This window comes from Clarias gariepinus, chromosome 23, assembly GCF_024256425.1.
Source record: "Clarias gariepinus isolate MV-2021 ecotype Netherlands chromosome 23, CGAR_prim_01v2, whole genome shotgun sequence".
NCBI lineage: Eukaryota > Metazoa > Chordata > Actinopteri > Siluriformes > Clariidae > Clarias > Clarias gariepinus.
Genome location: NC_071122.1, coordinates 3059978 through 3348335, shown reverse-complemented (window position 1 = coordinate 3348335; position 288358 = coordinate 3059978). Strand labels below are relative to the sequence as shown.

At 39.7% G+C, this 288358-nt stretch overlaps 10 protein-coding genes across 22 annotated transcripts in view; 7 read left to right on the top strand and 3 right to left on the bottom strand.

Annotated features, from left to right (window-relative positions):
• The window catches only part of LOC128511712 (arf-GAP with GTPase, ANK repeat and PH domain-containing protein 1-like), a 21531-nt gene extending 3228 nt beyond the window's left edge, over positions 1-18303 (top strand). The window contains exons 2-20 of one of the 2 annotated variants that reach the window (XM_053484693.1): positions 4269-4315; positions 4699-4786; positions 6390-6475; positions 6793-6934; positions 8193-8327; positions 8512-8633; positions 8804-8926; positions 9760-9843; positions 9979-10083; positions 10219-10378; positions 10535-10630; positions 10889-11017; positions 11238-11297; positions 12289-12440; positions 12531-12621; positions 13230-13452; positions 13718-14012; positions 15938-16188; positions 16864-18303. In XM_053484693.1, coding sequence (XP_053340668.1) covers positions 4269-4315; positions 4699-4786; positions 6390-6475; positions 6793-6934; positions 8193-8327; positions 8512-8633; positions 8804-8926; positions 9760-9843; positions 9979-10083; positions 10219-10378; positions 10535-10630; positions 10889-11017; positions 11238-11297; positions 12289-12440; positions 12531-12621; positions 13230-13452; positions 13718-14012; positions 15938-16177 — 2378 coding nt within the window. In that variant the 3' untranslated portion in view covers positions 16178-16188; positions 16864-18303. Of the gene's footprint in view, positions 1-4268; positions 4316-4698; positions 4787-6389; positions 6476-6792; positions 6935-8192; positions 8328-8511; positions 8634-8803; positions 8927-9759; positions 9844-9978; positions 10084-10218; positions 10379-10534; positions 10631-10888; positions 11018-11237; positions 11298-12288; positions 12441-12530; positions 12622-13229; positions 13453-13717; positions 14013-15937; positions 16199-16863 lie in introns of both variants that reach the window. The other variant, XM_053484694.1, reaches the window with a different exon arrangement.
• Positions 18304-29006: 10703 nt separating this feature from the next.
• Positions 29007-34239, bottom strand: LOC128511000 (translocon-associated protein subunit alpha-like). 2 transcript variants are annotated; one of them, XM_053483598.1, is made up of 9 exons: positions 34101-34239; positions 32828-32946; positions 31975-32065; positions 31690-31817; positions 31480-31614; positions 31111-31187; positions 30337-30415; positions 30152-30245; positions 29007-29754 (listed from the first exon to the last, which is right to left on the bottom strand). In XM_053483598.1, exons 1-9 carry the CDS (start codon positions 34168-34170, stop codon positions 29687-29689), a joined length of 861 nt encoding a protein of 286 aa, XP_053339573.1. In that variant the 5' UTR covers positions 34171-34239; the 3' UTR covers positions 29007-29686. The 2 variants fall into 2 exon arrangements, with proteins under 2 accessions (XP_053339573.1, XP_053339574.1); XM_053483599.1 differs by having other exon boundaries at positions 30152-30242.
• A 1165-nt stretch (positions 34240-35404) lies between these two features.
• On the top strand, positions 35405-48291 carry LOC128511255 (signaling threshold-regulating transmembrane adapter 1-like). Of its 2 annotated transcripts, none has more exons than XM_053484033.1 (6): positions 35405-35656; positions 35875-35991; positions 37242-37278; positions 44872-44933; positions 45052-45083; positions 47784-48291. In XM_053484033.1, exons 1-6 carry the CDS (start codon positions 35635-35637, stop codon positions 48033-48035), a joined length of 522 nt encoding a protein of 173 aa, XP_053340008.1. In that variant the 5' UTR covers positions 35405-35634; the 3' UTR covers positions 48036-48291. The 2 variants fall into 2 exon arrangements, with proteins under 2 accessions (XP_053340008.1, XP_053340007.1); XM_053484032.1 differs by having other exon boundaries at positions 47781-48287.
• A 9424-nt stretch (positions 48292-57715) lies between these two features.
• ctdsp2 (CTD (carboxy-terminal domain, RNA polymerase II, polypeptide A) small phosphatase 2) lies at positions 57716-64675 on the top strand. The gene is made up of 7 exons (XM_053484030.1): positions 57716-58083; positions 60336-60487; positions 60834-60935; positions 61061-61117; positions 61662-61754; positions 61854-62039; positions 64030-64675. The coding sequence occupies exons 1-7, from the start codon at positions 58023-58025 to the stop codon at positions 64153-64155; spliced, it is 777 nt and encodes a 258-aa protein (XP_053340005.1). The 5' UTR covers positions 57716-58022; the 3' UTR covers positions 64156-64675.
• Positions 64676-71769: 7094 nt separating this feature from the next.
• avil (advillin) lies at positions 71770-89632 on the top strand. Its single transcript, XM_053484002.1, has 20 exons — positions 71770-71859; positions 74065-74137; positions 74459-74533; positions 74611-74807; positions 75655-75763; positions 76028-76138; positions 79975-80180; positions 80667-80745; positions 81092-81190; positions 82020-82173; positions 83001-83101; positions 84077-84214; positions 84674-84832; positions 84921-85100; positions 85376-85524; positions 86196-86340; positions 86481-86669; positions 87113-87199; positions 87347-87514; positions 88937-89632. Exons 2-20 carry the CDS (start codon positions 74078-74080, stop codon positions 89048-89050), a joined length of 2520 nt encoding a protein of 839 aa, XP_053339977.1. The 5' UTR covers positions 71770-71859; positions 74065-74077; the 3' UTR covers positions 89051-89632.
• Positions 89633-98436: 8804 nt separating this feature from the next.
• tegt (testis enhanced gene transcript (BAX inhibitor 1)) lies at positions 98437-106929 on the top strand. The gene is made up of 9 exons (XM_053484695.1): positions 98437-98555; positions 101997-102078; positions 102209-102317; positions 102478-102598; positions 102794-102842; positions 104631-104728; positions 105860-105939; positions 106083-106183; positions 106761-106929. The coding sequence occupies exons 2-9, from the start codon at positions 102023-102025 to the stop codon at positions 106843-106845; spliced, it is 699 nt and encodes a 232-aa protein (XP_053340670.1). The 5' UTR covers positions 98437-98555; positions 101997-102022; the 3' UTR covers positions 106846-106929.
• Positions 106930-108477: 1548 nt separating this feature from the next.
• LOC128511600 (ly6/PLAUR domain-containing protein 1-like) lies at positions 108478-113663 on the bottom strand. Its single transcript, XM_053484530.1, has 3 exons — positions 113506-113663; positions 111561-111698; positions 108478-109162 (listed from the first exon to the last, which is right to left on the bottom strand). Exons 1-3 carry the CDS (start codon positions 113555-113557, stop codon positions 108918-108920), a joined length of 435 nt encoding a protein of 144 aa, XP_053340505.1. The 5' UTR covers positions 113558-113663; the 3' UTR covers positions 108478-108917.
• Positions 113664-116706: 3043 nt separating this feature from the next.
• Positions 116707-190150, bottom strand: LOC128511599 (nck-associated protein 5-like). Of its 4 annotated transcripts, XR_008356184.1 has the most exons (14): positions 190080-190150; positions 177518-177682; positions 173616-173684; positions 173273-173311; positions 170191-170310; positions 158166-158255; positions 149977-152717; positions 149445-149583; positions 145433-145511; positions 142741-142992; positions 133305-133423; positions 129829-129871; positions 117687-118052; positions 117067-117144 (listed from the first exon to the last, which is right to left on the bottom strand). XR_008356184.1 is itself a non-coding variant. In XM_053484529.1 (13 exons), exons 2-13 carry the CDS (start codon positions 177665-177667, stop codon positions 117134-117136), a joined length of 3852 nt encoding a protein of 1283 aa, XP_053340504.1. In that variant the 5' UTR covers positions 177668-177682; positions 190080-190150; the 3' UTR covers positions 117034-117133. The 4 variants fall into 4 exon arrangements, 3 of the variants coding, with proteins under 3 accessions (XP_053340502.1, XP_053340503.1, XP_053340504.1); XM_053484529.1 differs by lacking the exon at positions 117687-118052 and having other exon boundaries at positions 117034-117144; XM_053484527.1 differs by lacking the exons at positions 117687-118052; positions 129829-129871 and having other exon boundaries at positions 116707-117144.
• Positions 190151-262078: 71928 nt separating this feature from the next.
• arfgap1 (ADP-ribosylation factor GTPase activating protein 1) lies at positions 262079-271332 on the top strand. 5 transcript variants are annotated; one of them, XM_053483843.1, is made up of 13 exons: positions 262080-262385; positions 262804-262863; positions 264163-264272; positions 264369-264540; positions 265530-265630; positions 265783-265866; positions 266160-266268; positions 266396-266452; positions 267221-267253; positions 268502-268558; positions 268935-268994; positions 269535-269611; positions 270099-271332. In XM_053483843.1, the coding sequence occupies exons 2-13, from the start codon at positions 262804-262806 to the stop codon at positions 270418-270420; spliced, it is 1242 nt and encodes a 413-aa protein (XP_053339818.1). In that variant the 5' UTR covers positions 262080-262385; the 3' UTR covers positions 270421-271332. The 5 variants fall into 5 exon arrangements, with proteins under 5 accessions (XP_053339821.1, XP_053339818.1, XP_053339817.1 ...); XM_053483842.1 differs by having other exon boundaries at positions 262086-262385; positions 265780-265866; XM_053483846.1 differs by lacking the exons at positions 268502-268558; positions 268935-268994 and adding an exon at positions 267759-267788 and having other exon boundaries at positions 262079-262385; positions 269541-269611.
• A 3011-nt stretch (positions 271333-274343) lies between these two features.
• The window catches only part of elmo2 (engulfment and cell motility 2), a 16321-nt gene continuing 2306 nt past the window's right edge, over positions 274344-288358 (top strand). Inside the window, exons 1-18 of one of the 3 annotated variants that reach the window (XM_053483840.1) lie at positions 274344-274490; positions 277861-277939; positions 278058-278098; positions 279136-279208; positions 279286-279336; positions 279554-279723; positions 279916-280015; positions 280861-281006; positions 281368-281446; positions 281848-281898; positions 282372-282494; positions 284294-284413; positions 284546-284650; positions 284790-284898; positions 285046-285182; positions 285949-286112; positions 286456-286568; positions 287444-287551. In XM_053483840.1, coding sequence (XP_053339815.1) covers positions 277862-277939; positions 278058-278098; positions 279136-279208; positions 279286-279336; positions 279554-279723; positions 279916-280015; positions 280861-281006; positions 281368-281446; positions 281848-281898; positions 282372-282494; positions 284294-284413; positions 284546-284650; positions 284790-284898; positions 285046-285182; positions 285949-286112; positions 286456-286568; positions 287444-287551 — 1768 coding nt within the window. In that variant the 5' untranslated portion in view covers positions 274344-274490; position 277861. Of the gene's footprint in view, positions 274491-277860; positions 277940-278057; positions 278099-279135; positions 279209-279285; positions 279337-279553; positions 279724-279915; positions 280016-280860; positions 281013-281367; positions 281447-281601; positions 281625-281847; positions 281899-282371; positions 282495-284293; positions 284414-284545; positions 284651-284789; positions 284899-285045; positions 285183-285948; positions 286113-286455; positions 286569-287443; positions 287552-288358 lie in introns of those variants that run through there. The other 2 variants (XM_053483838.1, XM_053483841.1) reach the window with 2 other exon arrangements.

Here is a 288358-nt window from a genome sequence, read left to right as displayed (position 1 = left end):
AAATAAAAACTAATCCATGCTATAATCATCACAAAAACAGATTTGTGACTTGCCATGGAAACTTTAACCTCATCATCATCATCATCATTATTATTATGACATGTCTCGCTCAGAACATCTTCATCCCTTTATTCTGTGTAAAGTATTGTGTGTGGTTGCGTCACTCGTTTTGCTCCTGCACCGGGGTCGTGATGGACAGAATGACGTTTCTGAGTCTTTTAAAGTTGACAGTTGCTCTGCAGCTCACCACAGCCTCTCAATAACAAATCTCAAGATCATACTTCTCATACTTGACTGGATGAAAATCTCTGAGTTCTCCATGTTTCCCTGTGTCCTCTGGTTTTCTCCAGTTTTTTTGGTTTCCTCCAGCATTTTCTGGTTTCTTCTGGCTTATGAACTTTTTCCTTGTTCTTTATCTTCCACCGAGCATACACTTTACTCTGGCTGCTTTTGGGCTTTTCGGTTTCACCTAAATCCTTTCCTTAGCACACAGGCTAGCACTCTGTAGAAGGTCTTTAAAACTCAATATTCCTTTAGAGGTCTTTAGATCTTCTTTAACAAAATTGATGATATGCATTACTCCACCATCTAGTATGTGGGCTTTAGTATCTGATTAATTAAGATGTCTGGGATATTCAGTTTTATAGCCTTTGGTCCTGAAGACGTCCTGCAGTGTCCTGTGGTTTTTGCTGGCATCTTTGTTTCTTTGGGTTGCTTTTCTGGTTTCCAGACCTATTTCCTAGGGATTCTATGTATGATTTCTGCTGGGTTCTCTGTTTTTTTTTTTTGTGTGTCTTCCTCTGTGTTGTCTTTTCCCATTTCATCTGGGTTCTTTCCTTTTTTCTGGCTTTTCTGGTTTCCTTGGGGTTCTCAAGCTTTTTCTGTGACCTTCTTTTGGCTTCCTTCAGCTTTTTAAATTTCTTCTGGTTCTTCAGTTTCTCCGGTGTCCTCCCACCCAAAAACAAGCCAGTAGGTCGGATTAGTAATACAAACTTATCCACAAATCCTGGCATCCAATGCAGGATGTATTTCTGCTTCTCATACCCAGTATTCCCAAGGTGGACTCCAGAGTGTCACATTCCATGATGCTAAACTGAAGGCTACATGTCAGAGGTGAGGTGTAAATTTGGTTGATATGGGTTTTAACTGTCCGTATGTTAGCAGGTGTTAGCTGAGTATGTAATTCTAAAAGTGGAGTGAGATGTACACACTATTACACATTTTCATGTTTGTTGTATTTTTTATTTCACTCCATTTCTGCACAGTGTTGCCGTGTATAACCAGAGTGGTGTGTAGTATTTGAACCAGGAATTTCACCATCTGTTGACGATTATGTGTAATTGCATGATTTGCCTTCCCTCTGTGAAATGCTCAAACATGTAGCAGGTGTTTGAAATGGAAAGTGGAGTTGGATTCAGACAGCGACGAACCTACAGTACTATGAGACACTGTGTGGGACACATTTTGTTTATGATCCTTTCAGACTGTTTTAATGTCAAAATCTTATTGACACACACACACAATAATAGCATGTATCATTACAATTACTTGCAGGAAATGAGACAAAGAATGATGCTAAGTAATAATGACATTGGGCTGATTAAAAATGTTTATACTTTTAAGCATGTAAACATATATCACAATTTAATAGAATACTTTTGCACCTTTTACACACACACTCACACACTCACACACACAGTGTTTAACATGCATGCAGCACAGAGGCCGTTTCAGGAGGAGGGGTTGCCATGGTAACAGGAAGCAGGCAGAGATGCATGGCTGGTGGTGTAGCAATAGAGAACAATAAAGCAAGAGAAAGATGAAGTGCTTCTGGAAGAATCTCCACGACACGAGTCGCTGTTTATCAATCAAATAAAAACACCAAATAAAATTTGTAATACGTTGTACATTATATTTATATATATATATATATATATATATATATATATATATATATATATAGTGTGTGTGTGTGGTTGTATACATTTTTACTAAAAAAAAGAAATAAGCGTATAGATGTAATACACACTAAATCATCATTTATTCCACACTGTCTGATTTCTCCGGCTTTATCACGACTCTTCTTCATCCTCACACCCTCTTACACCTTACATAGTCCTGGGCTGCATCCCAACCCACACACTCTACACTGCACTAGTGAGTGTGAGTGACTGCAGTGTGCACTATCAGGGTCAGTAGGCTGTCATGTGAGCACGAGCCTTTACAGGACGCTGTGTTCCTGTAATAACCAGCAGAGAGAAGAGTCAGTGTATCATGTAGCGTATCACATCAGTAGTGTATCACATCAGTAGTGTATCACATCAGTGTGTCGGATAATGTGAGGTTTTAGGACACGACTTTCATTTATTCCTTAACACTTGTTCCATCACGCTTCATCACACTACTAATCCGTCTCACCTGTGCAGCTCTTGTGAAACACAAAAATGATGAAGTAGAGAGAATCCATTCCTTCTGTCCCTGGTGTAAAGTGTGTGAGAGCTGAACGTGTGTGTGATGAGTCACGTTGCCTTGACATTCCATTCTCACATTCTGGTCTTTATCCTCTTCAAGTCCTGCTTTTGTATGTGCCTTCCTGTGTGTGTGTGTGTGTGTGTGTGTGTGTTGTCTCAGGTATCAATCTCACAGAAGAGAATTAGCAGTGTTTATTTTATTAAGAACCCCAATTTACAGAAATAATATTAATGTGCAGTTTGTTATTAAAAACTGATGAAAACTATATAATAAAAAAAATGAGAATCACCTTGCAATAAAATTTAGCCAGGGTTTTTTTTTCTTTTTGGTCCACTTCAGTTTGGCTCCACCCCCAACTGCAGCAAGATGGGAGAAGATCCTTAAATTTATTCAAATAAACATAATTTACTCTAATGAGAGCTCTGAGAGAGTGAGTTCCATGTGCCTCGACGTCCTTGTCCTGTGTTGAGAATTGTTTGTCTCCGCTGAGGTCCAGTTTGTTACCATTGTGTTTACAATGATCCTTATGCCATCCTAATTCCTAAATCCGCTACGTCCCAGTCATGTCCCACTCTGTCCCAACTATGTCCTGCTAGTACTCCTATACTGCAGGTCAGGAATATTAGCTCACAGTATACAGGGTTACAGGGTTAAGTTTTTATCTACCTCATGTTTTAAGTTTTCTGTGATTCGCTGGACATGTTTTAGCCTCTTTGTCTTTTTTTTTTTTTTTTACATTTACATGTTTTAAATTGGTTTTGTCATGTCTGTACAAGCATTCTTGATGTTTTTTGCACTAGCAGAGATGCTAAGTGTGGAATAAAAAAAAAAAGGAAATGTATGTACATTAATTACATTTATTTATGTGTGTGTGATGTTTGGTGTCTCTTAAGTGAATTGCCCTATCTAGTTCCCCTGACATATGGGTTTCCTTTTAAGAACAGTGGACGGAGCTAAGCGGGCTCTTTTCCAGCTGGGGGGAGGAGCTCATATCCAGCTAACGTCAGATTCACTGCATGGGAAACTGATTTATATAGATGATTTTCAAAAACGATTCAAGAGCCAGTGATGCTTTTGAACCTGACAAACGGCCCCTTTAATGCTTGATGTCATGTATTCATTACCTGTTACCATGGAAACAGTCTCCTGGCTTTTGGCATCAGAGGAATTTACTTTAGTTCAGCATGGTTGATCTTTTTACATTTACACAATTTAAACAGAAACCATTTAATAAAATCATAGGATTAAAAATATATGATGTTTAGGCCACGCCCCCTGCGGGACAACATGAAAGCAATGTAAAGAAACATGAAGAACCCTGACCTAGTTCAAGGTTCTAGATCAGGGTGTGGTGGTACGCTCTGTGATGGAGTAACAGATGGTAACACATTGCACACCTTTCTAACGCATGCACACACACACACACACACACACACACACACAGTCGATTTCCCACAGAGTGTGTTACAGTTCATTTCCACCTCTCTCTCTCTCTCTCTCTCTCCTAGTTCACGACGCCCCGCCTGCCTAAATGACTTTCAAAGTTCCGCGGTCAAAACTAATTAAAGCTTAATAATGAAATCCCACTCTCTCTCTCTCTCTCTCTCCCTCTGCTTGTATGTGTGTGTGTGTGTGTGTGTGTGTGGCATAAAGACGGTATAGTCCTGTTTTCTCTCCTGTCTGTAGAAATTTCTCATTCTTCTCATCCCTCTGATTTCCCCCCTTCTTTACCGTCAGTCTCTCCTTATCCTGTTTAACCTGCCTCCCCTCATCTCTTTCTCTCTCTTTGTTTGCAGTGAGTCAGGAGTGGATGTTGAGTCGAGCGCTTCAGGATCTACATCTGGTAATAAAAACATTTTTCAACAAAAAAGTAAAAGTAAATCCATGATACCCATCATACAATCATATAAACATTTCTAAACTTTAGAGAAATGTGAGCATATTTGTTCAATTCTATATGGATGATTTAGGAGGATATTTTTTTTAACATATGGTTTGTTAAAAAATTTAAATATGAAACATGTTAATATTCTGATTCTAAATGGTGACATCACCAAGGTCGTGACCTTTACTGTGAAACTATGTGCTCTAGGTTTCATTTTGCATTAGTAATGTAGGAGATATTTCACTTTAAACAATAATTTATCTGTAGGCCATATGTACGACTGAAGTACGGTATCTATGCAGGTTATAAAGTGTGTGTGTTGTATATGATGTTATACTCAGGCAGTGTTGGGGAGTCTGCGCAGCGGGAAATCAGCGCTTGTGCATCGCTACATGACCGGTCGCTACCTCGCCCTCGAGACTCCTGAGGGTAAATAACACATTTTATATTTATTTAATTTTGACTATATATTATTATTATTATTATTATTATTATAATGCGGTAACAGTGCGGTAAAAAAGTATTTAGTCAGCCACCAATTGTGCAAATTCTTCCACTTAAAAAAAAGAGAGAGGCTGTAATTTTCATCATACAGTAGGTATACCTTAACTATGAGAGACAAAATAAGAAAAAATAAATCCAGAAAATCACATTTTAGGAAAATACGTATTTGATCAATAACAAAATTTCATTTCAATACTTTGTTATATACCCGTTGTTGGCAATGACAGAGGTCAAACATTTTCTGTAAGTCTTCACAAGGTTTTCACACACTGTTGCTGGTATTTTGTCCCGTTCCTCCATGCAGATCTCCTCTAGAGGAGTGATGGTTTGGGCTGTCGCTGGGCAACACGGACTTTCAAATCCCTCCAAAGATTTTCTATGAGGTTAAGATCTGGAGACTGGTTAGGCCACTCCAGGACCTTGAAATGCTTCTTACGAAGCCACTCCTTCGATGCCCAGGCGGTGTGTTTGGGATCATTGTCATGCTGAAAGATCCAGCCATGTTTCATCTTCAATGCCCTTGCTGATGGAAAGAGGTTTTCACTTAAAATCACACGATACATGGCTCCATTCATTCTTGCCTTTACACGGATCAGTCGTCCTGGTCCCTTTGCAGAAAAACAGCCCCAAAGCATGATGTTTCCACCCCCATGCTTCACAGTAGGTATGGTGTTCTTTGGATGCAACTCAGCATTCTTTCTCCTCCAAACACAAAGTTTATTTTGGTTTCATCTGACCATATGACATTCTCCCAATCCTCTTCTGGATCATCCAAACTTCAGACGGGCCTGGACATGTACTGGCTTCGGCAGGGGGACACGTCTGGCACTGCAGGATTGGAGTCCCTGTCGGCGCAGTGTGTTACTGATGGTAGCCTTTGTTACTTTGGTCCCAGCTCTCTGCAGGTCATTCACTAGGTCCCCCCGTGTGGTTCTGGGATTTTTGCTCGCAGTTATTGTGATTATTTTGACCAAACGGGGTGAGATCTCGCGTGGAGCCCCAGATCGAGGGAGATTATCAGTGGTCTTGTATGTCTTCCATTTTCTGATAATTGCTACACCAGTTGATGTCTTCCCAGCCTGGTGCAGGTCTACAATTTTGTCTTTACAACTTTGGTCTTGGCCATAGTGGTGTTTGGAGTGTGACTGTTTGAGGTTGTGGACAGGTGTCTTTTATACTGATAAGAGATGACATTATTAGAGGTAAGAGTGGAGGACAGAGGAGCCTCTTAAAGAAGAAGTTACGGGTCTGTGTGAGCCAGAAATCTTGCTTGTTTGTAGGTGACCAAATACTTATTTTACTGAGGAATTTACCAATAAATTTATTAAAAGTCCTACAATGTAATTTTCTTTTTTTTTTTTATTATTATTATTATTTTGTCTCTGAGGTATACCTATGATGAAAATTACAGGCCTCTCTCATCTTTTTAAGTGGGAGAACTTGCACATATGGTGGTTGACTAAAAACGTTTTTGCCCCACTGTATGTATGTGCAGTGTTTCTATCTGAGCTGGTGTTGTTGTGTTTAGTGTGTAGATTTGAGAAGGAAGTGCTGATTGATGGACAGAATCATAATTTACTGATCCGAGATGAGCCGGGACTCCCAGACACACAGGTCTGTCCTCTCTTCCCGTTCTATAATCACTAACTCTCTCACACTGTGATCTTAATGGATTTCTGTTGATCTGCTGCTGGGAAACGATTTATATTCGTGTTAATCATGCTTCTGTATAGGCATTAATTAATCTGCACTGTTTAAATAAAAAAATACTGTATCTATGAAAGAGAGTATTCCTCTCAGCTGGAGCAGTTTCACTTAAACGTTGAGGAACTCCACATTAGTACTGCAGTGTGTGCACTTGTGTGACGTTGCTGAGCGTCTCTCTCTCTCTCTCTCTCTCTCTCTCTCTCTCTCTCTCTGCTCATGTTCAGTTGTGCAGTTGGCTGGATGGAGTGATTCTGGTGTTCAGTCTGGAGAATGAGAGCAGCTTCCTGGAGGTTTATAACATTTACAGAGAGCTGTGTATGAACCGCAACGTTGCTGAAATCCCCTTCATCGTAGTCGGCACTCAGGGTGCGCAGGAATAACGCACATGCACACTCACACACACTCACACACACACACACACAAACTGTAGGTAAAATCAATGTAAAGGATTATAATTTAAAGTCTACATTAAGAATTAGATCTTTTGTTTCTCAACAGTGAATTCTGGATCATTAAAGGATGGGTCAAGGTCCAAATAAACGTCAAAACTGCCATAAAAACCCCACCCATGAATAACCCATAAAAATCAGACCTCCCCATAAAAAACCCACATATGAACAGCGCCACCTATAAAAAGCCCCACAAATAAACTGCCCACCCATAAACAGACCCACATATAAATTGTCCACCCATAAACAGCCCCACCCATAAAACAGCCCCACATAAAAACAGCACAAAACATAAACCCATAAACATCTGTACCTATAAAGTAGCCCCACAAATAAACATCTGAACATATAAACACCCCCACTCACAAAAAGCCCCCATATAAACAACCCTACCTACAAAACAGCCCCACCCATAAACAGCCCAACCAATAACACAGCCCCCATATATACAGCATTACCCATATAAAAGCAACATCCATCGTTAATACGCCCCCCACACACACATATGGGCAGCTCCACCTTTAAAACCAACCCACCCGCAAACAGCCCCACCCATAAACAGTCCCACGCAAAAATAGCCCCAAATATAAACAGTCCCCCATAAACAGACCCACATATAACAGTCCCACCCATAAAACAGCCCCACCCATAAACAGCCCCACTTAAAAACAGCATAAAATAAAAACAGTATTACTTATAAACTGGCTGTATACAGGTGGGACACTTAAAAAACAGCCCCACACATATACAGCCCCACAAATAAACAGCCCTACCTTCAAAACAGCCCCACCTAAAAAACAGCCCCACCCATAAACAGCCCCACCCATAAAGAGCCCCACCCATAAACAGCCCCACCTAAAAAACAGCCCCACCCATAAACAGCCCCACAAATAAACAGCCCCACCCATAAACAACATCACCCATAAACAACACCACCCATAAAACAGCCCTAATATATAAACAGCCCCACCCATAAACAACACCACGCATAAAACAGCCCCACCTATAAAACAGCCCCACCCATAAACAGCCCCACCCATAAACAACACCACCCATAAAACAGCCCTAATATATAAACAGCCCCACCCATAAAATAGACCCACCTACAAAAGTGACCCACCTATAAACAGCCCCACCCATAAACCTCCCTCTTCTGACTGTGCTTTTATCCTCAGATAAGATAACGAGCGCAAATCCCCGTGTGATTGATGACGTCCGGGCGAGACAGTTGTGTTCAGATGTCCATCGCTGTGTCTATTACGAAACCTGCGCCACCTATGGCCTAAACGTCAACCGTGTCTTTACTGATGGTGAGACACACACATGTGCACACATACGCACACACACTCACACACAGATCAGACACTATGCTCTGCATTACAGTAGACACCATACATTAAAGTGCATATGGCATCTCAAGCATACACACACACACACACACACACAAATACTGTGTTACTATTATGGATAAATAAAGGTTGTGATGTCTCACAGCTGCACAGAAGATTGTTTCGATGAAGAGACAGCTGGCTCTCTACACTTCCTGTAAGTCTTTACCCAATTCTCCCAGTCACTCGGGCAGATCCACACCCCTGTGTGCAGCTTTTACACCACAGGTAACACACACACACACACACACACACACACACACACACACACACACACACACACAAAAATATCTTACTCATGAGCTCAGAATTATCACTGGAGGGAGGAAGAATAAATTAAAGCCTTTTCCCAATTAATTAATCTGTGTTGTGTTGTTGTGTGTATGTGTTGTTTTTAGGCCAGTAATGGAGGCCAGAGCAGTGATTATTCCTCCTCTCTACCCTCCACTCCAGTCATCACTCACAAACACATCAGCATGGCGTCTGGAGGAGAAAAGCTCAGCCGAACGTCCCAGTTCACGGTCAGTCACCCCTAATCCCTAATCCCTATACCCAATCCGCAATCTTCAATTCCTCACTTAATCCCTAAACCATCCCTATTCCTTATAAAACTCTAACCTTAAATTCCTAAACCTTAATCCCAAGATCATACTCTTTAATTGATTAAACCTTACTCCTTTTCTCAATTCCTCGGCCCTAATCTCTAACCCATAAACATCCCTAATATACAATGCCTAAGCTTCCAATCCCTAAATCTCAATTTATGAACTCTAATCTCTTTTCTCTAAACTTTAATTCCTAAACCCAAATTTCTTATCCTCCTAAGTTTAATTAAACTAATTAAACCTAATTTTAATTTAAACTCTAAGGTTAAATCTCTAAACCCCAATCCCTAAACCTCAAGCCCTAAACACTTATCTCTATTCCTTAAACAATCCCTAAATCATACTTGGTAGTTCCTAAACCCTAATTCCTAAACCCTAATTCCTAAACCCTAATTCCTAAACCCTAATTCCTAACTCTGTAAACCTAGTTCCGAAAGCTCAATCTTTTATCCCTAATCTATAATCCATAAACATCAATGCCTAAACCTAAAACCCAATCCCTAAACCGTACGCTCTTTTTACCTAAACCTTAATCCCTTAACCAAAATTAAGTCTTTAATCCATAAAACCCCAGTTCCTAAAGATAAATCCCCCAAAATCCTTTATCTCTAAATCCCTAAACCATACGCCTAAAACCCTAATCCCTAAATCCTAACCCTAATTCCTAAACCCCACTCCAAACCGCCATTGTAAGATTTCTGTACACTTTATTTTATATGCTGTTGTTGATGTCGTTGTTTGTTGTGTAGTTACGCAGAGGAAGTGATTCAGATCGGAGGAGTGCAGATAGTAAAGCAGAGTTTGGAATCGGTCGCACAATACCTATTAAACAGGTGTGCATCGCATGTGTGTGTGTGTGTGTGTTTTCTTAAAGTTAGTATATGCATAAAAAATTTTTATCGTGTATTAAGCAAAGCTAAAGGCAGCCACTCAAGCTGTGTGTGTGTGTGTGTGTGTGTGCTCTACAGAGTGTGTTGCTGAAGCGAAGTGGAAGCTCTCTTAAACAGGAGTGGAAGAAAAAGTATGTGACGTTATCAGCTAATGGCACGCTGAGTTACCACGCTAACGTCAGTGTGAGTGTCGCCGCCTCGGCACACACAGAATGGTCCAGAGAAACATAGAGTCAGACACGTAATACAGTATTTAATAAAAGGAGTATTCATTACTGTGAATACTATGAGCTCTGTGTGTGTGTGTGTATGTTGCAGGACTACATGCAGAATGTTAATGGTAAAGAAATTGATCTGCTGCGGGTGACAGTTAAAGTTCCAGGGAAACGCCCCCCACGGGCTGTACCATCCTCTGCCCCCCCGCCTGGACTGAATGGGACATTTCAGGGTGAGCTAACAGCAGACGACACATGTTCAGGTGAGTGTCACCCCTACAGCCCACGGTACTCGTGTTTGTGTTCTATTACTCAGAACAAAATTCATATTAGAATCTGGTGAAGGTGTATATTAAGATCATTTGTATGCTTGTGTGTGTGTGTGTGTGTGTGTGTGTGTGTGTGTGTGTGTGATTCAGCCTCCATGTTGGCAAGTGCTCATTTATCAGTAGATGATGGAGCAGGAGTGTATGGACAGAGGACCCCGTTTACTCTCTCCTCTGTGCACAACATCGGTGTGTAACACTCATCACACACTCGTGAAGTAAGCAGTAACACACAGCAGGACATGCTGCTCCAGGAAATGAATTAGCTTCTGGCTGGAGTGATGAAGCAGAGTCACTGTTCTCAAACTGAAGCTGTCTGTTTTCCTCCAACAGCATGGCTCCAAGTGTCACACCACAGCTATAATAAACTGCGTTCATCACTGTAATAAAAACCAATTCGGGGAAATGAGTCACATGTGTTATATTCTTATGTTACATGCACATCAGATATCGAGGGTGTGTTGAGCCCGACATTAATGAAAGACCCGAGCACGTCTCCTACAGCAGACAGAAAGAAGCAGCGCAGAAAGAAGAACGTGACTCAGAGATCAGAGAGCACGCTGGGACACGCTGAAGGTCAGAACTGCTTCTCACGTTAATATTAATTCGGTTCCTGTGGTCTTTCCTGCTGCGCTGCTGACGCACCCTCGACCCTCGACCCCACCTGTCGTTCATCAGTCCCTTTTATCATTTAGATTCCGACTGTAATCACAGACGTGTACCGGTGCAGTACATACCCAGGCGAAATAATGTCTTCTGTTTTCTCCTGATTTCTTTCGCTTTCTGTGCCCTCCAGCCAAACGCAAAATGTGGAAATTAAAAAGCTTTGGCAGCCTGAAAAACATAAACAGGACAGGTAATAAAATGAGGGAATGATTTATCTTTTGCAGCTTTCATCTTCACTAATTCCACCAGTATTTCATTTCTATTCCACTTTCAGTGCCCGTCCTCATTACCCAGCACACTTGACTTATCACCAATTACTTATCAGTAATCCATAATGAATAATTACTCATCACTAATAAATACTCAATAATTACTTATTACTTATCATTCAACACTAATCACCTATCATCAATCATTCATCATCACTAATCACTCATCATTCAATGTTAATCAATAATTAGTCATCACTGGTCATTCGTTACTAATCACTAATCAATAATCACTAATCACTAACCCACTTCTACTCTTTATTTATTCTATATCATAGATGGTTTCCATTTACAGACATTCACATGTTTGTTTTATATAGTTGCCTATTTTTATTTTATATGTTTTATTGTGTGTGTGTGTGTGTGTGTGTGTGTGTGTGTGTGTAGTGGTGTATAACATCTCCCATCAGCCATGACTCATTACATGACCCTGAGTGCTGTCACCTGTGTGTGTCTGTGTCTGGCAGGGTGTCTTTGTGCTGAGGCAGAATGCGAGCACAGACAATTCCTTATCCAACATGAACATCAGAATATTAGAATAGAATGTTAGACTTAGGGAATAAACAGCAGTCTAGACTGAGCTATAACAGAAATAAAGTGAGTGTGTAACTCAAACACGAACCTGAGAAACATAGGAGATTAAAACCTGAACATAATCACGATTAAACATTAAAGCACTAAAACAGAAGTGAATAGAAACTTTTTTTTTCGATATATATTTTTTCAATTAATGAAACACTGGAAATGTTTCAGCAGGTAATGCTTTAAAATAATAATAAAAAATCTGTTGATACAATAATAAACATTCAGGAAGTCTAGAAATTAGCCTAAAAATCATACTATATAACAGTTTCATATAAATCAATATATTTTCCTCTGTGTGTGTTTGGTTGTGTGTGTGTGTGTGTGTAGATGATGAGAACTGCGAGTTCCTGATTGTCTCCAGTTCGGGGCAGACGTGGCACTTTGAGGCTCAGAGTGCAGAGGAACGAGACTCGTGGGTTCAGAACATCGAGAGTCAGATCCTTGCCAGTTTACAGAGCTGTGAGAGCAGCAGGCACAAGGTGGTCCAGGACCTCTAATCACCCCTCTGAGATGTCCCACAGGGTGTGAGCTGTGTAATGTGTGTGTGTGTGTGTGTGTGTGTGTTACAGGCGAGGAGGAACAGTCTGAGTGAAGCTGTGGCGATTCAGGCTGTACGGAACGCTAAAGGAAATGCGTTTTGTGTGGACTGTGACGCGCCCAGTGAGTGCTCATGTTCTGTATTAAAACTAAACGCACAGCAGAAGCCTTGTCCGCACAAATGATCTCGTTTAACGTAATACTTTGCACTGAATTTTTTATTCTTCTGCGTTATACGGTTATATGGCGTAACACCTCACTTTGTTTCTCTTTATTCCTGTGTGTCAGTGAACTGTTGAAATGAACGCACTGGTTTTATTTACAATAAATAATAGAATATAATATTTAGCATAACATTAGCTAGCATGTCTGAGCTTAGATTCTGATTTACAGTAATTACGCATAAATTGAACTTAAACAGATATACACAATTTGTTATGATAGAAACTCAGTTGGTTTTACCTTTAATCATTTATTCTACAAAATGTGAACTGAATCCCTATAAAAATTCTCCCAAGTGGTGAAACATAAAAGTGTTCATTCGATTGATCAGAAAGCTAAAAGAGCAGCATGCTATGTGGGAGGGAGGGGGGGGGGCATTCTCTCTCTCTCTCTCTCTCTCTCTCTCTCTCTCTTTCTCTGTTACTTCCCTGTCACTCACAGTAACACAAAATTTGTCATTTGGCAAAATTAGGAAAATCTAAAAAAACGCAAAGCATCTCTTCACACAGATCCCACGTGGGCCAGCCTGAACCTCGGGGCGCTGATCTGTATCGAGTGTTCGGGGATTCACAGGAACCTGGGCACTCACCTGTCCCGTGTCCGCTCTCTGGACCTGGATGACTGGCCGTACGAGCTCACGCTGGTCCTCATCGCCATAGGAAACCACATGACCAACAGCATCTGGGAGAAACGAACGAGGGGACGGCAGAAACCTCGACCTGATGCCACGCGGTGAGTGAAAATGTAAAGCGCCTTAAAAAAAAAACATTAACACAATGAAGCAATGTGAGATAAACACCTTAGACGCCACAATTTGGGTTTATTCATAAATAATTCACTTTTTTGGACATACATACAGCGGGGTGTTTCACCTTCGTTTCTTCACATCAGTATTTCAATAAGTAGTTATACAGTATGAAAATAATAAGAAATAAAATTTTGAGAAAATTAAAAGGTGTGTGTGTGTGTGTGTGTGTGTGTGTGTGTGCACACGCAGAGAGGAGCGTGAGGCATGGATTCGTGGGAAATATGAGCAGAAGTTGTTTTTAGCTCCACTCTCCTCTCTGACTGACGGATCGGATGCGCCTCTCTCAGCCCGCCTCCACGCCGCTGTGATTGACAGGGACCTTCCCAGACTCCTCCTCTTGTTAGCTTACAGTACGAAGGAGGAGATCAATGCTCCACCACCCTACATGATTCGCTACGGCAACGGAGGAGTGCACCAATCACAGCCAGCCCTGCATGCTGCGTGTCAGCTGGGAGACGTAGTCATGACGCAGCTGCTGATCTGGGTGAGGAAACTGCAGGTTATACAAGCACAGAAAACTCATCAATGATGATTAAACTGTTTTAAGTACAATCCTATGGGTTTACACTTTTTAAATTAAACCAAATTTATAGATAACTATAAACTGGCCCCTCATTCAAATAGCGTCTCATTCCACACCCGTATGGTTTCTGCGGTATGAGCATCTACACAGACAGTGTGTGAACTGAGCAACTCAGAAATGCACTCCACTGGGGAGGAATGAGAGGTACTTAGTGCGCTCACATTAATTACGGCTCTACAGCCAATCAGGGTTTAGAGACTCGATTTAATGGGGTAGTTTTTTTTTTTTTTTTTAGATAAAGCTGTTTGATGAAATATTTTTCATTTGGAGATCGACCCAAACATGAGTTTCCTTAATATTAACTGCTAATAATAAGAAGATAAAGATTTACTATGTTTAGTATTTATAATACAGGCGTTTTTACAGTATGTGCAAAAGTATACAGAGCTGAAATGAAAAGTCAAACAGTATTACCTTGTTTTTACCGGTGAGTTTATTTCTCCTGAAAGAAACTTACACACACGTTGATTTTCCACAGTATGTACCACCTCGCTGTAAATAGTGTTCATATCATTCATGCACATTCTCAAACCTATCCCAGAACAAAGGTTGCTGCAGACTCCTGCAAAAGGAGATGATCTGATTGCGTAATATTGACATAGTACACTACCAGAAGGGCAAAATTTAGTAACAATAGACAGCATAACTGTGTTACTGCATAACTTTTACTTGATGTCATCTTATTAAATATCTCTCTCAATCGTTCTGCCACCTTTTTCAAACTCCCAATTTACGACCACGTTCCTATCAGCGTAAATAATACTCATAATAATAATAATACTTATAAATATGAATACCTTTCCCTTATTAAATACATGAAAACTTTTTCCAACTGCACAACACAACTTCCTTTTCACTACCGGTAACACGTATGGCAGGAGCTATGCCATGTTGGCAAACGCAAATGCACACACGAACTAACGGAAACACTGCCTCATCAGGAAAATAATAAGAAACATCCCTGACACTCGAGCGCGCACACATGAACGGGTTCACTATTGATGTAAAAACAGAAAGTGTAAAGTGATGGAAGCGCATGCGTGATACATGTTACTCGGTACTCCTAAACCAAGACGCGTTTGTTTTTCAAGTCAAAATTTATTGAAAATTTTTACTTTTCTTGCGGAACACTTGCAAACCAGGTTACTCGCAATCCAAGGTTCCACTGTAGCAGGAATAAAATTAGGTGCTTTTTTTTTTACTCTTTAAGCATCTGAATAGCGATTTGAATCGTAGGATTGTTGACTTTTTGTTCAGTAATTATAGAGTGTGTTATCACTGCCAACTTTTCTGCATGAGTTTCACAGACAAAAAGTATCACTGTGTTTAACTAAAAAGAGGTATAAACACAGCTTTTAAAGGTAGTGCATTAAACACTAAATAAATTACACATTGATCAGTGTTATCTGAGTTACGTGTTTTACTTTACGCCAGCTTTTTGTAATTGTACTAGCTACATCCACTCACAAGACACATCAACGATCTCTGCTACTTCTTTTCAATATTTATTTTCTTTATAAAAGGTAACTGATCGATAGGGAACTGGTGACGTGTCCACCAGATACACCATACGACTGGTCCAAGCACACTTCTGTACTGTGCCAGAACTACTGTGCAGGGATTCATGAAAATTTCAGTTCAAATGTCAGTGAAGTTAAGTCTCCGTACAAGACATGCTAGGACACTAAACCCTAACCTGTCGCTTTGTTGAATAAGGGAATACCGTTTGTATAATGTGTCATTATAATGTCAAAGTTCCTTGAGCTCAGTATCAAGAAGTTCAATCACACGCCACATCTCTCTCTCTCTCTCTTTCCATGCCTCAGTATGGCAGTGATGTGAGAAGCGTGGACTCTCTGGGACAGACAGCTCTGACCCTGGCTCGGCGAGCATGCAGTCAGGTGTGTGTGGAAATCTTACTTCAGTACGGATGTCCCAGTGAGATCAGCCCCACTATGTCCTCTGCCTCGATCACGTCTCCGTCTGGAGCAGCCAGTCCCAGTCTCTCACGCAACAGCAGCTCCACCAGCCTGAGTCGTTGCAGCAACAAAAGACACCTCTCCTGAGGTTGAGGCAGGTGCGGTCAGGTGCGCACACGATGCTACAGCACAGGCAGGGTTCTCATGTTTAACACTCATTACATCCACTGGAACACCATGAAACTGAATCTGTCCAGACACATGTTGTATATTATTCATTACCAAAGACACAAGACAAGGGTTGGCATCTATTCCGCCCAAATTTTCCCTTTTAGCCATGTTCAGACATTCAGACACGACCAATAGTCTGCATGTACAAACAAAATAACACAAGAAAAAAGTTCCCTGCGCTTGTCCTTTTCCATGTGTGTATTAGCCATAGTTTAAACAAGCCAGGTATATTTCCTGCCCAATGTGACATCATATAAGAAAAACTTATGTTTAACCCCTGGGTTATCTCTCAGGTCTGTTGTTTTCTAGTAAGTGTGGCTCAGCAAGAGTTAATTTACATAAACACTGAAATGGCATGTATGGAGGAGGAGTAAAACAGCTGGAGATTGAGGTGTGAAAAAAATGGTATTTCACTAGGGGCAGTAAACACACACACACACACACACACACACATGCACATGTGATTGAATGTGATTTACTAAGACATGGCATGATTTATTCCACTGGTTAGTGAATGCAGTCTGAGCCTTTCTAAGCTCTATAAGGGATTTTGCTATGTACTGTACTTGTGGGTATTGTTTAATTAATCTTTTTCTTCCTAGGACCAACATGTCAAAAGAATCCCGATGACTTTGGTATGAACTCCTGATGTGCTGAAGAGGATTACGAGGATTAATTACTACTTAAATACTGTGATGTGAACACTCGCTCTGCAGAGACACAACGAGATCATAAAGCGCTTTAGAGACTAAAATTAACAAAAAAAAATCTGAAATAAATAGTTAATTTAAACACATGTACATATAGAGTAAGAATCGAGAACCTATGTACTTATGAGAGAGAGAAAGAGAGAGAGAGAGAGAGAGAGACTACAAGATGAAATGTATAGGAAAGAAAAACTAGAAATTAAATGATTCTTACTATTAGTTGCTGATTAACGTGTGGAAAAAAAGAGCAGTAGATATGAGGAGAATGAGTCGGATCCCCCTGACACACACACACACACACACACATATGCACACACATACACACACACATATACACACACACAGAGATTAGCCTGCATTAGCATGCTGTGAGATAAGCTAGTGTGTTAGCAAAACATAACTATTTAGCTAATAGTGCTATAGAATAAGAAAGTAATAAATACATTACTATACACTGCATTAGCTAAACATTAACATCTTAATATGTGAACATGTAAGAAATAAAAGAAATAAGTTCTACAGGTTGGCTATGTCAGGGGGAGCGGCTCATCCATCAGAGGCACTTTAGGCAAACTAAACTGAAAATTAAATATTATTTGAAACAAGTACAGTGCTAGTGTTTTTACACACTTGATCCCTTCCTCAAGGGGGCGTCATAAGCAGTATCTGACCACGGCCCTGAGATACGCTTTAGTTACATTTTTAATGAATCCGATGCTTCATTTTAACTGACTTTCCTTTTTCTTTAAGTCAAATCTGTAGTCAGATATAATATCATTCATTAGTAAAGGTTAAAAATAAGTGCTTTGGACCAGAACTTCCTGTTAGTGGCGCTCTCTACAGCGCATCAACCTGAGTTAATGCCTTGTGTTTCATTTGAATGTATTTCAGAATCTCATGTTCTTGATGCAGTGTTTCTAACTGAGCTGGTGTTGTGTGCGTGTGTGTGTGTGTGGTTGCCGATTGTGCCATTAATTAAAATCGTAAAATAGCACATTCCTTCCATCTCATGAAGCTGAATGCATTGTTGTGTAGTGTAGTCAGAGAACAGCACCGTGATCATGATGATGATGACGATGATGATGATGAAGCTCTGAGCCAGCTCCTGATGTAGTGTTGAACGTTTACAGATAGTATTTTGCAGGTTTTTCTTTTCTCTAGTGAACTACAGATGAAGTAACCATGCAATGTGTTTTAGTATGTTCATCTCTCCACTTCAGTGCTTCTGCTCTTCTCTGTGACTTCATTATTTTTCGCAATTTTGACCGAATGCATTTATTCATGTGCAATGTTAAAGATGTTTTTTTCTACTTTTAACTGCACTCAGAAAATACACAAGACACCAAAATAATAAATGTTTTCTACAGAGACGGGTTTCTGCGTGTTTACTGCTCGTCTGGTACACCAATGTCTCTCAGAACCATCTCAGTCTCATCTTGGTACAATTTAACTCAATTTAGCTCAAAACCTTTTTTGTTTTCATTTTTATGATTACAGCATATGAAAATCAAAAATCCAGTATCTCACAATATTAATAAATTTTTTATTTGTATGGCACTTTAAACAATTGTCATTCTCACAAAGCAGCTTTACGCAATCAACAGAAAATTATGGCAATTTGTATGAAACGTAAAAAATGTGAATGAATCAAAATGATTGGATAGTCCCTGATGAGCAAGCCGAGCACGCTGTCTGCATTAGCCGAGGCCAAGACCGTCTTCATGGTAAAATGGAACCGTCCCCAGTCACCACATGCATCCCAAGCAGATAACACAGGCCATCCAAGCGACGACATCTCTAACCAGAAACGGGGCACCAGGACCCTGCATCCCTTGATTGAAGTTGGCGTTGTGAATCGTAAGACACTAGCAGTTCACTCAGGTACTGTGGCACAAGAACATTAAATGCTTTATACGTCAAAAGGAGTACAGTGGAACCTTGGATTACAAGCATAATTCGTTCCGGTAGCGGGCTCGCATTCGTAAACTAAATCAAAATTTCCTATAAGAAAAATTATTACTTCCACAGCCCCAAGAAATAAATACATAAAAAAAATTAATACGAAATATATAGTAAAAATAAAACAAATTAACCTGCACTTTACCTTTAAAAAAAAAGGTAAAAAAAATAAATCCTGACAGATAATGTGTTTTCTGTTTGTGCACGCACAAATGTGTGTGTGTGAAGCTTAAGTAACTCAGTTAGTTCATCTTACACAGTTACCCTTCCTCCACTCTTTTCACACACACGCGTGTGTTTTTGTTTTATAAACAAAAAATCTCTCTAATGACACTCGATTGAACGACACACTAACGTAAAAATAAAACAAATTAACCTGCACTTTATTTTTGAAAAGAATCAGAGTGAGTGACAGCAGTGTTTCCATGTAGAGCAGCAAGAAAGAGTGTGTGTATGTGTGTGTCTGTGTCTGTGAAGGAGAAAATAGGAGGGGTCTGTGTGTGTGTGTGTGTGTGTGTGTGTGGCATGGTGTCCAATGGAAATGGATCTTTAGGCTCTCTACACCGCATTCCAAATTATTATGCAAATTGGATTTAAGTGTCATAAACATTAAATGTTTAGTTTTTAAATTAAACTCATAGATGGTGAATCTCAGACATGTGTGATAATTAGTTTGCCAGATAAGCCCAATTAGAGGAAAAGTACTGAAAAAGGTTGTTTCACATTATTAAGCAGGCCACAGGTTTTAAGCAATATGGGAAAGAAAAAGGATCTCTTTTCTCATGAAAACATTAGATATTTCATGAAAACTTGAGCGTGATCATCGTACTGTGAAGACATTTGTGGCTGATTCAGAGCACAGACAGGTTCGTGCAGATAGAGGCAGAATGAGGAAGGTTTCTGCAAGACAAATTCATCGGATTGAGAGAGCAGCTGCCGAAATGCTATTACAAAGCAGCAAACAGGTATTTGAAGCTGCTGGTGCCTCTGGAGTCCCGCGAACCTTAAGGTGTAGGATCCTTCAGAGGCTTGCAGTTGTGCATAAACCTACTATTCGACCACCCCTAATCAATGCTCACAAGCAGAAACAGTTGCAGTGGGCTCTGGCATACATGAAGACAAGTTTTTAAACAGTCTTGTTTACTGATGGGTGTCGTGCAACCCTGCATGGTCCAGATGGATGGATGATTGGTGGATGGCCACCATGTCCCAACAAGGCTGCGACGTCAACAAGGTGGTGCTGGAGTCATGTTTTGGGCCGGAATCATGGGGAGAGATAGGGTCGTTTAGGGTCCTTAAAGGTGTAAAAATGACCTCTGCAAAGTATATTGACTGACCACTTTCTTTCATGGTACAAAAAGAAGAACCGTGCCTTTTATAGCAAAATCATCTTCATGCTCGACAATGCACCATCTCATGCTGCAAAGAATACCTTTGTGTCATTGGCTGCTATGGGAATAAAAGATGAGAAACTCATGGTGTGGCCACCATCCTCCCCTGACCTCAACCCCATTGAAAAACCTTTGGAGCATCCTCAAGCAAAAGATCTATGAGGGTGGGAGGTGGTTCGCATCAAAACAGCAGCTCTGGGAGGCCATACTGACATCCCGCAAAGAAATTCAAGCAGAAACTGCCCAAAAACTCACAAGTTCAATGAATGCAAGAATTGTGAAGGTGATATCAAAGTAGGGGTCCTATGTTAAGATGTAACATGCCCTGTTAGGATGTTTTTGATTGAAATAGCTTTTGATTTCAGTAAATATGACCCCCTAAAGCTGCAAATTCAACGAAAGCCCATTTTCAGTTCTTTACAACCTATAAAATGTTTTAACTTGTGCATAATAATTTGGAACAGTGTGTTTTTTAGTTTTTTATTTTTAAAATAAATATTGTTATCATTAGGAGGTTTGTTCAATAAAATTCTATTTATACCCTAATGGTTAATGACTTGAAAATTATACTGACTGTCATTTGCAATGACTAATTATGAAAATCAGGGAAAGATATCATTTGCATAATAATTTGGAACACGGTGTAATGAGACTTGCTTTTGCTTTACTTGTGCGCTGTACACACACACATACAGATACAAAATAAAATATGTTTTACACACACACATGTGGTCACAGTGCTATAGTAAACAGTACATGCGTGCACGGATGTTGATTATTTCAGTAAGAGACGCGCACTAAGACCCAGCAGGGGAGACGATTACCCACAATTTCGCAGCGCAAGAGAGAGAAAAAACATTGGCTAAGTTGTAATCACGTGACGCTCTGCATCAAAACAAGAAGCACATGCGATGTGATGATTTTTCTGGCCCTCATTAATGATGTCCTCAAGGATTTCCGCAATGTTTTCGCCTTGGCTTACCTGGACGACATCTTGATATTCTCATGCTTGATAAAGGAACACAAACTCCACGTACGCCAGGTCCTACAATGACTGTTGGAAAATAAACTTTACATCAAGGCAGAAAAATGCGAGTTCCATTGTATTTTCACCTCCTTCTTGGGGTATTCCATCTCCCCTGCACGCATCCAGATGGGTCCTACCAAGGTCAAGGTGGTCACTGACTGGCCATTACTGTCATAAAGACGTGAACTCCAATGCTTCCTGAGGTTCGCCAACTTTTATTGTCACTTCATTAGAAGTTATAGCATGGTGGCGGCCCCACTTGTGACACTCAGATCATCCAAGACACCATTCCGATAGAACCCCTTGGAAGATAAAGACTAAAAGGAACTCAAGTGCAGTTTCACCGCAGCACCCATCCTCATCTTTTTTGACTCCTTCCTTCAGTTTGTCATTGAGGGGTCACAGCACCAGGTCATGCCCACCTATCAAACGAAGCCATTATTACCTGCAACTCTGTTCCACACTCCAGTTCACTGCTTTCGTTTTGCCCCCTCATTCACCAGCTCAAGCAACCCTTTTTTTCTCATTTCATTTCTCATTTCACTCTATTTAACTCACTCACAAACAACCACGCCTTGTCAGATTATTGTGTGCCATGATGCCCAATTTTCCAATGACTTCTCCTGTCTTGCTTCTCGGATCTCTATCTCAATCTCGACCCTGTTCCATCTCCTCCTACTCAGGCGCTGCTACCACTACCGGCACACATCACCCACCACGAACCATGCCTCCCTGCACCACCCACATATAACGACAACCCACTCACCTTCACCCGTTCATTTCTGTCTCCGTGCTCTCTAGTAGTCGAGCTCCAAGCCTCATCCTTTCCACCAAAACATTCAAAGGTAGCTTACATCATTACTCTTCTTTCTGGCAGAGCAAGGGATCGGGAAACCTCCCTATGGGACGCCCAAGGCCCTTGCTGCACCACTTTTGAGACGTTTATCAATGTAATGAGGCGGGTGTTCGATTGCTCATTTTCTGGGCGACAGACGACTACCCAAATTAGGCCAAGGGTCTCGTTTCGTTCACAAATATGCCATCAATTTCTGGACTGTGGCTCCCTCATGTGGCTGGGATCATCAAGCACTTTTCGATGCTTCGCCGATCCCATCAAAGATGAGCTAGCTGCTCGAGAGCTCTCTTCCACTCAGCTTGTGGATCTCAATACTCGCGTTGACGCACTTAAGCTTGATCATGGTGAAGCTGAAGATCATCAGCCACTCCATACTCAAATCTCCATTCCAGACTTCACCAGGCCTTTATTTAAAAACCCCACCCGAACCCATGCAAATTTGCTGCAAACGCCTCTCGTTAAAGGAATGGCAATGCTACTTTTATTGTGGTCAAGCAAGCCACGTGGTGCAATCCTGCCCATTAAAATCCCTGGCCTCCAGGTAATTGAAGGGCCCCACTCTCAACCCTCTCCCAGATTCATGACCACTGTTCCCAGTAACCTTAACCTACATTAATCAGTCCTATGTCATGAAAGCGATAGACTCTGGAGCCGACCAAAACCATCCACCATCAGCCGTCTTTAGATCCCATCCCACTTACTCAGCCAGCCATTTCATGTTCAGGCACTAGAGGGCAGCAAACTTCCACCACATACTGACCACTCACCATACAGCTCTCTGGTAACCATTCTGAAACTATCTCTCTCATACCTATCTGAAGCCCTCACGTGCCAGTAGTCACAATTACAATCAAGAACTGCTACCCACTTCCCCGCTTTTTAATTACTCCAAGTGAAATGGACATGCTACTTAGTCTTTTTCCTTCTGGTAACATTCCTCTCATTTTCAACCTCCCCTCAGACAAACTCCAATCATCTTTCCTCCCTCTCCTAAACTACTTTTCATTAACACTAATCAGTTCCTGCTGCTTTTAAGAAAGCAAGGGTTATTCTGTCTCCATCCTCCTGGACCTGTCAGCTGTATTTGACACAATGAACCACAAGATTCTATTTTCTATTCTTATAAGCCTTGAAATCTGTGGAACGGCATGGCAATGGTTTGCTTCTTACCTAGAATATAGGTCGTGTGAGGTGACATGAAGGGGATCCTTCCCCATGCAGACTCTCTACAGGGCTCAGTACTGGGTCCTCTTCTGTTCTCTTGGTAAAGTTACATTATCACATAGCTTTCATCCCATTGTTATGCAAATGAAACACAACTTATTTTTTCCTTTCCTCCCTTAGACACTGGCAGACATCTCATCCTGGATAGCAGCTTATCAGCTGAACCTCAGTAAAACAAATTGCTCTTTATCCCTGGTGATTTATCCCCCAGTCAAGACCTTGTAATCTAAATAAATGTGTTGTGCTTTACCAAAGGTAGCGTTTTAATCTAAAGGATGATACACGTGTGCACAGATATGATCAGATTTATCAATAAAAATGCAGACATAATCCCCAAGAAATTTAATTGCTACCATTAAACATTTTTATTTTTATTAATTTTATGTTAAATAAATTTTGGGTGGAGACATCTGCTTGGTCTTGTAAATTCGTTTTAAAAGCCCCCATTATTTGCCACCAGTGAAAACAATTTGATAACTTCACACCTATTGTGAATAAAAGGTGAGAAGAGATTCCCGAAGAATCCCCTGACATGAATCCCATTGAGGTGGTGTGGCATGCTCTGAAAGACTATATTCGAGAAGAAGCAATACCAACTACGAAGTCAGAATTAAATGCTGCCATTAATACATTCTGGTTTCAGAAACTAACAGAAATGGCATGCAATAAATACATAAATAGGTTCTTCCAGTTGTGATTAGGAATCAGGGTGGACACATTACAATATCCCAAATACTAAATGTTCAATAGCTTTACATAAATGTTCTTATATGCACAAAAGAATTTTTCCCCAAGGATAATTCTAATAGCATGAATCCACACTAAGTACAACAAAGAATTGTGTATAATACGGAGCCCCCCAAGGGTCATGTGGGGGTTGAGAGGTTGTGTGCAGATCACTGAGCTTCTATAGACTCTCAAATTGACATTTTTACATTGACATTTTTCAATCCCTGGAAGGGAACAGATGGATATTTTCCTTATCATAACATTTGATGTATTGTTTTCTTTAATCACTTTATACACAACCCATGAGCGGAGACGATTACCCACAATTCGCAAGAAAGAGAAAAACAGTTGGCTCAGTTGTGATCACATGACGCTCGGCGGCTCCATGCTTATCTTGCGAAACACTTGCAAATTGCGTTACTTGCAATCAGAGGTTTCACTGTATTAGTTTTCACTGTTATGCTGATGCCACACAGTTATATGTCTCAGCAAAAACAGATGAGAAAAACAAGCTCAATAAAGTTAAGCAATGTGTGAAGGACATAAAAGACGTTAACGTTAAAAATGTTAACTAACCTCCTTCTGCTTAATCCTGCCTTCTTCTTTGTCTTTCGGCTGTTCCCTTTCAGGGGTCGCCACAGCGAATCATTTGCCTCCATCTAACCCTATCCTCTGCATCCTCTTCTCTCACACCAACTAACTTCATGTCCTCTTTCACTGCATCCATAAATCTCCTCTTTGGTCTTCCCCTAGACCTCCTGCCTGGCAGTTCCAACCTCAGCATCCTTCTACCGATATATTCACAATCTCTCCTCTGAACATGTCCAAACCACCTCAATCTGGCCTCTCTGACTTTATCTCCAAAACATCTAACGTGGGTTGACCCTCTGATAAACTCATTCTTAATCCTATCCATCCTTGTCACTCCCAAAGAGAACCTCAACATCTTCAGCTCTGCTACCTCCAACTCTGCCTCCTGTCTTTTCTTCAGCGCCACTGTCTCTAAGCCGTAGAGCATCGCTGGTCTCACCACTGTCCTGTACACCTTTCCTTTCATTCTCGCTGATACTCTTTTATCGCACAACACACCTGACACTTTTCTCCACCCATTCCAACCTGCCTGTACCCGCCTCTTCACCTCCTTTGAACACTCTCCGTTGCTCTGGACCGTTGACCCTAAGTACTTAAAATCCTGCACCTTCTTTACCTCTGCTCCCTGTAGCCTCACCGATCCTCCTGGGTCCCTCTCATTTACACACATGTATTCCGTCTTGCTGCGGCTAACCTTCATTCCTCTGCTTTCCAGAGCATACCTCCACCTCTCCAAATTTTCCTCCACCTGTTCCCTGCTCTCGCTACAGAGCACGATGTCATCTGCAAACATCATAGTCCATGGGGACTCCTGTCTTACCTCATCTGTCATCCTGTCCATCACCAGAGCAAACAAAAAGGGGCTTAGAGCCGATCCTTGATGCAGACCCACCTCCACCTTGAACTCTTCTGTCACACCTACAGCACATCTTACCACTGTCTTACAGCTCTCATACATGTCCTGCACCACTCTAACATACTTCTCTGCCACTCCAGACTTCCTCATACAATACCACAGCTCCTCTCTTGGCACCCTGTCATACGCTTTCTCTAAATCTAAAAAGACACAATGCAACTCCCTGTTACCTTCTCTATACTTCTCCGCCAGCATCCTCAAAGCAAATACTGCATCTGATGTACTCTTTCTAGGCATAAAACCATATTGCTGCTCACAAATGCTCACCTCTACCCTTAACCTAGCTTCCACTACTCTTTCCCACAGCTTCATTGTCTGGCTCATTAGCTTTATACCTCTATAATTGCCACAGCTTTGCACATCTCCCTTGTTCTTAAAAATTGGCACCAATACACTTCTCCTCCATTCCTCTGGAATCCTCTCACTCTCCAAAATCTTGTTAAACAAACTTGTCAAAAACTCTACTGCCACCTCTCCTAAGCACTTCCATACCTCCACAGGTATGTCATCAGGACCAACAGCCTTTCCACTCTTCATTCTCTTCAACGCCCTTCTCACCTCACTTCTACCAATATTTGCTACTTCCTGTTCCACAACAGTCACCTCTTCTACTCTTTGTTCTCTTTCGTTTTCCTCATTCATCAACTTCTTAAAGTACTCCTTCCATCTTCCCATCACCCTCCTGGCGTCTGTCAGTACATTTCCATCTCTATCTTTAATCACTCTAACCTGCTGCACATCCTTCCCATCTCGATCTCTCTGCCTTGCCAACCTGTACAGATCCACCTCTCCCTCCTTACTGTCTAGCCTAGCATACAAGTCCTCATATGCTCTTTGTTTGGCCTTTGCCACCTCTACCTTCACCTTACTCTGCATCTCCCTGTACCCCTGTCTACTCTCTTCAGTCCTCTCAGTGTCCCACTTCTTCTTAGCTAGCCTCTTTTCCTGTATACACTCCTGGACTTCCTCATTCCACCACCAAGTCTCCTTGTCCACTTTCCCCTTACCTGATGATACACCAAGTACCCTCCTACCTGTCTCCCTGATCACATTGGCTGTAGTTGTCCAGTCAACTGAAAGCACCTCCTGACCACCCATAGCCTGTCTCAACTCCTCCCTAAAGACTTCACAACATTCTTCCTTTCTCAGCTTCCACCACTTTGTCCTCTGCTCTGCCTTTGTTCTCTTCGCCTTTCTCACCACCAGGGTTATTTTACACACCACCATTCTGTGTTGTCTGGCTACACTCTCCCCTACCAACACTTTGCAGTCCCTGATCTCTTTCAGGTTACAACGTCGACGGTAATCCTGCCTGTGGTCCTCATAGTCATAGGACCACAGGCAGCTAGAAGTAAGCTTTTTGACCATACTGTAACTTTAGATGGCCTTTCTGTTCCATCAAGTGCAACAGTAAAAGACCTCGGTGTGATAGATTCTAGTCTTTCATTTGATGCTCATGTGGAAAATATTGCCAGAATAGCATTCTTTGATATATTGTCACTAAACAATGCAGAAAAATTACTTCATGATTTTATTACCTCTATGTTACTATTGTAACGCCTTTATTACCTCTATGCTACTATTGTAACGCCTTACTATCTCATTGTTCAACTAGGTGCATAAGCAAGCTTCAGTCACAGTAGGTCAGAATGCAGCATCGAGAGTCCTTATTTGAATCAGAAGACAAAAGCACATCACCCCTATCTTATCCACACTGCATTGGCTATACATCACATCGATTTTAAAATACTATTTTTGAATTATAAAGCATTAAATAGTCTCATGCCGTAGTACCTAAATTAACTACTAGTTTCTCACTATCAGCAATGCCTACTTCGATCAAAGGAAGCAGGCTGCTTGTCAGTACCAAGTATTATGAAACAGAGGGCAGAGCTTCAACCTTCTAATTAATGTTTGGGACTCAGAGACAGTCTCACTGTTTAGGTCTAGGCTAAAAACCTATTTATTTATTTAGACAAGCATTTTCGTCAATAGATTTACCTTAGGTAAAGGAGCAGATCTGGGGACCCATAGACAAAGCGTATTATGGTGAATTGGTATGTTAAGATGCTGTCTTCCCCACTCTCACTCAGGTTTGTTGACTTTAAAGTGATTGGTTACTTCACATCCTAGAGAGCTCTCATATCTCTGTTTCTGTCTGGCTCTTCCTTTTACTTATGCTGACATAGTTAGTCCTGCTGGAGTCCCTGTTTGTACTTTAGATTAAATATACATTCACCTTATACATTATGTGACTGTGACCATACCCAACTGTTATCTCTCCCCCTCCCTGTCTCTCTCTCTGTCGAGCTACACATGTTGCTCCTGAGCTGGCAGTGATTTAGACCCCCTCTGCCCTCTGGACCTTTTAGAGTTGTCCTGGTGACCCGCTTCTGGTTGGAGATGTTGTCTGCTTGGGATGCGTGTCGTGACTGGGGACGGTTCCACAACACCATGAAGACAGTCCTCTGTTCTCTCAATACTTCAGGACTGGAGATTCCTATAGTCTGTCTGAGCCTTCAATAACAAACTGGATTCCGTATTAACTTAAAGACAACATCTATTATATTAAACTTCCAGACGCCATACACACAGTATGACCTAAGATCAATCCCTCTCAAGGTTTCCTTCTATTGCAATCTCAGGGAGTTTTTCCTTGCCACCATCGCCCTCGGCTTGCTCATTGGGGACTATCTAATCATTTTGATTTATACACATTTCATACAAATTCCCAGAATTTTTCTGATTTTGTAAAGCTGCTTTGTGACAATGGCAATTGTTAAATCCGCTATATAAATCAAATGTAATTGAATTGTTATTTCAAGGCTGGAGTACTGGAACTCACTCATGGCAGGTCTGACGCTGACCACCATTCGTCCTATGCATCTGATCCAGATTTCTGTAAATGCTTTTTTGATTGATCCTAGGAAATATTCCAATCATTCTGAGTATCTACACTGGAGAGCAGCACACAGCACTGAGTACGATAAACAGCTGTAATTAATCGTGAATTAGAACTGAGAAAATCTATGCAAATTAATTATGTCGTAAGAGAGTAACAAATCCAAATGAATTATTCCACAGACTGATGATAGGGCACACACTGCGCAACATCTTTTCAGTTCCTACAATTTCCTCCCTGCAATTATTTCCTTTTTCATTAACTCAAAAATGAAATAAAATATTATACCTGAGAACTAAGTGTATCCTGACACACAGAGACATCACACCCACACTATCCCACTTTATTACAGATAGAAATGTTACAAAAACCAGCGGCTCTGAGCTTTTTATTATGTACAGTTTCAGTACTAGTTTTATTTCACACTGTGACAGGGTTTGAAAATAAAAATTGATAATAATAATAATAATGAGAGGACTGTTCATTTAGAAATGTAATACATTTGTCTCCTGGGTCTGTAACATGAATTTGGTCCAATTTCTTTTGGTCGGTCCAAAATGAAAAGTCTAGTCATCTAGATTTGGAATAAAACATAATGTGGCTAACAAACACTGGAAGCTAACAGACAGCAGATGTAACATGTGATCCTGCTCATGTTCATCACAAACACTGATGTAAAAAGCACATTTCTGTTTATTCTTAAACTTAGTGTTTATTATAAATTAGTGTTTGTTATATTGAGTCCTCTCATTTTAAGAGTTGAACATCACAGGGAAGTGTTTCTCCTCCTGTGTGTGGTTTGATCATAAAGCAACACCACTGCTGATCTGCTCCATGGGCTGGGTCCCAGATGCAGCACTTCTACACTAACTTATTATATTTTAGAGCCTCACACTGTTCTGCAGTTTGAGACGGAGTCCATGACGTCATCTCCTGTTCCTATTTAGAAGATTGATCAGAACAGCAGACTTGCTGCTGTAACGCTTCTTCAGAAATTTTGGATATGTTGAAGCATTTTAACAATTGCTTAGTCCGTGAATGAAAAGTGTGAGAGTGCAGGGAACTTGTAGAAGGTAAAACTGCTGGAATGTGATGACGCTTTGGGTGTTAAAAGCTGTTGTTGTTACTGATCTGTAGCACCGGCTGTCCTCCTGGCACGCTTTCTCGGGGAAGCTCTAGGAGATGCTTTGTCTGAAAAACGAGAACGAGCGACTTAACTAGTTTATTAAAAACTGAAGTCTTAATGCTGTTTGCATAAAAAAAAAAAAAGATTTAAAAAACACCACTGATAAATGTACAGCACTGTCAATCAACATGCTTATTAAAATATTAAGCCATGCCCACTACCTATATAATATACACTTCATGTTTTTTATCCAGACCTTCCTAAAAGATTGAATGACACACCCAGATTTGGAATCATACACACCTGATAAGTGTGATCATATCTATTGTGGTAATCATCTAAGCCAATCAAAACACAGAACACTGGAGCATTGGGTCAAACTATGGAACCAGGTGGCACACTAGGACACAGGAGAGCATTCATTTTTCAAAGAAACTGATAAAAGCAGGTTATTAAACTCACTCATGACATTAAGAGTTTCCTGTGGAATCCAGCTAATGTCCACATTGTTCAGCCCTCCTGTGCCAGTTTCAACCTTCACCGGGACTCGCTTCTTCTGAAAGGTCAAAAGTCATGAATTAGGGCTAAAGACGCTTCTGATTACAGTTAGAATCCTCTGTGAGAATATTAAAGTAAAATACACTCACTTTGCGAGACTCCAAGACCTGATACATGGCGAATAGCATCAGGAAGACCAAACCGCCAAGGAAGATGTACATAAACATCCTGTTAATGATGAAAGTGTTTATGAGCCCGGAGAATGCACAGAATGCTCATTAAAACCTCTTTACTCATCTGCATGCACAGTGTAGAAATATTTCTCTGGTACATACATTTAATTTACTTCAATGTCAGTAATAAATTACTTACAATCATTTACACTCAACCCCTTACACTCAATCACTTACACTGAGCCATTTATACAAACTTGTTTACACTAAATAACTGAAACTGAATAACTGACAACGAATCACTTACGCAGAATCGTTTATACTAAATACATTATGCTGAATTCACTTACACTAAACAATTTGTACTGTTTAAATGAATCCTGGACAGAACCATTTACAGCAAATTACTGAGTCATTTATACTGAATCACTTATGCTGAATCACTTACACTGATACACTTACATCATCTTACTTATACTAAATTTATGCTAAATCATTTACATTTGAGTCAATCACTTACACTGAGTCATTTATACTAAATAACTTCCACTGAATCACTTACAATAAACCCTTTACACAGAAACATTTATACTGAGTCAGTGACAATGAGCCACATACACAGAATCATTTACACTGAATACATTATCATGCAGCCGAATTATTATATAAATAGCTGAATCATTTACACTGAATCACTTTCAGCTTGAGGTAAATCAATAATATTCATGCAAATAAAGTAAGTGTCCTTACGTTTCTCCATCCAGACCCTCGTCCAGTTCAGTGATGGTCACCGTCTGGTTAAAAACAGCACTCTGGAAAACATTTCCCTTTAAAAGACAAAGGAAAAAGAAAAACTTAAAATCACTCTTAAAGACAATAATAAATAACATTAATAAATCTTATTAATAATTATGAAAACATAAAAACAACAGCACTGTAAACACACACACACACACACACATACATACATTGCTATAACGATAAATCTTTTAAAAATCTACAACAATACCTGTATAATTAGTATTCAATTGCCATGTATCTGATTCTTAATGCCTTATTTTACAGTAAAATAGAATTAAATAAAGGTGTTATATGAAGTAAAGTGATGTGGTGGTGAACCTCAGAGTCGTGGTAGTTGAGCAGGATGACAAGGCCAAATGGACGACCGGCCATCGGCTGTGCGGGAATAAAAGAGTACTCGAATGATGCCTGTTTCTCCGGCTGCACCACGGCATCCAGCTGCAGAGCTGTGAACTACACAACACAAAATACTAATTATTATAATACAAATTATTTTTATTATTATTAATTGTCAAAGGGCAGGCTCACATTTTGGATGTAGAACTGGTAGTCCTGTGGGTAACGGAACGATGCCTCAAGAGAGCGAACTGTAAAATCCTGACTGCCTTTATTAGTAAAACCAACCAGAAACTTCACAATCTCATTTGCTGGAAACTCTACGAAAATAAAATTGATACATTTCCAACATTAGAGAGAATTTTTTTTTTATATACCAGGAACAATTAAAGAGAGAATATGATGTGCACTTTAATAGGTGCACTCAGACTGTTTGATATTAAACACAGGTCAGATCACTGAAACGCAGTCTCTGACCTTCTCCTGTAATGAAGATGATGGTGGTGTCTGCATCGGGGTGAGACGTCACATCTGCAGTTTGGGAATCTTCATCTAAATCATCAGCATCCTGCAGAAAGAAAGCACCGGTCTCGTGATAACACACTATCTTGTCATAAACACACTCAGGTGTGTATGTGTTTATGTCTAATCCTTGTCATTTAAATCCGATGATTAGATAAAGTCTCCCTTTGCCTCAGACGCAGAGGTGTGTTCAGATGCTGCACTGGAGCTACAAGCCTAACATCTGCATCCACATCATCAATTTTTTTCTTTTTCTTTTTTAATCATTAATGCTTTCATGCACAGTTTCCCCATTTCAGGTTATTTTATATTTTTTTATAAAATATAAGATGTTAATTATCTCCAAATTACACTGGAGGAAATTAACCTTAACTCATGAACATTTGTTTTTTGCAAACTTTATTTAAGCTGCACATAAACTAAATTAAATAAGAAAATAATTAAATTATTTAAAACGTTAATAATTAAATTATTTTACTTTTTAGGTATATATTTTCCTTCATTGTGTCATGCAAAAATCATAAACTGTGTAAAGTGTGAATGCACGGACATTAACACTTTTATTTTTTAGAGCTGAATGTTTTCAATTCTGCACACTATTATTTAAAAACATAATTATTATTATTTAATGCAGGCTATTTTAGCCTTTTTTTTTTTTTTACTTCTGGACCAATTTTTTTATTTCAGTGTTATTTATACAGAATCAAAATTCAAATCTAATGAAAAAAGATTGACCTGTATATTAATTATTTATTTTAAATATATATGAATTACGCATGAAATAATTTATCATTGGTGTTGCTCTCACCTCATCTCCTGTCTGAGGCTCCAGAACTTCCTCCTCATCTTCATCCTCCTCCTCTTCCTCCACTGCTGCATCTAGTACGTCATCTGTCACTTCAGCGTCAGGTTCTGCATACACTCGGCCTGCAAGAGCACGAATGTGTGTTCAATAACATGCAGTGTGTTCTGGCATTTTCATCATCATTTAATCAACCATTCGTTAATTCATTAACTTAACTCATGCTTTGGTAAATATTAATCAATTAATTTATTTAATTGCTATGGTATTCTAGGATCAGCCATGTGAAAGTGAACAGGTTAATTTATTTACAGTCTGTTTTTTTATTTATTTCAGATAATAAAGATTACATTCTATTCTTATCGACCACATGAATATTTGTCATCAATAATAATTGAAAGAATAACACTAAGAATAATCATGATGATTAAAATGATTATTGTTTTAGTCTAGGGTTCTTCAGATGCTTACGGGTTCTTCTGATCTAGATTCTGATGAAAGTCAACTGTTTCTCCTTCTTCAGGGGTCTAGACAGAACCTTTAAAAACAGATGTTTCCCTCTGAGAAAGAAAAGATGAAGAAGCCTTCACGAGGTGAGTTGTTTTGGGGTTCTCACAGCAAGCTCCCCAGTGTTGTATGACCACTGTACAGTGTGTGTGTGTGTGTGTGTGTGTGTGTGTGTGTGTGTGAAGATCCAGACTGTTGAACACACACTGCGGATTTCACTTCAGGTTCCTTAAAGAGTTCTGCTCAAAACCCTGTGCAGTTCTTTAAAGGTTCCTCCAGAGCACATTGTATAATCCCCCAGATTTTTTTTTTCTTTTCAGACTTTAGCGCGCGCCCGAGCGCGAGTGCGAGCGCGTGTGTGTTTAGGACACGTCATCTCATTAGGAGTGAACTGGGACAGGGACGCGCGCGCTTCACTACGGTTAATACTCTTATTACTGCACACTTTAAAGAGTTCTTAAAGTTTCCTCTTCATCAGTTTATTATTAGATTCTTCTCGTTTGGCATAAGTATGACGTCACAGGGCGAGTAGAACCGCATGCACGAACTTTATAAAAAAATTATAACAGAAAAGCGAGCTACATATTTAGCATACACATAAACCTGTGTGTATACCTGTGTGTGTGTGTGTGTGTGTGTGTTAGTGACAGAGGAATGAATGGAGCAGAACTGGAGTTTAGTGCCACGTCACACCACTCTGTGTGTGTGTGTGTGTGTGAGAGAGAGAGCGAGAGAGTGTGTGTGTGTGTAAAGTAAGTGTAAAGAGACTCACCGCCGGAGAGCAAAGCGGCCGGAAACAGCAGCAGATACACAAACAGCGACTTTAATCCGAGCAGCAACATTGTTTCATGAAGAAGTGAAGAGAGAGAAAAAGAGAGAGCTGACTGTAACTACTGACCAGAGAGAGAGGGAGGGGGTGGGGCTGTGGGCGTGGTTTTAGTTTTAGGAACGCCCACTTAGACTAACGGGCTCGCTTCTGTTTCGCATGTATTATATTCTTGCAATGTTCACTGCACACACACACACACACACACACACCACTTCCGTTCCTGTATAAGTGTATATGTGTGTTTGTTTGTGTGTGTGTGTAATGAGTCTCATGTCCTCACAGATTGTTATGCCATGTTTTGTGGATGACACACCGCTCACTCTCTCCTCTCCTCCCTCACTCATGTTTCTGCTCAGATCTCAGGTCTCCAGACATCTCATCCTGGATGGAAGCTCATCAACTGCAACTTCTTGGCAAAACCTGAAACTGCTGTTCATCCCTGCTGATCCATCCATCCATCCATCCATCCATCCATCCATCAGGATTGTATAAACTCCCTGGACACTATCTGAGATCCTACCTTCAGTTACTGTAGACAATTTCCTGTCATTTTCCTCTCAAACACTCATGTTCATGTCTCTTCACACTACTGGTCCTCACTCCTGGGAGGTCTCGGTGCACCATTTGTCCCCTGCAGCTGATCCAGAATGCAGCTGCATGACTTGTTTTCAACTAACTCAAGTTCTCTCACACCACCCTACTTCTCCACTCCCTCCATTGGCTTCTTGTAGCTGCCCGAATCGAATTCAAAAGCTAAAAAAAAGATCCTGTGCCCATGTACTTTTCAGCTCTGCACTCTACAGTCACACTCTGCACCGCACTACGTTCCCTCAGATCCTCCAGCACTGCTCAAATGATCCCACTGTCCCTCAGGGATCGAGGAAGTAAAGAATATAGACTCTTTTCTGTTCTGGTACCTAGGAATGAACTTCTATGTCTGTACAGCTGAGTCACTGGCAATCCTTAAGCGCCAATAACATACCTGTGTGTGACAGATGTACTGATGATCTGTATTTATTGACGTAAACCTCTATGTAATTCACTCTAGATAAGGGCATTTGCCAAACGCTGTAAATGTAAATCACACAAAATGGGACAGACGTCTGTTTTGACAAATTTAATGTTATTGAACTAGTTTATGCAACATTTTGCTTATTTATACTGTAAGTACTTCTATTCTATTGTATTCTATTGTATTCTATTCTATTCTATTTTTACCTTACAGCTCTCTACCCCAACATGGATTTCACTCATACACACGCATGCCATGCTGCAATACCGAAAACTCCTTGTGCAGCGTAGCAGGTTTCCTTCTAAATGTCAGATGTGGTTTTGTGCAGAATTTTTTGCTTTGCTGGTTTGTTGTCAAGCCGAGTGGAGGAGGTGTTTACATCCTGCTCAAACTTGTATCCTCGATTTATAACACACACCTTTAACTCACATTACAGCTCAGAGCACAGGCACCGTCATTACTGTCATGGTGAATAACTGCACACTGGGTGAGTAAGTCATTATTGAGACCATCAGGGTCGAAGTTGAAAGGTCTGAAAGCATCAGAGCATAGAGATCATCCTTAAATGGTAGAGCGAGCTTCACACTGAACTCTCTCTCTCTCTCTCTTGACACTGATGCTTTCGGGATAACTCGGCCCTGACCATCTGAGCTATATTAGAATGGTGTTGTGTTGAATTGGCGTGTGTAAATGTGTTCTCTGCAGGGTTCTGGGTGTTTTGGGGCTCCAGTCAGCTCTGGGGTGTGTTGGGGTCGATCATGACGCTCCTGCTGCTTTCATTCTCCTGCAATATTTTATGCTGTCTTCAAAAACGGCTAACAGGTGAGACAGCGCTAAACCGAATGTTTCCGTTACAAACTAGCTACGTTAGCATAGCGGCATGATGAGGAAACTTATATTAATCACTTGTACAGGAACGTCAGAGGTTTGCACAAACTCATTGTAAAGATGAATTTCATGACAATATTGTGTAATGTTGCAGCAGAATAAGCGTACACACACATTGTTAATAAAAACACAAGAGTTTGGAGCGCAAGATTTAATTTAGTTTGGGTTTTCTGAAATCACACCGTAAAAATAACACACACACACACACACTTAAATTATTAATTCAGTGTTGCTAAAAGTTCTGAAATGTGTTTTAACTAGCCCGTCCTAAGGTCTCTTAACTTCCTGTTAGTGATGATGATGGACTCCGGCTAGTAAGTTTTAAGTAGTTTAATGTAAAAGGTGTGTGTGTAACAGCACTCATTGGATTAATTAACACAGTACAATGGGAAATTCCAAGGAGCTCAGTGCAGATCTGAGAAACAGGTTGACTTGGATTCAGGTACATCCATCTCAAAGCCATTTTCAAACTACTGCAGATTTCAAGATCAGTGCTCACTACTGTATGTTACAACATGCTATTGGGGAATGGAGCTACTTTGTACTCCTCAGCCAAGAGGGGGAAAAAAAACAAGGAACCATTAAGGCCCAGGCCTGTCATGGACTGGAAGCAACAGGAACACTAGTGTCACTGTCTCCAGTCAAACCAGTTTTACATCACTATGGATTCAAAGAAAAAAGCCCTGGCTCCTAAATCCACAACCTCAAGCTCCACTACAGTTTGCAGCTGATCACATGGACAAGGAAAAAACCAGAGGTGTGCTTGGAGAAGTGACCCTGTGTTGAGTCACCATCTTTGTGTTTCAAATATTAGTGGGTTTTTATTAAAGGTGTGTGTGTAGAATCATTCTGATTCAGAAAAATGGCAGGTCAAGGGAACCTGCCCTGACCTTCACCTTTATTATCTGTGTGTGTGTGTGTGTGTGTGTGCAAACCTCTGACCACAACCGTAAATCACATCCGAACCGTGATAGATCACACATAAAATAAACACACATAGAGAGAAAGAGAGAGAGAGAGAGAGAGAACAGTTTGACATTAACTACTTCACTGCAATGCTTTGGGGAAACTGGGCCTAGGAGTTTTAATTTTTCTGTGTGTGTGTGTGTGTGTGTGAGAGAGAGTGAGAGAGAGAGAGAGACAGTTACAGTGTGCACTTTATGTCATCTATTTCTCATCCTCAGCTAAAGGGAAAAAGTTTCTCCCCCGATTCAGAAGAAGGTAACTCACACACAGACACACACACGCACACACACCCCTCTATTTATTATTATTATTATTATAACGTACACTTGCCTGAGTTCTCATTCTCATTAATATAAGCATTAATTACACTTTGAAGATTGACAAATTAAAGTTTTATTTATTAAATATGTTTAGGTTTAAATATGTTTCATATTTTGTTTGAGTTGTGAGAGCAGTGTGTTTATCTCTGCATATATTACGTCATTATTGCTGCAGCTGTGATTTATGCATAAGTGTTATTAACTACAGAGATCATTAAACACAGAGCCAGTACTGGCCTGTAGAGTTGTGAGGCCCTAGGCAAGGTCATGTAAGCTGGGCCCACTGGTGTAATTGTGTCTGTCATTCAGCATCTGCAATTAAGAATGTGTATAAAAAGTCAGTTTTTTGCTTGAATTAATTGTTAAAAGGAATCTGTTTTTCTTAACCTATTTATGTTTAATATTTAATTCTAAAAAGAATCTACATATTAAAATATCACACACCTATACACACACGCCATCTGTATGAGCAAAGTGTACCACAATAAAATTGTGACTGCAACATTGATGAGAAACAGATTATGCTTTGTTAAGCCATGGGCTCTCCGTCTCTGAATCTGATTTATATTTATGTAGACGTTTTTTTCCTTTATATGACGGACTAGTTGCAATCCTGAGCTGCTCGCTGTACAGTTAAATCTCCCTCCGCTGTCAGCTAGCAACCAGGTAACATAGCATAACAGGGAGATCTCACTCTCACGAGCGCGCATGCAAACACATGCACATTTAAATTTACTATTTAATTCAGCAACTGTACATACTGGTACCTTGCGCAGACATTAACTACACATTTAGCCTATATGCTTGCGCCGTGTAAAATCGGCAATAAGACAGATGACATTTTGAGAGGCAAAACACAAATTTAGTTAAATAATTTCGTATTACCATAAAATATTGGGAACTTTATTTTTGACAGCATCTTTTCTGTCATGCAACTGCCTAATAAGCAATTAAACACTGAACACTAAATGGTAAGGGCATCTCTAAAATAAGAAATTTTTTAATCAAACGTGAGCAATTTAAAGAGATATAGTGGAATCTATGTATACGAATACTATGATCATTACTATGATCATTATGGCCAGTTCTCCCAGTATTTGCACGCAGTATAATGCAAATTAATATAAGGTGCTTCTGTGTTTGTTGTGTGTTGTGTCTGTCTTTTATGCTTTTATTTATATATTGTTTTGTATTTATTATGTTTTTTAGCAATTTGTCATGTGTTAAGTATACAGAGCTATCCTTTTTATTTAATATAATGGGTAATTTTTTTCTCACTGTTGTTGTGAATTGTATCATGTTTACTGGGTCCATGTGTTGTGCGTACAACTATATTTATACATTAACGTTTTATTGTGATGAGAGAGAAATAATTTTAAGTACGTGCGCGGGGCCCTAGGCGACCGCCTGTATTACACAGAGATCATTGAAGACTGCGGTCATTAAACACAGGGTTCAATAAACATTTAGGTCATTAAGCAAAGAGGTCATTAAACACTGCAGTAATTAAACACTGCAGTCATTAAACACAGAGGTCATTAAGAGTGTTGGATTAGTTTTTTGATCTAATGCGTATTCTGACGCGTTAGGTCCGCCATTTAAGTTCTCAGTTATTTAGTTATATTTTTAAAAATGTAATCCGTTAGTCAGACAATTTATCTAATCCGTGAGCCAGACAGCAGTCATTCCCTTAGTGTGTGTGTGTGTGAAAGTCACCCTACAAGCCCCGCCCCCAATAAGCAGCCCCCTCCTCCCAACCGTTCCCCCCGCCCCCCGTTATTCCTGCTGTTATACCCCTATCTCACCTATGTGGTTTGACTCACGGTGAGAAGCGGTGTTTGGCACTATGAGCTTCCGCAAGTGACCGCCCGACATTCTGCGACGTTCTGCAAGGTTTGGCGAAACCACATAGGTGAGATAGGGGTATTAGTAGTTAACAAACTTCGCTGAGTGATGATGGTTAACTAATTATAAAGGACTTGACTAAAACAACATGTATCAGGAATCACAAAGGAGTTTTCATTTCTGCGATGGAAAAGTACTCGAACTAGTTACTTTTATCAGAAAGTAACACTGTAATGTAACTGATTACTTTTTAATGACAGTAATTTTGTAGTAATTAGTTACTTTAAAAAGTAACGTCCCCCAACACTGGTCATTAAACAAAGAGGTCATTAAATACTGCAATGATTAAACACTGAGGTCATTAAACAGGGCGGACATTAAACAGGGCGGTCATTAAACACATGTTATTAACACAGCAGTCATTAAACATGTGATAACTGCAAGTGAAAAAAAATTATATTTGCGTCTTCCTCTTTGTATTTTGGCTGCCGCCACAGCGCATCATCTGCCTCTATCTAACCCTATCCTCTGCATCCTCTTCTCTCACACCAGCTAACTGCATGTCCTCTCCCACTGCCTATATAAATCTCATCTTTGGTCTTCCTCTGGACCTCCTGCCTACCAGTTCCAACCTCAGGGTCCTTCTACTTATATGCTCACAATCTCTCATCTGAACATGTCCAAACCACTTTAATCTCCATTGTTATTTTCAAAACATCTAACGTGGGTTGTCCCTCTGATGGACTCATTCTTGATCCTATCCATCCTTGTCACTCCCAAAGAGAACCTCAACATCTTCATCTCTGATACCTCCAACTTTGCCTCCTGTCTTTAGTGCCACTGTCTCTAAGCCATAGAGCATCACTGGTCTCACCACTGTCTTGTACACCTTTCCTTTCATTCTCGCTGATACCCTTGTCTCATAACACACCTGACACTTTTCTCCACCCGTTCCAACTTGCCTGTACCCGCCTCTTCACCTCCTTTCCACACTCTCAGTTGCTCTGGACCGTTGATCCTAAGTTCTCCACCTACTTTACCTCTGCTCTCTGTAGCCTCACTGTTCCACTTGGGTGCTTCTCATTCAGACACATGTATTCTGTCTTGCTACAGCTAACCTTTCATCCTCTGCTTTCCAAAGCGTACCTCCCGAGTGTCTCATCCTTGATGCATACCTACCTCCACCTTGAACTCTTCTTCTTCTGAGCGGGCTGCAAGACGATCAAATTTTTAAATAAAATTTTAACTTAAAAAACAAGCAAGTCTTGGTTTACGAGTACAGAGTATCATGTGGCACATATGCGCTTCTTGTTACTTTACAGCAGTGATTCTGGTAACTTTTTTCAAAGGTAAAGTGCAGGTTAATTAGTTTTATTTTTACTTCATAATTTTGTAATAATTATTTTTATATATTATTTTTTTAAGGTTGTAGAACGAAATATCAGAATTTTTATTATTTCTTATAGGGACTTTGATTTATGAGTGTTTTAATATACAAGCACACTTTCAGAACGAATAATGCTCATAATCCAAGGTTCCATTGTATTATAATTATAATTATAATTATTAATATTATCTATGCTTTTTGCTTTTCTTTTTCATTACTTTTTAGACCTAGTGTCACGTTATGTTCCACTGCACAGTTTAATGCGTGTATATAATGTTTAATCTATTTATTTCAGTTTTTTATTTTGTCATTGATTTTAAGCTTTGGCAGTAGGAGTGTATGCTGGAGCTATCACAGGTACACATAATATTGCCTGTGTTTTGTAGGATTCTCTGTTAATCAAGTGTGTTATCCCTTGAATGTTTCCGTGAATATAAATAGTGATGCACTGTTTTGTGTTTGATTACACTCAATGCAGATATTGTAATTTTCGGTGTCCTGTTTGGTGTACGGTGTATGCGCATTGTGAGTGCCGCGTGCGTGTGCGCTCTACATTAAATACAAGGATTTTAGATACAGTACATACATTCTGCCGAATGCTGCCAAACCGATAAGGACTCCATAAATGGGCATATATATCAATAATGACCCAATAACAGCGCTACCAAGCCTTAATGAGGCGTTAATGTCGGGAGGGGGCTGCTGAAATTTTTTAACATGCTCCAATTTTTCTCCTGACAATAAAGACGCTGAGAACCACGTCAGAATTTATACAGAGCCCAAAAAAGGCTGTAAGCAGCTGTAACCGTTCTTTACCAAGGCTATCTAGTTAGTTGCATTGGTCTAGATTCGGGAGTTCAAGCTCATAGGAATGGGGGCGTTGGTAGTAAAATCATAAAAATTCTAAATTCCTAAAAATTAAGATACAGTGAAACCTTGGATTACGAGCATAGTTCGTTCCAGGAGCAGGCATCAATACTTGTAAACCAAATTTCACTTTTCCATAGGAAATAATGGAAACTCAAATTATTCGTTCTATACCCAGAAAAATAAATACATAAAAATAATTAACACACAAAAAAATAAAACAAATTAACCTACACTTTACCTTTTAAAACAAGTAGAAATAAATCCAGACAGATTAGTGTTTCTGTTTGTGCGTGCAGGCGCTGTGTGTGTGTGTGTGTCTGTGTATGAAGCCCCTCCCATTCTGAGAGAGAGGGTGTGAAATTACGCACGCGCACACATAAGAGAGGCTGAGGGAGAAAATGGATTTTTAACCTTCTAATGAGACTTTCTTACACAGTAAACCTTTTTTTATTTGAATTTCACATAACCACACATTAACGAAAAGACTGTTTTGTCAGAAAAATTAGCAAGCAACATTGCTAATGACACTTGTGTGAGCGCATACTAACGAACTAATTGCTGTAAAGTAAAACAAACAAACAAAGAACCTTACCTTTAAAAAAAAATTGCGACAGGGCAGTGTTTCTGCAGAGAGTGTGTGTGTGTTTACACACACACACTAAAGCCGAGAGAGTGTGCGATCCGGCACGGTGTCAAATTATGCGCGCACACATAACAGAAAGAGAGAAATTTGATTTTTTTAACCTTCTAATGAGACTTTCTTTTGCTTTACACGCGCGCACACACGTATGTTAAAAGAAACAGTACACACGCGCTGTACACACGGGCTTACAAACATAAAATAAAATATGTTTTACACACACACGTGCTCACATTGGTATAGTAAACATAACATGCGTGCACTAATGTTGATTATGCCAGTGAGAGACGCACACTAAGACCCAGGATGGGAGTCGATGAAGAATCTTGCCTCGTCTTGCGGAGCACTCGTAAACTGCGTTACTTGTAATTCGAGGTTTCACTGTACTGAAAGTTTACACACTTTTACACTTTGTATTTATTTCATTATTTTATTTTATTTTTTATGTTTCCCCAATTTTCTTCCTTATTTCAGTCGAGGGGCTGACGTTACCATGTGACGCCAGCTGACCACATCTTTTCAAACTCCTCTACCACGCACTATTGGGGGCGGCGGAACACACTCAGAGGACAGCACTATCTGTTCCTTCCGCTTGCGTGAGCTCACAGACGGCCCAATTGGCTGTAGACCCGTAATTAATGTGAAAGCACAAAGTACCTCTTATCCATCCCTTCTGAGAGATCTCAGCCAATCAGCTCTCTCGGCTGCGAGAGGTTACAGCATCACCCAGGAATCGTTGGATGAAAGTTTAATCAGAGTAAATTAGACTTGACTTTCTAAATGTAATATTAAAATTCTCTAAAATAGGAATCTATTCAGATTTTACCTTTATAGCTATAACCTGATTAACTAACTCCTCTCTGCGATAACACACTTTCTTTAAACAATTTAAATAACGATGTTCTCTCTTACATCGACTCACACAGGGATTATATACACTTACATAACAGTTGCCCACATCCAATTCTCTGTAAGTGCTGTATAAAGGTTATAAAGTTGTTGTTTTTTTTCTAGTATTGCTGTTAAACACTTGATACGCAGGTGTAGCACAAATACACACACTTATATTAACGCTGCTTTTATCCACAAAATTCATATAACACACATTTTTTTTTCTTACAGTGGTGTGAAAAACTATTTGCCCCCTTCCTGATTTCTTATTCTTTTGCATGTTTGTCACACTTAAATGTTTCTGATCATAAAACACATTTAACTATTAGTCAAAGATAACACAAGTAAACACAAAATGCAGTTTTTAAATGATGGTTTTTATTATTTAGGGAGAAAAAAAATCCAAACCTACATGGCCCTGTGTGAAAAAGTAATTGCCCCCTGAACCTAATAACTGGTTGGGCCACCCTTAGCAGCAATAACTGCAATCAAGTGTTTGCGATAACTTGCAACGAGTCTTTTACAGAGCTCTGGAGGAATTTTGGCCCACTCATCTTTGCAGAATTGTTGTAATTCAGCTTTATTTGAGAGTTTTCTAGCATGAACCGCCTTTTTAAGGTCATGCCACAACATCTCAATAGGATTCAGGTCAGGACTTGGACTGGGCCACTCCAAAGTCTTCATTTTGTTTTTCTTCAGCCATTCAGAGGTGGATTTGCTGGTGTGTTTTGGGTCATTGTCCTGCTGCAGCACCCAAGATCGCTTCAGCTTGAGTTGACGAACAGATGGCCGGACATTCTCCTTCAGGATTTTTTGGTAGACAGTAGAATTCATGGTTCCATCTATCACAGCAAGCCATCCAGGTCCTGAAGCAGCAAAACAACCCCAGACCATCACACTACCACCCCCATATTTTACTGTTGGTATGGTGTTCTTTTTCTGAAATGCTGTGTTACTTTTACGCCAGATGTAACGGGACACGCACCTTCCAAAAAGTTAAACTTTTGTCTCGTCGGTCCACAAGGTATTTTCCCAAAAGTCTTGGCAATCATTGAGATGTTTTTTAGCAAAATTGAGACAAGCCTTAATGTTCTTTTTGCTTAAGTGGTTTGCGCCTTGGAAATCTGCCATGCAGGCCGTTTTTGCCCAGTCTCTTTCTTTTGGTGGAGTCGTGAACACTGACCTTAATTGAGGCAAGTGAGGCCTGCAGTTCTTTAGTTGTTGTCCTGGGGTCTTTTGTGGCCTCTCGGATGAGTTGTCTCTGCACTCTTGGGGTAATTTTGGTCGGCTGGCCACTCCTGGGAAGGTTCACCACTGTTCCATGTTTTTGCCATTTGTGGATGATGGCTCTCACTGTGGTTCGCTGGAGTCCCAAGGCTTTGGAAATGGCTTTATAACCTTTACCAGCCTGAAAGATCTCAATTACTTTTGTTCTCATTTTTTTCTGAATTTCTTTGGATCTTGGCATAATGTCTAGCTTTTGAGGTGCTTTTGGTCTACTTCTCTGTGTCAGGTAGCTCCTATTTAAGTGATTTTTGGATTGAAACAGGTGTGGCAGTAATCAGGCCTGGGGGTGACTACAGAAATTGAACTTTTAACTGTGATAAACCACAGTTAAGTTATTTTTTAACAAGGGGGGGCAATTACTTTTTCACACAGGGCCATGTAGATTTGGAGTTTTTTTTCTCCCTTAATAACATAATCTTCATTTAAAAACTGCATTTTGTGTTCAATTATGTTATCTTTGACTAATAGTTAACGGTTTTTGATGAGCAGAAACATTTAAGTGTGACAAACATGCAAAAGAATAAGAAATCAGGAAGGGGGCAAATAGTTTTTCACACCACTGTATATTTTATTCTTGTTTATTGATTTTGTCTTTGTGTGTTTGTCAGTGTGAGTCTTAAAAACAGAGAGATGGAGGAGAACCCTATTTACGGTAACATCACCTACACAGGTAAGAGCGAGTGCGCGCACGCGAGAGAAATTGTGTGTATTAATATGAATCTCATAAAAATATGTAAGCAGATGTGTAATAGTGTGTGTGTCATGTTTTCTGTTGTATTTAACTACAGATGAGAAACAGGAAGTGAAAACTCCCGCTGAGGTAAATTTACATCCTAATTTAAATTATCCTCTGTCAGAATTAAAAACATTATTTCTGTTCTTTAATGTGAAAGTGTTTATTAAATGTTTAGTATAGTTTTATTTCTGAGCTGAAGCTTCAGTACACACTTTAGTGCACAGTAATGAGTACACTTCACCGCTAACTCCACTAATTCAGGACTAACTCAGGAAACTAAACACTTACTCACACAATAAACACCAGTACACCCACAAAATAACCAGATAGCACACACACGTCGCGGAGACGTCTACACGACGTCATCTTTTTCATCTGGCAGATGTCATGCAGAGGGCGTTTACTCATCTGGCAGATGTTGCCGAGACGTCCGTGCCAGATGTTAGAACGACGCTTAGCCTACGTATTTAAGACGTAAATGAATTAAAATGACCCTGATCCGCTCTTTAGACGATGTTAATCAGATGTTCATTCATCTGCCAAATGTGTCTGATTCATGTCGAATAGACGTCGTTTTATTAAAACACCCCCCTCCTATTATTATAATTAAATATAATTAACCATGGTCAACAGAATTTTGTGAAGAAAGGAAATTCAAATCAAATTCAAATTTTATTTGTCACATACACAAACATACACAGTACGAAATGTAGTGAAATGCATTATACGACTGCCATTGACCCTAAAAGAGAATTAAACTTTACAAATAAGAAATAAATATAAATAAAAAGAATACGATAGAAATTAAATAGAAAAATTAAATTAAACTAGGAAAAATAGAACTAAAAATAAAAATAGAAAGCATAAGACAAACTGGATTTTTTATTTTATATTTAATAAAAACCCTGTTTTACACCAGCAGCAACTTACAAATAAGGTCTCAATTTGAAAAGATGTACAAAACATAAAACACCACAAATAAGTATTAATCATAGAAAAAAATTTAAACACCAACAGAAACGTTTTTGTATGTTATGACTTTTAAATATGACCGTTAGAGACGGTTGGTCAGGAAACTCAGGAAAAGTCAGATGCAGACAGGACACTTTTCAGTCACAAACTGCTGTAAAAAAATATAGAGATAGATATTCAATTAAAAATCATGATACTTAATTTGGCAAATGAACAATATTTATACTTTCTTCCTCTCGCTTCACAACTCATGAGAACAGACCGAAACCAGAACTGAACCGCAGATTAAGCACGCGCATATTAAAAATAAAAAATACAAGAAATAACTTAAACCAAAATAACGTGACTAAACATCGCTAAACAGCAGGTGACATTTATGTTCAGTATTTTGTTTCTATTTAGAAAGATGGGAATTAATTCCTGCTTACCTTTTCCAAACGCCCGCCAAACGTTTGTCTTCTCAACACACTGTGTTCTCTTCTCGCGATGTTTGCTCTGATATTTCCGTATTTTCATAGTGACAAGATTTCTTTGGTTTATCTCAACATAATTGAATCTAATACATGTTAAGTTGTTGAATTTCAAGCAAATACAACATGATTTATTCATGTTTATCTTGGAAACATTAAATTATTATGTACAAAACACATATTACATTTTAGTACATGTAACAGGTAGCCAACTTCCTTTTTTGAGTGTATAAGAAAAAAAATGGGAAAAGTAACATGAATCTGCATTTACATCTACAAAGTAATGTAGTGATCGTCTTTAAATGTGCTATACGTTCTAGTAAAATATCTGGATTAAAAAAAAAAAAAAAAATTCACGTATTTCCCCTCTAAATCATTCAAGTCATAGCTGATGCTGCAGCTTCCCGTCCACATACCAGCAAATTTCGGATGATAAAGATACGTTGTATAGATGTAAAGACGATGCATCATTTAACAGCTCAAACAGGCGATCTACAGACGATCAAATGCTATCTGGGTACACACTGCTGTTTCTACTAAACACCCACTCACTTACTAAAAAATCGGAATATTGTGGAAAAGTTATCATTTTTCCTAATTTAATTAAAAAAGCAAAACTCTCATAAATAATATGTAAAGTGAAATATTTCACATCTTTTTAGTTTGTTGTAATTTCAATGTGTACGACTTATAGCTCATTAAGAAAAATCCAGCATCGCAAAATATTAGAATATTTACTAAAATCAATCACAAAAAGAGTTGCAATACAGAAATGTCAAAATTTTGAAACATTATGTTCATTTACACCTTTACTCAGGGCTCCTTTGGCACAAATTACTGCCTTAAATACATAAATACTTACTCATTTATATAATGTTAATTTGGTTAATTTGTTATATTTTTACTTCATATTTTGTATTGATTATATTATTATTTTATTATATAAATATTTGGGGAATGAATCATCAGAGTTTCCATCATTTCTTATGGGGAAATTTGCTCTAATATATAGTTGTTTAAATATAAAAGCACAATGTTTAACTGTATTAAGTACTTAATACGTAAGTTTATACTAAATAATTACTTGCTCAAAGCAAATACTATGTAAACACACTAAACACTATTCCTACCTCTAGAAGGTCATATGTGATTAGTGGTACAGCTCATGAATAATAGTAGTATGCATTAGGACGTATGTGTGTGTAGTGTAAGTGTGCATCAGTCATACAGGTGCGTGTTATTTACCTGTAATGATTGTTTCCGTGTTTTATAGTGATGGTGGTGTTTATGCATGTGCGTATGTGTGTGTGTGTGTGTGTGTGTGTGTGTGTGTTGTTAGCAGAACTTCTCTGCTCGAGACTGCTATGCTAACCTGAGCCTGAAAGCTCCTAAGCCTTCAGCGCCTGGCCGTGCGTCTCCTCTTAGTCAGATCCAGTATTCAGATGTTCTGATGATCTGTGAGGAACCAGAGGAGAAGAACTCAGAAGATAAGGACTCCTGCTCAGGTCTGTCGGATCTGTATGCCTCGGTCGATGCAGAACGTATTAAGAGCAAGAAGGAGCAGAGCAATGAGCCATACGCCAATCATGTGTGAGGAGCAAGGACACGCCCCTCTGCTGTCTTTTCATCAACTTCATTATTATCATCACCTCCATGATCATCATAATCACCACCATCACATACCCACCATCATCATCATCATTACCATCATCCTCATCATCATAAGCATCATCAGCTCCATGATCATCATCATCACCACCCCAGCATCATCATCATCATTACCATCATCCTCATCATAAGCATCATTATCACCTCCATGATCATCATCACCACACCCACCATCATCATCATTAACATTACCATCATCCTCATCATCATAAGCATCATCACCTCCATGATCATCATCATCACCATTACCATCATCCTTATCATCATCATCATAAGCATTATTATCACCTCCATGATCATCACCACACCCACCATCATCATTACCATCATAAGCATCATAAGCATCATTATTACCTCAATGATCATCATCATCTTCATCACCATCACCACCACCACCATCATCATCCTCACTTCCATCATCATCATAATCATTATCACCTATATCATCATCACCATCGCCATCATCATCATCATCATCATCACAACAGCTCTGTAAGACGTCTCTGGTGACGGACTAATCTGCCACAGCAACATCAGCAGACAATCAGAAACCTGGGTTCCTCAGAATGCTCTTATAAATATTTCGAATACAATCATTATAATCTCTTTTAGTGTGTGTGTGTGTGTGTGTGTGTGTTCGCATGTGTGCATGTGTGTGTCAGTGTGTAAGACACAAGCCTGAGAAATAAACAGAAACCTTGTTTACTCCAAGTGTTTAAGATTTTTTAAAGAATGAATGGATAAAATGAACTCATCACATCACCACAGCATGAACTACAGCAAAGTGTTTAGTGCAGAGAGAGAGAGAGAGAGAGAGACCTGTGACACCTAATCAGACATTATGAATCTAATCACCGCATCCTCTGTCTAACATCCTGACCACACCTAAGACCTAGGGTGTTAGAATTCCGGTCATTCTATCTTTTTTAAATAAATACCATTTTTAATTATTCAATGGTTATATATTATAATCATCTGTTCAAAAAAAAAAAAAAAAAAAAGGTAGAATTAATTCATTAATCTGGCAGTAAAACCTGTATAATAATGGAACCATATAATAAGACATATTATATTATAATTTATAATATAGACATATTAATTAATCCCAGACTCTTTTAATTAAACAGATCAAACTCGTGTTTAGGTCAGAGATCAGAGCCTGGTTTCCTGATAACGCACACTCTTAACGCGTTAAGAAGACTCTTAAGATATATCTTACGTAAGTTGTTAACTTTTCTAAGTGTGTTCCCCAGTAAAAAAAATACACTTTAGTGTATTAAAAATATATTGAAATCCTCGATAGTACATTGCAAATATACTAACAAAAAATTGTACCATCAGTTAATATATAAAAAGTTTACTAACATCATGCTTTTACCAAATTTTGGAATTATACTTTAAATATACTTCAAAACAATTGTATTATAGTGTACTTTCCAAAAATATATTATTGGAAAATATACTTCAAGTGAAAGTGTTTTTCAATGTATTTTTGGTATATTTTTTTTTTAAATATGCTCGAAATAATCATTGTACAAATGTACAAAAAGTACACATTATAATAATTTTTTTTTTATATACGGAAGTCTCGGTAAATTATCAGTTAAATTTAAATGTACTTATTCATATGTACTTATATTTAGTGCACTACTCTCGTGCGTGCATGTTTAGACTCGTTCTTGCACGCTGAAGCTCTCTCTCCCGCGCGTGCCCACAAACTCGTTTTTGCGCGCTGAAAATCACTTTTGCACTTTGAAGATAATTTCTGTGTTTAAACTTTCTTCTATGCGATCACTGTCATAAAGCGACACTTGCACGAACTGCAGCAGTGATATAGCTCTTCAACTATTCTAGCCAACAAGAGACTGGAATCAGCGCGACACCAGCCAATCAGAAGTGGGAGGCGGGCAGATTCGGACTGTCTGATTGGCTCATCAGGCCTCCGCTTCTAGTTAATTAACGGCTGGAAGGTGCATCGTTGCTTGCGTTCGTTGGTATCGTTATTATTTTATTTTCATCGAAATAAAGGAAATTTAATGGTTTTTGTTTGGTAGTTTAAAATTAAGTCCATACTTTAAACTATAGAATGTGTTGTCTAATGTGTTGTTGCTAAATCTTATGTACTGTGCTTGTGGTATAATGGCTCTGTAGCTCTCGGCTTGTTTTCAGTCTTTGTGTAACAGAATCAACACACCAGGTTTAAACTAATACTGTACGTGTATACTCCATTAACACCAGTTTAAAATTTTGTTTGTGTGTTTGTAAGACAACCTGATTTTTGTTGAACACAAATAAACTATAGTAGTGCTTTTTTGTAACCTTGTGCAAATTGAATCTGTTGAACTCATGAATAAAATCTGCCTCATAATTACTGATGTAATGTGTTTCAAAAACATGTTATAGTGTAGAAAATGCATTTAGCATTTGTAAATTATCCTAAACACTTTTAGTGTACCGGTAATACATTTGCAATACTGTAGTATAGAAGGTTTTATGTACTGTATGATACAATAAAATATATTTGTATTACCCACAAAGTGTACTTTTTTAGTATTTGTAATTGACCAGAAGTATAACAGCTCCTGTTGCAATAAGAATATACTCGTAGTATATTAATCATGTATTTGTAACACAGTAAAAAAAACTGTAATGTACTTATAATACATTATATATACTTAAATTGTATTAATTACTGTCAGGTATGTACGTTAGTACACACACAGGCATATACTTTAAGTGTACTAAGTATACTTAAAGTTGTTTCACCTTAGAACACTTAATACACTTAAAATTGTGCTTTTGTACAATTTAATTACAACTTAAATACACTTAGTACAAAATTAGTTGTTTCAAAATAGCAAACTTCAAGTATACTAGTCATTAGTCTGTACATTTAAGTACATTTACGTATGCTTCGGCATACATTTTTTTACTAGGGTTTCCCGAACTGTCCCTTAGAAGTCTTCTTAAGTTGCTGCCTCTTACGTCCGACGTTAAAAGTCGCTGTGAAGGTACTAAATTAGCCGACATTGGTTGCTCATGAATCGATTTTTCACTGCTTTTGCATGACAGCGTTAAGAAAGACAGCACTTTCTATGCAAATTAAACATTGCACAAAATTCTTCAAATAACATTTACTTCGACATTGGTTATCCTACCAATAGCATGCCATAATAGACAAATTAAATCACCAAACTGTCGCTAATATTTTTATGTAACCTGTAGTGGCGATGAAACAAATCGGGTATACAATCAGAGTTGATTGATAAACAGCTGACAACACTCTTCGCCAGCTTTAGAAACAATGTAAAGCATTGTTCGGGTTGTATACTGTAGCGCACTATGGAATGAATACGATGAGATGACAGATTTTGGTGGCGTGATTACGTTTCCATTTTACCACGCAAAAAAATTAAACATGTTTAACATGCGGAAGCTCGCGGACCTTCCAGATCTTCGCGGAACGTCAGGCGGTCACTTGAGGCGGCTGATGGTGCCTTATACCTCTATCGCACCTACACGGTTTGACTCACGGTGAGATGCGATGTTAGACAGCGTAAGCTGCCGCGATTGCCCATCGACGTTTCACGTGGTTCTGCATGATCCGCAAGCTTCAGTGAGGACCGGCTAAAATTTTTTTACATGTTTGAAAGATGGAAAGATGGAAACGTAATCACAGCGCAAAAATGGTGGGATACGTAGGGGTATAACACCGTATCTCACAGAGAGTCAAACCGCATGCGGAGTTTAAAACTCCCAAGTTTATATTCTCATTTAACTAAATCAAATTTCATCATAAAATAAATCGTGTCAAAAGAAAAGTCCATCCAGTCATAAATGATGTCTAATGATCAATGAAACACATTTTAAACAAAAATCAGCAAGCAGCTGGACATCAGGAGGTAGAGCTTAAGTACGACGCGTTGGCCTGGCAAGCGCAGGTCTGAGCAGGTCAAGAAGCTCATCTGTTGCCTTAAAAGGCGAAACCTTTTTTTTTTTTTCAATAGCCACCTCAGGCAAAATATAAAAAGGGTGAAGTTTTTCCTAAAGTTAAAAAATTTACATGAACCACACGGCTCCGTGGACGGCGCCGTCTTTGGTTTAGCACAACAACACGCTGTATCGCTGCCAAATTGTTTGCCACCTGTTTAATATTAAAAGTGAGGCCTACAGTATATTCATCATTAATACGACTTGCCATAATGTGCTTCCATACACCGCTGATTTATAAAGACTGCTGCTCAGTGGCGGCGACTAGCGTCTTGAGCTGAAACTACGCTAAGAGTGAGTTAAGGTTGGTCCAGACCAACCTTATGAATGTGTGACTTACCTAAGATATACTGTACTTAAAGTACGAAATTTCGGGAATCGCGCCATACCGTTAAGAGAGAAGTTAAGGTACAACTTAAGAACTACTTAGCGATAAGAAGCTTTCGGGAAACCGGGCCCAGACTGGTATACCATTCTGACTTTAGTACTGTACATGTCTTGTTTAATAGAAGTTTTATCATGACCAGTTAGAACCACACTAACCACATCAAGCTGTTTCCCTTAACATGGATCTAAAAACCTCAACCCTGCACTTATAGAAAGGTTCTGTGTGGGAGGTGAGGGTTGTTTGGTTCCAGGCAAAAACTCATTTGAATCCCAGAGTGCCTGGTGGCACGGTGGCTTATTGGTTATCACTGTCGCCCTGCACCTCCAGGGTTCCACTCCAGCCTCGGGGTCTGTGTGAATGGAGTTTGCATGTTCTCTCCATGCTTGATGGGCTTCTCACACAGTCCAAACACATGCAGATTAGGTTAATTGGTGTTCTCAAATAATTAGTGTGCCCGTGGAGGGGGTCAAAGAACGTGTGCGTGTGTGAGTGTGTGTATGTGTGTGTGTGAGCGGTGAACAGTCACCCTGTTTAGGGTGTACACCGCCCTGTGCCCTTGTATAGTCTCCTTGTATAGGCTCCAGTCCTCCCACGAGGTCTACAGAGTGGCGTGAGAATCCTCGGTGTGGAACCTTGAGCAGTTTCCACTGCAGGAAAAGAACTGAAGAACTTTTAAAGCGTGTACATGTGGGTGTGTAACATTAGCTATTTTTAAAGGATAGGATTTTAATTTGTTTCGTGTTTAATATTTAAATAGGGACTTTTATCAAATGAGACGCACTTCAGCTAAAAAAAGAAAAATGTTTTTGCTCCCCCTGCTGGCTGCAGAGTAAAATCAGCAGCAATTTTACCCAAATAAAGGTAATACATTTTACAGAAAAAGAGAATTATATCATTTTTAAATGAAACGGAAATCGAACTGTAAATCGAAATGTCTATATAAACAGACTTATATATATTTTTTAAGTAAAGCATCTGATGAAGCCTCTCGTTTACTCTACATTAATATTCACTTAAATTGTGATTTAAATATTACTTACACTTTCTGTCAGTCTGGATATATCTCATTTATCTAGAAATGTAAACCATCTAAACAGCTCATATAAACACTTTGGTATGTATTATACAATATTATACATTGATATATTTTAGAGGAATATTATCCCGTCGTCAATGATATTTGTAACATTTTAATTGTTGGACATTTTTTTTTTTTTATAATTTTCACATATCGCAAACAAATAAATATTTCATGAATTATAATAAAACATCCTTAGAATAAAAACAAGCGTATTATTAACAATTAAACAATAATGCATTGGTGGAAGAAAAGAAAAGCACATATAAACTCTACACCTCTAAACTAGTGTAATTCATTTAAAATATTTTAAGCCGCTTTCTAATTGTAATTTTATGTTTTTATGATTAAAAGTATTTTATTTGTGATTTTATTTTGTTATAATTCAGCTGGAATGCGCGGCTCCAAAATTCGCCGCCACAGGACGGTTTTAAGCCGCCCGCTGCGTAACCCATCAGCCTCCCGCGGAAAAAAATACAATACAATAAAATAAACTCTTTTAAAATTAGGTTTAAACAGTGTTTAGTGCTGCAGTGTTTCTGATCAGTGTGCAGGGTCCGTCCTGCTGTTCCCATGTGTCGTTTTATTTTAACCTAATTTGCTATTAGTTTAGACAAGCTAAGCAGGGTGAGCTAGCGTATTGTTTGAAGGATAATAATAATAATTTCCACAGATTAATATCAGAATCATTATTATTACAGTCGAATTTCCGAAAAATTGTTGACGAAAGTGAAATAAAACAAGTGGCTGTTATTTAATTGTAGACAGACCAGATTGTAGTGTTTAGCAGTTAGCTGTAACAACTAGCAGCTGTCAAAATGTGAGCGCGCGTCTATTATGAGGTTTACGGTAAAAAAAAAAAAAAAAAAAGACAACCAGGAACAAGTAGAGTGGATCAGTTTATTTATTTCAGCAAAAACAACTTTTTAATTCCAAAATTTCGGAATAAGGACTCGGCTCCTGTTCTCATACTAGAATTGATGTAAGCAAGTTTTTATTAAATTTATAAGAAAATTTTTATAATGTTATAAGAAAAAGAAAAGGTTAATTAATTATATCTGGGTCTTTAGTCTATGATTAGCACACTTCACCTCTGCCAAGGAAAAACAATTATACCAGCAAACTCAAAATTGACAAACTATAAGTACTTTGTAATTGTAGGCATAATTACAGTTGATAGACAAAGACAATGCAGGGACAAATAAAAAAACTAAGGAGATGAACTAATCAATTCTCTTTCCGGCTCAGACTGCATAGGTTAAGCTTATTGGGCTGTCACGTGATGAACGAATGACTCTGGAAACCTAAAGAATCGAAACAGATAACCTAAATCCTGTACAGAACCTGTGATATTCCACATGGGCGACTGGATGAATTATTCTTCACGAGTCACACAAAGTCACACAAATTGTTCATGAACGACCCATCACTATTTCTTGTACCTTGTTTGCATCAGCCAAATACACTCCCTGTTCAGTAATAGGTAAAGATGAGAAATGTAAAAATTAGATTGGATAAAGACAAATTTTTGTCTTAAAAACGACTCCAGTGCATTAAAATTCACTTACCACCTTAGCACTGTTATTTCAGCGGTTAAAATATTAATGCCTAAGTTTCACTAAAACGTAGACATCAAAATGTGTGTTTGAGTTTTTAGATATGTCAGGTGAATGAAAGTTTATTTTATTACATGTAAATTTTACCACCACCAGAATATGGCACCACAATGATATGACATCATAAAAATGTAGAACTCGTAGCATATTATTATTTTTTGATTATAGAAACAACGGAAACCAGCAATAAAACACATGATCGTGTGTATCTGTGCTATTTCTTTGCCTATGCAACCCGTTTTCTAATTTTTTGCTCAGTCATGTTTTTTATAGTTGGTTAAAATGAGCTAAAAATTTATTTTTAATCAATGATTTGATCACCACAAACTAATTGGATTTTATGTTGTTTAATGAAACTTGGTTACACGATAGCTGCAATGCAACAGTCCTAAATAAAACAGCCCCTCCTAACTTTACTTTCATGAGTGTCTGCAGGACTGTTAGGAGAGGTGAAGGTGTAGCTGTCTATCAATGCAAGCAAGTGTTATTTGGTCAGTACTTGTCTTTTGAATATCTAGGTATTTTGCTGAAAGGTGCCCCACGCATTCTGTTTCATTATTTACAAATCTCCAAAATATTCTTCAGGCTTTATTGAAGAGTTTACAGAACTGCTATCAATAATTTCCCTAGAGTTTGACTATTTTGCTATAGCAGGGGTCTTTAATATTCACATTGATAATGTAGAAATCAATATTACAAAAGAAATGATAAGTGTTTTAAATGATTATAACATACTAATAGCAAGACTGGAAAACTGGGTCGGGCTTTCGGGGATGGTACTCAAATGGTTCAGGTCATACTTAAAAGGGAGAGGTTATTATGTGAATATAGGACAGCACAAGTCAAAGTGGATGTCCATGACATGCGGATTCCCACAAGGCTCAATTCTTGCACCACTCCTGTTTCGCCTGTATATGCACCCACTAAGTCAGATAATGGAAAAGAACCAAAATGCCTTTCAAAGCTATGCTGATGACACCCAGCTTTACCTAGCCTTATCTCCAAATGATTATAGCCCCATAGACTCCCTCTGCCAATGCATTGATGAAATTAACAGTTGGATGTGCCAACATTTTCTTCAGTTAAACAAGAAGAAAACTAAAGTTATTGCATTTGGAAAAAAAGATGAAGCTCTGAAGGTGAATGCATACCTTTACTGTAGGGGTCAGATAACTAAAAATCAAGTCAAGAATCTTGGGGTGATTCTGGAGACAGACCTTAGTTTCAGTAGTCATGTCAAAGCAGTAACTAAGCAAACTATCATCTCAAAAACATTGCAAGAATTAGATGTTTTGTTTCCAATCAAGACTTGGAGAAACTTGTCCATGCCTCTATCACCAGCAGTGTGGATTATTGCAATGGTCTCCTCACCGGCCTTTCCTAGAAGACCATTAGACAGCTGCAGCTCATCCAGAACGCTGCTGCCAGGATTCTGACTAGAACCAGAAAATCTGAGCACATCACACCAGGCCTCAGGTCCTTACACTGGCTTCCTGTAACATTTAGGATAGATTTTAAAGTACTTTTACTTGTTTATAAATCACTTAATGGCATAGGACCCAAATATATTACAGATATGCTTATTAAATATAATAATAATAATAACAAATAATAAATGATTATAATAAGTTTATTTTATATAGCGCCTTACAAAAGACTCAAGGCCACTTTACAATTACAGAAATATTTATACATAGAAAGAGACATATGAAAAACAACAAAAACAAAATACAGATGAACATGAAACCCGTAGCATTTATCTAATCACAAATTCCAAGATTGGGAAAACAGAAAAGGAGAAAATACATGTTTTAAGGTGGGTTTTGAAATCCTGTAGTGAAGACAGATCACAGACGTGTTTGGGAATAGAGTTCCAGAGTGTAGGGGCAGAAATACTAAATGCACGTCCTCCAAATGATGCGAGTCTATGGCGAGGAATTAACAGTAGACCATCAAAAGACCTGCAAAAGATTCATTAAAATCTGTCCAGACAGTTTGGCGAGATGCTGTGATGTAATCTGATTGGACAGACATACAGACAGACAGAAGGCATATAGACTAGTTCTTTCTGAGAATGGTTTCTGGTTCTCCAATGTATTAACTGTATAATTAAAAAAACAAGTTCCTACCAATGCACAGACAAAACCGTTTCTTAAATTTATATAGAAGATTGATACTAGTTAGAAATTACAATAATAATAATAATAATAATAATAACAAGTTCCCAGTAGAGTGTTAGTGTGGGTAATGTAAATTATGAAGATTCATTAAACATTTAAAACCGTGATTTTACTGTAAAACTGCGAGCAGACGCGCAGCTGCTTTCGAATCCGGTTGATTCCGTCCACGTGATGATACCAAACTGCCCCTTTGTAATCGTCACGCGCACCTAACACCCCTCTCCGTGCTCCCGTGTGTGTATCAATCAACGCTATTAAACATTAAACACTGTGTGTTTACTTCCGTGTGTGCGGGCGCGTAAGAGTTTGCGCGCGTGCGTGCGCGGGAGGACAGATGGGGGGGCTTGAAACCGTCTCCCATTTCCTTTCCTCTGGGTTGTTTTGTTTTGTTTTTTTTCCCCCTTCCTCGCGCGGGTTCTCCATGTTGGACCCGGAGTGAGCGGGGTTCTGCTCTCACTCTTTGATCTTTAAGCTTCCTGCAAGTGACGCTGAGGATCTCACACGTTTGATGCGGAGGATCCGCGCCGTCTGGGAGTTTATCTCGGCAGGGGAAAAGGCGTGCGTGTGTGTGTGTGTGTGGGGCTGTTTGTCTCTGCGCTTTTAATGCTTTATATTCCTGTATGTTTAATGAAAGTGAGATTGAGAAACTGGATTTTATTAGATGGAAAGTTCTGTCATCACACAAGTGCAGAGAGAAGATCTTCAACTGCCTTCCAAATCAGGTGAGATCCTGACACACACACACACACAGGAAAACGCCAGTGCGGGCGCGCGCGTGTGTGTTAACTGTGTGTTATTAACTGATTAACTGAAGACACACACACACTCGCAGGTCTTTATAAATGTCCCTTCACTAATGATGAACTTAAATATTCTGATTATAATAAACTAATTGTGTGTGTGAAAGTTGTGTTAGTATAAATCACACCCTCGTTGCTGACCCTGTGTGTGTGTGTGTTTCCTCTGCTCTGATGTTCAGTGTTTATGTGATGTCTGATCTCATTTGATATTATCGCGATAATTCAGCGTCTGATTGTCTCAGTCCTGCCCCTCTGTTTACTTCTGTCTGAGAGAGAGAGAGAGAGAGAGAGAGAGAGAGTCTGTCCCAGATAAACAGAGGCCAGGGGGCGGGGTTAGTTGCTACTATTAAAGTGTGTAATGAAATCACACACTGATGACATCAGCTATACTGACAGCCTCTGACCAACACCAACATCTACCTGTTTTTTTTACTGTGACATTATTTATTTAACAAAAGCAAAAACATCTGTGCAATACTAAGTACGGCCTGATTGACATCCAGCTTTGGCAGCAATAACTTGAGATACAGTTATTCCCCTACATATGAACGAGTTCCGCTCTGACAGCTCGTTGGTAAGTCCAGCAAACACTTGTCTACGTACTAGGAGACGAACACAACAGGATAAAACGGACATGTTCCATGATCTTGTCCTTCTTCTTCTTCAGAATCGTGCTGATGGTTGATCGATTCATGTTAGCAGAACAAGTGACGTCTTTGATCTTTCCACCTCACTCCATTTTCTCAATCATGGCTTTTTTAGCAGTACCAGCTTTATCGCTGCTGCTTTTACGCTTCCGGACATCCTGGGATCCACGCTGCACGCACGTGACAATGTACTGTATAGCAGGCACATGATTTAACTTTCGAGTATGGGCGGACATGCTCACAAACGCATGTTCGTATCTCTAAAAGTTTGTATGTAGGGGACTTGCTGCAGTTGTTTCCTATATGACTTTATCAGTCCCTCACATCGCTTTGGCCCCTTCATCTTCACAACATTGCTTCAGTTTCTTAAGGTTTTTGAGCATTCACTTATGCACAGCAAATTTAAGGTCCCACCACAGCATTTCAGTTGGGGTAAGGTTTGAACTAAACCTTTCCAAAACCTTAATTCTCTCTTTTTTTTTTTTTTTTTTTTTTTTTTTTAACCATTCTGATTTTGATTTACTGGTGTGCTTCTGATCATTGTCCTGCTCCATGATTCAGTTTTGCCCAAGCTTTAGCTGTTGGACAGATGGCCTCACGTTTGCCTCTAGAATACTCTGGTATGTAGAGGAGTTCATGGTCGACTCAATGACATCAAGAGACCCAGGTCCTGTGCCTGCAAAAACAAGCTTAAAGCCTGGCATCCCTTCCAAACTGTATTTGCTCAGTCTTCTTCTAATTGTGCTATCATGGACTTGAACATATACAATGCTCAGTAAGTCCTGTAGGGACTGAAATGTAGCTTCTGGGGTTCTTTTTTATATCTCTAAGCATTGCACTGTCTGACCTTGGGGTAATGTGCTTGGAACGTACACTCCTGGGTGAATTGGCAACCGTCTTGATTGCTTTCCACTTCTGTTTAATCTTTCTCACTGCAGAATGTTAAACTCCAAACTGTTGGGAAAGGGTTTTATAACCCTTTCCAGATTGATGTGCATCCTCAGTTTCTTATCTAAGACCATTGCTTTTGTCTTTCCCTCTTGGTATTGTGTTAACGCACACCCGAATGCTCCAGACCAACAAACTGACAAAACATCTCCTTTAATAGAGATCTGCAAACCTGGTGATTAAGGGCTGATGATCAGCTGCACCTGGCAACAACTTCTCCTCTTAAATCCAGTGGAAACAGTTAGGGGGTACTTAGTATTGCGCACATGGTTTTCTTTCTTTTTGACTTCATTTTTGTTAAATAAATAATGGCAGCTAGACTTCATTGTGCACGGAATCATACAGCGTGTGGAAAGTTCAGGAGGTAAAAAAGTGCATCTGGAATGAGTTGTTGCATCTTGGTTATCGTATCGGCCCTTTAATGTACAGACTCGTCACTATGTGTTGCCTTATTATTGAGTTTTGCCTTGCTGTTTGTGTGTGTGTGTGATCCCATTTTTCGCTGTTGTGTTTCAGCTTGTTGTTCTTTCACTTTGTCCTTGTCATTAACGCTGTGTGTAATTTTGTCTCCCTCTTCAGGCCAGGGGAAAAAATCTTCTCCTAAAAAGCCCCGTGGCAGGAACATATTTAAAGCCCTATTCTGCTGCCTGCATGCACAAGATGCTGCTCAGACGCTGCCACCTCCCCATGATGCCTTGCTTCCCACCGAGGAGAATGGCTCCATCACCAAGGTGAAGACGCTCATGTCATTAATCCTGCAGGCTTTTACTCGCTCCTCATCATCTGCTGACCAACACGCAGGCTTTTATACAGTTAATGTAGAGATATTAATTATTTACAGCTTCACAGAGCGCTGCAGCTAATGCTAATGCTAATGAAGTAATATTATGGTGTGGGTCCTGATTGGCCCAATAGCAGTAGTAGTACATCGTGATTGGCTGAGCGCTCTAGTATGGTGGGTTCTGATTAACTCATTCCCCAAGAGCAGGTTGATTGGCCGAGAGCAATACAGTTTGTTCTGAAAAAGATTAGACATGAATGATGTGTGTGTGTGTGTTTTTATTTCTTTCTGTTCAGTTGTGCGAGTCTAGTCTCCTGCCGGATGTAACTCCTGAGGACGAGGGGAAGATCTGCGTGGTTATAGATCTGGATGAGACTCTGGTACACAGCTCGTTTAAGGTGCTTCCCCACACTCCACACTTTAATAAGATAATGTGTGTATGAGTTACACTCATGCTTCTATATGTGTATGTGTGTGTGTGTGTGTGTGTGTGTGTGTGTGTAATGTGATCTGATGCTTTTAGCCGATTAGTAACGCTGACTTCATCGTTCCGGTGGAGATTGAGGGAACCACACACCAGGTACAGAAAAACAAACACACACACACACACACACATGCATGCACACACACACGCCTCTTTTTATGACTGTTCAGGTTCTCACTGATTTGTATCTCAAGTTCATTTTTTTTCCAGTGTTTTTATAACAGTTAAGAACTTAAATGTTTTAGAAGCAGATTAAACTTTTTTTACACAACTTTGTAAGTTGTGCTGATTGTGTTATTAAAGCCGTCGCTCCGGGTGTGCACTGTTTGCTGGTGGAGTGTGTATGTGTGAGAGAGATGACTATACTCTGAGTAAATGGATATGTGTAAGTGTGTAAGATTCTCAATGTGTTTTGGCTTCAGCCGGGTTCAAGTAATCCAGGATAGGCTGGATGTCACACACACACTGCCTATGTTTGATTACTTGTTTCCGGAGGCGGCCGATCAGCGACAGTGTGTAAACCGTGACATCACCATGGAAGAGGCAATAGGAGCCTGGTTCATGGAGCAGCGTTAACATGTGCTTCCTGTGCGTGTGTGTGCTGAGATAATGTGTGTGTGTGTGTGTGTTGTATTTGAAGGTGTATGTCCTCAAGCGGCCACATGTCGATTTGTTCCTCCAGCGAATGGGAGAGATGTTTGAGTGTGTGCTGTTCACCGCCAGCCTCGCTAAAGTATGCCACTAAAATACACACTTCTGTTCACTGCTGCATAACAACACACTCTGCATTACTCATCCTATATTTCTGTGTGTGTGTGTGTGTGTGTGTCAGTATGCTGACCCAGTTACAGATTTACTAGATCAGTGTGGAGTTTTCCGAGCGAGACTCTTCCGCGAGTCGTGTGTTTTCCATCACGGCTGCTACGTTAAAGATCTGAGTCGACTCGGCCGGCAGCTCAACAAAACCCTCATTCTGGACAATTCTCCTGCATCCTACATTTTCCATCCCGAGAACGCTGTGAGTGTGCGCATGTTTGCGTGTCTGCGTGTCTGTAATTTAAATTTGTAAATCAGGTGTAGATGTCTCAGGTGTACTTCATTTAGGTACACATCGAATACCTGGACTTACTACAGATTTGTTGTTAATTCAAAAGAATTGTCCATAAAGTTAGAAGAACTTTCAACTTTTTTCGCCACTGAAGATCACCCCAAGACGTACACCACTACTGACCCTAAAACAAAAGAAAAGTCGGCTCCAATATACTAAAAACCATATAAAGAGGCACAGATATTTGGGAGTTATGTTGTATTGGGATGATGACACAAAACTTTTGCGGCCTATGAATCAGTGGGATGTTTGGAGAGGGAATGTAGAATATGCAGTAAATTGCACCCTGCCTAAAATGGAGCATGGCGGTGACTCTGGGGCTGCTTTGAAACCAGCAGTGTGTAAGAGGGCAAGATGTATTCAATCAGGTATTCAATCAATTCTTGGGGAGAACATCATGCCATCTGTGAGGAATCTGAAATTCGGGTTTCATCGGACCTTCCACCAGGAGGAGTTGAAGTCCTGGATGGGTTTGGATTGGCCATCGTACTCGTCTGACTTGAATTTAATATGAAAAAAATATAGAAAAATAAAAAACAAAGCAGTTGCAGCACACAACCCCAAGAACCATACTGAACTAGAGGGCATTTCCCATGAGGAACGGGCTAAGATCCCTCAGAAACAGTCTGACAGTACAGGGAGCTCCACTAAGAAGAGACTACTGAAGGTGTTTCTCATCAAGGGGTCTGCAGTCATCATTAAAAGGAGCATTTTGTGTTGACTTTGTAGAAACCACTTGTTATATTAGTTATGTTGAGGTTTTTAAATTGCTCTTGTTTTACTGATTTATTACACACAGCTGCAAGTTAGTAATTTGGGGGGGAACTAGTTTTTTAATTAGTTATTAGGTTAATATATGTATACATACAGTTTAATCATTTTGAATGCAACTAATAATAATAATAATAATTAGAAATTTATTAATCCCAGAGAAAAATTGCTTCTTCACATATCCCAGCGTAACTGGGGTCAGGGGTCAGAGCGCAGGGTCAGCCATGATACAGCGCCCCTGGAGCAGTTAGGGTTAAGGGCCTCGCTCAAGGGCCCAACAGTGGCAGCCTGGTGGAGCTGGGGATCGAACCGCCGATCTTCTGATCAGTAACTCAGAGCCTTAACCCTTTGAGCCACCACTGCCCCCAATTGTATGTGTATGTGCACGCGTGAGTGTGTGCAGAATAGTGGAGCACATTTTCGTTCATGATTAGTTACTTATGAATAAATAAGCTTAATACACTTTTCAGTTTTAATTGTCTTACTGTTTTTTTTCTAAATTTTGTAACAGTAAAATAGTTTTTTTTTTAAATAACTGTAATGTTCTTGCAGCAGATGGCGCTGTTGGAAACACAAATACCAAACCTAAAAGTACTGAAACGCCTGAGTGTAACGAAAATAATAATAATAACTAACGGATTACTTACAAATTAGCGATTGTCGATGCCTTGACAAAATTAAAAGTTTATAAATGTTTTTTTATTTTTTTATTTGATTTATTTATGTTTATAAAATGTAATCGGCATTTAATTCACCAACAGACAGTGCTTTAAAATTTACTAAAAGCCTTTTTTCTTAGAAAAAATCTGTAAATTTCTGCAAATAAAATGTTAATTTTCCAATTATTATTAGTGTATAAATATTGAGTTGTGGTTAACTCTAGTTGTGTTTAAAAAATGTGGTTAAATTAAAGCTTAACGTTAGTGTTTATTATAGTGATACTATATATAATTTAAAGTCTTTTAAAATAAATTATTTTAGTACGACATCAAACTTTGCGTTTATTGTTAAAAGATACTGTAGTAATATTATAGTGAAGAATAACAGCATGGTTAAGCTGAAGCGTACTGGAGCTGAAGGGTGTGGAAGGCGTCGGTGTCTTTTGGATAACGTGCCCCCTGTGTTTCAGGTCCCTGTGCTGTCATGGTTTGATGACGTGGACGACACGGAGCTGCTGAACCTCCTGCCCGTGTTCGAGGAGCTGAGCAGCGCCGACGACGTGTACGCCAAACTGCGTGAGCTCCGAGAGCCGTGACCTTCATCACCACGCCTCAGGCTTGATCGCTTAAACCTCACGACCTCGAAACGCCTTTAAAACCTCGCACATGCCTTAATCTGTCTAAGAGCACCGCACACACACACACACACACACACACATTCACACAAACACACATATATACATATACATACATACATTGTGTGTGTGTTTGTTTATATATATATATATATATATATATATATATATATAAATATACACACACACCGTACATCACTGAGTGTGTGTTGGTGTGTGTTAGTGTTGTCATCATCGCCGGGTTTCAGCCTGGTGTTACATGTTATGCTCAGGTGTTGAACCTTTTCTACAAGATTTATGTTTTATTCATACACACACAAATAGAAAAACAACAGCAGCAATGTAAATCAGAAATTTTATTGCAGGAACACACACACACAAACACACACACACACACTGAGAAATCTTCATCCTGCTTTGTGTCGTGTTTGAGAACACTAAAGAGAAATGAAAATTACGTCTTTACTGTAAATAAAATGATCCTCAAAACCTCAGCTTTAACATCACACACACACACACGTCTCAGGTTTTATCCAAAAATACAAAATGGATGCTTTTCCTTCTACACACACACATAAAAAAAAAAAATAAATAAATTAATCCATCTAAATGTACACTTTAATTTCAGTTTCAGACTGAGATTAAAAGAATTTAATTCATAAAATGTTTTTCAGTGCGCACACATACACACACACATATACACACACACACACACAGCCTGGAAATTCGACTTAAATCATTTAAAGCTTTATACGTTTATAAAGATAATTTCTCTCCCAGTTTCTTCTGATTCTTTGTCCATTATAAACCAGTTCACTCAGTCAGGTGGTCCAGGTGTGTGTGGTGTGTCGGTGTGTTTAAGCACATGCCCGTAGCATTACTCTTTTTACGAAGATGTTTCCTACTTTCATTTTGGACGAGAGCTCCAGTTAGAGTTTAATTCAACACTACGGCGCTTTGCCCAGGTGAGTGTGTGTTTAAAACATCTGCAGTAGCAGCACTGACCAAAGTCTGTGTGTGATTTCCGCTTTAACATTTTAATGAATTAAACCTGTTCAGTCACCTCAGCCGTGAAACACAACCTTTAAAGTGTTCATGTTCAGAGCGAACACCTGCTGAGACACTGATGTGGACCATGAGGAACGTTTCTGCTGGTCAGAGGAGCGTTTCTGCACCCAACCAAAAACACACACACAAATTACACAGCGAGGTGTGTGTGTGTGTGTCTTGTGTCTTGTTGCAGTTTTATAATCTGACACCTGATTTTTATCTTTTTTGTTTAATTTCTTTTTTAATCAGCATGAATGTTTTAAAAATATATATATTTTTATTGAAATCAGCTTCATGGAGATTCTTCATCATGTCTACTGAATGTGGGGAGAATATCGTTTAGCATTCATGCTAAACAGTTTGTTTTTACTCCAAGTAGCCCCAAAGCTATTGTTAGCTAAGAAGTAACTGAAGCGTTCGGCCTTCATGTTAGCCTAGCGCGCTAATCATCGCACACTAAAACACTCTGACTGGAGTTCAAGCTCTGTTAGTAAAGTTTTTGTACTTTTACCTGAAATCAGTGCCTCGGGTTTGGACCTAAATGTTTATTCTTTTATATTTACTTTTCTACAGTTTCCATCTTTTATTCCACAGTAAATGTGACACTTTTTCCGGTCTTGGTAAATTTTTTGTGATTAAAAATCAATGATCTCTCTCTCTCTCACACACACACACACACACACACACACATACACAGACAGGCAGATGTTGATTTCAGAAAGGGGTGTTTATAATCACAGTGTTCAGTGAGTTTTATGGAAATCTATTATAAACTACAGACTGAGATTATCGTCCTGTTACAGAAATGTCTCACATGTAAATGCAAATGACCTGCTCAGTGTTCCAATGCACACACACCTGCACACACACACACACACACACACACACACACACACACACACACACACAGTGTAACACCGTTTTCTTCGGGTCAGAGAGAATAACGTTGCCAGTTTCAGACTATGCAGATTTTAAAGTGAGACAAAAAACTTGATTCTGTTTACTGTTTTATACATTTTTACTGTTTTTAATAGAAAAAAAAACTGCTGGAGGTTACACACAATTCTGTTTTTACAAATATTGTTTTTGAAATTGGCAATAAAATGATTAATTACACTTTTCTCTGTGTGTGTGTTTAGTTCCTTTGTGTAGCTTTCGAAAATCTGTACATCAGTAATTTTTCCTAAGAAGTGCATTTCTCTACTGTTTTAGGAACTTTTTTTTTTTTTAAAAAAGATTATTATTATTATTATTTATTTCCTTTATTCTTTATTACTTTTTTTTAGTTAACGACTGTGAGCACCTGTAACCAAGAAGAAGCAATTTCCCTCTGGGATTAATAAAGTTATTTGAATCTTGAATCTTGAAAACAGCGCCACACGGTGGATGACCTGCACAGGCCTGTAACTTAGAGTGAAAAAAGGTTTAAAAGTAAATATTAATATCAGTGAACATTTCAGTTCCATCAGAATGACGCCATTGTGTTATAGTTTATAGACAGGACGGTCAGGCTGCTGACGCACTATAACACTGTAACTGTATAAAAGTCTAACAGTGTAAATGAGAGAGTATTATAGTGTAACGTAACAGTGGTCTGTAAGTGCTCTCTGATCAAAACAGGCTGAAAAATGTAGATTATCCTTTAGCAGCAAGTAATTGTTTCCTTATTACTATAAGTCTCTTATCCTGTTTTGGTGCATCCATCTTTACAACATTTCTTCAGTTATAATGTAGGTCTATTTAGTGCCTTAAATAGAAACTTAGCATTTATTGTAAAAACAAATACAATAAAAATTGTAACTTATATCATAATGGGTAAAAATCAGCGTATTTACTGGAGGCCCAGGAATTATCTCGCCTCTGTCTCCGGGGCAGCTGTGAACAACAAGACCTGGAGGAGGTCCTCTCCACAAGCGCCACGGTGAAATAGTCCACACTTTTCAGAATTATCCCGGGTTCCAGGTCCTCAGAAACTTGTGTCACCAAACAGGGACCACCTCTTTGCAAAGTCTCAGGAGTCTGAGGTGGTAACTCTGAAGTTAATTGCTCAAACTTTTTCACATTACTTCACAGTTGACTTCCCCCACTCACCATGTAACCTCAAAGGGCTCTTGCCACTTGGTGAGTAGTTTAGAATTCAATGTCAGTAATAATATGAGCACTTTATGGTGTGAATTCCCCTGTTAGATGACTGATGATCTTGTGCCTGGAACAAATTCTGTTGTGTTAGTTCTCCCAGTTTGTGGAGCTTTACACGCAGATCCGTAGTATATCGTAGTATAAAGATCCCTTTATGACATCATGGACAACAAGTGGTGTGCGCTAGTACGTACAGTAAAGATAAATAATAACAGGGATTTTGGTGGGTTTGTCGAGAACAAACTAACAAATCGGTCTGATTAAAGAATTCAACTATACCTTATGTCTGTAGATGGTCGAAGCAAATGGTAAAACATTCAGACCTTCAGGTTGCTGACCATCAATGGCTCTCACAACATGCCCAGTGGTCTTATGACACGATTAGTCCCAAGCAAACCTTAGAGGGGGAACAGAACCTTTCCCACCCGAACCCGTAATTGCCTCTCACTCGAGTGCTGCACCTCTCACCCACCATCCCTGATGTCTGGATCTGGAACAGCGCCACATCTGCCATCATCTGAAACACCAGCAGTTTACCCAGGTCGTTCCTCAATCACACTGGGTGAAAGGGAGACAGACACAGAGGGGTGAATGATGATTTCTACTCAATTCTCTTTGCTCCTTCATCTTTTCACAGACCAGGGCTCGAAGACATCTTCACCTCCAAACCCACTGTATTTATTTATTAATACAGTGGTGTGAAAAACTATTTGCCCCGTTCCTGATTTCTTATTCTTTTGCATGTTTGTCACACTTAAATGTTTTTGCTCATCAAAAAACGTTAACTATTAGTCAAAGATAACATAATTGAACACTAAATGCAGTTTTAAAATGAAGATTATGTTATTAAGGGAGAAAAAAAACTCCAAATCTACATGGCCCTGTGTGAAAAAGTGATTGCCTCCCTTGTTAAAAAATAACTTAACTGTGGTTTATCACACCTGAGTTCAATTTCTGTAGTCACCCCCAGGCCTGATTACTGCCACACCTGTTTCAATCAAGAAATCACTTAAATAGGAGCTACCTGACACAGAGAAGTAGACCAAAAGCACCTCAAAAGCTAGACATCATGCCAAGATCCAAAGAAATTCAGGAACAAATGAAAACAAAAGTAATTGAGATCTATCAGTCTGGTAAAGGTTATAAAGCCATTTCTAAAGCTTTGGGACTCCAGCGAACCACAGTGAGAGCCATTATCCACAAATGGCAAAAACATGGAACAGTGGTGAACCTTCCCAGGAGTGGCCGGTCGACCAAAATTACCCCAAAAGCGCAGAGACAACTCATCCGAGAGGCCACAAAAGACCCCAGGACAACATCTAAAGAACTGCAGGCCTCACTTGCCTCAATTAAGGTCAGTGTTCACGACTCCACCATAAGAAAGAGACTGGGCAAAAACGGTCTGCATGGCAGATTTCCAAGGTGCAAACCACTTTTAAGCAAAAAGAACATTAAGGCTCGTCTCAATTTTGCTAAAAAACATCTCAATGATTGCCAAGACTTTTGGGAAAATACCTTGTGGACCGACGAGACAAAAGTTGAACTTTTTGGAAGGTGCGTGTCCCGTTACATCTGGCGTAAAAGTAACACAGCATTTCAGAAAAAGAACATCATACCAACAGTAAAATATGGTGGTGGTAGTGTGATGGTCTGGGGTTGTTTTGCTGCTTCAGGACCTGGAAGGCTTGCTGTGATAGATGGAACCATGAATTCTACTGTCTACCAAAAAATCCTGAAGGAGAATGTCCGGCCATCTGTTCGTCAACTCAAGCTGAAGCGATCTTGGGTGCTGCAGCAGGACAATGACCCAAAACACACCAGCAAATCCACCTCTGAATGGCTGAAGAAAAACAAAATGAAGACTTTGGAGTGGCCCAGTCAAAGTCCTGACCTGAATCCTATTGAGATGTTGTGGCATGACCTTAAAAAGGCAGTTCATGCTAGAAAACCCTCAAATAAAGCTGAATTACAACAATTCTGCAAAGGTGAGTGGGCCAAAATTCCTCCAGAGCGCTGTAAAAGACTCGTTGCAAGTTATCGCAAACGCTTGATTGCAGTTATTGTTGCTAAGGGTGGCCCAATCAGTTATTAGGTTCAGGGGGCAATTACTTTTTCACACAGCGCCATGTAGGTTTGGATTTTTTTTCTCCCTAAACAATAAAAAACATCATTTAAAAACTGCATTTTGTGTTTACTTGTGTTATCTTTGACCAATAGTTAAATGTGTTTAATGATCAGAAACATTTTGTGTGACAAACATGCAAAAGAATAAGAAATCAGGAAGGGGGCAAATAGTTTTTCACACCACTGTATTATTATTATTGTTATTGTTGTTGTTATTGTTTAATGCAGCTTTGCTTTTGTAGAGAATTTTAGTGTTTTTAAAACAATTAAGTTTTAAGGCCTTCACAGGGGATTTTGCTGCATAGCTCATATACACTCGCACGTATACATGTCAAACTTGGTACACTTCTAGATCTCATTGAGCTGAACAGTTTTTACGATGCATGTCATGGGCTTAACTCAACATGAAGTCAGATATTTTTGATGATTTACAAAACACACACAATGGACCCACATTACATACACTACACATACACAGTACACCACCTACAAACACATACTGTACTACACACACATACTGTACATACTACACACACACTGTACACACACTATACACACACTATACACACAAATCCTTCACATACTACACATACATGCTACACACATACACATACTACACACACAAAGTACACACAAGCCTACTGCACACACATATTACACACACATACAGCTGTATACACACACATTACACACATACTACACACACACTACACGTGTGTAGTATGCACCTGCGTCATTGCCGCCCGGGCCATAACGATGCCTTAAACTTGTGCCATATTCAGTGACATCAGCGTCCGGGGCTTTTTAGAGGTCTTAACATGCTCAAAAGGCACACAGGTTGCTTCGGCCCGCTCAAACTATAATTTTCCCTTCTTTAGAGTTACTACTGAATATTCATAATATATATTCATATATTATAACGGTATGTTAATATGTACAGTATGTGCATGCACACACACACACACTTAACCACACACCTATTAAAGAGGCCCTACAGTGGTGTTATAGGAAGTTGGTGTTGGAGGAACTCAGCTCTAGTGGAGGATCGTTATAGCAGATAACTAAAGGTAATTAATCAATCAGTTATTTTGAGTAAAAGAAAAAGTGTATAAAGTAGAGTCTTTACTGTAAATATGGCTGAAATGGTGTAAAGTTGCTCTTCATTTGTGCAACATGCATCAAAGTAAAAATAGTTATTAATAAAAAGTGATGGCAGCACGGTGGCATTGTGGTTATCACAGTGACCTCGGACCTCCAGGTTTGATTCCTGCCTCGAGTCTGTGCACATATCATGCTTGGTGGATTTCCTCCAGGTGCTTAGTTATTTTTTTTTTTTTTACCAAATTGCCTATAGTGCGCAAGTGTGTATGGATTGACACCCTGTCCAGAGTGTAACCTGCCTCATGCCCCCTGGGATAGGCCTCTCCCCTCACCACTCTGTACAGGATCCGCTAAAGCTCTATAGAGAATGACTAAGTGAATAAAAAGCAACACATTTCCCTACTTTATGGGTATATGGATATGTTTTGATATTTTTCCTGCTTTTTAAATATAAATTTTTAATATTTTATTTTCAAGCCCTTCCTTTTTGTTTATGACTGTAAGATGTTTTATACCTCGACATTTTTCTATTAAAAATTTACAGTTATAATGTTTCAGTGCATCAGCATCATATCGTTTTATAAATGCTACATTAGCAGATATAATCTTTTAATTATTTATTTATTTATTTATTCACTTTTTTTTTTGTTGATCTTTAATAATGGAGGTCCATTAGTGCTGAATATTTTATTAGTGTGCTGCATTTCCTGTGATTGTGCTGGTGCTTTTTGTTTCTATCGATTTTTTATAATGCACCATAGTCAGCTCCGTCTCTCTCTCTGTTTCTGTCTGTCTGTCTGTCTCCCTCTCTCTTTCTCTCTCTTTCTCTCTCTCTCATTCTCTCTCTCTCTTTCTCTCTTTCTCTCTCTTTCTCTCTCTCTCTCTCTCTCTCTCTTTCTCCCTGTTTTGAATAAATTTCTCACTCATTTGCTTGTTCGACTTTGTATCTCTGCTTCTATCTGGCCATCTATGGGATGGAGTGCCAGCCGAGAACCCAGGCAGGCAAATCCTAACCAAATCCAGTGTATGTGTGTGTGTGTGTGTGTGTGTGTGTGTGTGTGTGTGTGTGTGTGTGTGTGTGTGTGTGTGTGTGTAGGTGTGACATTGGTGTTAGGAGGAAGGGGAAGATCAGGAAGAGTGCATTGTCGGGAGAACAACACACTTCCGAAGCGTGCTCCACGTACCTGAGCTGAAACACACACGTCCCTTACAGATCTGTCTATCATCAGGACTTTAAACCTTGGTCTGAAGGTAAGACTCACTAACTTTTTTTTAATTTAAAGTGTTTTTAAATACTCGCTTGCTGTGAAGTCAGCCTTCTGCTATTAAGAGGAGAGGAGAGTGATAGGAGTGATGGAGAAATAGAGGTGATATGATCAATGTGTAATCAGTGTGTGATTAGTGTGTGATGGCTGAGTAATAAACACAAGTGTGTGAGTGTAAGGCTTCAGACACAATCACATAGAAATAAACGACAGTGAAACAGGTGTGCGTGGTGATGTGACTTGCCAGGTAGCGATGATGAGTGTGAGGTTTATGAATGAGACACACAGCAGTTTATTGCGGTGGTTTGGATCAGACCTAACACAGAAACTGTTTGTTTTATGTAACCTGTGAGAGTCAATGAATGCCCTGGTATACCAGATGTGTGCATAACACCAGATGTTCATCATGAGTGGGAGAAATGACTCTGTGTATGTTTACAAACAAAACGACACTCATCTGCAGGAGGTTTTGTACCTGTTTTTTTTTTTTACCAAGTTAAATTGTGCTTTAATTGTGTTCCTTCTTGCTCTGTGTAGACAGTAATCTATATCTGATTCCATTTCAAGGTAAAAAAAAAAAAAAGGGTGTGGCTTAAAGGAGGTAAACATAAACACATCTTAAATTCCATATATGGTCTTTAAGTAGGAATAAGGAAGTTCATATGTACATGCATATTTTCCATGACCTCTAGCTAACACACACTAACCTGACAAAACTTTTATGGAATCCTCATCCTGTGCCGTTGCAATCTTTTCCTTATATGGGCTTAAAGGTGAATTCTCGTCTACAGCCTTTAAGCCACACCCAATCTAATTTCCATATATGGGCTTAAAGGTGAATTCTCATCTACAGCTTTTAAGCCACACCCACTCTGATTGCCATATATGGGCTTAAAGGTGCACTAACATGTGTTTGCATTATTATGGTATTTTTTTTTTTTTTTCCAACCACAGGACCCATTCATTAAGAGAGAGAATAAATCATAATGACAATACAGTGAGACAAAGAAGAGCGAGATTATTAATTATTTCTTATTATAGTCAGGTTACAACAACAACAAATACGACTATTACTACTACTACTAATAATAATAATATAATCATCATTATAATAGTGTTCACATTTTTTTCTTCAAAAACATTTCATTGTGTTTAATTGGTATTTGTGCTTAAGCTGATATCATAAGTGTGTGTGTTTGTGTGTGTGTGTGTGTGTGTGTGTGTGTGTTTGTATAAGTTTGTAGGTTTGGTGATCCAAAGGTACGAGTCCTGTAGTTAAAGCTCAGAGCATTTTATCCATTATTTATTTTGCTGTTTTTTTTAAATAAAGTAAACATATATAGGGCTTAGGATTGTGCAGTATATTGTGACATATTTTTTTATTTAGCACAAAATAGGCTGAATATGATCAAGTACATTTCTTTTTATTTTAACCAACTACCCAAAATGATTGTGCAAAAAAATAGATAGGCCACATAGGCAAAGAAATATCACAGATGCACATGATCACGTGTTTTTCTGGTTGTTTTTAGTTGTCTCTCATTTTGAGAGTTCTACACTTTTCTGACGTCATTCCTGTATCCTGGAAGTGATAAAACGAATAGTAAAACTAAAAGTAATGATAATTGACCTGTGCTGTGCTGTGTTGCCATTACAGATCTGTGCCACTTGAATTTTAAGGGGTCAGGGCCCTGGGTCTACTTTAGTTCCACATCCAACCATGTGTGCTGTAGGAGAACCTCTGAAGTGTTCTTAGGGCTCCTGTTCGATCCCTTCCTGTGTGCTGAAAACGTTTGTAGGTGACGCAACATTATTTGCATGGAATAGAAAAACACAGGCGCATGAATTGGTGTAAGTGATGTGTGTTAAAGAGTGAGCGCAGGGAATGTGACTCCTTTAGCTTGTATATGGCTCGAAGTTGAAACCACAACAAACCGTAAACACAAAAATGACCAATAAATGTGAAAACAGTTGAACATACAGTAACAGTCATTTTTCTTCCCAGATCTCTATCACTTAAATCTAAAACGTCTGACAGGAAAATAATTTGAAATTCAGAGCTTTCAGGGGAAGATAAACAAAAATAAATAAAAATAACAATATAAATCATACAAAATAAATGATAATAAAGGGTGTAGAGCAGCGAGAAACTGAAGTGTGTCCTGATTTCCCTGATTTTTTTTTCTTTCAGTGCTCAGTTTGAGATGGAGCAAGCGTTTAAAGCCGTCACACGCACTCCAGGCATCATCATCTGGAGAATCGAGGTCAAAACACACAGACACACACACACACACACACACACATGATATCTACACAATAAACACTGACAGTAAAACTATATTCAACATTACTTTTCTTTCATCACTTCCTCATCCTTATATGCTAATTTCCATAACCTCACCCCTTATTACAAGGTGAGAAGTTAAGACAAGGGGTTGGCATTAATTAAGATTTATTTACTATCTCGTTTATGGACATTAAATTAATTATAATAAGTTCTGTCACTGACATTCTTTAGAATTACTGTAAAGTTACAGTGACATTCAATTTGTTGTAAATTTTTGGTATTTGATTTGATTTTACAGAAAATGGAGCTTGTTGTCATCCCGGAGAAAACTCACGGCAATTTTTTCGAAGGCGACTGTTACATTTTGTTGTGTGTAAGTGTTTCACAAGACCCGCACCATGATTCGAACACAATGTGCAGTGTTTATAACCGCTGTGTTACTGTGAACAGACGAAGAAATCAGGCAGCGTGCTGCAGTACAACATCCACTACTGGATCGGAGAGGAGTCAAGTCAGGATGAACAGGGTGCTTCTGCTGTTTACGCGGTTCAGCTCGACGACTTTCTGGGCTCCAGTCCCATCCAGTACCGTGAGGTCCAACACAATGAGTCCAGCACCTTCATTGGATACTTTAAACAGGGAATCATGTAAGAACCGGAGCGCTCTTCTGGGACATCTGAAGCTACCACCCAGCTAAAACACCTCCATTTACAGATGAAAATAAAACTAAACTCCCATAGCCTCAGCCCAAGCGCTGAACTGTCATGGGACTCGAAATCAAAACCTTCTGCTCACTTACTGTCACGCTTACAGCACAATCAGTTTAACTTTCAGCTCAATCAAGTCCCCATTTTAAAGGTGCATTTTGTAAAGTTTCTAAAAAGATTCAAAAAGGTCAACACACATCAATGATTATTTTATTTTTGTTTGTTACACAAGACATTTTTACAGTTGTGTTCAATCTGGAATGACCGCATTAATTTCATACAGAAGTGACCACCTACTGACCAATTAGATTCAGGCATCTATCTGCACTGAAGGGTGTAATAATATATAGATATATTTAAAAATAATATTTTCAACTCGTAAAAATTAAGTTACTAACACCTACATGCAAAGACATAAGGTCAATCTCTAGAAGCTACACAAGGCCAGGATAATTTACTGAGCGTAAAGGATAGTGCTGAATGTTCGAATGTTTAACAATGATGTTTGAGGTAGAATTGATGAAAGCTTCTCAAGCTTTTTAATGTACATATCAAAAAAGGAACAGCTGACAAAAAAGTTCTGTTTTAAAAAAAATTTAACTTGAAAAATTACATTGTAGTTATGTAGTTTTGTGTGTGTGGTAATAAATCCATAATAAAAGATGTCATATGATGTCATGACATTAGATGTCAGAAGTCAGTGAGAATGAGGAAGGAGAAGTTTATTCTTCTTAATTCTATTTGTAACAATGTGTAATTATACGTCCTTATTGATCTGCTGCTACAGTTATAAAAAAGGTGGTGTGGATACCGGGATGAAGCATGTGGTGACGAATTCAAGTGACGTCCAGAGACTGCTGCAGGTGAAGGGACAGAGGAAAGTCTCCGCTAAAGAGGTGAAACTCCACATATCTGTGGAATAACCTAACCGGTCACATCATATTGTCTTACACTAATGGTAGTGTTCCAACAAACACACAGATTACCTATTATCCATATTTTATTTCATTTTTTATTATTATTAACATGGACACACACCTGATATAACCATGTGAATTAGGTAATTGAAAATCTGTAAATTTTGCCTGTTAAAATTCATCCAAATAAATAACCAAACATTTATAAATGATATATATAAAATAAAAATTCTAATGTTTTAGGTGGAAATGAGCTGGAAGAGTTTTAATCTTGGAGACGTTTTTCTGCTGGATATCGGAAAAACAATTATCTTGTGGAATGGGCCGAACAGCAACACACAGGAGCGACTGAAGGTCTGTTTCTGATTTAAAAAAAAAAAAATATATATATATATATATATATATATATATATATATATATATATATATATATGTTATTATTATTTTCCCTATAAATATGATCTTTAATTTTTTATTTTTGTACATAATTATGAAGAAATGATAAAACTTTAACCTAACATAATTGGTACAGCATATAATATGGTGCCTATATATACCATATTATGTTAGGTTAAAGTTTTATCATTTCTTCATAATTATGTACAGAATTATTGTACGCTCCTGGGATTTGCATAAATTAGAAAGGAGCGAGTGTGACAAAGTTACCTGAAGAATTCATATCCTCCAGCAAGCTCAGTAAAACCCAACAACTATTTTACTTATAGTACTGCGCAAAAGTGTTGGGTACATACGAAAATATGGCATAAACAAAAGATGCTTTTAAAAACATTTTTGCATAAAAGAAACTTCTATAAGGGGCAGTAGTCAATATTTAGAGGGAAAACTTATTGCTTAAAATCATGAGTTTTAGACAGATTTGTGCAGTTTTAAAAGAAAACATCTCAAGTTCAAGTTCAAGTCGGCTTTATTGTCACTTCAACCATATACGGTTAGTACACAGAGAAACGAAATAACGTTCCTCCAGGACCAAGGTGCTACATGCAACATAAACTTACAACATAAATTAACAGAGAAGCTAAACTAGCTAACTAAGAGGCCTAGTTAGCTGGCTAGCAGAGACAAGACAGATAGTCCTAACATAAATTACAACATAAACTAACAAAAACTAACTAACTAAGGAAGACTATCTACAGGTTTTACAGACAACATAAAGTGCACGTGCAACAACAACGACATAACAGAACATAAAATATGGTGTTGAGGTAGTAAACACAGCAGCAAGAATTGAGGAATTAGTGCAAAAAGTAATGAATATTGTGCAAAAGAGATAAACAGTGAAGCATTTACAGATTTGTGTGTACGATAGCGCAGGTTAGGTGTTTGGTTTTACTAAGCATGCTGGAGAATAAGAGTTCTTCTGGTAACTTTGTCATATGAGGTGCCATATAGGGCTTAAATTAAACTTGACTCGTGCACACACACATGAAACACATGCATGAAACAGTCACACTTACATATATACTGTACTACTAACTGCTTTAACAACTACATCTGAAATGCGCGCACACACACCTATGAGATGCGCATACTCTCACACAAACTCTCCGTGCACACACACTTATGAGATGCGCGCACACACACACACACACCTAGTGTGTCATAGTGCATGATACATGATTCTCAGTGTAAACGGAAGTCATTTTAGTGTAAAAGGAAGTAACTTCAGTGTAAAAGGGAAGTCATTTCAGTGCAGACGGACTTAACCGACTAGACGCCTCATTCTCCCTGAATAGTGGTTTTGTCGCTGCTGCTGTGGAAATTTTACGATACGGACATTAAATAGAGAATATTTATTGCAACAAAAACTGATACTATTATAAAACATATAACGTATTGAAACATTATAACTTATGAATAAATTATTCGATTAATTTACAAGATGTACGGAGAAGTATTTATTATTATTTTCTTTATAATTTTTTACAGATTACAAGCCTATATAATAATAAGGATTCAATTTATTGTGTCATATTTATATGACGTTCGTCCTCGCTAATAATCATAATAAATGCATAAATCATTTTTCGAGTTCATTTTTTGTTACGCTTCAGCGATACGTAATGACTGATTTTTCGTTCCCTTTTTCCGCTAAAGTAAAGATCCGTTGTTCACTCGTTCCCTACACCGCTACAGTTCCTTTTGTTTGTGCGCGTCTCATAGGTTTGACAATTGACATTGTCGCAAAGCATTTTTACCAATCAAAATAATTATTTACGTTATTTATTTAAAATGTGCGCGCATCTCTTAGGTTTGTGTGCACGAAGTGTTTGTGTTTATGTATGTGTGTGCGCGTCTCATAGGTGTGTGCGCGCATTTCATATGTAGTTGTTTAAGCAGTTAGTGTTATATATGTACAGTATGTGTGACTTTTTAAACCCTATACGCCGCCTCATATTCTCACACTCGCCCCTTTCTATTTTTATGCAAATCCCAGGAGCGTACATTAGGTTTTTTGTTTCCATCTAAAAACTGACCTGTCTTGTACTATATATTTTTTTCTGTACAGCCATGCATATATTCTTCTGTAATGTTATTTATTTATAACTTTATAAAGTTATATATGGAAATACTGAATGATTTTGTACATAATTATGCAGACGTGATAAACGATATATAACCAAATTGGTACAGCATATAATGTGGTGCCTAAGACTTTTGCACAGTACTGTATACACACATATATACAGAAGTGCAAACAGCAGCGCTTTCTCAATGCGGTGTATATTCAGACCAGCTATGTGAAGTCTTAGTGGATCTATGGAGGCAGAGCTGGTGGGCCATGGTACAGTAGAGGGCTTGCGGCAGGCTGCTTGCTTGGTGAAGTCTTTCACAAACTTACACAACCTGCAGGCATATGAGACACATGTAGGTTTCGAGCATGGATTCGTCTGATGTATATAGGCACTGGCTTTTGGCCTGCCATCACAGCACCCACCCCAGCATAGAGCTTGTACTGTACCTGACGATGGTGTGTAGTGCTGGGAGAGCCCATCTGCATTTCTCTGTTGAGCTCTGTCTATGTAAACAACAAAAAACAGTCCAGTAGTGATAAAAACTAACAAGTTATACGAGGGTTAGAGTTTTTGCCAGCCACTGTAGAGGAGCAGAGTCAGGACTGACTCTATGACAGGACCACTCCGAACTCGGAGGCGTCCGTGTGAAACAGGGCAGTCGAAGCTAGGGGGGCTGGTGAGGTAGGTTTTTAGCTGTGGAAAAGCTCTTTTTTCTCTCTCTGTCCATTGCACCTTCTCCGGAAGCCCCTTTTTTTAGGAGGTCTGAGAGGGGTGCTGCCATAGAGGAGAAACATGGAATGGTTAGCCAAGCCCAAGAAAGCCTGTTTCTTTGTTGCAGGTCAAGGGTAGGATTGAACAGTCTCTGCCTCCATTTTTTTTCCCTGGGATTTGCGAGGTACTTCACTTCGATCAACCCCAAGTCATGGTGTATGGTGTTGTGTGCCCCTAGATGGCCTCCGTGTGGGCTTGAGTGCACCAAGTGCGTTACTGTGGCACCATGAGAAGGTTGCACAGCATGCTGTGTGGGGTAGTACGGATGACTGTTGCACACTAGGAAATAGATGATGGGTCAGGGCTGTACAGGATGTTTTGGCTTCAGCCTCGATTTCTAGCACCTGTTCCCAGACAGTTGTCTAGCATGTGTAATTGTGCAAAGCTGCAGTCATGCTTTACCTGCTGGGACAGAGGGATCATTAGCCTCAACCTCAACCTCTGCCTTTTTGCCAGAAACAGGCCGGGCTAATCACGACCTGGAATTAGAGGTACAGGCTGATCAGGAATAATGCTGGGAGTCAGGTCGTATTTACCTATGTAGTAAATCAGGAATATATTTATATATATATATATATATATATATATATATATATATATATATATATATATATGTGAATTTTTTTGCTATGTTTTGTCATTATAAAAGGCACCGAGCAAAAACTATAAATTCCCTAAAATCTCCGAAATGTTTGTGTTAATGTGTTATTTTTTAATATATATGTTGGAAAAAGAATTATTTTCAGATTGTAGTATAATTTTCTTATTAATCAGACACAATAAATATTATTCAGCATTAGTTACACTCTGTTTTATTAAATATTCCTGCATTTATCTCCGAGTAAGACTGCTCCATGTGTAGTTGATGTGTTTGTATGTGTCAAGGCGATGATACTGGCGAAGGACATCCGTGATCGGGAGCGAGGAGGCCGTGCTGAAATCGGCGTGATTGATGGCGATGCAGAGAACAATTCTCAGGCATTAATGGAGGCTATGTGTAACATCATTGGACAACGGCCGGCGAGTCTCCCAAATGGAACTTCAGACGAACAAGCGGATCAGGAACAAATGTCTCAGGTCACGCTATACCAGTGAGTACTGACAGAATTCCACCATGTTGCACCACACCTACTTTCGCTTCTGAACAGTGAGGGTGGAGCTTACGAACGCGTCTGATTAGTCAATCACAATGCTCATGCTGAGAGGCGTGTTTAGGTAAGTTAATGCTTTGGACTGCATCAGGCTTAACTTGCAAGGATGAGGACGGTTGTCACACAGTCAATCACCTGACCGGGCGATCATGTTTTAGCTTAGCTCCACCCATTCTGTGTTCTTCTGTTGTTCACGTTGGTTGGTCTTTCGGCTGCTCCCGGCAAGGGGTCACCACACTAGTTCACAATAGTTCAAAACTAAATATTAAAACCAAATCAAATTTTCTTCACGAAATGAAATTTAAGATGACCACGTTCAAATGGGTATCATTTTCAGTTTTGCAAGAAATATAAAAAAAATGATGGACATTTGCATTCTACTTCCTCTTAAAAAATCTTTTTGTGTGTGTGTGTGTGTGTGTGCAGTGTGTCTGACGCTGATGGGGAAATGAAGGTGAGAGAAATCGCCAGCAGGCCTCTGGTGCAGGAATTATTAAGTCATGACGTGAGTATCACTGACATGTTGAATCTAATCGTTAATAATGTCATTAATTTAAATGAACAAAACAAATAAATAATTGCATTAGTCCGATTATGTTTCTTCTCCTTCTGGTCAACTCTGGAGCTAACTGAACCTCAGTAAACTCCTGTTCCACATCATCAGCTAGCCTTTCCATTTGAAGCCAGACTCCATTATGACTGTCTAACTGGTGTGTGTGCGTGTGTGTGTGTGTGTGTGTGTGTGTGTGTGTCTACAGCAGATGTGACCAAGCTGTAAATGAACTGGAATGTAAAGTGTAAGTGTGTAAGGTTGTGGATGTAAAGAGAAACATGTGATTTGTTTCTTTTAGGACTGTTACATCCTGGATCAGGGCGGAGTCAGACTGTTTGTCTGGAAAGGAAAAAAAGCGAATAAAGCTGAAAAACAAGCTGCCATGTCCCGAGCTGTGGTGAGATTTTTACTGATTTTTAATTGATTTTATTCTTTATTTTTAACTAGCAGTCTACAAGTAAAGCAGGGCTTTTAATAAACATCCTTAATTTCTCTATATAATCCCCTGCTACACTAATGCACTTATCTCAGTATTTCACTAGTTCTTAGTTACGATCGAGGTTGAACGTTTTCTTAGTTAGCTGGAGTCATGATTGGACTGTCCTCTACAACACTGGCCTCCCAGAAACTGCTTAAATGGCCCGAACATGTGGAAATGGCCTGGACTGAGGATCAATTTTCAGGAGTCAGGCGTTGTACTCGCTGGAAGTTAACGGGAATGACTGCAGTAGGCTCCGAGCCACCTCTGCCATGATCGTCATTCATGACTCAACAGGCTTCTTTAAAAAGTTTGCATTGTTCAAATGTTTTACTGCAGCTGAGTCTCGTCACCATACTGTGCCTTAGCGCTTTTAAGTCTTCTTTTATCTTTAAAAGATTTCACACAATCTGTCCCAGTTTGACTTGAACATCACAGGCCACTGTACAACATACAGTACATGTGTTACTGTGCTTGTTTTTAATTAAGGTCATTAAGCTCTCATCTCTATAAATAATATATGTTCATATTCTTTCATTCCTAACCTGGTGGATTAGGTGTACTAAACTTTATATAAATAAAATACTGTCTAGACATACCAGTGTATAAGGATCTTTACAAATCCAACAGAGAATTTTGTAAATAAAGCTAATTAAATAAGAATCCATTATTGTTAGCACACATATATCGCTAATAACGCTTTTTTATTTCTGTGTGTGTGTGTGTGTGTGTGTGTGTGTGTGTGTAGGAGTTTATTAAGCAGAAAGGTTATCCTCACAGCACAAGCGTGGAGGTGGTTCATGATGGAGCTGAGTCCGCACTTTTTAAGCAGCTGTTCCAGAGATGGATTGTTAAAGATCAGACTGTAGGGATGGGACGCACAAACAATGTGGGCCGAATCGGTATGTCTGTCTGTGTGTGTGTGTGTGTGTGTGTGTGTGTGGCTTTATGGTCAGTTTAACATGTACACTGTTCAATTCAATTCAGTTTTGTTTATGTAGCCCTTTACAATGATCATTGTCACAAAGCAGCTTTACAGAATAAAAAAAAGGGGAAATTAGTATAAATTCTGTAAGGAAATATGTATAAAATTAAATGATGTGATTATTCCTGACTGTTAAATTGATAAGCATTTACATCGCTTTTAATCAGCGTGGTCCTCATGGCGTTATACCTCACATCTTCTCCTGCATTACGCTGGAGAATGAACCTGTTTTAATACCCAGTCTCACAGGTATGACCCCAGAAGGCCCACATGTTCTTCCAGGTTTGCAGCATTCATTCCATCAAGGAGAGACATATAATAATGTGTTGGGTGTTTTAGACCTTTTACCTCCATGAGAAATAGAATTCCTCTGTTGGGTTGAGGTGAGATCATCCCATGTGGTGATCTTTCCTCTCTATTTCCCTCTCGCTCTCTCTCCTGGCCACTCTAGGTTCTAAGCTAAAATGGGATCAGATGTGGCTGGTCTTTTTTTTTTTTTTTTATATTCTTCCTATTTTTAGATGTGCATTATATTTCAGTATTATAAAGTGGAATATTACAGTGGAAATGTGTTGCAGGAAATGTTCTTGTTCGCTGTTGAAATCATTTTTACAATGGCGAAATAGCATGTTAACATGTACAAACCTGCTGAAGATACACAGTTTTAGTGAATGAGAAAAGAATGAATGCAAAAAAGCAGTAATGAAAACAGCAGTAAAACAGTTTTTATTTTCTATTAATCAGCCAAAGTGACGCAGGAGAAGTTTGATGCCACGACGTTGCATGTGATGCCGGAGGTGGCTGCGCAGGAGAGGATGGTGGATGACGGAAAGGGGCAAGTGCAGGTATTAAAGATTTAAACACTGCAAAGAAATAAAACCCTGTGCAGATGAAGGGAAATGAGACTGAGGAGGAGACAGTAGGTTCTTGAATCACTGTTCCTGTGTTACCGCCACTGCTCAAGATCATGGCTCAGGGTCAAGGCTCAAGGTTAGGGGTCAAGGTCAGTGCTTGTGGTCAAAATAGGGGTAGTAAATCAGGGCTTGTGATTAATCTTAGGGCTCATAATCAAAAGTGATCAGCTTGAGCAGCTCTAACATCATCAGAGAACACTGTGCTTAGTCTCTATCTCCTCCTACACCCACCTCTCCCTCACTCTCTCGCTCCCTCTTTTACTTTCCTATTCTTTTCTCTATTTTCCCCTCTCTCTCCCCCCTCTCCTTCCCTCTCCCTTTCTATCAATTAAATTTTATTTATATAGTGATCTTAATAATGGTTATAGTTGCAAAGCAGCTTTACAGAATCAACTAAATTATGGAAATAAGACCTCTCACTCTCTCTCCTTATACCTTTCTCTCCCTCTTGCTATTGCCCTCTGTCTCCCTCTCTCTCTCTCCTGCCCACTATAGGATCATAATTAAGGGCTTGTGATAAAACTTAGGAACCAAGGGCTCAGAGTTGGGGCTTAATGTCAAGGCTGGGAGAGGGCAGGGTTCAGGGTCAGGGCTCTGGCTCAGGGCTCGGAGTTAGCGACTGGGGTCAATTCTCACGCTCAGGGCTTGGAGCCCGTGCTTGGGGTCCGGACTCAATGTGTGATTGCGTGTGTTTCAGTGTGTTCTGTATACAGTATGTGTATACTTTTGTGTGTTTGTTTTCATGGGGATTTAAATACTCTTTATTATAAATATAGTTACATTACATTATTTAATAACATTTGCATGCGTATTTTCAGTATGTATAGTTCTCTCTGTGTTCTTGTGCATGTGTGTTTGTGTATATTTCTCCACATGCTGTCATCAATGATAAGTGTGTCTCCTCAGATGTGGAGGATCGAGAACATGGAGCTGGCAGAGGTCGACTCTCACCTGCATGGGTACTTCTATGGAGGCGACTGTTACCTCATATTATACACGTACGAAGTGAACAGCAGGAAGAATTACATCCTCTACATGTGGCTGGTACAGAATTTCATATCTATATAAACAGTATATCTACAACACATACCAGTACGTGTAAGTAGGTGTGTGTGTGTATTCATTAGGAAGTTTGAACAGATTTGGGTACTGTCTGTCCTGTTCTCCTTATATGGTCAATGTTTCCTGTTCTTCCTATGGTCAGTGTTTTGTGTTCTCCTTATATGGTCAATGTTTCCTGTTCTCCTTATATGGTCAGTGTTTCCTGTTCTCCTTATATGGTCAATGTTTCCTGTTCTCCTTATATGGTCAATGTTTCCTGTTCTCCTTATATGGTCAGTGTTTCCTGTTCTCCTTATATGGTCAGTGTTTCCTGTTCTCCTTATATGGTCAATGTTTCCTGTTCTCCTTATATGGTCAATGTTTCCTGTTCTCCTTATATGGTCAGTGTTTCCTGTTTTCCTTATATAGATGAATGTGAACATTTACATGTTTGTGTCCCAGGGTCGTCACGCATCTCAGGACGAGTTGGGGGCATGCGCATTCCATGCGGTGACGATGGACCAGAAGTACAACAACCAACCTGTTCAGGTTCGAGTGACGATGGGGAAAGAGCCGCGACACTTCATGGCCATGTTCAAGGGCAAGATGGTGGTGTTTGAGGTATTGATTACTCATACACACAGCCCGCAGTCTACATAGTGTACAACACAGTTATTGTTGTTGTTGTTAATAAACTCTTTGATTTCAGGGAGGGACTTCTAGGAAGTCTGCAGAAGTCGAGGAACCCCCGGTGCGCTTCTTCCAGATCTCAGGAACCGATTCGTTTAACACTAAAGCCATTGAGGTTCCAACTGTAGCAGCATCACTCAACACGAACGATGTGTTTCTGCTGAAGACTCAGAGAGCAGTCTACCTGTGGTACGGGAAGGTGAGACGCTCCTCTTCTCAGTGCTGGTGATCTCATGTTGAAAGAGTATGTGTATTACCCATAATGCACCTATTAAAAAAATTCTCACCAGCTGCTTTTTAGCATGAATTGTAAATAAGAAGTCTTTTGTCTAATGCTCGAATTTGGGACACAGCCACTCAATGCATGTGTGTGTGTGAGTGTGTCTTAGTGTGTGTGTGTGTGTGTGTGTGTGTGTGTGTGCTGTTCCCTTTTCTGTATTTTATATAGATTATTTCAATTATTTCGCTTTTTAGGGTTCAAGTGGAGATGAAAGAGCAATGGCTAAAGAGATGAGTGCTTTTCTCGGCAAAGGCCTTTCAGAGGAAATCATGGCTGAGGGACAGGAACCCATGGAATTCTGGCAGATTTTGGGAGGAAAAACTCCATATGCAAACGACAAAAGGTAAAATAATTAATAATAAATAAAAATTAAATGACATTTTTATCATTTCTAAAATTTATCCAACATGCTGATTTAGTGTTTACAGCTTTAAAAGCATATGAGCTCCCCGCCATGCCAAGTCGTGGAAGTGCATTTTTTAAATCTAATCAGTGTAAGAAAATGAATTTTCCCTGAAAGCAGTGCTCAGGGGTCGAGCCAGAGGAGGTGCTATGCAAAGAGTGACTTTTTTTTTTGTACCTAAAAAGACATCATATCAGGCAGAAAACTTGAACATCATGTTCAAGCATATTTAAGCACAAAAATCGAAAGGAGAGAAAGGTTTTATTTACATTTCAATTGCAAACTCAAATCGCAAACTCGCCTGTGAAAACCACATAAAAATTCATTCAGAAGTTGTTACGTGTAAAACAGGCAAACAGACAAAAATTCCAAAAACCATCTTGATGTGTTCTATTACTCATCTTACGTCCCTCACAAATAATTTTTTCATAAAAATCTTTAATGTACATACACACTAATTTTCCAGTTTTATTATATGTACTGTATATGTTCTGTCTCTACAAATACACACGTTTTACGTTTCAGATTTCTCCCCAATTTATCTCTTGAATGGAGATAATGAGAATAATTTGTCTGGTATTTAATAAAACAAAGTGTTTTTACACCCTCAGGCTGCAGCAGGCTGTGAACGATCATCAGCCGCGTCTGTTTGAGTGCTCGAATAAAACAGGAAAGTTCATCGTCACTGAAATCTCTAACTTCAGTCAAGACGACCTAAACGAGACTGACGTCATGTTGCTGGACACCTGGGATCAGGTATCAGGCATATCTCATGATTTTAGTACTTTACTATTTTTAAGAACTACAAATGTCATAAAAATATTTAGGACAAAAATAAGACAAAGAAAAAAGAGATTAAAGAACAAAAAAAGTAAATTCTAATAAATGTGTGTTAGGTGTTCTTATGGGTCGGACAGCAGTCGAATGAGACGGAGAAGAAGGAATCCATTACCACGTGTCAGGAATACTTGCGCACGCATCCCAGCATGCGAGATCCCGAGACTCCCATACTTCTCATTAAACAGGGCTTCGAACCCCCGACATTCACTGGCTGGTTCCTGGCCTGGGACCCGAGCAAGTGGAGTGTGAGATTAACATTCATTACTCTCTCATTAATATTCAAGTTACACAGAGTTTATAAAGTTGATATAGTTTATCTACAGTAGGAAATCTACTTACCCTGTTCTGGGTAAGCGATCTTAGCTTCACACTGGAACTCTATGTGGAACTGGGAAGCCTTGCTGTAGAGTTCTACACAGAACCAGAGAGATGACAGAGAAAGGCAGGCTGCGAGATAAAAAGATTGAGAGACATAGAGACAGAGAGAGAGAGACTGGTAGATGAATAGGCATACAGGGAGAACGAAATAGAGAGAGGGCAGACAGATAAACTTTAAAGCTGTACAGAGTAGCTTAGAATAAACTACAATACTACAATAAAGTTTATAGACGGAAATCAATCTAATGTTGGTAAGCATTTAATTTATTGAAAAAAATGTATTAAAATGTAAATGTGTGTTGTGTGTCAGGGCGGGAACACGTATGAGCAGCTGAGGGAGGAACTAGGCGTGGTCACAGATGTGGTTACCATCCCCAAAGCAGCACAAATGGCTAATGTATACCTCTATCCTTTATCCTCTCTTCTCTACACTCCTTCATCAATGCATTTCTGTATACATTCATAATAATGACATCACAATTACAGTAAAAGAGCAGCATAGGGTAAAGTATGTGTGTGTGTGTGTGTGTGTGTGCACGCTCAGGGGGTGGTAAGCAGTAATCAGAACAGCAGTAATCAAAGCAGCAGTAATCAGAGCTGCGCTGCAGCTGGCTCAATGCAGCCTGAAGTGTATCAGGTGTTTCCGCTTGAGGATCTCATCAAAAAATCATCTGAGGAGTTTCCAGAGGGAATCGACCACGCCCACAGAGAGGTGAGACAGACAATTAGATACATAAATAGACAGATAGAAAAATGGACAGGAGGATAGACAGATGGACATGCAGACAGACAGACATATGGAAAGACAGGAAGATAGACCGACATGCAGACAGTATATATATATATATATACTGAAATAGGTGCTTTTCCACCGGGAGGTCTAAAAAAGACAATCCGGAAATCATATTGTATAAATTTTTTTAACATTTTATTTGTGAATTACTGTGTCAAAAAAGTATTCGATCACTTGCTTATCAGCCAGATTTCTTACCCTCAAGGACGTGTTTTTTTGCTTTTAAATAGTCCAGCTACACTCTGCTCATGATTCTAAATTAGTAGCACCTGTTTGAGGTCGTTAGCTGTCATAAAGACACCTGTGCACCCCACAATCAGCCAAAGTGTAAGTAGATACGTGGGGTATCAATGATGCTAAGAATGGTGAAGAATCGGCCGAGAACTACATGGGAGGAGCTGGTCAATGCCGTGAAGAGAGCTGGGACTATCGTATTTAAGACTACTATCAGTAATACACTAAGACGTGATGGTTTAAAATCTTGCATCGCGCGGAAGGTTCCCCTGCTTAAGTCAGCCCATGTCCAGGCCCGTCTGAAGTTTGCCAGGGACCATCTGGATGATCCAGAGGAGTCATGGGAGAAAGTCCTGTGGTCAGATGAGATTAAAGTAAAACTTTTAGGTCTTAACTCCATTAGCCATTTTTGGAGGAAGAAGAATGATGAGTATCATCCCAATAATACCATACCTACAGTGAAGCATGGGGCTGGAAGCATCATGCTCTGGGGGTGTTTTTCTGCACAGGGGACAGGACAACTGCACTGCATTAAGGAGAGGATGAACGGGGCCATGTATTGTGACATATGAGGCATAAACCTCCTTCCCTCCATCAGAGCATTAAAGATGGGTCGTGGCTGGGTCTTCCAACATGACAATGACCAAAAGAACACAGCCAGGAAAACCAAGGAGTGGTTCCGTAAGAAGCATATGGACTATTTAAAAGCAAAATAACTGGTCTTTGAGGGTCAGAAATCTGGCTGATAAGCAAGTTATCGAATACTGTATTTGACACAGTAATTCACAAACAAGTTGTTAAATAATTATACAATGTGATTTTCAGATTTTTCTTTTTAGATTCTGTCTCTCACAGTGGAAATGCACCTATGCTGAAAATTGTACTGTAGACCCTTCATGATTTCTAAGTAAGAGAACTTGCAAAATCACAGGGTGATTAAATACTTATTGACCTCACTGTATATATAGTATAGACAGACAGAAATACAGGCATAGATAGATAGATAGATAGATAGATAGATAGATAGATAGATAGATAGATAGATAGATAGATCTAAATACTGAACTTTTAAATCTCTCTCTTACACCCCCTCCCTCTCTGGTACAGAAACATCTGTCAGATGAGGAATTCCAGTCCATATTCCAGATGCCGAAAGACCAGTTTAACTCTTTGCCGAACTGGAAACAGCTGGAGCTCAAGAAGAAAAACGGATTATTTTGAACTTGTGTGTGTATTTGTGTTTATTTTGTCAGAAATGTTGGACAGACACTGCTGTACAGAGTTAGCGTACATGCTAAGATGCTAGGCGTTATCAGCAATGTGACAATGAAGCACTAATCTGTAACCTATGCGTATGTGTGTGTGCTGATCCTGAATCACAAACCTTCTTAATATGATAAATTACATATTATATGTCTCTTAGAGACTGTCTTATTTACTGTCTCTCAGAGATTATGACAGATTACAAGACTCATGATGCTTTTAAATAGTATACACACATCAGAAGGGAGTATGTTTAACCATTAGTGATTGATGTACTGTAGACTAAAATTATGTTCTTCCTAATAAACAGGCACAAAAATGGAGAAGAGCAATAGTTTTATGTGGATACACCATGAGGCCTTTCCTGAAAAACATTTCATCTAGCATGCACACACACACACACATAAAAGCATGCTGTTTAGGAACGATGCACTAGATGTGCCCACAACGTTGTGTAGAATTTAATTGCATACTCATAAGCGCATTTAAAAACTGTACGCCATCTGTTGAATTTTGGAATGAACTAAAAATAAATTTCACATGTTACCATGAAGTGTGTGGAATAAAGATGAAATCATGTTTAGTAAGTAGATTTCAGTTGCACACTCATAAGTGTGTATTAACCCTCATGTGTATTTGGTTCACACTCATACTGCTCCCGGTCACTTTTGACCAGATAATTTTATTTCATTATAAATCCACAATAATACATATATTATCACCTAATATTGTATTAACAACAAAAATTTGTATTAACTTCAGTTCTTGTGATCGTTACACGTTTTGAACTTGTATGTCCTGTAGACCTAATTTACCTGAGCTCATACTGTACTTCTCATTGTTGTAGGGGTAAAAACATTATATAGATTTTATTTTGATTATAAGAAATACTAAGATGAAACCAATTGTACTATTTATCACAGAGTACTTTAACGAAATGTTTATCAAAGTCAATTTTGTTAAACACAAATTAACAACTTGTTTTGTTTCTGGTCAAAACTGACCAAAACATAGATTAGTTATTTAAAACAAAAGCCCAAATGTACACAGGAAAAACTTAGCTATATTACAAATATAATGCCTGACCCATACTCTGTATGAAAATATTTAACATTTTAAAGTAGCCCTGCTTTTATTTCGAGGATACCCTCCACTTGCCCTAATTTTTCTCTGCCGGTTTGTCTGTGTACACTTGCATGTTCCAGGCATTACATGTCTTTGCATCACATGCTGTCCATATCTTTATACCATACTTAGATGGTTAGTTTAACATAAACTGTCTGATCAGTGTTCGCATCCCATAAGCTGGATGCAGATTCGTTGCAGGATCTGTAGACAACACAGAAAAAATAACACACCCACCCTAGCCATAGGCTTTAATATTCACTGGGTCTACCTCCTTTTAGGTGTTTCATAAACCCTTCTCCCTTTTAGGTTTGTCATGTTCTTGGCAATGGTTACGATGGAGTCCATGGTGAAAAGTTGAGTCCATGACAAAAACAGGACTTGATGTCATCCACTCACGACATAAGGATACCATTTTGTGCTAATGAAGGTACAAACCATTCTCACTGGGGCAGTACCTTTTAGGGGCGCAGAATTGTACCTCAATATAAAGAAGCAAAACTTGCTGGTACATTATTGTACTTTAATCAAAGGTCAAATCTTGTCCTTGAAGGTACTACCCCAGTGACAAGCTGGTTTATACCTTAATAGTGTCTAATGTCTATAAAAAGTAATTTTCCTATTGAATAAGACACTCAATGAATTTATTATAAACATATATAAAATATACTTGAACAATGCCTTAAATTACAGTAAAATGATCTGTAAAAATACATCCTTTAGGCTCACAATAAACTAATATTTAAACTAAATAAATACTTAAATTAGCTAAACCTTTCACAAACTACAATCACATTAAAATTGTACAGTATATAAAATAAAATTTTCCATCTACACAATAACTTTTCACAAACTGTTCATGATACAATTTACATTTAAATACATTTTTACCCACTTTTTACAAAATACTATTGCATTTACCCAGCATTCTTTCAGATTAGAAATTAAATAAAAAGCATCAAAAACACTGCAACAATATGTGCACAAACCAGGCGACTATACATACCTGGAAAACTTAAACGACTGCAGCAACTTCGCAAATCACAGCTGTTGCTATCCCCAGCTAAAAGTTATCATAGGCAGTGGATAGTAAACATTACATGCACAATATACTAAGTATTATGGTCATTTATTGTTTTACATAAATTAAAATGTGTGCAAATGTGTTTCATTACTGGATGCAAAGCTAAATATGAAGTTCTGACATGTCCAGACATTTGTGTATTTTCAGTTAATTATAAACATATGAATGGCTAAAGTCTGATTTTAGCACAAACTGGGCTACAGTAATATGTACAATTATATATGTACAAGTTTATATTTTTGAGAAAATGGTAGTTATGCATGGTTATTGAAAACAACAAAAAAAGAAGTCACTGAGATAAAGCCACAACCCATATTCATAACATTTGTGGCTTAAAAATGATGTGATAACCATCTTGCTCACTCATTCACAAAAAACAATATTACATTTTCAATATCCCCAACACTTTAACATGCAGACATTTTGGCTATAGTTTCAGTAATAAAAATATTACAGTGCTGCTAAGGACATATTATGATAAACAGAATGAGCAGCTCACCTCTCATATCTTCTAGACCGAGTCGTTCGTTCTTTTGAATCTATTGCACTGCATAGCGTTTATGAGTCATAGAACGAACATAGTCAACGAATGACTAGGAGTAGATGACTCATTGAGAGGAATCGCTCTATTTTGTTTTCTGTGTACTGCATCGATGGGAGTCATGTGATAAAAAGAACAAATGATTCGGACCAAAGACTCAAAGGTAAAAAACTCAATTCTGTTTCCTGCACATAACCCATGGAGGTTATGCGATGCTTTGCGCATGCGCGCCAGTAGAAAATGAATTAATAACTCTCTAAGACTACTCGTTCTTCGAGTCACGTTAAAGGCTCGTTCCAAAAGAATGAATCGTTCATAAACGACCCAGAGACTTACTGTATCGTGTGTCCATCCACTTTAAAAATACAAGAGATCCATGCTGAATCCAGACCTCAGTTGTGGTCCAGGTTCCCATACAGGCAGGAATTGTCAGTCTGTGTTTTCCATGAAACAGGGCCGCCTATATATTGCCTGCTTGTGTGCATTTGCTTTCTATCAAACAGATGGCTGATCATTATAATTGTCACAACTGTTTAAAAAAAAGAGAAAAAAACAACATGAGCATGATGTAGGTTCAAATGTAGGTTATCATCATCATCATCATCAATGACATCAATGACATCAATGATTTCCAATGACAATGCTTAAAGACAACACAAGCTTTTGTAAAATTCATACAACAACTGATACTTTTTTTGTCTGAATATCATGAAAATCTGTAAGCTACATAACCCAGTATTTTAGCCACCTGGAGCTAAAGTTTTTGTGCTAAATAACAGTATAGATATCTATATTTGTAACATCTGAGCCACCTTAGTCTGGGGGAAAAAGATCTGGTTCTATATATACCACCCGAGCCCGTAGCCTCTTGTCCGTAGACTGTTGTGCACTATCTTGTTCATTAAGGTGTACACATTTGTAAAAGGTAAGCCATGTTGATCGATTAGGGAAACCTGAGTGTAATGTATAATAATATGGTGGTTGGAGTTAAAAAAATAAGTACAAATTTTATAATAAAAAAATAATTAGTAAATATACTGTATATAAGTCAGGATTGTGCAATATAGAGTGACATTTTTTCAGCACAATATATTCTTCAATATAAAGACCCAAATTTTTTGTAGCAGGCTAAGCTGTCTCATCATGTTGATTATATTTATGAGGGCACCTTATTTACAACCGGGAATGGTTTTCATTGAATCGAAATTGTAGGTTTTTCCTGATTAGGAGAGAAAACCCTTCCTATCGATTATCCGTTTTGTAGAGCGCATACTTTTTGCTGCACGCCCAACTTTCCGGGTTTTGTTTCAGTTTTCATCTAGACGATTGGGTTCCTTACTGGTGTCGGTAAGTGGCTCGTTCCCTGTACTTCCTGGTTGTACCGGGATTGCTAGGGGTTGTTCATTCAGCATCCGGGAACAGGTATGTACCTTTTATCAGTACATTTTATCGTTCTCCGTGGTATGTACATGTTCAATTGGTTTCATTTAAATTAGGAATTATAGATCGAAGTGGGTGCTTTGGACAAAGGCATGAACGCTGCTGCTTTTGCCTGAATGCTGATTTTGCCTGAATGCTGCTTTTGCCTGATTATTGATTTTTTTTGTTTCATTTTGTTTGCTTTACTGTCATTGGATAAATATATGCCATATACTTGCTTTACTTCTGTGTTGCATGACTGCTGCTTCATTGGCGGGGTGCTTTGCTATTTTACGGCGCTGTATGCATTCTTTGAGTTTATTTTTAAACTGTAAATTGTTTGTCCCTTTCCTGTCTTTCAATATGTCTTTCATATCAACTTATATGTCTCAATCTTGTAGAGCTGTGAGCTAAAGGTGGTGACAGTGCGACGTGTTGGGGTTTGTTTCCCTTCTTCGTGTGCGTGTTGGTCACTCCTGTGTCGATTGTCACAGTGAATTGTGTGTGGATGTGATTCTGGGGTGATTCTGGCTTGGATATTCATCCCTTCCTTGTCTTTCATAGTCTGCCATCCACTGGTAAGCTACCGGTAACTACCTATATACACATGACTAAGCAAAAATTTTAAAAAGGATCATAAAGGCAAGAAATAGAACAGATCTGTCAGATCATGTGTGACCATAATAATAATAATAATAATAATTATAATAATAATAATGCATACATTAACTATGCAGTCTAAAACAAAGTGACACGTGATGAAAACCCTCTCTGTCAGCAAACATACTCTAATGATTTTTTTATATCAAGGACATAATATATATCAATATGCGCATTTTGTGAGTTCTACATTTTTGCATATTCATTCCGGTAGTAGTAAAATGTACATTTTTTTAAAGTAATGATGAGTTTAATTCTATACGACATATCAAAAAAACCCAAATTCACAGTTTACAAGTACTGTATACTTTATGTGTGGGAAACACTGCTTTGGGGAAGCAAAAAATATGTAAGTCGCACACAGGACAAATATGACCTGTCGCTGAGATTTAAAGGTACAGTAATGTACCACATTTGAGGAGATTGAGAAAATGGCTAAAATCTCATTCAAGTCTCAAAGACGGCTCATTTCTCTCTAGGAGGCAAAGAAGAGATTAACATGAGTTCTCATCTTGGAGTTTCTTTGCTATGGGATAAAACACACAAACACACGTAAATATTTCACATTTATTTTATGTGCTTAAATGCCATGCCAACAGATAAAATTTAATGCACTTTTTTAGAGAGGAAACTTGTAAATTCGTCAGATTTGACCAGAACACAACATGATGGTTAAATAATGTACAGTGCCATCTGTTGAATTTTAAGATAATTTAATGATTCTTTTCAAGGTAATTTTTTAAATAATATACAGTAAGGGCTTGTTCAATTAAAATTTCAAATTAGCTATATGGCGATATATATTGGTTAGGACTTTGACCTTGCACCAGGGTCGATGGTTTGATTCCTGCCTCAGGATCTATTGCAAGGTTCTCCTCGTGCATGGTGTGTTTCCTCCGGGTACTCCGGTTTCCTCCCCCAGTTCAAAGACATACAGTAATTCAGGTAATCTGTGGTCGCAAATTGCCTGTAGTGTGTGAATGTGTGTGCCCTGCATTGGATTGGCACCCCATCCAGGGTCCACCATACCTCGTGCCCTAAGTCTCCTGGCCCCCAGGACCTTGTGTATATGGGATAAAGTGCTATAGAAGATGACTAAATGAGTGATTTGTATATATTGATTCCATCTATATGAATGTGAGTTAAATGATACTTGAGGTACTACAGTATATAATCGGTAACATAATCAGTACTATATAATCAGTAAATAAATGACCAGAAATGTCAGAAAGTAAACAGCAGTTAAGGGGCTTCACAGTGATGCTAAAAATACTGTACTGTTACCCAAATACCCATGTACTGTTTGTTATATATCTACAGCCATCCAACTTCAAGAGTCATTTTACATCTTGCTGCTAATTCCGTGGAGAACTGGGCAGGGGCATTAGCAGTGGCATTGCCAATGCACTGCCAATTATATCAACAGTCCTCTAAATCTCATCAAGAGCTAAAGTTACACCATGTTGTGGAAGTAGAGCTGTGATACATCTGTTCAGTTGGCCTAGCAACAGCCTCTCTCCATTACCAAACAGAACTTGCATCACTATAAAATGCTCAGGCTCTGGAGTTTGCCCCAGGGCTGGGACTATATAACCCCAGAAGCATGAGGGTACACGATTAGCAAGTAGCACATGGTAAGCATATTCGCCACAGATGAATAGCGTCCCATTGCACGCTCTCTCCCACACCTAAGGGTGTTTGACATGAAAGTATGTGTGTATATAAGTGAGTGTGTCACAATGTAAATAATAATAAGAACAATAACTCTGGCCTTTTCATGGAGCTTTAGGGCATGTGGTGGAATGGGCTCACTATTAGATGTCACTGGTTGGAAATGGAATGTAAGCCGGGTGATGTGAATCGTTATTGTTTAAACATTTTCAAGAGTCTATAAATGTCAACTAAACAAATAAAAGCAAAACTTTATAATACATCATACAAAACATGCTATGCTCTCCCAGTCATTGTGATAAATGCGATTGTTTGGTTAATAATCTAACACTAATATGAATCAAATGTAGATATGAAAGGTAGCTGTAGTGATATTTTAGTGTAGTAATATATATAAAATATAACTTAGATTAAGAACAAAACCTTTTTTACAGAATGAATTGTTCACATCCTGCTCTCACGTCTAACCTGAAATGCAAATACGCAGTGATGCAAAGTGAAACTAATTTATGCAAAAGATTGCTTCTAGGTTACATAAAAGCATATACTCATACACACACACACACACACACACACACACTAGTATGAAACAGTGCAGTGGCTCTGTGGCCACTTTTACTTTGCATACCCATAATACTAAAGGTTCTGTGTTCTATTTTGAAAGTAAGTATTTAACAAAGAAATACCGTGTACTTTTACTGTGTAAAAGTATTGTGTATTGTGACTGTAATACAGGATGATAAATTAAATAAATATAAACTATTTTAAAATAATTAATGAGCAGTTCTACTCTTCAAATGTGCAGAAAAAAAACAATTAAATGATTTCTACATTATTAGTGCACGAAATGTGACACATTAGGCTATCTACTGTAAAGCTTAAAAATGATGATCTATATGTGATGTAGTAATTTACTTTAGATAATATTATGTGACCATTTATAATAATGCCACTAGGGTGAACATAATGTAGGTATTGCATATGGACTACGGACTCAGTCACAACATGTCCACAACATCTCTGCTAATGCGCTTTGAATCCTATATCCTGTACACATGTAATGTTTCATACATTGACAGTTGTCAAGTTGTTTGTGTGTATAATTGTTGTTGGGGGCTGTAGACCAGGAGGTCCCTGGTTCAAGCAATTTGCTAATTATACAACCAGGCATCGAGCTGGAAACCAGACCCTGTAAATGAATGCCACAGAAATGGTGGATGTATATTTGTTGCCTGATGTCTGTACAGGCAATGATGTCGATGGAACCATCCATCTATTTATCCATAACTGTCAATGATTTATGGAATAAAACTTATAGGTAAGTACATCCATGATGCAAAGAAAATACTGTCTATACTGCATTGCTTCATTCAGTATGCATATTTGAACCATCCATAGCTTATTCTCATTGCACAACTCATATTTATTCTGTATATACTATATTGTATAGACACACATCATACAGTATATTTAAATAGGTATAAAATGTTGTTTAAGAATCTTATCTTTCAGAAATATCTATCTACTGCACAGTGTTTTTAGTTATACTGTATATTACTATATACACCCATCAAGAACTGCATACATCCAGCATGGAGAAAAGGGCTCAGAAAACCACGTTGTTCACCTCACATCCAAGTCACCTTCTCCTTGAACTTTTGCAAATTCCCTGTATGTGCAAACCCACCTCTTTTTCTTGGCAATAAAGCTTTATTCTGTCCCTTCAGCTTGGCAATAAAGTTCTTTCTGATTCTGATCTTAATTACCTACTGCACCTTTTGTACAGCGATCACTTTCACCCCGTACACATGAACCCATTGCTATTTATTGCAAATGCCCACTTATGCCCTTCTGGTTAGAATTTCACTGCATTTCATTGGCTCTGTATGTGTACTTCTCACAATGACATTGAAGTTGATTTTTTGATAATATAAAGTATTTACATTTTATACTTTGGAGGACCCAAAACCAGTCTCAGAACATTTTTTTGTCTGTATGTCACTTCAGCCAGTTTATGTATGCATGTATTTGCCTGAAGTTGAATCTGCACAATGAATGCAATCAAAATGTTGATTAGAGGTGAGTTTATGAGTAGTTTTGCAAGTTTTGACAGCATACTGCGCATGCATCAAACTTTAGGCACATCTTAAAACAACCGCTGGACAGAACTGAATAAAATTTTGCCATTAGTTAATATATTTATCACTTAATAACAGCGCTGAAGTGATTTTTAATACGCTAGAGTCATTTTAGGACAAAACTTAATCTTAATCTGATCTTATTTTTCGATATCTCATATATAATTTACTCTCTGATTACCGAACATGTATTTGGATGACTATAAAAGAACTTAGCGTGATCAAGACATAAGTTACTCAACCTTACAAATTTTAATTTCTTTTCATTAATAATTTAGGCAAAGAGTGCATACAGAAAGACATGCAAAAATGTCCATGGCCTTCAGCTTGTTTTTTTTTTTTTTTTTTAGCTTTAACCTTTTATCTAATTCTACTGTACAAACTCTTTCCCTGTTAAATAGGGGTAGGCTATTTCAATAAATTGTTGTTTGTACACAAACAATAAATCTCTGATACTAAAAAAAAAGTCTCTGTCTACGGCCTAGCAATTTATTGGAAAGTGCCCTAATAGGATAAATTTACATCATAATTCAGTTAAATTGTGCTTTTTCTTGGCCACTCCACTCAAAAATAACAACCGTGTAGCATGTATACCGCGCGTGTTCCTCGGGCCGCAGTGTGCTGATTGGTCACGTCATTGGGGATGTCATTACGTCACACTCAGGGAACTGACCCTGGCGTCCCGCCCCTTCCGCTTCGCACGAGCTCCGGATTCAGACGTAACAGTAGCAACTCACAGCTAATTCTTCGTCAGCTTCGAAAACAGTACGAGGCCGCTCAGATCGAAAGCTTACAGCGACCACTGCAAACAAACAATCCACTCAGGTAAACAATTTTACTTCACTTCTTGATTACCACTTGAGTTATTTTTATTAAACAGCCCGACAAAATCGCAGCTGTTTGTGAGGAAAATTCGAGAAGCGTCAGCGCTTTACAGTAATAACAAACCGTCACGGATTGACACCTGCTAGCTTAAAGTTGCTAACGCTAACCGGACTGACTACAGTTTAAAACGATGTAAAGGATTTAAATATGGTTTTGACGATAAACACGTATGTGTTTAGAACAGCGGTTTGCAGTTTTAATGTGTGTTTGTTGGCTCCGGCGGCACAAAGTAATCCGAAATTTAACCTGCCTGCTAATGCTAAAGCAGAAGTAAACGCCCACAGAGCAGAGTTTAAACCGAATCAAATCATTTAAAGTCTACACGCGCACAGTTACGAAAGAGTTTAGATTAATATACATTTTTCGTCGCACACGAGTCTGTCTATTAACACAGCTTTTACTTCTCAGCCCAGTGTGTTAATAATTGACCTGAACACCACGCCATGCACACTAAAGTTCAAACTGTTTAGTGTCTCTCTCTCTCTCTCTCTGTCTCTCTCTCACACACACACACACACACACTGAATGATCAAGGTAGTCTGAAATCTCACAGTGTTGATAAGTAAAGTAAAGATTTAGCACTATTTAAATGGTAAGAGCTAGGTGCAGTAAGAAAAGTGAAAGTGTTGATATGAAGAATGAGGAAAAGAAACGTTTCCATACTGACTCCTCACCATTACCATGGAAATGATTCAATGTGGAAAGAAATCAGTACAATGGTACCTTGGCATACAAACGATTCTATTTATTATTATTATTATTATTATTATTATTATTATTTTAATGTTTTGTACAAGATTGGGTGAATACATAGCACCATGGTTTCCATGAATGCTAGCAAGCACAGCAGCAAGAAGAAAAGAAAGCCACTTTTAGTTTCATTTTTAAAGTAGCTGGTAAACATAAGTGAGGTTTAATGTCTATACAGTGGAACCTTCGATTGCGAGCATAATTCGTTTCCGAAAGCGTGCTTGTATATCAAAACATTTGTAAATCAATAGTGAATTTATAACTAGGCCTATATAAAAATAATCAGTGGTGTCAAAAGTATTTACATTCATTACTTGAGTAGAGTATCGATACTATGGTTTAAACAGACTTCTTTAAAAGTTGAAGTATCAATTCAAGCTTTTTACTCAAGTAAAACTGTAAAAGTATATATCAAAACTACTTAAAACTACTTAAAGTATAAAAGTAAAAGTAACGTGAGGGGGGGAAAAAGCATTAAAGATAAAAGCTTAGGCTATGCCATGGGCCTATATACTGAACTAACACCTCATTTAAAAAAAAGAAAAATGTGTTGTTGTTTTTGTTTGTATTTTTTAACAGCCATAGTGGTTTGGGATACTGTATATGGCAATTGCCATATACAGTATATGGAATGCATTTTACTGTAGTACAATGCAAATACATTAAAGGAACCATACATGTGTACTACTGATCATTAACATGTTTGATGGAGAAGAAGATATGATAACTAGTTGCCTATAAGTATTTCAATGGTGCAAAAAGTCAAACTTCAGAGGCATGTCATCATGTCAGTCTTTATTGGAATGATCATTGACAGATAAGACTTTTTAATAGGCCAATTTTAAAATACCAAAAATATGGATATGTTTGGCCATTTTCTAAACATTTGGAATGTAGTGTACACGTGCCTTTATAAAGAAAAGTAAAAAATTTTACATTTTAGTGTTTTTGCACTTAAGTTAATAATACATAGCCTTAAAAAAGTCATCTGAGGCGACCGTAATATATCTCAAAATTAATATTTTTATGTATCATTAAGACTAGTTGAAATCATATCAGTAAGTAGATAAACTGATGAAGAAAGATAAACATTAGTGCCCTTTCATTTTATGAAAACCATTATTTCACAAGTTTATTATATAATATTAGAGTCTCCCTCATTATCCAGTTACAATACTGATTTTTACTTCAAAAGCAAAAAACTGAATTAGCATTTATACAGATATTACACATTTAACAATACCATACCACTGATTAATATTTGAGGCTAAACTGATGGATATTTGGTTATGAATTTAGTGTAATTATTGCCATTTGTTGGTTACCCCACATGACATATGGTCGCCCCAAATGATAAGAAAAACACAGGTATAAAAATTTCAGTTAAAATGTACACAAAGAGTTCAAGACAAAAGAAAATGTAACTTTTTTAATTCAAATAACATTCCAACATTTAAATATAACAAATCAGAAGGACATTAACATTTAAAATTATATAATTTTTATTGCAACACACATTAAATGCTTCAAGAACTTAAGAAGCTGAGTAAAGAATCTCTTTTTTGGAACCTTTTTGATTTATTGGACAGGGATTGAACACTACTTGCATCTAAATTAACCTTTCAACATTCAAATATCACAAATAATAAGTTTCTTTTTCTGGCCCTTTTCTTTTCTCATTGTAAGGGCCATATTTCATTCTTGTAATTTGTTGTTGTGTTTATTTTATTTCAATTTGTTAGTTAAGCATTATACATTAAGTCCATTGAGTTTATTAGTTTAAGCACTTATTATACTCGTAAGTTGTATTGTGACATCATTTGATGAATTGGCCTGTGACATCATCCCACAGTTGTGTAGCTGCATGTCTATCATGCACATTAGTTGTAAGTTGTTGTTAAGACACGGAAGGATACAGAAAGTTGTGGAGAACACAAGCTTTTGACCGTGATACTGTAAGCTAAAGGATACAGTAAAATAAGTTGTTGTAACACTGTGTAACAAGAAAGATACGCGTCAGAACTTGTGAATAAAGCATACAGTCTAAACTGTTTATTTGATCTACCCTGGTCTCCTACTTTCTGAAGCTCTAGTGACTCTAGCTTACTGCTACAGAAGCTCTTTTTCCCCTTACCTCTCTCTTTTCCTTGCAAGATACTCTGCTCTTGCTGCAGGGTCGGAGTTGACTTTCTGCAGTCCACGCAGTCCACTGGGCCGTGCAGATATTTGGTCTGCCCGCGCCAGCTCAATCGGGTGCCACGGTTTCGTCCCACTTTAGATGTGTTTGGCTTCCCATAGAAGTGAATGTGTATTGCGTGGTTACATAAAGTGCAGTGTCACGTGATCTCAATCGCGATTAAAACGATAGACCAAAATCTCTATCGGTTGACAAATTTCTACTGGTTAATCATGTCGGTATATCGCCCACCCCTACTTTGCCCCATATTAAATGCCTAAAAAAATTGATTCAATTTGTATGGCGGGGAACCACTATATGTAGAGGAGTCAGAATGGAAAAAGATTCAGTATGTAGAGGAGTCAGTATGAACATGATTCAGTGTGAAGAGGAGTCGCACGATTACGGTTTCCTTAAATACTGTATGAACTAAAGAAATGATTTCCCAAGTGTAGGTGCTCGATAACTGCACAGAGGAAAGATGAATGTGTTTGATCGCAACATCAACTTCAACGCAATCTTTAAGTTCTCTCAGATGTAAGTAAATCTCTCTCTCTCGCGCACACACACACACACAGTCTCACACACATTTGTATTTTTTTATATTTTAAGTGGAGGTTTAAAATTTTGTGTCTTTAATCCTGAGCGTTGATTTGTTTCTCCTCAGTTCGCGTTCCACTCAGCAGCACCTGAAGAATGTCTATGCCACTTTGTCAATGTGTATGTTCATGGCAGCAGCCGGAGCATATGTTCACGTCATCTTGCGTCTGTTTCAGGTAAACCATCCAAACTAAAAAAAACTCCAAACTATCGGGATAGAGTCTTCAGACTAACTAATGAAAATCCTGATTGTGAAAACACCTATTCTAATTCATCAGTATTAATAATACACATTAGAATTGTGTTTACATTAATGAACTGTGTGTGTGATGCCAGGGTGGACTGCTGTCAGTGTTGGGTTCCCTGGCGATGATGACATGGCTCTCTGTGACTCCTCACAACCCCGAGACGGAAAAGAAGAGACTCGCTATTCTTTCTGCATTCGCCCTCCTCACAGGTTCACTGCCTTATCACAACTTCCCTCCTCAACATTACTCAGAAGTGCTGCACTTACAATGAAATAACCCACCATGACGGTGTGGTGTGCTGAAGCTATTAAGTTACTGGTACAATCCAAAACTCTGCAGTGCCATGAGTAATTGGATTCCAGTTACTGTCATTAATGTGTGTCTCGTGTATGCGTGTGTTACAGGACTTGGACTCGGGCCTGTCATGGATTTTGTCATTAAGATCAACCCAAGGTATTTCATACACACAAACACACAGTAAAACTACCACCGTAAAACTTTCATTGCTCCCATATTTTACTATATTTTAAATGTAACAAGTCTTAGTTTCTCGTGTGTTTTGGTTTTAATGCGACATCTGAAATAATTTTCACATAATGTGTTTTTTACTGCTTTGCGAAAACAAGCTATTCCTTGGGTGTATCTTAATCCGTTACTGCCAATTACAAAAAGCTTGCATGCGGATTAGTAAATGTCAAGAACGACACGGAGAATTTTCTTATTATAAAATGTTTTTTTTTTTAAATTTATTTTATCATGCTATAAACAGGCCATTATTTTTTTTATGCTGTTTTAAATAGAAATACAAAATATACAACTACTTATTGTATTATGTTTCAAGACCTTAAGAGGTAGATCCTTAATTTAGTACCTAATGGTCTGTCCCAATTATATGTCTACAAATACTTTGACAACATACACTCATTAGCCACAACATTAACACATTTCCATTGATTATCAAATATACCCCAGTAAACTGGTGACAGGATCAGTGGCACTAAGGATCACCCATGCCCGTGGGGACACAACCACTGACCCAGCCTCCAAACTCTCCATAGTGACATTTTGCAGTCACACAAGGTTGTCCATCAGAATACATAACTGCTGACTGTGTGTGTGTAAGAACATACAAAAAAATGTTTTTTGTTCATTGGGATGTTTCCCTTGCTATAACATAAAGAATGATTGGCTAACATTGACTAATTCAATTCTGGGCTATAAACAAGTCAGTAGTGTCATTGACGACAGTAATGTCATTTTGACAGCTGTGGGCACATCTGTAGAGGGGTGAAACATTACCTGATAGCATGAATTCTAGCCATCGAGATGTATTTCTGCTGCTATAATGATTGTAATTAGAATGATGAAACTTAGAAAATGTATTTATGTTTTGTGTAAACAAGTGAGCAATAACGTTTTGACAGATGTGCGAACTCCAGTACTTAAAACATGAACATACTTAATGATGAAACTCAGGCCATGCCTCCACACGTAGCCATTTTTAAAAACTTAGATTTTTATCTGCGGTTTTTGCCTTTCGTCCACATGTACACACATAGTTTGCATTTGCTTTTGGTTGCTTTTGGAAAAGTCTGTCCAAAGTGAGGATTTTCCAAAACTCTGTTTTCAGTGATGTTGTGTGGACGAGATTTTGGCTAGCTGTAACATCATCTTTTGTGCCGATGATGTCATTGTCTTGTGTGCCAGTCTGTTTGATTTGATGTCAGCTTAGTTCATAAGGATAAAACAATGGCCGACAGCTTCTTCTCACTCGGGGCGGGTCTTTGCTAAAACACCAGTGTCAATCAACTATAGTAGGAGTTGCCTTTTTTGGTGTGGCGTCACATTGCAAGGCATTTGAGATTGGCCTAATTTCAGAAGGGGCATGTTATTTTAATAAACGAAAAGAAAATCACTGAGCGGCTCTTTATCATCGTAGAGTGGTTGTGTACGCACTCTCCTAACACACAGTTCAGTCCAAACAGCTTAAAAACGTGCATGTAGGCCTGTATGACCCCTTTAAGGTGTTCGACTATGAACCAGAAGGTTCCAGATTCAATTTCCCATAATTTTGAATAAGAATACTGTCAGTGGTCTCATGTTTTTTGAGGAGCAGCTAAAATGTGAATTTAACCAAATAGTGAATTAAATTTTTTCACAATTTGTCCCCTTTAATGAAGTAAAATGTGCTAACGTATAATTTGTTTAGTTAAAAGTTTAGATGTGTGTGTCTGTGTGCAGCATCATCGTTACGGCGTTTCTAGGCACCTCGGCCATTTTCGTCTGTTTCACTCTGAGTGCTCTTTACGCTCAGCGCAGGAGTTACCTGTTCCTTGGAGGTAAACCTCAACAAATGCATTAACCCGCCACTCTTCCCGTCTCTGTTTTCCTGCCTGTCTGTTTCTCTTCTTCTTCTTTGTCTTTCAGCTGTTTTTTTTCAGGGGTCGCCACAGCGAATCATTTGCCTCCATCTAACCCTATCCTCTGCATCCTCTTCTCTCACACCAACTAACTTCATGTCCTCTCTCACTGCATCCATAAATCTCCTCTTTGGTCTTCCTCTAGACCTCCTGCCTGGCAGTTCCAACCTCAGCATCCTTCTACCGATATATTCACCATCACTCCTCTGAACCACCTCAATCTGGCCTCTCTGACTTTATCTCCAAAACATCTAACGTGGGTTGTCCCTCTGATGAACTCATTCTTGATCCTATCCATCCTTGTCACTCCCAAAGAGAACCTCAACATCTTCAGCTCTGCTACCTCAAACTCTGCCTCCTGTCTTTTCTTCAGTGCCACTGTCTCTAAGCCGTAGAGCATCGCTGGTCTCACCACTGTCCTGTACACCTTTCCTTTCATTCTCGCTGATACTCTTTTATCGCACAACACACCTAACACTTTTCCTTCACCCATTCCAACCTGTCTGTACCCGCCTCTTCACCTCCTTTGAACGCTCTCAGTTGCTCTGGACCGTTGACCCTAAGTACTTAAAATCCTGCACCTTCTTTACCTCTGCTCCCTGTAGCTTCACCGATCCTCCTGGGTCCATCTCATTTACACACCTGCCTGTCTGTTTCTCCCTGTCTGTATTTCTCACTCTTTTTTTCCCCCTGCTCCCACCCGTCTCTCAGCATCTCTCTCCCTCTCTCTCCCTGTTTTTCTGTCTCTTGCACTGCTTGTCTGTTACATTTTTTTGACTATTTTTTTTTTCAGTCTTTTGACTGATTTTCATCGTTTCTTTTTTTTTGGGCCGTGTTTGTATTTTTGAACACTTGCAATTTGGGACTCTGATGCCTGGCCTGTCTATCCTGCTTTTGCTGTGTGTGTAGTGCATGTGTAGTGTATGTGTAGTGTATGTGTAGTGTATGTGTAGTGTGTGGTGTAGTGTGTGGTGTAGTGTGTGGTGTAGTGTGTGGTGTAGTGTGTGGTGTAGTGTGTGTGTAACATGTGTGTTGTGTTTCTTCTCTCAGGCACCCTGTTGTCTGGCCTGTCCATCATGCTGCTGATTTCAATCCTCAACGTGTTCGTCGGCTCCCTCGCGCTCTTTAAGGTGATCACCGAGCTGTTGTAGTTAAGAGCTATGTAAATGACTATAATCTATAAGCTGGAGTTCTTCTCAGTGTGTGTGGACACTGAGAAGGCAGGAGAGTCATCTTAAAAAAAGAGTTGTTATTTGTGTGTGTCTGTGTTCAGGTTAATCTCTACATCACTCTGGCCATCATGTGCGGGTTTGTGCTGTTTGACACACAGCTGATCATTGAGAAAGCAGAGATGGGAGATAAAGACTACATCTGGTAAGTGAGTTTTACGCTCTGATCTTATAAAGGGCTGAGTCGAGTGGATGATGTGTGAGGCTGGCGTTGTGTAGTGGAGAGCAAGTGCTCGCTCTAAACAAAGCTCACTTCATATAGAACAATCACACGTTTGGTTATACACTTATTAATTACAAAGAAGAATGGTAGATAGAAGATCTTCTTTTGGTTAACCAGTTAATGGTTGCTACAGCAGACCATTTGTCTTCATGTAACTCTGTCTACCACATCTTCCCTTGTCATGCCAAGCTCCTGCATGTCCTCCCTCAACACATACAAAAACCTCCTCTTGGGCCTTCCTCTTCTCCTCCTGCCTGGCAGCTCCATCTCTAACATTTTTCTCCTGATATATTTCTGCTCTCTACATGCCCAGACCATCTTAATCTAGTCTCTCTAACTTTGTCCTCAAACCATCTTACCCGCATGTCCCTCTAAAGATATATAAGTGTATTACATAGCCACACCTCTGTATAGAACAGCTAACGTTTTTTAGTCATGTAAAGTTTTTCACACTATTAGTGTGTTTTGTGTGTTAAGTTTTGTGTTATCTTTTCTGCAGGCATTGTGTGGATCTCTTCATGGACTTTGTGTCTATCTTCAGAAAGCTCATGATCCTGATGGCTATGAATGAGAAGGTGCGCTAACCCTGCCCAATTTAGTCTAATAATGCATTAATATCTCCCTCTCACACATACGCACGCACACACAATAAACCATGTTCTCGTCAATATGAATAGGAGCTCACTGATTTAATTGTTCATGCAGTAATCAGGTTTTTTTTTTTTTTTTTTTTTAAGATAAACTGCTTTCATGTTCCATTCAGAACTGTATTTCTGAAAGAGTACAACTTTTTTTGCGTTTGAGCGGTCGGTGCTATACAGCCATCTACTGGACCGGCACAAAAAGATTGTCAGGAATAAGAGATGGTCACTACATATGTGACATTGCGTTTAACCAAATCAACAGCATGGGCTACGCAGCATTTCAGTGTGTGTGAGATACTTTAGTATTTTATTACTTCAAAACCTTGAGGAAATCTAGCAGACAAATCAGAGAATAAATGTTTTTGCTTTTTCATTTCAATCACAACATCCAAATATTAGATTAAATTGAATGGAAAGTCCACCCTGAGTCACAGACTACAGCCGGCTGTCTGAACATCACTTTAATGCATTCTTTAAAAACACAGAAAAGCTTTAATTACTGATTTTAGTCAAAGGTTTGGATTAAACGCTTTTTCATCATTTATTACATTCAAATATTTTATAGCTGAACATGTTTTGTTTAGTTCTAATTATTAATGTGATGTTTAATTTGTTCTGTTTGTTTCAGGACAAGAAGAAAGAGAAGAAATAAGTGCATCATTTGGCCAAAAAAAAAAAAAAAAGAATCTGTGATCTGCAGTTCTTGCGTCACAAGTTTGTCTATCAGCTGAGTTATGCATTGGAATTATTCCGATTTTGTATGCAGGTGTCTTAATTTTATTTTAGTTTTTGACAGTTTTGGTGTTGAGGCTGTGCAGTGACCCTGGGTAATGTGTAAGTCTTAAACATCCTTATTAAGGATCCTAATTCTAAATATCCTAATTATCAACATAATTATTATTTTATTATATTATTATAATTTAGGTTTTTTTTTGTTGAAGAGAATGGATTTTATATATATATATATATATATATATATATATATATAAACCATTCTCTGCTATATATAATTTTTTTTTTTCCCTTGGACACCTAAATGTAATACTGGACATAAAACTGAGTAAAGTAGTAGATCCATTAATGTTTGTAAATATACTGAGGGATTAGCCTCCAGTTTAACTTCTAACTATAGATCAAATTGCACATTTTAATTACAGTTTTTATTAGACAGTAGTTAAATATTATTTGTATCGTTTCCCTGACGATATGAAGGTACACTTTTTTTTGTTTAATCCTTATTCATTTTTATCTGCATTAATATAATTATTTCATCTGCTGTGACTGCCATAGTATAATATGAGCTATCAGTTGAGTAATTTAATAGGCGGTGTTAAAGATGTGTAGTGGAGGTGTGTAGTTAAGGTATAGCTGCTGATCAGGGTTAATGCTGGTGAGTTTATTCCAAAATAGTGCTCAGTTTGCTTTTGTTTCTTTAACAGTCCCTCATTACTGCCAATGACTTCAATGCCATGTTCTAATAAACTGTGATTAAATATAACACTGTAGAGAATCCAGTCTCTCTCTCTCTCTCTCTCTCTCTCTCTCTCTCTTTACCTCTCCATTTCCCTATACTCCACCCTCCTTTTACCTTCACACACCACGCACACTCACTCTCCCTATACCCTCACATACACTCACTCACCCTATACCCTCACACACACACACAGTCCCTATACTCTCTCACACACCCTCTGTATTCATACACACTTCCTCTATACCCTAACACACTCCCTATAATCACACTTGCTCCCTGTAAACACACAAACTTGCTCTTTTTCCTTCCAGTGAAAAACATAACTTAAAACTTAAGACAGGATAATTTAAACTCTTTATTAAAACTTGAGTCTTTGTTTTACTCTTTTTTCACTTTATCTTTTTAAAATATTTTCCAAAGTGTAAAACCGGAGACATGAAATCACTAAATGTATGCATTCTGAATGTTAAGGTGTAATCCTCTCGCAATCATGTCCTTTAAAGTTTTGTCCAGTTCGGGGTTTTGACTTCACCCACTGTCAGGGGAAGAGGATGGGCAGGGCCACTGCAGTCAGCAGCAGGATGCAGAGGTGTTTGCTGTGTGTGTAGTTATGTGTGGGTGCTGTGGAGGGTGCGTGTGGAGGGCGTGGCCCGTTACACAGCGGGGAGTTACAGCAGCTGATGCACACAGAGCCCACATGACCCGGAGAGCAGAAACGTTGATATCCCGCTGAGGCGATCAGACAGGTGGCGTAGGACGCACATGCCTTCCGGTAAAACACACCTGAGGGAGACAACTATTTCCATTTACTATACTTGACATCACAGAGACAGTCTCTCTCACACATTTAGTGAAGTTATACAATAGAAAAGAGGACAAGGATGAATGGAAGTTAATTATCACCAAGACATCGTCTCTGAACATATGACTTTAAAAAGATAGTTAAAAGTCTATCTTTCTCTCTATTCCTTTTTTTGACAAATCTTTTTACGTTTTCTTTCTAGCCTCATTCACAAAGCTGGGTCAGGTGACCCTGGGGGTCGTCATTGTTTTCCGTTTCACCCGGGAGCAGAGGTAGTGATGAGCCAGATGAAACCTGTGTAAAAGGGAGACCCCTACATTGCAGAATGGGGGTCTGATATGACGTGTGTGACACTGTTGAAATGCTAAATAAGTAAACAGGTAGCTTCTAACTTATAAACTGGACACACTCACTGCACTACCGTATCAAAAAAACAACAGGATCAGCTGGGAGTGAGACTGACCTACAGCGTGTAATTTTTTAAAAATGACATTAAAATATTTGTGCTTGGTTCGGTCTAGCATCAATAGATACAGAAAATTTTTAAACGACAAATCCTCCCTTTTGCATTATAATTATATATACAGTATATCAAATTGGGTAAGCTGTTACACGATGTGGCATAAGAGCCAATCAAAGAGCAGGAATGTGAGACATAACCACAGCATGTGTTTAGCGCAGTTACGCTCCATACTTTAGTGTGAAACGGCAGTGAATTGGGGAGGAAAGGGGCTCTGTGAATGTGGTGCACTCTCGACTCTCAGTTCACCCTATCTCATTGTCCTGAAAGCAGGTGTAAAACATCACATTAACTACTGACACTGCTGTATTAAACTTCACACCTGATGTAACAGCAGAAGGCTGACGGAGCTTATAGTTCATGGTTTGAGTATGCATTTCAGCATCTGAATCTGCCTTCTGTCTCTCTCTTGGTTTGCTGCCTTTATTGCTGATTTTGTGTTTCTTTCTAATTGGGTTTGTCTCTCTCTTGCTTCATAACTTTCCTCCTTTTGTATGTCTCTTTTTGTATTTCCTATTCTGGTTTCTTTCTCTTCTCGTAACCTCCAACCTAACATCCAGCCCCCTGCATCACATGACGTATCACAAGCATGCTGTTAGTTGGGCTTTGTAAAGTCATCTTTGTGTGAGAAATGAACTGAGAATCAGAGTTTAATGCAGAGCTGTTTGAAATTCATGAGTCATTTATATTCTCACCTTAATCAGGCTTTTAGGGGGAAAAAAAATCCAATATTCATATTTGAAGGTCAGTTTTGATTGAGTGTTAAGTAAACTAATAAAAAAAAGTGAATAATACATAAGCGAATAAATACAATAAATAAGTGTGTATCATCTATAAACTGTAAATATCCATGAATATCACCTGTTTTCTCTACTTATTAACATTTTAAATACTAGAACACTCCGGATTGTTCTAGTCATTACCCTGTAACGGACTGAATAGTTACACCATCTGAGTGACGCGTGTTACACAGTTACTAAATAAATTGTTGATGTTCAGTGGATAGTAGTCCTTCTGTGTTCTCATGAAGTCAACAGGCACCTCTTTTAGTTTTATTCATGGCCAGAGACAGATTTCTGGTTCAGCACCAGTCTACGACCAGCTGCGCTTCCTCTCTGTACGCCGACTCATTCTTGCTGAGCCAACAGTTCAACAGTGTCATTGGCAAACTTGAAGTGGTTTGAGTTGTGTGTTGCTGCTCAGTCATGATTTAGTCTCCGTGTCTCTCCCAGTCAGGAAGTCCAGGATCCAACAGCAGGGAGGAGGAAGGAGTTCAGGCGGAGCATGCTCAGCTGTCCAGTTAAGCACTGTGGAATATTTGTTCTGAATGTTGAACTCTATTACTCGCACTTAAACATTTAAATGTCCAGGTATGTAAAGACTAGATGGAGGGTGGTGGTGATCATCTGTTTATGGTGTTTGGGAAAATATGCAACTCACAAGGGGTTCAGTGACAGAGCAGCAGGGTCTTGATGCCTCTTGACAGACCTTTTGAAGTACTTCATGAAGGTGAGTGTGGCAATCCCTAAGGCCAGAGACTTTTTGTTTATGGGACAAAGGTGGCAGCCTTGAAGCACATCTGGATCAAGAGGTTCTCAAGAAGATTGAAGATAGAACCACCCTGTCAACCCTGCTATGTGGTGATGGTCTTAGCATTCCAGATAGCCAACACACTTATTACAGGATGAATCAACATATATACTGTAACTATTTTCTCAGAGGTGATGAACTGTACACCACTCTACGTCCAAAACTGTTCCCTTCCATCGATTTCACTTAAACCATCTCACTTGTGTGTGTCAGTGAGCTACATAACCATAAAGCTTTGATGTTACCAGGTGATGGAGTGTTATATTCACCATGTGTGTTCTCCATCACCTCCTTCTGACATGCGTCCTGAATGTTAGCTGTGCAGTTTACGATGAAGGTCGCGGCTGAACAGTCGTTATTCATCACTGTCTCCTCACACTGGTAGCACTGCATCTGTAATGGCCACACTATCACACGCAAACATGTGCACACATAAAGGAAAAGGTAAAGGAAAAAAAATTAAGATATTTTAATAGTTGATGAAACCAGGGTTGGAGGTAAAGCAGATCAGCTCAGGTCAAAGGTCAAACCTGCTAAAGGATTTCTTATTGTTTTATGTTTTAAAACACATAAAACAATGTGTTTTACTGTGTTGTATAGATGTTGGTAATGTATAGTATATGTACATTTATATAGTTTTTTTAGGGAATCAGAATGATCAAGTGCTTCTAAGCTGTTAAATATCAAAATATAAAACCATGAAATGTAAATATGCATTATTTTATAATGTTTCATAATTTTATAAATTTAATAAATTAGGGTCTAAACACAGAACATCAGAGCGAGTCCATGTCTCTTTCTTAACCTTTAGCATTTTAACATTAAAGTAAGTTTTAATTAATTTTATAAAACATTTAAGGCTTAAAATCATCACTGGTTAGAACCTTTGAACCTTTTTAGCCTCACATTGAACATTTGTCATTTTTTCCTGTGATTTATTTAATTATATTTATTTGTTGTGAGAGTATTACAATTATAAAATGTTTGCAAGATCAACAAACTGAGATTCGGAGCAGCTGCCTTTAAATAGAACATCATAATTTCCTTTGTGATGATAAATCTGGGGAAAAAAAAGCAGTTAGACTATATCACTATACTTTTCACCTCCATCGTCCAGGTTCGATTCCCGCCTCGGGGACTGTGTGCATAAGGTTTGCATGTTCTCTCCGTGCTTGGTTGGTTTCTTCTGGGTATTCCAGTTTTCTTCCCACAGCCCAAAGAGGTGCAGATTAGGCTAATTGGAGTGCACAAATTGCCCATGGTGTGTATGTGTGGGTGTGCCCTGTGATGTTCCGGCACCCTGTCTAGGGCGTACCTCGGCCGGTGCCCTAAATCTCCTAAGACAGGCAGTGAACCTTTACAGGATAAAGCGGTATAAACGATGAGTGAGTGAGTAGACTAAAGCAGAGCACTAACCGCTATGTGCTATATGTAAATAATAACAATATTTAATGATATTTGATTAGATGTAGATTTATTACAAAGTCACTGTGGATGATACCATTTCCATTTAAATGAATTATTAAGTGTAGGAAAGTCTCTCGCCACCAGTGGGTGCTATCATTCCCTTTCTGCAGCTCTGTAATCATCACCACTCACCTGCTCCAGGTGCACCTTCTGCTCTGCTCTATATCTCTAAAGCAGATGTTCTGATGTCACCTTCAGTGTTTTTGTCTCTTTAACAAATTAAACTGTTTTGGATTTTTTGTTGTTGGTTTTCAAGAATTTAGGATTCAGTTTGTTTCTTGTAAAATTACAAGGAACATGATGATAAAGTGCTGCAGTGCTTTTTTATTTTCACCTCTGTAATCCTCATTACGACTCTTGGCATAAGCATGAAAATATAATTATTTACAATAATGTTAATTTTTAAAGTGAAAATAAATGTTGTCGTACCCTAACAGCTTACAGCATTGTGCCTGAATTATCAACCAAACTATTGTAATAGAATTGACTACATAAAAAATAAATTAAAGTGTGAAAGCAAGCTCGAGTCAAGAGACTGAGTGGTTGTGTCCCCATTAAATCTGATTAAAGTCAAACACACACACACACACACTACACTACACTACACTCAGCTCCCCATCAGGCATATTACACTTTTTACTCACACTTATCATTATTCATCATATTTTTTTCTTTTCCAAAAGTTTGAGCAGCAGATCAGAGAGTCTGAGTGATAGAGAGAGTATTCTTACTGATGGTGTTTTTTACCTGAAGTGACGATGCAGACACACAGACAGGTGAAAACGCACAATGCTCGCATTTTCCTTAAAATCCATTAAATGCTTCTTCTCTTCCTCTTTATCCAAAGATAGTCATCTGTTCATCTTCTAATAGAGAGATGGGGAGAGAGAAAGAGCCAGTGTGAGCCAGTGTGTGAGAGAGCGCTGACTGACTGGAGAGTCACAGAGAGAACAGAGACCTGAAGCAGGAGATGGAGGGAGAGAAAGAGAGGGAGAGAGAGAGTGAGAGAGTGAACATTTGAGCATTTAAAACGAACTGGAAAAAAAACAAGTGAAGAGGACAGAGAAAGAGATGAGTGATGCATTCAAGTACAGCTTGAGAGCAAAACGCACACCCCGAACTCTGCCTGTGCGTGTCTGTGTGTGTGTGTGTGAGAGAGAGAGAAAGAGAGAGATTGAAAAAGTGAGAGAAACAAGTAAAAAAAAAAAAGGAAAGCTAAGAGAGGGAACGGGAGATAAAAAGAGAAAAGCAAGAGAAGAGGAAAGAGCTTAAGATAACCAAAATAAGAGTGGGACTTGGAGTGTGTGTTCAGCACTTCTACAGATGCATGAATAAATACATTCCACTTGACTTGTTTACTCACCTAGAGTCAATCACCTCGGCTTTAAACCTCCATCATCATCTCATTATCCACGCCAGGTCCGACACACTCAATGGTACCTTCAGTACTAAACACTGCGTTGTCTTTGATACCAAATGATTTGAAACTAAACACTGCATTGCCTTTGGTACAAAATAATTTGTTATAAAATGCTGCTTCCACCTTTGCTACTAAGTAAGTTGTCACTTCTGTTACCCAGTGCTTGGGCACTATAATCCTCAATCCCAGTGTGGGATTGTACTGTACTTCATTAATGTGTTTGCTGTTAATAATAGCTAAGAGTGTTAAGCAGGTACTGATCAGATCGTTGGCGGTTTAAGCCACAGCTCCACCAGGTTGCCATTATTGGGCCCTTAAGCAAGGCCCTTATCCCTATCACCTCCGGGGGTCTGTATCATGGCTGACACTAAGCTCTGACCCCAACAATGCTGAGATATGTGAAGAAAGTGTTTCATTGTGCAGTAATATGTACAGTGAAACCTTGGATGGCGAGTGTTCTGCAAGACAAGCAAAAATTTTGTATCAATTTTGACTTGGAAAATGAACAAGTCTTGGATTACAAGTACCAAGTATCGTGTATCACGCATACCCTTCTTGTTTTGACGCCGAGCGTCACGTGATCATAACTGAGCCAAAGCTTATTTTTCTCTTGTGCTGCGTAATTGTGGGTAATCGACTCCCCTGCTGGATCTTAGTGCGCGTCTTTTACTGGTATAATCAACATCTGTGCACGGGTGTACTGTTTACTATAACACTGTGACCATGTGTGTGTGTAAAACATATTTTATTTTGTGTCTGTTTGCGTGTGTGTACAGCACGCGTGTAAAGCAAAAGCAAGTCTCATTAGAGAGGTTAAAGATAATTTTTTTTTCTCTGCTCAAGGCTGCTCTTTGTGTCATTGGACACCGTGCCACACACACAGACTCCTCCTACTTTCTTCTTCACAGACACGTCGTGATTCTTTTTAAAGGTAAAGTGCAGGTTAATTTGTTTTATTTTAAGTTTACAGCAGTGACTTCATTAGTGTGTCGCTCAATCGAGTGTCATTAGAGAGATTTCTTGTTTTCCCCCCCCCGATAAAACAGTGTTTCCGTTGTGTGCAAGCGTGTGTAACTGTGTAAGATGAGGAACGGGGAGAGGGGAGCTTTCTTTAGATTCACACACACACACTCACACTTTTCTCTCCTCTTTCTATATTTTTAATTTTTATATGTTTATTTAAAGTTGGGGAACATGGGTCTAAGAATTTCATTACGGTAATGATGCCTTATTGTTATCTGTATATGACAATAAAACTTAAAACTTAAAACATACACAACGCCTGTGCGCAGAAACGGACACACTTGTCTGTCGAGATTTATTTTTTTAGAGGTAAAGTGCAGGTTAGTTTGTTTAATTTTTACTTTATATTTTGTGGTAATTAAGTATTTGTTCAGTATTTATTTTTTTGGGCTGCGGAACAAATAATTTCCATTATTTCTTATGGGTAAATTTGATTTGGTTTACAGGTGTTTTGGAATATGAGCCCACTTTCGGAACGAATAATGCTCGTAACCCAAGGTTCCACTGTATGTGACAAAAAGACTTAACAGAATTACATCAATTTTTACAGCTCTGCCAACCTGCAGTCCCCCACCCTCATCAGGCCAGTAAAAGACTAAACATAAAAATCAAACAAACAGATGAAGCACAACCTAATAAGCAAATAGGAATAACAGATTTTTTTTTTAATTTACACTTTAAATGAAGCGGCCCATCAGAGAATCTGTGCTATTTTTTATCTATTTATTTCTTTATGGCTTTTTATTTATCTTCTATATTATTTATGTACACAGCACCATACATTTAATTATTATTATTACTATTATGTTGATGATGATTATTATTATTATTCACAGAACAAAAATCAGTGCACAGATTACAGAGTCTACATTCAGAAAAAATCCATATGAACAAATTAACAAAAATAATATAAAGTTATAACAATGGAATCAAGACAACACCCCAATAACAGCTTAGTCAATGCTAAAAAAATCAAAAGCAACAAATAAAAAAAGTAATAAATAAATAATTTATTAAAATCTTCAGTGTGGTTGTTAAAACAGCAAGAGCTGTAGATTGAACAAGAATCTATAGGGTTCATATGGAGTCTTATAGCTATTTTTAAAATATTTATTTTATTTCAAATATACTCTTAATTCCACCCCGAACCAACTTGGCCATGCACCTTCTTCCATGGCCCCTCCCACCCTCTGAACTGACTTCTTTAAAATCGTGAGATTTAAATAACCATATAGTATGTCAAAGGTCACAGTAGTTTTTTTTATTTATGCTAATGTGATGTTAATTACAGGTAACCCATCATGAGTGAGATGTTTGTCCTTCACTACAGCACTCGTAAAAGTTTTCCAGCAGACGTCTGAAGGCCATGCGCTCGTTTCTGTTTTTTCTGTCAGTGGATAAAAATGTGCTAAAGTATTTTATCATTTATTCTAACAAAACACAATGGGTGGAGTTAACAGAAAGGAATTTGTGTGTGTGTGTGTGTGTGTGTGTGTACAGTATGTGTGTGTGTGTGTGTTTTGTAGTGCAGAATGAAGCTGATCTTTTTTGTCACCTGATTTTTTTCATTAAGTTCAACGTTATTCAGGTGAGACTGATATATATATATATAATGCGAATAAACCAAGCATTAGCATTTATGGAGCATCAGCCGTTACAAAACTCAGACTGAGATCAGCAGGATGGGTCACAGCGAAGGGGGTTTATCCCTGACTCCCGCAGGAGGACAGACTGTCGTACAGCGAGTCGCTCAGGGATTCCACTGTTTCAGGCCGATTTGGAGATAAAAGTTCTTCACTTCGATCCTTCATTAAATTTGCAGTTTCATCTTTTCCTGCCGTTTCCTGGGCTTCGTGACTTCGACTCTTCCCTCGTCGTCCTCCTGACGGTGAAACGTTTTTTGGTTCCACATCACGAGGAACCCGAGGAACTTTATCCAAACTCTGTAAAAACAAACACATCATAGAATGTTATACTGATACGAGTTCATTTGCACAGTTAGACCAGGACAGATACACAAGACACACACAAATATAACAAAAAGACTGTCTGGCTCCACCCACTTCTAGCTGCCTGGCTCTAGCCTTGATGTTAAGACAAAGCAGCCGGTTGTTTTCTTTATCTTCACCAGCATCTTGGTTGGAATATCAACATAGTCAACTGTTTAGCAGCGTAACCTGAACAACAATGCCAATTTTGAACAAAATCTCAACAGTGGCATCACTATTATTGAAATGAATCAGAAAGTAATTGAAAAGTAATCAAAGAATATTCAGGAAGTGATTAAACTACTCATGAAGTAATTAGAGAAGCAGAAAGTAATCAGAGAACATCCAGGAAGGTAATCAAACTACTCAGGAATTAATCAGAGAATCAGGAAGTCATCAAAGAATGTTCAGGAAGTAATTAGAGAACATCCAGGAAGTAATCAAACTATTCAGGAAGTGATCAAAGAACAATCAGGAAAAAAAAAAAACACACAGACCTGAAACCCTGGATCTAAACTCGTGCGCCTTTAAAAGTCATGACGTTGTTTATTATTGAGGCATCACCAGGAGATTTATCTAAAAACAAGATGAGAACAAGATGCTAAAAACCCCTCTGCTGCTCTAAACACTTAAGATTTTTTCAGAAGTGTGTGTGTATGTGTGCACGTGGTTAATATAATAGAGTCTGTTTTCAGTGTAACATCTGATGGTGAAGATCCTCCATCAATGTTCTCATCCTTTCAGTTTCCATGGCAACTGCTGACCCAATCAGGAGGAACCGGAGGTTAATCATCAGTGTTTAGATGCTCAGTGACAGGTTTTTCTTCTCTTTCTTCTCTTTGTCATTTTATTTTATCTGGGCACTGAATAACACAGACACACGCACAGACACACACACACACACACACACACACACACACACACACACAGGCTGCTTAACCTTGAGTGTGTGTTAAAGCCCCATCAATACTAAAGAATGTTAAATGTTAAAGCATGATAGAGGTCATTACTGCTGTAATCTTCTACACCACACCCTCTAATCATCCTTCTAAAGACACACTGACATTTTTCTTTATTGACGTGTTATTGAAGAGAAGCAAGTCTTTTTCTCTCACACACTCTCTGGCTCTCTCTTACACACTCACATGGAGTGTAAAAAGTCAGTAGTTTTTAGTGCTAGAAGATTGTGTGTTTTGCACTTCATTGAACAACCTGAATGCCTTTGTGTGACATCTGCTGGGTTTGGAATCAGATGATGTGTTATTTTCTGTGCTGGCTTATAAGAAAACAAACTAAAATCTGTACCACGCCCTTATGCACAACAACATTTACATACTTTAATAAAAAAAAAAAATCACATACACTTCATTTACATCATGTAAACAATCTGATAAAATGCGTGACTCACATCTGGAAAATTAAAATGCGCCACACATATTCAGAACGCATGAAGGACGGAAAGAATTCACATTAAACTCATAAAACAAGGTGGTGTGTCTTACTGTTTTCACAGGTAAGTGGTGGTTAAGTTCATGTAGGTGTGTTTACAGTCATTTATTGTAGTGTGTAATATTCACTATCAACACATCTCCTCATGCTGAGATCTCACTGCTTCAGCACCCGGGTTCTTCAGTGAGGAACCGAGCTCCAGTCAGAATATCCTTGTGTCTCTGTTCTTTACACAAAGCTTTAAAACTCAGCATCACCTTTTGTATTCTTTGTTGTTTTTTTTATTATTATTATTGCACTAAACCTGATTGTCCTTGTTTTTGATTTTCTTCTTTACTGATCGTCCCGGGAGGTGAAGGCTAACACGTGCTCCCTCTGAGGCATGTGAAACCAAATGCATTGTTTCAATCTGCTGCTCAAGCTGCGAGTTTAACACACTCAGAGGAAAGTGCTGTCTGCTCTCTTCAGCATACCAGAGCTCATAGATGTACACTATTGGCTAATGTCGCTGCGACTGAAAGGCAGACAGAGTATGCCCGACAACCAGTCAAAGGTTGGTTTAGGACCCTAAATATATCCTCAGGTCTGTTTCTCACCTGATCCTGAAAAGGCAGGTAAGGTGGAAAATAGAAAGGGTGAAAGTATGGAAAGAGTCGTTAACATGTGAACTCACACTCTCTTGTGACACTGTAATGGGATGTTAGATTAAGGGCATTTTCACACCAGGCACAATTGATTTGTACCGTGCCGAAGAACAATTGCTCCTCTTCCCACTCTCCTGCTGCCAGCGTTCACATTATGTATACAGCTGGTGGCATGGTGCACCTAGCTGGGTAGCGAGCCACCATTAAACACAAAGAGAAAAAGAGAATCAGGAAGCCAATCTTCACGCTATGCCTAATATTATTGTTATTTTAGAACAAAAAATGTCAATTCGTGTGTCTTCCTACCTTATCAGCTATGGCTGGATAAGTTAAAGGATGAGATTGGTGTATGCCATGCACACAGAACGATTTTAGAGGAGATAGATGGCGCTAATAATAATGTATCTAACAGCGATCTACTTTTGTGTTCAGTTATGATTCAATACCTGATTCGATTCATACCCGAGTACTGTACACTGAACTGCGATCTGTATCTTTTCCAGTGTACATGGAAACCGCTTGTGTTCTCCTTGATCAAAATGAACTAGTGTTTTCAGAAATCCCGGGTCTGTAATGTCTCTGCAATGAAGATGAAATGGGGTTTTACTATTACCAGGATAGCATTCTTTCACCTCAGAAATATTGCCAAGATAAGAAATATATTGTCACCAAATGATGCAGAAAAACTAGTTCATGCTTTTATCACCTCTAGGTTGGATTATTGTAACGCCTTACTGTCTGGTTGTTCAACTAGGTGCTTAAACAAGCTTCAATTAGTCCAGAATGCAGCAGCGAGAGTCCCCACTAGAACCAGAAGATATGAGCACATAACCCCTATCTTATCCACATTGCATTTGGCTTCCTGTGAAATTTCGCATCGATTTTAAAATACTACTCTTGACATATAAAGCACTAAATGGTCTCACGCCGCAGTATCTGAGTGAACTGCTAGTGTCTTACGATCCGCCACGCCTACTTCAATCAAAGGATGCAGGCTGCTTGTCAGTACCACGTATTATGAAAAATACAGCTGGGGGCAGAGCTTTTTCTTACAAAGCCCCAAAGTTATGGAATAGTCTTCCAAATAGTGTTCGGGACTCAAACACAGTCTCAGTGTTTAAGTCCAGGCTAAAAACCTATTTATTTAGCCAAGCATTTTTATAAATAGATTTGCCATAGGTAAAGGAGCAGATGGACGTAGAGTATTTTGGTGAACTGGTATGTTTAGATGCTGTCCTCCTCACTCTCATTGATCACTCAGGTTTGTTGACGGTGAGGTGATTGGTTGCTTTACATCTCTGGAAGCCCTCATGTTTGTGTTTCCTTCTGGCTCTCCCTTTTTAGTTATGCTGTCATAGTTAGTCCTGCCGGAGTCCCTATTTGCACTAAATATACATTCACCTTATACATTGTTCGACTGTGACCATACCTAACTGTTATTTCTCCATCTCTTTTGCTCTCTCCTTTTCTGCTCTCTCCTTTCTCTCTCTGTCTCTTCTTTTTCCTCTACCTATCTCTCTGTCGAGCTATACATGTCGCTACTGAGCTGCCAGTGATCCAGACCCCCTCTGCTCGCTGGACCTGTCTAACTCATTCTGGAGTCCTGCTTCTGGTTGGAGATCTCATCACATGGATGCCCCGTGTGATCTGCCTGGAATGCGTGTGGTGACTGGGGTTGGTTCCACTTTTCCATGAAGGTGGTCCTGTCCTCGACTGATGCAGACAGCTGTTCTCTGAGGACCTGTGACTTTAGTCGCTCAATAGTTCAGGACTGGAATTTCTCATAGTCTACCTGAGCCTCCAGGAACAAAATGGACTTTAATCTTACACATCTCCTCTTATACTGAACTTCCAGTCTCGCATATTATTATGCACATCAATCCCTGCTATCTGTTTTCACCCAGATGAGGATGGGTTCCCTGTTGAGTCTGGTTCCTCTCAAGGTTTCTTCCTATTACCATCTCAGGGAGTTTTTCCTTGCCACTGTCGCCGTCGTCCTAGGCTTGCTCATCAGAGACAATCATATACTTTTGATTCATACACATTCACATTTCAACTTTGCTGGTCTTCCTTATTCTTGGTCTTTTTGTATGTGGGATGTTTTTACTCTGTGATATACAGTGAGGCAATAAAGTATTTAGTCAGCCACGAATTTTGCAAGTTCTCCCACTTAAATAGATGAGAGAGACCTGTAATTTTCATCATAGGTATTCCTCAACTATGAGAGACAAGTTTGGTGTTAAACAAAATTTCATCTCAATACTTTGTTATATACCCTTTGTTGGCAATGACAAAGGTCAAATGTTTTCTGTAAGTCTTCACAATGTTTTTACACACTGTTGCTGGTATTTTGGCCTATTCCTCCATGCAGATCTCCTCTAGAGCAGTGATGGTTTGGGGCTGTCGCTGAGCAACATGGATTTCAACTCCCTCCAAAGATTTTCTATGGGGTTGAGATTTGGAGACTGGGCCACTCCAGGACCTTAAAATGCTTCTTATGAAGCCACTCCTTCGTTGCCCGGGCAGTGTGTTTGGGATTATTGTCACCCCTTTGCAGAAAAACAGCCCCAATCATGATGTTTCCACCCCCATGCTTCACAGTAGGTAGGGTGTTCTTTGGGAGCATTGTTTCTACTCCAAACAGAAAGTTTTATTTTGATTTCATCCGACCATATGACATTCTCCCAATCCTCTTCTGGATCATACAAATGCTCTCTAGCAAACTTCAGATGGGCCTGGACAAAGCAGGTACTGGCTTAAGCAGGGGGACATGTCTGGCACTGCAGGATTTGAATCCCTGGCGGCGCATTGTGTTACTGATGGTAGCCTTTGTAACCTTGTTCTCAGCTCTCTGCAGGTCATTTATTAGGTCCCCCCGTGTGGTTCTGGGATTTTTGCTCACAGTTCTTTTGATCATTTTGACCCCATGGGGTGAGATCTTACATGGAGCCCCAGATCAAGGGAGATTATAAGTGGTCTTGTATGTCTTTCATTTTCTAATAATTGCTCCCACAGTTGATTTCTTTACACCAAGCTGCTTACCTAATGCAGATTCAGTCTTCCCAGCCTGGTGCAGGTCATTTTTGCAGATTTAGTAAAAAAAGAAAAACTAAAATATTACATGGGCCTAAGTATTCAGATCCTTTGCTGTAACACTCATATTTTTAACTCAGGTGCTGTTTACTTCTTCTGATTGTCCTTGAGATGGTTCTACACCTTCATTTGAGTTTAGCTATGTTTTGATAATACTGATTGGCCTTTATTAGGAAAGCCACACACATGTCTATATAAGACCTTACAGCTTACAATTATGTCAGAGCAAATTAGAATCATGAGGTCAAAGGAACTGCCTGAAGAGCTCAGAGACAGTGTAGCAAGGCACAGATCTGGCCAAGGTTACAAAAAAAATTCTGCTGCACTTAAGGTTCCTAAGAGAACCATAATCCTTAAATGGAAGACGTTTGGGACGAACAGAACCCTTCCTAGTGCTGGCCGCCCAGCCAAACTGAGCTATCGGGGGAGGAGAGCCTTGATAAGAGAAGTAAAGAAGAACCCAAAGATTACTGTGGCTGAGCTCCAGAGATGCAGTCGGGAGATGGGAAAAAGTTGTAGAAAGTCAATCATCACTGCAGCCCTTCACCAGTCGGGGGTTTATGGCAGAGTGGCCTGATGGAAGCCTTTCCTCAGCGCAAGGAACATGAAAAAACACCTGAAGGATTTCAAGATGGTGATAAATAAGATTCTCTGGTCTGATGAGACCTTAATTCTAAGAGGCATGTGTGGAGAAAACCAGGCACTAGTCATCACCTGTCTAATACAGTCCTAACAGTGAAGCATGGTGGTGGCAGCAACATGCTGTGGGGGTGTTTTTCAGCTGCAGGGACAGGACGACTGGTTGCAATCGAGCGAAAGATGAATGCGGCCAAGTACAGGGATATCCTGGACGAAAAACTTCTCCAGAGTGCTCAGGACCTCAGACAGGGCTGAAAGTTTACCTTCTAACAAGACAATGACCCTAAGCACACAGCTAAAATAACAAAGGAGTGGCTTCCCAACAACTCTGTGACTGTTCTTGAATGGCCCAGCCAGAGCCCTGACTTAAACCCAATTAAGCTTTTGTGGAGAGACCTAAAAATGTCTGTCCACCAACGTTTATCATGCAACCTGACAGAACTGGAGAGGATCTGCAAGGAGGAATGGCAGAGGATCCCCAAATTTAGGTGTGAAAAACTTGTTGCATTGTTCCCAAAAAGACTCATGGCTGTATTAGTTTAAAAGGGTGCTTCTACTAAATACTGAGCAAAGGGTCTGAATACTTAGGCCCATGTGATATTTTAATTTTCGTTTTTAATAAAACTGCAAAAATGTCAACAATTTTGTGTTTTTCTGTCAATATGGGGTTGTGTGTGTACATTAATGAGGATTTAAAAAAAAAATGGTTTTAGCAAATAGCTGCAATATAACAAAGAGTGAAAAATTTAAGGGGCTCTACTTATCGATTATAATTTACATATTTGTTATGTATGTTTCCATAATTACTACCCAAAAAAATGTTATTTATTTAGAAAATAATAATATTATTATTGTTTATTTCACTGCAATATAAAACAGTTTTCCAAAAAATAAATAAATAAAAGCCCTAATGCTGGGTGTGAATCAATATTTGGCTCGATATCTGACAGGAGCATCTTCTGATTCATTCTTATGAGAAAACACTGCCTCGGGTGTTTCCATGATGGAGCACGCAAACACAGAACCTTTTGGGAAACGCAGCAATTTTACACACATTAAAAGGAAAGAAGAGAGAGTTCTAGATAGAAAACAAAGTTACTGAAAGAATTATTAAAGAAAAGTTTGCACGCCTCTGGAAATAATACCATTTTTTCCTCCATAATGTCTAAGCTATAATGTATCTAAACTTGATATGATAGTGTTTAGTGTTTGTTCTGTTAGTGCTGCTGTAATTCAAGTTTTGATTTAGTTACAGTTTGGCATTTTTTGTCCATGTTTCAACTACAACAATCAAAAGAGTGTGATTTCCCATTATATATCAGTGGTTAACCATCACATATTGTTCAGTGAGACTTAAGAACGAGTATGTAGCTTTGAATGAAGCTAGTCCTCCTGGATACAGCTACATACACCAGAGGAGGAGGCGTCGCAGTTATTTACAATGATAATCTGTCTATCATACAAAAATGATACAGATTTCCTCTCAAACCTGGTAATTTCTTTAGACAAAACGGTAATTGCTGGAGATTTTAATATTCATTTTGAGAACCCAGAAGACCCTCTGAGAACAGCATTTATGTCCATACTGGACTCGGTAGGAGTAAATCAGTGTGTAGTAGGACCCACTTATAAAGCAGGTCACACGTTAGATTTAATAATATTCTTCGGATTAAGTATAAGAAATTTATTCACAATTCCACTGTCTGAAGTTATCTCAGATTACTATCTTGTCTCAATTAAAGTGTGTCATAGTAATAATGTACGCACAGCGCCGTGCTACCGTATCAAACATTCATTTACATCAACTACCACACAAAGCTTTATCAGTAATCTCCCAGAGTTACCAACTTTGATTGGAACACTGTCTGACCCCACAGATCTCGATCAGGCGACTGAATATTTAGAGTCGACGTTCCGTTATACCATACCAGCAATAACAGAACCCCTGTTGAGAATAATTAATTCCTCACCCAGCATTGGGTATGTTCCAAAATCTTTTAAATTAGCAGTTATTAAACTGATAATTAAGAAACCTGACCTCGACCCCTCTCAGATCCTATTTGACCGGACGTTATCAGTATGTAGATTTAAATGGTGATTATTCTGCACCTCCCTTAGTGGAGTTTGGTGTTCCACAGGGTTCAGTTTTAGGCCAACTGCTTTTTTCCCTTTACATGCTTCCTCTGGGCAACATAATCCATAAGCATGGTATTAGTTTTCATTGTTATGCTGATGACACACAGTTATATGTCTCAGCAAAACCAGATGAGAAAAAAACAGCTTACTAAAGTTGAGCAATGTGTGCAGGACATAAGAGATTGGATGCTAATTAACTTCCTTCTGCTTAATCCTGATAAGACAGAAGTTCTAGTCATAGGACCACATGCAGCCAGAAGTAAGATTTTAGATCACACTGTAACTTTAGATGGCCTTTTTGTTCCATTTACTGCAACAGTAAAAGACCCCAGTGTGATTATAGAACCCAGTCTTTCATTGATCTGATGTAGATAATGTTACCAGGATAGCATTCTTTCACCTCAGGAATATTGTCAAGATAATAAATATTTTGTCCGTAAACGATGCAAAAAAACTAGTTCTTGCTTTTATCACCTCTAGGTTGGACTTTTGTAATGCCTTACTGTCTGGTTGTTCAACTAGGCGCATAAACAAGCTTCAGCTATTCCAGAATGCAGCAGCGAGAGTCCTCACTAGAACCAGAAGATACGAGCACATCACACCTATCTTACTTCACTTTATTGGCTCCCTGTGAAATTTCGCATTGATTGTAAAATAGCACTCGACACATAAAGCATTAAATGGTCTCGCGCCGCAGTATCTGAGTGAACTGCTAGTGTCTTACGATGCCTACTTTGATCAAAGGATGCAGGCTGATGTGAGTACCGCATATTATGAAAACTACAGATGGGAGCAGAGCTTTTTCTTATAAAGCCCCAAAGTTAGGCTTCCAAATTGTTTAGACACAGTCTCAGTGTTTAAGTCCAGCCTAAAAACCTATTTATTTAATCAAGCATTTTTTATAAATAGATTTTTCTTAGGTAAAGATAAAGTAGATCTGGGGGACTCATGGATGTAAAATATTAAGTCAACTGGTATGTTTAGATGATGTCTTTCCCACTCTCATTGATCACTCAGGTTTGTGTCAAGTGAGGTGATTGTTTGCTTTACATTTCATGGAGCCCTCATGTATGTGTTTCCTTCTGGCTCTCCTTTTTAGTTATGCTGTTATATTTAGTCCATTCGGAGTCTCTGCTGGCACTCTACACTAAAAATAAATTCACATTATACATTATGTGACTGCGACAATACCTAACTGTTTTTTCTCCACTTCTGCATTCCCCTCTTCTGTTCTCTCTTCCCCCCTCTCTCTTCCCTCTCTCCATCCCTCTCTCTTTCCTGCTCTGTCGAGGTACACGTCATTCCTGAGCTGTCAGTGATCCAGACTCCCTCTGCCCTCTGGATCTTTCTGACCCATCCTAGTGCCCTGCTTCTGGTTGGAGATCTCGTCACATGGATGCCCCATGTGTCTCTTTGGGATGCGTCTGGTCTCTGGGGATGGTTTCACTCTACCAAGAAGAGACGGTTCTGGCCTCGACTGATGTTGACAGCTGTTTCTCTGAGGACTTGACGTGGCTGCAGTTGCTCGATAATTCAGGACTGGAATTTTCTAAAGTCTACCTGAGTCTCTAATAACTACCTGGACTGCATATTAACATCAATTAACATCAACTGCTATAGCTGAACTGGATGCCACCTAACACACAGTATAAATGCAGATCAATTTCTGCTCTCTGTTTTACCCAAATGAGGATGAGTTCCCTGTTGAGTCTGGTTCGTCTTAAGGTTTCTTCCTGTTGCCATCTCTCCAAGGAAAGTGCCTACAATGAGTTTTTTCTTGCCACTGTCACCCTCTGCTTGCTCACCAGGGACTATCTGACCATTTTGATTCATACACATTCACATTCTATACAAACTTAAATAACTCTTTTAATTGTGTAAAGCTGTTTTGCGACAAGGACAATTGTTAAAAGCGCTATACAAATTAAATTTAACTGAACTTAAAAATAGACAAAATCTATCAGTTAATCAAATGACTAATTAGAACAGTAAGTGAAAATGGTTTGGTAGTAAAAACTGATTAGCCAAACGCTAAACTCACTTGTCTGGCTACAGTGCCACCTGTCAGTGAGTGATACAGTGGTGTGAAAAACTATTTGCCCCCTTCCTGATTTCTTATTCTTTTGCATGTTTGTCACACTTAAATGTTTCTGATCATCAAACACATTTAACTATTAGTCAAAGATAACACAGGTAAACACAAAATGCAGTTTTTAAATGATGGTTTTTATTATTTAGGGAGAAAAAAAATCCAAACTTACATGGCCCTGTGTGAAAAAGTAATTGCCCCCTGAACCTAATAACTGATTGGGCCACCCTTAGCAGCAATAACTGCAATCAAGCGTTTGCGATAACTTGCAACGAGTCTTTTACAGCGCTCGGGAGGAATTTTGGCCCACTCATCTTTGCAGAATTGTTGTAATTCAGCTTTATTTGAGGGTTTTCTAGCATGAACCGCCTTTTTAAGGTCATGCCACAACATCTCAATAGGATTCAGGTCAGGACTTTGACTGGGCCACTCCAAAGTCTTCATTTTGTTTTTCTTCAGCCATTTAGAGGTGGATTTGCTGGTGTGTTTTGGGTCATTGTCCTGCTGCAGCACCCAAGATCGCTTCAGCTTGAGTTGACGAACAGATGGCCGGACATTCTCCTTCAGGATTTTTTGGTAGACAGTAGAATTCATGGTTCCATCTATCACAGCAAGCCTTCCAGGTCCTGAAGCAGCAAAACAACCCCAGACCATCACACTACCACCACCATATTTTACTGTTGGTATGGTGTTCTTTTTCTGAAATGCTGTGTTACTTTTACGCCAGATGTAACGGGACACGCACCTTCCAAAAAGTTCAACTTTTGTCTCGTCGGTCCACAAGGTATTTTCCCAAAAGTCTTGGCAATCATTGAGATGTTTTTTAGCAAAATTGAGACGAGCCTTAATGTTCTTTTTGCTTAAGTGGTTTGCGCTCTGGAAATCTGCCATGCAGGCCGTTTTTGCCCAGTCTCTTTCTTATGGTGGAGTCGTGAACACTGACCTTAATTGAGGCAAGTGAGGCCTGCAGTTCTTTAGATGTTGTCCTGGGGTCTTTTGTGGCCTCTCAGGTGAGTTGTCTCTGCGCTCTTGGGGTAATTTTGGTCGGCCGGCCACTCCTGGGAAGGTTCACCACTGTTCCATGTTTTTGCCATTTGTGGATAATGGCTCTCACTGTGGTTCGCTGGAGTCCCAAGGCTTTGGAAATGGCTTTATAACCTTTACCAGCCTGATAGATCTCAATTACTTTTGTTCTCATTTTTTTCTGAATTTCTTTGGATCTTGGCATAATGTCTAGCTTTTGAGGTGCTTTTGGTCTACTTCTCTGTGTCAGGTAGCTCCTATTTAAGTTTTTTTTTTTATTGAAACAGGTGTGGCAATAATCAGGCCTAAAAAAGTTGAACTTTTAACTGTGATAAACCACAGTTAAGTTATTTTTTAACAAGGGGGGCAATTACTTTTTCACACAGGGCCATGTAGATTTGGATTTTTTTTTCTCCCTTAATAACATAATCTTCATTTAAAAACTGCATTTTGTGTTTAATTATGTTATCTTTGACTAATAGTTAACGGTTTTTGATGAGCAGAAACATTTAAGTGTGACAAACATGCAAAAGAATAAGAAATCAGGAAGGGGGCAAATAGTTTTTCACACCACTGTATATTAGGTAGGAGATGGACAGTCAGTTCTTGACGTTGATGTGTTGGAATCAGGAAACATGGGCATGTGTATAGATCTGAGTGACAAATTTTGATGTCTAGACGACTGGATCAGAGCTCCAAAACTGCAGCTCTTGTGGGATGGTCTTGGTCTGCAGTTGTCCGGACCTACCAAAAGTGCTTGAAGAAAGGAAAACCAGTGAACCGGGGACAGGGTGATGGGGGCCAGGGGTCACTGATGCATATGGGGAGTGAAGGCAGGTCTGTAATGTCCGATCCAATAGAAGAGTTCCTGTAGCTCAAAATGCTGAAAAGCTGAATGCTGATTGTAATAGAAAGAAATAACATTACACAGTATGTCACTGTTTGTTGTGTATGGAGCTGCGTAGCTGCATAGTGGGCAAGTTGCCATTGCTGACCTATGTCTTCCAAGGAGAGTGCCTACAATGGGCCCGTGAGCATCAGAACGAGACTACGGAGCAATGGGAGAAGGTGGCCTGGTTTAATGGATCACATTTTTTTACATCATGTAGATGACTCTGTGTGTGTGTGTGTGTCGCTTACCTGGAGAAGAAATGGCACCAGGATGCACTATAGGAAGAAGGTAAGCGGGCAGAGGCAGTGTGATGTTCTGTTTCATGCCCTGCTTGTGGATGTTATCCTGACATGTACCACCTACCCAAACACTGTTACAGACTGCGTACAGTACATCCCTTCATGAAGATAGTGTTTCCTTATAGCAGCGGCCTCTTTTAGCAGGATAACGCACCCTGACACTGTACACATCATTCAGGAACATTTTGAGGAACATGACAAAGAGTTTGAGGTGTTGATTACGCCTTTAAATTCCCCAGATATTAATCAGATTTAGCGTCGGTGGAATATGCTGGAGAAACATGTCCGATCCATGTAGACTCCACCTCACAGCTTACAAGACCTATGTATAACTTTGTTCATCTAAAATACTGTATATTAATTTAATTTATTTACCTTTAAGCGTTTCTTGATTTAGCTCTCTGGAGAAACTCGCACCCTACAGCATAAAAAGAAAATTTTTAGAAAAGGTGGAATAGTGCTCCAGTGGAAACCTCACTGATGCATCTAAGATTCTATAAAGAACCAGGTTTTAATTATACACACCTACTGTTCTAATGGGAATGACTCAACATGTGAGTTTCACGTGTAATGGGTTCTGTACATACTGATGAATCAGTAAAAACATTCTAGATTATCTTAGGATTCAAGAGGAGCATTAACTTCTATATCTTTTTCTTTATGTTCTTTAATGGATTTTTTTAAACTGTAGTTGTTGTTAATTTGCTGCAGGGTAAGAAAAATAAAACATTCAGCGACAGGGTGTTACAGGTAAACTTCTTCTTCAGGGTGGTGACACACACACACACGCACACACACACACATATACTGTACACTATCATACCACTGTACATTAAGAATTTTATAATTTTATTTCTATTGAATTTTTAGGTCACGAGCGGTCGTATAAGCATTTCACTGCATAACGTACTGTGTATGTGACAAATTAAATTTGAATTCGAATTTACTAGTATTATCATATTATGCTGAATATTGATGTATAATCATTTAAAATGTATCAAGCGTAAAGGCTGTAATGATGCCTCATTATGATGTCCTAGCATGTCAACATATACAGATAATAAAACTGTAAGTTGTCGTGTCTCTTCATTGAAGATATCTGCGAAACAATTATTTGGAGGGGACTTAAGATTAGTAATAAAACACATCAGGATGGTTTTTGAAATTTGTGTTCGTCTGTTTGTTTATGCACACATCAAATAAAAACTACTTTTAGTTCATTCCAAAATTGAACAGATGGCATTGTACGATTTTTAAAACCTGAGTATGCAATTAAACTCCACGTCAATTAAATTGCGGGCACATCTAGTGGCACATAAATAAACTGTTTCATTTTTAATAATTTATATTGATATAAACTATTGGATTAGATTATTATATCAGCATAACTTTTAAGAGTAACTGTTGTAGATGACAGTGTTTTCATAGAGTGGAACCTTGGATTGCAAGATTTTGCAAGACAAGCAAATTTTTACAAAATAATTTTAGCTTGATAAACGAGCATGTCTTGATATACGCATAAGGCATTTTTTTTATGTCTAATTGTAGTAAATTTTTATAAGTAACTGTACTGCAACAACAGCCCCCTTGAAGAAAAAGGTTAAAAAGGCTGTGGCAGTGCCAGAGATGAATCTGTTTAACAGCAATGCAACATCGCATTTCAATGCATTTTTTTAAGTAAAATGCAGGGTAATTTGTTTTACTTTTACTTTATTTTGTAAATTTTTTACATTTTAAATAATTTTTATATGAATATTTTGGGTTGTGGAACGAATCATTTCATCAGTTACCATTATTTCCTCTAGGGAAATTCTCTGACATACAAGTGCTTTGTGTCACTGCGTGCTCCTGTGATGGGCGTGCACCCAAATTACTATCGCTCCTCGCTCACCTAGTAGCTCACTAGGTACGCGCCTCCTTCTTCTACTGGTGCGCGAAGGAGTAGGGCTGCGGAATTAAGTACGGCTGGTGAGCTATCGCCGTTAATGATCCCAGGCTTTTCCCTGCGCTATAAAACACAACGGGGTGTGTAGCTCGGGGTCTGACTGTTGGGAAGCTGGACTTTTGTTATGCGGTGGATTTTCATAAAAGACAGTGGCACAGGAGCGGGACAATGTGAAGCGCCCCTGAGACTTTAAGAGCGGAATGCCGCTCTTTGATCTCCGCAAAAGGACAGCACCTTGGCTTCTGCTTAGAGCCTGCTTTCGCATCCCTGCCGCCGAAAGGGAAATGGCTGCCGAGAGGACTGCGTTAGGGCCCGCGATCCCAGCCGGGAAAGCCACCCAGCTGACGGACGTCCAGAAGAGACTCCCGTCTGGGGCCGCGCCCAGAGAGAGCTGGGAGGGGTCGGTCTTGGCTCGCGTCAGCGGACGAGGTCGCTGTCATCGGGAGCGTGCAGGAGCGCTACCTCTGTGTGCTCCAAAGCTACCACTCTGCCTTCCACCAGCGCTCACAAGCTTTCCTTACCCTTCTTTCCGTCCTCCCTGCTTAAACACTTTCCTTCCCCATTTTTCTAAATAAATGACCCTTTTTCCCGTAAAACCTCGCCTTGTGTCCGTGATTTATGGTGTCGCCCGTGCATTTAACGTCGAACCCGTTACATTTGATATACAAGCATGGTTCCAGAACTAAATATTCTCACAATCCAAGGTTTTACTGTAAATACTTAAAATACATATTTATCCTATTTTGTATATATATATATATATATATATATATATATATTAGTGCTGTCAATCGATAAAAAAATTAACTAGTTAATCGCACAATTTTTTGCAATTAATCGCGATTAATCACAATTAAAAGACTGAAACTTTTTGGATATGTAAATGTAAATAATTAATGTAAACTCAAGACAATGAAACTATTTAAATTCAAATATGATTGTTTATTGGAATTTTTGTTTAACTTGTAACACAGATTTTCTCATGTAAACAACATACCTGCAATAAACCATCAATATTCTCCAAATTAACTGTCGGCTTGAAAGCCATATTTATTACAGAAATAAAAACACAGGTATGTGCCATTTGTGTCATTTGAATTTCAAAACAATCAATGCAATTTACATTGGCGAGGCCCTGTAGAGATTGTTTCGGTGGGGTGTTTTGCTTTTAAGTGATATGTCAAAGACGAATTACTTCTGTGGTATTTAAATTCGGCTTTGCAAAATGTACAGATTACTTTTGTTTTATCCACAGAACCATCCGGCAGAGTTTTATACTGAAACTTTTGGTCTAAAAGTCCTTCCTTGGTCTTATCCATACTTCTTTGCACGTTAAACACACATCGGCCACAACAGGAAATAAAAAAAACTGCAACCGCGTTAATTGCGTTAAATTTTTTTAATGCGTTAAATATTTCAAATTGATCGCATGCGTTAACGCACTAATTTTGACAGCACTAATATATATATATAATATGTATAACTGATTATTTAAATCGCTTGCTTATTACGCATTTATTAACAGTACAGCTTGCAGTCTATAATGATTTCTACACTACGCAAAAGATTTTCTTAATTATAATTTATAAATAATAATATAAATGTGATATCTTACAAGTTTTAAGTTCTCGTTACATCAGTAATGAGAACTTAAAAATTTTTATAACATTAACGATGAGGTTTTAGAGCTAAACAGAATGGAATATATAAGCAGTTACAGAAATGAGTTAAGTGTTATTTATGCTCTTACTGTTCTGAGGGGATAAACTCTACAGTATACTATAACAGTTATAACATGTTAATAGGGCATTATTGCTCAGGAGTGTGCATTACAACATTAGCACCACTTCTCACAGGTAGCAAAGAACTTTATTCAGCCTTTGTACTATATCGCTTATATTCTTACCCGCTTTGTTGGAGTTTGTTGGCTCGGGGGCTCTATCTGTCCCTCTGATGCTCTCAGTTTGGGAAACGCCCAGTCTGCAGTGGGTGAGGCTTGAAAATGACCTCCATAGAGATCAATATCTTCAAAGGAAGCATTAAAAATAACAATTTAAATTGTGTGTGTGTGTGTGTGTGTGTGTGTGTGTGTGTGTGTATACTCAGCAAAAAAAGAAACGTCCCTTTTTCAGGACTGTGTATTTCAACAATAATTTTGTAAAAATCCAAATAACTTTACAGATCTTCATTGTTTAAACAATGTTTTCCATGCATGTTCAATTAACCATAATCAATTAATTAACATGCACCTGTGGAATGGTCGTTAAGACCTTAACAGCTTACAGAAAGTAGGCATTTAAGGTCACAGTTCTAAAAACGCAGGACACTAAAGAGACTTGTCTACCGACTGTGAAAAACACCCAAAGAAAGATGCCCAGGGTCCCTGCTCATCTGCGTGAACGTGCATTAGGCATGCTGCAGGCAGGCATGAGGACCGCTGATGTGGCTAGGGCGATAAATCGCCATGTCCGCACCGTGAGACGCCTAAGGAGGCGCTACAGGAAAACGGGAAGGACGGCCGATCATCCTCGCAGTGGGAGACCACGTGTAATAACACCTGCACAGGATGGGTACATCCGAATATCACACCTGCGTGACAGGTACAGGATGGCCACAACAACTGCCCGAGTCACACCAGGAACACACAATCCCTCCATCAGTGCTCAGACTGTCCGCAATAGGCAGTCCATGAGGAGGAGATGCACTGCAGTACTTCAAGCAGCTGGTGGCCACACCAGATACTGACTGGTACTTTTGATTTTGAGCCTCCCTTCATTCAGGGACACATTGGGAAACATTTTTAGTTTATGTCTTATGGTGTTGACTCTTTTAGTGTTCATACAAATATTTACACATTAAGTTTAATGAAAGTAAAAACAGGTGAAAGCGTTTATTTTTTTGCTGAGTATATATATATATATATATATATATATATATATATATATATATATACACACACACACAGTGGGGGAAATAAGTTTTTGATCCCCTACAGATTTTCTGAGTTTGCCCACTAACAAAGAAATGAAAGGGTCTATAATTTTTATCGTAGGTTTATCGTAAAGGATTGAAACAGAATATTAACCAAAAATCCAGAAAAAGCACATGATACAAATGTTATAAATTAAGTTGCATTTCAATGAGGAAAATTAGAATTTGATCCCAAAGCAAAACATGACTTAGTACTTGATAGAGAAACCCTTGCTGGAAAGCACAGTGGGAAGACCAGATTTAAACACATCTTGAGATGCATTTTGATCCACTATTCTTTACAGATTTTTTCTAAAGGTTTCTTGCCTGTTGCTTGGCAACTCGAAGTTACAGCTCTCTCCATAATTTTCTAATGGATCAAGGTCTGAAGACTGGCTAGAACACTCCATAACCTTAATGTTCTTATTCTTGAGCCACTCCTTAGTTGCCTTGGCAGTATGTTTGGGGTCATTTTCATGCTGGAAGACCCAACCACAACCCGTCTTCAGGAGGTTCTCATCCAAAATTTTACAACACATGGCCTTATCCATTGGCCCCTCAGTGCAGCAAAGTAAATCTGTACCTTTAGCAGAGAAACAGCTTCAAAGCATAATGTTTCCACCTCTGTGCTTGACTGTAGGAACAGTGGTGTTCTTAGTGTCATAGTCAGCATTTTTCTTCCTCTGAAAACAGCAAGTCGAGTTGATAACAAAAAGCTCAATTTTGGTCTCATCTGACCACAGCAGTTTATCCCAATTGTTCTTTGTTCATTGGCAAACCTCAGACGGGTCTGTACATGTGTCTTCTCGAGGAGGGGAAGCCTTGCTGTGCTGAAGGATTTTAATCCATGCAGGCGTGTTGTGTTACCAATGGTTTGTTTGGTGACTGTGATTCCAACTGCCTTGAGATCATTCACAAGCTCCTCCCGTGTAGTCCTGGGCTGGCCCCTTATTTTTCTCATGATTATTCTTACTCCATGAGGTGAAATCTTGCATATAGGGTCATTGATGGTTACTTCGTATTTCTTCAATTTGTAAATAATCGCTTCAGCAGTTGTCTTCTTTAAACCAAGCTTCTACTGTAGCTGATGGTCTTTTAGCCCATTCCAGCCTTGTGCAGGACTAAAATCTTGTTTTGTGCTTGGACAGCTCTTTGGTCTTGCCGATGGTGGTGAGGTTTGAATGGATGCTAGAGATTTTGTGGACAGGTGGCTTTTATACACACACACCACACTGATGTTAGGAGCACCTTTTTAAATTAATATGTGTACCACAAGAGCACATAACCAGTCTGTGAGAGGCAGAATTATTGTTGGTTGGTAGGGTACTTATTTCCCTCATTGAAATGCAACTTAATTCACAACATTTGTATTATGTTCTTTTTCTGGATTTCTGGTTGATATTCTGTCTCCATACTTTACCATTAACCTATGATAAAGATTCTAGACCCTTCATTTCTTTGTATGTGGGCAAAGTCAGAAAATCTGTGGGATCAAATACTTCCTCCTCTATATACAGTGGTGTGAAAAACTATTTGCCCCCTTCCTGATTTCTTATTCTTTTGCATGTTTGTCACACTTAAATGTTTCTGCTCATCAAAAACATTTAACTATTAGTCAAAGATAACATAATTGAACACAAAATGCAGTTTTTAAATGATGGTTTTTATTATTTAGGGAGAAAAAAAATCCAAACCTTCATGGCCCTGTTGTCACAGTCAGGCCAGGCTCCGAAACAAATCAGACTCAGCGACCTCTATCACCAGAATACTAATCACCACCACCTGAAGCCAATCAACCAGAACACATAAAGACCACGCACCACGCCTCAGTCGTCGTCCGAGCTCGTACATACGAGGGTGGACTCATCTCATGATCTTCCGAATGAAAAGAAAAAGTCTCTGAGAGTCTCTGTTTTCAGAAGCTTTCCTGCTCACCGTCCCTGGACGAGGAAGAGCCGCAGTACCGTGGTGCGTGGGTCTCCGCCGAATCTCCTCGACACCCAATTCGCTCCGGTACGGCAATACTCTCTGGGGCACTACAGAAAAGGACCAAGTCACCGTGGGTCGTAACTAGTAACAAGTAATCCTCCGAAACCTTCCTCTCGGTTCCTACCGATGCTCTATAGCCATAGCCTGCCGCTAAGTACGCTAACTGCAAATAAAACTACTCATCTTAAAACTTACCTCTGTGTGAAGTCCATCTTTGTTACAGAAGCTCGGACCAAACCAACACGACAAGATGAGTGAAACAGATCCTTTGCGGGAGCTAGTGAACCTACTTCGGCAGGCAATGCAAACACCACCGCCGCCATGTATCTCATCTCTCTTTTGTCTGGACCGGCTTTACAGTGGGCAGAGGCTATCTGGTCACATGGGGGACCACTAATTGACTCTTATGATCTTTTCATGGATCACTTCAAGGAGGTCTTTGAACGGTCAGACAGTGAGGCATCAGCCGGAGAACAGCTCTATCATCTGGTTCAAGGTAATTTGTCCGTACAGGAGTATGCCTTACGTTTTCGTACGTTGGCAGCGGCGAGTGGATGGAATGAGCAAGCTCTCCTGACCACTTACCGCCAGGGATTGGAGCCCAACCTTCGACAGATGTTGGCGACTTGGGATGACGACCTGAGGTTGGAAAAGTTCATCCAGCTCTCCATCCGCAGTTCCGTACGGCTCACCTCCTGTCGACCAGACACCGGGCACACCGCCGTCCCTGGAGCGGAACTACAGAGAGGGGTGGCACCTCCAGAACCCAGAGAAGAACCAATGTTACTGGAAAAAGGAAAGATTTCAACAGCGGAGAGAACTAGACGGCTGTCCCATGGTCTCTGCCTATACTGCGGCGGCACGGGGCACCTCCGACCCGAGTGTCCCATTCGTCCAGCGCGCACTGTGGTGAGTTCGATTTCAACCCAAATTGGGAAATTACAACCGCTTACTACCAATGTGATCCTCACTACTTGTCATCTGACTGTTTCAGTGGCCGCTCTCCTCGACTCAGGGTCAGCCGGCAACTTCATATCCGGTAAATTATGCCGGTACCTCCGACTCAAGACCACCCCGACCGAAAAGATCTACCAAATTCAACCCATAACAACCAAACCCCGGTCCCAATGGTCCGTACATCTGCTCGCGGGCCCCGTGCGATTACAACTAGGCCTTCTCCATCAGGACGACATAACGCTTTTGGTGCTGGAAAAATCCACCTCCGATGTCGTACTGGGTCGACCATGGCTGATTCAATACAACCCAATCCTCTCATGGAACACCGGAGAAGTACTAAAATGGGGAGAGAAGTGTGCCACTACGTGTTTTCCAATGCTGCCCATGAAACCACAAACATTGTCACTCCAGACCACCTCCATCGAAAGTCCCGTGGAACAACAATCCGTGAGTATCCCTCTGCAGTACTCCTCTTTCGCGGACATCTTCTGCCCCAAAAGGGCAACTCGACTGCCACCTCTTCGACCCTGGGATTGTGCGATCAACCTGATCCCCGGAGAACCACTACCACGAGGCCGCATTTACCCTCTGTCTCTGCCCGAGCACGAAGCCATGGAGAACTACATCTCAGAGGCCCTTCAAAATGGCTATATCCGTCCCTCGACTTCGCCAGCCGCTTCCAGTTTCTTCTTCGTAGCCAAAAGGGGAGGTGGGTTAAGGCCATGCATAGACTTTCGTACACTTAACCTCGCCACGGTGAAGTTTCGTTACCCCTTACCCCTAGTACCAGCTGCCCTTGAATGTCTTCGCGGCGCCAAAGTCTTTACAAAGCTGGATCTGCGAAGTGCCTACAACCTGGTGCGAATAACGAAAGGGGACGAGTGGAAAACAGCGTTTGTGACACCGACGGGCCACTATGAATATCGCGTCATGCCCTATGGACTGTTCAATGCCCCAGCAGTGTTCCAAAACTTTATGCATGAGGTACTTCGAGAGTTCCTGCAAAAGTTCGTCATTGTGTATATCGACGACATTTTGATATTCTCCAAGTCCGAAATCCAACATCGCCGGCATGTAAAACAGGTCCTCTACCGCCTACGAGAATTTCACCTGTTTCTGAAGGCCGAGAAATGCTGGTTCTACCAGCCGTCCGTACACTTCCTCGGTTATGTCATAGATCAAGGTGGAGTTAGGATGGATGGGGAGAAAGTGGCGACCATTACCTCTTGGCCTCAACCTACCACGGTAAAGGAGTTGCAACGATTCTTAGGGTTTGCCAACTTTTATAGAAGATTCATTAAAAGTTACAGCATCATAGCTGCTTCGTTAACTTCCCTTCTTTGTGGAAAACCCAAGGGTTTGAAATGGACTCCTGAAGCTACCACCGCCTTTCAGCACTTGAAACAAGCGTTCGTTTCTGCTCCCATTCTTGTTCATCCCAACCCAGAGGTTCCATTCCAGGTAGAGGTTGACGCGTCCACCACCGGGGTGGGAGCCATTCTCTCCCAGCAACACGGGAATCCCCCTGTATTCCATCCATGTGCGTACTTCTCACGAAAGTTCAGTCCAACCGAGGTGAACTATGACATTGGAGACAAAGAATTGCTTGCGGTCAAGATGGCACTAGAGGAATGGAGGCATTTGCTGGGGGGGTCCGCCCAATCCTTTTAGGTACTCACAGACCACAAAAACTTGCAGTATCTTAGAGAAGCGAAACGGCTAAATCCAAGACAAGCCAGATGGGCCATGTTCTTCACCCGGTTTAATTTCAAGATCTCCTATCTACCGGGGACTAAGAACATCAAGGCAGATGCGCTCTCTCGCCTGCATGCTCCCCTTGAATCCAAGGAAGAACCCGTGCCTGTGTTCCCCGAAAAATTATTTGTCAATCCCATTCAGTGGGAGATGCCTCAGTTCCTGTCAGAACCGGCACCAATACCTCCTCCCGAATGTCCACCACTCTGCCGGTTCATCACTGAACAAGATCGTGGCCCTCTTATCCACTCCGTACACATCTCTCAAGGCACCGGGCATCCGGGGATAGATCGAACTCTTTCGCTTTTACGAGAGCGTTTCTGGTGGCCCAATATGGAGCGAGATGTCCGAAGGTATGTCCAAGGGTGTAGAGAATGTGCCATGTCCAGAACTCCTCGACACCTACCTACTGGCAAGATTACTCCGCTACCCACTCCCCAACGGCCCTGGTCACATCTTGGAATCGACTTCCTCACGGACTTGCCTGAATCTGAAGGGCGTACCTGTGTGCTGGTGGTAGTGGACAGATTCTCAAAAGGATGCCGTCTAATCTCGCTCAGAAATCTACCGACTGCCATGACCACAGCAGAGCTATTATTCAACCAGGTCTTTCGTTACTTTGGGATCCCGGAGGACATTGTCTCCGACTGAGGGCCCCAGTTCATATCTCGAGTGTGGCGAGCATTCTTTCGGCTCTTGGGAGTAACTGTGAGCTTGTCATCCGGGTACCATCCCCAAACCAATGGACAGACGGAAAGAAAAATTCAGGAAATTGGGCGCTTCCTTCGAACATTCTGCCACAATCACCAGAACTCCTGGCACCAATTCCTGGGGTGGGCCGAGTATGCCCAGAACTCCCTGCGCCAATCCACCACAGGGCTTACCCCGTTCCAGTGTGTTTTAGGCTATCAACCACCACTGTTTCCCTGGAATGGGGACCCGTCAGATCTCCCTGCAGTCGATTTCTGGTTTTGAGAAAGCGAGAGAGTCTGGGAGGAGGCTCACCATCATCTACAGAGAGCAGTACGGAGGTACAAGACCAACGCCGACCGACGCAGGGCACCTGCCCCAATTTTCCAACCTGGGGATAAGGTATGGCTCTCTAAGAGAGATATGTGCCTCCGGCAGTCCTGCAAGAAGCTTAGCCCTAGGTATGTCGGGCCCTTCAAAGTCTTGGAGAGGATCAATCCGGTAACTTACAGGTTACAACTACTCGCACAGTTCAGAATCCATCCCACATTCCATGTATCTCTGTTGAAACCTTATCGAAACCCTGTTATCTCTCCCACAGAGCCTGGTCCTGAAGAAGCGCCCCCTCTGCCGCTCATCACAGACGAAGGAACAGTCTACCAAGTTCGAGAAATCCTGAATTCTCGGCGACGTGGTGGTCGACTAGAGTACCTGGTAGACTGGGAGGGATACGGTCCAGAGGAAAGATCCTGGGTTCCTCGTGACGACGTTCTGGACCCCACAATGTTGGAGGAGTTTCACATCATGCACCCAGGGCGCCTGGCACCCAGAGGACGAGGTAGGCCACCACGGCGGCAGAGAAGCCAACCCTCAGGAGTGGGTCGTGAAGGGGGGGGTAATGTCACAGTCAGGCCAGGCTCCGAAACAAATCAGACTCAGCGACCTCTATCACCAGAATACTAATCACCACCACCTGAAGACAATCAACCAGAACACATAAAGACCACGCACCACGCCTCAGTCGTCGTCCGAGCTCGTACACACGAGGGTGGACTCATCTCATGATCTTCCGAATGAAAAGAGAAAGACTTACCTGTATACTTACCTGTGTCTCTGTTTTCAGGAGCTTTCCTGCTCACCGTCCCTGGACGAGGAAGAGCCGCAGTACCGTGGTGCGTGGGTCTCCGCCGAATCTCCTCGACACCCGTTTCGCTCCGGTACGGCAGTACTCTCTGGGTCACCGTGGGTCGTAACTAGTAACAAGTAATCCTCCGAAACCTTCCTCTCGGTTCCTACCGATGCTCTATAGCCATAGCCTGCCGCTAAGTACGCTAACTGCAAATAAAACTACTCATCTTGAAACTTACCTCTGTGTGAAGTCCATCTTTGTTACACCTGTGTGAAAAAGTGATTGCCCCTCCTTGTTAAAAAATAACTTAACTGTGGTTTATCACACCTGAGTTCAATTTCTGTAGTCACCCCGAGGCCTGATTACTGCCACACCTGTTTCAATCAAGAAATCACTTAAATAGGAGCTACCTGACACAGAGAAGTAGACCAAAAGCACCTCAAAAGGTAGACATCATGCCAAGATCCAAAGAAATTCAGGAACAAATGAAAACAAAGGTAATTGAGATCTATCAGTCTGGTAAAGGTTATAAAGCCATTTCTAAAGCTTTGGGACTCCAGCGAACCACAGTGAGAGCCATTATCCACAAATGGCAAAAACATGAAACAGTGGTGAACCTTCCCAGGAGTGGCCGGCCGACCAAAATTACCCGAAGAGCGCAGAGACAACTCATCCGAGAGGCCACAAAAGACCCCAGGACAACATCTAAAGAACTGCAGGCCTCATAGGCCTCAATTAAGGTCAGTGTTCACGACTCCACCATAAGAAAGAGACTGGGCAAAAACGGCCTGCATGGCAGATTTCCAAGGCGCAAACCACTTTTAAGCAAAAAGAACATTAAGGCTCGTCTCAATTTTGCTAAAAAACATCTCAATGATTGCCAAGACTTTTGGAAAAATACCTTGTGGACCGGCGAGACAAAATTTGACCTTTTTGGAAGGTGCGTGTCCCGTTACATCTGGCGTAAAAGTAACACAGCATTTCAGAAAAAGAACATCATACCAACAGTAAAATATGGTGGTGGTAGTGTGATGGTCTGGGGTTGTTTTGCTGCTTCAGGACCTGGAAGACTTGCTGTGATAGATGGAACCATGAATTCTACTGTCTACCAAAAAATCCTGAAGGGGAATGTCCGGCCATCTGTTTGTCAACTCAAGCTGAAGCGATCTTGGGTGTTGCAGCAGGACAATGACCCAAAACACACCAGGAAATCCACCTCTGAATGGCTGAAGAAAAAAAAAATGAAGACTTTGGATTGGCCTAGTCAAAGTCCAGACCTGAATCCTATTGAGATGTTGTGGCATAACCTTAAAAAGGCGGTTCATGCTAGAAAACCCTCAAATAAAGCTGAATTACAACAATTCTGCAAAGATGAGTGGGCCAAAATTCCTCCAGAGCGCTGTAAAAGACTCGTTGCAAGTTATCACAAACGCTTGATTGCAGTTATTGCTGCTAAGGGTGGCCCAACCAGTTATTAGGTTCAGGGGGCAATTACTTTTTCACACAGGACCATGTAGGTTTGGGTTTTTTTCCTCCCTAAATAATAAAAGCCATCATTTAAAAACTGCATTTTGTGTTTACTTGTGTTATCTTTGACTAATAGTTAAATGTGTTTGATGATCAGAAATATTTTGTGTGACAAACATGCAAAAGAATAAGAAATCAGGAAGGGGGCAAATAGTTTTTCACACCACTGTGTATATATATATATATATATATATAAACATGCATTAATATTTAAATTTGTAGGAGATACGGAGACACCAGAACTGTAAAGCTGATATATTTTTTTTTAAACAGGAAGCTCATATGTTTTATAAAAAAAAAAAAAAAGACAAACACCCTTACTCACCTTCATGGATAGTGCTGGACAAGTGCACACTTGTTCCCTTGGCCTCTAGTGATGAAGTGTAGAGTACAGAAGTGTTCACTTCATCCAAAGATGCTAGTCCTCCCTCTAGGGTTCGTGTTTTTCGAGATTTCATCGCCATTTGGTGAGAAACAGATGAGCTTTGGAGTTTAGGGTTCAGTTTTCCAGCAGCGTTGTTGGCATAGTTAGGAAGTGGGAACGTCCCAATCCCACTGTCAAGTGTGCGCATGGAGCCTGAGGGAGAGAAAGAAACGTAGAGAGAAAAATACCCTTTTAATTCAATTCAAATCAATTTTATTTGTATAGCACTTTTACCAATTGACATTATCAAAAAGCTTTACACAATCAAAAGAATCATTTAAGTTTGTATGAAATGTGAATGTGAATGAGTCAAAATGATAAGACTGTCCCTGATGAGCAACCCAAGGGTGACGGCGACAGTCGCAAGGCAAAACTCCCTGAGATGGTAATAGGAAGAAACCTTGAGAGGAACCAGATTCAACAGGGAACCCATCCTCATCTGGGTGATAACGGATAATTCTCTTGATTTCTAATTCATAAAGTGGTTTAATGTGTTATACTTTGTGAGTGTATACACAAAGTATGACACATTAAACCACTTAATGAATAACCAAGCATACAGTATGAGCTATATATATATAAATATATATATATATATATATATAGCTTATTTCTTCTGCTTAAACAACTATTGTAACTCTAACTGGCGTATTGAGGATCTTCTAATTTCTTGCACAGCCATGTCCCTCAGTCTGAAAAAGATCTTGCTGTATTTTACAAGAGTTACAGTACATTATTGTCCTGCATCAAGCAAAGACAACAACTTTGAAGATAAAGCTGAAATAAGTGCTGAAACCTCAACCACACAGGAAAGATGTGAAATACCAGAAATACATCCTGAATGAGGGTAATGTGACAACACTTTAATGCTTGGTAAAGTTACATAGTAAAAAATGCCCAGTAGAAATCAGAGCTATGTTTAATAGCGACAGTAAGAGCATTTCCAAACACATACAATATGATGAGAACTCACAGGCTTGGGAATCTACAGCTATGTGTCCATAAGAAAACCACTTGTCAGTCAGACTCATCAAAAAAAGGCTTTAGTTTTTTTTGCAAGCATAACAATTAGACTTTGGTGTGAAGGAAAAAGGTCCTGTGGTCTGATGAGTCCAGAGTACTATACCAGAGTAATGGGTGCATCAGGGGAAAAAGACAACCGCATGAAACGATGCACCCTTCATGTATAGTGCCCACTATACAAGCCTCTGGGTGCAGTCTTATGATCTGGGGTTGCTTCAGTTGTTTGGGTCTAGGCTCAGCAACATTATGTGGCAATGAAATGCCACAAAAAAGCTGAAAAAGTCTGAATGTACTGAATGACCAGGTTAAAACATATATGGAGTTTTTAGTCCATGATGGCACAGCCATATTCCACAACTCCAAAATTGTGAAACAGCATGACATTGCACCACACACCATGACATTGTGAAATCACCAAAGAGTCCTGACCTTAACCCCAGTGTAAGTCAGAGAAGACTTTACTAAGGGTTTTGACTCTCCTGTCATCTATACAAGATCTTAATGTTAATGTAGTTCTGAATGAAAATAAATGTTGTGATGGTGCATTAGGTTGTTGAAACCATGCCACGGATAATGTGTGCTGTAATCAGCTGAAGTCGCTCCGGGGAAATATTATGTGTAAATTTTTTGAGTACTTTTCTAATACGCGAGGTTCATAGAACCTTAATTATTAGAACAGTATTCTGTTTAAAAAGATAAGGAAAAATTACAGTTCAAATTTTTCTGTTTTTTAACGTTAAATGTTTAGAGTTTTATTTTTCATAATCACATTTAAAAAAATATTAAATAATGAATATGTTTGTTGTTGCTTAGCAGCACGCTGAATGTAACAGATTTACCCTGATGTGTTAGTCATGCTTGTTGTCATGGTTACACCCCAACAATGTAAAAAAGGAAAAGATTTTCTTGACAGTGGTGTAAAATGACAATATCTTGTGAGCTAAATATGACAATTTTTTAAAAGTGGTGCTCTTTAACACCCACACAGGAAGCCTCTGTGAGATCCGTAGTGGTATGTTAGTGTTAGTGGGGTGTCTGAAGAAGGAACCAGTGCTGTTCCTCTCACACTGCAGCTCTGTAATAAATGACCTGCACTTTAGCTCCAACACTTATTGGCCTTGTGCACATATTGGCCTCCTGAGGTGGGCATTAAGTGACATAAAACAAAATTAAGTGACAAAACCAGCGTAGTGTCGCTCACAGCCTGAGGGGAAAAGATCCATCAGACCGAGAGCCAATTACAATTTGTGTCAGAAACTAAAGACAAATGTTGAGGTAAAGGTTATAGCTCAGTCATCCTGCGGCCGGCGTCCAGTCAGGCTTGGGCTGCGTCCCAAATGCTGGTGTTCGTATAAGTGTTATTATTAGGTTTAATTTTCTTAGGAAAACATGAGCTTCAGATAGATAAGAGATATAAGAATAATAGCTTTTTTATGGTTTTGAGTTTGCCCTTTACTTAAATAAGTACACATGGGTTCAGCAGTTTGCATTATGGATAATATACAGTATAGCAATAATGATAATATTAATATAATAATAATAATAATAATAATATATTTGGAATTCTCACCTTTAAAGTGCTGTGAGCTGACGGACTCGGCCAGGCTTTCATCAGATGTCATATCGTCACCTCGACTCATTTCAGAACACTGGAAGAAAGGGGAGAGGGAGAGAAGGTGAAGAATACGGTATCTACTTTAAAGCACACTAACCATGATGGTCATTTGACCTTAACAACTTTTATGATAATACACAAAGTACTCAATTCCTCTCCATAACCAGGGAAAAGACGTTTGATTTAAAAACGTGCAAAGTATCAAATCAAGTAAGAAATCCCGGTCTGAAACTATAAAAGTTTAGCTCCACCCTCTCAAAGTTCAGCTCACTTACATTTCCTCATTTTTCACTTCAAAAGTCCTGATTTGAAGCTTAACTCAGATGATGTAAAAGTTAAGTATTTCAGACAGAGGGGCTTTTGCATGTTGTAGCTGTCATAAAGGTAAAAACATACACTTTACACTATTCTGCCCTTGAAATAAAACAATTGTTCAGCACAAATTTGTTCCACCTGATTCGGACTGAAGCAGCACACACATATTCCACTCTGATCGCTTGTGTTTGTGTAATGAATGATGTCAGAAGTTTGGTGTGATATGTTACTGCATTTACATTTATATGCCTGTTAGCATTTCAGTCAGATGGTTAATGTGACGGAGGACTGTAACCACACGTCGCTTGTGTGACACCGTGTGTTTAGATGCATAAATCATTACTGTGACTCATAGCAAACAACATTTACAATGTCAGGCAACTCCCAAATGTAATTTCCCAAACAGGCGTATGAGACAGAGCAGTCTCAGTTCATTTGTACGTTCATCCGTCTGTGCTTTAATATAAAACCCAAACTCACCAGTGAGTAATAAACACTCAGATAAAAACAGCAGACATTTCTGGATGTCTCAAGGTCATAGTGCCGTGGCTGTGCACATAATAAAGCGCTCTCTGTGCAACCATAGATTAGAGTGTTCACTTTAAACAAGTAAGAAAACTCAGTTATAGACAAAGCCTGAAAGACTTTACAGCAAACTACAAGCTAGAGGGGAGTATCAGATGAAGAGACATTAAATTATATTAGATAAAGAACACGGCTAAATCCCCTAACCCACTAGCATTTGGTTGACTATCTAGAGCTCTAATATGAAAATCTAGTGACTCATTCCAACGCAGCACAAAAGGCACATTTACAAAATAAACACAGGGTAACACTACGGTCTCTGGTTTAACAGGCCAGAGAACATGACAGCTCGATATAGCTTAAAGGAGGAGCAAGCGATTCTAATCCAATATGCTTCCGAGAAATTTCCTTGCGGCCCACCAGCTGTCTGCCCCATGTGTGGGCCGAAAAAAAAATCCTAGTGTTAAAAGTCTTGTGTTTCGTTCATAGCTCTGACTCACTTTGAACAAACAAAGTGGCATTGCCTGCTCTACACAACACTGTTAGGAACATGGTCTGCTTGCCCATGTGTTGGTGTTACAGCATCTTTCTTCGCAGGCTACTCAGGCCTCGTTCAGTTCGGAGCTTGTTCGTTTTTTTCAAGACTGGACTTCAACTCACTCCTGGCACTTCTGTCTACCATTTGTCCTCTGCAGCTGCTCCAAAATGCAGCTGCACGTCTTGTTTGCAACCTGCCCAAGTTCTCCCACACCACCCCACTTCTTTGCTTCCTGCACTGGCTTACTAGCGTCAAACTTAAACCTACTGTAAAAACAGCCCGGCACCCACTTACTATACACCTCAGCTCTAATCACACCATGCACGGGACCACATTCTGATCCTCCAGCACTGCTCGCCTGTTTCCACTATCACTCACGGATCAAGGAAAACATTCATCCAGACTCTTTTATTTTATTTTCTGGCACCTAAGTGGTGGAATGAACTTCCTCTAGATATCCGTACAGTCTTAAACTATCTTTAAACGACGACTGAAGACGTATTTGTTTCTTCAGTACTTGGACAAACAAACCCACCAAAAAACAAATTAAATAAAAATCCCCTTCCCAACTGTGTTTGACTGATGGGACTTGGTTAGTAACCTAGTAAACCCAGTGTAGCTATCTATGCAATGACGGAAACTTTAAAGCACTTTTTGTAAGTCCCTCTGGATAAGCTAAAATAACTGAATGTAAATGTAAATGAAATGTTTTCTTGCATGTTAACCAGTGCATAAGCTCACATTATGAATCAGTTAATACTGATACCCCTATAATCTGCTTAGACCATTGCATTCATTTTTATCAGCTTTCTTGCATAAGATACAATTTACTAATAATTAGATCTTTAGGCGGTTACTGAAATATTTATGAATTTTAACTAGATTATGCAAACATTCTTTCTGAGAGAGCATCATTCTAGTGCGCTTTGGCAGCACTGCACTTAGTCGTATCGGTTATTCCTCTTTTAAGAACAGATCATTGTTTAAGTGACTCCATTTTCTACACTCTAAAAAAAAACTTTAAAGAAACATTAAATAAACCAAAAAAATTGTTGAGCCAGCAATTTATTTTCAATAAGATGTAATCAGGTGATTGTATAAGACCCTTCTTCATACGACCAGCATCAGTGCTCAGCTACTAAAAGTCCGAGAAAAACCTTGAAGTGTTTAACAGTTAAGGAGTAGAGGTGCTGCAGTACTTGATATGTTAAGAGATATAAAAATGTCTCCGTTAGTTTGGCTTCTTAGTTGCTAATTCTTATCTACGCATCTATTGGTTAATTATTCAACTTTATTTATATAGCGCTTTTAACAATGATCATTGTCTCAAAGCAGCTTCACAAACATGGAAAAAAAGTTTTTAGAAAAGAAAATAATAAAATAGATTTTATGAAAATTATTATTTTTGTCTTTACAAGACTTCTCTTGTTTCTTCAAGCAGTGCTCTGCCTTGGAGGACAGGGTCAGAGGGATGACGTTTGGCCTTTTGGAGCTACAGGAGCAGCACAAACAAGCTGTTGGAGGGGTCCTTGAGGGCCTGGATGACTACGCAGCAGCTTTAGGAGTGATGTTTAGTCAGGTCTGTGCTCTGAACATCCAATTCCAAAAGGCCTGGATGGACACCTATGAAGCCATAAACGACCATTTTTGGACTTGGAGAGACATGCTCAACTCAGATTTACATGTTGAGAAACAAATCTTGTTGCAAAAAAGGCTTTACTAGTTGTGATATTTGAATAAATGTAATAAATACTGTATAATCTGGCGTAATCCAGGTATTTCACTGACCTTTAAGCAAAAATAGAACCTGTATTCTCCTATTTTAGGCAGATCACTGTTTTAACTTTGACTAGTTTTGGAAGAATAAAGTATTTTTAAAATAAGGTTTGTGTGTTTAAATTGTCAGGGTACTGTTGTCAGGATAACCTTGTTTTTATAGAAAAAAACACTTGAACCAACTAAATCAGTGGCTTACAATTACAATTCGGAGACACCTTTCTTCTTTGAGTAGATAAAAAGTTGGACCAAGTCAACCCTAGAGAAATATAATTAATTAAGCCTACAACCAATACTACTTAAGCTGACTTAAATATTTGAATTACAAGTTGAGTCAACTTAAGATTTTGAACTGCGTACACGTTGTGTTAAATGAACAGCAATGTCAAATATTTAGTTTGGACAGCAAATTTCTCTTAAAGTTGAGTAAACTTAAAAAAGCTGTGTAACTTGTTACTAAACTTTTTTTTACGTATCTAAAAGTAGAAGGTATCTAAAAAAACTTTTATATCACAGTAAACCATTGAATCCATTGGACTCTGTGCTTTCAGCAGTGTATTATCCCAAAATTTACAGCAGTTTCAGGATAATTTAGAGATTAAGATCAAGCTTTAACAAGAGCTTCAGATAAAGAAACAACACAGTTCTTAACTCAACAGAATAAACAAATAATATCCATAATCAATAATGCAATTTCCTTATGTATGAGTGCAATTTTGATTTAAGTCTAAAGCAGCCCACACTCCAGGCTAATGTATATTCTTGAAGGTGGAAGTAGGTTACAAGCAAAACTCAAAAAATATCAATCTATACTTTTACTTTTATCTCCTCGCCACTCCTGGTCTGACGGACGCAACTTTGCTGATGGCCAAAAACAGGACGAGACCTTTTAGAGTCGAAGGACAGACGCCTGTGCATAATGCCAAAACCGGGTGCTCCTCTGTCATCCACCCTAGTAGAAAATAAGGCATATTAATGTAATTTAAATAAAATCGTATAACAGCAATCCTCCATTGAGCAGGAGGGATAAATCTTAAAGCTCACAGAAGTAAGTTAATGAATTAATAACACCAGGAATTAGTTATTATTAGTTATAACAAGTATTACATTTGAAAAGTATTACATACAGTATAATAATTACCAAATGTTTTATTGAGATTTCTGATATTGACATACTATTTATAGAAGGTCGTTCAATTAAGATAATTTTTGGATTATGTTTTTAGAGAGCATGCAATTCTTTTTTCCACATTAACCCACATAAAACACATTTTAGTTTGGAATCAAGTTAACAAAATGAGAATTTCATAAGTACCTGTGTATTTTCTATTTTTAACACACTTACCTGTTCAGCAGCTGTTGCATGAAGCCGTCACCCGTCACTCCTGTGTACATCAGTGATAACTGACCTTGTGTTTGGTCCACGATAACTTCACACGAGCGCCCTCTCACAGAATGATCGAGTGGAATTCCGACTCCTTTTACATATACCCTTTCATCCTCCAAAGCCTTCCGTAAATCCTCTGCTTTTTCCATGAGCTTTGAGATGTTTAAACTTTCCACTACCTTTCTGGACCCTCCTTTGGTCCCTAAGATGTCTTTCGTTCCTGAGGAAGTGGATGATGAGGACGTATTCGATTTGATTTTGGACAATTCTGCTTTGCGATTAAGAGCAGGGAGTTTGCTTTTCTTTAACCCAAACCAACTTGCAATCCCATTGGACGATTTTTGTTTCATTTCCACAGCTGGTCCTCGATCATGTTCCTGCAGTTTAAGCATGTTTTCTTGGATTCCCCGCATGACTTTCTGCTCAATTGAGGACTGTGGGACAGAAAGTCTTTTCTCTTCAACAGACTTAGCTGAGTCTAGTGTTGATTTTGAAGGAAGAGGAGGTGGAAAGGTATCTAGTTGTGTGATAGCCTTTTTCTTCCGAGTTGTAAGTTTGGGTGACTGATGCTTCTGAAGGTTCAGATGCTCTTCCTGGACTGGTTTCATTCCTCGAGGATAAGAGGCATTTCCTGCCTTGGATGGAGACTTGGATTGTGCTCTGGAGGGGCTGCTTTGCGGACTTGGTACTGTTTTGTTTAGTGGACTGGGACACTTTCCGTAACTTCGCATTACTACAAGGGTTTCACATGAGGCTGTTGATGGCATTCCTGTTCTGGTCTTTTGACTGTCTGGCTTTGTGATGTACTTTCTTTCTGCTGCTGATGATGACGCATGTACTTTTGCATAATTGCCAAAGCAATTTTTGGGATATGATTTTCCTTCGAGTGAACCAGTGTGTTTTCGCTGTTCCAGTGTAATCCTCTCTATTTGTCTTTCAGCTGTTTTGCTTCTTTCTCCTTTCCCAGTGGATGCAGCAGGTCTGCTAACATTACTCTGTGCCCCCCTTTTTACTCCTGCTTGATGCATATCTTCCAAATTCTGCAGTCTTCCAAGAACCGCCAAGCGTTCTTTGAACGGGTGATAGCTCATCTCACTGTAGCTGCTGATTTCTCTCCTGTCTGGCACCAGTGACTGTCTGTCTCTTCTTTTAACCACAACCTGAGATGCACCAGAAGCTCCCACTTTTGGAGATGCCACTGGTGGCCCTTGGTCATGATATTTATCTTTCATGCTGGGGTAGCTCATCCTCTGGGCCTTATTTGCAGAAGATGAAGAGGTTGGGAGGCTAAAATGGTGCTGTGGTCTTTGCCAAACTGGGCTTTCTGTGTCTGTCTCCTGATCTGACGAGGAGGAAGAAGAGTCACTTGTGCTTGTTGATGAATCGGAGGAAAGTGGATTCAGGATCTTTTCATCTCTCCAGTTTAATTTTTGTTTTTCAGAAAGTTCTGTGGTGTCCTTAGTAGCAGTGGTGGTATTAAAAGTAGAATTACCTTCAATATTTTCATAGTGAGGTACCTGAGCACTTGCTTTAGAAGCCTTGCTTGATTTAGGGGCTGAGTGGCTACTAAACCCTGGATCTTTTTTGGGAATAGATGATGTTTCCTCATTATTTGGTGGAGATGTTGGAGCTGAATGTGTTTCAGGGTGCGAATCTGTTTTAGAGCTGGAAGCTTGTTCTGTTGTGGTTGCCTTCCGTGTCTGCACCTCATAGTTATTCCTGCAGGGGATTTTTGAGTTTCGTGTCAGTTGAGGGCTCAAGCGAAATGCATTGGAAGCTGCCATATTCTCAGATGCTGAAGGTATCTTGAGCAGCTTCAGAAGTGTCGGAGCTGCAGGTATAGATTCACCAAACAATGATGCTGGACTTTGCGTAGATTTTTTTTCTGTGACCTGCTGCTGTAAAAATGCTGAAGTACTTCTCTCAGGTAATGATGCTGAAGAATATGATGATGCTGCAGATGCTTTTTTGGAGACTGTAGTTTCTTTAGTTGCTGGGAGTTCTTCATTGCAAATCTCAGGCTCTTGTTTTTCACATGGTGCAGCTTTTTTCGGAGACTGCTTCATTTTCCCGCCCTTTGGTGATGGAATAGTTTCTGAACTTTGGTGAAATTTATTGGTACTTTTTGTCTTTGTAGGTGATATCTTGCTTGATTGTCTTTTGTTGCAGTCATTATTTGGATCTTCTGAGCAAGGGTGATTGGTTTTGTCTATAGTCTGTCCTGAAGCACCACATTCTTCTAACCACATTTGTCCTCTCTTATCATCTTTGCCAGAACCTGTCGGCACACTGGATCCTTTGTTAGCCTTAAGCAGCTCCATGCTTGATCTCTGTTGCAGGATGAGACAAGATGGACAGCCTCCAAAGTTCAATGATGCATGGCTGTCCTGTTGTCTATCACCGATAGCATGAGTGTGTTCATGAAGATCTGAATCTGAACTAGACTGTCGACACTGGTGTTGAGGTGGACTCAAGTGCACCATGCTAGTCACCTCTCCTGGTAAATGTGGTTCTGTGTGAGGATGATGATGATGATAACAAGAGGACGGAGGAAACTTCAGGGGATCTGACTCTTCTAACTTACGAAGAACCTCAAGGATGTGAGCTTTCTTCTTGAGGAAAGGAGACATGGCTTCCATGGATGACGAGGAAGCTTGAGCTGAACTTTCTATGATGTTTTGTGCACATTCCTCACTGTCCTAAAGGAAAAAATATATATATTTTTGCAGATAGTTATTTCCAACAAACTAGAATAAGAGTAAACATGCTAAAAAAAGAGCTACAATAAACAGGCTATTCACAGGCTACCTTTTTAATAAACAAATAAAACTAGAAATATATATAGTAAATAAACCTAAAACACGTTGTTTAATGTAATTTATTCTCATTTACTCATTCAATGAATAATTATTTTGCTGACTCTAAAAAGGAGAATAAAGTCATTTTAAAGTTTAAAGATTAAAGCGACAAAGTCCCTTGCGGTGTCTTTAATCTGGAATCTCTCATTGTCCTGGTTAAGGAAATCACCACAGCTCTCTTTGAGGATGAATAAACGAGGACTTTGTAGAAGAAGAATACAAAGAGAATGACTTCAGTCTCACATGAGTGGCCTGATGGAGCCACCGGCTTTATCTTTAATTAAAGAAGCAATTAATTTTCTAATCGTTTGGAGGAAAGGAACGTGTCATTCGCTCAACGCACTCCTCTAGACGGACCAAGAGAATTTGCACAATACACTCATTTACTATCAGTGTGACCTGAGGGGAATTTTTACATCCACAATCCGAGAGAGGAAACAGAAATGACTCGCATTAGTCAGTTTAATCTATGAGCACAAGCATTAATAAAAATAAATAGCACATAAACAAACACAAACAGGCATGACAATAATTACGCCAAAAACTTATTCCTGTAAAAACATAGGGCCAGATTCTACCAATCGTTTCAGTTTAAATCCTTTATTCTATTAAATTACATGTAGAAAAAATTTGCTTTTGATTAGCATGTTTTTTGTATTGCTAATTTAAAGATGATTGTGCTTGCTATGATCCTTTGTAGATTAAAGTGATTACTATAATGTTAGTTTGTATACTAGAGTGATTACTATTATGATAGTTTGTGGACTAACGTTATTACTATGACACTACAGTAGGTTATAAATTAATGCAATTACTATTATCACGATAACTAATGCTAGTTTGAAGATTAGGGCGATTACTGTTATGCTAGTTTGTGGATTAGCGTGATTTCTATGATCCTAGTTTGTACTGTATATTATCGTGATTACCATAATGCTTGTTGGTGAATAGCGTGATTACTATTATGCTAGTTTTGTGGATTAGCATGCTTAGCAAAACAAAAGGCAGTTACTTGTCATGTTAAATAGGAGTTATTTGTATTGATTTTAATTATCTTATTTATTTATTAAATATTAAATATTTATTTGTTTTAAATAAATAAAACAAATAAATATGTTTGACATTATAAAGGGTGATATTCTGCTCTTTTCTATCTCTCTGGTTATAAGTGTGAGTGATCTGATTTTGAGCTGATTTGGGCAATGTTTGGACTGAAGGCAGTAAGTGAACATCAGAGTCATGCTGTGTCAAAAGCTGGACGTTGTCACACCTGAACAAATTCTGTAGTGATGATAGATGCTTTACCTGATCCCGAACACAATAAGGTAAAAAAAAATGACCCTGTATTAAGAACAAGTGATCAAAGGAAGCAAATTAACTGTGTGCATGTGTGTGAGGGTAAGGAGAGTCAAAAGAAATCTATAATAATTTTTACACACACACACACACACACACACACACACACACACACACACACACCTCCCCAACAAAGCAATCAGGGATGTAATGATTGTGTGTGCGTTTATGTGTTTTTCCTCCTCAGAGCCAGAAATAAAGAAAGTCTCACTGCAGGAGATCCTTAAGTGAAAAGCAGTTAGTGAAACGAGTTTGTAAAAAAAAAAAAAAAAAAGGACAATATTTAAAAATAAGAGTGTTTTTACGTCAGTGATCAATCTTGAACCACGGTTGCGCACCAGAGGAGAAGATCTGTCACATGTCACATTATTGATTAGCACAGTACTGCAGTAAAGAGCTTGCGTCCTGTCTCTCAGCCTAAAACACTTATCCAGACCATTTCTTTAGATTTTATTGCGATAAACTGAGGTGTTTATTTTAAACTCCTGCTTTATTGTATGCTTTTGTCAGTGATGATGGATAGAAACACTGAACCGCAGCAGAACCACAGCGACAGAGATCCTACCCAGGGCAGGATGGAGGAAAATGAGTAAACAATTAGCTTACTCAGAGTTTCAGCAAACATCACCTTCTTCTGCACAATATTCAGTTCCTGCATGGTGGAGTTGGTGACTTGGGTCCAAAAGTTAGGTCAGTGTTTATGTTTTTGGAAAGTTCCTGGTGTTCAGAGTCAGGTTTCTCTACGATTAAATTTTTTAAATGAACTGCATGTTTTTCAGTGTCTCAACTATGAGCTTTAAACTCAAAACCCACCCTAATCTCTAAACATAATATAGCCAGATACCTCTCCTGTATCATGCACCAGCTACGATCCAGGGCTAACATGGTCTTCCTCCTAGACATGTAATCTTTTCATTTAAACTTCTTTTCATGTCATGTTTTTAAAAACTGCTGCTCTTGGCCCATAAATGTTGCTGGTCAAAGTCAACATCAGTAGCCTCTTATCCACCAAAGTAAGCCAGGTGCTAGTTCATGTCTTGTGCTGGTGCCGGTTCAGATCCAGTAAGAGTCACGTCAGTACAGCAACAGCAACAATGGGAAACTTCAACATGGCTTTGTGAGCAGTTTTCCTGTTTTTATCATTAATAGAAAGCATTTGAGCTGCATACTGTATTGCATATTAAGTCTATTTTTTTAAGATGGTGGTCAAACTTTTAGTTGGTTGTGATAATCCCACCCCCAGCCCCAAACGTAAGTGGTTCTTATGCTTCTGTTAGGGCTTGGGGCTGTAAACAAAGAACTGGTCGAAATTGGGCATCAGCTCCAAACAAGCTCTGGACCTTCTTCAGTGGACAAGGGCTAAGTTACTGTACCTACCTACCTGTTTTATCTCTCCTGGCTTTTGGTAAGACATACCGCAATCTAACATTTTCGCAAGAGTTTTTACTTAACTGCCATAAGACCTAATGATTAACAGATAACTCCTGAGTAAGAGTTACACCCACAGACTGAAGGGTTATAAAATTCTTGTACAGAGTCGAATAGTTTTATGATGTGAGATGGTCACATACATTATCTGCAGCATCTGGGCTGTTACTTTATTTCTAGCATTTCCATATTTGTTATCTGGGGTATTTGTGCTTTGTGTACAGTTGAATGATAATAAAGTAAATTCTTGATCTTTAATAATGCTATGTGAAAGCGCTATCTGCCATTTTAATCTACATACACAAACTCACATACTGTATACACATGATTGGCTAAGAGCATGTTCTACAGAAAGGGGGCAGGAATTATATCATCTGTTTCTCTGATGAAATTTTAAAGCAGTCTCTTGTTATTGCTTTTTTGTTCTTTTTACAACTTAGTATTTACTATTTCAGTACTATATACAGTACTATAGGATTTTCAATACTCAGTATTTCACACGATTCCTTGTTTTTAATTAAAATTCTTCAGTTGATCTATACACATAATGCACGGATGTTCATATCCTTCTGACTTTTGACCCTCAGCTTTTGAGATCAAGATTAAACACTCCTCCGCCCATGTGGTCTTTTACAAGGAGATGACTTCTGAATTATAATCAAAGTGTAGTTCTTGGAATGTAAACCCCACGTGTGTTACTCCTCCATCAGCGGGGTTTCTTAATCCTGGATTAACTGACATTCCAACTCATCGAAATGAGTTTAGATGAACATTTTATGTTTGCAACTGAGATTAAACATTGTTTTTTCATAGTGTCGGTTAATTTTCTGGAAAATAACTCATCCCAACATGAAAACTAACGAATATAAAAACACCCAGACTGCTTATGAAGTTACTCACTCACTCATTCATCTATCACTTATTCCTGTTCACAGGATCTCGTGGGGTCTGGAGCCAATCCCAGGAGACTTAGGGCATGTGGCGCCATGTTTATGAAGTTAGTTTATTTGAATTTCTACTGTACTGATCTGTTTTGTTTAGAGAACACTTGAAGGTACCCACTTTCTGTAGCATATGCCTCATGTTCCTGTGATTGACGGGCTTAATAGAGAATAAGCCCCTCCCACCCAGAGCACAACGCCAGTTTTACTCATTTCTCTCATTGTCACATTTGGGAAAAACTATACTCTCTTGCACTGCTAAGTTGCAAAATGTGCTTTTATTTATTGTTGGGAAAGTGCCTAATATTCAGCATCAGGTACTCAACTCTGGATTCGTCCCACAGTGATTTGTTTAATGAACACTTTTATTTCTCCTTGTTCCTCTCAGCACTAAATGAACTCAACATCATCACAGTAATAAAAAGTCTGATTACTTTATTCAGGTTCATTACAAAGCGCTGAAAGTGTTTAATGAGGGATTGGTTTTATTTTTAGTGAGCGTGTAATGTGGCTGATTTTGACCTGAACAGAGCAGAGCATTGTCTCAGGAACTCTTTTTAATCTACACTACATGTTTAACTTTAGATTACTGTTTACTTTTATATTATTTTATCTCATATGAGAGTGTGGAGCAAGTTGATCGAGTTAGTAATATAAATCCAGCCTACAGCCACAGCCACACACACACACACACACGCATGCATGCATCAATCATTTTTTTAATATCAGCAGAAAAGAGTATTCAGATAAAAGCAACACGAGCCAAATTCTATATACAGAGCTCATTTCTATTGACTTTATACTTCTGAGTTTATTTAGTTTATTTATTATATCATGCTGAGAGATCGGGAAATATCCAACTCCCTTACACACACACACACACACACACACACACACACACACACACACACACACACACAATGGAACAGTGAGACTCCTTTAAAATCTTTACATCTGTCAATACATACGTACTGAAGTTTACTGAGATTATTTCACAAACTGGGAGATCAGAAAATAGCATCACTCTCTCTCTCTCTCACACACACACACACACACACACACGCACACAACAGTAAGACTTTTCTGTGTATATCTATCCGACTGTTTGTATATCTAGATATCTGACACAATTTTTCTTTTTCTCTGTCTGACACTCTATCTTGAAATCTCTCTCTCTGTCTGTCCATCTATCTATTACTTTGTCTGATACTCTGTTTTGTGTGTGTGTGTGGTTTTAGCTGTCCAATGTCTCAGTAATATTTAGTGTGACTCAGCACAGTGTGATTATTACTCTGTATTTTACCTGAATAGAGCATTACCATTTAAACACTAGCATAATGGTGTGTTCATCTGTGTGTGTGTCTCACACCTGTGACCTTTTCACAGGTTTTATTTCTGGTCAATAAGGAAATATTTTAAAACCATCAATTTATTAGCTTTTTTTCCCCATTTAATCTAATTTACTGCTGTTAATTTGTGTTTTATTTAGACACCTTAGCAGAGAATGGCTCTGAGGTCATGCTTGATTTTATTTGTGGTGTAAATCAGACACTCTTCTGCTTACCTTCACTTTCCCCTGAGAGGTGCTGGCTTGCGGCAACTCGACGATGACTAATGATGGATCTGATCGGTGGTCTGTACATACCGACGATAACTACACACACAGAAAAACAGCACTGTGAGTAATTGCCAGTTGATAACAGGTAATAAGTTTAATTTCCTACAGAAAGTTAACAGGAAGTGTGTGATTATGATGCTAATGCATCTCGCTGGTTAACCTAACTACAACTAAGATAAATACATGCTTTCACAAACTGCTTAAATAAATGTCTTTCTTACTGTAATTATACATTTATACATAAAGAATATCAGAATGTAGTAGTTTGATTAAGAGATAGAGAGAGAGAGAGAGAGATGTTCTGGTGGTATTTCATAGACTTTTGTCAGGGAGTGTAGTATTCTGTTATACAATATTGTTCACTGTAGTATCAGTGTTTTAACAGGATTCATGATTTTGTATTGGATTTTTGTTTCCTCCTATTGATATAGAAACGTCTCGGGTTACTTTGCTGTAATCCTGTTCCCTGAAAACGCGGGAACGAGATGCTGCGGGGAAAACGCTATGAGAATATCTTTTCATGTTGCCGGTTGTGAAGCATGTGTGTACCAAACACGCCAAATTTTGGCTTATATAACCTCGGTCAGGTGACGTCATCTGATTAGATGCACCTGCAGGTTATAAATAGGAGTGAGCCGGCAACATTCCTCAGATTGATTGTCTGAATGGACGTCCGGTCACGTGGGCAGTGCGGCATTGGGACGCAGCATCTCGTTCCCGCCTTTTCAGGGAACAAGGTTACAGCAAAGTAACCCGAGACGTTCCCTTTCAAAGGCTACACTCGATGCTGCGTGAAAACGCTATGGGAACGAGAGTACCAACGTCGCCGCACTGGGCTGAGAGGTCTCAGAACTATGTCTGGAAAGCTGACTCGAGGACTCATGAGCCCGGAGTGACAGGAACATCCAGACTATAAAATTTAATAAATGTGTGCGGAGAGGACCAGCCCGCCGCGTCACACACTTGTTGCAGGGGAATACCTCTTGCTAGTGCAATAGATGAAGCAATCCCCCTGGTTGAATGAGCCCTGATTCCTAGAGGCGAAGTGAGCCCACGCGCCTCATAGGAGAGAGAAATAGCATCTCTCACCCAATGTGACATGGTCTGCGTAGTAGCGGCCACCCCCCGGTTGCGGCCTCCAATGCATTTAAAGAGCTGATCTGATCTACGCCACTGGCAGGTGTGGTGGACGTAAATCCGAAGAGCACGTACTGGACATAATAGATGAAGTTTCTCCTGCTCTGAAGCTGTAAAAGGCGGAGGACAGAAGGCTTCGAGAACAACAGGGTGCATGTTTGAAATGGAACTTTCGGAAGATAGTTCGGGTGAGGATGCAGAATGGCCTTGACTAGCAAAGGGGCAAAGTCCAGGCAGGATGGGGAGACTGACAAGGCGCGCAGATCCCCAATCCTCTTGAGAGAGGTAATGGCCATAAGAAAAAACATCTTAAGAGTCAGAAGCCTGTCAGGCGCTGACTCTAGCGGTTCGAAAGGAGTGTCAATTAGACCTTCGAGCACAATAGATAAATCCCATGAAGGGGTCGTGGCTCTAGTGGGTGGCCTCAACCGTTTAGCTCCACGAATAAAATGGGCAACTAAAGGGTGTTTTCCCACAGTAATCCCCTCGATTGGAACGTGGCAGGTTGAGATAGTGGCCACGTACGTCCTAAGGGTGCTAGGGCACAAGCCCGAGGACAACTTATCTTGCAGGAACTTCAGCACTGAAACAACTTGTCAGTGGACTGGGTCTACCTGCCTCGTCATGCACCAACTTTCGAAAACATTCCATTTGAGGGAGCTCTAGCGGCTAGAATAGTGTCAATAACGCTGGCTGGGAGACCAGCTTGAGTTAGTTGGTCCCGTTCATCGAGGAGAGATATTAGATCCAAGAACCATACTCTGGCTGGCCAACGGGGCGCTATCAGTAAGAGGCGCAAACCGTGTTGACGGACCCTCGCCAGGACTCCCAGGAGCAGAGATATTGGTGGAAACGCATAAAGGCGTAAATTGGGCCACGTATGGGCCATCGCGTCCAGACCCAGGGGAGCTGGATGAGTCAGAGAGTAGTAGAGAGGACATTGTGCTGTCTCTTGGGAGGCAAAGAGGTCCACCTCTGCTGACTATGTCGGGGTGGAGTTTCCATTCCCCGTGTGTCACAGCTTGTCTGGACAGTAAAGCCCAATCCCAATTCTACCCCTTACCCCTTACCCTACCCCTTCCCCTACCCCTCGCCCCTTCCCCTTGTCCCTTAAAACGAAGTGGAAAGGGGAAGGGTTAAAATATTTCCCCTAAGAAATGGGACACCACTACAACACTGTTATACGTCATCATACGTATCCGTTCATTTACATGTACACATACAGTATGGCCGTAAGCAAAACAAACAATGCGTTACCAAAAGCTCGGCAAACTGCCGTGCTACTGAACTTTCATATTTGTTTGTAGCATGTAGTAAAGTGTATATGACATAAAAATATATTTTTGTAATATTGCGCAATCGGCGCTATCCGCTAGCAAACTTTAGCGGTTTTTTTGCAAACGTTTTTTTACAAAACATCACCATAAACACAAACACAAGACTAAAATTAATATACATATAATAAAAACTTGTCATAAAAATCCTTATTAATGGCAAAAAATCGTTAAATTTACGGGTCTGCTTGCTCGAGTGAGCGGCCATCTTGAAAATTTCGTTAGCCCTTCGTTTGAAGTGACGTCCCGAAAAATCTTCGTTTCGAGGGCTATCTGGCCCTTCCCCTTAGCCCTACCCCTCCAACCAAAAGAGAAATGAGACACCCCTACCCCTTCACGTGAACGCGCCAAACGGAGGGGTAGGGCTAAGTGTAGGGGTAAGGGGTAGAATTGGGATTCACCTTAAATCTGCTCCCACATTCATGTGCCCTGGAATGTAAATCGCCCTGAGGGACAGGAACTTGTCCTGTGCCCAGAGCAGAACCTGATGCGCTAGCTCGTTCAAGTGGCGTAAGTGCAGTCCGCCCTGGCGATTTATGTAGGAGACTGTATTGTCCAACCGCACTAGAACATGGTAGCCTCTCAGCTGCTGGAGGAAGTGCTGTAGGGCCAAAAATAGAGCCATCATTTCGAGGCAATTGATGTGCCATGCGAAAAGATGACCTCTCCAGCGCCCTTGAGCTGGAGGGCCATCCAAGACCGCACCCCAGCCGGTAAGGGAAGCATCAGTCGTTAGCATTTTGCGACGACAAGATGGACCTAGAGTGGGACCCAAGGTAAGAAACTGGGGTCTGAACCACATAGAAAGGGTACGACGTCCTTCGAACTTAACCCTTATTCGCCTTCGGGGATTGGCCCTTGTATGAAATCCCCTGGCTCTTAGCCACAACTGAAAAACACTCATGTGCAGAAGGCCCAAAGGTATCACCGTGGATGTAGCTGCCATGAGGCCTAAACATTTTTGAAAGTGATATATAGTCACTTCCTGGTCTAGTCTAATTTCCTTGAGGGCACTGAGGATGGATTCGACACGAGCGGGAGACAATTGTGCCCGCATAGTGATCGAATCTCATCTGACACCCAAATATGTTGTCCTCTGAGCCGGAACGAGAACGCTTTTGGTAGCGTTGAGTCTCAATCCCAGCGAATGGAGATAAACTAGGACGACATCGCGATGTCGGAGCGCTAGCTGCTGAGACTGGGCCAGGATTAGCCAGTCGTCTATGTAATTGAGAATACGGATGCCCTGGAGTCGCAAGGGAGCCAGGACAGCATCCATACATTTTGTATATGTGCGGGGTGACAGAGCTAGACCGAATGGAAGGACCCGATAATGGTAAGCTTCTCCCCCAAAAGCGAACCTCAGGAACTTCCTGTGTTGTGGCAAAACTTTTATGTGGAAGTATGCGTCCTTTAAATCTATCGTTACGAACCAATCTTCTGGTTGGATTTGCGAGACAATCATATTGATGGTTAACATCTTGAATCTGTACTTTTTGAGATAGCGGTTCAACCCGCGAAGATCCAAAATCGGACGCAGCCCCCCGCCTTTCTTGGGAACCAGAAAGTAACGAATGTAGTAGCCTGACTCCCTGTCTGGAGGAGGAACCTGTTCTATGGCTCCCTTCTCCAGCAACGCCTGGAGTTCGGAGTTTAGCAGATGCGCTCTCTCTGGTATCACGGAAGTGTAGACCACGCCGTTGAAACGTGGAGGGCGATGAGCAAACTGAATCCTGTAGCCTTTCTCTACAGTCTTTAGCACCCAGGGAGATATGCCTGGCAGTAGCTTCCACGCTGCCAGTTTCTCCGAGTTTTAGTGCGCGGGGGGGGGGGGGTGTTAGTGGTTTGGCATCCTAGAATATAGCAGGATAAAACCGAGGCACAAACATATCTCTGGAGGTCGGTGAGGTCCGAAACACCAGAGGCGGTGGAAACTGAACACCGACCCCCTGGGGGTGTCCGGGGGGGGCATGCACTTATAGAAAAGAGCGTTGAGTGCCATTCCCCGGGGGGGATCACCCCACAGTTCTGGGCACGAAGGCTTTCAGGACTTAGTCTTTGAAAAGAAGACAGTGCGGTGATCTGATCTTTTGGAGGCAGCATGTGAGGGGCGACGAGTCGTACCCCAGTCCTTACGGGGGGGTGCCCGGCTGCTGACGCTCTCTTTCTGTGCCTCTCGCCTGGTGAGTAAATCAGTAGCCCGGCGTAATTCATTGAATGCGTCATGATTCAGTGTGCCGCTCGTGCTTAAATCTTTCAGCAGATCAGCCTGATACGCCTGCAAAACCGCCATGGTGTGCAAGGAAGCGCCGGCCTGACCTGCTGCTTGGAACGTTTTCCCTACCAGGGTAGAAGAAGTTCTACACGGCTTGGAGGGAAGTGTTGGTTTCTTTAATGAGGATGATGTTCCAGGAGAGAGATCATGGGGAGAAGATCACAGTGCTCACACTCTCCATTAAGCCCTTCGAGAGCGTGCTTCTCACCCAAACATTCGAAGCAGAATGTGTGCATATCGCCCTCCGAAAGGAAATTTTCACAAGGAGGGGGACATCTTACTCTAAACTCCGCCATACTATCTGGTGAGTTTTATGAGATTTAATTCTGCTTATTTTGTATTTTTGTTATGCTTTGCTGACACACACACGCACAATAAGGTGAAGAAAAAGATCTGAGGAATGTTGCCGGCTCACTCCTATTTATAACCTGCAGCTGCATCTAATCAGATGACGTCACCTGACCGAGGTTATATAAGCCAAAATTTGGCGTGTTTGGTACACACATGCTTCACAACCGGCAACATGAAAAGATATTCCCATAGCTTTTTTACGCAGCATCGAGTGAAGCCTTTAAAAGGGAACTACATTACCCAACATGCAACACACAGCCCTCCTTGTGTTCCTGACATCAGCCTCACCTCTGGGTTGCACAAACAGAACCGGGAAGGCACATTCCAATTCTCTGCTTCTCGGAATTTCCTACTTCTTCTCGAATTTCAAACTTTCCCTCCATTTCTTTTCCCAACAATTTTATATCAGTGTTACATAATAGATAGATAGATACTTTATTGATCCATAAGGAAATTTCCAACATCCAGTAGCAAGGATAGTATATATAGACTATCTAAGAATAATAGACATGTAGTAGCAATTACAGATCGTCAATCATGTATAGTGTAGTTTAAAAAAAAGCCTGGAAGGTGATCATACTACAGAACAGAAATCACTAAGATAAAAAGAACATTATAAATTGAGATGTGCAATGAATTATAGCCTTTAAAAGTAACAGCAGCACCAAAGTGAGGTATATGTCAATGCAAATTGTGAGGGTTCACCACTAGAGGGCACTGTTTTTGGTTTGTAGTTTTTGTTGGCAGACTCAGTTTCCCAGAAGGCACCTTGGTTAGGTGATGCGGGTGCTCACCTGAATGAGGTAGCTAATTAGTTACATTATAAATAGCTGGTTGTTCTGGGAAACTGAGATCGAGCATTAATGTGAGTTCTGTTAAGTGGGCCTTTGTTTTGTCTGGTTATGTTCTGTTTTAGTTTGTTTAATTATAGTTGGCCTTTTGGTTTCTGGAGCTTTAAGTTAAGTTTATATTTGTCTTAATTTAATATGTCTCTTTGTCTCTGGGTCTCGTCTGGTTTGTATCCCATGTCTGTACTGTATATTAGTTTGTGTAATCCCTTGTCTGTGTATTAGTTGATTATTGGTTTTGTTTATAGTATGCTCCCAAGCAGAGCCAACTTCCTTTGTTCATGTTTTGTTTTGTTTGTTAATTATTAAAAGACTCTTTGTTACATGTCACCCCTCTCTGCGTCTATGCCTTGCAACACCATGCCCACAGTCCAACACCTAACGGTTCGTGACACAAATAAGGTGCATTGCAGAGCAGGTGTATGGCCCTGGGAACAAAGATTTTACTGATTTAATAGTGTAGCTCTCTAAAATAAGCTTGCCACTGAACATGCTTTTCTGCTTGAGAAAAGTTCCATACAGACCGTGACTGGTGTTGGACATCATGGACAACATTTTGTTCAAGGTCCTTCCAGTTCCAGCTCCAACGAGTTAGCTTAAAGCTTACTGCAGATTCTGCTCTACTGACCACCTTGTTTAGTTAAGTGTCACCTCTGCATTCAAGGTTCCCCCCCAACATACTACAGCAGTTTAAATAATATTGGCCACTACTGATTGATAAAATATCTGTAGAAGTTTCTTGCAGATTCTAAAAGAGCCCAGTTTCCTTAGGATGAACATCCAAATTTGACTTTTTTGTATATATGTTCTGCAATCACTGACCAGTCCAGCAGTAGCCCTAGGTATTTTTATGTTCTCACCACCTTACAATTAGCTTCTTCAATAGAGGCTGGTAGTAGCGTGTAAAAAACAGCATGTACAGTATAGAAAGTCTATCACCCTCTCTCATTGGTCTTAGAGGTGTTCAGCTGGAGGTAATTTGACCAACAAAACTCCTTAAACTCCTTCACAAGGCTCCTGTTCCCTCCTGTCCCTCCCTGATACACCCCATGATGGCAGTGTCATTAGAAAACTTCTGCATTTGACATGACTCTGAACTGTACTTGTTGTCAAATTGGGTAAGTTCCCATCTAAGTTTTAATTTTGATTACTGGTGTAGTCAGGTGGACACAGTTTGGGCTGGTTTCAGATGAGATTTTGAAACAAAACCTAGGCAGAGTGCCAGCACTCTAGCCAATCAGACATCATAACATTATAGGACAGACATGGAGAGCTCCCATGCTGCACACTTCTCTCATCCACACTCTCATCCAGTAGTTGGTGATATTACATTATTGTGCTGTGTTGCAGCTTCGTAACTTCATTACTGCCTGCTGTTGTACAAAGATCTTATATGTGGTTGTGGTGTTACAAACTGCAAATCTACAGCTACAAAATGCTGAAATTACCAGATAAACCTGGCAACACTGTTGTACAGTCTCCTCTGGTTCTCCTACATTACGGCACCCCTCCCCTTCTCCACAGCTGTTGTTTTTCCATCTCTAACCAGGTCCCAGTATTCAACCCATTAATCTGGTTTAAGAGGAAACTGCATCATTACTGTGTGTCACGTGTTTACAAACGAGTTGCAGCAATGGTTTGTATATATTTTATATTTTGTCAGATTTGGTGTTTTAGACTTTCACACTATTACACATCAGGTGCATTAGCCTGCTGAAAGAGGCCACTGCCATCAGGGAAATCTGTCTCCATGAAGTAGTGTAACTCGGTCTGTAACAATGTTTAGCTAGGTGGTACATGTCAGAGTAGCATGTTAGCATGTTAAAAAGTAACCTGTTCATTAGACCCAATCCCTTCCACAATGCTCCAGACCATCTCACAAGACATCCTTCCCTTTATCACAACCATCATCATTCATCATCAATAAACCCTGCCTGGATCCAGTGGACATCAGCAACAATTGGCCAGTATTACTTCTATCTTATCTTTCTACAATTGTTTATAATTAAATGTCTCTCTATCTTTTTCAGAACAATGCCAACGATCTCAATCCGCTGCATCTGACACGGTGAACTACAAGATTCTCTTATCTATTCTACCAAGCCTTGGAAATTAGTGGCACAGCATAGCAACGGTTTGCTACCTACCTAGAAGATGAGGTGACACGGAGGGGACCCACATCAGACTTCCTACTGGTGCCCCACAGGGTTCAGTACTGGGTTTGCTTCTGTTCTCGATCTATACTCAGCCTCTTGGTAAGGTCATATCCTTGCACAGCTTTTCATGCCATTGTTATGCAGATGACACACAACTCGTTCTCTGATAGCTCATCAGGTGAAACTCAATCTCAAACTGCAAATCTACCAAACTGCTGTTTATCCCAGGTGATTTATTCCCCTGTCAAGATCACAAGGGGGGATAAATCACCTGGGATGAACATATATTGGATCACTCTTTAAGTTATTGCCTGCAATCTTGGGGTAACTCTGGACAATCAACTGCTATTTTTCACATTTTCACTGTCATTTGCTTACCTTACACACTCTTGTCGAGTTCTTCTTTACAACATCAAGAGAATGCCCTCATTTCTTAGTACACAGGTTACACAGGTGCTTGTTCAGTCCCTTGTTATTTTAAGACTAGACTACTAATGTCATGGCACGCCAGGTCACGCCCACCTGTCAAACCAAGCCATGATCTTCCACGACTTCCACGACTTTATTCCATACTCCAGTCACTGTTTCAATTTTGCCGCCTCATTAACCGACTCCAGCACACCTGTTACTCAATTCATTCACTACTCTGCTCTATTTAATTTGCTCACAAACAACCACCCATTGCCAGATTATTGTGTGCCTTAATGCCCAATTCTCCATCGATTTCACCTGCCTTGCTACTCGAATTCAAACCACTGATACTTGCCTACAAAGCTAAAACTGGCCCAGCACTCACATACCTCTCAGCTCTAATTACACCCTGCATTGCACCACATTCCCTAGGATCCTCCAGCAAGCATTTAGACTGTTTTTTTTCTATTCTAGCACCTAGGTTGTGGAATGAAGTCTCTGGCAATCTTCAAACAACGACTTATCTGTTACCTCAATATTTTGGTTAATTCCCCCACCCAAAAAAACAAAACAATACTGTGCAATGGTGTTTATCTGATGACACCTGGTTAATAATCTAGGAACCCAGTTAATAACCTAGTAACCCAGTGTAAGGATCTATCCAATGACGGAAACTTCAAAGCACTTTTGTAAGTTTGGGTAAGAGGCGAATGCTTTAATGTCAATGTAACATTCGCATGAAGGGCAGACCCAAGGCTCAGAGGATCCTGAGGCATCCAGAGAAGGTCCACCTCCAGCTGGATTCTACTTCATGATTGTTTGGAGCTACGAATGCTGCTCCTGAGCTCTCAGTGACCCAGACCACCTTTGCCCTCTGCACCTGTCTGACTCATCTTGGTCCCATCCTGGTGCTGAGCTGGACATAAAATATGTTTTCCATAATAACTTAGACATCTTCTGTTATATTGAATTGCCAGCTGCCTAACACAGTATGTCAGCGTAAAATTCCTGCTACAGTATATGTTATGACCCAAATGAGGATGGGTACCCTGTTGAGTTTGGTTCCTCTCAAGGTTTCTTCCAGGGAGTTTTTGCTTGCCACCAACGCCGTCACCCTTGGCTTGCTCATCAGGGACAATCTGATCATTTTTATCTATACACATTTTTCTCGCGCAAACACATTTACATAATTTTCATTAAATTTTGTGAAGCTGCTTTAAGACAATGACCATTGTTAAAAGCACTATATAAATAAAATTGGATTGATTAATGTTGGAGGCTTTCCAGCAGAACATCACCTCTGCATGCTTGCCTTCTTCCTATAGTGCATCCTAGTGCCATCTTTTCTCGAAGTAGGCTACATGCAGTACGTACACACACACACACACACACACACACACACACACACACACACACACACATCCAAATAATGTAATAGAAAGCGTGATCCATCAGACCAGGCCATCTTCTTCCATTGGTCAAGTTCTGATGCTTACCTGCCCATTGTAGGTGGTGCATATGGGTCAGCACAGACACCCTGACAGTTTATTTGTTCCCTAAGATGCCCCACTCTCTGACAGGTGCCTATGTAACCAAATCTTCAGTGTTATTCACCCTCACCATTTTATAGCTCATATGATTTTATGCTGAAAGAGGCTTGATCACGGCACACCTCCAGAGTCAGGCTTTGAATCTCTCCTGTGCTCTCTGTATCATGTCACAGTCCACGCACATGCTGTAGGCTCATTGGGGTATCCAAATTGCTTGTAGTGTATGATTGGGTGTGTGAGTGAGTGTCTGCTTGTGCATGTGTGTATCTTTCCTGTCATGCCTTGGCACCCCATCCAATTACATTTTGGAATCATAATTGCATCACTATATGCAGGAAAAGGACTATAAAGAATAAATGATTGTATTTGTTACAGAAACTCCCAATGTGCACTAATGCAATGTTCAACTCTCTCTCTCTCTCTCTTTGGTATTCTCTCTTAGAGTGAGACTTAAAATTAATCTCTCAGCTGATAAGGGGAGAAAAAGGAGAATAATGCTAACAAATGGGCTGTAATAATAAGTGACCCTTTTTCCTTGAAATACTGAAAAAACTAAAAATGTTTCTAAAGAATAAAAAATGAGAGACCAGATACAGTATAGAGAAAGACAGAAATAAAGAGAGAGAGAGAGAGAGAGAGAGAGAGAGAGAGAGAGAGTAATTTAGCAATAAGCTGTGTGTAAAGGAATCAGAGAAAAAACAGGGACAAACATTTTAAAATACACGTCATAATTTGTTGATTTTTAACCTCCAAAAGACAATTTCTGATTTTCAAAAATAGAATGATAAAAGCTTTAAAACATAAACGACGCACAACTTAATATTAAACTCTGCTTTCTAATGTGCACGTGATCTGCTTTCTTCCAGAACAAATCCACTGAATTAACCTTCACTTCTGTTTAACCTCATGCTGTGTCATGATGTGTAATTCACACTTACCGCACAATGCTAATGTCTGTGTAACCATCTGTACCTTTTTTCAAGCATTTGATTCTCACTCCACCTTTTGATGTTTTGTCATTTTGTGTTCTAAAAGATTTTCAATTTAATATTAACTGTTTGTGGTAAAATACACAAGCCTCTTTATGAGCTTTGGGGAGCACAAACTTTTGAAGCACTTGCTTTTGAAGAGTGGCTAAAGATGTCTGATCATGGATTCAACCTGCATCGCTCTGCACGACGTGATGTGTGACTTAAACACAAACATCATAAACGTATCTGATGATAAATTGAGATTGACAGCGACTCATCTCGCCTCACACACACACACACACACACACACACACACACACACACACACACACACACACACACATAGAGCATATAGAGCACATAAAGCATATACACATTTAATGCTTGGTGAGATTCATTACTTATCACAGAATGCTCAGGAAAGTCTTTATTATTCCAGTGTATACACATTTATATATTTCACGGTGAAGTCCAGTCATGGAGTGGAATATTTAATGGGAGAATGTGATTGTGATTTTGACTGTGAAAGGTTTGTCCTTCAGAATGTCATCTGATAATTAATAACTGCAACAGTAATTATAATAATTGTGAGGTGTTTTGATTAACAGTGAAAGAACTGCAGCGGTCTGATAAAGGGAGAAAAAAACAGGTTCTATTTGAATACAGAGTACCAGAGTCAGAAATCACATCAACAAGATGAACACCAAAGCCAACTGAGAACACAGACACTCACACACAAACAGGGCTATTTTAAGGGACAATGACTAAAGGTTAATCAGTTTTTACGTGAGGAAACTTTTTTTCCCGATTTTCCCGAAACTCCACCTCAACTTACATTACTCAGCTCTGGTAATGCTACCCAGAACATAATAACAAGCTGATGGTTGTAAAAGAAAGTGATGTAAGACGAAATGCACATGATGTAGTAAACTCAGTACCTGGTGTAAAGGTGAGGAGGAAAAGTGCAGTTTGTGTGTAAGGAAGTCGGTCAGAGTTCGGTTTTGTCGCTCCAGATCAAACACTCGCATCTTCAACTTTATACACTCCTCCCTTAGGTCCTACACAGAGTATACACACAGTTATATACACACACAACCTCCTTCCTAAGAACCTATACACAGTATATACACTGTCACAGACGCACACACTCCCCTCTCTCTCAAGAGAAAATATATCCAAGTTCCATTTCTACAGTAAGATATACTAAAATGTTTGCTGAAATCAGAGTATACTCACTTTTGTATATATACTGTATATACTGTGTATATATATGTGTATATATGTATATATATACAGTAGTATGATGCACAAAGAGGACACACCTCTAATTTCAGCAAAAGTTCAATACTTCAATACTATAGAAATGGAACTTGTTCATGTGTTTGTCAGCTTGATAGGACCATACAAATGTGTGTATCTTATATTAGAACATTTACAATTTGGTGCTTTGAGTACAATTCACTCATACCGACCACTGGATGACCAACATGGCACCTGATGGCAAAAACTCTCGGATGATTTAAAAAATAGAATTGTTAATCTCCACAAAGATGGGTTAGGCTACAGGAAGATAAGTAACACCCTGAGTACAGGATCACACAGAGGTTTTCTTAGACGGTTCCATTTAGAACAGATCTTGCAGGGGTCGATCAAAGAAGTTGAGGCCTTGTTCTGTTCGGCAGGTGCATAGGCTGGTTTTTAAAAAACAGACGCATGAGTGCTGCCAGCATTGCTTCAGAGGTTGCAGAATCGGGGGTCAGCCTGTCAATACGCAAACCATACTCACTGCAACAAGTTTGTTTACATGGCCGTCGTCCCAGAAGGAAGCTTCTTCTGAAGCTGGCTTACAGAAAGCCCACAAACAGTTTGCAGATGACAACCTGTCCAAGGGCATAAATTACTGGAACCATGTTTTGTGGCCTGATGAGAATAAGATAAACTTGATTGGGTCAGATGGTACCCACTATGTGTTGCAATGCCTACGTGAGGAGAACAAAGAAAATTGTCTCTTACAGTACCTACAGTTTTTGTACTGTACAGTAAACTGGTGGTTATATCGTGGTGGTAGCATCATGTTGCCTGTCTGCATGAGTGCTGCTTGTACTGGGAGGCAGTGGTTCATTAAAAGAAACGTCTCGGGTTACTTTGCTGTAACCCTGTTCCCTGAAAAAGCAGGGATAAGATGCAGTGCGAAAGCGCTATGGGAAACGTTTCGTCGTGACCGGTTGTGAAGCACGTGTGTGTCAAACACGTCAAAATTTTTGGCATATATAACCTCGGTCAGGTGACATCATTCGATTAGGTGCACCTGGAGGTTATAAATAGCCATAAACCGGAAACATTCTCAGGTCAATTTCGTCTGAAGGATGTCCAGTCACCCATGCAGTGCGGCATTGGAGCGCAGCATCTCGTTACCGCTTTTTCAGGGAACAGGGTTACAGCAAAGTAACCCGAGACGTTCCCTTTCAAAAGCTACACTCGATGCTGCACGAAAGCGCTATGGGAACGAGAATACCCACCCCGCTGCACTGCAAGTGTCTGGACCCCCAGGGTTGTGTAGTGTGCGCACAGTCCCCTCAAGGAGTCTTAGACATATTTCTGGGATGCTGACTCGGGGACCCGCGAGCCTGGCATCCAACTATGAAGCCTGAAAGATGTCTTGCGGAAAAGGCAGCCTGCCGCATGACATACTTAAAAACCCCTCTCGCCAAAGAGAGGCAAGCTTCCTGGTCGAATGCGCGCACAGGAGACAGCTGTGCCCGTATTGCGGTCGGATTCCGCATGACACTTAACATCATACCTCGTGGTTAGACCGCATGTTACCACCTCTAACAACAACTAACACACTGGCTCATCACTAGAGGAGCACTCTGAAGTGATAGTTTTTATCTCCGTGGAAGCGAGAGAGAAAGTTCTTCCCCCCTTCACAAGAAGTGCTGAAACGCGCTTGAGAAGTGGAAGGTAAAAGGCTCATGATCCGGCGAGAGAGCGAGAGAAAAGGAAAATTCTGTCTCATGCGCTTCTGCCAGATATGCACTCAAAAAATGCGAGGGACTTTAATGGGGAGAAATTGCGATACTTACTTGATCCCTCAAGCCCGAGATAGCGTGCTCTTCTTCCAAACACTGAAAACAGAAAGCGAGGAAATCGCCCTCAGCGAGATATTCTTCTACACGGAGGGATGGACTCGTGTCTAACTCTGCCATCTTTCTGGTGAGTAACAAGACACTTTCTATTTTCGCTTTCTTTTTTAAAAAAGTGTTTGCATACATGCACACTCACAAACGGATCCTGAACATAAAAAGATCTGAGGATGTTTCCGGTTTATGCCTATTTATAGCACGTGGCATGTTTGACACACACGTGCTTCACAACCGGTCACAACGAAACGTGCTTTCACGCAGCATCGAGTGTAGCTTTTGAAAGGGAACATGGATTCCAGCATGTACTGTGACATTCTGAAGCAGAACATGATGGCCTTCCTTAAAAACTGGGCCAGTTTCCCAACATGATAATGACCCCAAACACACCGCCAAGATGACAACTGCCTTACTGAGAAAGCTGAAGACGGAGGTGATAAAGTGACCAACTAGACCTGAACCCTACTGAGCACCTGTGGGGCATCCTCAAGCGGAAGGTGGTGAAGCACCATGTGTGTTACATCCAGCAGCTTTATGATATCATTATGGAGGAGTGGAAGAGGGAAGAGGATGCCACAAATTTGTATGGTCCTACAGAATAAGCTGACAAACGCATGAACATGATGAACATGAAACACTTTTGTGGCCAGCTATTTTAACAATAATGAAAGCTTTACTATATAATACAGTAAGGTAAAGAACACATCAAAAATATATATACATAGGAATATATATATATATATATATATATATATATATATATATATATATATATATATATATTCCTATTATCAAATTGGCATCAAAGGCATCAAAAGTAATTTTTTTATGTAGAAAGCATGAAAATTGTAAATAGTTTAGAGCCTTAATTAAGGTGTACCTTCTGGTTCAGCAGAGCCTGCACTACATGATTTGCCACCTGCAAATAAATAAATAAATAGTTAAATAAATATGTAGATACAAGAGAGACAATGTTACTTTTTGGTTTAGACATTTCCTGTGTTTTCATTGTAGGTTTTCTTCAGCTCCAGGCACACCCTGACTCCACCCCTTACACCACCCTGGTCTCATTAACCCATCATTATGTGTATGTGACCCTAAGCCATGTTTCTTGTTCACATTTCGTTTTTTTAGACTGAGTTGTTCTCTAAATCAAATGATCGGCATTGTAAGGAAATTTTCTCATGTTTTTTATCGTAAAAAAAATATATTTTAGATCTCACCTCATCTAAACATCGCTCATAGGCCTCTCTCTGACTCTCGTTCGCCAGAGCCAGTGATGTGTTCTCTGTCTGCACAAAAACAAAACATGTTATAGGGCTAGCATTATCTTAACAGATATACACAAAGACACAAACAGAAAGAGAGAGAGAGAGAGAGAGAGAGAGAGAGAGCAGGAGTTCAGTGTGATGCTCACCCAAGCACTAAATAAAGATCTTTGTGCTAAGATGTTTTACGATACTTCGGTCAGGTACAGGATGAGCCAGGTCACATTTTTACTGAATATTTTTCCAAGGTTGTGTGGAACACATTTATCATCACACTTCATTAGATAAAGAGGAAATGGAATTTGAAAAAGTGTTACAGGTGTACTGAAGTGTAAGATGATGCTCAGGGAGTTAAATATTATTCATCTGTTAGGGGAACAAAATTCTTTACATTGATTTGATTGAAACAGAATGATAACAAAACACTTTGCTTTTTTTTTTTTTTTTTTAGATCAGTGGAAAGCACACAGACCAGAAAGTCTCTCTCATTAACTTTATATATTTATATTACATGTAAATACAGGATATGTTTAGGTTAAAAGTTGCCTCTCTGTGTATAAATCCTGCAAAAAATGTACAACTTCTTCTGTCATTACAGTGAGTCTTTGTGGTCTAGTGTTTGGGGCGGAAGCACAAAACATACATTACTTCTCGTAATCAGATTTAAATATATGCAGTTTTCCTCTGTCGAGTGTATTTTCTTTGATTAAGTTATTGTCTTTGCTGATTGGTCCAAAGGAAAAAAAAAAACAATGTAAATCATGCATTTACAACATTACAATTATGTGACACTTTCTCATGAAATTACAGCAACGCAGTATTTGACTAAATAATAAGCCTTTGTACATAAATTCCAACAATTGTTTAAAATTCCAAAAATGTAATAAAAGTTTCTTGTTCATTGTTTTTACATTTTTACTTTATTTAGCTTGACATTAAAGAAATCCAAAAGAAATTTCACAAACAACAACAGAATGAAAGATTACACTCTAACAACACAATTCATTACAGTGACAGTGTGAATCGTTACACTGTAACAAAAGTTAATCATTGCACTGGAACAGAGGGAATCGTTACAGTGTATTAGTGACAATCAGCCACATCTATATATAGCCATCTATAAAGCGGATTTAAGGCTTTGTCCATTGATAAAAGCACAAAATAAATATAATTAAATAGAATTAGATGAATAAAAACTTGATTAATAATAAAGATGTTTAGAACAGTAATGCTGGTGTTGATGCTGCAGCAGGAGCTTGAGGTTAATCTTTACTAAAGGCACTTAAGAGTAAACAGTAAAGATTATTCACTCAGAAATATAATGTCAAACACAATCACACTGAGATTAACTGCAGGCATGATGTTCATCTTAATAAGGCGCGCGCACACAAACACACACACACACACACACACACACACACACACACTAGGGTCAATCAATCTGTTTGTATTTAAGTCATGAATTCAAAAATAAAGGAATGTGTGCGTGTGTAGATAAATTCTGATAAAGAATGATGAAAAGAATGCAGTTGAGTCTATGTGTGTGTGTTTGTTCTAGTATTTCCCAAATCACACACTACTGTACTAAGTAATATGTCAAGAAATAAAGAAAAGATTTTTCGTTTTTTTAGATGAACTTAGTCCATAATCACTGTGTATTAAATTCTCTCAATGAAAAGGCTACACTAGAAGTCAGACTGGGGAAAAAATGACCGCTATCCAGAAATCTGCTTAGAATAAAGTCTGTATTCTAGTGTTAAACAATACCAAAAAACATTTTTTTTTTTTACATTTCTTATTTACATTGGCAAAATCTTGGCTCCCTCTAGCGGGCAATGTAGGACATTAAGTCACTTAATAGAACTCTTGGACTAAAATACTAAATAACTATTTTAATATATCTCGAGGTTATCATTGTAGACACATTTGCATCTAAACCATATCTTTCACTATCTCTTATTAATAATAATAATAATAATAATAATAATAATAATTTTACGGTTTACCTGTGTTTCAATTATTTATGTTGTATTATTGGACTTTTATTTGAATATACTGAAAAGAGCACCAACTTATTACTTCTAATGTATCACCTTTATTCTACAATTATATACCAATGATAAAAATGGACCAGATTGCATGTATGCTGGTAGTAATTAATGCTGGAATAAATGTTGCATAAAAATAAAGTAGAAATGTAATTGGAATATTTCAGAGAGAAACTCCTAACGACATGAGAAGACGATTTAGAGGATTTAATTGTTTTTTTTAGGTGTCAAGTCATGGCGTTAAATCTTGATTTCAAACGACTTGAATTTGAGAATGGACTCCTTTAGGAATGAACTGCCAGCAACACTCGTAGGAGAGAACACAGAAGAGGATTGAGGTAAAAACAATGTATAGATAGCAGTTACAGTGAAGCCTCAGGTTGTGAGTGTCCCGCAGAATGAGCAAAGATTTTTAATAAATTTTTACTTGAAAAACGAACAAATCTTGGTTTACGAGAACCGAGTATAATGTATCACGTATGCGCTTCTTGTTTTGACGCCGAGCGTCACGTGATCACTACTGAGCCAATGGTTTTTATCTTTCTTGCGCTGCGGAATTGTGGGTAATCGTCTCCCCTGCTGGGTCTTAGTGCGCGTCTCTTACTGGTATAATTAACATCCGTGCACACGTGTACTGTTTCACGTGTGTGTCTGTAAAACATATTTTAGTTTGTGTTAACAGCACGTATGTACTGTTTCTTATAATACACGCGTGTGTGCGCGCATGTAAAGCAAAAGAAGCCTGTGCGCACGCATAATTTGACACCGTGCCAGTTTACACACACTCTCTCTCTCTCTCTCACACACACACACACACCTTAAGCGTGTGTGTGTGTGTGTGTTTGTTTATATATGTATATGTTTATATTTGTTAATAAAAATAAATAAATAAAATAAATATTTGCAAGGAAATTGTCAGGAAATAATACTTTAATAGCTTAACTTTTGCTAGATTTCCATCTTCACAGATTGCCTAAGCACTCAGCTAACTAAGGTAACTAATTAGCTAACCAGTTATCGTGATGTTAGAAACCACACAACTAATTATGGATTTAATAACTCTCTATTAATAATCTGAAGGTGAATTAAGTTCAGCGTGCATCATCCCAATTTGTACTACGAATCTCTATCAATTCACAAAGCGTGATGATCTGGTGTTCAGTCTTTCACCAATTAATGACCTGCAAAATCAGAAAATCAGTGATTTATCATCAAGGAGTTTTCTGTGTTCAGCACTGCTTCCTACATCAGGTGAGAATGTATCCTATACTCTAAACTTATATTAATTAACAATACAAATACTGAGGTTTTATAATAGAGCAAAAAATAGAAACATATTCTGTTCACGGTTTACAGAAATCCTTTTGTACCGAGTCTTCACCTCATCATGGGGTTCATTCAGTGATGAAGCTAAGAAAACTGATTTGAGCTGGAATGTGCTCGCTTAGTCACAAGACGTGAACAGAGGTGAGCTCTGCTAACAGAGAATCGCTGATGGGACATGGTAATAAATGGTAAATAGTTTTTTCACAAAAAAATTGTGTGTATAGAATAGGTTGTGTATAGAAGACAGATACAGGGTGGGTGCTTACTACTGTGAAACAATGAGGTTCCGTTCAGACCATTTTAGAAAATAAAGGTGTTTGATTCAGTTGTGATAAAGATAAAATCCTAAACATGATGTCAGATTAGAGGCAAGTATAAATGTGCATGCTATCACTAGTTACTCTCTCACAGAGATGTGTAGAGAGAACACGTCACTGATAATAAACAAGTTTTTATTATATATATATATATATTTTTTTTTACCTCCAGTTCTCGAAGTCTCTCTAAAAGCTCTTTATTGCTCGTCGTCTCATCCTCCTCCTCTTCATCCTCTTCCTCGTCTTCCTCCAAAAGCACATCAGTGTCACCCTCTACTGACACACTCGCCTCATCACACTTTCTCAGCTCTGACATTCCCGACACCTCCACCTGGGTTTTACATACACACACATTTACTGTTTTCCTTGATATCACGGTATTGCATAAATGTGACATGTGTTTTAATTGTATGGTTTATTCATCACTTTCTCTCCTTACTGTGTATTTTTCACAAAACAAATTTTATTTTTGCTCACTTAAACTCTCTCCCATTCACTCGCTCTGCCAGATTAGACTGAGTAAATCCCAGTGATCGAACTCATATTGTAGCATATACTTTGTTTCACTAAAGTTAACATTATATTTTTATTACCCACCTAAAACACATTAATTAATTCTTTTATTTGCCAACCAAAACACAATATTAATTACTACCTAAATTCACAACAAGACTGGAACAAGGTTGTATATAACTTTACTCCAGTCTCTGACTGACTTCCATATTTGTCCCTCTGGGCCATGTTGTTGTATAAGATTATTTATATATTTGTTTTTTTTTGTGTGTGTGTGTGTGTGTGTGTGTGTGTGTGTGTTTGCTTTTTTTATTAAGTGGATGCAGGCAATTTTTCTTATTTACTCTTATTGTTCAAGTAAATAATGGTAAATGAGAATATTCTAAAAATGATAAATCAATGAATTACCCATGCCTCATATAGCATTTTATTTAAATTGTTTATTTAACAATTGAGTATTAATTTAGGTTCCTTAAATAGATATTTGTCTTGCTTTTTTGCCAATCAGAAAAAAAAATCCTCAACTTATCCAAGCCTTGAGTTTTGATTATTGGTGTAATGGTATGTACTGTATACATGCATATGCATATTTAAATCTTTTATTAAAACATTAATGAATGATGTACAAGAGTAGCTATTAAAACTCAGAGCATTTAACCATTTTTTGTTTTGCTGTTTTTTTTTTATTTTATTATTTAACTGTGATCGAATGTGACTGAGCAAAAAATGCAAAAATAGTTTACATAGGCAGAGAAATATCACGGATACTGTACACATGACCACATGTTTTTCTTGGTCTTTTTGGGTTGTTTCTATGACCAAAAAAAAAAAAATTACATGCTCACTTTGAGAGTTTTAAATTTTTGCAACATCATTCCCATAGTGGTAAAATTTACCCTTTAAAAAGTAATGATAAATTTCCTTTAACCTGACGTATTCGAAAACTTAAATACATAGTTTAAACCTCTCAAACACTTACTAGGGTGTTTGCTGCTCACAAACACTAAATGAAAAAATGCAAAGATAAATATGTTTTGATATATCGTGTTGATATAACATCACTCTGTAAGTGAAGGAAGAAACTCGACTTGAGAATAAAATCCTGTGTTGATTTCTCCGGTGTGGTAAAGTTTCATATCATGAAAGATTCATTTCCATTTACACTATGAAGAAAAGAGGTATTATGACAGGCTAATGGAAAGGAACTTTACCAAACTATGCAAAAATACTAACAGTTGTTTGCACTGCTAAAGCTAGATCTGTTATTGTTACTGCATACCGAAGTCCTCCTTTCAGATAAAATAAAATTTTCATTTCATTTGGAAATAAAGCACAGAGAATTTGGAGGAATGGTGGAGCGGCACAGAATTCAAGCTACTTGAAGTTCAATGTGACATATCCACAGTCAGCGACGATTTTGGACACAGTATTGTCCAAAATTCATGGGGCTTCTATAAAATTTACCAGAAGATTTTATAGCACTTCATGCTTCTGTCTATTGACAAGCTTTATGGAGATGCTGATTTCCTTTTCCAGCAGGACTGCCCACAGTGTCAAAACTACCACTAACTAGTTTTCCGACCATGATATTATTGTGCTGGACTATTGTAAAGAGGCCGATGAGCTGAAAGATGCTATCAAAGCAACTTGGTCTTCACTAATGTGTCAGCAGTGCCACAGGCTGATTGCCTCCATATCATGCCACACTGATGCAGTAATTTGTGCTAAACAAGCCCTGACCAAGTACTGAATTAACATTTATTTCTGGATTTTACATTTATTTTTTGATATTGTCATCTACTGGATTATTTTATTTTTATGAACTGTAAGCTACAATACTTAATTAAAAATAGAGTAAATACAGTAAAATACAGTTTTTTTAGGACGTGTAATGTAAAGTATTAATATATAAAGTAATGATTGATAATTAATCATAAAGATTAATAAATTATATAAACAACTCTAAATGTCACACAGTGTAACAGATCCATTAAAGTCCATTAAAAGAGCCAGTGGCCTTCAGTGATGTGCTTTCTGCTGTTAAAAATAAAGTGTCGGAGACTTTCTTTCTCGCCACACTCTCTATTTTAACTGATTTATACGATGACTGACTTTCTGTCATTTCTTTTTATGCTACGCTTCTGTGCTGAAGGCCATATAACATAAGAATAAACATACAGTGGGACAAAAAAGTATTTATTCAGCCGTCAAGTTCTCCCATTTAAAAAGATGAGAGAGGCCTGTGATTTTTATCGTAGGTATACATCAACTATGAGAGACAAAATAAGAAAAAAAAAATCCAGAAAATACAATTGTAGGATTTTTAAAGAATTTATTTGCAAATTATGGTGGAAAATAAGTATTTGGTCAATAACAGAATTTCATCTCAATACTTTGTTATATACCCTTTGTTGGTAATGACAGAGGTCAAACGTTTTCTGTAAGTCTTCACAAGGTTTTCACACAATGTTGCTGGTATTCTGAACCATTCCTACATGAAGATCTCCTCTAGAGCAGTGATGTTTTGGGGCTGTTGCCTGTGGACTTTGGAGTGTGACTGTTTGAGGTTATACTGATAACAAGTTCAAACAGATGCTATTAATACAGGTAACGAGTGGAGGACAGAGGAGCCTCTTAAAGAAGAAGTTACAGGTCTGTAAAAGCCAGAAATTTTGCTTGTTTGTAGGTGACCAAATACTTATTTTACCGAGGAATTTACCAATTAATTCAGTAAAAATCCTACAATGTGATTTTCTGGATTTCGTCTCTCAGACTGTAGTTGAGATATACCTATGATAAAAATTACAGGCCTCTCTCATCTTTTTAACTGGGAGAACATATACAATTGATATACTGTATGACTAAATACTTTTTTTACTGCAATACAGTAATGGTCCAGTCAGTGATTTTATTTGAAGTTTTATGAAACTAGGTTTGAAACTCAGGCCTTATTCACACTATCAATGCAAATCTCTCTTAAATAGAAAACTGAAACCATATCTGTCTGCTGAAGTGCTGCATCATTCATGCAATTCCATAATTGTAGTTTTATTTTCAGCACAGCTTTACAGAATTCTCAGTCACACTATTTTAGCTTATTGTATCTTTGGACTGTTAGTGAATTTTGGCTCTGTTACAGAAATAAATGTCTTAGGTCATTTCCAGTCAATGATATTTTTACCATTAATACATCACTACATCATGTGAGACATAAACTGTAAAATGACCATGGACTTGCCATGTTTCTTTACTGTGAAATGTAAATGGCTTGGCTAAGCATTTATGAGATTTATAAACATCCACACATTGTTAAAAAAGCAGCAGGTTCCAGTTTCAATTTAATTACATTTCATTTTTACATTTTAACAATGGTCGCAAAGCAGCTTTACAAAGTCTAAAGAAAAACTTAATGTAAAAATGTGTATGAATCAAAATTATTAGATTGTAAATTGAGGTAAGTTTCGGGTAAGTACACCAAGGACCTTGTGTTATAAAAATAATTTTTTCTAGTTCAAAATTCTAACAAAATCTCCTGAGTTCTCATTTACACTAGTAAACCTTTCAACACTAATCAGCAAACCTTCCCGGTGGATGGACCAATCGATGGCCGCTTTACAGGACGCATTTGATGGCGTAGACTGGGACATGTTCCGGCACAGCACTGATTACATCGGCGTGTTTACGGAAGTGGTTGTGGGCGTTTTCGTCGGGTGACATGGACTTGTACAAGGCTGCATCATACAATGTTTAAAAAGCATTGAAGGAAGCGAAGCAGCACTACGGGAGGAAATTAGAGTCACAGCTCCAACAGAGTAACTCTAGGAGCCTGTGGCAGGGACTAAGGAACATAACGGACTAGGGCTGCAGCAATGCTGATGCTAGCAATGCTGATGCTAGCAATGCTGATGCTAGTGGTGCCAGCGGCTGCAGACAGGAAGAGAATGCCAGCACTGGAAATGTGTTCATCATCTCTAAGCATGACACGAAGAGAGCCTTCAGGAGAGTAAGCACCAAGAAAACAGCAGGAACAGACGGCATCTCAGGTTGAGTCCCCAGAGCCTGCGCAGACTAGCTTGCACCTGTGTTCACAGGAATATTCAACCTCTCCCGATCCCAGTTGGTAATCCTCACATGCTTTAAAGATTACATTATAGTTCCTGTCCCTAAGAAACCCCTGCCTGCTTCCCTCAATGATTATCCACTTCAGTAGTGATGAACTGCTTTGAGTGGCTGGTCAGAACCTTCATCATCTCTCCACTTCCTGACACACTTGACCCTCTACAGTTTGCTTACTATCCAAACTATTCAACTGATGATGCCATCTTTCATCTCCTTCACACATGTCTAACTCACCTGGACACGAAAAAGGGGAAGTATGTTAAAATGCTCTATGTCAACTACAGTTCAGCATTTAATACTATAATTACACCCTCACCACCAAGCTGAAGCACAAGCTGGAACTCAGCTTATTTCTGTGTCAGGGGATCTCCAATTTCCTGACTGGCAGACCACAGGCAGTAAGGATAGGTGGACATGTCTCAGCCGCCCTCACCCTCAGCACTGGAGACCCCAGGGTTGTGTTCTGTGTTGTTTGTCTGCTTTACTCATTGTACATGTGTGAATGCATGGCCACTACCAACTCCACCACCATCATCAAGTTTTCTGACAACACCGTCGTGGTGGGTCTGATCTCTGACAACAATGAGATGGCCTACCTGGAGGAAATTGAAAATCTGAAGAAACGGTGCTGAAGGAACAATCTCTTTTAAACAACAGCAAGACAAAGGAGTCGATAGTGGACTTCAGTTCAAAGCTGGAAAGGAACTACCAGACCCCCATTATCAACGAGAGTCCAGTGAATAGACTGGACAGCTTCCGATACCTCTGTGTTCACATCACACAGGACCTGTCATGGGCCTGTTACATTAACACCATGTTGAAAAAGGCCCGGCAGCGTCGCTACCAGATGTAGTATGCTAGACTTTAGACTGCTCTCCAGGGTGCTCAGGACTTTTACTCCTGCACCTTCCTGATAGGAAACATCGCAACGTGGTTTGGGAACAGCACCAAGCAGGACAGATGAGCTCTTCAGAGGGTGGTCCAATCAGATGAGTGCATCATCCGCATAGAGCTCCCTGACCTACAATCAATCTACAGCAATCAGTGCTGGACCAAAGCCACCCCAATAATGGACTGTTTTCTCTGTTGTGCTCAGGTAAGCGCTTCCGATCCCTGAAGGCCAATACAGAGAGACTGAGGAGGAGCTTCTTCCTGAAGGCGATATGTTCTCTCAATCAGAACACCACACAGGACTAAACCATTTTTGCACATTGCACATTTATGGACATTTATTTACATTGCACATCTGCACACTCATGCACATTTTTACACACCCTGGACATTTCTATTAAATTTTTGCACATTGCACGTTTATGGACATTGCATCTACATATTCATTTCTTTCCATATTTGCACACTCCCCGGACATTTCTATTTAAATTCTATTTCAATTTCCACAACTAAAGTTTTCTGTATTTTCTATATTTGTAGCTACATTTATAATATAAAGTTTTTATCTTCTATAGCTATATTTTAAGTTTTTCTATATTTTATTTCTTATTTTATTACATAATTTATTTCTTATTGAAAATCTTTCTATTAGGGTCACAGGCAGTCGTATAAGCATTTCACTGTATATCGTACGTGTATAACTGTGTATATGACAAATATATTAGAATTTGGATTTAAATTGGATTTAATTAAACTTCCCAGTGGTACTAGAGAACCCTCTAACAGTACTCAGTGAGCCTCCCAACAAAAATAAGGAAACCTCCCAGAAGCACTCAGTAACCCTCCAAGCAGTAAAGAGGAAATCTCTAAACACTACTTTCCACATACAGTAACCATCTCCACACTTCTAATGGAACTTCTATTATAAAAACTACAGCTGGGGTAGAGCTTTTTGTTACAAAGTCCCAAAGTTATGGAAATCCCTTCCAATTAGTGTTTAAGTCTGGGCTAAAAACCAGTTTATATAGGTCAAGCATTTTTGTAAATAGATTTGCCTTGGGTAAAAGAGCAGATCTGGGGGACACATGAACTGTAATCCTGCTGTCATCCTTCTGCGCTTGGATTCTACTCGTTCTGCTCCACCACATGACATAATAATCCTGCCACGATATGAATCCAGTAGATTTTGACCGCATGAGATCGCCAGTGGACAGTCAAGGCGCTCTTCTCAGAGCTCACCGACAGGGGCTGCTCTGCGCCAAAAAGATCCTCGCTGACGTCACAACCCTGCTCCGACAGCTCCAACTCTCTCCAATGCACAAGGGAAACCTCAACATGCAATGGGAACCATGTCTCCCTGCTTCTCCCACCTATGAAGGAGATCCAGGCACCTGCCGCTCCTTCCTTTACCAGTGCTCACTGATCTAGTGGAGCACTGCACTCTGGGAAATCCATGACCCTTGTTGTTTCAACCTTAAAGACTTCGCTCAAGAGATGAGAAGGGTGCTTGATTGTTCATGTCACGGCAGAAAGGGCTGGACATAGATTGTTGAAGCTCCATCAAGATTCTCACTCGGCTTACGATTTCGCCATTGAGTTTCATACACTTGCTATCTCAAGTTGGTAAAACAATCAGGCATTATGTGACAGGTTCTTTGAGGGCCATTTGGAGGCCCTTCAGGATAAGCTAGTATCCTGAGAGCTCCCCTCCTTGCTCCAAGAGCTCATGGATGTGGCTGGCCAGGTGGATTTGCGTCTCCGCCTTCTGGGTTCGGGATATCATCGCTCACGCCTTTCTCATCAAGAGCAGGTGAACAGGAGAGACCTATGCAGATGGATTGGACCCGCATCTCACTAGAGGAGCGATCCTGCCACTGAGTAGAGGGAGTCTGCTTCTACTGTGAGAAAATTAGAAGAAAATCTTCTTAAAGGGGCCGTGTAAAGATGAGGATTTCTTTAGTTCATTTGGGAGCTCTAGAGTGTGCTACTCCAAGAAGACACCCATACCAACACTGGCTACTTCCCGTCTTCTTCCTCATTCACAGACAATGGACCCACCTGGTGCAAGCACTTATTGACTCAGGTTCAGACCACAATTTTATTAATGCAGCCTCAGCTAAGGCTCTGGGAATCCCAGCACTACCCTTGGAGACCCATCCTAAGGTTCAGGTTCTAGATGGAACTCCACACCCAACTATAACTCACAGAAGTCCTCTCACCGACCTGAGGGTCTTGGGCAACCACTCGGAGCCGATACCTCTTCATAATGGAGGGTTCTCACGCCACAGTCGTCCTGGGTCTGCCCTGGTTAACTTGTCACAGCCCGCAGATTAACTGAGCCACAAATTTGATCTTGGGCTGGAGCCCATCATGTTCCATGACTTGCTTCTGAGCTGCCACCACACCATGCCTACCTGAGCGGAGGAGCCACCAGATCCCACCCACATTTCTTTAGAGTACCAGGATCTCAGGGCCATCTGTTTAGCCAGACTGTTTACCAAACTAGATCTGCGAAACATGTACCCCTCGTCTGCATTCAAGGGGGAGATGATTGGAAGACTGCCAATAACACCCTGACAGGACATTACTAATACCTAGTGGTTCCGTTTGGCCTAATGAATGGTCCAGCAGTCTTCCAAGCTCTCGTTAACAATGTGCTCAGTGACTTCATTAATTCATCTGTCTTTGTTTTCTTGGATGACATGCTAATCTTTTCTTGATACCTAGAGAAACACAGACACCACGTTCCCTTTTAAAGGCTACACTCGATGCTGCGTGAAAACGCTATGGGAACATCTTTCTGTATTGCCAGTTGTGAAGCATGTGTGTATCAAACACATGCTTCACAAAGACACACTCTCGCTTATAGCCTTATTCATCCCGTGTTTTCGTGCCATCATCTTCGATTTATTCAAGTGTTGTTGATGCAAAGGTGTGGTTATATGATGATGTCCCAGTTAGAAGAGACGCTTGGGCTATCTCTTTCCTGGGACATCATCCTCCTTGAAAAGAAGCATACACTCCCCACCAAGCCGTGAAGACTGACATCTTCCCTGGTCGGGAAGAGCTTCAGGCAGCTGATCAGGCTGGTGCTCTACTGCACACCATGGCGGTTTTGCAGGTTTACCAGGCTGACCTGCTGAGAGACCTGAGCACTGGCGGGGCTCTACAACATTGTTCCTGGAATTACGCTGAGCCACAGACCTGTCTCTTTGTGCAACAAAGCAGACGGTCTGTGCTATCGGCTGTTTTTATGGCTGCGATGGTGTTCCGCAGAGTTACCTGTGGCTAAATCTCACAGGAGAATCAAGGATAAGGATCGTGTATTCCTCCTTGATGCCCCATGTCGCCCTCTGGCCTGTTTGGCGACGCTGTTAACGTCGCCTCTAGGTTCGGGGGGGCGAAATCATATGAACAAGCCTCCGGGAAAGTCCTTCCCCGCCATGCTCAAGGGTAGGGGCACGCCACGCTTTGCAATCAGCCTCGAAGTAGTCGGACCTACGTACTGCCTCCTTCACCAAGAAGAAATCCTGAGGTCGTCCAGGACCGTGGGGGTGGCTCCACCCGGGGAGGGGCACGTAGAATTCCTCTCTGGAATGAAGTGTTCTCCCTGGCACCTCCAGGAGGTCGGTGTTCTTGCTCCGCCACCACTGGTGTTTTGGACAACACCGGTCTCCAAGAAATGTAAGTTTTTCGCTTTTTCCCTGCCATGTTCAGGATGCCGAACAGCTAACACCCCCCGTCTAACCGCAAAGACTCTGCCCCTTTCGAAGAAACTGGCAGCATAGAAGCTACTGCCAAGTATATCTCCTTGGGTACTGAGCACTGTGGTGAGAGCTACAGAATCCAGTTCTCACATCGCCTACCTCGTTTCAACGGCGTGGTCTCCACTTCCGTCAAACCAGAAAGGACGCATCTGCTGACTCTGGAATTACAAGACGTTACTGGGAATAGGGCCATAGAACATGTTTTCTTGGTTTCCAAGAGAAACGGGGGGCTGCATTTTGAATCTTCGCGGGCTGAACCGCTCTCCAAAATAAGACAGGTTCAAAATGTTGACTGTCAAAGTGATTGCTCTCAATCCAACCAAGGGATTGGTTGTGACAATCAATCTGAAGGACTCATATATTTCACAAGGAAATGTTGCCACAACACAGAAAGTTCCTGAGGTTCGCTTTCGGGGGGGAAGCTTACCAGTATCAGGTCCTTCCATTTGGTCTAGCTAACCCGCACATTAGACGACTAGCTATGCAGGCTCAGTCTCAGGAGCTAGCACTTCGACCTCGGGATGTCGTCCTGGCTCATCTCCGTTCCTGGGTTGAGACTCAACGCCATAAAGCGTTCTCATTCCTGCTCAAAACACAACATTTTGGGTTAGGTTGGATAGGCTTCACCTACTATCTTCAGTACGCACTCTTTAGATTTACGACCACCAGAAAAGCCAGTGACGTAAGTCATAGCAGCCTTTTTTCATCACATTGGTGAGAGATGCTAATGCCCTAGCCTACGAGGCGTGTGGTCTCACTTCGCCTCGAGGAATCAGGGCTCATCTGACCAGGGGGATTGCCTCATCTGTTGCGCTGGCAAGAGGGTTTCCCCTGCAGCAAGTGTGTCATGCAGCAGGTTGGTCCTCTCCGCACACATTTATGAGATTCTATGATCTAGATGTTCATGCTACTCCGGGCTCACAGGTCCTCGAGTCAGCCTCCCAGAGATAGTCTCCTCGGCCTTTGTGCGCACATGCTTTACAACCTTGGGGTCCAGACACACCAGTGCGGCGTTGGTATTTTCGTTCCCATAGCGTTTTCACGCAGCATCGAGTGTAGCCTTTGAAAGGGAATGTCTCGGGTTACTTCGCTGTAACCCTGTTCCCTGAAAAGGCAGGAATGAGATGCTGCGCTCCAATGCCGCACTGCCTGCGTGACTGGAAGTCCTTTTCAGACAAAATTGATCTAAAGAATGTTTCCGGTTCACTCCTATTTATAACCTGCAGGTGCACTTCATCAGATGACGTCACCTGACCGAGGTTATATATGCCAAAATTTGGCGTGTTTGATACACACATGCTTCACAACCGGCAACACAGAAAGATGTTCCCATAGCGTTTCCACGCAGCATCTCGTTCCCGCCTTTTCAGGGAACAGGGTTACAGCAAAGTAACCCGAGACGTTTGCCAAGTACTACAGAGGCTCCTGGGGAAAAACCTATTTGTCAAGACAGAGAAGTGCGAGTTTCACACTGCATCGACCATGTTCCTTAGGTTCATTATTGGTCCTACAGGCATCGTGATGAAGCCTGCCAACTGCCTGACACCCACCTCATGGCAACAGCTTCAAAGGTTTTTGGGGTTCACAAATTTCTATCATTACCCCATCTGGGAATACAACATCATCTAACACTGGTTACAGGAGACAGAGGTCCTTTTTCTGGTCTAGACTGACCACAAGAACCTGGAATACCTCCAGAGCGCCAAGAGCCTCAAATCTTGCCAGACTCGGTGGTCACTTTTCTTCACCAGGTTCAACTTCATCTTATTACCAGGGATCAAAATATTCCAAACCAGATGCTCTCTCCAGACAGTTCTGGCCCACTCACGACTCCACCATCAATAACACCATTGTTTCCCCCTCCTGCCTTCTTATGGTGGCCAAACTTGACATAAAGACTAAAGTCCAGCAAGCCCTGTCTCATGAACCATGGCCTAGTGATATTGCTCCTAACAGTCTCTTTGTTTCCCACCCTCTATGCCCTTAGGTCCTGAAATGGGCACACAGCTCCAAACTGTCCTGCCACCCTGGCGCAGCTTGAACCCTGGCTCAAGTCCAGCAGGGTTTTTGGTAGCCTACGATAAAGAAGGATGTCTCCGGCTTTGTGGTGGCATGCGACTTCTGTATAAGGAACAAACATGTCAACATGGCCCCAACAGGCCTTCTTAGACTCCTGCCTATCCCGCAGCACTCTTGTTTTGACATGATTCTGGCCTTCGTGACTGAATTACCCATGTTCAATGGCAGGTCATTATGACTGTGGTGGTCCAACTCTCTAAAGCGGCACACTTCATTCCCCTGCCAAAACTCATGATAGTTCATCAAACTCATGATAGTTCACCTGTTCAAGCTCCATGGCCTTTTCAAAGACTCTGACCGCAGGCCACAGTTCACCTTGCAGTTTTGGATGGCGTTTTGCAAAAGTTATTGGAGTCACCCTCAGTCTGTCTTCAGGGTTCCACTCCCAGTCCAACAGTCAGGCTGAGAAGAAGAATCAGTCCCTCGAGGTGGCCCTAGCCTCCCGGAATGTCACCTCATGGAGCAAATTTCTGCCCTGGGTGGAGTACGCCAATAACTCCCGAGTTTCTTCATCTACCAGTTTGTCTCCCTTCCAGTGCCACCTTTGTTCCCATCTCAGGAGGAGGAGGTCAGCATCCCATCTGACCAAGCTTTCATTGTCATTGCAGAAAAACCTGGATACAAGCTGGAAAGACGGTATTCCGATCAGCAGAGGTTACAAGGGACAACTGATCGCAGGCCCTCCCAGGCCCTATGTACAGAGTGGGGCAGAATGTCATGATCGCCACCCAAGATCGCCGATCACTGATTACATGATCGCCGTCTCTTGTATACTCTCTCCCTGTTACATTGGACCTTTTACCATTACTAAGATTGTCAACCTCTGCGCCGTCAAGCTCTTGCTCCCCTCAACTATGCGGCAGATTAATCCCACGTGTCATGTGTCCCAGTTACGCTGTCTCGCCTCATGCCCATCCATTTGTCCTGGAAGTTAATATCTGACTTTCATAAACCCTTCCCTGGGGGTCCCCGCCCCAACACCTAAAGGCGTTCATAAGGGAGGGGTACTGTCATGATTCATGCCCTGTCTGCCCCCTTTTTCCCACGCTGTCACTTTTCATTTAAACACACGCTGCTTACTGGCTGGATTATTGTCTGTATTTTTGCCTCAATTCTCTCGTGTTTTCTTTTTTTATGCTCTCATGTTGCGTAGTCCACTTTGTTTCTTTGTTTTTCATCTCACGATTTGACATGAAGTAAACATGTTTGTAAAATTAAGAACAAAATCCACTGCAAATACACATACATAGCAGTAATGCAAGTACCAATAATAATCGTTGTGATGTTTCACATGATAAATATCAGAATATTAAACAGTGTTGGAGTATTAAAGTGATGGACTGTTTATATGTTACTCACCTCTGGTTTCTACTTTTCACAGTGCAAAAGATCCAAATTTAAGGCGATTTTGCAGCGCTGCCTCCAAATTTTGTCTAAATCACACACACACACACACACACACACACACACACACACACACACACACACACACACAAAGAAAACATGAATCTTTTTACTTCACTTTTGCATGGGACAAAAATAAATACATTCTGTTTTTTTCATTGTTCTGTAAGTTTTTTTATCACTTTGATCTCTTCAATATTATTTTAAAATGTCTAACCCAAGTCTTAATGTTTGCTCAACATGTGCAAAAAAATTTTATGTTTATAAGATTGCAGCATGATTGTGGAGTTTATAACATCATGAAAACTGATGAGCAGAGTTTGTAATTATTAAACACACACACTTTAGCAAGTGTAGTGAAAAAGAATGTATCCAGAATATAAATATACCACAGACAAGCAGACAGGAAGCACTTAGAAATATAACAAAGAAGATCAGAGACAGACGTGTGTGTGTGTGTGTGTGTGTCTTGGTAATGGGGGTCAGGGGTAGCTCAGTGGTTAAGGCATTGGACCACGGTTCAGAAGATCCCAGGTTCAAACCCCACAACCACCAAGTTGCCACTGTTGGGCCCTTGAGCAAGGCCCTTAACCCTCAACTGCTCAGATGTATAATGAGATAAAAAATGTAAGTCGCTCTGGATAAGAGCGTCTGCTAAATGTAATGTGCGGGACTTTCATATTTTCATTAATTTAAGGCTCTAAACATAATTAAATCTCTAAACAGATTTCAACTATAAATATTTAATTATTAAATGCACTTTAATGACCTGATGCAGATCTGCTGCTCTTATTGGCTAATAATTTTTGCAAATCCAAATGTATATAAATTAGCTTACATTCCTATAGGAGAGGAGGAGTATGGTAAAGAGGTATGAGACAATTTAAAAGTTACATGAAAGTTTAATTGACAGACATGTATAGGTATAAATTTATAGATAGAACAAATAAATAAGGTTAAATTGCAAGCCTAATGTTCATACACAGGCAGAAATCAGAAAATATTATTCTGACTAGTGAATTATTGCTTATGATTTTATATAAAGTTGTTCATTGAACTTCTCTGACCTGTACAAGTTTCACATTACTGAAGTGATACCACATTTTTGCTTTAGCCCTCAGTGGGTTGCTATTTATGCTATCAACCCTCAGGGATATTTTTTTTAAATCCAAGTGCATAATGTTTGCAAACAGTGCTAGGAGGCATTCATCAGGTTGAGAAGGCTGTTTATTGGTATGAACTTTTACAGCATTCATGGATGTCTTAAAAATGTACAGTATGCATACAGTACTGTGGAAACGTCTTAGCCAGGTGTGATGAAATTCTGAAAGTGAGAAGACTTAAAAAAATAAATAAATGTTACATGTTACAGGACGCACTCGATGACGCAATCTGGGACATGTTTTGAAATAGCTCAAATGACATCAGCGTGTTTACAGAAGTGGTTGTGGGATTCATCGGGATACTAGCAGAGGATACCGTGCAGAAAACCCGCACAAGGCTGCGTCATATAACGTGCGAAAAGTAGTGAAGGAGGCGAAGCAGCGCTACGGAAGGAAACTATAGTCACAACTCCAACAGTGTGACCCTAGGAGCCTGTGTCAGGGACTAAGAACAATAACGGACTACAAAGCACCAACATCCGGTATGACGAACGCGGGCATGTCTCTGGCTGACGAGCTGAACACCTTTTTTGCTTGCTTCAGCTAATCTCTGCGTTAGATACCTCGGTGTCCACATCACGCAGCACCTGACATGGTCCTGTCACATCAACAGGCCCGGCAGCATCTCTTCCACCTTAGACGCTTGAGAGTCTTCAGACTGCCCTCCAGGGTGCTCAGGAATTTCTATCTCTGGACCATAGAGAACATCCTGACGGGAAACATCACAACCTGGTTCAGGAACAGCACCATGCAGGACAGACGAGCTCTACAGAGGGTGGTGCGATCAGCTGAGCTCCCTGACCTGCACTCGATCTACAGCAAGCAAGTTGGACCAAGGCCAGGAAGATCGTGAAGGACCTTAGCCACCCCAGCAAAGGACTGTTCTCTCTGTTGAAGTCAGGAAAGCGATTACGCTCCCTGAAGACCAATACAGAGAGACTGAGGAGGAGCTTCTTCCCGCAGGTGATATGGTCTCTCAATCAGTACACCACACAATACTGATTCATTTTGCACATCCACACATTTGTTTCTTGCACTCACTCTGGACATTCCAGACATTCACTGACACTAGTGGCCACTGCACACCTGCACATTCGTAGAGATTAGTTACCTACTCTAACTCAAATCACTTTAAATATGTCACTTTCAGGCAGATTTGCACACCCCATGGACATTCTGTTTCCCTGATGCACAAAGTCACTTTAAATATGTGAATCATGATACTTTTAGGTATATTTGCACACCCCCTGGACATTTTCAACATTTTCATATTCAACTTCATTCCTACACAAAAAATTCCATAAAATCTATATTTCTATATTGTACAGCTGTTTTTCTTTTCTTATTATTCTATATTTTTTTCATATATTTTTCTTAGATTGTATATTTGGTACTGTACAGTTATTTTATTCTTAAATAAATTTACCTTCTATTTCCTTTTTCATATTTATTTCCTATCGCAGTTTGCAAGTGTTCCACAAGACAAGCAAAGATTTGTAATTTTGATATTTTGATTTTACGAGTACCGAGTACCATGTAGCACGCATGCGCTTCTTGTTTTGACGCCGAGCGTCACGTGATCACAACTGAGCCAACGGTTTTTCTCTCTCTTGCACTGCGGAATTGGGGGTAATCGTCTCCCCTGCTGGGTCTCTAGTGCTCGTCTCTTACTGGTATAATCAACATCGGTGCACGCGTGTACTGTTTACTTTAACACTGTGACAACGTGTGTGTAAAACATATTTTGTTTCCCATAACACATGTGTGCGCGTGTAAAGCAAAAGAAAGTCTCATTAAAGGTTAAAAATCCATTTTCTTCCTCTCTGTCATTAAGCATGTGCGCGCTCATTTGACACCGTGCCGGTTCACACTCTTTCTCTTTCTTTCTCTCTCTCTCTCGCCTTTACTGTGTGTGTGTGTTATGTGTGTGTGCGTTATGTGTGTGTGTTTCTCTCTCTTGCGCTGCAGGGTGTGTGCGTTATGTGTGTGCGCACGCATAATTTGACACTGTGCCGGTTCACACTCTCTCTTTCTCACACCTTTACTGCGTGTGTATGTCACACAAAGACACTAAAGGCGAGAGAGAGTGTTTGATCCAGCACAGTGTCAAATTACGCGCGCGCACATAACGAACACACTACGCAGCGTAAGAGAGAGAAACACACACACACAGCGCCTACACGTATAAACAGAAACATTTATCTTTCGGGATTTATTTTTACTTTGTTTTTAAGGTAAAGTGCAAGTTAATTTGTTTTATTTTTACTTCATATTTTTGTTAATAATTTTTCTGTATTTATTTTTTAGGGCTGTGAAACGAATAATTAGAGTTTCCATTATTTCCTATAGAAAAATTTGCTTGGGTATACAAGTTCACTTCTGGAACAAATTATGCTTATAATCCAAGGTCCCATTGTATTAGTCTTTTATTTTAAGGTAACGAGCAGTCGTCTAAGCATTTCACTGCATATCGTACTGTGTATGACTGTTACAAATAAAATTTGAATTTAAATTTAGTTTACTTTAAAAATGTATGTCCCCCAACACTGATGATTAACCCATTATGCCAAGCAGGTTCTAATGATCATCAGTTTTATAGGGTGTTTGAAATACAGTCATTAACAGCTGTGTAGGAAGCTTAAAACTGGGTGAGGAGCAGCAAAACTCTGCTACTAAGGTGAGGTAGTGGACGACGGTTTCTTGTCAAGGGTCATAATACAACATAAAAACATTTAACAACATAAATTTATTAAAAAGATAACAATAGTTTGTGCAAATTAACAAGTAATACATATTGTGCAAAAGAGCATTTACAGGTTGGTGTGTACAATTGGTTGATTGTTGTGCTCTCCCAAGTACTCACTCAGGCAACAGAAATCAAAGCAGACTGGGGTATTAGGATGTGCTGTTCAAGCTATTCTGAAGAAGCACAAAGAAATGGACAATGTTAAAGACTGCAGATGCAGTGGTCGGACAAGAAAACCTAATGCAGCATACGAAAGACACATCGCCAAAAGACATATTGCCAAAAGTATGTACAAACTTCATGTGGCCTTTAGATTAAAATGGTGCATAGGGAGCTTTATGGAATGGGTTTCCACGCCTTACATCACCAAGCATCGGATACTGTGGTGTAAAGCACATCGCTACTGAACTGACAGCAGTGGAGACATGTTCTTTGGAATTACAAATTACTGATCAATCCTGGAAGAATGGTCAAAATTCCCATAAACACACTCCTAAACCTTGTGAAAAGCCTTCCCACAAGAGTTAAAGCTGTTATAGCTGCAAAGGGTGGGCCAACATCATAATAAACCTTGTAGATTAAGAATTGGTTGTTGGCCAAAAGCTAAATCTCCGATATGGAAACAAGGCAAAGCGACTCAACTATGCACAAAAACATAGGAAAAATGATGAAAAAAGGTGCAGAAAAATGGCAGCAGGCCCTCTGAACATGCAGCATGTGTTTTTGCTGAAGGGGTGGAGAGCGGTACATTAATTACTGTTAGCAGTGCCATCAGCAAAGAGCTGGAGGAAACCAGTGTAACTCAGGAACTTTCATTTACTGTCCGGAGACATCTGGCCAGAAGTGGCCAAAAGCTTAATCTCCGACATGAGGCATGATGTTATGCTCAAGGAGAGCAGTACAATAATTAGTAACAATAATTAGTGTTAGCATGGTGGAGGTTTCTTGCAAGTTTGCGGCTGCATTTCTGCAAATGGAGTTGGAGATGTGGTCAGAAATAATGATGTCCTCAATGCTGAGAAATACAGGCAGATACTTATCTATCATACAATATTATCAAAGATGTATCTGATTAGTTTCAAATTTATTCTGCAGCAGGACAATGACCAAAATACACAACCAATATCAATATGAACTACAGTATCACACAGAAGAACAAGGAGTCGTGAAAGTGATGGCACGGTCCCACAGAGCCCTAAGCTCAACATCATCAAGTCTGTCTAGAATTGCATAAGGAGAATGATCTAAAGCTGCCTATATCAACAAAAGTCTGTAGTCAGTTCTCGAAGGTGTTTGGAGGAGAACCTACTTGCCAGGTTCTTTTGAAAACTTTAAAAAAGTGTTCCTAGAGGAACTGATGGCAATTCTGGTTTTGTAGGTAGGCAAAGCATGGTCAGACCAGGTAATGATTTGAATGAATGGATGGATGGACAAACAGAGACAGACAGACAGACAGACAGACAGACAGATAGATAGATATGAATTTTATTTGAATTAATAGCGCTAGTTCTCCCAGCACTAGTTAAAACTACATGAATTAACTCGGACAATTACGTGTGCCATTACATCTGATGTTTCTCATCTACCCAAACTTTTATGAATGGTATGTAAATTATAACTATCGAAAGTAAACTGCCACTTCCTGAGATTTCTCCTTTGACATAAGAGAAAATAACTTTATGTATTGACCCTTTGACAGATTTATAATTTGTCCAATATGAAAATGTAAAATATTTATAAAAGTATTCTGATTTCATCAGATCTTTCCCAAACTAAAGATATTGTAATATGATTAATAAAAAAAATGTAATAAAAGCTTGCACATGTTGACATTTACTCTTTAAGGTTTCATTGAAAAAAACACTGACATTTAAATTTTTTTGTGATTTTTGACTAAAACAAAATGTCATGTCCCATGTGTTTTCTCTTTGATCTTGTTTGATCTGTTTATTTAATGCCTTTTACTAACAGCCATGAGGAACGCAGTGTGTGAGGATGAGAATAAAACCTGCAGTGTGTTTACTGTAATGTACAGACATGGTTTAATCAATATCACACATTCAGCCACGGTCGCTTCCTGGAAACTTGGATTGATTTTGTTTCTTTTATTGGTTTTTTATTGAGAAAGAGCAATCGATCAGTTGAATGCATTAGCCTGTTGGTGTTTACCTGTGACCAGGTTTATTTATGCAGGGAAATTTTTCAGAAAGATGTGATGACACCACTGACGTATCTGTGCTGAGTTTATAGAGTGGACTCTGTTTTGTTTAACCTTGTAATGTAGTTTGTGAGGTCAATATGAAGTGTGAAGTTCAGAAGTGTAAGATGGGGTCGGCACACTCTGTTTGATCATGTTAATTTGTAACGTTGTACTGAAAAGTTTACATACCTTAAAAAAAATTGTTAAACATTGCCACTTATTTTTAAGATACTATAATGCAATCTAATGCAGTCATTAATTATCACATAGATGTTTAACTCTTTTTTAAAACCTAATGATAACTGAAATCATCCAAACAACCTTGATTAAAAGTTTACATATTGAAATGCCTATTAAAGGGATGTTTCCACACCTTTTACTCATTGTAATTGTAATTGTTTAACGAGAGTTTCTCAGCTCATGAGGTGATGCAGTGACTTGACTGAATACTGCACCATGGGAAAGACAAAATAACTGCCAATTGACCAGCATAATAAAGTAGTTGAAATCAGGAAAAAGATACAAAAAGATATCTTATCAAAATGCCAGTCAGTACTGTTCAAGCTCTGATAAAAAGGTGGAAAATAAAACATTCTGTTGATACTAACCCAGTCAGGTAGCCCAAGAAAGATTTCACCCACTACTGCCAAAAGAATTGTTTTTCTGCTAGAAGAATGCAAAGAAAAACCAACAAAAGGTATACAAACTTTTGAAAATGATTTTGGAATAAATGTTCTTTATCAGTTTTTAAATCCACCTAGGTTGTAAGTTCCCCTTGGGTTCCCAGGGTGGCTCTGGACTCTCAGGCGTGATTCTGCAGGGCCTTTGGGGGGCGCTGTGCTGTCTGGTATCAGGACATTGGCAGTGGATAATCAGTGTTATTTACTTCACTGGTGGTTTTAGTGTTAGGGCTGAATGGTGCATATAGTCATTGTAAAAGACAATAAAATAATAGCCTGTAGATAGCTACATTAGCATGAGATATTAGAATATTAACAAAACAATTAACAAAATATCCTAACATAATACATCTCACTTAATTTTTACTCATTTCGAAAAAAAAGGTTTAATAAACCACAAATTTATTGAATTGCATTATTAATTGCATATTTCAGATTTTGTTCCCTTAAATTATAGAACTGTACACTGCCATGAATGCATCTTGTGCTTTTGGTTATGAAGCCCCTCCCCTTTTAAGGTCCACATTGTCTGTAAACAAACTTCAGCAGTTTGTCACAGTAATAACTTAATAAAATGGAAAAAATTTAAACATATAAATAAATAAATGTAAATATAAAGAGCTTCATTAATCTCATGGCCCAAAATGAATAAGCTTAGCAATAATAACCATGAATATGCAAATTTGAACACGCCCCTATTTTGTCATGTCATTGCTAGCCGCTTTGAGTTAGCTAGCTGGATTAGCGTGCAGTTTCAGTGGCTAAAAGTTTACATGTAACGCATAGTCTTCTCTGAATCATTTGCATATCAGCCGTGATTGGTGATACGACACATACGCCTCGCCCCAAAAATGTACACGCATAGTTCTACAGAATGACTGGGAAGGTTTGTGTCTAAAAATGAAATGTGTAAATTTATGTGCTGGATTAACATTAACATACATATTATAATTGAACAGTTTGAAATGTCTACATTCTTTCTTGTACTGTTGATGTGTTTGGTGTCTAAGATTTGTGTTTTATTTCTTATTTTTATTTTGGAGCTGGAGCTAAAAGGCTAATGATGCTAACAAGTAATCGAAGATCATGGCCACCAGTTTGGCATCATATACACGAGACAGTGTTTATATGTGATACAGTTATTCCATACACCCACACACACAGACACACACACACTAGCTAAAACCACTGAATCACATATATCATACATGCACATTAGCTAAAATCACTGGATCACACACACACACACACACACACACACACACACACACACACACACACACACACGTGTCCTTTAGTGTAATACAGCAGAAACGTGTGTCTGGCTGCATGCCTGTGTTCATAAAGACATCACATGATCACTTGGGTTAATATGATACATGCTAATGTGACACACACACACACACACACACACACCACCCATGATGCACACCTCAATAAGCACATCACTTAAACTCTGCACCCTACCTTCTCACTGCGACCAAAATAGATTGCGTCTCTCTCCGTCTCCTATCCCTCCATCATCCTCCTCTCTCTCTCATTTACTCTCATTCCTTCCCAGAATGCCACGCTCTCTCTCTCACTCTCTCCCTCTCACCAGTGAAAAAATTAAACACACACGCTCGCATGTCCATAACCCAGAAATGTGCCGTGCAGCAGCTGCAGTGTGTGCGTGTATGTGTAATTCAGATCAGCAGTGATGAAAGACAGAAAGAAGCATCATCTGCTCATCTGCCATTGTTCCGCGCAAAGCGAGCGAGAGCGAGTGAGAAAGAGAGAGGAAAAGGGGTCAGTCTTTTCACCCCCACTCCTCCTCCTTTCCTTTTCTCCTCTTTTTCCCTCTTCTCTTTCCACCTTGCTGTAGTCTCATCTATTGATTTTTCCCCATTCTTTTCCATTTTCATTTAATAAATACAGTTTAGTTTAGTTTTTTTTTTTGCTTTATTTTTTCTTGCATCTTTCCGCCCCTTATCCCTTGCTGTATCTTCTTCTTTTTCCACTTGCCTGTTTTTGCTGTTTTTGCCTTTTTTATCCCAAACATTGTTTTCTTTATTTTTGCGCTTCACCATAGTCTCATCTTTTCCCTTACCCTCCTTTTATTTTCCATCTCGTTTAATTTACTCTTTTTATTTTATATTCTAGTTATTACATTTTTTCCTATGTCCTTTTTCTTCATTCTCATTCAGTGTTACCTTCTGGTAAAGTCAAGTCACTGAGCAGCTAGTAAAAGTCCTGCACAGGAAACTGCGCTAAAGAGTGTGAGCATAGAACTGGGGAGGTGCAGTTTTAAATGCTTAAGGAAAGAAAATCATCACCATCATCTTCATCATCACCATCACCTTCATCCTTATCATCATAATTACCATCATCATCTCTATCACCATCATTAACATCACGATCACCATCATCATCCTTATCATCCTCATCATCGTCATCATCACCACCACAATCATCAGAAGCAGTATCATAACCATCATCACCATCACCTCTATCACCATCCTTATCATCCACATCACTATAACCATCATCACCATCATCATTTGCCATCATCATAAATGCATCATTTATGCATTTATCATATTCTGTATTTTAATTATGCAGTAACACATTAACACATTTGCCCTGGAGCCCAGACACACACATAGACCCAAGGTGGATTTTACATTGGCTTTTACATTTATTCCGTTACATTTACTTTACTTACAGTACATTAACTTTTTTTGTAAAAAATGAACTTCTATGAGTAGTTTCACTGCACCATACTTTTTACTTTTACTTGAGTAGATTTGTAAAGAAAAAATGCTACTCTTACTCCGGTACATTGGCCAACACTCGACTTTTTACTTTTCACACCAATTATTTTACACATGCGGCAGGTAGATTTAGCGCTCTTTCACCAATCAGATGCAGCAACAATAGTCACTTGACTCCGTTTGACCAATCAGATTAGTGTGTGTTAGCCAGTGTTCTATAAATTCATATTCCCTTTAAATCCGTCCTACATATGCTCACTACGCACGCGCAAACAAAAGTTTCCACATCTTTCTACAATTTTGGTGTCTTCACTATCTCCCCAAACAGACACACACTTCAGCATATATTTTATATCAAATTCAAATCAAATTCAAATTTTATTTGTCACATACACAGTCATACACAGTACGAAATGTAGTGAAATGCTTACACGACTGCCAGTGACCTTAAAAAGAGAATGTATCTACATGTAGAGAGAGAATGTATCTACATATCTAATATGTAATTATTATAATTTCTAAAAAAAAAAAAAAAATTAGACAAAAACAATTCTCCACAGACGAGAATTTGGCACGTTTTTGTACCCCGATAAATGAAACCAAGCTTCATCAGTAAAAAAAGGTTTCATTACACATATCAATTACATTTTGGTGTATGAAATTATTGAACCACTTACAATACTGGAGTCGATTAACGTAATCTCGAGAGACTGTCACTTTGTATGGTAAAAAAAAATATTTTTTCTAGAGCTGTGTGAGCAGTTCCTAGACTAATGTCTGTTTCCTGCACGAGTTTCCTCAAATGACTTGGGCAGACTTATATTTCTCTATCAGAAATATTGAAAAGTTTATCCTCACACAAACACTAGGTTGACCACTTTTGGATGCACCTGACACAGAACCCGTACTTTGCAAACAAATTAGTAATCTACCAGTTAAACCTTGCACTGGATCGCAATGTAGTATTCTTGTCTCCGGAAATGCTGCTTGAATTGGTTTCAGGTACATTGTAAAATCCCTAAAGTCACAACATCCTAGCATGGCTGTGGTTTCAAACAAATGCACTCAGTTTTACTTTTAGAAAAGAGAAGAGAGCCAAGACTAGAACCCTGTGGCATATACAGTGAAAAGAGGAGAGGGCCAAGAATAGAACCTTGTGGCACCCCACAGGAGAGAGAGGCACAGAAAGACAAAAGATCATGACTGAAAAACTTATTTTGGTTAAGTACGATTGAAGCCAGATGAGGGCTGTGCCCTGGATGCCAACACTTTGTGCCAGAATTGAGATAAGCACCACATGGTCAATGGTATCAAATGGTATGTTAAGTTTGATCGTCAATAAATGAGTATAGACTTTTAGCAGTGCAAACTCTGTGCTATGCTGAGATCTAAGTTCTAAATCCTCTCTAAAAAATTGGAGATGAGAAATAGGTCCAAAATTAGACACAACAGAAGAATCAAAGGTGACAACAGCATGTTTGAAAGCATCTGGGACTCAGCCAAGAGTAAGCAACTATTCGTAATAATAAGAAGACATGGACCCACTATATTAAAAACCTCTTTTAGTAGTTTTGTGGGAACTGTAGATAAGAAACAGTATGTAGGATTAATGTGTTGCAGCACTTTAGTGAGAAGGGATGATATGCTGTGGCGATCCCTGAAAGGAAACAGCCAGACAAAAAGACAAAGAAGAAGAGCACATTAGTGAGAAGGGAGAAAGAGATAGGCTCAAACTACTTAAAGATTGCAGCGTGCCTAGGAACAATTTCCAGCTGAGATATTCAGTAATTTGTGGGCATGGCATAGCATGACTCACCGCATAATTTGTGGGGTTGACTTGCCACATAGTCCAGCAAAGGCTTCACAGGTGAGGGGCCTTAACCACTGAGCTACTCCTGGCCCAATAATAACCTAGACAGCACTGAAAGGGGGACAAACCTGTAGATTCTTGGGAGTTATAGGCGTACTCCACCCAGAACAGGAACTTGCTCCAAGAGGCGACATCCTGAAATCCCATGCATCTCAAGGCAACTTCGAGGGACTGGTTCTCCCTCTTGGTTTGACCATTGGGCCGAGAGTGGAACCCCGAAGACAGCCTGGGGGTCTGAGTTTACAAAATGACTTCCAGAACTGCAAGGTAAACTGTGGACCATGGTTGTAGACAATGTCTTTGGGGAGCTCATAGAATTTGAAGACATGGAGGATCAGGAGTTCTGTGGTTTCTTTGGCAGACAGGAGTTTTTGCAGAGAAAGGGCAGCTTTGGAGAACTGATCCACCACAGGCATGATGCAGGTGTAGCCGTTGGAGGTGGGTAATCCTGTGACAAACTCCAGAGCAATGTCAGAACATGGGCGGTATGGGATTGGTAAAGGTCTGTAAGAAAAGCTGTCCTTGGGCTTATGGCCTAGTACCCTCAGAAAGTGCATAGCCGCCATTTTAGCTTGTCATGTTCTGAGTGATGGGGTTTCTGTAGAATCGTTTATTTGCTCGTTTATTTGTGGAGCTAAATAGTTGAAGCCGCCCACTAGAGTGACTTACCTTACCTCTCGGGACTTAGCGATTCTGCTCGAAGGTTTAATTGACACCCCTTTCAAACCACTAGAGTCAGCGCCTATCGGCTACTGACCCTTAAGTTGTTTTTTTTTATGGTTACTTCTTTGGAGAGATGCTATTGCCCAAGCCTATGAGGCGTGGGGTCACACTTCGCCTCTAGGAATCAGGGCTCATACGACCAGGGGGATTGCCTCATCTATTGCGCTGGCAAGAGGAGTCCCCTTGCAGCAAGTGTGTGATGCGGCATTTTCATGCAGCATTGAGTGTAGCTTTTGAAAGGGAACGTCTCGGGTTACTCTGCTGTAACCCTGTTCCCTGAAAAAGCGGGAATGAGATGCTGCGCTCCAATGCCGCACTGCTTGCGTGACTGCACGTCCTTTCAGACAGAATTGATCTAAGGAATGTTTCCGGTTCACTCCTATTTATAACTTGCAGGTGCACTTCATCAGATAATGTCACCTGACTGAGGTTATATAAGCCAAAAATTTGACGTGTTTGACACATGCTTCACAACCGGCAACACAAAAGGATGTTCCCATAGCTTTTTGACGCAGCATCTCGCCGTATCAAGGAACAGGGTTACAGCAAAGTAACCCGAGACGTTATGACACAGTCAAATGTCCTTTTAAAGACTATGAGCTGACAACCAATGTCCTTAGAACTTTTAGTGGTCACATATCTCGTAAGCAGAGATTTTTAAGATTTTAGCTCTTAAGTTACATTGTGAACCGATAGTTTGGAAAGCAATAAAGCAACAGGGTCAGGAGATCCTATGCAGAATCCGCAGTCAAATGTTGGATTTGAAATGGATTCCACTATTCCTGAGATTCCTTCTGAACACAAAACAAACTTGTATTCAGAGCCTGCAGAGTATAAAGATCAAGAGCACAAACTTGCATTATTCATCCTTTATTTGCAGACAATTGTGCATGTTTCTAAAAGTGTAACTTAGGTGATATGAAGTTGGATATGTGACATTGTTTTGTTGTCCCACAGTCCAAAGACCTGCAGATTAGGCTATTGGTGTTGCCATATTGCCCGTAGTGTGTTAGTGTGTAAGTGTGTACAGTATGTGTGTGCCCTGTGATTGATTGGCACCATGTCCAGGGTGTACTTCACCTTGAGCCCTCCTGGGATTGGCCTCCCCCCACCCCATGACCCTAAATACAGGATAAAGTGGTATAGATATACAATGGTGTGAAAAACTATTTGCCCCCTTCCTGATTTCTTATTCTTTTGCATGTTTGTCACACAAAATGTTTCTGATCATCAAACACATTTAACTATTAGTCAAAGATAACACAAGTAAACACAAAATGCAGTGTTTAAATGATGGTTATTATTATTTAGGGAGAAAAAAAATCCAAACCTACATGGCCCTGTGTGAAAAAGTAAGTGCCCCCTGAACCTAATAACTGGTTGGGCCACCCTTAGCAGCAATAACTGCAATCAAGCGTTTGCGATAACTTGCAACGAGTCTTTTACAGCGCTCGGGAGGAATTTTGGCCCACTCATCTTTGCAGAATTGTTGTAATTCAGCTTTATTTGAGGGTTTTCTAGCATGAACCGCCTTTTTAAGGTCATTCCACAACATCTCAATAGGATTCAGGTCAGGATTTTGACTAGGCCACTCCAAAGTCTTCATTTTGTTTTTCTTTAGCCATTCAGAGGTGGATTTGCTGGTGTGTTTTGGGTCATTGTCCTGCTGCAGCACCCAAGATCGCTTCAGCTTGAGTTAATGAACAGATGGCCGGACATTCTCCTTCAGGATTTTTTGGTAGACAGTAGAATTCATGGTTCCATCTATCACAGCAAGCCTTCCAGGTCCTGAAGCAGCAAAACAACCCCAGACCATCACACTACCACCACCATATTTTACTGTTGGTATGATGTTCTTTTTCTGAAATGCTGTGTTACATTTACGCCAGATGTAACGGGACACGCACCTCCCACAAAAGGTCAACTTTTGTCTCGTCGGTCCACACGATATTTTCCCAAAAGTCTTGGCAATCATTGGGATGTTTTTTAGCAAAATTAGGATGAGCCTTAATGTTCTTTTTGCTTAAAAGTGGTTTGCGCCTTGGAAATCTGCCATGCAGGCCGTTTTTGCCCAGTCTCTTTCTTATGGTGGAGTCGTGAACACTGACCTTAATTGAGGCAAGTGAGGCCTGCAGTTCTTTAGATGTTGTCCTGGAATCTTTTGTCGCCTCTCAGACGAGTTGTCTCTGCGCTCTTGGGGTAATTTTGGTCGGCCGGCCACTCCTGGGAAGGTTCACCACTGTTCCATGTTTTTGCCATTTGTGGATAATGGCTCTCACTGTGGTTCGCTGGAGTCCCAAAGCTTTAGAAATGGCTTTATAACCATTACCAGACTGATAGATCTCAATTACTTTTGTTCTCATTTGTTCCTGAATTTCTTTGGATCTTGGCATGATGTCTAGCTTTTGAGGTGCTTTTGCTCTACTTCTCTGTGTCAGGTAGCTCCTATTTAAGTGATTTCTTGATTGAAACAGGTGTGGGAGTAATCAGGCCTGGGGGTGACTACAGAAATTGAACTCAGGTGTGATAAACCACAGTTAAGTTATTTTTTAACAAGGGGGGCAATCACTTTTTCACACAGGGCCATGTAGATTTGGAGTTTTTTTTTCTCCCTTAATAACGTAAACCTTTATTTAAAAACTGCATTTTGTGTTCAATTATGTTATCTTTGACTAATAGTCAACGGGTTTTGATGAGCAGAAACATTTAAGTGTGACAAACATGCAAAAGAATAAGAAATCAGGAAGGGGGCAAATAGTTTTTCACACCACTGTAAGTGGTATAGATATGAGTGGTATAGGTATGAGTGAGTAAGTGAGTTTAGTGAATGTACTTTAGTAACTATACTGCAACAACGGCCCCAGTGAGGAAAAAAAGTTAAAAAGGCTGTAGCAGTGCAGAAGGCAAATCTGTTTAATGTTCCATTATTTCTTATGGGGAAATTCACCTTGATATATGAGTGCTTTGGATTATAAGCATGCTCCCGGAACGTATTATGCTGTATTTATTTAAAGATTAATTAACTTGTGTAGTTTTAATTCTTACTGTTAACTGTGTGTGCGTGTGTATGTTTAAAGGTAAACCTATGTGCACGACCTGCATATGTGATTTTAAATGATCTCAAACAATGTAAATATGATTGGATATGATTAGAACATAGCTGTGGATTTTGCTGCCAACTAGGTAATCACATCAGCTCTGATAGGCTATATAACAGCACAGTTGCAAGTATGGCTTTATTTACGGTTGGGACATCTAGGCTGTTTTATTAGCTGTCTGTTCTATAGCTAAATTAGAACAAGCTTCAAAACATCACTACCATTACTTTCCAATGAAGTTATGCGGACTCATGTTTAGAAAGATGTTTAACTCTTTGTGGTCTAACAGAATACTCTTACTCACTCATTGTCTGTACTGCTTTATCCTGGATTCAGTGTAACGGGGGGCCCGGAGCTTATACCAAGAGGCTTAGGGCACGAGGCAGGGCACACTCTGGACAGGGTGCCAATCCATCTCAGGTAACACGCATATACACTTACTCACACACTTTGGGCAATTTGGAAACGCCAGTTAGCCTACCTTGCAGGTCTTTGGACTGTGGAAGGAAACCGGAGTACCAGGAGGAAACCTACCAACCATGGGGAGACCATGTAAACTTAATGCAAGACGACAGTGCTAACCACTACACCACCGTTCCGCCTTCCAACAGAATTTAATCAATAAAAAACATATTTTGATCCTCTGTTTATGCTGCTTTTTACCGCAGAACATTAAGCAGCAAAGTCTAAACCATTGTTAAAGATAATGTTGCCACCATCCATTTAAATCCAAATGTAAGGTGACTGTCTGTAGTTCTAGTAGTGCTGGATAATGTGCCAGACTTCCCTAACACATGTTTGTTGGAATTCTTGTTTATTGCTGCAGCATTTTAAGTTTGTTTTTCTGGCACTTTAGGAACAATTTTGTTACTCCAGCACTTTAAAATTATTATAAAATTAAAGAATTAAGATTTCTGCCTCATTTTTTTGCGTCTGTTTTATTAATTTTATTCCAAAGCCCCCCGAAGATCCTGTAGTAAAAGAAAATAAACAAACCGAGTGTGCAGATTAATAAATCATGCACGCAAATTAATAAATAATTCGTGCGGAATAATCTGAGCATGCTGAATAATAAAACTGAGCGCGCAGATTAATAAACCTTGCGCACAATATAATAAAACCGTGTGCACGGAATAATAAACCGAGAATGCTGATTGGTTTACCTGTCTGGATTCAAAGTTATGACCTGTTGGACATGAATGGAGAGGAAGGAGCTCATACAGCCAGCACAACAACTTTAAGGTAAGTAACCAACTTTTAACTTAATATGTAAACATTTAACTTAATTTTGAAGGCTTGTGAATAAGTTTGTTACACACATTCATGGCACATTTTTAAACGAGCTTTCACATTAAAGCAAAGTGTTGTTCTAGACCATGGCATAATCTAGCGCGGAATGCAGGTTATCATTGAAATTTAATGATAGATTAATAACATTATGCTGCCCCCGAACACACACACGCACATACACACACACACACACGCACACACACACACAATTATATCTTGCAATCTCATTTTCCATAAGGCTAGTGGCTATTGTTTACTTCTACTGGTCCCGGACCTGTTGGTTTGAAGTTGAATGTTGGATATTCACACGCCGGCTTCTAGATTTCAATTTGTGGCAGACTTCTGTTAGCGAATGAATATTATAATATTAATATTTATAATATGAATATTATCCGTTTTTCAGTCGGACAGTAATTTACAGATGGCACTAATCTGACTTGCATCCACCTGTAACGAAAAAGGTCTCTTAAAACAAGGGGCAGCAAGAACAGCAGAGGAACACAACAAAGATTTAACATTGTCAAAAGCCAGTGCACAATCGGACGACCAAACAAATCTTAACTTGGCCTTTAACAAATCATTAAGTGGTGCGACCACTGAAGAGAAATTACGGCGGAAGGAACGATAATAACCTACTAATCCTAAAAAACACATGAGCTCCTTTATTCTGGTAGGAACAGGATAGTCTGAACTTTGACACTTACTGGTCAGGACTCACTGCACACCCTTCAAGGCCTGAAACCACACGGTTCATCAGCCGTTGAAATGTGGCAGATGCATTTTTTAACTCAAAGCTTATAACTTTGTACGAATAAAGGCCTGGTGGGATAACAAAGGAAGAAATTTCCTGAGCTCTTTGACGTAAAGGCACCTGCCAATAACCTTTAAGCAGGTCCAGCTTAGTTACAAATTTGGCCGAACCAACCTGATCAACGCAATCATCCACTCGCAGAAGTGGGAAGCAATCAGGTTTTGTCACGCTGTTAAGTTTACGAAAATCTGTGCAAGACCTTACTGATCTGTCAGACTTTGCTACCAACAAGCACGGAGATGCCCAGTCTGAACTAGAAGAAATCGCTATATCATTTTTCAACATGTATTTAATTTAGACCTCCATAAGCTGCCGTTTCTCTGGTGACACTTTATAATAACGCTGTTTAATAGGAAAAGCGTTACCAACATCAATGTAGTGTCCAGTACTTTCTTGCACAACCTTACGTGCCGCCAGTAGTAACCAGGGCAAACTCTCCCCCAATCTTCATCCAACTGTACACAATAAGCCCGAAGGAAAGACTTCAAAGTCTGATGAAATTTCTCCAACATTTCTTGACTTTGTGGATGATATGAACTAGCAAGATTATACGTAATCCTTAGTTGTTTTAAACCGTTAGAAAAGATGTGATGTAAGGTTTGTATCCTGATCACTCCGAATTCCTAAGAATGATCTTAGGAATGCCAAAAATTTACATAAACTGTGACAAAGCTCTTACAATTGAACCGGATGTAATTGTGCGCAAAGGGTAAGGCAGAAGGAAAGCACATAAAAGTAAGCAAATATTTACTCCCCGATTTTAAAGGTGGAAGTGGGCCCATACAGTCCACAATAATACAGTATGTTCAAAGGGTTCACAATTAGCTGGAATCGAGTTTAACGGAACTGGTTTTAAGTTTTGATTTGGCTTACTACTGACTTGACAAGTATGACACTTTTTAATGTAAGCTGAACTACAGTATCATGCTTCGGTCATGGCCAAAAAAAATAATGCAGAACCCAATCAAGGGTTTTCCTTGTTTGGGCAACTTTCAAGACATGAGAACGATACTTAATGGGAACAACGACTTGAATTAGAGGATCACCAACAAAATCCTCACCATGAGGACTCCACTTCCTCAACAAAAGGTTCGTCCTGAATAAAGTATGCTTTAGACACAGGTACGTCCATATCAGAAAGAGAAAGAGCAAAGAGATCAGCCAGTGAAGAAGCTGAATTTTTTTTTTTAATTCTTCTGTGGAGAAAGGAAAAGACAAATCAGACAAGTCAGGTACAGAAAGAGAAACAATTTCCTTTGACACGCTTTAAGTTCCATCTGTCAGTTGTCGCTGAGCATTTTTAGACATAGCATGAGTTCCAAGAGCCACAGAATTTCTCTTTGTAACTTTCTGACTAACCTCCCCTTCAGTCAAAACCACAGGAGATAAAGGTGCATTAGGCCAAAGTTATCAGCTAAGGACGCGACCTCTTCCGGAGACTGAACTTTGTGTTCTTTAAAGGTCCTACACATCATATTTTTCATTAAATGTTAATATGATCTTTAGGGTCCTAATGAAAAGTTTGTATTATACGTTAATTAAAAATTCTAAAGGATTGTGTAAAAAAAACACTACTTTTACCTGGTAAAAACTAGGTCTGTTCTCAGCAACCTGTTTCAGTACATGCTAATTTAAATGCTCATGACCTCTGCTGAGCCCCCCCCCCCCCCAGTTCTGTGGGGCGTGACACGTGGGGTATAGCCACGGAAGTGTAGTCCAGTGCGGGCAATGCTTTGTGGGTAATGCAGTCCAAACTGGAAAACGCTGTAATATAGAGCCTGAGCCTTCTTCTTCAGTCGTTTTTGATTTGATTTAAGTACGGAACCTACGCGGAAGTTTGTAATATCGCCTGACAACGCAGAAATTAAAAGAATGGACATGCATCGACTCGATTTGTCTCTCATCACTGCATGGGCATAAATTAACGGGCTGCGCTGCCGCGAGCAACAACAACAAAAAGCGGAGAAACTTACCGAGAGAGATACGGACGCGATGTCTTTACTGATGTGTTTACATGACTTCTTAATCTTCGACAGACATCGTTATAAACCATCTAACGTTACAAAGGTAAGCATAATATAGTTTTCCGACTACATACACAGTTTGCAACTAGACAGTCACCTCAATGCATTGTTTATTATAAACGGGCGATTAGGGATTATATAGAGACGGATGTACATAGAGAAGAAGCCATAACCATGTTCTATTAGAGTATAAGTTAACTTACACTCCGCATTCATCGTGATTATTAGAAAAGGCGATCTGCAAAGAGTCATAGTAAAATAAATCACACTCACTGAGCCTGGTGAAGATGAAGCAGGAACACGAAGCGTTAGTACAGATCCATTTTTAGGAGCAGCTTCCTAGTAAAACCTGCTTTATATTGACCCGCGTTTATAAAGCAGTCTGGTGAAAAATGATTATCGCAAACATGAACGCATTTAGGTAAATTTAGGGGTCTTTGCTAAAACACCAGTGTCAATCAACTTGTGTAGGAGTGGCCTCTGTCGGTTTGGCGTCACATCGACAGGCATTTGTGATTGGCCTGATTTCAGAAGGGGCATGTTATTGTAATAAACGAAAAGAAAACCACTGGGCGGCTCTTTATCATCGTAGAGTGGTTGTGTACGCACTCTCCTAACACACAGTTCAGTCCAAACAGCTTAAAATAGTGCATGTAGGCCTGTATGACCCCTTTAAACATACATCTCAAATTGCTCAGAGACAGAGGTTTTAAACTGTTCAATTATGATTAACTTACACCAACGTGTAACATCTCGTCTTAAATCCCGCATAAACTTCAAATGTGTTTGACATGAAATCATTTTACATGATCTAAATCGTTGCCGATATGTTTCAGGCATACACTTTCAACACTGCCGACTTAACAGTATCATAATCTTTGGACTCTTCCGTAGTCAAAGCATAAAAAGCTAATTGAGCCTTGGCAAGTAAAACACACTGCAACAACAAACACAATGTGTTTTAGACCAACCTTGTATTTCAGCGACACGTTCAAAAAGAGTAAAAAATACATCTGGATCATGTTCATTGAATTTAGGGACTATCAATTTTACATTCCTGTAACAATTTAAGTTTTAGGTACTCCAGCTCCATCTTTGCTTTCTCTAACTCGAGTTTACCTTGTTCAGATTGTTGTTTTGTTTTCTTATAATCTATTTGCAATAATAATAACTCCTTTTGTTGATCAAAAGTTAAAATACTCTGTGAAGCAGATACGCTTTGTGCCTGCACATCTTGAGTTTGCTCTATTTCAGGTAATAAAATTCCTTTTCTCATTAATTTATTTTCTAACTCAATCCTAATAGTACTTGTTTTAAATCTCTTATCATTAATTTCAATTTCATAAAACTCTGCGATTCTTAATAGTTGTTCTTTTGTGCATTTATTTAACAATGCACATAAAGGCGATTTAACAAACTTTTCAACATTAGCCATACATATATCACAAAATGCAGGCAACTACATATGCAAAAAACACTCAGAATTTTCCCCTTATCTACCCAATACCCAATCTATCTAACTTACTAGTCCCTGGTCTTCATGTAGTTACCGGCGGGGGGAAATTTAGGCACATAAACCCAATGGGTAAAACTGCAAATGGTTATCAGCGACAGTTCACAACTCCATGGAAGTGCTCCCGAGACAACCGCTATTACCCGCTTTCACCACAGCATTACCAAAACAACAAAAACGATAGGTCTCAAAAGAAACAAGTCGCTAAACCTAACCGGGAAAAATGCAGAGTAAAATAAACAAATTTGCACAAGAGCGACTTACCCATCGGTGACTCCAAACGGCGACCAAACAGCATCAATCACTTTCAGGTGTTCCCGCACACGACTAAATTGCAACGTAATGTCAAATTATTTAAATAATGTTTCCCTCCAAACATTGCGAGCAACTCAATATTTTAAACTGTTCAAACGAATGAATGAAATTCAAAACAAAACAAACGAATATCTCTAATATTTCAATCATTGTCACATTAAAAAAATACATTTTACTATAAAGAGGACGAGCCCCCATTTGTTACACCCCATGGCTCAAAAAGGACGCAACAAAAACGAGGACACGCGAGAAAGTCCAAATAATACACAAAATTTATTAACATAATAAAACTATACAGAAACAAAACAATGTGCATTGAAATAGAATGGGCTGTAGGAGTGTTGGTTTAAAGTAAACGGAAACCAAACAAAATCAAATCCCACATGCAGCTCCCGCTGGCCAGTTGTAATGCTGCATTTTAAAAGGCCAAACAGGAACCCAGCAACAGGTGTCCTTGACCAAACCCATTCAAAACCAATTAATCTGGAGTCGGGGCAATTCAATCCAAAGACAACACACATACACATGGGTCGTCACAGCGTGTAAAACATATTTTATTTTGTTTTAACTAAAACCTAATTTATTTATATTGTATTTTGTTTTGTATGCGTGCGTGTACAGCACGCGTATAAAGCAAAAGCAAGTCTCATTAGAATAGTTAAAGAGCTCTTTGTGTCTGTGTGCGTGCACGTCATTGGACACCGTGCCCCCCAAACCCAAAACATGACTGCATGGAAAATAAAAACATGACAGCAGCTACTAAAAGGGTCATGGTAATGTGACATACCTTACATTACTGATCTTCTGTTCTGCCCCTCATGCCCTAACTCCGCTGTCTCTACCTGCCTCACACCACCTGCTCTGTGCTGCTTGCTCCGTGCACTTCACAGCGACACAAAGGAATGTGCTCCTAAGCTGCAACCCATGAACACGCGCCATTCATGCTGGGCTCCACCAGAACCATATTGCTTTTACCAAACATAACTACACTAAGACAGCAGTGTTTTGAGCTGAACACAAGTGTGCTTAATAAAGACTGTTCATGATTGTAACCTCTGGTTCTTATGTGTTCCTTCCATTGTGGAAAAAAAATATTGATCTATAATTGAAGTTACCAAATACCCAGAAGGCCTTCGTTCAAGAGGCCTTAATCCTCGCGGCACTTGTTCAAAGAGATGCCTGCACGACAAATTGAGGAAGTGAGAAAAACATGCAGGCAGAAGGCAAGAGTTAGGTAATAGAGCAATAAGATAAGAAAACTAACATCAGGAAACATAATAACCTGTAATCTGTAATAATAATACTAATAATATTCACTACGTTTACGCTTAAGATGATTAACGATGGTTGGGTAATGTAAATTAAGATAATTTGCAAAGTGTGACCCAAGAACAACCCGTACACACAGAGTGCAAGAAATTAAGGAACTTTATTGGAATGGAAAATACAGAAAGTGCAGGCAGTGATCCAAAATATAAAAATAAACTTTCGGTTCTGCTTTAATTGGGAGAAAGTGCAAAAAAGCCAGACTTCTGCTCTGAAAAACAGATAAACAACATAAATCAGATTTATCAAATTGTTAAAAAAAATATAAGAAGTATATCAGGTAAATTGTTAAAGTAAATCACTGATCTTCAGCTGTATCATCATCATCCTCGCCCATCAGAGCGCGAATCAGACGCAAACTGTGACGATTTGGGTAAGGGAAGGTGTAGCCACCTGCTCCCAGAAGGTATCTTAGACGAGAAGGTGCGCTGCCTGCGAACTAGAACAATAAAAAAATCTGAACAAATGCACTCTGCACATATTAAAAGAAATATAACAAAACAAAGCATACTGCAACATGCACAACTAAAAAATGTATTATTACTTTACCAAGCAGTAACCAAATTGAACTAATATTGTAATATACACAATAATAATCTATATATATGTATACATGTAATCACGTAATCTTGATTTTAGTAGTGTAGGTTCAAAACTAGCAAATAATCATGCAATAATCAGATTAATGTGATTGTCTTAAACTAACCTTATATTCCCACATAATATGGGAATAGTAAGTAAACAAAAAATAAATATTAACAAACATGATCAATTAATTGAATTAATCTGATTAAAGTAATTTCAATACTTTAATCAGATTTAAGATGATTAAATTCACCTCAATGCTTATCTTAGTTAAAATATAAGGGCAAAATCATTAAAATAATCTGTTAAATTAATTAGTTATAAGCATAATCTAAATGAATAACCAGAACATATGTTAAAGTACTAATAGACAAATAATTTCTATAAATGTCTCTAAAATATCTTAAATCTCTAAAATATATGTAATGGACAGTTAAAAACAAATAAGACAAAATATACTGTGATGGGAATAATAAAAATATTTAAATATAATTATTTAAATAGAACACTTACACATCTCGATGAGGAAAATTCAGAAAAATTGATTGCGGCTTCAACAAAACCCCAAGTCACCAGCGGTGGTCAATGGTCTGGTCAAGAAAAAGGAACAAACCAAATTTTCTCCAAAAAAGGGAAAGCATAAGACTTCTTAGGCCCAGACTTAAATAAATATGAGGTGGAAAAAAGAAAAAAAGAGATTACGCAATTGGGAGGCACTACATCAATCTAACCTAAGCAAAATTGGCTTACATCTCATAAATATTAAGTGATTTCTTGACTTAAGGAGGAGCAAACAATGATGTAAGTGTTAAATGAAGGTATATAAACCATGTAAAATTAGGGAAGTTAGAAGAGGTGAGAGATAGACAGCTTCGCAGTTTGTCGGTTTGTCTTTTGTCTGGCTGGCCCAGTGCTGTCCATTTACTTTTGGCTGCAATAAACTCTTTTGCTATTTCAGTGCTTGAGTAGATTTTGAGGAGCTTTATTGATTTTGTTTTGGAAAATTGGCATAGTACACAGCAAATTTGCCATGACACCGTGTGTCAGACTTGTTACACCGTTCAAGAAAACCCTACAATCCTGCACTTATGTTTAGACCTGCCTAACTCACAACCCTCTGGATTTATCCCTTATCCAGAAGTACTTTATCTTGTTACACACCCGAACAGTTCAGGATTTGCCTTTTATCACCTTTAATTATACTTAAAGGTTTATATATAAACTTACCCTCATAGTTATAATGGTATGTTAATGTCTCGTCAAATTTTTAACTCCTAAATTTAATAAACTTAATACAATCTAATAAACAATCAGCTGCTCATTTTTTCCTTAGAAAAGTTAATACGCCATTGACTGACACACTGACACACCGGTGTTACAGCCAGAAAGAGACATTCAAGCACTGGGGCATGTACACTCTAGGTGGAGATTGTGTGTACACTGTGGTGTGTGTGTGTGTGTGTGTGTGTGTGTGTAGTTCCATAGGCTCCCTACTAGTGATGGGAAGTTTAAATGAACAGATCTTTTTTTGAGTCATTTAGTTAACTTCGTTCTTTTGATAAGAAATTAAATAAAATGTTGCATTTTCAATAAAAAGACCCCACATACACAGATTTGGCTATAGATCCAGTAATGAAAATATTACAGTGACTTTAATATTGTGGTAAAGTCATATTAAACACTGTTTATTACTTGAGTCAGGTACAAGTGTGTAGAGTGTCATTTAATTCAAATTCAAATTTTTTATGATTTTTTTTCTCTTGTGAATGTATAATTTTCCCCTTGTGGTCTATGATTTTTTTTCTTTCTATGTGTATGACGTTTCCCTTGTGAGTGTGTTTTCTGTGTAAGTGTTTTTTAAACACTTGCATGATATTCTAATTTTTTTTAGATAAACTGTATTTCAAATGTCACACTCATTGTTTACATGTGTATTTTAATTATTTGCCAATTTATGATACTCTTATTCTTGAACATTCCATTTACAGTACATAGATATAAGTTGCTACTATAGTAAATAGTTGGTGGTAAAGTTTGACCTTAAGGGGCTTACACTCCTTCTGGAAGGTGTAGATGATCATCTTCTGGACAACTTGTTAGGTCAGCTGTCTTCCCCATGATTGCAGTGAAATATTCTAATATTTTGACATACTAGATTTTTGATTTTCATGGAGGTGTAAGCAGTAATCATTTAAATGAAAAAAAAGTTTTACTTTTTAAATAACAAAAATACATTTTTGGAAATGCAATATAATTAAATGTATGCAGAGGTGTTTGTTTTACAGTTAAGGGAGTCCTTTGCTGTAAAATGTTTAAGAACCTCTGTTTTAACTGCTGAACATATGGGATTAATGTATTCATAAATATTATGGAATATGTTGTTCGAACTGAAACAGAGATGTCACTAATATCTCCAAGGCAGCATGCTTTAGTTAGCAAAAAAACATTAATGATGCTAAAATCACATACTGTATACGGGTTATTGACGGATAAGACTTTTTAATAGGCCAATTTTAAAATACCAAAAATATGGGTATGTTTGGCCATTTTCTAAACATTTGGAATGTAGTGTACACATGCCTTTATAAAGAAAAGTAAAAAAAATTGTCATTTTAGTGTTTTTACACTTAGGTTAATAAAACATAGCCTTAAAAAAAAGTCATCTGGGGCGACCGTAATATATCTCAGAATTCACATTTTTATGTATCATTAGGACTAGTTGAACTCATATCAGTAAATAGATAAACTGATGAAGAAAGATAAACTTTAGTGCCCGTTCATTTTATGAAAACTATTATTTCACAAGTTTATTCTATAATATCAGAGTCTCCTTCATTATCCAGTTAAAATAAATGTTTATCCCTAAAAAAGGAATGGAAAATGGCTGAACTTGAATGGCTGAATAATTATGCTTAAACAATAAACTCTATGTATATAATTGATGTATAGAATATAAAAACTACAAATATAGGACATATATCTATCATTTAAAACATTTAGCAGTGGTCGCCCCACATGATACTCGGTCGCCCCATATGATGTTTTCAAGTTTACTCAAGTATAACAGGCTAACGGTTAGCCTCAGAAACCAAACTAGCTTCTTCTAGTGACAAAGCACTATCAAATTTATCATCAAAATATAGATTTGTGGAAAAAAATTATAATTCACAGTTTTGGGGTGGTCGCCCCACATGATGACCAAACGTGACTACGACATTACAGCCGTTAAAAAACAGCTTTTTCTTACTATATGAGAGAGACTGATTTACTATACAGTTGTTTCCAAGGGGTCTTCACTTGTGTCTGGCTGATGCAGTATCCCATCCTTGAGATGTTTTTTAAAATAAAGGTCCCAAAATTGTGGTTTGTTGATGGTCACCCCGGATGATATGGATAGAATCAACATAATTCGGACAACATTCGTTTGTATGTCATGATAGAAATATATAAGCAAATGCTTTATAGTTCTGTCAGAGTTTTCCTAACAAAAGTCAAGGCCGGACGGTCGCCCCATATGATGTTTTGGCACTTCGAATAGCAGAAAAATGATGAAAAACTAAAAAATTTGGAGAAGTTAGAGTGGTTTAGTAGGTGAAGAAGGTATAACAAGTAAATGAGAAATTTGTATGTATTTTTTAGTTTTTTCTGCAAAATAAAATTAACCCGGACAGAAAAAGGGGGCGTCACGTCATTGACCTATATAAGCCTGTACCCTCACACAGAGTGGAGTAAAATCTGATTCTATCCAGTGTCATTTGCAGCAATGCTTTACATGCACTTTAACTGTTTTGCTAAATAATAAGCAAACTAGAAATAAATACTCATCTATAAATTACATTAAAGACTTTTTTTTTTTTTTTTTTTACAAATTAATAAAATACATGTATTGGTTTACAGTTCACTGTGAGAAAGAAAAACACAATCATACATATTATAAGGAGTATAAACATATATTTAATGACTTTATAATAGAATAGATAAAACCTAAACAAAAGCCCCTTTTCTTGACTGTTTCATACATTGTGTAAGCACATAACTAACTACTCAGAAGATCTCTAGCTATGATAAAACCACTACATTATACGGCAGGATACATTTTATGCACTCAGGAGCTCCAATAAACTGCATACAACAATTCATTAATCATCTGTAACATTTACCATAACAGGAGCAGCTCAGGGATATTTAACAATAGTTGATAGGCAACAGTTAATAGTCTGCTATCTTAGCTCTTTTAGTAAGCTAGCGCTTAGCATAATTATATTAACTTGCTTATAGATTTATATTTGGACAGGCATTTTACAGAAACTATGGAGCTAACTGTTTACATCACGTATATGTGTCCAAATACACTATTAAACTAATGTATATTAATGAACAAGCTAGTTTCCCCATGCTAAGCGCTAGCGGTTAGCATAGTGATATTATTATTATTGCTTATAAATCCATATGTGGATGTATATTACAGAGATGCCATGGAGCTGATGGTTTACATCAGTGTTTAATGGTCTAAATGAGATGATATGCCTTTTAATCACTGACATTTACACTCAGCTCGGCATTTCCCCCAAACACTCCAATAGTATTAACACTGCTACAAAGTTATCATTAGTGTCTAAAACAGTAACATCTGATTAATTTTATATATTAAACATTACCTGGTAAGTGTGTGCAGTTAAAAATGTAGTAAATATTATAACGTTATCATGCTATGATTCACTGTACACTCCATGATGTTGTCCTGGAGCTGATATCCGGAAAGGTTCCGTGTTCAGTTGCGTTTTGACCTCACTTCCATAGTCCTTTACACATTAGCTTTAAGCTTGCAAAATACGGGAGAAAGAGTTCTCACATGGGAAAAAAGTAGTTGCTTAAACGGGGAAAAAGCACACATTTACAAGGGGAAAAAAACATACACATATACAGGAAAGATGATTTGCCCTTCTGGGCCACCGTAGAATTTGTACTTTATTATGAATGGAGCTGTGTTTTATTACAAAACCAATAACTGCAAGAGACGAACAGTTTTTCCCCTCACTTTTAATCAAATACAGAAATAATGATGAAAACTCGGTTTCTCACATAAAACAATCAAATAAAATGTTGCATTATTTAGTCACTGTCCTTTTTTAACAAATCTGGAAATCTACATGGAACTCTGATCTTAAAGCACATATCTGAGTAATTTCTCTGTCATTATTTCAGTTTCAGCTTCTGTGACGTCACCTTATTGTTATTGTCGCAGGTGAGATTACTGACTTAGTGTAAAAAAAAAAAAGAAAGGAAAGAAAAGATTGTGATTCATGTGGGAACTGATTCATTCTGTCATTTGAATCATTTAACTATTCTGTGTTACTGTGTTAAGGGAATTTACCAATTCCCTCATTTCTACACGCTGCCTTTGCACTATGTAATATAAGATATATTTTTATAGAACTATTTATGGTTTGAATATGTTATTTTTTATTTATGTTTTAAATAACTAACAATAACCGAATCATTGAAATGACGTGGTCATAACGAAATCAGCGCGCGCTCGTATAATCCTGTCAGAGGAAAAAAGATGCCACCAAGAATGCATCTTTTTTCCCAAGAACGCGGGCGCCGTCACGTGTGGAGCAGGCGGTGAGTTTCAGCGAGAAAAAAATATATTAATAATGAGTGTTTGTGTACACTTTAATACTTTAATTTAAAAAAGACTTTAAATGACTAAAATAGTGTTTGTTTCTTACAAAGATAATGTTTTATAATTACCTCAGCAAGAGCACGAGGCACACACACACTTATTTTTGCTCCCTGGTGGGGACACATGACTACATGCAGCCGGGTGGGGACACATGACTACATGCAGCCGGGTGGGGACACCCTTTCTGAGTGGTCTAGAGACAAGGCAGGAACTGATCCACACTCAGTTTACAGCTGTTATAACAAATATCACTTGTAAACTTGAGGCTGAGCCTTAGAAGACTGACCTGACATTTAACATCCTGCTGGGTACCCCGGCCGGTAGACGGTCCCAGAGGGGACCTGTGACGTCATTAATTAGCGTAAGAAAACATAACGAATCATTGAAATGACTACTCAGAAGAATCGGGTTCACTGCAAAGACTCGTTCGAGAAGAATCACTCGGGGGCGTGGTCATAACGGAATCAGTGCGCGCTCATATAATCCTGTCAGAGAAGAAGATGCCAGTAAAGAAGATGCCGGTGAAGAAGGTGCCGGGAAAGAAGATGATGTCAGGTGTAGAAAAGTGGGTGAGTTTCAGTTTATGTTTTAAATAACTAACAATAACCGAATCATTGAAATGACGACTCAGAAGAATCGGTTCACTGCAAAGACTCGTTCGAGGGTGTGGTCATAACGGAATCAGCGCGTGCTCGTATAATCCTGTCAGAGAAGAAAATGTCACCGAAAAAGCGGCAACGCAAGAAGGCGTCGACGTGGAAACCAACACTTTTGGAGCAGAACGTGAGCTTTATCGGGGAAAAAATTAAATAATAATGAGTGTTTGTGTAGACTTTAATACTTTAATTTGAAAAAGACTTTAAATGACTAAAATAGTGTTTGTTTCTTACAAAGATAATGTTTTATAATTACCTCAGCAAGAGAACAAGGCACACACACACACCTGTTTTTGCTACCTGGTGGGGACACATGACTACATGCAGCCGGGTGGGGACACCCTTTCTGAATGGTCTAATGACAAGGCAGGAACTGATCCACACTCCATTTACAGCTGTTATAACAAATATTATTTGTAAACTTGAGGCCGAGCCTCAGAAGACTGACCTGACATTTAACATCCTGCTGGGTACCCCGGCCGGTAGACGGGCCCAGAGGGGACCTGTGACATCATTAATTAGCGTAAGAAAACATAACGAATCATTGAAATGACGACTCAGAAGAATCGGTTCACTGCAAAGACTCGTTCGAGGGCGTGGTCATAACGGAATCAGCGCGCGCTCGTATAATCCTGTCAGAGAAGAAAATGTCACCGAAAAAGCGGCAACGCAAGAAGGCGTCGACGTGGAAACCAACACTTTTGGAGCAGAACGTGAGCTTTATCGGGAAAAAAATTTAAATAATAACGAGTGTTTGTGTAGACTTTAATACTTTAATTTGAAATTGAAATGACGACTCAGAAAAATCGGTTCACTGCAAAGACTCGTTCGAGAAGAATCACTCGGGGGCGTGGTCATAACGGAATTAGTGCGCGCTCGTATAATCCTGTCAGAGAAGAAGATGTCAGTAAAGAAGATGCCGGTGAAGAAGGTGCCGGGAAAGAAGATGATGTCAGGTGTAGAAAAGTGGGTGAGTTTCAGTTTATGTTTTAAATAACTAACAATAACCGAATCATTGAAATGACGACTCAGAAGAATCGGTTCACTGCAAAGACTCGTTCGAGGGCGTGGTCATAACGGTATCAGCACGTGCTCGTATAATCCTGTCAGAGAAGAAAATGTCACCGAAAAAGCGGCAACGCAAGAAGGCGTCGACGTGGAAACCAACAGTTTTGGAGCAGAACGTGAGCTTTATCGGGGAAAAAATTAAATAATAATGAGTGTTTGTGTAGACTTTAATACTTTAATTTGAAAAAGACCTTAAATGACTAAACTAGTGTTTGTTTCTTACAAAGATAACGTTTTATAATTACCTCAGCAAGAGCACGAGGCACACACACACACACACACTTGTTTTTGCTACCTGGTGGGGACACATGACGACATGCAGCCTCAGAAGACTGACCTGACATTTAATATTCTGCTGTGTGTGTTTAAAATCTTACCAATGAGGACCTGACCTCAAACCTTTTAAATTAACATAATACAGATGCTCCCTGCTACCACTAAGGTTACCAACCATCCCAGACCAATTCTGCCAGTGATGTGACTAATTTTCTTGAGTACAACATATAGCCGTGCAAGAAAACATGCAAGCTATGTGAGATGTAATTAATAAGGTAAGCCATCTTTCACCAATGTTGTAAAATAGAGAGAGCAAGAGAAATAACATTTAAGTAGCATATTCTTCACCTTGGACCTTAATCTTGAACACAAGCACAACTGATCCCTATTTTTCTAACCTAGCCACAACTGATCACATCTGTATAGCAAATACATTCAAATCCAAAATCAATTGTATTCAAATTAATTATTCTTCAAAAAAAAAAAAAGTATTTGACTTAACTTTGTCATTTCAATTAGACAAACATTTTTGCGTTAAAGTGCAGCAGTTGAACTGTAAAAATACTGAACACATTCTGTGTCAAACTATAGTTGGGTTACATGATTTTTTTTTAAATGGTCAAAAACAGAGTTATGGTTTTCAAAGATACTCTTCAGATTAAACTCAATTCTCCTTATGGTAATATTAATGAGGTGTACAAATGCAAAAAAAATTAAGAGAATTGTAGAAATACAAGTGCAAAAACTTCTGTAACAAGAGCAGTGAAACCGTATCTTTTAGCACCTAGTGCTTGACTTTCCTGAACAAGAAAATCTGACCTCAGTCATCAGCTTTTCTTTTCCCATATTCCCTCTTGAACGCTGTGATTCGGTTCTTGATATAGAACTTGACTGATTCCCACGTTCTGTGTTTAACCAATACCGGCGCTGACCTGATGCAGTCTTCACTGCCTTACAAAGATGTTTCCCCTGTGTACTTTGGGAAAACTGGTAACAAAAACATATTCCTCAGTATTATAAACAGAGAAATTCCTATTATTAAGCCAAAAATTCAAACAATTAAGTAAGCAAGTAAGTAGTAAGTTATTTCAAGACTTAACTCTACAAATTAAACTCTTTCTTTGAATTTGAGTCAAACATAGAATAGTTTATACTTCTAATATTAAACTAATACTTTAACCTTCTTTATGCATAAGGTCCTACAAAAAGGGCATTATATACATCAAGGCTTATAGACATATTAATGAGACCGTTAACAACCTCAGCAATACAACTGATACTGCAGACTAAATGTAAACATAAGACAAATGATCAGCACACGCATGTTAGAAACATAAGAAACTTACAAATACGCTGTCATTCCTTTTGAACTCTGACATCACAGGCTCTTGGTAAAACTCTTGGCAATTCTACAATCACTGTATCTGCATCACGGTCTGTGTCCTGAACAAACAAATATAATCAAATATATTTTTTATACAGCAATGTTCCTTCTCTAACTAAGTCTACATGTGGGGACACCCACTTTTTTACCCACTTCAATGATAATACTCATTCTTAACTTGTTGCAAGGAAACTCTCTTAAGTATTGCTGCTTTTGCTTTAGAGGAAAATTAAATATAAAAGGGATAGGATGTAAAACGACATTGAAACATAACTGCTAATCAAGTTGAATTGCAACAAACTAAAAATAAATACATATAAAAAAAAAAAAAAAGTATTGCGATGTACATCTGTGTGATATGTAAAAAATATTTTAATGACTGCGATATCTGACAATATTGTCTATTCAAGCCCCACCTGGGCCAGAGACAACAAGCACCATAAACACAGGAGTTTGGTTGTGCTTTATCTGACAGTAGCCTGTGATTCAATAAGCTCAATTTATTTCAAGGTTTGTTTTTCTTTTTTCATAGACTTTTGGGACTTTTCATAAATTTAGTTTACAAATTAACAAAACTAATGTAATAAAGCTAATGTTTCGTATTAAACATAGACTAAGTAATGTTTTATATTAAAAGAAAAACAAACCTTTAATTAAGTTGAGTTTCCTGGATCACAGGCTACTGTCAGACAAAGAGCAACCAAACTGATGTGTGCTTTACAGTGTGTATGGGCGGGGTCATCTCCAGCAGTAGCGGGAATAAGGGACATTATGAAATAAATACATACCACTGATGTCTTTGTAGACAGTGACTGTTTGGCTGGGAGCTCAGGAACATCTGGAGACACAGAACTGTCTGGATTTGCCTTTGACTCCTCCTGTTTAGGTTAACAGAAATAATCTGTTGTCATAAATTTTTTGGATAACTTAAAATGTTTTTTAATAAATAATAAATGTTTTACCAAGGATCGTTCTTCACACATCTTTTGTAAGTCAAGTATGTCCTGCTTGAGGGGAGATAGGACCTGATCATCCGGGGCCTGGGAGAGCATGATGGGACAAACACTTGATGTTTCTTCTGCCTGAAATAAGAATTTAATGCACAAATGTAGTCATATAAATAATTTAGTTTTACTTTGCAGCTTCACATGCTTTAAGAAGTGTATAGTGGACATGATGTATGATTTCATTTGAATATTTAATTGTCTGTCATAAAACTAAACTACTTTACTTATCAACCAATGTTTCTTATCAATACGACATGAACAACCTAACCGCATTATTATACAGACTAATGTGTGCAATGATTTCAAGTTCCATGCATGAAAAAAAAAGTTAATTAAAAATAAGATCAAATAATGAAATAAAAAATTACCTTCAGTCTAGCTGAGTGTCTCCTGGCACATTCATCATGATGCTTTCTCAGTCTAGTGATGCCACGTTCAAACCTGCTGATCCTTCCCACATGGAAAAAACCTATATAAACATATATGTTTTAATATAGGTTTTGATATAGGTTTTTAATATATGTGACATATATAAAATTGGCCGTTTTCCTATATTATATGTGCATATATGCGTGCATATATGTACCTATATAGACATATATGTGACATATATAAAATTGGCTGTTTTCCTATATTATACAGTGGTGTGAAAAACTATTTGCCCCCTTCCTGATTTTTTATTCTTTTGCATGTTTGTCACACTTAAATGTTTCTGCTCATCAAAAACCGTTAACTATTAGTCAAAGATAACATAATTGAACACAAAATGCAGTTTTTAAATAATGGTTTTTATTATTTAGTGAGAAAAAAAATCCAAACCTACATGGTCCTGTGTGAAAAAGTGATTGCCCCCCTTGTTAAAAAATAACTTAACTGTGGTTTATCACACCTGAGTTCAATTTCTAAAGCTTTGGGACTCCAGCGAACCACAGTGAGAGCCATTATCCACAAATGGCAAAAACATGGAACAGTGGTGAACCTTCCCAGGAGTGGCCGGCCGACCAAAATTACCCCAAGAGCGCAGAGACAACTCATCCGAGAGGCCACAAAAGACCCCAGGACAACATCTAAAGAACTGCAGGCCTCACTTGCCTCAATCAAGGTCAGTGTTCACGACTCCACCATAAGAAAAAGACTGGGCAAAAACGGCCTGCATGGCAGATTTCCAAGGCGCAAACCACTTTTAAGCAAAAAGAAAATTAAGGCTCGTCTCAATTTTGCTAAAAAACATCTCAATGATTGCCAAAACTTTTGGAAAAAATACCTTGTGGACCGACGAGACAAAAGTTGAACTTTTTGGAAGGTGCGTGTCCCGTTACATCTGGCGTAAAAGTAACACAGCATTTCAGAAAAAGAACATCATACCAACAGTAAAATATGGTGGTGGTAGTGTGATGGTCTGGGGTTGTTTTGCTGCTTCAGGACCTGGAAGGCTTGCTGTGATAGATGGAACCATGAATTCTACTGTCTACCAAAAAATCCTAAAGGAGAATGTCCGGCCATCTGTTCGTCAGCTCAAGCTGAAGCGATCTTGGGTGCTGCAGCAGGACAATGACCCAAAACACACCAGCAAATCCACCTCTGAATGGCTGAAGTCCTGACCTGAATCCTATTGAGATGTTGTGGCATGACCTTAAAAAGGCGGTTCATGCTAAAAAACCCTCAAATAAAGCTGAATTACAACAATTCTGCAAAGATGAGTGGGCCAAAATTCCTCCAGAGCGCTGTAAAAGACTTGTTGCAAGTTATCACAAACGCTTGATTGCAGTTATTGCTGCTAAGGGTGGCCCAACCAGTTATTAGGTTCAGGGGGCAATTACTTTTTCACACAGGGCCATGTCGGTTTGGATTTTTTTTCTCCCTAATTAATAAAAACCATCATTTAAAAACTGCATTTTGTGTTTACTTGTGTTATCTTTGACTAATAGTTAAATGTGTTTGATGATCAGAAACATTTTGTGTGACAAACATGCAAAAGAATAAGAAATCAGGAAGGGGGCAAATAGTTTTTCACACCACTGTATGTACATATATGCACATATATAGGTACATATATGTTTACATAGATATTAGTAATGCGTACATATATGTGGACATGTATACGTGCATATAGGTGCATATATGGACACATATATATATATAATATTACCTAGATATTAGTAAAATTATTAAAAAGTAAAATTATTTGCAACACTATATGTCCTACAAAATAGAGGACTACACACCTTACAACGCAATACCCCAGAAATGTGGCTTTAGAAGAGGAAAGGTAGGATTAAGAAGTGAGCAAGCGATGAATTAGTATTATAGGTCCCAAGCAGATACAGTAACAATACTGGGTGCCCTACCTTATGCAGTCTCCATTGATGCCTAATAACCATTGATACAAGTAGGCTATGGTTAAAGTGGTGAACTTATAAAGTCTTAAACATTATGCATTTACTCACCAATAATAGCTACCTTTTTAATTTGGTCAAGGGCGACCAGCTGCTCCCCATCCCCTCTGGTTGGCTTCCCACCTTAAAGTAATATTTCAAAATTATTATGAAAGGGGGGTAAAATAAAGGTGGAGAAAGCAAAAGTTAAAAAAGCGATAGTATGCCCGCACACAAACATAATTTATTCCTCAGAATATGACTGACTTGTTTTTTTTTCAAAGACAGAGAAGATTAGGAACATGTTTTGTACCATTCAGGTTGCTCTTCAGCAAAGTCTCCAAGTCAAAGGTGCCCAGCAGCAGATTCCGCACCATGGCAGTAGCAGAGGTGGCAAGGTGGGCTGCTCTCCACGCTTCTGCCTGGCAAAACACCCCAGAGCCCTTTCAATCTGAAAAATAATTTCACATCACAATATAAATTTATTGGCAACTTTTAGAAACTTTTTCATGTTTCATACTGATGCATATGCTTAGCTTCCTAATAGTTAATAGGATTTTATGTATAAATGCAGATTAATGATAAAGATATGAAACAGTGTTATAAGCTAACCAAAACGGAGCCAAATACATATTAGCAACCATAATCCAAAGCAAAACAAGATGGAATACATTAGAAAACAAGGTGGAATACATTAGAACATTTATAAACATCTGTAAATTCCATAAGGCATTAGCTTAGCCACCGGGAAATATCATGTTTGTGCTACATAAGACAGCATGTTAGCATGATTTACCTAAACTATGTAAATGGAATTGAAAGTGTCACACAAGCTGACAAGAGCTAGCTGAAGTGAGGAAAATATTTACTAATATTAGTTTAATATTATCAGAATAAGAGTTATATAAGACTTAATAACTTACCCAATGTCATAGCATATCCTCTGCTGGATCTATTCTCCACACAGTCTTCTTCTGAGGTAAATGTAAACTCCTCCCACTGTCCAGAACATTCTGAAGAGTTTTTCATGCCGGTGTCCGGGGGCGTGGCCTAGTATGTAAATCACCCGGACTGATTTCCGTGTGAATGGCGTGTGGGCGTGTCCAGCCTCGGGTCATTAGCAAGTAGTGAAGAAATTTCTAATAGTGAAATTTTAATTCTGCTTTAAGACGATTGCATTTTGTATTAAATTTGGTGGATATAACAGTGAATGTGTGGATGTGTATAAGCTGTAATGTGAATCTGGAAGTGACTTGAAATTGGAAAAAAGACTTGATTGACAAAATAAAAAAAAACGACAAACTTTTGTTATACATTTCCTTCTTTTCCACTATTTTCATACAAGAAAGAATTGACCTTGTAAATGTTTCAGGAAAACGTGTAGACATCAGCTTTCCATCTCCTCTCACTTATTTGCCATAGTTTTGTTGGCTTGATCCGGTCTGTGCCAAAGGCAAAATAAAATCATTAACTGTACACACAACATACTGTTTATATAAATACTATGATAATGTGATGTTTCCCCTCTGTTTTGGGTCACTAATATGCCATATAAAACAATTCATGCCCACAGACATTAATGTTACCTCTAAACTCTGTAATTCTGAATATGACACGTGCAGAAAACAAACTGCCCCGCACTGCGCTCTGACGTAACGTTTAGACAGACGGGCTTCAGGTTGAACCCCTTAAATAGACCCATTATAGTCCGGTCAGACTGCAACATTTAAGTAAGGAACGTGTACGTTACTGTCTAAAACTATGACTTTACAGAATAATGAAGTAAATTCGAGGGTAAATGACCACAAACCCATCCGCGTGTTAGTTATAACCCTGGCCATAACCGTTATCATCTAAAACCAGCGCGGCTTATTGTCTGATCAATACCTTAATTAGAAGCAGAACTTCTTCCTGTACGAACCCTGTATATAAACTCAAATTTATCATGATATTCATTTTTCTATGACAAGTCTTACCTTAATGTGTCCATGATGATCCGCTGACACCGAATAACGCGTCGCGGTGGGACCTTATGGATTTTAAAAATGCATAAATACTAAGATAAAATATATTTACATGCAAAGGCATTTAAAAACAAAATAGTAATTTGCATTTCAATTACATCTAAACTGCTCAAAAAAAAATAAAAGGAACGCTTAGTCCCCTCTCATATGTACATGCATGGTTCAAGTCAAACTGGGACAAAGTGTTCCCTTGACTTTTTTAAGCAGGATATTTAAAATACTGCCCAGCTCTGATTATGTTTTATGCACGATGCAAAACAAGGCAATGAGATCTTTTGCAGATATTCTTTTTTTTTTTCAAAAACAAAAAAGTTTGATTTAATTTTTATTCAAATTAGTATTTTTAAATGCTATGCTGGAATAGATTTTAATCAATTTAAACTATGAATTTCATGGACACAAAATGAAATATTGTTTTTATATTTAATAATATTTTGTGTCTTTATGAATCAAAAGGTTTTCTTTTAAATTGTTTTCCCCAGACTTTGAGATCCATTACACTAAAACCATGATAATACATGACTTGATTTTAAAACTGACACGCACACTGCAGAACACCTGTACACAATGACTAGTGAGACTGTACCCTCCTGCTCCTGTAAAAAAGTCTGATACACAAGACTGTGACTCACTATGCTGAAACCAACATTCCCACAGCGATGAAGAACTCTCTTAAAAGCACTTAATGTGAAAATGCTTAGGCTCGGTTTGACAGCCTTGCTTAGCTTAAGCCAGGACTAGGCCTTAGTTAAATTTTTTTAACTTTTACAAGAATGAAGAAAATATTACGGGTATGCATCCCGACACAGAACAATGACACTAACGTATTTTAAGATGTCAGAGCAAGATATTTTCTGTTGAGACAGCTCAAACATGCATTTTAGTCTGGGACTAGTTTAAAAGACATAGCACTGCAACAGCCGAGTCAAAGTCCAGATTTGTGAGAGACTAATAAAAATCATACAGAAAACAATCAGGATTCTTCTTCTTCTTTATCTTTCAGCTGTTCTCTTTCAGGGGTCGCCACAGCGACTCATCTGCCTCCATCTAACCCTATCCTCTGCATCCTCTTCTCTCACACCAACTAACTTCATGTCCTCTCTCACTGCATCCATAAATCTCCTCTTTGGTCTTCCTCTAGACCTCCTGCCTGGCAGTTCCAACCTCAGCATCCTTCTACCGATATATTCACCATCTCTCCTCTGAACATGTCCAAACCACCTCAATCTGGCCTCTCTGACTTTATCTCCAAAACATCTAACGTGGGTTGTCCCTCTGATAAACTCATTCTTGATCCTATCCATCCTCGTCACTCCCAAAGAGAACCTCAACATCTTCAGCTCTGCTACCTCCAACTCTGCCTCCTGTCTTTTCTTCAGTGCCACTGTCTCTAAGCCGTAGAGCTTATCTGAACATAAATTATCCACCTGCAGCAAAAACAAAAATGCCGTCTGTTTCTGTGCGTCGTCATCCTTTTATTGTGTGTACTAGCGCATGTCAGCTGTCGACCTGAATGAAATAAGACTATTTATATAAAGCGCGTTCGTATAAACAGAGTTTAATGAAAAGCACCTCTGTCCAACTGTTAAGCATGGGGGTGGATCAATCATGCTTTGGGGTTGTATTGCAGCCAGTGGCACAGGGAACATTTTACAAGTAGAAGGAAAAATGGATTAAATTAAATTTTAGCAAATTTTGGACACCAAATTGATGCCATCGGTGAAAAAGCTGAAGTTGAAGGGAGGATGGCTTCTACAAATGGATAATGATCTGAAACACACCTCAAAATCAACGGTGGATTACATGAAGAGGCGTAAACTGAAAGTTTTGCCATGGCCTTCACAATCTCCTGACCTTAACATAATTAAAAATCTATGGATAGACCTTAAAAGAGCAGTGCGTAACAGGCAGCCCAGAAATCTCAAACAACTAGAAGACTTTTGTATGGAAGGATGGGTGAAGATACCTCAAACAAGAATTAAAAGACTCTTGGCTGGCTACAAAAAGCATTTACAAGCTATAATACTTTCCAAAGAGGGCAGTACAAGGTATTAACTCTGCAGGGTGCCTAAACTTTTGCAGACACCATTATTTGGTTTTCTGTTATTCGGAAAGTGTAAAAGATGAAAATAAACTCCAACTTTTTTGACATACAGTATTATTAGAATGTCTCATTTGCATATTGCTGGCTTTTGGGGATGTTTCCATCTTTCCTTGGCTTCTTTGTGCACATTAATAAACATTTTTACTTGGGGTGCCCATACTTCCGATCTCCACTCTATATACATTTACCTAAAGGATTATTAGGAACACCAGCTCAGTTTCTCATTAATGCAATTATCTAATCAACCAATCACATGGCAGTTGCTTCAATGCATTTAGGGGTGTGGTCCTGGTCAAGACAATCTCCTGATATCCAAACTGAATGTCAGAATGGGAAAGAAAGGTGATTTAAGCAATTTTGAGCGTGGCATGGTTGTTGGTGCCGGTCTGAGTATTTCACGATCTGCTCAGTTACTGGGATTTTCACGCACAACCATTTCTAGAGCTTTCAAAGAATGGTGTGAAAAGGGAAAAACATCCAGTATGCGGCAGTCCTGTGGGCGAAAATGCCTTCTTGATGCTTGAGGTCGACTGATTCAAGCTGATAGAAGAGCAACTTTGACTGAAATAACCACTCGTTACAACCGAGGTATGCAGCAAAGCATTTGTGAAGCCACAACACACACAACCTTGAGGCGGATGGGCTACAACAGCAGAAGACCCCACCGGGTACCACTCATCTCCACTACAAATAGGAAAAAGAGGCTACAATTTGCACGAGCTCACCAAAATTGGACAGTTGAAGACTGGAAAAATGTTGCCTGGTCTGATGAGTCTTGATTTCTGTTGAGACGTTCAAATGGTAGAGTCAGAATTTGTCGTAAACAGAATGAGAACATGGATCCATCATGCCTTGTTACCACTGTGCAGTAAACTTAACTTTCAGTAAACTTGATGTGTAAATATTTGTATGAACACTAAAAGAGTCAACACCATAAGACATAAACTAAAAATGTTTCCCAATGTGTCCCTGAATGAAGGGAGGCTCAAAATCAAAAGTACCAGTCAGTATCTGGTGTGGCCACCAGCTGCTTGAAGTACTGCAGTGCATCTCCTCCTCATGGACTGCCTATTGCGGACAGTCTGAGCACTGATGGAGGGATTGTGTGTTCCTGGTGTGACTCGGGCAGTTGTTGTGGCCATCCTGTACCTGTCACGCGGGTGTGATATTCGGATGTACCGATCCTGTGCAGGTGTTGTTACACGTGGTCTTTCACTGCGAGGATGATCAGCTGTCCTCACGGTGCGGACATGGTGATTTATCGCCCTAGCCACATCAGCGGTCCTCATGCCTCCCTGCAGCATGCCTAATGCACGTTCACGCAGATGAGCAGGGACCCTGGGCATCTTTCTTTGGGTGTTTTTCACAGTTGGTAGACAAGTCTCTTTAGTGTCCTGCGTTTTTAGAACTGTGACCTTAAATGCCTACTTTCTGTAAGCTGTTAAGGTCTTAACGACCATTCCACAGGTGCATGTTAATTAATTGATTATGGTTAATTAAACATGCATGGAAAACATTGTTTAAACCCTTTACAATGAAGATCTGTAAAGTTATTTGGATTTTTACATTATTGTTGAAATACACAGTCCTGAAAAAGGGACGTTTCTTTTATATATATATATATATATATATATATATATAAATCTTCCCGTCTGCAAAGACCTGAGGCAGGCTGAGAGGGAGCGGAGTCAACACATTGCATTCTGGTGTTGTGGTTGTCCTTGCAGGTGCTCTTAGCTAGAAACAAGCAGGAAAGGGGTAGAATTAGAAAAAAGACAAGAACAAGATAAAATACTGAAGGAATACAGAACTTCAGCCTCTTTCCTCGGCACTTCATGCTCTTTTCTTGTTTTGTGGTGGATCTGCAGAAATAATGCATACCACTGTTTGTAAATAATTTAATTCAATTCAATTTTATTTGTATAGCGCTTTTAACAATTTACATCATCACAAAGCAGCTTTACACAATCAAAAGAATTAAGTTTGTATGAAATGTGAATGTGTATGAATCAAAATTATATGACTGTCCCTGATGAACAAGCCTAGGACGACGACGACAGTGGCAAGGAAAAACTCCCTGAGATGGTAATAGAAAGAAACCTTGAGAGGAACCAGACTCAACAGGGAACCCATCCTCATCTGGGTAAAAACAGATAGCAGGGATTGATGTGCATAATAATATGCGAGACTGAAAGTTCAGTATAAGAGGAGATGTGTAAGATTAAAGTCCATTTTGTTCCTGGAGGCTCAGGTAGACTGTGAGAAATTCCAGTCCTGAACTATTGAGCGACTGAAGTCACAGGTCCTTAGAGAACAGCTGTCTGCTCCAGTCGATGACAGGACCACCTTCATGGAAAAGTGGAACCATCCCCAGTCACCACACGCATCCCAGGCAGACCACACGGGGGCATCCATGTGATGAGATCTCCAACCAGAAGCAGGACTCCAGGATGAGTTAGAGAGGTCCAGCGGGCAGAGAGGGTCTGGATCACTGGCAGCTCAGGAGCGACATGTATAGCTCGACAGAGAGATAGGTAGATGAACAAGGAGAGAGGGAGAGAGAGAGAGGAGAGAGCAGAAAATGAGAGAGCAAAGAGATGGAGAAATAACAGTTAGGTATGGTCACAGTCGAACAATGTATAAGGTGAATGTATATTTAGTGCAGAGTGCAATAATCATGATATGATAAGTGCATGTAAAATACTAAAGGAAGATCACAAAAGGAGAAACACAAAGACAGCTTAGAAAACAGAGGGTTTGTTCCACTGTCAATAACAAATGACTGAAGTGCTGTTCATGGCTTAAAGTCATGATTTATTCCAGACAATACAGTACAGGTGCACACAGTTACCTTGCATACCTCAATCCAGGTATAGTAACTGTATCCCTGGTAGCTTCTGGCTAATGTGTTAGCAAGGTATAAACCTACACAGCTAGTTACAGAACCACAAAATTTACTCCGGCTTAACAGATGATCTGCCCATTCTAAACTCACACTGTACCAGACTTACTTTTTAGCCATTAAATGAGCAAAAAAAAAAGGAAAAAAAGAAAAAGAAAACCAGGAAAAAAGTTTTAAGGAACCATAGAACATTAGAATTTAAAAGCATTAAAACATACTTTTAAAGGGAGATTTTGGAGACTCTTCTGTTGTTCTGTCCTTTTCTTTGTCATCTGTGAATAAATAAAGTTAGAATAAAGGTAGCGGTTAGCAGTAAGCTGTATTAGAATCATTAAATATGTCTAAATTTATTTACTGCTATGCATATATTCTTACCGTCCACTTTAATAGGCACCTGCACACGGCTCATTCATGCAGTCATAAAATCAGCCAATCATGTGGCAGCAGCACAATAGACAATCATACAGATGTTAACGTTTACATTAAACAACAGACTGAATAAAAGACTCTGTGACTTTAACCGTAGCATGGTTGTTGGTACCAGATGTGCTGGTTTGAGTATTTCAGAAACTGCTGATCTCCTGCTGGGATTTTCACACACAACTGTTCCTACAGCTTACACAGAATGGTGCGAAAAACAAAAAGCATTGAGTGAGGAACAGTTCTGTAGATGAAAATTCTTTGTTAATAGAAAAATGGAAAATGACCAGAAAAAAGCTTCAAGCTTCCAAAAAGGAAATAGTTGCTCAAATAATCTCTCTTTATAGATGCTTTTTCTTTTCTTTGTCTAAGTAGTTTTGGTGAGTCTGTACTCATGATGGTCTCAGATGGCAGAAGTGGAACCTGCCCCTGTACCAACAACCAATCCAGCCCCTGTACCAACAACCTTAGAAACCTGAAAGAGCTCTGGTTATAGGAGACTCTATAATGAGGCACGTGAAATTAGCTAGACCTTACTATTGTTTAAATATACACAGTATATTTACTTCCATGGTATTCTTTGTATAGCATTATCCATCAAGTGCAATAGTGAAAGACCTCATGTGATTATAAATATCCCAGACTTTCATGTGAAGCACATGTAGATAATATTACTAGGATAGCATTCTTTCACCTCAGAAATATTGCCAAAATAAGACATATAGTGTTACTAAACGATGTTCATGCTTTTATCACCTCTAGGTTGGACTATTGTAATGCCTTACTGTCTGGTTGTTCAACTAGATGCATAAACAAGCTTCAGCTATTCAGAATACGGCAGCGAGATTCCTTACTAGAACCAGAAGATACTAACGCATCACCCCTATCTTATCTTCACTGCATTGGCTCCCTGTGAACTTTCGCATTGATTTAAAAATACTACTTTTTACATATAAAGCATTAAATGGTCTCGCGCCACAGTATCTGAGTGAACTGCTAGTGTCTTATAATCCACCACGCTTACTTCGATCAAAGGATGCAGGCTGCTTGTCAGTACCGCGTGTTATAAAAACTACAGCTGGGGGAAGAGCTTTTTCTCACAAAGCCCCAAAATTAAGTGGAATAATATCTCAGCCACCGTTGGTCCGATTGGCTCCAAATATCGCAGGGGTGTCCGTGGGAAGGCCCCGGACCCGATGCCATGTGCCCCGAGGCTGATTATCCAACTCCAACAATTTTTCTTGCAACAACATTAATACAATCTGTACATGTCAGTGGTGTGCTAAAGGTATTAAATGATTATTATGTTGCCTTTTACAAGCTGATACAGATTTTTATGTTGGCTACTTTACACAGATTTTAACCAGCAGATCAAAGAAGCAATTATCGGCTATGACACGTAGCCTTCTGAGTTTGGAGGCCAGGGTTGGTTGGTTGGAAGCACGTTTGAAGGAGAAGATAACGTCACAAATACACACAAACTCTCCTAATACACCTGGCCATAAATTAAAAAAATATATATTTAGGCCTAAAAAAGATGCATTAAAATTCATACTTGATCTTACTTTATTTGATCATACAATTATATAAAATAAGATATACATACGTATCATATATCAAATAAGTAGTTAAATATGCTTATACTGTAGATACGTAGGCTACATTTTAAAAGGACAATTGCAAGTAAATTACAAACTGCATGTAATGTAAAATGTAAATAAAACAGTATTAGACACAAATATATGATATGCTAGTATATAAAATAAAAAAGCTCAATGAGTGCTCAAATGTAAAGCAAACGCAGTTATTAATTTATTGTGTATATTTGACTTCATTCAGCCGTTTAAGTTATATGAAAAATAACGTGCCTACCAGCCCACTATTATTTTCTGTTCAAATTTAAAGATGCCACAAAATACAACAAAGAATACAAAAATTTATAATCTTTAATAAAGTTAGCCTAATACAATAATGTGGAATATGTCTGCATTTTATTGATAAATTGCACGCGTTTATCAGCCTTTTGATAAAAACGTTGCCTTTTGTAAAGTGAAAGTACGAGCCGCGGGTTCACGCACGCCAATGAACAGCTTTATTTCAGTTATAACTACACAATCACTTTCCAGCTATTCCAGTGACCATTTGCCATATACTGTCTGCTATATTCTATATTTTATAAAACTGTATTGAAACAAAATTGTGTAATTTCCTTATTTAAAATCGCTTCCGGAACATTGTTGTCCATACGTTTTATGTATATGGAAAACAGTGAAAGCTACACACAAGCTTAAAGGGATAGTTAACCTAAAACTGAAAATTCTGTTATCATTTACTCATGTCATTCCAAACCCATAAGATTAGACTTCGATATTTTCAATACCTTTAATAAAACCTAAGAGACTATTGTTTATTCACTGAAAGTTCAGATTAAACAAAATGATCCACAAATGTCATAAAGCAGTCATGAAATAAATACACTTGAATTGAGCAGTTGAAAATGATTCATTTAAATACATCTTAAAAACAGGCTATAACAAAGAGACAAAAAGCTCTTAGATTTCATTAAAATTGACTTGATTTGTGTTGCAAGGACTAACCAAAGTCTTATGGGTGAGCAAAATGATGACCGAAACATTTTTTTTTTTGCTTATTAAATCTTAAACAGCCTTGACTTACATAATCATCATGGCTTTTTAGTGCCTGTACTTTTGGTTTGAAAGATTTGTGTCCAAGGGAAAGATTCTTTGAATAAAATCAAAGGTGTACTTGAGCTGTGGATATCTGATGTAGCACAATTAAGTTAAAGAAAGAAACATTGACAAGGTTACCAGTTATTTAACTTGCGCAATAATTTTAGAAAGTATTTTTCCAACTGCTACTTTCTTGGTTTTTAAAATTTTCAAAAACCGAGAGCTATGTTCAAGTGCTGAGAAGAATTTTTGCTTTTGGTTTTTGCTTGTGGTTCGATTGAACTCCGCATCGATTAGTGAAAGGCAAAAAAAAAATTCAATATTAGGCTTTTGGTTACTGTGTTAAAGACATACATTAAAATTGCTTCATTCACTCACAACTGTTCATATTGGGTCATATTGGGTCCTAATCACACTTCTATTTTTAAAGCTGACACAAGTGGGTGAAGAACTGAAATTCTGTACAAGAGTCCTTAAATTCACAAAGTGGACAGTTAAATATCAAGAGATTATTTTAATACACTTGTTTGTTCTGTATCAACAAATGGAAAATGATTAGATGTTAAACGCGCCTTAAATGCATTAAATGACTTGAATAAATGCAAGTAGTTTGTGAAAGGCATGGAATTGGACGAGTTCTGGTATAGCTTTCTTGTTTTATGCCGTAGGAGAACTATCTTTTAACAGGAAGATAATAAAAAAATACTTACATTTCCATTACATGACTCAATTCACAATAGACTCTGCAAATAAAGAAAACAATATCAACATACAAATTTCTTACTAAAAATCTTTATATCTTATATTTTTCTTTTCAAACATTTTAATCCTAATTAATCTAAATGTTAAATCACATAGTGTACTGTAATCACTACGTGTTGGATACACTGTGTATGTTAACGTAGGTCAACAGCAAGCCAAACTCAATTTTTATGAGCCAGGAACTGAGTGTCTTACTCCTTTATTACAGTCTTCTTGACAGCTTACAATTCTTTGTAATTGTAGCTTGAATAGCTCAATGAAAAAGTTGAGTGAAACTAAAAACAAGCAGAAAAATAAACATACCTTTAGCTACTTAACATGTGAAATAAATGTACCAAAACAAATGACTAATAGTAAAAAACATGTAAGAAAGATGTTTTAGCTGTTTCAAAAGCTAAACAGCCACTTTAGCGATCTTTTCATATGCAAATTAGATTCGCTTAATGTCTATGCTAATAAACATCTCTAAGCAAAACCAGCCTATGGGACAAAGCTAATTCCTGGAACAAACACATTCACAAAACGTTCACAAAACGATCTCTAAACCAGCTACTTCTAAAGTACACAATGAACCAAACATAAAATAAACTTACAGCCATTGCTCTCGATGGTGTAAATAAAGATTTAGGTCACAAGAGGGGGATGTTCAGACATGAATAGACAGGCTTTCGACTCGATGATTCTCTCTTTCTCAAACTTATTATAGCTTCTGCTTCCCACAATGCCTTGCAACCACAAATTACCCCCTTCAAAATAAAATGCAGATAAAGAATGTACAGAAAAATATTCGTTTTTTAACTGAATGACTATTCTTTTAACCTAATTATTACAGATGAAATATGCTATTTTATCATTAACTTATTACAAACTTTTCCCTTTTTTAAAACATTCGACTTGGGGCAGAACACTCCCCGTCTGGCATCACTGATGCCACTACTACTTCTTATCAGTCTCTTCACTTTCTAAGAGCAGAACAACATCAGAAATGGGACGTAAGTAAGTCTTTGAGACTCCGTGGGATGATGTCCTCACTTCGACCTTTCTGACCTTTCCATCGCTGCTTGGAAAGGTAGTTGTGATGATGGCCATTGTCCATTCATTTCTTGGTGCCTGGTTTTGTTTCAACAACACAATGTCGCCTGCTTGCAGATTGCGGCATGTACCACGCCACTTGCGCCTTGATTGAAGGGTGTTGAGATATTCATTTCTCCATCGGCTCCAGAATTCATCGGCTAGTGCCTGCACTTGTCTCCACTGGTTTCTGAGCAAGTCTTTTCCACAAAAGTCTCCCGGTGGAGAGGGAACGTGCAGCTTTTGTGTTAATATCATTGCAGGGCATAGAAGGAATGGTGAGGCAGGGTCTGATGAAATAGGAACCAAGGGCCTTGCATTAATTATAGATGATACCTCAGCCATTAGGGTGCAAAGCACTTCATGTGTCAGATGAGTGTATCTGTTTTGCAAGAGCATTGAGTCCAATAGTCTGCGAGTTACCCCAATCATCCTTTCCCAAACACCTCCCATATGGGAGGCGTGTGGGGGGTTGAACTTCCATGTGCAACCGCTGTCACGAAGATAGTTGCAAATGTTGGGAGGGTTCTTGTTTGGTTCCGCCACGCCAAGTTCCACACTTGCTGCAATGAAATTAGTCCCCCTGTCTGATCGCATTTGTTTTGCCGGCCCCCTTATAGCAAAGAATCTACGTATTGCGTTTATACAGCTGCAAGCGTCCATAGATTCAATTACTTCGATATGTACGCCTCTTGTGGTCATACATGTAAAAAGTATCGCCCACCTCTTGCTTTGTGCTGCACCACCTCGTGTGCGTCGAGTGACCACTGCCCATGGGCCGAACACGTCCAACCCGACATATGAAAATGGAGGGCATGCTTCTAGTCGTTCAGGAGGGAGGTCTGCCATTTTTTGGGTCTCTACTTTTCCTCTGAGTTTCTTGCATATTACACAGCGGTGGATAACAGACGAGACCAATCTTTTGCACCCTACAATCCACAGTCCAGCTTGCCTAACCGCACTTTCTGTAAACTGTCTTCCTTGATGCACGACCTTAACATGATGGTGCAGGACAAGCAATTTTGACACATGGTGCTTACTTGGGAGAATTATAGGATTTTTCACCTTTTTGTCCACTGAAGCATGCTTAAGGCGGCCTCCAACTTTGATGAGGTCTTCTTCCATATAGGGGTCAAGAGCTACGATGGGGCTAGAGCTCTGAATGGTTTGATTGGCATGGAGGGCAGCATACTCGTCAGCGAAGGTATCTTTTTGAACAGACCGAAAGATAAGCTTACTGGCCGCCTCCAGCTCCTCTGGAGTGCGTGGCTTGTTGCATTTATGCCAACCTTTGCATAAGGGCTCTGACAAGTGGCTTGATGATTGAGAACGTGCTTGGTGAATCAAGAAGGAAATGCCACGTACCAGTGAGATCCAGTTCGAGAAGCGTTGGAAGTGTTCTGGTGTGAGTCGATTTCCCTGAACCTGTGTTATGAAGGTATTAACTTGTCGGATTTCAGCATCCACTTCAGGTGTGATGAGCTCGAACGATTTTTGTGTCTCAGGTTCAGGTAATTTATAAAGGAACTCTGGTCCCTTAAACCACATAGTGTCCATGAGCTGTGACGCAGGTACTGACCTGGTCGCTAGGTCAGCTGGGTTCTGCTCTGATGTGACATAATGCCATTGTTCAGGGGATGTAGACTGGCGTATACGATGAACTCGATTATGTACATAGACATAAAAACGCTTTGAATCATTGCCGATGTACCCAAGAACCACTTTGCTGTCACAATAGAATTTGACAGCATTTGGCTTGTGATCAAGTTCATCCAGAATGAGCTCCGCCATCTCCACCGCTAGAACTGCTCCACAGAGTTCAAGGCGGGGTACTGTGGGTTCAGGTTGTGGTGAAAGTTTTGCTTTTCCAAGCACAAACCCTACTTCAGATTGTCCCTTTGCATCTACTGTCTTCAAGTATGCTACTGCTGCAATAGCCCAACTTGAAGCATCACAAAAGACGCACAGTTCAGTGTAAGTGGACTTGTAAAGGGAGGCTGGCACATAGCAGCGTGGTACTCTGAGGCTGCTCAGATCTTGGAGAGATATTTTCCACGTTTCCCATGTGTCCATTTTGTTTTGAGGGAGAGAAGCATCCCAATCTTGTACTCCATTGGACAATTCGCGTAACAAGAGTCTGCCTTTGATGGTCACTGGCGATGCTAGTCCCAACGGGTCAAAGATACTGTTAATTACTGAGAGAACCCCTCGGCGGGTGTAGGGTTTGTTATTAACAGCTACCTTGAATGTAAATGAGTCAGTGTTTATGTCCCAGCACATTCCTAGACTTCTCTGAGCAGGTAAGGCTTCGTCGCCGAGGCTCAAGTCTTTTATGCCAGATGCCAAGTCTTCTGGCTTGAAGGCTTGCATAACTGAGACACTATTTGAGGCGATTTTGTGGAGTCTGAGGTTGGACATGGCTAAGGATGCACATGTGCGCTTGATCAGATCGATGGCTACAGACTCAGTAGGGACTGCGATCAGACCGTCATCCACATAGAAGTGTCTTTCAACAAATTGCCTTGTGTCTGCTCCGAACTTTGCCTCGCCTTCTCGGATAGCTCTTCGCAGACAATAGATAGCTACCGCTGGCGATGGGCTATTCCCAAAAACATGCACCCGCATGCGATATTCCTGTACCTCCTTTGACAGGTCATTATCCTTGTACCACAGGAACCTCAAATAATCTCTGTGGTCTGGTCTGACTAGAAATCCATAAAACATTTGCTGGATGTCAGCCGTGGTAGCAATGAGCTCTTTCCTAAACCGAATCAGCACACCAAGAAGGGTGTTATTGAGATCCGGGCCTGTTAGCAGTACTGAGTTGAGTGATACACCAGATTGCTCTGCACTAGAGTCAAACACTACCCGTATTTGATCGGGCTTCTGGATATGATATACCCCGAAGATGGGCAGGTACCAGCGCTCTGTGTTGTCATCAATGGTTGGAGCGATCTCTGCGTGATTGTTTTCAAACAGCTTATCCATGAACTCTAAGAACTGTTCTCTCATTTGTTGGTTTTTGGTTAAGTTGCGTCTCAATGAGTTGAGTCTGGACAGCGCTTGGTCTCTGTTATTTGGAAGAGGTAAACGAGGTGACTTAAATGGTAGAGGAGCAACCCAGTTATTGGTTTTGTCCTGGTGAACTTCCTTTTCCATTATCCTTAGGAACGTCTCATCCTCAAAGGACAAGGCATGCTGGTTATCATATTCTGTGCGCTCAAAAACTTTTTCTCCAAGTCTTTCTCCTGCTGTACTGGATTTTGAGCTGCGTTTTAAGAAGGTACTCTTGTGCTCCCCGCCATGGTATGGTTTTTCTTTGATGTTGATGTTGTTAGGGCAAGGAACGAGGAAGGATGGTCGTCCGTTGGAGAGCATGTGAGTTTTATAGACGTTAACCGTAGGCTTATGGGCATTAAGGCATACTTCCCCCACGATTACCCAGCCCAGGTCCAGGCGCTGAGCAAAGGGAGCGTTATGGGGACCGTTAACTTGTTCTCGTGCCTTGTGGACTTGTATAATGTCTCTGCCCAGTAGAACTGCTATCTGAGCATCTGGATCAGGCTTGGGTATAAGAGGAGCAAGGTGTTTCAAGTGAGCGTGGGCAAGAGCGACTTCCGGTGTAGGTATTTCATTTCTGTTGAAAACTATCTCATCACATTCAATGAGAGGAGGGAGGCCTAGACGTGGACCTCCACCTACTGGCTCAATTTGGAACCCCACTGCCTTCCTGCCAACCATTTGAGTTAGCCCAGCACAAGTTCTCATATGATATGTCAGGGGAGTACCCTTGATTCCAAACAGCTCAAAGAATTCAGGGCGGGCCAGTGAGCAATTGCTCTGAACATCCAGGATGGCATACATCTTGACAGACTGTTCTGGTTGGCCTTTAGGGAAAACTCGAACTAGACATACTTTAGAGCAAGAACGTGGAGGACAGCCTTCACCACAGATCTCTGTGCACCGTGACGTTACCTCAGGTGGAGTGTTGTCTAGGGGCTGAGGCTTTGTTTCAGGTGTGTTTTCCAGCTGGAGTTGTTGACTCGTATCAGGGTGCATGGCAGAGCAATGTTTTTCACTTTGGCACTCCTCACACTTGATCTTCATGTCACAGTTCCTTATTATGTGTGTGGGTGAACAACAGCGAAAACACCGTTTGTGTTCTTTGAGAATATTCCGTCTTTCTTGTATTGGTTTGATCCGGAAAGCTCTACATTTGGCAAGAGGATGTGTTTTCTTATGAACTGGACAATAACGTGTTAGATCCTCCTCCGGATGAGTTGTATTGACCTCTGTTCTGTTTACGGTTAGAGGTGTTTTGTAGCTAGTTTGCTTGAATGGTAGCCTCTCACCTTTGTTAGAGGTTTGACTGCTGCATGTTGCAAAACTCGGATCATTCCTCGCTTTTGCTTCCTCTTGGACAAACTTTACAAAATAGGCGAAAGGAGGGAATGTCACATTATATTTTTGTTTGTATTTTGAACCTGCGTGAAGCCATTTTTCTTGTAAGCTTGAAGGCAGCTTTCCCACTATGGGCTTAACACCACGGGGTGTGTCAAGATAAGCGAGGCCTGGGAGAAAAGCTTCATCTTTAGCAACCTGCAGCTCTAGGAGAAGATCTCCTAGTTCTCTAAGTTTTACGTTGTCTCTATTTGTAAGATGAGGAAAACTGTCTAATCTTTTAAACAAAGCATTTTCTACTACTTCTGGTGTAGCAAAACATTCTTCCAACCTATTCCACGACAACTGGAGCGCAGCTTTGGGGTTGGTTGTATAAACGGCTCTGATTCTTTTAACATGCTCCGAGGACTCTTTACCGAGCCACTTGACTAGGAGATCCAACTCCTGGCTATACGTAAGGTTGATTCCTTCCGTTGCATTAAAGAATGAGGACTGCCATGCTCTGAAATTTTCAGGGGTGTCATCAAACTTAAAGAGCCCTGTCGTAATTAACTCTCTGCATGCAAGGAACCTAGCAAAGTCAGCCATAGGTGGGTCATTTGTGTGGGGAGCGTGGTAACTGTTTGGCTTGACATAGTCTCTTGGTGAGTTAAATGTTTCCTCCTTTACATAAATTTTCTGGAGTACAGGTGTAGAAGTTGTTTGTTCAGATTTCTTTGGAGCGAACGAGGATGCCTTTGCCATCAACTCAACTTGATGTGTTCCTTCTTCAGCTGGAAGTGACTTAAGCTGAGTTTGGTGTTGCACATACTCCATGGTTCTCTGTCTGACAACTCGTGGTGGGATTGAACTTTTAACGCTTTCCCCTTTTTCTTGTTCAACAGCCACAGCAGCTTCTAGAACTTCTGCTTTTGCCATAGCAGCTGCAGCCTTTTTTTCTATTTCCAACATCTCTAAATCCATCTCCAAAGTTGCTTGCTGCTTTTTTATTTGCAACTGTCTCTTGCTGTAAGAGGCTTCAGCGTTTGTGGCTTCGGCTGAAGCACGTGCAAAGATGGCTGCTTCCAAAACGCTGGACTTTGAAGATAATTTGGAAGATGAGTGTTTGGACCTGGAGCTAGCTATGGATGATGCTTTCTTGTCATGAACGTTGTCCATCGCTGTGGCATAAGTGTTATTTTCCACCAACTGCTGAAATGGCTTTTCACTGTACTGTAATCACTACGTGTTGGATACACTGTGTATGTTAACGTAGGTCAACAGCAAGCCAAACTCAATTTTTATGAGCCAGGAACTGAGTGTCTTACTCCTTTATTACAGTCTTCTTGACAGCTTACAATTCTTTGTAATTGTAGCTTGAATAGCTCAATGAAAAAGTTGAGTGAAACTAAAAACAAGCAGAAAAATAAACATACCTTTAGCTACTTAACATGTGAAATAAATGTACCAAAACAAATGACTAATAGTAAAAAACATGTAAGAAAGATGTTTTAGCTGTTTCAAAAGCTAAACAGCCACTTTAGCGATCTTTTCATATGCAAATTAGATTCGCTTAATGTCTATGCTAATAAACATCTCTAAGCAAAACCAGCCTATGGGACAAAGCTAATTCCTGGAACAAACACATTCACAAAACGTTCACAAAACGATCTCTAAACCAGCTACTTCTAAAGTACACAATGAACCAAACATAAAATAAACTTACAGCCATTGCTCTCGATGGTGTAAATAAAGATTTAGGTCACAAGAGGGGGATGTTCAGACATGAATAGACAGGCTTTCGACTCGATGATTCTCTCTTTCTCAAACTTATTATAGCTTCTGCTTCCCACAATGCCTTGCAACCACAAATTACCCCCTTCAAAATAAAATGCAGATAAAGAATGTACAGAAAAATATTCGTTTTTTAACTGAATGACTATTCTTTTAACCTAATTATTACAGATGAAATATGCTATTTTATCATTAACTTATTACAAACTTTTCCCTTTTTTAAAACATTCGACTTGGGGCAGAACACATAGATTATAACAGTGCCTACTTCAAATTCTCAGTCACTCACTCATCTTCTATACCACTTTATCATAAATTCAGAGTCGCAGGGACCTGGAGCCTATCTTAGAAGTCTTAAAGTCTTGTCTCAATTCAAGTGTGTCACAATAATAATGTACACACAGCGCCGCGCTACCGTATGAAACGTACATTCACATCAACTACCAAACAGAGTTTTATCAGTAATCTCCCAGAGTTCCCAACTTCGATTAGATCACCGTCTGACCCCACAGAACTCGATCAGGCGACTGAATATTTAGAGTCGACATTTCGCTATACCCTAGATAATGTAGCTCCAGTCAAAAGAAAAATTATTAGAGATAAGAAACTTGCTCCCTGGTATAACGATCACACGCGCACTTTAAAACAGACCGCTCGGAAATTAGAACGTAAATGGCGTCAAACTAAATTACTAGTATTTCAAATAGCATGGAAGGAGAGCATCCTGAACTATAGAAAAGCTCTTAGTGTAGCTAGATCAACATATCTCTCCACTCTTATAGAAAATAACAAAAATAATCCTAGATTCTTATTTAATGCTGTAGCCAAATTAACCAGAAATAAGACCACTGCAGAAATCTCCACAACAACATCATGCAATAGTGAGGACTTCATGAACTTTTTTAACAATAAAATTGTAAATATTAGGCATAAAATTGAGGTTTTGAAACCGAACAATGTAATTGATGCAGATGTTAATCTAGCCATGTCAGACCAGAACCTAGAATACTTTACTCCCCTTGAAGAGAATGAACTAATTTCACTCATCTCTTCTTCAAATTCATCAACCTGTATATTAGATCCTGTACCGACACATTTTCTTAAACAGATAGTACCAGCAATAACAGAACCCCTGTTGAGAATAATTAATTCTTCACTCAGCATTGGATATGTTTCAAAATCTTTTAAATTACCAGTTATCAAACCAATAATTAAGAAACCTGACCTCGAGCCCTGTCAGCTGTCCAGTTACAGACCAATATCAAACCTCCCCTTTATCTCTAAGATCCTGGAAAAGATAGTAGCGGAGCAGCTATGCTCATATATACATAGAAATGGCATACATGAACTGTATCAGTCAGGATTTAGGCCTCATCACAGTACAGAGACAGCGCTCGTTAAAGTAGTAAATGACATTCTATTGGCCTCTGATCAGGGTTGTGTAACTATGCTTGTATTACTTGACCTCAGTGCAGCTTTTGACACTGTTGATCACACTATTCTTCTTCACAGGTTAGAAAATGTAGTGGGAATTAAGGGTACAGCCCTCTCCTGGCTCAGATCCTATCTGACCCATCGTTATCAGTATGTAGACTTAAATGGTGATTATTCTGCATGTTCTCTAGTGGAGTTTGGCGTTCCGCAGGGTTCAGTTTTAGGTCCACTGCTTTTTTCCCTTTACATGCTTCCTCTGGGCAACATAATCCGTAAGCATGGTATTAGTTTTCATTGTTATGCTGACGATACACAGTTATATGTCTCAGCAAAACCTGATGAGAAAAAACAGCTTACTAAAATTGAGCAATGTGTGCAGGACATAAGAAATTGGATGCTAATTAACTTCCTTCTGCTAAATCCGGATAAGACAGAAGTTCTAGTCATAGGACCGCATACAGCTAGGAGTAAAATTTTAGATCACACCGTAACTTTAGATGGCCTTTCTGTTCCATCAAATGCAACAGTGAAAGACCTCGGTGTGATTATTGATTCCAGCCTTTCATTTGAAGCACATGTAGATAATATTACCAGGATAGCATTCTTTCACCTCAGAAATATTGCCAGAATAAGAAATTTATTGTCGCTAAACGACGCAGAAAAACTAGTTCATGCTTTTATCACCTCTAGGTTGGACTATTGTAATGCCTTACTGTCTGGTTGTTCAGCTAGATGCATAAATAAGCTTCAGCTAGTCCAGAATGCAGCAGCGAGAGTCCTCACCAGAACCAGAAGATATGAGCACATCACCCCTATCTTATCTTCACTCCATTGGCTCCCTGTGAAATTTCGCATTGATTTTAAAATACTACTCTTGACATATAAAGCATTAAATGGTCTCGCGCCGCAGTACCTGAGCGAACTGCTAGTGTCTTACGATCCGCCACGCCTACTTCGATCAAAGGATGCAGGCTGCTTGTCAGTACCGCGTATTATGAAAAATACAGCTGGGGGCAGAGATTTTTCTTACAAAGCCCCAAAGTTATGGAATAGTCTTCCAAATAGTGTTCGGGACTCAGACACAGTCTCAGTGTTTAAGTCCAGGCTAAAAACCTATTTATTTAGCCAAGCATTTTTATAAATAGATTTGCCATAGGTAAAGGAGCAGATCTGGGGGACTCATGGACGTAGAGTATTATGGTGAACTGGTATGTTTGGATGCTGTCTTCCTCACTCTCATTGATCACTCAGGTTTGCTGACGGTGAGGTGATTGTTTGCTTTACATCTCAGTTCCCCCTCATGTTTGTGTTTCCTTCTGGCTCTCCCTTTTAGTTATGCTGTCATAGTTAGTCCTGCCGGAGTCTCTGCTTGCACTCTACAGTTAATATACATTCACATTATACATTGTGTGACTGTGACCATACCTAACTGCCATCTCTCCTCTTCTTCTCTTTCCCCCCCTCTTTCTTTTTCCTCTCTCCTTCTGTCCCCCCTTTCACTCTTTCTCTCTCTCTCTGTCGAGCTACACATGTCGTTCCTGAGCTGCCAGTGATCCAGACTCCCTCTGCCCTCCGGACCTGTCTGACCCATCCTGGTGCCCCGCTTCTGGCTGAAGATCTCGTCACATGGATGCCCCGTGTGTCTCTCTGGGATGCGTCTGGTGTCTGGGAATGATTCTCTCTACCTAGAAAATGGTTCTGGCCTTGACTGGTGTTGGCAACTGTTTCTCTGGGGACTTGACAGTTCGATAGTTCATGACTGGAACTTCTTACAAGTCTACCTGGGTCTTCAATAACTACCTGGACTCCATATTAACATCAATTAACATCAGCTATTATAGCTGAACTGCCTCCCACCCTACACACTGTATAAATGCAAATCATTTACTGCTTTCTGTTTCACCCAAATGAGGATGGGTTCCCTGCTGAGTCTGGTTCCTCTCAAGGTTTCTTCCTATTACCATCTCAGGGAGTTTTTCCTTGCCACTGTCGCCCTCGGCTTGCTCACCAGGGACAAACTGACCATTTTGATTCATACAAATTCACATTTCATACAAACCTAAATAATTCTTTTGACTATGTAAAGCTGCTTTGCGGCAATGAAAATTGCTAAAAGCGCTATACAAATAAAATTGAATTGAATTGAATTGAATTGAATTGAAGCACGAGGCAGGATACACCCTGGACAAGGTGCCAATTCATTAAAGGGTACACACACATGCACTTACTCACACACACACTACAAGCAATTTGGGAACGCCAATTAGCCGAATCTGCAGGTCTTTAGACTGTGGGTGAAAACCAGAGAACAGAGGAAACCCACCAAGCACAAGCAGAACGTGCAAACTCCATGTACACAGGGACGGTAATTGAGCCTGGCCGGAAATCGAACCCGGACCCCGGAGATGCATGGCGATAGTGCTAATCACTACACCACCTGGCCGCCCTACTTCAATCTATTCAGTTTACTTTGTTAAACTTAGTAAAGTCAACAATCGTAATTGAAATGAGTTAATTTTACTAAATTTTATTAATAATATCATCAGTTACATTTTACAGTGAGTACACGTCAGCAGGTCTTTGTGTTACTCAGGAACAAACTAAAGCCCTATTCGGATGGGACTAGTTTTCCAAACGACGTTTGAGTTAGAATTTTTTCAGACGACATCTGTCATTTCATGTATGCATTTGGACGGGACTAACATCTCCATGTTTATTACGGAGGTAGGAGTGTCTGTGTTTTACATGTGGGCGTTGCACAAGCCCGCGTGTCCACGATGCGTGGATTCTACATCCATTAATGGTGCGCAAACTTGAATACCGGCGAGCTAGAGAGTACGGTTGTTCTTGTTGACCCAAACACAAAAGAAAATGCATTTTGGAAAAAACATTTTCGGCAAATCACACACATTCGCATTCGGACGGAAATAGATTTCTCAGAGGACCGCTGAGTTTGCTGAAAAACAGTAGGTACTTTGCTCTGGAATTTTTACAAAGGTCGTGTGAGAGCGGGATTAAAATCACAAAGTACGTCTGTAAAACAGAAATTGACCCTCTGTAAAACTAGTCCCGTCCAAATAGGTCTTAAAGAGGTCCTATTATGCCATTTTAAAGTTGCTTATATGACTTAATGAGTCTCTTAAAACAGGTTTACATGTATGCAAGGTCAAAAAACACTTTAGTTTTCTCCAAAAATAGATTTAATTTTATCCCATTTCTAAATAATTCGTAAACGACTCATGCGAAGCAGTTTGAAGATTCACTCTGTCTAAACCCCTCCTTTCCGTGAGCCCTCACTGTTGTGATTGGTCAGATGGCACGGTCCTTTATGATTGGTCAACCGCTACAGCGTGTGTCGGAAAACGAAACGCCCAAGACCATAACTGAACGACGGCTCTGGAGACCCGTTAATCCATAGAAAAGATGGCGTCGGTTTTACCGCGTAACGACCAGCTAGTTTTATATTAACTGTGGCTACAAAAATCGAGAGGTCTTTTATCTTTGTGTCACTGTTACGTTAAAAGGCCGGTGAGCAAACGTGTATTATACAAAACTAAATAAAGAAAACGAAAAAGGTGCACAACAACCAAACAAAGATATAAAGAATATTTACAGCCTACATATAATAAATGGTATGTGTATGTGTTTATTGTATGTGTGTTATCCGAGTATACCGAATATGGTTCGGTCTCACCGGGGTTAATAAAGCCTGAGAGGCCGATGATGGATGGTGAGAAGTCCGGGAAATATGTCCGGTCAAAAATACTCCGGTTAAAAATTATTTGAAAGAAAATGATCCACAGAAATCTCTCCTTCTCTCGTCCAAACAAATAACGCCAGCGCTGGTCCACCATTACTACTTTTCCCCCGCGCTCTTTCCCAGCTGTTTCTTTGAAGGCAGGTCAGGGAAAGGGCACAGCGCATGCGCGCTTCACGTGTGCGGACGCATTTTTCGCCTCTGGGCTCTGGGCTTACGGCAAGCCCCAAGGGAAGTGACAAGGCGCATGCGCACTTCGCGAGGGTTAAGTTCAGTTTTGGTGAATGATGGAGAATAAACAGTTAAAAAGGATTTCGTGTGCTCTCGTTTTTATTTTTATTTTATATTACAAAGTGTTTAAGCGAACCCGGCATAAATGCTCGGTCACATTAACAAGAGTGTGGTAATGTTAATTTTAAGATGGCGGGCAAGTTGTTCGTTACGTAGAACATGGGCGGGCAAGTTGCTCGTGACGTACTGTAGAACGTGGGTGGACATTATGCAAATATGTTATGAAGTGACGTGAACCGTAACAGAGTACAAATAGATTTGCTAACGACTCATTTAGATGAATGTGAGCCGATTCATTTTTTTAATAGACAAAACTCCCTTTATCATGCACTGTCAGCGTCACACATAGTGCAGATAGTTTATGTTCACATACAGCTACATGACCCACTGCATGAAAGATCATATTTTAAAAAAGCATAATAGGACCTCTTTAAGACTCTTTAGCCTTACTTACTAAATTAAAGGACGTATCCTCATCTGCAGACCAGTCACAGCTCAAGCTCATCATCCAATTACAGTAACTGCAGAAAGACAGGAAAGACAGTTAGAGAGAAAACTGATACGAAACAAACACTTTTACTACTTTCACTTTTACATCTAAAACTATAGTTCAAACCATAAACAAAGCAATACAATACAACAGAAGAGAATAGAATATATTTTATCGTCATTGAACTATGTGCCCTGTCCAACGAAATTAGGTGCATCACATATATTACAAAAGATAAACAAATTACACTTTACACACTTGATACTTTAAACAAATTACTCAAGATACAGTTATATATACTGCACAAAATAATGCATATTGCACAAAAAGTTGCATATATATATATATATACATATGCATATACATTTTTAACCATATAGTAACGAAAATGACATATTGTACAAGATTTAGGCATCTTGCAAAGAATAACTGTACCGAAAATTTTACTGAGCATTTAATGCTTGTACTGCTCTATGGTAAAAACTGTTCTTCAATCTGTTTGTTTTGGTTTTAATTCTGTTTTGAATAAAACCTATTATTATTATTATTATTATTATTTTTTTTTTTTTTTTATATTATTATAAAAAGAAGATTTGTTAACATTAGTACGCTCTCAGCATTACTTACATTGAATCCGATAAACAAACAAACTCTTAATCCAGACAGTCAAACACCGAGTGTTATTGTTGATATATGTAGGATTACATGTAACTGTACCAACACATGACCAAAAGGTAGCAGTGTTTAGCAGGTGTATACAAGGGAATGTTTTTTTTTCTCTTCCCTTTCTCTGCACTTGGCTCAAAAAGAGTTGTTGTTGTATCTATTATTATAATTATTATTCCGCTGCAAGAAGGCAAAGTTATGCACTTTAGAAGTAATTCTGCTAACAGGTTATAGGCCCAGGCAATGGCAAACAAGTGCAACAGCAAGACAGTTAGCTGAAAGTAATAGCTAGTTTAGCAGCGAGAGAACCGGAAAAACTAAATCTAAGCTGAAAAGGGAGTTAAGCTGAGCTACATGCACAGAAAGCCATGACGAACAGAAGCAAGACCAAGTGGCCCACGTTTGACGGAAGAGCAGAGGAGTATGAGCTCTGAGAAGAAAGGATGTTGTGCTGCATGCACAGTGTAGGCCTGAAGCAGACAATCCTGAACAAGCCTGCTGCATCTCTGACGATGGAGGAACAGGCCCAAGAGGACAAGCTTGATGCGGTCACATATTGCGCGCTGGCACCATTACTCAACAATACAAGCTTGGGACTGATATTCAGAGACACTAAAGACAAAGGCAGAGAGAGTTGCAGAGTGTTACGAGAACACTACATTGGTAAAGGACACAGAGACTGTAACCGAATACATTATCAGAGCAGAGCAAATCATCACGGCGCTCAGAGGTGCAGGCGAAGCACCAAGTGAAGGACTGATGATGGTGATGGTTACGAGGGGATTACCAAAAAAGTAAAAGCCGTTCACGTTGATGGTTACACATGGTTCAGCAGATATAAAGGAAGATTCAGTTTGGGCCTCGGAAGATTCAGACCCAATCGCAGAGAAAGCAGGAGAGAGGGTCCTGGAAGCCCAGGCAGCGCCAAAGAGGAAGGACGCACATGCGACGGATCTAATGTGGAAAGGAAAGAGCCACCAATAAAAATAACTGCACAAAGAAAGCTTGGTGTAGTTTCTTTAAAATCACAGGTCACACAGATAAAGCGTGCACAAAGAAAGAACGTGCACAAGGCTCTCGGTGTGCGTGTGCCCAATATAGCGGCCATGGTGGCGACAGTCGTAAAACTAGTCGTGGCTGAGATGGCGTGCGGGGGGCGTGGGAACAGAAGACTTCATGTTCGGGGCGCAGGTAGAAGAGGCTAGCCGGTCAGGGCAACAGCTACCTATCCAGAGAAAAGGGCTGCTCGTGAACACGGGCACATCATGCCAAATCATCAATGACAGGAGCCAGTTCAAGAACTTTGACAGCACCTTTAAGCCCGAGAGGCACAGCATGGAGCTGGCAGATGGGAAGCGCACCTTCAGGTTTACACAGGGCAGGGGAGACGCACAGGTATGCCTCACTGACAGCAAGGGTGTACAGTGACGTTAAAAAACGCCCTCTACATCCCTTCCTTTCCACAAGATCTCTTCTCAGTTAAGAGTGCCACCGCTAATGGTGCTAAGCTGTTCTTTGATGAATGTAAAAATGTTCTCGTAGCGCCTGGTGGAGCAAGGTTTAACAATCATGTATGTAAGAGAATGTATTACTTGCAAACTGAGTATGTTGAAGGTGATGTGTGTAATCTCAGCCATGATATCCAAACAGGGCATGAGATCATGGGCCATTGTAATTATGAGGACATCTTGAAATTACAGGAAGTAGCAGTAGGCATGAAAAAGTGTAGGCCTGATAAACAATGTAGTGTCTGCAATGAGGGTAAGTTTACTCAAACAAGAAACAGAGAGCCCACCGACAAAGTAAAGGCACCACTTGAGCTGGTAAACACAGATCTAGCTGGTCCAGTAAGCAATGGATCTATAGAAGGTTTCAAGTATATGCAAACTTTCACAGATGTATGTACAGGAGCGGTGTTTGTTTACTTTCTCAAAGCAAAGAGTGATTTAGTTCAGGCCACTGAAAAGTTCTTGGCATATGTAGCGCCTTATGGCACTGTAAAATGCATACGGTCAGATAACGGGACTGAGTTCACCAATAGAGAATTTCAGACACTACTGAGACAGAATAAAATCAAACACGAGATGTCTTGTCCCTACTCGCCACACCAGAACGGGATAGCAGAGGGGGAGGGACGCACTCTTTTTGAAATGGCAAGGTGTAAACTCATTGACAGTGGTCTGCCCAAAAGCCTTTGGCATTATGCCATTCAGGAAGCTGCCTCCACCAGAAATCGGTGCTTTAACAAGCACACGGGTACTACAACTTACACAGCACTAACAGGGAAGAAGTGTGATCTAGCCAAGATGCACAGGTTTGGGTCAATGTGTTACGCCTACCTGCCAGACGGGGAGTAAATTAGATTCTAGGTGTGAGAAGGGAACTGTTCGTAGGACATGACAAGGGTAGCCCCGCCATCCTAGTTTACTACCCCGGTAAACAGTATGTACAAAAACACAGACTAGTGAAGTTTGTCACATAGACAACTTGTAAGAGCGAGACTGAGACTAAGGAGCTATAACTGGACCCCATAGTGATTAGTGAAGATAGACAAACACCAAAGTCTAGTACACTCAACACTGATATACAGACTGATGGTCCACTGTTGCTAGAGGGTGATGGCGAGAAACACCCTAGGGTGAAGAGGAAAAGAGCTTGGTGTAAGTTAAAGAAGTCCATTTACAGTCTGAAACAGTCGGGATGTAACTGGAATGAGATGCTTCACACATGTTTAGTTGATGATGGTTTCATACAGAACCCAGCACACTACTGCGTTTACACAAAAGTATCCGAACAGACAGGGAAAGTAATAGTCATTATTTGGGTGGATGATCTTATCATTGCAGCCAACAACAACAAGAGTTTAGGGCAGGTGAAGACCATGCTTTCCACTAGGTTTAAGATGAAAGACCTAGGCAAGTTAAAGAATTTCCTGGGCATGGACTTCAACCAGTCTGATGATTGCATAAAAATGTCACAAGAGTGGTATGTTGAAAAGATCCTGAATCATTTTGACATGCAGGAATGTAGAACTAGGGAAACATTGTGTGATTAAAAGATACACTATTCTGTAAGATGACTGACGCAAAGAAGTACAGAGAGGCTGTAGGCAGCCTCATATACTTGGCTACCTGTACACGACCCGACCTTTGTTTCGTAGTAAGCAAACTATCACAGCATCATTTTGCAAACCTCACAGACGAGCATTGGGTTACAGTGAAACATGTTTTGCGTTATCTTACGGGTACTGCAGACAAACAGCTCTGTTTCAGAAAGAGCGACGAGGGTCGTAGCTCGGGTTCAGTGACGCGGATTGGGGGACAGACACCAGTGTAGCATGAGCGGTTATTGTGCGAGTATGGCTAAAGATAGTTCATTGGTCTCTTGAAAAAACAAAAAGCAACCTACAGTAGCCCTGTCGACGTGTGAAGCCGAATACATGGCTCTAGCTCTAACAATAAAGGAGTGTATTTATTTGAAACAACTGCTGAAAGGTATAGATACCTATGTGTACATAAAAACAGTTGTTTATGAGGACAACCAGGGGACTATTGCACTTGTTAGGAACACGGTGTCCAGGCAAAGATGTAAACATGTGGACTTTAAATATCACTTTATTAGCTTAAAACCATAAGAGACGAGAAGATGGCACTTGCTTGCTGTCACACAGACGACATAGTTGCAGATGCTATGACCAAGCCTATCTCCAAACTTAAAGGGATCATCCAGAAACATTTTTCATTAAATTTAATATGATCTTTAGGGTCCTAATGAAAGGTTTGTAATATATTTAATTAAAAATTCTCAATGGTTATGTAAAAAAAACACTACTTTTACCTGGTAAAAACTAGCTCTGTTCTCAGCAAACTATTTCAGTGCATGTTCCTTTAAATGCATATGATCTCTGCTGAGCCCCCCCCCCGCCCCCCCCAGTTCTGTGGGGCGTGTCTTTACAACACACGTGGGGTATAGCCACGGGAGTGTAGTCCAGTGCGGGCAATGCTTTGGACTGCATTACCCACAAAGCATTGCCCACAACGCAGTGCTTTGTGGGTAATGCAGTCCAAACTGGAAAACTATGGATTATAGAGCCTGAGCCTGTTTTCTTCAGTCGTTTTTGGTTTGATTTAAGTACGGAACCTATGCGGAAGTTTGTAATATCGCCTGACAACGCAGAAATTAAAAGAATGGACATGCATCGACTTGATTTGTCTTTCTCATCACTGCATGGGCATGAATTAACGGGCTGTTATGCTGCCGCGAGCAACAACAACATAAAGCGGAGAAGCTTACTGAGAGAGATACGGACGCGATGTGTTTACTGATGTGTTTACATGACTTCTTAATCTTCGACAGACATCGTTATAAACCATCTAACGTAACAAAGGTAAGCATAATATAGTTTTCCGACTACGTACACAGTTTGCAACTAGACAATCACCTTAATGCATTGTTTATTATAAACGGGCGATTAGGGATTATATAGAGACGGATGTACATAGAGAAGAAGCCATAACCATGTTCTATGAGAGTGTAAGTTAACTTACACTACGCATTCATCGTGATTATTAGTAAAGGCGATCTGCAAAGAGTCATAGAAAAAGGAATTACACCCACCGAGCCTGGTGAAGATGAAGCAGGAACACGAAGCGTTAGTACAGATCCATTTTTTAGGAGCAGCTTCCTAGTAAAACCTGCTTTATATTGACCCGCGTTTATAAAGCAGTCTGGTGAAAAATGATTATCGCAAACATGAACGCATTTAGGTAAATCGGCGGGGACGTTAGCTTTAAAAACTAAATTCAGCCACTGCGTCCTCAGTGGCTCAGATACCTAACCCTAGGTAGGTACCCTAGGTCACTAAGCCTAGGTAGTGAATGACGACTGCTGTGTTCGCTATTACACCCAACAACTGTACACCACACGCTTAGGCGACATTTTGCTCCAGCGGCGAAAAACAATGGCCGACAGTTTCTTCTCACTCGGGGCGGGTCTTTGCTAAAACACCAGTGTCAATCAACTAGTGTAGGAGCGGCCTCTTGTGGTGTGGCGTCACAGTGACAGGCATTTGCGATTGGCCTGATTTCAGAAGGGGCATGTTATTGTAATAAATGAAAAGAAAACCACTGGGCGGCTCTTTATCATCGTAGAGTGATTGTGTACACACTCTCCTAACACACAGTTCAGTCCAAACAGCTTAAAAAAGTGCATGTAGGCCTGTATGACCCCTTTAAGCAAATGAAATTTGCAAGGGTCATGTTCGGTGTGTAAATGCTTAACATTTGATTGTAATTTTTGTTTGTTTATTTGACTATGGTAAAGTTATACAGTATACAAGTCAATCATAAATGGGAGTGTTGATATATGTAGGATTGCATGTAACTGTACCAACACATGACCAAAAGGTGGCAGTGTTTAGCAGGTGTATACAAGGGAATGTTTTTTTTTTCTTCTCTCTCTCTCTCTGCACTTGGCTCAAAAAGAGCAGTGTATCTGTTCTTGTTGTTAATAAACTACACCGGTAAGAGCTAAAGATAAATGCTGTATATCCATTATTATAATTATTATTCCGATGCAAGAAGGCAAAGTTATTCAATTCAATTCAATTTTATTTATATAACGCTTTTAACCATGGTCATTGTCTCAAAGCAGCTTCACAAAAATGAAATAGTTTTTTTTTCAATAAAAAAATAAATAAAATAATAATAATAAATTGTGTATGTGTGAGAAAAATGTGTCTAGATAATAATGAGATGAATGAATAAAATGTCTCTAATGAGCAAGCCAAGGGTGACAGCGACAGTGACAAGGAAAAACTCCCTGAGATGGTAATAGGAAGAAACCTTGAGAGGAACCAGACTCAACAGGGGACCCATCCTCATTTGGACGATAACATTTAGTTATGCACTTTAGAAGTAATTCTGCCAACAGTTATTAACTCCTCATAAGCAACTATAATGCACGCACGCGCTCAGCTCATTGATGGTTTGTTCATGAATGATTTGTTTTTTTCGAACGAGTCTTTAACGTGATTTAGAAGAACGAGAAGTCTCAGAGAACTATTGCGCAAAGCATTGCAAAACCTCCATACAGTAGGTTATATGTATGGAATGCCAAAGTGTTCAAAATTAAATAAATAAATAGGACATGATGGAATAAATCACTCTATGAATAAATAAGACACATACATGTAATATGAGAATGATATTGTAAAATAATGGAACATATTTTGAAAAAAAGCTTATTATTGTAAAATATATTGCACTCTGCTTTATAAATGTCTCAGCCTCCCTCACTCTCAGCACTGGGGCCCCCCAGGGTTGTGTTCTGAGCCCCCTGCTGTACTCTCTGTACACCTATGACTGCGTGGCCACTACCAACTCCACCACCGTCATCACGTTTGCTGACGATACTGTCGTGGTGGGCCTGATCACCAACAATGATGAGTCGGCCTACCTAGAGGAGATTGGAAATCTGGAGAAATGGTGTCAGAGGAACAATCTCCTCCTGAACGTCAGCAAGACTAAGGAGCTGATAGTGGACTTTAGTACAAAGCAGGAGAGGAACTACCAGACCCCCATCATCAACAGGAGCCCAGTGGAGAGAGTGGGCAGCTTCCGATACCTTGGTGTACACATCACGCAGGACCTTTCATGGTCCTGTCACATCAACACCGTGGTAAAAAAGGCCCGGCAGAGTCTCTACCACCTCAGACGCTTGAGAGACTTTAGACTGCCCTCCAAGGTGCTCAGGAATTTCTACTCCTGCACCGTAGAGAGCATCCTGACGGGAAACATCACGACCTGGTTTGGAAACAGCACCATGCAGGACAGACGAGCTCTACAGAGGGTGGTGCGATCAGCTGAGCGCATCATCCGCCCCGAGCTCCCTGACCTGCACTTGATCTACAGCAAGCGGTGCTGGACCAAGGCCAGAAAGATCTTGAAGGACCTCAGCCATCCCAACAATGGACTGTTCTCTCTGTTGCGGTCTGGGAAGCGATTCCGCTCCCTGAAGGCCAACACAGAGAGACTGAGGAGGAGCTTCTTCCCGCAGGCGATAAGGTCTCTCAATCACACCACCACACAGAACTAATACTGTCTTTTTGTAACTCCACTGCACAAATCACTTTAAATAAGACATTTCTATTTTCTTTTTTATATTTTTATATTTGATATATTGATATTTTGCTTTTTTTATAGATATTTTGTTCCTATTTGTACATTATATTTCACTTTTACTTTGTACAGTACATTGCACTAGTTAATCTTATTTTTCTCATGTATTTCTCTTATTACAGTATAATTTACTTTGTACAGCATATATTACAAGTAAATTTTATTTTTTAACGTATCTCTTTCATTCATATTATTCTTAATATATAAGCTTTTACTATTTTTTTAAGGTCACTGGCAGTCGTATAAGCATTTCACTGCATATGTGTATGACTGTGTATGTGTATATGTATGACATACACATTTCACTGTGTATGTGACAAATAAAAAAATTTGAAAAAATTTGAATTATGTAATCAGCTAAAATGAGAAGAACTGACTGAAGTTCACACAAGTCTGCCATCTCTCATGACTTTTGACTTAGCACATAATAAAAATATAATGCAATACAGAAATAAATGCTTTTTAAGCATATTCTTTAAAGTATCACTGAACACTACCGTTTAAAAGTTTCGGGTCACTTTCTAACTCCATGATGGTTCCTGATTTTTATTTCTTTCTACATTGTAAAGGAATGCTGAAGGCGTCCAAAAAATGCATTAATCTCCTTTGAACAGTTAATGGTGAGATGTTTCTGCTACTTCTGCTCTGTAAAGACTTCATAACGCCTCTAATCTGAGGTGCTGGTTGTTAATTGGTCATTTTTCAGGCTGATAACTCTAAATGAACTTCTCGTCTGCGGCAGAGGTAGGTTTTGGTCTCGCCCTCCTGGGACGGTCTTCATGAGAGCCAGTTTCATTATGGTGCTTGACGGATTTTGCAAATGCACTTGACAATTCTGTTCTTGCGAGAACTATTACAGAAAGGCCGACCTCTGTGTCTTAAAATAACAACTAACTGTTGTTTTTTGTTGTTGTTACGTAATTACCTAATTCCATATGTGTTATTTTATAGTTTTCAAATCCCCAGTATTGTTGTAGAATGTAGAAAATAAATCACTAAACAAAAACAAAGAAATTTGCAAGTGACCCCAAACTTTTAAACGGTAGTGTATATTGGTTCATAATTGTAAAACAAAGGAAAGAACATTAAGACAAACAAACTTATAAAACTGTAAAGATAATATTTAAACAGGTTGGGGGGGGGGGTCATCTTGATGCAGTGTGTAAGATACACCACTTATCAGTGTACGCTGGAAGTGCAGCAGGTCAGTGATGATGAACCGGTGCCTGCTGATGATGACCAACACCTCTCCCCTGGTCTACCTGAGTGAAAATGATGCCAATCAAATTGAACAGGTATTCTGGAATAAAATTAGTAGCAGCATCAGCTCATGCTAGTAATTATTATTGTAGTCAATATTCATTAAATCCATGGCAATTATTTATTTTTTGCTGTATCGAGAAAGGATCCATCTCTCTCCCTCAGAACATGTATGGAATAGGATTACAATACATTCACATGCACATAAACTGTGCCGCTTTGCACTGGATAGCCGGGGAAAAAAGAGCTCAGAGCCAACAATAGCGTTCAGCACAAAACCTTTATCAGCCTTTTTCAGCCTTAATTCACAAAATTATAATACAAAACATACAGTAAAAGTAAAGTAAAGGGTAAAACAATAGAGCGTTTCGGGGGGCAGCACAGCTGAGCTCCTTCTCCGTTCTCTCCTCCTCACACGCACACACACCTCCGCACGCGCACTCCTCCTCAGCGGACACGCACAGCAGCTCATACTTGTAAAGGGCAACATACTGTACAGTACATACATAATGTGATATACAACATAGTTTTGGCCGTTATCTGCGGTGCCCGTACAATAAGGAGATAAAAACGGGATTTTTAAATGAAAAAAGGCCTTGAAAAAATGACATTTTGAAATAAAAACAGCATGAATTAAATAAAAGGCCTCTGCAATAATCTCTGTTATTGGGAAAAATAATGACCATGAAATATTATTTTATAATAATAAGTAAATTTATATAGCAGAGTGCAATATATTTCACTATAATGAGCTTTTTTTTTTTTCAAAATATGTTCCATTATTTCACTATATATATATATATATATATAATGTGACTTATTTATTTATAGAGTTATTTATTTTATCATGTTCTATTTATTTATTTAATTTTGAACACTTTGGAGTTCCATATATTTGTACAGGAAACAGAAATGGGTAGTTACCTTTGAGTCTTTCAGTCCGAATCGTTCGTTCTTTTCTCATGTGACACCATAGACGCTATGGGGGTCTGTTTATTGAAAGTGTTATATTTAATTTTATTTCTGATCAAACCAACGAAAATTAACTAAATGATGAACGAGATTTAAAGAACCGAGTCACTAAGACTATTCAAACTTCCCATCACTACTGACATCCAGTCGCTCAGCTGTCTGACATACAGCAGTCTATGGAAGCGGCGTGGGGTGACGTCATTACCAACGTCACTTTGTCATACAGGTGTTCCGGGCAATTAGTTTCCCTATGTGTCCCCGGTCATGCGCACCGATTTAAATAATGACGTCACTCGCTATCTAACGCTGAGAAGGCGAACGAGGATTTTAACAGTTTTCCTCGTTTTAAAGTGTTTTTACGAACTTTGTAAAATTAAACAAATAACCTATGCAAAATAATCGAGTGTCTTTTCGCTTTTTTTGTATATTTGAAGATAATTCAGACGTTTTAAGCCGCTGTAATAGGCTGGGAAAGTACTGACATCACGACTACTGTTATTACACGTACATTATCTATCTATCTAGGCACCGCATATGATGGAGAAACATGATATCCTGAACTGGGTGAATTGATTTCCAAGAGTCTCTTGTTAAAAATTGTGTTTTTAAAAAACATCATCTCACTGTATTACCTAGGCACACATGTCTCTGAGGCAATTTCAGACATCTCTGATACTTCCACAGCCAGTAGGAGGAGGAAACGGATTTTTCTGATGATCAGGAAAATATGTTTCCCATACTGAATTTAAAAGACAGTGTTTTTTTAAACCATTCTGATCACTATTTTATCTTTGCTCCTGGCATACATATCTCTGAATCAGTTTCAGACATCCCTGATACTTCCACAGCCAGTAGGGAGGGGGGAACAGATTTACCTGATGCCCAGGAAAATAAGTTCCCCACACTGAATTAGAAAGACAGTGCTTTTGAAACATTATTTTATTGTGTGTGTATATATGTGTAATATCAATTCACCCAGTTCAGGATATCATGTTTCCCCATCATATGCGGTGCCTAGATAGATAGATGGATAACTATGAGTGTGGTGTCCTATCATTCCTGTACCTGTGTGTTTGATATGTTACCAGATGGTTTAATAGAACTGGATGTTTGTGAGTGGGTAAAAAAAAAAAAGAGTTTCCTGGTTATCACGATTATGAACTCTACCCTTGAGTTACACGCAATAATAAATTACAAAGTATAACCTTAAATATATTCAGAATGAATCAGTATCACGTCTATCACCACACAGATAATGTAGGTGTAATAACAGTAGTCGTGATGTCAGTACTCGCCCAGCCTATTACAGCGGCTTAAAACGTCTGAATTATCTTCAAATATACAAAAAAAAAAAGCGAAAAAACACTCGATTATTTTGCATAAGTTATTTGTTTAATTTTACAAAGTTCGTAAAAACACTTTAAAACGAGGAAAACTGTTAAAATCCTCGTTCGCCTTCTCAGCGTTAGATAGCGAGTGACGTCATGATTTAAATCGGCGCGCGCGCGCGCACTGCGCGCGACTGGGGAAACATGGGGAAACTGAATCGACCGGGGAAACATAGGGAAATTGAATATCCCGGAACACCGGAACTAAGTTCGTAAAAAGTATTTCCCCAAAAGGGGCGGGGGCTCACTAGTTGCGATATTACTTGTGCAACACATTGAAAAAAATAACAGACCATAGACTTAGAATATAATTATATAAAATAATTTATGTATAATAAGTTAAAAAATTGCACGTTCGGTTCATTATTCATGTTTTTTTTTTTTTACGTACAATAATATACAAGCTCGAGACACGAGGGTCATCTTAACCAATCAGAGAGCTCCGCCTTATCCGGGTGTTCCAGCCGCATCCTACAGACTAGCTAGTTTTTAGCGGGGGAAATGACGCAAAGGGATGTTTTTAAATATAAATGTAAGTAAATAATATGCCCAAATTTATCTGGTTATTAGATTATTATTATTATTATTATTATTAATATTATTATTATTATATATATGATTATACTATATTTAGCAAATATAGCCACACTCTGATTAACGCAGGCTTGTAGCTAGGAAGAAGCGCGAGGGATTGTGGGAGGTGTAGTACAAAAAAATATATATAATTATAACACATTATCATTTTTTAAGGTAGTTAAAAAAAAGACAACATTAGGGAGACGTAGAGATTTCGTGTGTAATCCGGAAGTGAAAGCGAACAGCTCGCGGATGAAACGAATAACAGGGATTCACTTCCGCTACCGGTGTGACGTCACGCGCGGGATCTCTACTGCCAACGCAGCAAAGCGAAAAACAGGAGATGTGTAGATTATCGGCGTGATGTTGTCTTAGCGCTGTGACGGAGAGACACAGGGGCTCGGTGTGGATGGACACTCAGTGATAAAGCGGAACAATTCTGTGGATTAGTCTTTAAATCAGCTCGTCTCCTTAGAACCAGCAGCTACACCAACCCTCATCATCATCCTCATCATCCTCATCCTCCTCAGCCCAGGTCTTCAGTGCTGTTCAGGTGAATAATCAGGACTCCACTTTCTTACAGTTCCCTGCTGTGTTTTCATTAAACTTCATCTAAGTCTAATCTTAGTCGGGTTTGTCAGATGGAGAACTTGTCTGTTTCCTCTCATGGAGAATAAACCCTGAGGCCTGGAGGAGGGCAGTGATGTTTAACCCTCACCTGTGATTGCTGACTATAACACTGTGTGTCATGTAGGAATATTCCGTGTTAAAGTAATGAATGAGTTATTTACACAGCTAAGAATGTAAACTCACCTGTCAGGTGGTTTATTATCAGCTTATAACTGTCTGATATTAAATCATAATCAACACCATCACTGTGGAGTAATTCATTTCACATCCATGCTGATAGCAGTAATAGTAGAGTGGTTTTATTTATGTGTGTGTGTCTGTGTGTGTGTACATATGTTTAGATGGCGAGTCCTCGAACCCGACGTGTCCTGAAGGAAGTCAGGACCAATGATGGAAATAACGTGTGTATACTTTCACTTTATGTACTTAATTATAGGAGCAAAATCATCATCTCACAGTGAGAGTGCAGTGAGTCTACAGACTTAAACTGAGGTTACAGAGTTACAGAGTGCAGTCTGTCCTCATTGTATACACATTGAAACACACTCTACCCTCATTGTATACACTCTAACTGTAATAATCTGTTAGGTCACTGTATTCACTGTAAGCTCACTGTAACCTCACTGTAACACACCATATACTCACTGTAACCACAATGTAACACACTATATACTAATTTTAACACACACAAACCTTACTGTAACACTCTCCAACCTTACTGTATACACACTGTACTGTATATGTAAATCACTATAACATATTGTAAACTCACTGTAACACCCTCTGACTTCACTAACTTTACTTTGTAACTTTACTGTATGTAAACTGTATACATACTATATGCACACTATAACCTCACTGTGACACAATGTAACTTTACTGTATATACAGTGTATAAGCACCGTATACTTACTATATACATACTGTAACCTCACATTGTATAAACACTGTAGCCTCACTGTAACACACTATCACACTCTAACCTTACTGTAACACTCTGTAAACACACTGTAGCATACACACTGTATTCTCACTGTACATACACACACTAACCTCAATGTAACACACTGTAACCACACTGTATGTACATTGTAACTTCATTGTAACGCACTGTAACTCACCCTTACCTCACTGTAACATCACTACAACACAGTGTAACCTTACTGTAACACACTTTATACATGCTGTAAACTCACTGTAACTTACACACTGTATCCTCCCTGTATACACACTGTAACACACACTAACCCTAATGTAACCTTACCGTATACATATTGTAACCTCTCTATAACACACTTTAACCTTACTGTAGCACACTGTAACATACACACTGTATCCTCACTGTATACACACTGTAACACTTTAACCTCACTGTAATGTTACTGTATACACACTGTAACATCACTACAACACAGTGTAACCTCACTGTAACGCTAACCTTACCGTAACACACTGTAACATACTCTAATCTAACTATAACCTTACTCTAATATCTTTGTAACTTTGCTGCAACCTCACTAGCGTTAGAAAGATGTTCCAATGTGTTGTACTGTTTTTTTTTTGTTTGTTTGTTTTTACAGTGTTGTGGTGTGTTACAGTGAGGTTACAGTGTAAACTCTAATAAGCAACAGCAGGTAAAATAAGTCACAATGATATTTCAGTGACACAATTTTCTTTTATGAACTGTGTGTGTGTTCCAGGTATGCTTTGAGTGCGGGGCATTTAACCCTCAGTGGGTCAGTGTGACTTATGGAATATGGATCTGTCTGGAATGTTCTGGAAAACACAGAGGCCTCGGCGTTCACCTCAGGTCAGTCTCAGAGAAAGAGATAAGTTGAAACAGGGTCATATTGGGTGAGAGACATGTAATTTAGCCCCTCTTCCTCTCTGGGTGTGGTCGCTTTAGCTTCGTACGCTCTGTGTCGATGGATAAGTGGAAGGATGTGGAGCTGGAGAAGATGAAGGCTGGAGGAAACGAGAAGTTCCAGTTGTTTCTGGAGCTACAGGACGATTACAACCCCAACTGGAGTTTACAGGAGAAATACAACAGCCGAGCTGCAGCACTGTTCAGGGACAAGGTGAGACACGTGCGAACACACACACACATACGGGTAGATCTGTCTCAAATCAACAGACACCGCTACGTCACAAATGTAGCTGATTGCGTTGTGGTACATGTGTAGGAACAAAAACCCCTTGGGTGTTGGGTTGGGGTCAAGTCTCACACATGTCCGAGTGACAGGCCATTTAAAAATCAGGCCTCTGTGTGTGCCCTAATGAGCCGCACCGCCTTTTTAAAGTGTTTTTTCTTTAAGTAGCTCCGACTGTATAAACGCTATTCAGGAGAAAATTGGTGTATTTATGTTATTTTCCATTTAGAATCAGAAACTACAGTTAGAGTTATGGTAGATATATAGAGGTGAGAAAGATACTGTGAATGACTTAATCCACTTCTTGTTGTACCTGTGCTTTTGACAGATATATTTAATTGCATGTCTGATGTGGTATTTCACATCCCCCTTATCTAACAATCTGTGGTAATGAGGACTGTGATCTGTCTCAGTGCAAACTTCATATAGAATTTTTACAACATACAGATTTGTTCATTTTACCCAGAATGTAGCATTCATGAACACAAGAAAATGAACACAGTGACTAGAACACACAGCTTGTGAGTTGGTACTGCAGCCTGGCAGCTCAGGAACGCACAGTTTTAGCCGCTGTGGAGCGGACGGTTGCCCATGCCTTCTTAGAAGCACCAGAGCAGGGACAGATTCTGACTTCAAATAGGGGTTTTTCAGTGGTCGAGACAGAATATCAATGGTATTAAGTTCATGTTTGTCAACAGCCACACAATTTCAGGACATGGAGGAAGACAATGGCTCGACTCTGAAGCCATCATCATTGTGTTCCACCTACAGGAGGTGTGGAAATGTTGAGGTCACAGGTCCTCAGGAGAAGTCTGTAGTCCGTTAGATTCAGTGGTTAAATGCTAAATCCAGGGTAACATCTGGCTGTTCACATGTGACGCATTGTGTTTGTGTGTGTGTGTTTGTGTGTGTGATAGGTGGTGACTGAGGCAGAAGGTAAAGAGTGGTCTATTGAAAACTCTGCTGCTAAAAACTGGACTCCTCCTCAGCCCAAGACCAGTCTCTCATCATCACACCGGTGAGTGTACACACACACACACACACACACACACACACACACACACACACTTTAATTATTTTTACATTTATTCATAATAATCTGTTTTCCTAAAAAATGTTTGTGTTTGTGTTTGTGTGTGTGTGTGTGTGTGTGTGTGTGTGTCACAGCAGCGCAGCAGGCTCGGCTCAGACGTCCTCACACTCTGATAAGGCATTTGAGGACTGGCTCAGTGATGACGTGAACTCGTACCAGGGGTCAGCTCTCACCTCCTACAGCATCCTCACACAAACACACACACACACACAATGTGGTTATTAATGCTTACTAACATCAAAGCACTCAAGTCCTCATAATCACACGTCAGGGCTTTCGTCAAAACCTTTAGTCCCTCAGTAATTAGTTACCTGCGCATTAATAAGTGTTAACTGCTCATTAACCAAGTCATGTGCTTACTTTAGACCATTGATAATCCTACACATTCTTACTGCTACAAACCTCTACTGTTTATAGGCTTAAGTAATTAGTGGTGTTGTTTTTGATTGGACAGTGGAGGAAGCGGGGCTCAGGAGAACCGCTACGTGGGATTTGGGAACACGCCGAATCCTCCAAAAAAAGACGAAGACTTCATCAACAACGCCATGACGTCCCTTTACTCAGTACTGCTCTCCACACAGCACTGACCTCAGCAGCCTGTCTCTCATCACCATCACCTCTATTCATGTCTGTGTATGTCTGTGTGTGTGTGTGTGTGTGTGTGTGTGTGTGTGTGTGTGTGTGTTTTAGGGCTGGAGCAGTTTCACAGTTGGAGCCAGTAAATTTGCAGCAGCTGCAAAAGATAATGTACGAACTTTTAAATATCATTAACATGCGATGTTGTGTGTGTGTGTGTGTATATAACAGTTCTATCTGTGAACACATGAATGGGTTTATGCGGGAACGGGTTTCTCATGGCTATTCTCTCGTTCCCCTGCGCTTTCGAGTGTGTGTTGTTGCCTCACCGTGTGTGAGGATGATCTACTCAAGCCTCAGGAAACCTGTGCGGTTCTTCTTTTTGTTCCCCCTTTTCACCACTTCACACACCTCAGAAGCAGATCTGCTGCTCTGATTAGCGGCTAACGAACGCAACTGTTGATCGTGTTTCACATGTTTTTACTGCTGCCTTTGTGTGTGACCGTGCACCGGATTGTCATGGCAACACCTACACTAACAACAACCTCCAGTGTGTGGCAGCATTTCACTCCTTCACTTACTGTGTCGTGTCACATGTACGTCATAGCGCAGTGAAATCTGTGAAACCACTTAAGTTCTTAAGCTGGGGTTAAAGAGCAGGGTCAGTCAGGATACAGCGCCCCCTGGAGGACACAGGGTTAAAGGCCTTGTTCAAGGATTCAACAGGGGCAGCTTGGTGGTGCTGGGTCTTGAACCCTCAACCTTCTGACCAGTAACCCAGACCCTTAGCCACCTAAGCCCTGACAATCCTCAGCCCTGATATCTCGAGTTCCTATAAAACAGTCCTTTTTTTTAAACGACATATAACTAAATCAGTGTTATATCTAGAGCTTCTACAGGAATGTTAATCAAAATGTTTTTTTTTCTCTCTTTTATCAGACGGCAAAACTGGCCAGTCAGGCAACTCTAAAGGTATGCATCACTCACAAACACACACATTCACCCACACACAATAAATCTTTTGAAGTGATTTATATGTATGAGTCATATTTTACAGTTTTGTGCAAGTGTGCATGAGTGATTCAGTCTCAGATGAGTCTCACCGCTATAACAGTTATAGTAAAGCTTTAACTGTTTAAGTAAGGCTTTAATTCTCGTTAAATTTTTAATCGCGTATTGAGTTACACTGAAACAGAAACAAGACTCTGAGCTGTGCTAAGAACACACACACACACACATGTAAGACATGTAAGGAGTATTTCACACATGCAGAGTAATGATGATGATTAGTGTGTAATATCAGTGTCACGCTGAGGGACACTCAGACCACAGAGGCCACAGAACTTGTCCCCTAATTTACACCTCACTGATTAATTAAGATTTTAAATGTATTAGTTATGGGTGTGTGAGTGTGTGTAAAATTAAAGTTAATTCCTGTTGCGTTGCATCACTTCCTGCTGCTCTCTGTGGACTAAAGTTAAGAGGCTATAAACCACCGCCTGAGCCGGTAAACTGCCGCTGCCGCATGCCCGTCTCTTCTCACTTTTAGTTTTTTTTTGTTTTGTTTATGAGTCTGATAGTTTGTATCATTCGATATCAACTTGTTTGGCTGCTTAACATATGTCCTTGAACATCAGTGTAACATCACCATCACATTTTTTTGTTTTGTTTTTGTTTGTTTCGCTTGGCCAATCAAATGTGTCCTGAGCAGATGAATGTAGCCTTTATTAAATAAATTACTGTATATGCAGATAAATAAGTAGCATTTAAGTACAAGATAAAAAAAGTGAGTGTTAGTCGCTGATTGATTTAAGAGTGAATGATTTAATTAGTTAATTAATTGAGGTAATTAACGAGCTTTAGTATATGATATCGTCTGTGTTTTTTTTCAGCGTTAGTGAGGCAGCTCCTAAAAACTGTATTGCATTACTGTAATGCACACTAGGTCACTTCTCCTTGTGCGCATTTAAAACCAGCTAGGGAAAGTTAACCACTGACTCAGGGCATTCTGGGATATTTGGTTCATGAAATAAGGCTAAATAAAACGCACGCGTCGATTTAATCTCCATCTGCAGCGCACAAGCATGCTTCACTGTGCTACGGCTGTGTGTGTGTGTGTGTGTGTGTGTGTGTGTGTGCGTGTGTGTGTGTGTGTGTGTGTGAGAGAGACTAAATCATTCATCATGTCAGAATTCTCACTCGTACTCTCCCTCTTGCCAGGCGGCTGAGTTAGGCCAAACTTTAAACCAAACTGTTATCAAACCTACACAGGAGAAGGTAAAGACTGACCTCATCCTCACTGATTCACCAGGGGGTAGGGCTTGTTGGTGGTGGAGAGGAGCAGACTAACCGACTAACTCTCTCATTCACAATCTTGTAATTATTTCACAAATAATTAATTGGTTAGTTTAACAAATGATTAATTAATACATTTAATAGATGATTAAGTGATTAGTTTACAAATGATTTAGTGATTTGTTTAATAAATGATTCAGTGATTCGTTAAATTCTAACAAGCTCTCCAAATGCCAGTGCAATATTCCGACTTGTCTTTAATCAATTACAATTAAAGAACCATGACGTACAGCTGATTTGCATAAGCAAAAGTGGGGATGAGCTGAGTGAATGATGTATGTGTGTGTGGCTCATTTAGGTTAAAGATGGAAAGTTGTTTGATGAAGTCGGCGTCAGCTTCAGTGACTTTGCCTCCAAGGTAGGAGACACAGCCTGTCACGCCCATTTCCTCCAAACTGAGAGTCATGGGATACACTTGTTTACTTCCCCCTCATCAAGTGCCCTTGGCTGCTTATTTAGAGGCATTCTGTAATTGTACTGTACTTTCCTTAAGTGGACATCAGTGCAGATGACAGAACCAGAAGTTAGTGCTGCACTGATGCCCTCTTCAGTTCAAGCTAGAGTTAGAGCAGCATATGGACTTGCTGAGTAATACACACCTGCAGTGTGTGCGCGTGTGTATAGTAACACCTAAAGGGTGTAGGGGAAGTAGAGAAGAGCTCATCAGTGCTCTGGAGTGTAACCCCAAGCATCTCAGAGGAAGAGGCTGTGGCAGAGCTTTACTGATTATTTCGATAATAACGCTTGTGTTTTTATTCTCTGTGCTGCGAATGATTCTGATGGTAAGTTAATGAGCACATTATCATCTTGTTTAGGTCTTTACTGGGGCTTAAGTCACAAGTTTATGCTTTTATTTAAGAGTTATTTTAGTGTGTGTGTGTGTGTGTGTGTGATTCAGGTTCAGGGTGCTGGAGCGAAAGGGTGGAAAGACATGAGCTCATTCTTCAGTGGAAAACCAGATGAAGCTGCTGATGGGTAACTTATTATTTTATTTTATAGAGTCAGTTACACTTAGGGTTATCACAGAGAAGGAATTTGCAGTATTTTATTATTTATATCATTCATCATGAAAAAAGTGGTGTTTTTATACCTGCGGTCGTACTCGTGGAGGGGGCGGTCATTCACGTTAACTCCCTTAAAGACATATGTGTTGTATTGTTCAAAACTAACTGCAAGGCATTTTCCTCTGTGGCTAGTAAAATTCTTAGACTCCTTATTCTTGAGTAATAATAAACCTGAACAGAAATTACTTGCACTTTACTTAACTCAAGAGTTTTACTACAAATGTGGCTTTTATTTATATATAAATTTGTCCTATTTTGAAATTCATTTTATCGCATAGTTATAAATGTGTTTCATTTATACGTGATGAAGGAAAATATAAAGATTTAAATCACTGTAAATGTTACTGTAGTAGTTGAAAGTGTAACGCTGTGATTAATTTGCTGAGTAAATCCTCCAGTCCTGCAGGGGGCGATGTGTATCACAGTGACTCAGCCGGATATCAGAACAGCGAAAGTGTCGATCACGGCTTCTGGGATGCGTTCGGCACTAGCGCTAACGACAAGACCAGGAAGTCCCCAAGCAGCGAGAGTTGGACACAGGTGGAGAACTCGGGCGGGAAGAAGAGCTCAGACAGCTGGGAGAACTGGGGCTCTGACAACAAGCACAGCACCGGGGACAGCTGGGAGAACTGGGAGAACCACTGGGAGAACGGCGCCGAGAGCAAGAGCAAGAAAAGCCCTAAAGCTGAGGAAGAGGGCTGGGACAATTCCAACTGGTAAAGTGGCCAGCTAAACATCTGGGTACATGGGAACTGGAGAAAACAAACATACTATAAAAAACATCTCTCACACACACCCACGGTGCTGAAACATCACCACACACTTCTGTACACAGGTAACACTCCATCATGACTCAGCACTTTACTACAACACCTCCATTCTGGTTCTGTCCTAAACCGTGACGTTCACTGTTAGCAGCGTGACCAGAATGTCACCTATTTCGGCTCTGTCCCAAATACATCACAAATAATTTACTGTTTGTTTATTGTTATAAATTGACAAGTTTTAGCTCTGATGGTAAAAAATTAGAGCTAATACAGCTAGCACTAGCTAGTGACTAATAAACAGTGCTCTAGTGTTACCATAGCAACCCCACACACACACACATACACACACACACACACACACACACACACACAGCCTTTAATCGGGAAAATGAAGATGGACCAGCTGTCAGTTTCTCACACTTTATATTTCTTTACCACACACGCACAGACTCGTGCTGATGTGGACATAAGTATCTCACACACAGGTGTTAGAGATGTGCGTGTGTGTGTATTTGGATGCTCTTGTTTAAATCATGTTGTATAGATATTGTTCTACGGTGTGTTTATGGATAATTATTTCCAGTTAAAGTCTGATTAATGTTAATAGGCCGCACGTATAAAACACCAGATATGTGTTTGGTGTAAAATATCCAGCTGTTCCTCTTAGTCTTGATTATTTTACAGATGTAAAGTTGCAGAAACGCTTTCTCCTGAGTGTGTGAACAACCGTTGTGTTTAGGGTGATCTGCAGCGTTAATGTGATGTTTATTCGTCTTTAGTTATTTATTATTTCATATTCTGTCTGAAACACCCATGATTATAAAAGTGTTGAAAACCTAATCAGATTAAAGAATTAAAGATTAAAGACTGAATTCAGTATTTTATCTTATATCTGAATACCTCCCTCCTCACACACACACATTTTTACATCAGTTTTAAATCTGACTCAGTTTCATGTACTTTTAAATTACATTAATTTCCAGATTTGTATTATTACTACAGTATAATTAGTAGTTGTTCCTGTCAGGATCAGCGGCTCCTTTAATTCCGCCTCTCCTCAGAATAATTGACATTTTGGGCAGCCAATAAAAAAAGAAGCACTTTTTTTAAAAGCCCGCCTACTGACCACAGGGTTGCCAGATCTGTATACTTCATGCCACACTCTTTTTCCTCCAACACTATACTGATAAGCAATATTCTTGCATTTTGTTTTATTCACTTATTTCATATTTACATTTATATTATTTCTATCAAGAGAGTGTTATTAAATATTTAATGTTTGTCACTGTAATAATTGTTTTCACGGCATACACCATTTACTTAACAGCATGCATCATGTCCTATGTATTATACATCATCAATACACTATACATCATATATACTATATAGTATGTCTTATACACATTACATGATATCTATCATGTACTACATCATACATTATATAATTTATATTGTACACCATATCACCTGTTTTCTGAGGAGACTGAAAGAGGCTTGGAAAACATTTATCACTGTACTACAGGAAGCATCTTCACCAACCTCACCTTGGTGTGGTACAGCAACCGCAACACCAAAGCCTTTCAGCAGGTGCTAAAACCTGACCAACAAATCACTGACAGACCAGCCATGCTCACTTTGAGAACCTGGAGGACAGCAGGAGTATATCAGTGTGTAGCAGGACCCACTGGTAAATCTCACAATCTCATCTCCTTTTAAATGTGTCTTAGTAATAATGTACGTACTGTAAAGTGCCATGCTAGTATGTGCACAGAGCTTTATCAGTGATCTCCCAGAGAGCTAATGACTGGCCCATCGCCACCATCAGGCAACAGAATATTTAGTCAACACGCTATTATACCTTAGGTAATGTAGAAAATAATTAGAGATAAGACACTATAATTATCACACACACATACCTTATATCAGACCACTTGAAATAGTTGCTTATTAACTTCCTCCTGTTTAACCCTAAAAAGACAGAAGTACTGGTCCTAGGACACAGTAACTCTTGATGGCCTTACTGTTTCATCATGTACAACAATAAAAGACCTTGGTGTGATTATACTGTAGATGCCAGTCTTTAATTTGAAGCTCCTGTATATAGTATTAATAGGATAGCATTCTTTCATCTCAGACATACTGCCAAAATAAGGAATATATTGTCACTACATGATGCAGAAAAAATAGATCATGTTTTTTTTTTTTTAATCCTCTAGATTGGATTCTTTTAACGCCTTACTGTCTGGATGTTCAACTAGGTGCATAAACAAGTTCCAGTTAGTCCAGAATGCAGGAGCGAGCGTCCTCACTATAACCAGAACATATGAGCACATCACCCCTATCTTTTATATTAATTTAATATCATAAAATACTACTTTTTACCTATAAACCACTCAGTTTCACGCCACACACTCACACGTTTTCAGGTTTCACGCCACAATGCTAATGTCTTATTAGCTATGCCTGCTTCGATCAAGGAATGCAGGCTGTTTGTCAGTACAGCGTATTATGAAAACCCCAGAAGGGGGAAGAGCTTTTTCTTACAAAGACCCAAAGTTATGGAATCTTCCAATTAATGTTTGGGACATTGACACAGTCACAATGTCTAAGTCTAATGTATTGCCTTTTTGAGTAATAGATGAGATCTGAGATTTTCTACCTATTTCCTACTACTTACTTTTTTAAATGTCTTTAAAAAATATTTTGTCATGTACCATATATTTTGAGTTGCATTTGATTATAAGGATTTATGTATAAGATTGAAAATACACCAATCAGTTATAACATTGTGCCTTGAAAAAGCACTGACCCATCGAGGCCTGGACTTTACTAGACTTCACTAGAAAGTGTGTGTGTCTGGAACAAAAGTCTTTTAGTGTGTGAGGTGAAGTCTTCATAGAATGGATGTGTTTCTCCAGCATGTCCCACAGATGCTCGATCGGATTGAGGTCTGGAGAATTTGGAGGCGGAATCAACATTTTAAACTCAGTATAATCTTCCTCTTCATCTACTGTTCCCTAGCAATGTGTGCCGTTTCAGGGCGCATTATCCTGCTGAAAGAGGCCACTGCCATCAGGGAACACAGTCTCCATGGGTGTTAGGGGTGTAACTCGATCTGTAACAGTGTTTAGGTGGGTGATACTTGTCAGAGGAACATCCACAGGAAGGAATGGACCAAAGGTTTGTCAGGAACATCCCGAGGAACATCCACAGGAAGGAATGGACCAAAGGTTTCCTAGCTGAACATTGCACAAAGCATCACATTACCTCCACTTGTTTGCCTTTTCCTATAGTGCATTCTGGTGCTGTTTCTTCTCCAGGTAAGCAACACACACACACACACACACACACACACACACACACACACTGTATGTGCACATGATGTAAAAGAGAGCATGATCTATCAGACCAGGCCATCTTATTCCATTGCCTCGTGGTCCACTTCAGATGGTAACATGGTTTTGGTGGAGGACACGGGTCACCCATGTGTACCCTGATCGCTCTGCAGCGACGCAGATCCATACAACAGCAATGCACCGTTTGTTCTGTTGCACTGTTTATCAGAATGTTTGTTCTGAATCCTTTCTATCTGAATCAACATTGACTTTTTCAGCAGTTTCAGTTTTTATTGGGTCAGACTCCACAGGCCAGCCTTCATTCCCCATGAACATCTCACAGGAGCTGCTATTTAGGAGATGGTCTGAGCAGCAGTCTTCTAGACAACCCCACTTTGTCACAATGAGCCGCTCAGATCTTTAGACACGGAGAACTGCCTGTCCGTTTGCTGCCCAATTGACAGGTGGCGCTGTAAGCTGGCAATCGGTGTTACTCAGCTGACCTGGCGCTGGGGTTAACGCTGAGTGTGTGTCGCTCCGTGACGCTGCGAGGGATTTAAAGAGCTGTCGGGGACTGTGGGTTCGTGGTGGATCTGGCAACCCTGGTCTCTGCGGGAGGATGTGTTGAGTATGGAGGAGAACCGGAGGAGAAGTCACAGCGTTACAGCGCACTGATCCACTCACACAGGTATTATACACACGCCTTATAACACACCACCAACACCGCCGCATCACCTGTGTGTGTGTGTGTGTGTGTGTTATTGTTACACACAGGACGGAACCGAGAAAAATATATATGTGTGTGTGTGTGTGTGTGTGTGTGTGTGTGTTAAAGCCGCAGAGGAGCGCCGTCACTGCACACTGATGTCAGGGTTATTTTATTGATTAATAGTGGTGTGTGTGTGTGTGTGTGTGTGTGTGTGTGTGGAGGAGAGCTGCTGAGCGGAGTCTTCTCCTCCTGTAACATCACTCCATCACTATCTCTTCATGAGTCTCTCCATCTCCATCACTCCATCAATCCATCATTATAACTCCATCTCTCATCTCTCCATCACCATCTCTCATCACTCCATCAATGCATCATTATAACTCCATCACTCCATCACTCCATCACCATGTCTCATCACTCCATCGCTATCTCCATCTCTCCATCACCATCAATCCATCATTATAGCTCCATCACTCCATCACTATCTCCATCTCTCCATCTCTCCATCGCTATCTCCATCTCTCCATCACCATCTCTCGATCACTCCATCAATGCATCATTATAACTCCATCACTCCATCACTATCTCCATCTCTCCATCGCTATCTCCATCTCTCCATCACCATCTCTCGATCACTCCATCAATGCATCATTATAACTCCATCACTCCATCACTCCATCACTATCTCCATCTCTCCATCTCTCCATCAATCCATCATTATAACTCCATCACTCCATCACTATCTCCATCTCTCCATCAATCCATCTCTCCATCACTATCTCCATCAATCCATCATTATAACCCCATCACTCCATCACTATCTCCATCTCTCCATCACCATCTCTCGATCACTCCATCAATGCATCATTATAACTCCATCACTCCATCACTCCATCACTATCTCCATCTCTCCATCTCTCCATCAATCCATCATTATCACTCCATCACTATCTCCATCTCTCCATCAATCCATCTCTCCATCACTATCTCCATCAATCCATCATTATAACCCCATCTCTCCATCACTATCGCCATCACTCCATCACTATCTCCATCTCTCCATCACCATCTCTCTATCACTCCATCAATCCATCACTATCTCCATCTCTCCATCTCTCCATCGCTATCTCCATCTCTCCACCACCCCATCAATCCATCACTATCACTTCATCTCTCCATCACTAACTCCATCACTCCATTATTAACACTTCATCTCTCCATCACTATCTCCATCTCTCCATCACTCCATCACTATCACTTCATCTCTCCATCACTATCTCCTCTCCATCACTTCATCACTATCACTTCATCTCTCCATCACTATCTCCATCACTCCATCACTATCACTTCATCTCTCCATCACTATCTCCATTAATCCATCAATCCATCATTATCACTTCATCTCTCCATCACTATCTCCATCTCTCCATCACTCCATTAATCCATCACTATCACTTCATCTCTTTATCACTATTTCCATCTCTCCATCACTCCATCACTTCATCTCTCCCTCAATCCCTCACTATCACTTCATCTCTCCATCACTATCTCCATCTCTCCAGCACTCCATCAATCCATCACTATTACTTTATCTCTCCATCACTATTTCCATCACTCCATCACTTCATCTTTCCATTACTATCACCATCTCTTCATCAATCCATCACTATCACTTCATCTCTCCATCACTATCTCCATCTCTCCATCCCTCCATTAATCCATCACTATAACTTTATCTCTCCATCACTATCTCCATTACTCCATCAATCCATCACTATCACCTCATCTCTTCATCACTATCTCCATCTTTCGATCACTCCATCAATCCATCACTATTACTTCATCTCTCCATCTCTCATCACCATCACTGCCAGTCTCTCTCTCCATCACTATCTCTCTGCCCAGACATCACCACCTCTCATCACTCCATCATTATCACTCCATCACTATCTTTCCATCATTATCGCTCCATCACTATCTTTCCATCATTATCACTCCATCACTATCTCTCCGTCACTACCACTCCATCACGATCTCTCTGTCATTATCACTCCATCACTATCTCTCATCACTATCACTTCATCTTTCAATCACTCCATCACCATCTCTCTCCATCACTGCATCGGTCCATCACTACTTTACTATCTGTCCATCTCTCCATCACTATCTCTCATCACTATCACTTCATCTTTCAATCACTCCATCACTATTTCTGCATCAACATCTCTTCATTATTTCTTCCTGTGTTCTATCCTTTCTTTCCCTCTCCTTTGTTTACCCCTCCATCATTTCTTTCGTGCACTCGCAGCATCAGGTTTCTGTCTGAGTGAGTTAGTGTGCAGTCTCTCTCTCTCTCTCTCTCTCTCTCACACACACACACACACACACACACACACACACACACACACACACACACACACAGCTATAAGATCTTGCACAGTCTGCATTAGTGTCTCTCTAATGCATGAGTCATCGAGAATCCACACACACGTGCGTGCACACTATCTACACATGAACATTTTGTGTTTATTTTTAAATTGTGTAAAATTAATTTACATGACGATGAAATCAAATTAAACACACTGGAAGTGAAGTCACACACACACACACACACGCACACACACACACACACATACAAAACCAGTGTGTGACCTGTCCTTCTTTACACTGTGAATGAAACGAACAGCGATCTCACAAACCTTTTACTTGAATCACTTTTTTATTTGGAGGAAAACACACACACACGTCTCTCCAGTGTGAGCCAGTTTCACTGCTGCAGTGTGTGAGAAGTGTGTGAACATTCCCTCTGGTGTTTACGAGCGGAGGATGAGTGTGTGTTTGTCCACCGTCTGTGGTTTATTCCAGTTTCAGTAGAAATCAGATTGAAAGCAGATTAACACCGCGCTGCACTCACACACACACACACACACACACACACACACACACACACACACACACACACACACAGACACGTATCGCAAACACACTCAGGTTATTTATTAAAGACTCAAATTCACAATAATTCTGTCTCACTTCAGGTGTAACATCATCACCAAAACTTTATGAAGTCTAAGTGTGTTTGTCATCAGGAGATTCAGAACACAGACACCCCCCGGCCCCCCCAAACACACACACACACACACACACACACACACACACACACACTCAAAGTAAAATCAGCCATGACGCAACAATAGGAAACAGCTGAGGAGCTGAAATATGTGTTTAGTTTTTTTTATCTGTAAAATACAGCAGTGTGTAAAGCTGTGTAAACTTTATCTCATCCTGTTTGTGTGTGTGTGTGTGCATCTGTGTGTTTGTGTGTGTGTGTGTGTGTGTGTGTGTGTAGGATGCCGCCTCCCTTAGACATTGTGAAAGTGGCCGTCGAGTGGCCCGGAGCGAACGCACAGCTCATCGAGATCGACCAGGTCTGAACTCCTCCTCCTCCTCCTCCTCCTCCTCCTCCTCCTCTTCCTCACACTACTGATGATTTATCTTGTAGTTCTTTCATCAATGTGTGTTTGTGTGTGTGTGTGTGTGTTCCAGAAAAAGCCGCTCTCCTCCATTGTAAGAGAAGTGTGTGATGGGTGAGTAAACATGACCAAGTACCACCTTTCCTAATTAAAGACTGCTGTTCATCACACCACCATCCTCTCTGATTGATTGGTCAGAATCGTGTTGATTAAATCTTAAAACAGCGGCTCAGGTAGCGCAAGTTTCTATTAATGTCATTGCGCTGATACGTTGACGGACACATTCTGGAGACTTTGCCTTAATACGTTATCTTTTAAATGTTTCCATAGCAACGGCTTATTTACATGGACGTATCCAGCGCTGTATGCTTCACTTGATCCTTAACAGATTAGAAACGGGTTGATAACAATGTAACCATGTTGTTGATTTGATGAAGTCAAGTGATTGGCTACGTAGCGTGTGTGAGGCGTGTCGAGAATTCATTCCTTTAAGAGGTGTGTCAGGACAGCAGCTCATTGCATTTAAAGCTACAGGCACTGAGACAGGAGACAGCTGAGTAGTGGCGGAGGACGGGACCCGAGCTGGGGTTCAGCTGGAACGTTGACGGACACATTCGGGAGTCTTTGCCTTAATACGTTATCTTTTAAATCTGCAGGAAAGTCCTGTGCTTGGACCCTGATGATGTCATAAAGGTCCTACTGAGTATTTAATAGTGATGGCCAGATGGAGCCTCATTTAGGTGTCGAGGCTTCACAGCCAGTAGTTTCACCATAAGGTTCATTTCATGAAGCTTCATGCAAGGGCTCATTGTACTTTAATGTGATTATAAGGATTATGTGTAGCAACTAGATCGTAACATCGCAAGTGGCAGGAATAATATGTGCACGCAGCTGCACTGTTCAAGGAAAAGTTTACGCACATAATCAATAACCGTGAATATTTGAAAATTAACTAAAGAGTGCGTGAGCCTTAACTTAAGTGCCGAACGAGTCACGTGATTCCAGCAAATGTGAGGCTTGGTTAGTCATTGGTCACGTGACTCTCAGTGGAAGCATGCTTCATTTGGACACGCCCCCTTCTGCTCAATACAAGCTTCGGAGCTTCAGTAACCTCACTAGTATATAATGTGCCGATTGATGTGTTTTATCAGATGGTCTCTGTCGGGGTCAGAGCAGTTCGCATTACGCTACGCTGATGGAGCTCAGCTTTATATCACCGAACAGGTAACACGCATACACACTTCTGATATAGTATCTGCAGTGTGTATTTGATTAAAGTGGATTGTGTTTGTGTATCTCAGAGCCGTGGAGAAATCAAGAACGGCACCATCCTGAGATTAGCCATCTCTCCGGTAAACACACGCTAAAGATTCATTTTATCTCTCGTCTGATGTTAAACACTGAAGGTGTGTTTAGGGATTTAAATTCTAAACTCAGAAGAGCGCTGACTATATTAATCCCACACCTGGGTGTTACACATTTAATAAGAGAATTTGGTGTATTGTCACCTCTGTTTGTGTGTCTGCATGTGTGTGTGTGTGTGTGTGTGTGTGTGTGTGTTGCTGACAGGCTCGAGCGGCTCGTCAGCTCCTCGACAGGATTCAGTCTCTGAGCATCGACGCTCGTCTGGAGGCGCTGAAGGAGCTGGCCAAGCTCTCAGCTGACCCCACCTTCGCTACCGAGTTCATCAACATCGAGGGGATTAACACACTCGCACGACTGGTGGAGAGCGGGACACAGTGAGACACACACACACACACACACACACAGACAGACGATAACTCATCACATCACACATCCACACTCACGCAGACTTAAAGCTCTGCCCAGGTTTATTCCCACACGGCACCTGAGAGTTCTCAGTCGTGTGCAGTGGGATGATGTTATTTATACTGTGTGTGTGTGTGTGTGTGTGTGTGTGTGTGTTGTAGTTTTGGTGAGATGTTGGCCTTCACACTCACTGCGTTTCTGGAGCTGATGGATCACGGCATCGTATCATGGGATATGATCTCGCTGTCTTTCATTAAACAGGCACGTATATTCACACACACACACACACACACACACACACACACACACACACACACACACACACACACACACACACACACACAGAAATGAGTGGTGGGGTTACAAAGAGGGGTGTTGTCAGTGTTTGTGGGGTTACGTAGAGGGGTGTGGTAGGGCGGCAGGATGACATTATGGGGCGGGGTTACATTATGTGTGGGTGGAGTTACATTATGTGTGGGCGGGTTTACATTATGTGTGGGCGGAGTTACATTATGTCACAGTCAGGAGGATGTGAAGTTAATAAATTAGGTGTAAAGGCATCTCACATCCAGTTCTGAGTCCCTGCTGTTTCCTAGCAACCGTCACCATGGTATCTTTGTCTGTCTATATCTTTGTCTCTCTATTGTCTTTTTTACACTCTATCTTTGTCTATCCTTCCGTCATTCTCTACCCTCCCTCTTTCTCTTCCTCCCACCTTTCTCTCTCTCTCTCTCTCCTTCCCCTCTCCTCCCTCTCTCCCTCTCTCCCTCTATCTGTCCCTCTCTCTCCCTCTTCCTCCCACCTTTCTCTCTCTCTCTCTTCCCCTCTCCTTCCCCTCTCCTCCCTCTCTCCCTCTATCTGTCCCTTTCTCTCCCTTTTTCTCCATCGCTCCCTCTCTCTCCATCGCTCCCTCTCAAGATTTAAAAGTGCTTTATTGGCATGACAAATATTTACATTTATATTGCCCCCCTCTCTCTCTCTCTCTCTCCCTCTCTCTCTCTCTTCCTCTTTCCCTCACACTCTCTTCGTGAGATGAAAGCTGAGGTTATTAACAGTAATGAGTAGTTGTGCAGTGACAGACGAGGTTGTATGCCTGTTGTGCTCAGATCGCGGGTCACGTGACCCAGCCGCTGGTGGACGTTTCTATCCTGCAGCGCTCCCTGGCGGTGCTGGAGAGCATGGTGCTGAACAGCTGCACTCTGTACCACCGCATCGCTCAGGAGATCCCCATCACACAGCTCATCACACACCTGCAAGTGTGAGCACTTACACACACACACACACGCAGACACACACATACACACCTCTAACACACACGCACACACACACTCACACACACACACTACACACAACACACACGGCTTTGTTCCAAACATCACAGTGTCTTTAACACCAGGCGGTCTCTGACCTGAAGTGGCACACCTCACACCTCAGGTGGAGCTACATCATGGGGTCAGGGTTCAGCTCAAAAGGGGCGTGTCTGAGATACGTGTGTGTAAAAGGACCGAGGTATATGACACTATACTGAGGAGCTATGGTGTTTGGGACAGAGCCATAGTGATGATGAAATTAGCTGGAGAGCGAGATACGTCTAACTGTCTGTCTGATCTCAGGTCCAATCAGGAGATTCAGACCTACGCCATTGCTCTGATCAATGCCCTGTTCCTTAAAGCGCCTGAGGACAGACGCCAGGTACACACACACACACACACACACACACACACACACACACATTGTGAGCACCTGCCATTATCCTTCTACCATGTCATCGCTCTATCCTCCTGCATTCTATCTCATTCTATCTTCTTCATCCCTTTATCTCTCTTCCTCATTCCTCCATCATGTGCACTCTGGAGCTTCATGTCTTTCTGTGAGTACTCTTCGTCATCATCGCAGCATTCCTCATTCTTCTTGTTCACTCCGCACAGTGATTGTGATATTTTATTATCTTTTGTGTTTAGCTGAATTGTGTGTTTATTTGCAGAATGTTTAACTCATCAGACTATAAACTACCCAAATCTCAAAAATCAAATATTTATTTATTTTGTGTGTGTGTGTGTGTGTGTGTGTGTGTGTGTGTGTGTGTGTTATAGGAAATGGCCAGCACGTTGATACAGAAGCATTTGCGCTCCATCATCCTCAATGTAAGGGTTTTTATTCTTACACTCATACAAACTATGCAAATGACCAAGGGGACTTAACCAAGGGGGCTTATTTAAAGGAACTTAATTGAGGAGATTTTAACCTTTTTACTTAATCAAGGGAAATTATTTAAGTGGATTTGTTTAAGAAGACTTAACCAAGCGGAACTATTTAAGGGTACTTAACCAAGGGTACTTACAGTAACTCATGGGACTTATTTAAAGGGAGTTAATTAAGGGGACTTAACCAAGGTAACCTATTTAAGGGAATTTAAGCAAGGGTAATTAAAGAGGACTTATTTGGGAGGACATAACCAAGGGGCATAACCAATGGAATCTAAGAGAACTCAGCCAAAGGGGATTTAACCAACTCCCCTTATTTAAAACGCCTTAATCAAGTCATTTAATCTCTTACTTTATTCTTATTTCTTTATTAGCATTGTGTGTAACGTATGTATTTTCCATCGTCCCTGCAGCACGTGATTCGTGGGAATCGCCCAATTAAAGCGGAAATGGCGCATCAGCTATATGTGCTGCAGGTTCTGACCTTTAACCTTCTGGAGGAGCGAATGATGACCAAAATGGACCCAAACGATCAGGTGATTTATCTTGACCTACAGCCTGTTGAGATGTCAGATTGCAGCAGCAACCCTGTGTGATAAACACTGTAATTAATACTGAGAAGATTAGAAGTCCCCTACATATGTACATGCTCTGTTTCGAGCACTCGTTCATAAATTCAGTTTGTTCATAAGTTTAACAAACATTGTCTAGGTACTAGGACACTAACATAATTGGCTATACACAGTATAACATTACCATGTTCCATGATCTAGTCCTTGTTGTTTAGAATCGTGCCTATGGTGGAACGATTCATGTTAAAAGAACGAAGATGAATGTCTTTCATCTTTCCACCTTTCTCCATTTTCTCAATTATTTTCACTTTTGTCTCCATAATTTTCACTTGGCGCTTTAATCCTTGCTTCCGAACATCCTTGGATGAACACTGCATGCATGTACGCCGGACATGTGATCTAACTTCTGCGATTGAACATGCGTGAAGGTGTGTTTGTATCTTCAAAAGTTTTTTTAAAAATTGTTTGTATGTAGGGGACTTACTGTCTTCTTCTTTGACTTTCAGCCGTTCCCTTTCATGGGTCGCCACAGCGAATCATCTGCCTCCATCTAATCCTATCATCTTCATCCTCTTCTCTCACACCAACTAACTTCTTGTTCTCTCTCACTACATCCATAAATCTCCTCTTTGGTCTTCCTCTAGACCTCCTGCCTGCTACTTTTTTGCACACGTTCCAACCTGCCTAACACCAAGTCCTGCATCGTCTTTGGCTCCTGCCTCTTCTGGAAGAACGTATTCACTACTGCCATTTTTAAAGTCCACCACCATCTGTCCTTCTGCGTTCCTGTCCTGAAGACCAAACCTGCCCATCATATTTTCACCTCTGTTCCCTTCCCCAACATGTCCATTAAATGTTTAAATAATTTCTTCTTCTCTTCTAACTCTCATCCTATCTGTGAGGCATAACCACTAACATTGCACATCACACCTTCAATTTCCATCTTCAGACAATCCCCCTATCTGATACTCTTTTCACCTCCAGAACATTCCTTAAAAATTCTTCTTTCAGGATAACTCCTACTTCATTTCTTTTCCTGCCCACACCATGGTGAAACATGAACCCTGCTCCTAAGCTTCTAGCCTTGCTACCTTTCCACCTGGTTTCCTGGATACACAGTACTGTATATCCACCTTCTTTCTTTGCATCATGTCAACCAACTCTTTTGCCTTCCGTCATAGTCCAACCACTTAAAGTCCCTACTTTCACTTATACACTTTGGTCTTTCTTCTTCTCTCTCTCTCTGTGTCCACGAACACGCCTTCCTCCTCTCCTTCTTTAATCAACCAACCAATAGTAGCCCATTTCCACCGGCGCCCTGTAGGTGAAAAGCACTGGTGGCGCACGTTGTTAATCTGGGCCACGACCGATCCGGTATGGAAGTTTGACAAACGTTTGGCAAAATCAGTTGCCCTTCCTGCCCAACTCTGGGACTGGGACTGGCGTAAGAAGACACTGAATTGTACCCCCCTGTGAACATTTACAGGCTCACTGGTTACACTGGATTGTGCTCCCCATAAACATTTACATTTTCTAATTCATGGTATAATTATATAGTATAATTTTATTACTAAAATAACTATTCATAAAATATGCATCGTAATCATTTTAATAAAAAACATACTTTATTTCTTAATCTTTCCATGTAAAGACCATCACCATTCTCACACTTTTTCTTCTGCTGGACATGATTAAATAATGGCACCCCTGTGTGTGTATGTGTGTGTGTGTGTGTGTGTGTGTGTGTGTGTGTATGTGTTCAGGCTCAGAGAGACGCCCTATTTGAGCTGCGCAGGTTGGCGTTTGATGGTGAAGGCGACCCGACTGGCACAGAGAAGAGAAAAGCTCTTTACACTAAGGACTACAAACTGCTCGGCTTTACCGTTAGTCCCTCTCTCATACACAAACACACACACACACACACACACACACATGCACACGCACAGATAAAAAAAAGAAAGATAGAATAAGTGTGTTGATGTGTGTGTGTGTGTGTGTGTGTGTGTGTGCTGCAGAATGGTGTGAACCCCGCACTGGATTTCACTCAGACGCCGCCGGGACTGCTGGCTCTCGATAACATGCTCTATCTCGCTAAAGTCCACCCTGATACCTACACACGGGTAACACACACATACACACAATCAATTACATAATGTTAGTTGCATTACACTCGAGTTGTGAAACTGTATTTAAGATGCAAAGGCTCACACACGGGTTTATTATCAGAAGTGTGTGTATATGTGTGTGTGTGTGTGTCAGATTGTTCTGGAGAACAGCAGTCGTGAGGATAAACACGAGTGTCCTTTTGGTCGGTGTGTGATTGAGCTGACGAGAATGTTGTGTGAAATACTACAGGTTGGAGAACTACGTATGTAACGCGCACACACACACACACACACACACACGCACAGTCAGTTTTTAATACACACCAATGTAAAGTAACTGGTAAAGTAAATTGTGTGTGTGTGTGTGTGTGTGTGTGTGTGTGTGTGTGTGTGTGTGTGTGGGTGTGTAGCGAACGAGGGCTGTAATGATTATCACCCCATGTTCTTCACTCATGATCGAGCGTGGGAGGAGTTTTTCTGCGTCTGTATCCAGCTGCTTAATAAAACCTGGAAGGAGATGAGAGCCACGACTGAGGACTTTAACAAGGTGTGTGTGTGTATATGTGTGTGTGCTTGCATGCATTCATTTATTTATTTTTCGATTGCTTTTCCTGGTGGAGATTGCACACACACTCCAGATCCAAGTCCCATCACTTCAAGAGACACCATAAGTCCCAACATGAGCTCAGAATTTCTCCAGGAACACCATGTCCATTAGAGGTTCCCTCTTCTGCATCTCATCCACTTCCTCCAGAAACTCCAGACCTGCTGCTTGGTTTTTACTCACATCAGTCTGGTTTGTCCTTCCTGAGACTCTCACATCCACTGGGAGAATCTCCTACTGCCTCTAGAAGGCGTTCTCCTCCTGATTAGGAAGCTTAGGTTTGGAGTGCATGCTGTAAGGACTATAATATATAGCACTCAGGGGTGATTTTCCACATTACAAAGCCACTCTCCTCAGGTGGTGGAGCCACAGGATAGCGCCACCTGGCCATCTCAGGTAGAATCAGATGGGGTTATGAGGGTGCCCTAGGTCCCAGACACTCTTCTGCAGTCTCCACCTGCAGGAGTGGGTCCTGGTTACCTCTAGATCAGGATACACTAAGTGTGTGTTACACATTTCACGAGGTGTTTAGGATCAACCTCAGAACCTTCCCTGGTGGGGAATCCTTCCACTCACAATATACTTTCAGTAGGACGGCCCCCAGTGAACATGTCTGAGGTCCACCAAAATACACAAAACCCTTAAAAGGTGTGTGTATGTGTAAACCTTTTTTTATATAAAAATAAATGATGTGTGTGTGTGTGTGCAGGTAATGCAGGTGGTCCGGGAGCAGATTGTGCGTGTGTTAGCGATGAAGCCCCTGACTCTGGATCAGCTGAAGGTGAAGCTGTACAGTTTGAGTTACTCAGAGATCCTGAGGCTCAGACACTCTGAGAGAGTGAACCAGGATGATTTCCACTCCGCTCCCATCATGTAAGACGCTCATACTGTCTCCATAACCACGCCCCCCTACAGCGACGCCCTTCAACAACCGCACTTCTATAGAGTCACACCAATCTATAACCACCATCCTCCACAGCAACACACCCTACACCCTCTCATCAACCACACCTCTCTACAGCCACACCTCTCAGCAAACCTCCCCATAAACACCTCCCACATTTCTTTACAACCACGCCCTTCATTAACTCACCTCTCTATACCGACGCCTCTCAACAATCTCACTCTGATTTAACACCAAATTGTTCAGCCATCATAATATACACTTTCACTCTGTGTGTGTGTGTGTGTGTGTGTGTGTGTGTGTGTGGTATAGTGAGCTGCGTGAGAGGATCCAGCCAGAGATTTTGGAGCTGATTAAACAGCAGAGACTAAACCGTCTCTGTGAGGGGAGCTGCTTCAGGAAACTCGCACACCGACGCAGACAAGGTCAACAATTCATCTTTATTATAATAATAATTATTATTATTGTCATCACTGAAAGGGCTGAATGTTTACAGAGTGCTGTACTCATGTAAAGTGGACTGGAAGGTAAACGTGTAGTAGGAAAAATGGTGCACAAGCAACATGATGGACTGCAGCCTTAATAAGATTATCACACAAAGCCAATTCAGTACCTTGAGAGAGCTTCACACGGAGTGGAGTGAGGCTGGAGTCAATGCATCAAGAGCCACCACACACAGACGTCTCCAGGAAATGGGCTAAACTATCACTAACTGGTTTGCTGACCATGTATTACTGTGATTGGCCAGCCAACTCCCCTGACCTGAACCCCATAGAAGATCTATGGGTTATTAGCAAGAGGAAGATAAGGAACAACTGACCCAACAATACAGACGAGTTAAAGCCTGCTATCAAAGCAACCTGGTCTTCACTAAAGCCTCGGCAGTGCGATAGGCTCATCACCTCCACGCCATGTTGCACTGATACAGGGATTTGTGCTAAAGGAGCCCTGAGGGCATAAATAAACAGAATTGTTTAGAATTTCTGTATTTGTAATCCTCTTGTAATTGATCTTAGGAAATATTCTAATAATTGTGTGGATTTTTAATTTTCAGGAACTCAGGAAGTCGTAATCATTAAATAAATAACAAATAAAGTTTGCAATACTTCACCTTACAGTATGTGTAATGAATCTAGCATATATAAGTACATTTTTTGTAATTAAATAATGATAGAAAAGTAACTTTTTTGTGATATAGTAAGTTGTCGAGATGTGCTGCATAGTGTCATAATTGTGTCTCAATATAGTGTCATACTGTATAGTGTCAAAGTAAATTAATCCTAGTGTTTTGTTTTTACAGAGAAGTTTTGGTTCTGTCGTTTATCTCTGAACCATAAAGTTCTACATTACGGAGACCTGGACGAGTCGCCGCAGGGGGAAGTGCCTTTCGAAATGCTTACAGACAAAAGTGAGAAACGACACGACATGATACGACACAACTCGGCACCACAAAACATGTCGACATCGGGGGTCTTACACATCAATATCACTTCTGCAGTAACACAATGTTTTACTACAAGCCATGGAACGATCCACTCTAATATAACCACAACCACATGTTAAACTTACTTAAACACACAGTGTTAATACCACACTTAATCCTGTGTTTGAACAACACACATATTTTACATATAAAATCTAACAACATCCTAAACCATCCCTTTACCAAAACCATCTAAATGCTATTTCATGCAACAAACCAAATTTACTACTAAAACATAAAATGTCTTAACAAAATTATCTCAAAACAACTGAATTCCTTAAATCACAAACCAACAGTAACCCAATTTACCACCAAGCAAATCTCACACAGTGACAGGGACAGCCGGCCAATAGGGGGCGCAGGGGCGCAGGGCGCCGCCCCCTTAAAGTTAGGCAGAGAAGAATGCTACTTTAACATGTAATTATTTAACATAATAATTATTTATTTTAATAATGAAATAAAGTAATGTAGTCAAAATATTCTGCTGTATTCCGTAATATAATTTATTTACAATTAAAAAAAAAAAATCGAAACTGTATTACGTCCATTTGTGTTCGTGTATGCGCGGCGCCCGACAAATGAGTGTCTATGTAGGCATGTACATTTTTAAAAAGCATGTTATTTGAGGCTGAGATCTAATTGGATTTTTTCAAATCATCCCCAGGCCACACAGCCCTGAACCCTCCCACGTTTGTTTTTAACGAATTAATATTGTTTTTAATTATTTGAGCT

Bases quoted from the DNA above. Each gene is read 5' to 3' on its own strand.
- LOC128511599 (XM_053484527.1), bottom strand. From the start codon at position 177,667: ATGTCAGAGCTGAGAAAGTGTGATGAGGCGAGTGTGTCAGTAGAGGGT. The intron at 170,311-173,272 runs GTACACCTTAAT...TACTCTGTGTAG, and splicing joins AGGCTCTGCTGAACCAGAAG to GACCTAAGGGAGGAGTGTAT. The intron at 152,718-158,165 runs GTAAGCAGAAGA...TTTTTCCTTTAG, and splicing joins CCTCTCAGGGGAAAGTGAAG to GACAGTGAGGAATGTGCACA.
- LOC128511000 (XM_053483598.1), bottom strand. From the start codon at position 34,170: ATGTTGCTGCTCGGATTAAAGTCGCTGTTTGTGTATCTGCTGCTGTTT. The intron at 32,066-32,827 runs GTGAGAGCAACA...TTCTTTCTGCAG, and splicing joins AGCCTCAGACAGGAGATGAG to GATGCTGATGATTTAGATGA. The intron at 31,818-31,974 runs GTCAGAGACTGC...TTATTTTCGTAG, and splicing joins CATCTTCATTACAGGAGAAG to AGTTTCCAGCAAATGAGATT.
- arfgap1 (XM_053483842.1), top strand. From the start codon at position 262,804: ATGGCGAGTCCTCGAACCCGACGTGTCCTGAAGGAAGTCAGGACCAAT. The intron at 266,269-266,395 runs GTACTGCTCTCC...TGTGTGTTTTAG, and splicing joins CCATGACGTCCCTTTACTCA to GGCTGGAGCAGTTTCACAGT. The intron at 268,995-269,534 runs GTAGGAGACACA...TGTGTGATTCAG, and splicing joins TCAGTGACTTTGCCTCCAAG to GTTCAGGGTGCTGGAGCGAA.
- LOC128511600 (XM_053484530.1), bottom strand. From the start codon at position 113,557: ATGCGAGCATTGTGCGTTTTCACCTGTCTGTGTGTCTGCATCGTCACT. The intron at 111,699-113,505 runs GTAAAAAACACC...TGCGTGTGATAG, and splicing joins TGTCTGCATCGTCACTTCAG to TGTGGCCATTACAGATGCAG. The intron at 109,163-111,560 runs GTGAATATAACA...TGTCTCCCTCAG, and splicing joins GGTGATGGAGAACACACATG to GTGTGTTTTACCGGAAGGCA.
- ctdsp2 (XM_053484030.1), top strand. From the start codon at position 58,023: ATGGAAAGTTCTGTCATCACACAAGTGCAGAGAGAAGATCTTCAACTG. The intron at 58,084-60,335 runs GTGAGATCCTGA...CTCCCTCTTCAG, and splicing joins TCAACTGCCTTCCAAATCAG to GCCAGGGGAAAAAATCTTCT. The intron at 60,936-61,060 runs GTGCTTCCCCAC...TGATGCTTTTAG, and splicing joins TGGTACACAGCTCGTTTAAG to CCGATTAGTAACGCTGACTT.
- LOC128511255 (XM_053484032.1), top strand. From the start codon at position 35,635: ATGGTGAATAACTGCACACTGG. The intron at 44,934-45,051 runs GTAAGAGCGAGT...ATTTAACTACAG, and splicing joins CGGTAACATCACCTACACAG to ATGAGAAACAGGAAGTGAAA. The intron at 45,084-47,780 runs GTAAATTTACAT...GTGTGTTGTTAG, and splicing joins AAGTGAAAACTCCCGCTGAG to CAGAACTTCTCTGCTCGAGA.
- avil (XM_053484002.1), top strand. From the start codon at position 74,078: ATGGAGCAAGCGTTTAAAGCCGTCACACGCACTCCAGGCATCATCATC. The intron at 82,174-83,000 runs GTATGTCTGTCT...TCTATTAATCAG, and splicing joins AAACAATGTGGGCCGAATCG to CCAAAGTGACGCAGGAGAAG. The intron at 85,101-85,375 runs GTGAGACGCTCC...TTCGCTTTTTAG, and splicing joins TCTACCTGTGGTACGGGAAG to GGTTCAAGTGGAGATGAAAG.
- tegt (XM_053484695.1), top strand. From the start codon at position 102,023: ATGAATGTGTTTGATCGCAACATCAACTTCAACGCAATCTTTAAGTTC. The intron at 102,079-102,208 runs GTAAGTAAATCT...GTTTCTCCTCAG, and splicing joins ATCTTTAAGTTCTCTCAGAT to TTCGCGTTCCACTCAGCAGC. The intron at 102,599-102,793 runs GTTCACTGCCTT...CGTGTGTTACAG, and splicing joins TGCATTCGCCCTCCTCACAG to GACTTGGACTCGGGCCTGTC.